Source organism: Balaenoptera borealis (assembly GCF_965194805.1).
Source record: "Balaenoptera borealis genome assembly, chromosome: 1".
In the NCBI taxonomy this organism is placed as follows: Eukaryota; Metazoa; Chordata; class Mammalia; order Artiodactyla; family Balaenopteridae; genus Balaenoptera; species Balaenoptera borealis.
In genome coordinates, this window is record NC_138860.1 from 98836085 (window position 1) to 99039791 (window position 203707).

The following is a 203707-nucleotide window of genomic DNA, read 5'->3' on the forward strand; positions in this document are numbered from 1 at the left end:
GTTTCTTTTAAAAATAAATTTATTTTATTTATTTATGGCTGGTTGGGTCTTCGTTGCTGTGCACAGGCTTTCTCTAGTTGTGGTGAATGGGGGCTACTCTTCGCTGCAGTGCGTGGGCTTCTCATTGCGGTGGCTTCTCTTGCTGTGGAGCACAGGCTCTAGGCACACGGGCTTCAGTAGTTGTGGCACACAGGCTCAGTAGTTGTGGCGCACGGGCTTAGTTGCTCCGCGGCATGTGGGGTCTTCCCGGACCAGGGCTCGAACCCATGTCCCCTGCATTGGCAGGTGGATTCTTAACCACTGCGCCACCAGGGAAGTCCAAGGCTTGCAGTTTTGCACTTTGTTTTCCGCTATGGCGGCTGCTCTGTTTGTGTGTGTGCGTTTGGTGTGTCTGTAAGGAGCAGCCCACCTTCAACAGAGGCCTCCGTCTCAAGCTTACACGTAAGAGAACCCGGACAATAGGGGTCTAGAGGCCGTCCCTGCGGCCTCCGGAACTGCAGCGGATCTTTCTTACTCCTTATGGAAATCTGGATAGTGAGGCTGTGTCTGAACTTTCAAATGAAATTAGGAACATGGTAACAAAAACAAGTCGCGAATTTCATATGCTAAAGCTGCACGTTGTCGGGAAACGCTTAGGTAATTGCCTATTTGTATGAATTTTTCTTTAAACTATCAGGATAGTCTCGATTGTCTCCTGTATTTAGTTAAAGTGGGGTCACCTTGGCCACTTTAACCAGGAAACGGCGATATCGGGACAGCCCTTCTCACAACACTTTCACAACTTGACGATACCTTCAGTTTAATGGTGGCGCAGGATGGAGGAGACAAAGCCGCAGATCCCATTTTGTACACTGAAATTCTTAATTGCACACAGCTTGACCTGCTTTATTAGAGTCCGGGCGAAAGTGCAACTGAATCGTCCGAGGCTGAAACTGTAAAGTTACTAGTCCGCAGTTGTTGTCAGGTCTTAAAGGGACCCTCTGCCCCTCTTGCTATAGTGCCATCTGCTGGCTGCGGCCTGCTTGGTTACGCAGAAGAAAAGCTACCAAAGCCTCCTAGGAGCTGGAGTAGAAAGGCAAGCCAAAAAAAGTCTGATGCAGGACAGACTCCTTGTGAAAATGTGCTTAAATGCAGAAACAAACAAAAAACAGGGAAGACATACAGGACAAAATAAGACAAAGCAAATAAATGTGTGCAAATACATACACGAATCCCTCTGCCCAAAAGAACTAAGGACTACTCAAAAACAAAACAAGACAATAAAAAATCCCTAATTGTCTTGGCCTTTGAACTTTTCATCAATAGTTATCTAAAACAGTATCAGCACTAGTATCATCACTGGCAACTGTTAGTTCCCTGCACCAAAGCTGGATAAAAGCCCCAAGCTACTCTAACCAGGTCCTAAACAAATTAATGTTCCCTAATTTAGACTGAATCATGTAGCTCATCTTCATCTAAAAAAATTCTCCTTTCTTACATACTATGGAACTGTGCTATCCTCCCTGACCCGCACTTCGTTGTTCTCTTTACCCAGGTTCTTTTTCCACGTAAACATAGACGTTCCTAAGATACCCTCACCCTCTTTTCCTCATTATTAACCCTTACTTGGTGACCTATTATGTTCCATGGCTTCAACTACCACCTCTACGAAGAGTTTTGTTTTGGTTTTGTTTTTGGCGAAGTGGCCGAGCCCTCCGCAGTGAAAGGGCGGAGTCCTAACCACTGGACCGGCAGGGAATTCCCCGTGCACAGGTCTTAAGTTGATGTCCTACCCAAGCTCCAGTCCTACATTTCTAGCAGATGTTCTTCTGACATCTGAAATGTTTAAAGCCATACTCACCCCCTTCTGATTTCCCTGTTTCTGTGGTTAATATTCCTTTTCCCCTAATCACTGAATTTAGAATTTGTAAATTATCTTCGAATCGATTAACTCCTTTTTTTCCAAAATGTTGTTCGAATTGCCCCCTTTTCGTTTCTACATCCATCACTTTAGTGATTTTACCATTTCAGTCTTCAAGCATCAATTAAATCCTCACAACAGTGAAAACTTATTTTTTTTACACTGAATTATGCCTCAATTTATTCATTTATTTATTTCTTCTATTTTTTGGCTGCACTGGGTATTCGTTGCTGCATGGGGGCTTTTCTCTCTAGTTGCAGTTGGGGGGGGGTGGCTACTCTTCGTTGCAGTACGCGGCCTTCTCATTGCGGTGGCTTCTCGTTGCAGAGCACGGGCTCTAGAGCGCAGGCTCAGTAGTTGTGGCTCATGGGCTTAGTTGCTCTGCAGCATGTGGTATCTTCCCAGACCAGGGATCGAACTGGTGTCCCCTGCATTGGCAGGTGGATTCTTAACCACTGCGCCATCAGGGAAGTCCAGTGAAAACTTACTTTTGTATAACATTTTTACTTTTTAAAGTGAACACACCTTGTCATAATACCTTATTTAATCCTTACAACTGCCTTATCACCCCTATTTTAGAGATAATCTAAGGTTTAGGGTAAGGACTAACCAGTATCAGACTTGAACAATAATTCTGGTCTTTTGAACTCAGAACTAGAACATTTTGCTCCAGACCACAACTGCTGTTTCCTTTAACAGCAGCGACTGCCTGCTGAACATATGTCTAACTCCTTACCCTGCTATTCAAGGCTTTCCAGCAGAATTTTTCACTGTTCCCATAGGCAGACTTCAAGCTTCAGCTGTGAAAACACTGTTCAGTGCTCTTCAAATGTACTCTTTGCTTTCACATTTTGCTCATGCCATCCTCTTTTGGAGATAACTTTGTCTCCTCATCTTTTCACTGGATGGAAACCACTCCAATTGTGTCATGCTCTGAAAGATAAGTCTTTCATTCCCTGTCACTCTCGGAGTTTAAGAATAAAGAAATCACAGTTGAAGAACTGGGAAGAGTGATTAGTTGTCAACTTATTATTTCAAAGGGCAGTGATAGTCCACAGTATCTTACTGTTTCTTCTTTTTCCATGTGTCTGTCTTTCTTCTTCCTACTCTTTCTTCCCATTCTTACATTTATTTCCTTCCTTCTTTCTCCTTCCACCATATTTTTTCATTTCCAGGTTTTAAAAAGTATTTTACCAGGAATTCCCTGGCGGTCCAGTGGTTAGGACTCTGCGCTTTCACCGCCAAGGGCGAGGGAAGCCAGGTGCCGTGGCCAAAAAAAAAAACTTTTTTTTTTACCTTTTTTATTGAGTAAAGTGAGTCTCACCAGATTTTTATTTCAAAATTAGTTATACCAAGAATTTCATATTTTAAAAAATTATATTCTGCTTTCTTTCTGTAAAATTGGGTCATAATGGTTGCTCCTTTCTAGGGTTGTTGAAGGATTAAATAAATTACTATTTACAACAATATCTGGCGTGAAGTAAGTGCTCCATAAATCTTAGCTATCACTGTTGTTGTTCATTTGTTTCAAAAATATTTACACACTTTGCTAAATTTTGCAGGTGTAGAGGCAAAAAACGAGTCCCTGTCCTCAGGGTACAAACTATATTGGGGAAGATAGATGAATAAACACATTTTAGTAGAGCACAGGCATTGTATGTGTAAAGACGTTATCTTTGATCTTCACAACCGTTTTGCAGAATAGTTTTTTGGTGAGAAATCTGAGGCTCAAAGAAGGCACATGGGTGAGATCACAGAGCTAGTCTGTCTGACTTCAAAGCTCCCTTCCCCTTGTTATCACACTGCCTCAAATTAGGATGCTGTCCATTGATATTGATCTTTGACGATTTTGTTCCAAGCATTAGTGTTTCTGTTGTCCTGAAAAGCCCCAAAGCCTCACACCAAAGCCTGGGTCACTGTCTCTCGCAGCCCAAATGCAAGGGATAAATAGAGCCCCACTGCATGGGGACTCAATTCGGACAGTCCTTCCTCAGTTCATTTCAGCCTCCACTGGAGGACGGGCAGTTGTTGCCAAACGCCTGTCAGTCAAGAACAGTTGCCCGTTTGTTAGGGTTGTTGCAGTCCCTGTGGCAAACACTAATCAGTCATGGGGACCATGACTATGGGATTGTGGTTTAACCAAAGAGTAAGTTCAGTCCCAAAGGCACAGCTTGCAACAATAGCTTCATTGAATTACAACATATTTGAAAAGGGATGTCAAACAAGCATTAATTTATGCTACAAATATTTGTTCCGGGAGTCTGAGGAATGTGCTAGCCTTTGGGAGCTCAAAGGTGAATAAGAAACAGACCCTTTTCTTAGTAAGTTTTAAGATTTAGTGTACGAGACAAGCTGTGTGTATAAGTAATCAGAAAATACATTAGAAAGAAGTGTTGAAGGAAAATGAAAAGTAAGTGCTGGTGGGAGTGTAAGAGAGAAAGTGCTTTCAGCTGGAGCACTCAGGGAAGGCTTGATGGAGGAGCAGACATGTTAGCTGGGCCTGAAAGGCATGTAGCATTTCAACAGAAAAGAAAGGTATCCTAGTGGGAAAGGAGTAGTGTAACCATAGGCTTGAAGATGGTATAAGTTTGGGGCACAGCCCACTTTCCCCTTCCTCATTCACTGCCTAACTCCATTCATCTCAGTTCTCAGCTCAAATGTTATTTGCACAAGGAAGTCTTCTCTGACCTTCTTGGGTCCCCTTTCCCCATCATAATCTTCCAAAGCATACAATATCTATTTTATTCATGTCTCCCTGCTACATTGTAAGGTTCATGAACCCTGAACTGTGTATTTATGTTATCATTTTATCAACAGTCCCATAGCAAGTGCTGTTCAGGTGCTTGATAAATATTTGTTGCATGAATAATTGAAAGTGGCCTTGTGGAACTGGATTATAGAGTTCATGAAGGTAATGCTGAAAAGTAATTTATTGTAGTAGGTATTTATTGAGAAAAATCCATATATAAGTGGACCTACACAGTTCAAACCTATGTTGTTCAAGAGTCAACTGTATATTCTTCCCTTCCTCCTCCCTCACTTCCTCTTCATTTTTCTTCTTTTATCTTTTTCTGCCTCTTGGACCGTTTCTTCTCTCTCTGTCCCGTGATGTACTCTTTCTGAGGATCTGCCCGTTGCCTCCCTTCTCTCACTTTTGTTTCTGTGCAGAGTTTAAACTATTGCCCCCGCGTTGATGTCTCCCATGCCATTTTCTCTAGTCCTGATTTCTCTGGATTTCCAGACCTGCACCTCCATCTGTCTACAGGACACCTCTAGACTCTCACACTCACACTGAACTCATTTCCTTCCCTCCCCAGTTGCTTTTCCATTTTACTTTCCAATTCATATTAATAGCATTCCATCTGGATATAAACCTCTCTCTCCATAGCTCTCAGATTCATCCAGACACAAAGTCCTGTGATTTCTGCTCCTAAAATTCCTTCGTCTTAATTCATGTTCTAATCAGCTCTCATCCTAGGTGGTCTCCCTGCTGAAGTGATCTTTTTTTTAAAGATGGGTCATGTGACTCTTCTGCTTAAAGACCTCCCAGGCACTCTGCACTTTGAATGAAGTTCAGTCTCTGAAGAGAATATTCAAGGCCTTTCACAAACTCAAACTCCAGTTTCATTCCAACCTCATTTTCTGCATCTCCACCCAACAAACTTGACTCTGGCAACCCACCTGAAACATCCTCTAGAAGCACACCATGACTTTTCACTCTCTGGGCTTTATTTCTGCTCTGCTCACAACACTGCATTTTTTTTTTTTTCCCTTTACATTTTGGATCTCAGGCTCAGAATGTTGAATTATTCACACTCCACAGTTCATGCCATACTATTGTAACTGACCCTTCCCAAGTCCTTCACTTGTTATGTATCTTATGCATTCTCTTTATCCCTATTCTTATGTCTCCTACCCTGTAACCTTCCTAATGTATTTTATGTCTATGCTTTTTTTATATGTTCCTGTAAAATATGTATTTTTCGTGTGTATATGTGTTTAATATACATAAATGGTCTTTTGTTATAGATCTCATATTTCTTACTTTTTAAATTTAGCACTATGTTTCTAAGCTCTATCCATGTTGCTAGTCTATTGCTTCTGATTGTTGTATAGTACACCTTGGTATACATCCAGCACATTTTACCTATCCATTCCCCTGATAATGGACACTGTGAATATTTTATACCTGATTCCCTGGACAAGGCCAGTGTTTCATTACTACCTAACATAGCAGTTCTCAACCCTTTCAGACCCAACAAACCTCCTTAAATAACAAATATAATGTCTCCTTTATTATTCTGAAATGAAATTCACAAATAATATAACCTACTATGGTAGGCAGCCTCTCAGATAGCCCCCAATGATGTCTGCCTCCTGGTATTCTCATCCTTGTGTAATCCCCTCTTCTTGAGTGTGGGCTGCATTTATTGATTTCTAGTGAATAGCATAGGGCAAAAATGATGGGATGTCACTTCCAAGGTTAGGTTACAAAAAAAACTGTGTTCTTGGGTGCTCTTCCTGGTTCTTTCCCTCACCTTCTCTGAGAGAAGCCAGCTGCCCTAGGAAGTTGACATGGCAAGGAATGGAGGGAGCCCTCTGACAATAGCCAGTGAAGAACTGAGGCCCTTAATGTAACAACCTGAAGTAGCTGAATCCTGCTGACAACAACGTGAGTGATTTGGGAAGTGGATCCTTCCCCATCAATACTTCAGATCAGACTGAGGCCCAACCAACACCCCGACTGCAACATAAGGGACCCTGAGCCAGAGGCATCCAGCTAAACTGTGCCCAGATTCCTCACAGAAACTGTGTGATAAATGTTCATTGTTTTAAACCACTAAGTTTTGGGATAATTTGTTTCACAGTAATAAATAACTAACCTAACTACCCACGTAACTATAAAATATAATGTCCTAACTATAATGTAAATTAAAATAAAGACAGTAAATTATAATATGTGTTTCAATATGTAAATGCTCAGGTATGACTACACTAGGGGGTATAATGATTTCAGATGCTTGCACCTATTTGTAGAGTCACCATGAATGCAGGAGCTAAAATGCAGACTGACTCCAGTGAGTTTTGGCTATCCAAACTATTACAAGTGATACAGCCTTTCATGACATTGTTTCCTGAAATGTTTCACAGCTCTTGGTAAGTTGCAAATAAAACAAAGTACTATATCTCTCCAATTTCAGGGTAGTCACTGTTTGGAGGAAAACTCTCAGCTTTTTCCTTCCCGTGTATCTTTCTCCTTTACTTTCACACTGAACACTTCACTTATGACACTTGTCATGACCAAATATGTGGGTCCCCCTCGCCCCCTCCACACCAAACAATTCTGTGACACCAGCTGGGTGTCCTGCAATTTAACTCAATACTGATGCTATTTACCTGGAGATAGCGTTAGATCTCACTGATCAAAGGCTCAGTCCCGCAAGACTGCTCCCATCTTTAGATGCCAATCGAAAGTAGTAGGTCCCCAGGTTACCCACAACTTCTGTCTGACTTGGCTAAAAATCAGAGGTTTCCATGACCTCCTCCCCCTTGGATTTGGTTATTTCCTAGAACAACTCACAAAATGCAGGGAAACACGTTTACCAGTTTATTAAAGGGTATGGTAAAGGATACAGATGAAGAGACACATAGGGCAAGGTCTGAGAGGATCCTGAGCACAGAGCTTCTGCCTCCATGAAGTTGGGGGTGCATCACCCTCCAGGTAAGCGGATGTGCCCCCCAACCTGAACGCTCTCTGAACCTCCTACTATTGGAATTAGTAGGCAATACAAGGCAATTGTTATGCCTTGTATAGGCATGATTAATTACTAACTCCGTTTCTAGTTCCTCTCCCCGCTCTGGAGAAGGCTGAAAATTCCAAGCTTCTAATCATGGCTTGGTTTTTCTGGTGACCAGCTCCCATCCAGGAGCCATCCAGGAGCCCACCTAGAGTTGCCTCATTAGAACAGGAGCTGCTTCTAGTGCTCTTATCACTTAGCAAATTACAAGGGTTTTAGGAGCTCTGTGCCAGGAAGAGGGGTGGGGTGGGTGAGCAGAGACCAATACATGTACTTTCTACTATCTCACAGTTGCATTCCTAGAAAATTCAATGTACCTTAAAAGCATAGGAAAATGCTTTGTGTTTATATGTTAACAAAGTTATGTTCTAGGCCCAGCTAATTATGAACAGATTTTTCACTCACAGGAATGTTTACCAGGACATTCAGAAATAGTGTATTGTGGAACAATCTTTCCCTGTGTGACATCATCTCTTGCATTGCAGAACACCTTATATCCCTAGCTTTAGCCTTCTAATGTCCCTGGTTTTCCCAAGCACTGTTCTGATTTAAAAAACAACAAACAAACCCACAAAAAATTAAATCCTCAGTCTAAGGGGAGATAACATTCCCTTGAGAACTGGTAGCGAAGTACAATATCCCCAATAACCAATAAGCTTGGCAATAAATCATAGTGGAACTCTAAGTTGTTGAAACTGTTTAAATACACCCCTGGCTAGCCCCTCAATGATCCAAAGCTTCGCAATACCGAATGAGGAAGCGGTGATCTGATAACATAGAAGCAAGTTCAAGGTGACAGCGAGATACACGGCACCTAGCCAGTGATTTCCTTTTCGTTGCTAATTTTTAATTCCTTCTTGCCAAGACGTCACCCTTCCCTCCTTTAGCACTGTTATGGTTCCACCGCTGGGCGGGACGCGCACGCTCCACTTCCGCAGGCGGGGTTCCAACTAGGCCCCGCCCCGCCTCCTCGCGTCACCGGAAGTGAGGCCGCGGAAGTAGTAAAACCCGCTCTGTGGGAGGCGGGCGCGCCCTGGAGGTGGCTGGCTGCTGGAATGGCAGATGAAGAAGAAGACCCCACCGTGAGTGACCGCCTCTGTTCCATCCCACTTTTTTATTCAGTCTCTCGGGCACAGTAGCGGAGGCCGAGTAGAGAGTCGGGTTTGTTTTCCTTAGTGAATTCAGCCGAGAGAATCGGGGACTTCACCCCGTGCTAGGCTTTTTGTTCCGATTAATCTTAGGACGCGGGGCAGGAAGAGTAGGAGGGTGGTCCCCTGCCCTTTGCTTTTGGTCCATATTTGCCAGACACCCTTTGAAACACCTAGAGAATCATCAGAGGACAAAGCTAGTATTTGTTAGCCCTCATTATGAACCAACAATTCAACTGCTAACAAAACTATATACTTATTGTAAAGTAGTGGAAAAATAATGGACTCAAAGTCAGGGAACATGGGTTTCAAAATCTCTGTTCTCTGTGAGCAAAGTTATTTAACTTTGAGCCTCGGTTTTCATGTCATAAAATAGGCTTAAGTCTTACTTGAGGAAAGTTCTTAGCACTGTGTAAGCAGTGCTTAGTAAATACTAGTTTTGCTTACTTTGATTCAATATCAACTCTTTTAATAGTAAAACTGTCTAGAAATAGGCCAACTTTGTTGGTTAAAAAAAAGAATGTATGGTCGTTGGAACTGTTCCAGGAGAGGCAGTACAGTTGTTGGGGACATTGTAGAAGCCATTCCTGTATGAGTCTGAAGTTGGACAGGATAGTTGTAAGGCCCCCAAAATGCTAAGGTTTTCATGGTTTTTTGCTGCTTGCTTTATTTAGGCTTTCTGGCATGATATCAGTGTTGAAGATGGAAAAAAATGTTAATTAAAAGTCAAAAGCCGTGCTTGACGTATCTATATATACATTTTAACTTCTAGTTTGAGGAAGAAAATGAAGAAATTGGAGGAGGTGCAGAAGGTGGACAGGGTAAAAGAAAGAGACTTTTTTCTAAAGAATGTAAGTAGTATTTGACAATGATTTTGTATAGATAAAAACTTTTGGGTATGTCGGTTCAAAGATTTATTGTTCTGAATGTGTTTCCTTGTAGGGACAATATTCTCAGACTTGCATATAAATTCTGTTTAATCTGTGAATCATAGATAGTAATAATCCTAACCCCAATTTATATATTTATATATATGTGTGTATACACACACACACACACACACACACATACTTTTTTTTTTTTAAGTAAAGAGATGTGATCAATGTTTCAATTCAGGGCCTAAGAACATACCTCCATTACTTTCGCTGTCCCTTACCTTTCAGCAGTAGGAGCAGGGACTCCTTTGACTGTAAGCCGAAGGTTCTTTTGGATCCTGGAACAGGTGCTGAGGGTAGGAATTAAGTTGGGGCTTTGGACTAAGGCAATGGACAAGGCAGGAAGATGGTGAACAATGTGAGGCAGTCCAGTGGCATAGAGATTATAAGGTTTTGGTTGTCTAGTCTGTTCCCTCAGTAGACCTTTTGTAGCTGCTGCTGCTGCTACTACTGATGATCGAGGCCAGCCCCTGAAAGGCACCGTGAGAAAGTGCTCTCCATCTCCCAGTCCTGATGAGGCGACACATCACCTGGTTTATTTATGCTGCTTCAAATGTAAGCAGTTCCCAAATGCTCTTGAAACTACAGTCAGTATGTCTTTTTTTTTTGCCATTCAAATCCCTTTCTGTATCTCAATTTCTCACCTTAAGTTGACCACTCCTTATTCCATCTCTGATGTTATTTACTCCATTTGTACGTGGTTTTACTTACGTTGGCATAAGAAGGGGATTCCTACACCAGAGCATCCCAGAGGGATGACAAGAATTCGGAATCTTCACAGCCTTTTCCTTGTCTTACCTGAATCTTCCTATGCCTTACTGACCAAGATCTGTTCTCCTAGACCTTCTTTTTTAAAAAAATTTTTTGCTAATATAACACAAAATTTCAAAGCATTCACTTCTGTTTGTTTATGTCTTTACAGACCCTTTAACCAAATGCAGTTTACATACTTCCTGTCTAATATGTTTTTCCTTTTTCAGTGAAGTATATTTCCCTACTGATGAATTCTCCCCATCAGAATGTAAATGACAAGGTATCTTCCTCAAAATATTTAAGGAAAAATATTAAGTTTACAGGGGAGAATCCTGGCAGACATTACTTTAGCCAAGTGATCAAAGTTAAGATCACCAGTAATATATGTTGACATTACATACCCCTGATATGATGCATTAAGAGGTACATCATCACTGTGATTCCCTTTCTAGTAATGCATAACCACAACCTAATCATGAGAAAACATCAGACAAACGCAAATTGAGGGACATTCTACAAGATAACTGACCAGTATTCTTCAGAAGTGTCAAGGTTATAAAAGACAAGGAAGGGCTTCCCTGGTGGCACAGTGGTTAAGAATCCACCTGGTAATGCAGGGGACACGGGTTCGAGCCTTGGTCCGGGAAGATCACACATACCGCGGAGCAACTAAGCCTGTGCGCCACAACTACTGAGCCTGCGCTCTAGAGCCCGCGAGCCACAACTACTGAAGCCCGCATGCCTAGAGCCCTTGCTCCTCAACAAGAGAAGCGACTGCAATGAGAAGCCTGTGCACCGCAACGAACAGTGACCTCCGCTCACCACAACTAGAGAAAGCCCACGCGCAGCAACGAAGACCCAACGCAGCCAAAAATAAATTAAAAAAAAAAAAAGACAAGGAAAGTCTGAGGAACTGTCACAGGACAGAGGAAACTAGGGAGGCATGACAACTAAATATTGTGGGATCCTGAAACAGAAAAGGTACACTAGTGGAAAAACTGGTACAATCTGAATAAGTTCTGTATTTGTACCAGTGTTAATTTCTTAGTTTTGAGAAATGTCTTTGGTTGTGTAAGATGTTAACATAAGGGGAAACTGGATATAGGGATTCGGGAACATTGTGCTATTTTTGCAACTCTTCTCTAAGTCTGAAATTGTCTAAAAAAAAAAGCAAAAAAAAATTTCAGAATCCAAAAAAGAGAGAGGGGAAAAAATATTGGCTCCTGTGTTTCTTTTCTCCCTCCTGTATCTGGACCTAAAGGCTCTTGCCAGAATAAACCCTAGGGGTACTTCTCTATCCTAGGCTGGCTTCCAGGTCACCCCTTTCTTTTCTTCCGCAGGCCTGGTCTACTGTCTTCTTAGTTCTGCCTGCTTTTGCTTCTCCTAAATAGGAATTATTCTTAATGTACTCATTCCTGCTTTTAGAAGTGTTCTAGGAGTTCTTTCCTTTTTTTTAAATGTAAAACTTACATACAATAAATAGCACTAGTCTTCACTGAACAGCTTGATGAATTTTACATATATACATACACTTGTAACCACCAGTCAGATCAAGATACAAAATATTTCTAACATATGACAGAGTTTCTTAGTATTTATATACCCCTTTGAGAATCTGCTAAGAGTTCATTCTTCTTCCCAGAAAAATGCACACACAAATAATGTATAAAATTTTTACATATAATTTCAGTAGGGTTCCAGGACTTCTCAAAGCTCGTCCATGGACTGATTGGGAGTTTATAGGCTATAGCATAAGAATCCATATGGATCCCATCTGCCCTAAATTACCAAGAAGTGTAATACTGTTGTGGGTAGGAGTATAGACTCTGGAGCCAGATCATCTGGGTTCAAATTCAAGTTCCATCTCACTATCTGTGTGACCTTGGGTAAATCACTTAAACTCTATGCCTCAATTTTCTCATCTATGTAGAATGGGGATAATAGTAGTTTCTACTTCAGAGGATTGTCCTGAGGATTAAATGAGCTTACAACAGTGCCTGGCATGTAGTAAAGGCTATATAAGTTTTAGCTATTAGCAGTTATTTTCATTACTCTGTAGATTTTTCTTCTCTTTTGCATTTTCTATGGTTCCTTCAGATGAAGACTGAAAGGGCTTTGCTGGCAGTTGCTTTGATCCAGGGAATAAAACGTCAAGATTCTGTATAGTAAACCCTTTGCTTTCTCCTTTTGATTAACCTGTTCTTCCTATAAGAAGGTAATTGGAGCACTTCCTCTCATGTCCTCTTCCTTATGGTAGTATCAGAAAGGATTTTGCCTTCTTTTTTCCAAGACCTCCCCCTCACCTGAAAACACTCCCAGTAAAGGCTAAACCATTGCTACTCATCCTGTTCCTGCTACGAAGTTTCCTACTTAAAGGTATTCTGGGGTTGTTGGTGAGTAGATAATAGAGATTAGGGAAGGAGTATTGATATCAGGGTTCAGTAGCTGGGAGGGAAGGGGAGTTCCTACCTAGGGAAGGCTAGGTAAGAACAGTTGGTTATGAGCTAGTGGTTAATACCCTTTACACCAAAATCCAGACTTGGAGACAAGAACTACAATGTAAATATACTTTTATACCAATATCTTCTATAGCTTGGTTCAGTTCTAATTTGAAAAAAGTATTGGTCAAGTTTGTTTAAACAAAAATGATTGTTCTTTTTACAGTACGGTGTATGATGTATGGGTTTGGGGATGACCAGAATCCTTATACTGAGTCAGTAGATATTCTTGAAGACCTTGTCATAGAGTTCATCACTGAAATGGTAAGTTTTTTTTTTTTGTAATTGATCTTAGTTAATTAAGGAATAGATTTGAAATTCTAACTTTTAGATAAGACTAGAACTATGGCATCCTTTTGAAATAAGCTTGAGTGCCATTTGAGTGCCTGTTTCGTGGAAGTTACTGGTTACTATTTATCATTAAGGATAGAGAGAGATGTAAGTGTGGGTGTATACACACACACAAACACCCACACACACACATACACACACAATATATTCTACCCCCTCCTCTGAATTTTATTTATAAGGACATAATTATCAGATCCTTGAATAAAATGTAAAATATTACCCATAATCCCATCATCCAACATAAATTTCCCTCTTCCAGTATTTATGTAAAGATACACAGTGTTTTACATAGTGTTGATCATAGTAAACATTCTTTTTACTCAAAGTTTTTAATATTTCCTATGTTCTAATCACAATTATTTTAGTAGCTGCATAAAATTCATTCAAATTATTTTCTAATATACTTAACCATTTCCCTATTGAAATTATTTACATATTATTTTTAACTGAGTAGATAAGTTTGAATGACCATACTCATGAAATTTCCCCCTTCTTTGGATATGTTTGCAGGGATGGGAATACTGAGTTTGTTTGTGTTCAGTTCTTATAAATTTTTACCCTGTGTTTTGGATTATTTCCTTTGTAAAGAATAATAGAAGTAAAATTATTGGGTCAGAGAGTGCATTTTTTAAAATCTTTTTCTGCTTATAAAAGTAATATTGATTAAATTTAGAAAGTATTAAAGAGTGCAGGGGAAAAAATAAAAATCTGTAATCCTTCTACCTAGAGATAACTAATGCTGAGATTTTGGTGAATATTCTTTTGTCTTTTTACACATATTTTTAAACTTTATAAAATTGAAATCATATAGTATATATAGTCATAGAACCTGCTTTTAAACTTAGGTCAGTCTACAACATTTACCCTGTGTCATCGCATAATTAATATTTTTGATGGCTTCACAATATTAATTGACTAGATGTGCTCAAATTTGTTCAGTTTATTAAATATTTAGTTTCCCTTTTTCAGTCATTAGAAATAATGCTGTGATGAATTTTTGTTTTTGCAGTATGAATAGTAATGGTAGGGGATGAGATTTGATTTTAAGGAAACCCACCAATATTTATCAGCTACTGAGATGGACACAAAGTTTAAATGAAGTGGTGGTTACAAAGAAATTATAAAATTATTTTATGCAAATGAAGACAAGCTACATATATCAAAACACACAAAAAGAAACATCAGTGTGAATGGATAAAGAAGATGTGGCACATATATACGATGGAATATTACTCAGCCATAAAAAGAAATGAAATTGAGTTATTTGTAGTGAGGTGGATGGACCTAGAGTCTGAAATACAGAGTGAAGTAAATCAGAAAGAGAAAAACAAATACCATATGCTAACAGATATATATGGAATCTAAAAAAAAAAAAAGGTTCTGATGAACGTAGGGGCAGGACAGGAATAAAGACGCAGACGTAGAGAATGGATTTGAGGACACGGGAGGGGCAGGGAAGGGTAAGCTGGGACGAAGTGAGAGTAGCATTGACATATATACACTACCAAATGTAAAATAGCTAGCTAGTGGGAAGCAGCTGCATGACACAGGGAGATCAGCTCAGTGCTCTGTGACCATCTAGAGGGGTGGGATAGGGAGAGTGGGAGGGAGATGCAAGAGGGAGGGGATATGGGGCTATATGTATACGTATAGCTGATTCACTTTGTTATACGGCAGAACTAACACACCATTGTAAAGCAATTACACTCCAATAAAGATGTAAAAAAAAATTTTTTTTTAAATCAATGAATTTGATAGTTTTAATGTCCTTAGTATTAAAATATGTCTATAAAGCATTGAAACATTGCTAATAACGGTAGAAAGTGGACAAAAGACATTAATAGAAAGACAATTCATAAGTGAATAGCTATAATAATTAGAAGAGAAAGTTTCAAACTCACCAGCATTAAATAGACACAAGTTAAAAGAATAAAATGTTAGATTTTTAAAAAATTAATTGAATTTAATATGTTTCTTTGTAATAGACTCACAAGGCAATGTCAATTGGAAGACAAGGTCGGGTACAAGTTGAAGATATCGTCTTCTTGATTCGAAAGGACCCAAGAAAGTTTGCTAGGGTTAAAGACTTGCTTACTATGAATGAAGAATTGAAACGAGCTAGAAAAGCATTTGATGAAGCAAACTATGGATCTTGACACCTTTTGTACTTTCTGAAGCTTCATTATTTTCTGGGGAAACCATATTTAATAACTATATTTTCCACAGTAAGGTTCTGATATCTAGCCATGTCAATGAAAGATAGAGAACCACAAAGTTTTCAGTCTTTATTTTCATGTCTTCAATTTTAGAGTGTTATTTGAGCCTTTAATTGCCTGCCATCATATTACCATACTTTGAATTACTTACTGGATTTTAATGACCACATGTATGTCAAAGTACCTTGCAAACCATTCAGTTCCTTCTGATTTTTTGCCATTGTAGGCTGTACTGTGGCTGTTTAATATGTGAAATCTAAATGGTACCTTTGATAGCTAAGACATGTGTTTCATGTTTCTAAAGTTTTTAGATTACAGTAGTCTAAGTTATTAAAAGATAGTGAACTGGTTTGTGTTTCTTTTTAGGAGAAAAAGATAGAAAATACAGCCTTTTTAAAGAGTGTTTATTTGTCTTAAGATCATTTGTTTTAATACTCTTCTTTAGATAATGAGTGATTTTTTTGATTTTAATTTTTTTATTTTTTGAGAAACTAAAAGTTTCCTATGAATGCTTCTGTGTTGGAAGAACTATTTGATTTAAAATCTTTGGGGCTTATACTGTTTGTCAGGTTTTAAGAGAACTCCATTTCCCCAGGTCAAATTAAAGCTTCTAAATATAAGTGTTTTCAGTAGCAGGAATGGCATTGCTGAAAAAGCTGATGGTAGGATAAGCATTTGGGGTAGTGTTTTATTAACGTATTTGTTAGTACTTGTTCATTGTGGAAACGTGTACTTGACTAAGACCGTGTGTGGCTATGGAAACCACTTTTGTAGTTCAGCATATACAGGTTTTGTGTGTATTTAGCTTACTGTATTATTCTTGCACTTAGCGTAAAGTAAGGATTTAAAATTGCATTTAAGGGGATCATTGGATATTACTGTTTGTGAAACTGAATGTTTTGTGTGCCGCTCATAAACATTATCTATGAATCAGTACTTAGGAAAATTTTACTTAACCTATCAATATAAGGACTAAAGTATGAAAAATTAAAAAGATTAATACTTGAATTTGACTGTGTGATTTATCAAATTTGACTATGTGATTTATCAGCTTTTCTCCCCCATGTAATTCTAGCTGCTTAATGTCACTAAAAACTTTTTTTCCATATTATTCTTGTAATGCTTCTGAATTGGTAATGAGATTCAAGATAGCTGGGGTGATCTTTTTATTTGAAAAAGTAAAAACCAGTTAAAAAGCAACTTTAGTCTAAACTGAAATCAAGACTGAGAGTGGAATAACAAAAAATGAATATCACTGTTTTTGCTAGTCAGGGTCTACTTCACCCTGAAGAAGGACCTGGTAGTAACTGCCATTAGGCGAGTTATACTGGGTGCCTGTATTAGTCAGCTTGGGCTGCCATAACAAAATGTCAGACTGGGTGTCTTAAAAAATGGAAATTTATTTTTTCACAGTTCTGGAGACTGGAGGCCTGGGATAAGGTGCCAACATGGTCAGGTTCTGGTGAGGATTCTTCCTGGATTGCAGATAGCTGCCTTCTCACTGTGTCCTCACATGGCTGAGAGAGACCTCTGTTGTTTCTCCCTCTTATACGGCCACCAGTTCTGTGTGATAAGGGTTCCACCCTTATGACCTCATTTAACCTTAGCACCACCTTAAAAGTCCTTTCTCCAATATAGTCAGATGGGGGTTAGGGGGACACAGTTCAGCTTATAGCAGTGCCATTAGTCTTACTATTTTGCTAATGACCCTGGGATTAAGAAGTTTTTTATGGGACTTTGTATTAAAACTTTCTAAAGTTGGAATTGTTAGAACTTACTCAAAAATAGCATAAGCAAAAAAAAAAAAAAAAAAGAATTTTTTGGCTTCTCCAACTGAAAGAAGGGAAAGAAAGGATGGAGTTGACTCCACAGTTGACTGGATCTAAGAACTTGAAGAGAATCAAGACTCTGCCCATCTTTATCCTAATTTTGGTTTTACTCTCTTAGGAGTCTCATCATGTGTCAAGGGAACATGATGGCTAGCAGTTCTAGGGTTCCATCCATCCAACTCCTGATCAAGGGAGTTACTTTACTTCCTAATACAGAAGATTCCAAGCAAGGAGTGTGGTTGTCCTGGCTCTGGTCATTATTCTTGGGCCAGGAAGAAGTTGTACTGTAGCCTGGATCCCATGCCCCACCTCTTTGGTGAAGAAGGGCTTGGAGTGGGGCTGGGAGCTGGATACTACTATTAGCAAGAAAGGGAAAGAGAAGCTGGGCAGATAGAAATAACAGGTGTACACTGACTCGATTCATGAGCTTACTTATTAACTGAATTCTAACAGTAAGGCAGCATGGCTCTTTTCCAATATCTAGAGCTGCACTATGTAATATGGTAGCCACTAGCCATGTGGGGCTATTTAAATTTAGGCAATTAAAATGAAATTAAAATTCCTCAGTTACACTAGCTACATTTCAAGTTCTCAATAGCCCTGTGGCTAGTGGCTACTGCACTGAACAGTACCAATACATTTCCATTATAGAAAATTTCGGATAGTGCTGATCTATAGCGTTCAGGTGTACTCTACTAAATTAATTTACTTTTTTTTTTAACTTACTATGAAAAATCTCAAGTATATACAATAGTAAAATAGTATATTGAGCCCCCAGCTTCAACAGTTAACCAGCCTTTCGCTAATTTAGTATTTTACCTGCTGGGAGGTGCAGTATTATTTTAAAGCAAATACCAGATACCACTGTATCATTTCATCTATAAATACTACAGTATGTATCTCTACAAGGATAAAAAAGCCCAAATACTACTACCATACCCTAGCAAAAATTAACCTTAATTCCTCAATATTCCATCTAATACCTAATCCCTGTTTAAATCTCCTGATTTGTCTCAAAATATCTTTGAGTTTGTGTATTAGTTTTCTACTGCTGCTGTAACAAGTTACTGCAAATATAGTGACAACACAAATTCATTCTTTCCAGCTTTTTAGGTCAGAAGTTTGACACAGTCTTCACTGGGCTAAAATCGAAGTACCAATATAGCTATGTTCCTTTCTGGATGTTTTAGAAGAGAATCTGTTTACTTGCCTTTTCCAGCTTCTAGAGGCTGCATTCCTTGACTCATGGTCCCCTTCCATCTTCAAAGCTAGTAATGTTGCATCTCTCTGATGCTTATTCCATAGTCATAGCTCCCCCTAACCCCCAGCTGGGAAAGGTTCTCTGCTTTTAAGGACCTATGTGATTATATTGGACCCACCTGGAGAGGCCAGGATACTCTCCCCATTTCAAGGTCCTTAACTTAATCACATCAGCAAAGTCTCTTTTACCATGTAAGGTAACATTCACAGGTTCTGAGGATTAGGACATGGACATCTTTTGGGGGCTGTTATTCTGCCTACCATAGTTTGTAACAGGAACTAAACAAGGTGTTGCCCATTGCATTTGGTGAGTATGTCTAAATTTCTTTTTATCTCTAAGAACTCCCCTCCCCCATTTTGTTTAAAGTGAAGCTCTTTCTTTGAAAAAATTCATACCTTTTATTTTTTTTAGCTAGCATGTTTATTAGTTGCTCAAGCAGAGTGTCTAATAGCTACCTAAGACTCACTTGAAACTGTTTTTACTGTATTTAAGCTGGTTTTCTTAAGTAAAAACTGTAATATTAATTCCAAGTGTAGAAATGTTTAAATGAGGGAAATAGTTCACTTGGCCTCTCATCAGTGGAGAGAGGTGTTGTCTGGAGAGTCGTTTGGCTGCTTCCCAAGAGGCCTCAGGAGGTTGAGTTACTTGGGAGAATGTATTGTAGTCCAGAGTTTGATTTGCAGCATTGCAGGCTCAGAAACCGATTTCATCAGCAAATGGAGAGCACATCCATCTCTTGGGGTGACTCAGACTCACAGAAACCAAGTTCGTAAGACCAATGTATGCAAATGGATGCCAATTTACAGATGCAAAGTAAAACCTGCATCGTGTGGCCAGCAAATTCTTCCCTTCTCCAGGCAGACATGTGGGAAACTGAAGCATTAATTATGAGGGTAAATCAGAATTTGGGGAGTTACATGAATGCTTTACCTAGAGCATCAGGTAAGATAAGATTAGGGCTGTTACAGAAATGGGAAAAATGGCTCCCCAGGGCCTGAAGCAATACAGAGGGGTGTGTTTCCTGGGCATCTTCCTTCAAGACTGCCTTGTTACTGTCTCTAGAAACTTGGCTTGAGTTTTCACTTCCACTGACAATACCCATCCAAGCATTGTCTGTTTGTCAGCTTTAAAGTGACTTTGCGTGTTTCTACTGTAATTCATTTAAATGCTCATCTCAGAGGTAGTTCAAAGAGGGCAACTTTATTTCTAAGTTCTTCAGGGAAGCTTCATAGTTGCTCCTAAGAGCTGACAACACTGAGCATTGGGCCTGAAAATCAAGAACTTTTTGAGAGCGCTCCCTGTGTCCCAAAACATTCCCAGTTCTCTAGGCCTGATTTTCTTAGGGTCTCTATGCTTCCCTTCTTACCACAAATAGAGACTGAGGGGTGGATGACCAGTGAGCAAGGTGTTAAATGCGTTGTTGAGGCTTCTGCTTTTCCTGAGTCCTGGTAAATGGCGGCATGAGCTAGTCAGACTGTTATGTTATGGGATAAGATCAAGGAAAAGGTTTTGATATATCAGACGAGTATTTATTAAGTACCTATTATGCTTGAGGCATAGCACAGATACTATTCTGCTATATGGTATCTGGATAATTGGGATTCTAAAGTTATAGAAATAAAGGAGCAGATTTCTTATATGTTACCAATAGATTGATAAGAGTTTCAGTTTGAACTTTTGTATAAAATCCCAATTCATATGTTATTTGTAGCTCTGAGACTTCTGTGCACATGTTTGCTTCATTATACTTAACACAGAAAGCCTGGTAAACTGTTACGAAATCCTTGGGTGTATTCTTTTAGAACAGGAAGAACAATAGCTAAAACATAAATCATTTTGTCATTTGCCTTTGCGTGGCCATTTTTGATAAATAAATAAAAATTTATTAGGAAAGAACCTACTAGCTACTGACCACACTCTAAAAGAAATACTAATATTATACTTAATATTTCTGAAATTGGGTTTTTTAAAGTATTTTGGGGACACATGAACTTATAATAAGACACCTACCTAGATTTTGGTGAATCCCTGTGCTTTTCTACCATTTTTATAGCAAGTTCTACTAAACGTGCTCTCAAGCTTATTACTAGAAACTTACTAACTTTATCCTGAAACACCCATCTGAAATTATGCTGCTTAGTGGGCTTTATGTATCTGTAGGGGAGTAAAATTTGCCACCCTAAACTGTATCTCTTTGGCGTGAGGATTATTTTAGGCTGATTATTTGTAAGAAACAAAAGACTCAGGATGTCTTTCTTTTTAACTCCCTTAACTGCCTAGAGAAATTTAGATAAAGGGCCTGGTCCAGGAAGAGCACTATCGCCAGAGATGTCTACACAGAATATGGGCTCAGTGTGGTAGCGGCAACTTTGCAGGGCCTGGAGACCCAAGTTCTCTTTGTGTCCCACTGTCTTCGCATGGCCCAGCAAACATTTGTTTACCAGACATTTCCCATTTTCCTATAAATTGTTTTCTTTCCCTTTGAAGTCCCAAACTCCTAACCCCTTCTCTTTCTCAGATGGCATATAAGCCTCAATTGCCTAACTTGGTTTTGGGCCTCCTATTCTTATGGAGCCCCCATATGTAGTAATTACATTTGTTTTTTTTTTTCTCCTGTTAATCTATCTTGTGTCAATTTAATTATTAGACCAGCCAAAAGAACTCAAGAAGGGTAGGGGGGAGATTTCCCCCTTCCCAACAGTTGGTGTAGTCAGGCTAATCTTCACTGGCTGGAAACTTTCTCCCCAAACTGCTACAGATGAGATCCTGGGACGTCTGATAAAAGCCAGCAGAAGGTAAAATTTCTCACCATGTCAGCCGCCCAGATCTCTGTCTGCAGGGTCCAGTGAAATCAAAAGTGGTGAGAGTCCTTTTCCTCTCTTTCTAAATTTAGATTAGCAGGAGAAAATGTTTGTGGAACAAGTCCCTTGGGCACAACAACTCTGGTAAAAATTTGGTACATGCGTACTCTCAGTTTTTATTGATCCTTTTCCTCCCAGAGATGGTCACTGTTTTTCCTTGTCTCTGTCTGTTGTGTCGTTTGTCTTGTTCTATGTCTTAAGAGCTTAGCTTTATGACCAGTGAGAATATTCTCTCTGGTCTCCACCATCAGGAAGGTGCATGTAACAGCGTACATTTGGCAGTCAGTCAGTCAAATAGACTGGGATTCTGAGCAGCTGTAGCCTGTTGGTCAGAAACCCAGGTAACAACCTAGCCTTGCAACTGGCTTCTCTTTTCCAACTGTGCCAGCTCTCAGGGGAATTTATCATAAGGGGTCCCAGTCCATAAGGGGCCTTTGTCTTCCCAACCTTCGTTGTTTTGTTAGTGCTGGAAAAGTCCAATTCCTGTAGTACCTGCCTGGTGTCACAGATTAGTGGGTCTTTGACTGGAGGCATTTCATGTTCTCATGAGAAACTGGAGACACTGCAGTACACCATTCTTACCACCTGTGACAACAAAGGTCTTTGCTTTCTTTTTTTAAAAAATATTTATTTATTTATTTGGTTGCACCGGGTCTTAGTTGCAGCCGGTGGGCTCCTTAGTTGCGGCATGTGAACTCAGTTGCGGCATGCATGTGGGATCTAGTTCCCTGACCAGGGATGGAACCTGGGCCCCCTGCATTAGGAGTGTGGAGTCTTTTTTTTTTTTTTTTCTTTTACCACGCTTTTATTTATTTATTTATTTGTTTGTTTATTTATTTATTTATTTATATTTATTTTTGGCTGTGTTGGGTCTTCGTTTCTGTGCGAGGGCTTTCTCTAGTTGCGGCAAGCGGGGGCCACTCTTCATCGAGGTGCGCTGGCCTCTCACTATTGCGGCCTCTCTTGTTGCGGAGCACAGCCCCCAGACGCGCAGGCTCAGTAATTGTGGCTCACGGGCCTAGTTGCTCCGCGGCATGTGGGATCTTCCCAGACCAGGACTCGAACCCGTGTCCTCTGCATTGGCAGGCAGATTCTCAACCACTGTGCCACCAGGGAAGCCCCAGGAGTGTGGAGTCTTATCCACTGTGCCACCAGGGAGGTCCTGGTCTTTGCTTTCTTGATGAATTCTGGGAATGAACTTTCTGGATCTTATGAGGGCTTCATCCTTTGTGCCTCTTGCATTTTTGGTTAAGCCATAAAAAGGCTTATTGATTTGAGTTGCTATTTGAGATTAATATTAGACCCTACTCATCAAAGGCCAGATGATGCATCCTTTGAATTGGCTATATTTAAAAGTGAAAATATAGAGAGCTCTCATCCAAGGACCAAATTTAAATGTGGGTTAAAAAAATATACATATGTAATGGCTAACTTTAGGGACTCTCTTAATAAGAGGTGAAGGACAGAAATTAGAACAAAAATCAAAATCCACTCAGACCCCTTCCTATTTGCCTTCAGACATTTGCAGATATTGTAAAAAATTAGGACATTGGAAGTTCAATTGTCCTGTACATAAGAAAAAGAAGGAAAAAAAAAAAGGAAAAACTATATGGAAATTGGGGGGTGAAATATTAAATGACTATGAACTATAGCCCTGGAAGCTATAAATATCTATAAAAAAATAGCTGGACAAAAATATGGGTTGTACCCTATTTGCAGCTAGATATGGTTGGACAGAAAATGTAGGTTATGGAACTTTCCTGGCGGTCCAGTGGTTAAGATTCTGCGCTTCCAATGCGAGGGGCTCGGGTTCGATCCCTGGTTGGGGAACCAAGATCCCACATGCAGCACGGTGCGGCCAAGGAAATATTAAAAAAAAAAGAAAGAAAGAAAATGTGGGTTACACTCCATTTGTGACTAGGGTCCTACCAAACTGCTGCCAGTTCTCAAGGAAATTACAACCTAGAATGACAATGGCCATTATGAGGAATGTTCCAGTTAGATAAGAGCATTTAAAAAGTGTACTTAAAAGCAAGGGCTGGGACTTCCCTGGTGGCGCAGTGGTTAAGAATCCGCCTACCAATGCAGGGGACACGGGGTTCGAGCCCTGGTCTGGGAGGATCCCACATGCCGTGAAACAACTAAGCCCATCTCCACAGCTACTGTGCCTGCGCTCTAGAGCCCACGAACCACAACTACTGAGCCCGCGTGCCACAACTACTGAAGCCCATGTGCCTAGAGCCTCTACTCTGCAACAAGAGAAGCCACCTCAGTGAGAAGCCTATGCACCACGACGAAGAGTAGCCCCCGCTTGCGGCAACTAGAGAAAGCCTGCACGCAGCAACGAAGACCAAATGCAGCCCAAAATTAAAAAAAAAAAAAAAAAAAAGCAAGGGCTTCCAAATCAAACAAACAGAATTGGATACCTACTGTAATACGTATGCAGGAGCTGCCAAAAGGCCTCAAAATTTCAAAATAGCTTCATTGAAAGATTTGTTGTAAAAGGCAGAAAATAAGATGGGAGGCCACCGGTCTGACTGAACTTGTGACCATAACTCAAATTCAGAGCATAATAGGAAATTTTTTAGGCCTTCTCCCCTAAGCTAAATGTATCCGGATAGAAAGTAAAACATTCCAACATAAGTTGATGGGCATGTCATCCCTATGATAAGCAACTGACTTCACTGATCTATATCAAAAGGTGTGTAAGTATTCCAGCCTTAGGAAATCAACTCCTTCTCGGAGAACTTGCATTCCTTTCCTGTGCCTTTGGGATGTAAATGTTCCAGAAACTTAAGGGAGGTTTTCTGCTTTTTTTTCTTTTTTCTAATTGAAGTGTAGTTGATTTACAATGATGTGTTAGTTTCTGCTGTACAGCAAAGTAATTCAGTTCCATATATATATATACACACACACACATATATATATATATACATATACACATACACACACATATATATTCTTTTCCATTATGGTTTATTATAAGATATTGAATATAATTCCCTTTGCTATACAGTAGGACCTTGTTGTTTATCTATTTTATATATAGTTCTTCGTATCTGCTAATCCCAAACTCCTAATTTATCCCTCTCCCACCCCCTTTCCCCTTTGGTAACCATAGGTTTGTTTTCAACGTCTGTGAGTCTGTTTCTGTTTTGTAAATAAGTTCATTTGTATCATATTTTAGATTCCACATATAAGTGATATCATATGGTGTATGTCTTTCTCTGATTTATTTCACTTAGTATGATAATCTCTAGGTCCATGCATGTTACTGCAAATGGCATTATTTCACTCTTTTTTTTTTTATGGCTGAGTAGTGTAGTATTGCATTGTGTGTGTGTGTACCACATCTTTATCCATTCATCTCTGTGTCTTGCCTATTGTAAATAGTACAGCTAAGAACATTGCATGTATCTTTTCGAATTAGAGTTTTCTCTGGATATATGTCCAGAAGTGGGATTGATGGATCATATGGTAACTCAATTTTTTAGTTATTTAAGAAACCTCCACACTGCTTTCTATAGTTGCTGCACCAATTTACATTCCCACCAACAGTGTAGGAGGGTTAAGGGAGGTCATTTTATCAGAAAAATAACAAAAAGAGGAAAAGGTCATTTGAAAATTTAAATGAATGAAAATTCATGTGTCTTCTCCACCAGTATTAGTAAAAAACCTTTAAGTTTACAGATAAACTTAACTTTTTCCAACTGCTGAAACAAAATTTGGATCCAAATGTTCTTCTGTAGACTAGTAAGTTTTGTACCATTGTGCCCATTTAATGACTAAAGTTTTTTTTAAAATGAAAGCTATAAAATCGTTGTTTGTATCTGTCTATATGTTTGTATATGAGTCTATATATGTATGTTGTAGATGTGTGATATTTTTATACCAGTGGAACCCTATTCAATTGGCTTAAACAAGTGCTTATATAAAATTCTCAAAAATATAATAGAAACTCAACCAAATATTTTTCAGGTTCACATGATCTAGGATTAATCTTTAGAAAATAAAAGCAAGTTTAAGGTTATTGGTTTAACTAAAACAGGCATGTCTTTAGCATTATCAGCATTAAGTATAATAATTAAACCAAATTAAATAGATGCAAATAGGATAAAAAGTTTTTAGGTGAACTTGTTAACAATAATTATGTATCATGGTATGTGTACTTAAAAATACTTTTCAGAATTCTTTTGGTAACTTGAAACCTTAGAGTTTTGCTAAGTTAAATTAAATGATGGAAACTCATTGAATATCTAGGTCATTTCCAAATAAGATAAAGTAATACAATATTAGTTATGGAATATATGTCTATCTACTTTTATCTTCCTCTTGCAGAGAAAGTAAACATAAATTTTTGTCTATTAATAACCACGTCCTGTGCCACATTGAAAGATTGCACTATTTAAGAAGGTACAGGACTTCCCTGGTGGCACAGTGGTTAAGAATCTGCCTGCCAATGCAGGGGACATGGGTTTGATCCCTAGTCTGGGAAGATCCCACATGCTGAGGGGCAACTAAGCCCATACAGCACAACTACTGAGCCCATGCGCCACAACTACTGAAGCCTGGGTGCCCTAGAGCCTGCTTGCCGCAACTACTGAGCCCGCACGCCTAGAGCCCGTGCTCTGCAACAGGAGAAGCCACCACAATGAGAAGCCTGCCCACCGCAATGAAGAGTAGCCCTCGCTCACCACAACTAGAGAAAGCCTGCACACAGCAACGAAGACCCAACGCAGCCAAACAATAAAAATAAAAATAAAAATAAAAATAAAAATAAAAATTAACTACCAAATGTAAAATAGATAGCTAGTGGGAAGCAGCCACATAGCACAGGGAGACCAGCTCGGTGCTTTGTGACCACCTAGAAGGGTGGGATAGGGAAGGTGGGAGGGAGACGGAAGAGGGAGGAGATATAGGGATATATGTATATGTATGGCTGAGTCACTTTGTTATAAAGCAGAAACTAACCGTTGTAGAGCCATTATACTCCAATAAAGATGTTAAAAAATAAATACAAGGGTACATGTTTCTATAAATTATAAAAGGTATTTATAAATTCACCAAGCCACAAAATGCTAATACCATTCACAATTGTTTACTTCTTTATTTTCACTAGAAATTAAGGTTTCTAGTTAACATGTGTGACTAAGGCTGCTAGAAATAATAAGGAAAACAATTCTGTATGCAAGAAAAATAAGATGTATTTTTGGTTAAGAAAAGGTATGAGATATGGAGATGCATTTTTGTTGAGGGAAATGAAAGTGCCTTTGTCATAAAACTGATTATTTCTAAATGGGAAAGAGAACAATAGACAAACTAAAATGGACATAGAAAATTATAGAAGAATTGTGAAAAAATGAATCTTTGGGAAGAAATTTTATGTGTGGTCAGGACTGGTTAAGATTGGAATAAATTTATTTAAGTAAATGAATTTTAATACAAAAGTAAGCCTGTGCAAAATTAGAATTTGGTTTTCTCTCTGATAAAAGAACAAAGTTTTATTGGACTATTGGTCTTCTCTTGATAAGAAATTCTAAAAGGCTTTGGAGATATGGGGATATATGTATACGTATAGCTGATTCACTTTGTTATACAGCAGAAACTAACACACCATTGTAAAGCAATTATACTCCAATAAAGGTGTTAAAAAAAAGAAAATAATCTGCCTAAATTAAAAATAATTACATTAAATTAAAAATAATCACATTAAATTAAAAATAATCTGTGTTTTTCCAAAAAATCTCCTGTATTTTCTGCGTTCATCAGGTCTTGGTTACTTAACTAAACTGAGTTTTCTTGAAACTAAAAGAACTAAGTTTTGTTCAGAACTGTGTAATTGTCTATATCTGCCTGCAAAATCTTTGTCACTATGGTTAAATGGATAACTAAGTATTGTTTCACAGTGACCTGTAATCCTACTTGACCAAATGTTTTAAAACCTTTTGGTATTCTTGACAAACTTCCTGAAATCAAATTCTAAATGAAGTCTTTTTGACCTTAGTCTAACTTTGAAATATTCCAGAGGCACCCTGGACATTTCAAAAGATTTGTCCTCTCTCCTTGTATAAAGGGAGATGTTAAATTAATTAGTCTCATTTGATATGTTAAATTGCATGGGAAGCATTGTCGAATAAGTAACATTAACCCTTCTTTTTGTTGTGTCTGTACAGTTATATATTATAAGTGTTCCAGAAATTATGTGATATTCCTAAAAATATGATATGTCCTGGTATAATGTTGTCATCATAATTTTGGTTGTTATCTTAAATGTTGTACATCATAAAAAAACCTACACTGCCTTATCAAATGAACTCTAACAATGGGCATTTTGAAGTCTTTTATCATTTACAGACAGTTATTGTTTTCCTCAGGTGATTTTACGAAACCTTCCTGCAAATGTGTTTCACCTTCAGAGAAATTCATGGGAAGGAACCTAACAAGTATTCTAGAATCAAATTTCTGATAACTTTCAAATCATACCACTGACTGGATAAGAATTTATAGGGACCTAATAGAGAAAATGATGGCTTCATAAAATGTCTTACAAAAGATCAACAGAACCAGAATTAATTACATGGGACTGAATAAACTTATTATTATAATTTTTATGACTTTTTATTTGAAATATTGCTGGTTCTTTAATCTTTTCTTTTCCAGATACAAAGAAACCTTTCTTCTTAAGCTACCTATGACTTAGAGCAACTTGGTAAGTTATACCTTTGTAAGCAGAATTGAAACATTTAACTTTTTCTCCCTACTTGACCCGTCCAGGATTCAGAAACTCTCAGTGAGTATTCTTATTTTCATGGCGATGTATCAATAGTTATTTTCATAAGTTCAGTAAGAATCTGTTTTTATTGTAACAGGACACACCTAGACACATAGGTCATATTACCAAGTCTATGACTGGATTGTCATATTTGAGAGAGACATGCATAGACTCAGAAATATGACCAGAACACTTTAAGGAACTAAGGTTGACTTTATGTAGCCAATAAAATCCCTTGGAGAAACAGACTGGTACCTTGCTTACAGGGTTCCCAGCAACCTTACCAGGTGAGTAAGGAAGGTCAATTCCTGACAGGTGCAGGAACCTCAGGATATTTGGGGGACCTTGAGAAGAGAGGAATTCACCCCAATATATAGGTATTACAGACAATTGTGATGGTAAGTCCTTGGCTTGACTTCCTGGCTTCAAGAGGCATTTAAAAGTCCAATCTGAAAAAAAAAAGTCCAGTCTGAAATTCCTTATGAAAGGTTCCAACAAAGCAGATTAGGAGGGCCTACATGGTCAGTTGCAATTCTTGCTGTATTTTAAGTAGATAGGCCAAGTTTATTGAAACTAAACTTATTTTGCAAACAAATTTGTCTTAAGTTGACTACCTTTGGTAAAAAATTAGGGTGATGGGACTTCCCTGGTGGCACAGTGGTTAAGAATCTGCCTGCCAATGCAGGGGACACGGGTTCGAGTCCTGGTCCAGGAAGATCCCACATGTCGCGGAGCAACTAAGCCCATGCGCCACAACTACTGAGCCTGCGCTCTGGAGCCCTCAAGCCACAGCTATTGAGCCCACGTGCCACAACTACTGAAGCGTGCGCGCCTAGAGCCCATGCTCCATAACAAGAGAAGCCACCGCAATGAGAAGCTCGTGCACCGCAATGTAGAGTAGTCCCCACTCGCCACAACTAGAGAAAGCCCTCACACAACAACAAAGACCCAACGCAGCCAAAATAAATAAACTTATAAAAACATGATTTTAGGGAGAAAATTTATGTTTCAGTAATACACTGTGGATATTAGCTTCTAATACTGTCCATTGTCTTTGAGGTTTGTTTTCTACCTATAAACTGGACTAGATCCTCAATTCTTCTAGTTTCCTCATATCTAGCTACAACTCTCTGAACTAATGTCTGCTTTTTCCCATCCTTTTGATTTGGAATTATTGAGAATTGCCTTTTCTCCTGAGACCCTGCAAACTAAAACTAGAAAACTTGATACAAACTTCAGAGAAATCACCACAGTTGCTCATGTTTTAGACAATCTTTTTTGTGCCTCTTGCTGTGTGGGCCACTCAGAAAGCTTACTGGTATACCTGATGACATCACCAAAGACATTCAAGTGACAAACCAGGAAAATCTGTCAAATTGTCACTGCCTGCCCTATTCCATCTGAATATGCTTTAAGCCAGATGTCTAGAAATCTCCACTGGCTGCCTTCAGATCCCAGGAACTGGGATTATGTGTCTGCTCCAGTCATTAACCATTGTTTTATTTTGTCCCCATAGAAATGCCTCATTAAATGCCTGTTTGCTTGCACCACAGCCCTATTTTGGGGAGCCCACCTGAATCACCTCCTCCTAAAATGAGTCTAACTGAACTAATCTATTGTCAGGACTAAGAGACTGGTTCAGTGAGATAAAACAATCTTCCATCTCAGCTTCCGGACTATGAAATTTCTTGGGGGAAGTTTTAAAGGTGGGATGGAAGGGGAGCAAAATTTGCCTCCCTAAAATGTTTCTCTTTGGCATGAGCATTATTTTATGCTGATTATTTTTAAGAAACAAAAGACTCAGGAAGTCTTTCTTTCTACCTCCCCCTTAACTGCCTAAAAGAATTTAGATAAAGGGCCTGGTCCAGGAAGAGCACCATCGTGGGAGATACCTACACAGAATATGGGCTAAGAGTGGTAGGGGGAACTCTTCAGGGCCTGGAGACAAGTGTCTTCTTTGTGTCCCATTGTCTCTGCATAGCCCAGCAAACATTTGTTTACCAAACATTTCCCCATCTTCCTGTAAAGTGTTTTCCTCCCCTTTGGAGTCCCAAATCCCTAACCCCTTCTCCTTTTCTCAGATGGCATGTAAGCCTCAATTGCCTAACTTGGTTTAGGGCCTCATATTCTTATGGACTCCCACACATAGGTAATTAAATTCATTTTTTTCTCCTGTTAATCTGTCTGGTGTCAATTTAATCATTAGACCAGCCAACAAAAACTCAAGAAGGATAGGGGGGAGATTTCCCCCTTACCAACATATTATTAACATTTCCTAACACATAATTTCTAGTTTTTAAAAATTGTTGAACTATTTCAATGACTTAATTTAAATAGGTTGAGTATTTCTTTCCAAAACAAGTATTTTATTTTATTTACTTTTGTTTTCAATATAACATCCAGATATTTACTTAATATAAATAAAAGCATACCTTTTTTATGTTGAAACAAGAAGGTATGTTTCTTTACTAGGTTCAACCATCCGCATAGAATTTAAGCTTTTATTTAGGGGTGTGGAGAGGAGCTCTGGTAGACCCAGTATTCTACCTTCATAATCCTTGAACCTGTTTGAAGGAGAAGCAGCCGTGGTAGTACTTTGTTTTCCCAGAGCCAGAGCACTGCTGGCTCTGAAGCACACAGCTCTTTGGTGTGTATATTTCTGAGTATGCATTCTAATGAGAGTGGAGCTTTTAAAACAAATTCCCTTATACCCATTGATCTTCCCCTGAACAACTTGAGGCAAGATTTCCTTACTTAGGTTTGTACTCAGCTTCCTTTCTACTTTTGGGGAAACACCAAAAACGTTTATTCTCCCTTTTAGAAGTGAGATTTGAGAATCAGATTAAAAGGGGTCCACCTTAGCCTATAGGCTTATTTGAGTCACGAGGCACCATGAATCATTCCGTCAAGTTAGAACCCGCATTTTCAAATGATACCTAGCCTAGTTACTGATCCAGAGGAGGCACTCTAAATATTTGGTGAGTGATTGAGGCAGTACCTCAGGATGTGAGGACAGCCCTTCATCTAAGAAAGCCTTGTCCTTTCTGAACAATTCGCTGCTTTGCAGCAACTAGAGTGAAAGACAAGAAGATCTAATCTTAACCAGTGTGGCTGAGTGTAGAAGGAAAGGTGATATCTTAGGCTAACAGCTATTAAGGTTGTAGTGTAAAACTTGATGTTACATTAGGAAGCAAATACATAGTCAATGCATTTATCAGTGTACAAGTGATAAGATGTACCAGATGTCTTGTATTTCAGTGCCTGGTTCTTTTCCTCCTCCCATTCCCCTTTTCTGGAAATATAATGGTTGTGCATCTGCTTCCAATAATTCTGATTACTATTTACTGAAAACTTAGATGCAAATAACACTATGCCCTAGGGCATGAGGGATATAAACATGAATAAGACCTGTTATTCCCTCTGCCTTGTCAGAATAAAGTCCATTTTCTTCAAGCTAAAATTTCCAGTTATTACACAGTGAGGTGGAGTAGATAAAGAAGGTTTTAAGATTCAGAATGGTTAGAATCTTGGCTCTGCTACCTATCAGCTGTTTGACCTTGGGTGATTTATTTCCCTTAATCTCTAAAATGGTAATAATTAACAGGCACTTTAAGGGAGATTGTGAGGCTTAAATGAGAATATAGGCAAAGCATTTTGTTTTGTAGTTAGTGAACACCAAAACCAATCTAGTGCCAGAAGGTCAGGTTCTTCCTTTTTATAGCACCCTGCCCCTATTAGGTGGTCAAATGTTTTTCAGATTGTTCCTGATTAGTAACTGTTTCTAGATTTAGTTTAAGATTTAAGTGATGCTGGTTCTTATAACTGCTATTATTTGAGAATCAAGATTGAGAAGCGAGTTGTCAGGTAAACTATAGTGGTAAAATAATCAACAGACTATTTATTCCCAAGATATATTTGCCCACTTTTTCATTTCATACGTTCTGTAAAGTTTTTGTTGTTGTTGCTGTTGTTTTTAACAACAAGACCCTGGGTAACATTAACTTGTGTTTACATTTATTTTTCTGTCACTTATCACTGAGAGCATTCTTAATGAAGACTTTCTTCCAGGAGTTAATCAGGGCTAGGCAACTGAAGTTTTGCAGTTAAGCGTCTGTGCTTAAATTGTTTTCCATCAATTTGTAAATATTTTTCTTAGAACCTTTTCCTCAAGCTATAGCTTCTTTTATCTTGAATTGGGTCAAATTCTTCCTTTCCAGAAATGTTTCTGATGTTTATTACCAGTCCCTTTTGCCACATTTCCCTCACTTTGGGAGGCCCCGCTTACTGTTGGCTTTTAGCCTTTGTGAGGACCGAGTTCTTACAGGTTTGTGTCCTGTATTCTTTCGTTAGCTCTACATGGTTTTACCCCTGAATGCTTAATTCAGCTCGGTTGAGCATCAGGTATATTTGTGGAATGCTGCTGCACCGATAGGGTGGGAACTAGTGAGGTCTGCTGTCATGGGGCTTACAATCAAAACGGGTGATGGAAAACAGTGAATGTGTTAAGTGTTAAATAACAAAAATACTTCAAGCATCAAGAAGGGGGAATTAAACTGCTGGAGCCTTCAGGAAGTGGGACCTGGAAAAGCAGAGAGAGGAGAAGGCGGCGAGATTTATTTCGTTATCCCTTATTAATAGATCAACTGGGAGGAGTCTTAAGAGTCACTTCTAATGCGCAGACGACTCTCGATTCGGAGGAGACAACCCCCTCCGCCCTATTTCGGGACGCCGGGTCACCAGCCACCAAAGGGTCTGCGTGCCGGCTGCTGGTCTCTCACGCAGTCGCCGCGCCGGCTTTTCCTTCGAGTCCAGCTGGTCCTTGGAGCCCTAGCGGGGAGCCGGTCCACCAGACCAGTCCCCACCGTGCCCCGGGCTGGCGCCCGCCCAGCCGACTCTCCCTTCGACGCAGGCACCTGCCTGGCCGCCCCGCTCGGCGGGGTCCTGAGGCGCCTCGGGGAAGCGCGGCGATTGGCTGCGGCTCGGGGCTGGTGCTCGGCTGCAGCGCCGCTTGACAACCGCAGTGTGTGAGAGGCTGAGCGGATGGTCGCCGGCCCGGAAGGGGGAGACGGGAGGACGGACAGGCTGAAGAGCTGATGGATTGACGCGCGGGCGGCTGGAGGCAGGACTGACGCCGAGCCCAGACCGCCGCCCTCACACTCCCTTTCCAGCCCAGAGCCCGCCGCTTGGGGGCCTCGTCCTCCGGCCTCCGCGCCGCTTTCTCCTCCGCGGTTTCTCCGGGCTCGTCCCGGAGCCCTCAGGTTAGCGACTTCGGGAGGCGGAGGCGGGGTCGGGCCGCGCTGCACACCTCGGGTTGCCATGGTCACCCGTCACCGCCTGTCACCACTTGACAGGGCTGCGACCATGGCGACCCCCAAGGGCGGCGTTCGCGGCCCCGGAGAAGGGTCTTGGGTAGGCTTGGGTGCTGACTGGGTGGCGACTGGGGTCGTGGGTGAGGCCCCGGCGCCGACGGATGGGGGCCAGGCCCCGACGGGAAGCCGCCGCTCCTGAACCACACCTTTCTCTCGCTGCCAACCCGGCTCCGGGGGCCGAGCGACGGCCCTCGCCCTGGCACCGCCCGCCCCTGAGCAGTAAGTCAGCGCAGGGTTGGTGCCCACCTCGCTGCTGCTGCGGGGCGGGAGGGCGGCTGACTGCGCTGATTCTTCCTTCCTCGCCCCTCTGCCGAGCCCGAGCGACAGCCGAGGGACGCGCTCGCGTCCCTTTCTGGGCACGCCTTGGCCGGGAGGAGGGGAGAGTGCTGCGGGGCTGGGGCAGCCCCGCGGGGGCCGGGTTTGGCCTTTCTGACGTCAGTGGTCAGTGGCAGCAGGGCTTTGGGGGTCTGGGCGGGGTCGGGGAGGGGGACAGCGACTAGATTTGGAACTCGGGTTGGACCGGTGTCCCGGGGGCGTCTGCGTAGGAGACACGGGAACGGGAGCTTGTAGAACTCTTAGGGTTAAGCCGCTTTCTTATGTAGGGGAGAAAGAGATTGGGGCTGCAGCTCTGGGGCGAGGCCTTGAGCGAAAGGGGCGGGGGCAGGCAGGGGCGGCCTTTGACCAGCATTTGATTTTTTTCTTTTCTGTACCCAGAGGTGCAGTCAGTAACCACGCATGGTATCTGAGCAGAGCATTTTTGGCAACTTGGTTCCCTCTGCATAATGAAGGGAGAAGTCTTTGTTCCACCCACATTCATAGGTTGTGATCCTAACATTTATTTCCCTCCCTTTGCTGCGGACTTCTTAGAATGCTTCAAGAAGTTAATGGCACAGAGATTAACATGTAGGCTTTAATATGCTATAAACCTTTACTTCATAGTAAATCCAAGTAGAATTTTGTCTCCAGTGTTGGCACGTGTTGCCTTGAAATTTTACTAGAAAGGAGAAACGCCTAAGAGCCCATTTTCCTTTATATGACATATTCTTTGGTCTCGTTTAGGAGGAAAATGTAATGAACAGTTTTATCTTAGGTTTCAGTGGGTAGATTGCTTCCACACAGGAAAGAAAAATTTTAGTGACCAACCAATTAAGCCATAACAGTATATTGTTAGGGGAAAAACACACACACACAAACACTTGAATTTGATGCCATTATGGATATGTAATTTTTTTGTGAAGGAATTTTAACCTGTTTTCTTCCCACCCTCCTACTTCCTAATTCTTGTCTTTTTCTTTTCTTTTTCTTTTTTAAAGCCAGTACTAGGAATGTATCATAAGAGAGCAGGGGTACTATCTTATGTTCCTAGTTACATAATTGTGTTCAGCCTCTTTTTCTGTTTGTGAAATCGAGTTTATCAGTTAGTTACTTACTAAATAGTGTGTGATATGCTTTGATATATGCTGCAAAATAAGTATGAAAAGATGCAGTTTTCCTCAGTAGCTCAGTAAGCTGGAAATCAGATTTCTAGGATTTAAGTTTCCCTTTGCTACTGATTGCAGTCTTGGAAGAGCTACTTACCCTACTATTGACTTAATTTCCAGATGATAGTACTTGCTATTGTATTAGTCTGGGAATGAGCTCTGAAGTTGAACAAAATAAAGTATTTGAAAGCACTTTGGAAAAAAATTTAAGGCATCTGTTGATTACCTTTTAACAGAATGGCGCACTGACATGGCTAATTAAAATTTTCTTTATGATCTATTTAGCATTTCTAGGTCCAGGACCTTATTTCTTACAGTGGCCTTAAAAGGGCTCATGGAAACTATTAAGATGTGTCTTTACTCCTTGGCAGAGGTTCTTTATTACTGTGGTGACATGGAGAAAAGGGTGTTTCCTCCCTATATGTGGGTCAGGATTGCTTTCCTGCTTTCAGTAGGGTGTTCTCATATTTTAGAAAATAAGGCTATGGCCAATAACTCTTACTTGAGTTTCATTTGGTGTTAAATAATCCTCAGTGTGCATCATTGGTTCTTGAATAAACAAGAAATAGCTTACTTTATCCCCCCGGCCTTTGCTTTTGAAATAGGAGTATTAGCGATAAGCTGCAATGTGCCAAGAGATAAATCTGTTGTCACAGAACATGGCACACACTAATGGAGCTGTCATCAATTTCACTTGAAGAGTTGGATAAAAAATAGTGTTTTTATATTAAACAGAAGATATATGGAGAATGTAATATTCACACTAATTTCTAGGTAAAATTCAAAGACTTCAAAGAAATTTTATGCTTATGGGCTCTGTGGGGATGGGTTCAGTTTCTTCTGTCCTTATGGAGAAAAGTTTAAGAAGCATTGCCTTAGACTTACTCAGCTAATAAATGACAAATCACTACATAGGACAGGAAATAAGTTGAATTCCGTTTTCTAAAACTTTGACATTAGCCTCAAGATTACTTGAATCCTAACTATCTTCTCTTTGTTTTCACCCCTGTATGTGTTAGAATGTTACAGTGGAAAGGTCACAGGATTTTAGACCCGGTCATCCCATTCTTGCTTCTGCACTTTTTGCAGTGTGACCTTAGACAAGTAACTAACGTCTCAGAGTATTAGTGTAATCATCTGTAAAATGAAACTGGAGAGTTGTGAGTGTTATATAGGTGATGGATGGGAGTATTTAGCACAGGATCTGACATAGTGGATGCACAATAAATGTTAGTACCTTTTCCCTTCCCATCTCTGCATGTTAGGATACTAACAATCCTTCAGACCCATTCTTAGCAAGATACCTCAGAACTTCCATGGCATTTTATTTGTAATTTTTTATGATACTCTTTACTTTATATTTTATGTATATTATTTTTATACAGAAGACTTTAATCCAGGTCTTCAGGTTATAAATCCAGTGCTGACCCATGTCTGAGAATACTTTTTTTTTTTGCCATTTAATTTTGAGACCATTACATTGAATAGCCGAAGCTTACATATTTCAGCTGATTTTTCTTCCTTTTTATTTTGAGTTTGTTTTTGTTTGTGTAAAAAGATACCTTACAAAACACCACACCCTCCCTTAGAAGCCCTTGTTTTGTGTTTTATCTTCTTGTTCACCATAGTAACTCAACCATTGTATCCCAGGGATGCAGCATCGTACCAGCACATAATAGACACAAGTATTTTTAAATGAATACTTACTTCAAACGTGTTACCACAAGTAGGAGTCTCTCCATGTGGCATCTTTAACATAATTGATCTAATCAGGATTCCCAGTGTTTCAAAATTACACCTAAAATTTTTTTAAAAAACAAGGTAAACTTTTTCCAGAGTAAATTTTTATACTTTATCTGTAGCACAGTAGCTCTTCCATAGCATGTTATTAGCAACCCTAAGGACAATGCCCTTACCTTATGAGTTCTAAAGGGGATAAATTTATATTGCACCAATCACATGCTTGCCACTCTACTAGGAGGTTGATCTCATTTCACAAGTCAACACTATTTTATAGAGAAACAGTACTACATGAAAAAGGACATAAAATTTTTATACTATTTACAGTTGATATATTTGATTTAAATAATGAATTCTGTGAAATGAATGAGTTTCTATGATTAAGTGCCATGTTTTGTGACTTTTGTTGATCTATTGAAAAAGAAAATGGAACTTACATAAAATCTGTGAGAAAGCTTTATAGAACTCAGCTAAAATTGGTGCCTTAATGTCCATTTTGGTTTAACATTTTTTCCTGTTTATTTATTTATCTATTTTCTTCCAGTTTTATTGAGATACCATTGACATATAGCACTGGGTAAGTTTAAGGTGTACAGCATAATAATTTGACTTACATACATTATGAAATAATTATCACAACAAGTTTAGTAAACATCCATCATCTCATATAGATACAAAATTTAAAAAATAGAAAAAAATATTTTCCCTTGTGATGAGAACTCTTAGGATATAATCTCAACAACTTTCCTGTATAATATACAGCAGTGTTAATTATTTTTATCATGTAGTGCATTACATTCCTAGTACTTGTTTATCTTATAACTGGAAGTTTGTACCTTTTGACAGCCTTCATCCAGTTCTCCCTTCCCCTGCTCCTTACCTCTGGTAACCACAAATCTGGTCTCTTTTTTCTATGAGTTTGTTTGTTTTTGAAGTATAATTGAAGTATAATTATTGAAGACTGTGTTAGTTCCTGTTATATAACATAGTGATTTGATATTTCTATACATTTCAAAATGATCACCATGATAAGTCTAGTTACAATATGTCACCCTACAAAGATACTACATAGTTATTGACTATATTCCCCACACTATACATTTTATACCCATGACTCATTTATTTCAGAACTGGAAATTTACCTCTTAATTTCCCTCACCTATTTCTTTTCTCCCCCAACACCCTTCCCCTCTGGCAACCACCTGTTTGTTCTCTATGTATAACTGTTTCTGTTTTTTAGATTCCACATATAAGTGAAATCATACAGTATTTACCTCTCTCTGTCTGACTTATTTCACTTAGCATAATATCCTGTAGGTCCATCCATGACAAGACTTCATTCTTTTTTATGGCTGAGTAATATTCCATTGTGCGTATATATATATGTGTGTGTGTGTGTGTATATAAAAAAAATATATATATATATACACACACACACACACACACCCCACATCTTCTTTCTCAGTTCATCTACTGATGGGCACTTAGGTTGCTTCCATATCTTGGCTTTTGTAAATAATGCTGCAGTGAACATAGGGGTGCACATATCTTTTCTAATTAATATCTTCGTTTTCTTCAGATAAATATCCAGGAGTGGAATTACTGGGTCCTATGGTAGTTCTATTTTTAATTTTTTGAGGACTCTCTGTACTGTTTTCCATAGTGGCTGTACCAATTTACATTCTCACCTACAGTCCACGAGGGTTCCGTGTTCTCCGCATCCTCACCAGTACTTGTTATTTGTTGTCTTTTTCAATAATAGCCATTCTGACATGTGTGAGGTAATATCTCATTGTGGTTTTGATTTGTATTTCCCTGATGATTAGTGATGTTGAACATCTTTTCATGTGCCTGTTGGCCATCTGTATGTCTTTGGAAAAATGTCTGTTCAGATTCTCTGCCCATTTTTTAATCAGGAATCAGGTTGTTTGTTTTTTGATGTTGAGATGTATGAGTTCTTTGCATATTTTGGATATTAACACCTTACTGTATATATTGTTTGCAAATTTTTGTAAATTTTGCTTTTTTGTTGTTTACATTATTTTGAGAGCTTGGAAATAGAATTGGGTTGGTCTTCTTTCCAACTTTAGGAAAAGCTTTTGAAATGAAATTCTGGGAAGTGCAAAAAACAGTATCTCACAACTAGATGATGTAAAGCAACTTTAGGTGTCTAGGTGTATTCACTGTATAGTACCCACATAATGGGAATTGTTAATTTCACTGTGTACAGTTGTTGACCAGACCATACCTGGAGTATTGTGTTCTATTTCAGATGCTTTAAAGAGAGAGATTAACAAATGTTCAGAGGAGAATGACTAGAATTGTAGGGGATCTGGAAGGTATGTGAAGAATGGTTGAAGGAAGTAGGGAAACAGACCTGATGATTGTCAGATTCAAATGTGTAAAAGTTTTTAACGTAACAGATTTTTATTATGCTGACCCAAAGACATACTTAGATGAAAGTAGATTTTAATTCAATATTGGAAAACAAAACAAAATGCCTTTTTATACTTGAGAAAAAATTAAAGGAATTCTGTATTATCTATTGCTGTGTAACAAATTACCCCAAAACTAAGTGGCTTAAAATAGCAAATATTTATCTCACTGTTTCTGAGGGTCCCAACATCCCAGCTGGGAGCCTCTGATTTTAGGTCTCTCTTGAGGTTGCAGTCAAGTTTTTTACAGGGGCTGTGGTCTCACCTGAAAACTCGACTTGGGGATGATGTCCTTCCAATCTCAGTGACCTGGACCTCTGTTCCTTGTTGGACTGAGGGCTTCCACTCTTCATAGGCTGTTGACTGAAGGCTTCCCTCAGTTCTTTGTTACTTGGACCTTTCCACAAGGTTGCCTCATGACATGGCAGCTGGCTTCCCCCAGAGTGAGCAGTCTGAGAGAGGGCACATGCCTGCCCTCAGGATGGATGCTACCATCTCTTTATAAATCTTGGAAATGACATCCCAGGACTTCCACTCTGCACTTGGGTACAAGTGAGTCAGTAAATCCAGTCCACACTCAAGGGCCAGGGACTACAAAATGATGTAAAAACACTAGTAGTCTTATTGGTGACCGCCTTAGAGACTGTCTTCCATAGGTGCCTTGGGGGTTATAGAAATTTTCTGTTATTGGAGGCATTTATGTAGAGGTTGGCAGACCATCTCTCAGAGTTAAGTGTTCAGATATTCTGTACTAAATTAGAGAGTGGACAGAGGTACCTTCCAACTCAATTCTATGATAAGTTTATAAATGCTAAGGAAGTAGAAAAGCTAAGGATGGAAAACTTTAATGGGTAATTATATAGTATGTACTCTGTTGTACTTCCTTCTATAGTTAATACTTGTATAATTTGTGTTATTTTTAGTTCGTTTTCAAGTTTTTGTGACTCTTGGTTCAGTACATTTTCTTATGTTTCTGAATGTACCTCTATATAATAAATATAGTCCTATACTTACCGACAAACCATTTTTTATGTAGTTCAGTTTTGAAGCATACTCAAATATCTTAAGTTCTACTTTTCTCGTTGAAAACAAAAAAGCGTGGGAGTAAAAAAAGAACATAAAGGATAATTTTAATCTATTTTACAAAGCACTGTTTTGGTACCTTGGCTTTAGGTGTGACAGAAAACTATACTAGCGATTTCATCATATAATGAAAGGTTAAATTGTGTTCTTAGATAAAGCATACCTTTTACCACAGATAAGGTAAAAACACACAAACAAATAAGCAAATAAATAAAGAATACTATATGAATTTATATGAATATTCACTTTGATCTTAGTTGATGTAGCATTAACTTGTGATTAGAGTCTAAAATTAAAATTTTTGGTACAAATATTAATCTTAAAACAATTCTACATTTCTTATTTACATGTGTTTTTATAGGTTGAAATTTTGCTTAATAAACATTTGAATGTTTACCATAAGCTGCTGTGATAATTTAAGGAATAAACTATTTAAAACTCCTTTGGGACTTATCTGGTGGCGCAGTGGTTAAGAATCCACCTGCCAGTGCAGGGGACAAGGGTTCGAGCCCTGGTCAGGGAAGATCCCACATGCCATGGAGCAACTGAGCCTGTGCGCCACAACTACTGAGCCTGCAGTCTAGAGCCCGCGAGCCACAACTCCTGAAGCCCGCATGCCTAGAGCCCGTGCTCCGCAACCAGAGAAGCCACCGCAATGAGAAACCCGCGCACCACAACAAAGAGTAGCCCCCACTTGCCGCAACTAGAGAAAGACCACGCACAACAACGAAGACCCAATGCAGCCAATAAATAAATAAATAAATAAATAAATAAAAGAACATCCTTTATCTTAAAAAAAAAATTAAGTGTGGTTTATCAAGTAGGGTTAGGAAGTATATTTTATTGGACCTGGAGAGATCTTTTAAAATAAAAAATAATCTTTAATTTCATTTTAGTTTCTGACACAGTTGAGCTAATAATTTTGTCTCTCTAGCTAAAACGGTATGTTTAAAAGTCTGATTAGATTGTTATTAATGTAGACTTCTAGCTTGTTTACCCACCCTATTAACATTGTTTAATAGAAAAATAATTTGAAGAATCATAGAACTATGGACCTCTGTTGGAATAATTTTTATATATTATTTCAGTAAAATGAAGGTTTTTCATTTTAGCATATTTAGATGACTCTATCCATTTTATGTTTTTCCTTGTTTTTGTAAAGTATTGATGCCCTTCCCTTTCTTGGGAATCAGTGTGATACAGTAGGAAGAGCTTTAGAATCTGGTCAACTTATGGTTCCGATCTTGTTCTAGGGTTTTAACCTTTGTCTACTGTATTTTCTTCCTTCCTTCCTTCCTTCTGTCCCTTCCTATTTCTATCTCTCTGTCTCTCTTTGCCTCTCCTCTATGTCTGTTATTTCTTTTACTCTTTCACAGTCAGAAATTCTAATTTTCATTGTTACAAAGCTTAGGATATGAATTGGGGAGGAGGAGGCAATTTCTTGCCTGTCTATCAAGATAAGACAGCCCAGATGTTTAAGGAACTAATGAAAAGTTGATCTAAAAGTTAATCTAAATATATATATTTTTTCCTCCTCTTTGCCCCTTTGTTTTGTTACACAATTAAATAGGTTCCCTCAGGTACTTTTAAGAGATTTCCTGGATGGTGTTGACAGGGATGTTGATATCAGGATTTATGTCCTGACACACTTCTGAAAGAAGTATTCAGCTGCTAGTGAGATGTTCAGCCTTAATATAAATACTAGGCTAATTTCTTAACCTTACAAAGCTTAGTATCTTCATCTGTAAAATGGGGATGAAATTGCCAATCTCGTAAGATTGTTATAAAGATCAATTAAACAATATAAGTAAAGATCCTAGAATAGTTTTTGTACCCAATAATTTTTGCATTGTAAATGTAGCAGTTAATCCTATCTTTGGGATTCTATTCTACCTGGTACCTTGATATAGAAGAGAACTTTTGAGATCTAATTCTATAATTTTTTTTCATTTTCACAGTTTTTTCTGTGTAAAATTAAAAATTCTATTTATATAAGAAATGTATGTATAAATGTACAAGTAATGCATGAATATATATTGGTTGTAAACCATTCAGGTAATACAGATGATAAAGAGTAAAAAAACTCCCTTCAACCCCTTTCCCTTCCTAGTTCCCTGCCCTCTATCCAATCTCATTCCTCTCTTCAGAGGTAACCACTCTGAACAGTTTGATATGTATCCCTCCAGTTCTCTCTTTGTCATTTATTTAGACACAGAGATATTATGCCCTCCCTTTTAAAAAAGATAAATAGGCCTGTTTATATTCATCCATTCAGCAAATATTTATTGATAGCTGTATTGTTCTGTGATGTGCCTTTTTATTGCTAAGGTACAGTAGATCTACATCACTGCATTAGTATTCTATAGTATGAATTTACCACAATTTAACAATTCTATTGATGAGAGCTCAGTTTATTTCTAGTTTTTGTCTATTACGAGCAAATCTTAAGGAACATCTTTGTATATGTATCTTTGTATATATTTGCAAGTATTTTTGCAGAATAGGTTCCTAGAAATAGAATTGGAATCGGTGAGTCAAAGAGTATATGCATTTATAATTTTCATAGATGAAAATTTCATGCTGTCAAATTCTCTTTCAAAAAGTCTGTCCCAGGACTTCGCTGTTGGCACAGTGGTTAAGAATCTGCCTGCCAGTGCAGGGGACATGGGTTTAATCCCTGGTCTGGGGAGATCCCACATGCTGCCAAGCAACTAAGCCCGTGTGCCACAACTACTGAGCCTGTGCTCTAGAGCCTGCGAGCCATAACTGCTGAGCCTGCATGCCCCAACTGCTGAGCCCACGTGCTGCAACTACTGAAGTCTGTGTGCCTAGAGCCTGTGCTCTGCAATAAGAGAAGCCACCGCGATGAGAAGCCTGCGCACCACAATGAAGAGTAGCCCCTGCTCGCCGCATCTAGAGAAAGCCTGTGTGCAGCAACAAAGACCCAACTCAGGCAAAAAAAAAAAAAAAGTCTGTCCCAATTTATATTCTTAACACAGCATATGAAGGGGCATTTACACTCTTGCCAACACTATATATTATCAGGTCTTTTTAATTTTTCCATAAATGGCATCTTTAATATTACTAGTGAAGTTGAACATCTTCTCATAAATTCTTTGGTTATTTGTAGTTCTGTGAATTGTCTGGAGTTTTTGCTTATTGTTCAGCTGGAATTTTGGGGGAGATACTGATTTGAAGATGCTATTTTTATGTTCTAGATGGTAATCACTTGCTGTTTATATGTATTGTATTTGGTCCTTGTTTGACCCTTGTCTTTTAACTTTATGGCAACTTCTGTTAAATGGAAGATTTACATTTTACATTTTTAGTGCCAAATTTAGCAATTTTTAAATTTTTCTGTTTTTAAAAAAAATAAATTTATTTATTTATTTTTATTTTTGGCTGTTTTGGGTCTTTGTTGCTGCACACGGGCTTTGTCTAGTTGTCGCGAGCGGGGGCTACTCTTCGTTGTGGTGCACAGGCTTCTCATTGTGGTGGCTTCTCTCGTTGTGGAGCGCAGGCTCTAGGCGCACCGGCTCTGTAGTTGTGGCGCATGGGCTTAGTTGCTCCGGGGCATGTGGGATCTTCCCGGACCAGGGCTCGAACCTGTTTGTTTCCCCTGCATTGGCAGGCGGATTCTTAACCACTGCGCCACCAGGGAAGTCCACCTTTTCTGGTTTTTATGTGACTCAGTTACACAGCCTGTGTCTGCCTGTCTTGTACATTTTTAGTACTTTAGTAATTAAATATGTTTTTAAAATACTTGTGGGTTCGAATATGCAAATAATTCAAATACTTTAATCTCATAAAGAAAGAGTGAAATAATATTTGAATCCGATCTGAGAAGAGGTCTCAGGTTATAAAAGAAATACAAATCACTCTGAAATGTTATTGCTTCATTATATACATAATGAATACATTATATTCATTATATTTCTAGTTCTTTCCAGTTTTTTGCAATTGGAAATTCATTACTTATGTTTCATGTATAGTATTTCAACTTTTTTGAATAGGTAATAATTGTACATGGTACAAAATTGACAAGGTACAAAAGGGTATATAGTGAAAAGTCTTCCATTTCTATTCTTTATTATCCAGTTTTCCCTCTTGGAGACAACCATTTTTATCAATTTCTTGTGTCTTTTTCTAGAGATATTTTATGTATATACACAACATATTGTTTATGTTAATTGATTCTTTTCTTTTTATAGCTATATAAAGCTGCACCTGCTTTAAACAATTTGTTCTTCACACCAAAAATCGTTCACAGTTCCAGAAGGTAAATTAAAATAATTGATGAATAGAGAACAGCTGTCAGCAGTAAGAAGGGACACACACTGCATCCGTATTAGCCGATTAGCAGACGTGACAGAGCCTTGCAGTTAGAAGGGCTTTTCTTTTGTTTGTTTACTTAAATGATCTAAAACAAATCTCTTTTCTTTCTTCTTATTAAACTGACCTAAGGATCAGAGACTTCTGATTATTCCAGACTTGCTATTTCCCCCTAAGAATATATGCTTCCTGTTACTGAAATGTGAGTTAAAACAAATTATAAAAGTTGAAGGGAAATCATAGAAATTAGCTAAACTAACCCTCTTATTTTATGTATGAAGAAATTGAGGCCCATAGAAATTGTGACTTGCAATGTCACATTTATATTCCTGAAGGACCAGACATTTACAATTAAATGATCTGGCAGCAACATAAATTTTTGGAATGCTATTTTATTAAAGAGATAGCTAGCAAATTTTTTCTCACTCTTTTTTTTTTTCTTTTTTTTAAGGAAAAATTACCATAGTCTTATGTTGCAGTTTGATATTTTATGAAAAAGCTTCATAGTACTTCATTTCTTTATCTGCATTTTTGCCTGTAAACTGGAATGGTAAAGGACTATTGTTCAGCGTTAGGCACTCTGTAATTCTTGGAAGGTTAAAGAAAGTGGTGTTTATTGTTTAGGATGGAGATGGGGATTAATGGAGCCTTTTTATGCACTTTTTTCTTGCCTATAAAATATTTAGTGGCTGTGCCTTAATTCCCTTAATCTTATGCTTCTGAATCGTTCTCAGCCTTATGCTTCTGAATCATTCTTAGCCTTGTGCATTTTTCTTCCTTTCTAATCTGTATTATAAGTAAGTAGAAGAAGAACCTCATTGCAAAGGAACATTTAAATATCTATTTATATTTGGCTAGAAAGCTACCACTGATATATTTTTCATGAAACTTTTTCCGTATCTATGTATAGAAATATACATAGAAGTCAATATATTTCTATTACCATTCTTTTTTTTCTTATCTATTGTTAACATTTTACCTTTAATCTTAGATTTCTAAAAATAATTTTATTTCTTGCCCTCTAATACATTCTTCTAATCTTGATTCACTAAGATAGTAATCAGCAGGAGTCCATATAGAGACGCCATCTGGAATTTAGTTTCTGTAGGTGTTAATTGTATATTAGTACTAAAATACTAACCACTTTCCAGCTGGTTTCCAGATATATTTATTTTTAAAGAAAACTCTTGTTTTCTTACCTCTCTTAGTCCAGATATTGAATATAAGTGAGCATTTATTTCTTAAAGGAAAATTCATAGCGTTCATGTTTCTGTGATTTTTTTCCTACAGTAAATCTATCATTTCATATGGAAATACTGAAACACTCTGATTCCTCCTCCCCCATTTTGTTTTCTGTTTTTAGTGGAATACACTTTATTGTTCGTCCTATATAAATTGTGCCTGATGAGTAATTGTTCACATGTACCATGGGCTGGCAGGTCTACCTAAGATGTTATCAAGGCTGATTTTGGCTAAATAGTCAGGTTAAAGGGCCAGAGCTTTATCCTTTTGAATGGCTTTTTTTTTTTTTTTTTTGGCTGTATCACGTGGCTTGTGGGATCTTAGTTCCCTGACCAGGGATCGAACCCATGTCTTCGTCAGTGAAAGCACAGTGTCCTAACCACTGGACTGCCAGGGAATTCCCTTGAATAGCTTTTAGAACAGTTGCAAACAAAAGCATCTACTCTGTACTTTTTTAGAGACATTTCTTCATTGATTTTTTTGCTTCTTAAGTTAATAAGTGTTAATTTATGAACACTTATTATATACTGTACATCTCATTAAAAAATAATTTTAGTGGTTCCTAAGCTAGTTAAATCTTACTGATTTGTAGTCTCCCTGAGGGGAGGGGAAGAGGCATTTATTATTGAATTCTACTCCTCTGAATTAGCAAAAAATTCTAGCTTTGTAGTGATTAATAGTTCAAGGAGATTAAAGAATGTTCATGATTCATGCTTTTATGTTATGTTTAAAAATATATACATATCTAATTTCTAAATTACATAGCTAGGATTTTGGGAGCCTCTACAAATGTTTCAGTGACACAGGGTGGGTTAGAAAAGAATAATTCTAAGATATAGTCATTATGTTATGTGTCTATGTTTTATGTTGTATCCAGCAACAGTAAAGTTGATAAGAGTTAAAATTCTGGGTTGGGTGATTAAAATATCATACTTTTCTACTGGGAATTCTACAGTATAGAATTAAAACTTATCTTTTTAAATGAATTTTTTAAAACCCTGAATAATTCTAGGGTAATTAAGATACATTTTTTGTATCTATTCAAAATCTAGATATAAAGTCAGTGTAAAATATGTATTTGTAAGAATATACTACTCATTTTTCTCCTAGGCTTTATTGATCAGAAATGATGGCAGCATGAAACTTGTGGGACTATTGCCATAGATTCGTAGTAACTCCAGAGTTACTTAGTATTAGACTGAATGTTGAATAATATGAGGCCTATAAAATGTTTAATATCATTGGATGTATTGAACATTAGAAAATTATAGAACATTAGAAAATTATGTATTGAACATTGGATGTATTGAATCATTAGAAAATTAGTCTCAGTTCTGTATTAAGTTGTGTGATTGGTATATGGTGATTTAAGTGAAGTGCCCTCTGAGATTCGAGGGGAGTTTACAATTATTTTTTCTGAGAGTTAAATTAGCAAAAGCCATTCTTTTCTAGTAAGAATTATCTGAAGATTTGGGGAATGCTCAAATTGCTAATCTCAGAGACAGTTCTGAAGTATGATCAGAATTTATTGAATGGAAATATCATTAATTTTATTGTACAAAGTCTTTTGGACAAAGTCTATGAACAGAAGGGTGGTCAGCTCAGAAGATAGCAAAGGGAAACCCAAAGCATGAGGAATTGGGTGGCTGGCCTGTTGGGGGAGACAGATTTGTGAGTTTGTTTCCTGAGGTAGGCATGTCCTTATTGTGGAGATGGATGTATGAGATTAGCTTAGTCTGATGTCATTAAATATTTGAATCATAATTATTTTTCCATGCTCTGTCCCTTGTTTACTCTATCACCTCCACCTAAGAGAGAAAATGTATTCATCTGATGAACATTCTAGTCTGCTAGATGTTTGTACTTCTCATTATGAAGAAATATATTGTCAAAATAGTAGACAAAAAATAAACCCATGTGCATACATGCATATGTTTATGTTTCTGTGAATTTGGTTAAAGATAGGTCCTGTGAGAAGATAATTGGTCCTGTGAGAAAGATACGCTTACAGTCTGTTTCATCTGATGAGGTTTGTTTGCAGCTAGTCCGCTTAGCTTGGTAGTCATTTGTACTGCTCTGAGCGTGAACATTTGAAAACTGCAACAACTTAGGCCATTTAACTTGTGTGGCCTCATCTTTAAAATGAGAATGTTGATCTAATGATCTTCAGAATTCCTCCTGGTTCTAATTCTTGATGAATTAACCTGTGTGCTCAATTGTATCACTGCAGACTTACAGGTGAGAGAAGGGATTTGAGAGAGCTGAAATATCACTGATGTTTGGGTTGGTAGTACCAATATGACTTAAAGTTGCACATTTTAACCAACCTTGTTTTGTTTGGTTCCAAAGTATAGGGTACAACATTTTACGTGTTGCTGCTACACTCTGTAAGTTTCTTAAGGACAGAGCCAGTGTGTCCTGACTATGGGACAGTGTCTATCACAGAGAAAAGACAGTAACTGCTTATTGAATGAGTGTATAGGGCATAGCTAAACATGGTTTGGTTATTAGTGACTTTTAAAAATATTCTTTATTATGGCAAATTTTAAACATATGTAGGAGTAGAGAAAATAATATTGCCTTAGTTCATTTGGGTTGCTATAACGGAATACCATAGACTAGGTGGTTTATTTATAGAAGAAATTTATTGCTCACAGTTCTGCAATAGATGCTGGAAGTCTGAGATAAGGGTGCTAGCATAGTTCCGTTCTGGTGAGAGCCCTCTTCCCGGTTGCAGACTGCTGACTTCACATTTTATCCTCACAGACAGGGTTGAACTAGCTTTCTGGGGTCTCTTTTATTTTTTATGATTATATTATTTTCTTTCTTTCTTTTTTTTTTTTTAGTAAGAGCGCAAGGGCCGCGAGCGGCCGGTAACCCTGGCCCACCCCCCGCGCCGAGGGTGGCGAAGGACTCGGCCGCGGACGCGCTCGGCGGCACACGTGTGCCGCCGCCGTTCCAGCCCCCACGGCCACCCGGGAAAGGGGCCCACGGGGCCGCCCTGCGACGTCCGCCGCCTCTCGGTCCGCACCCGCCTCCCCTTTTCCCCGTCCCAGCCCGTGGGCGAGGCCCACGGCGGGGTGGGGAGGAGGCGCGGCGCGCCGAGGCCGGGGGGCGCCACGAGGGGCGTCCCCTTCCCTCTCGCCCCTCTTTTCCTCCGGTGGGGCTGGCGCCTCCCCCGACCGACCGGGATGGGCGGTCCGGGAACATGCGCGCCGAGACCCGCCGCCGCTCCCATCGCGCGGACGGTGGGCAGCCACCGAGGGTGGGCCGAGGACGCCGCCCGCGGGGTGCTGTGTGGGGGAGTCCGGAGAGCGAGGGAGGGAGGAAGGAAGAAACGGACGCCGAGCACCCCCGGGCCCCGCCGCCGCCGCAGTGGCGGCAGCGGGAGCGACAAACCCTTGTGTCGAGGGCTGACTTTCAATAGATCGCAGTGTATGATTATTATTAAAAAATTTTTTTTTATTTGGCCAAGCTGCGCGGCATGTGAGATCTTAGTTCCCCGACCCAGGGATCGAACCTGTGCCCCCTGCAGTGGAAGCACAGCGTCTTAACCACTGGACTGCCAGGGAAGTCCCTGTGGTCTCTTTTGTACGGGCACTAATCCCAATCATGAGGGCTCTGCCCTCATTACCTAATCACCTCCCAAAGCCCCCACCTCCTAATACCATCACTTTAGGGGTTAGGATTTCAACATAGGAATTTTGGGAGGACACCAACATTTAGACCATAGCAAATATAATGAACCTCCATTTACTCATTATCCTACTTTAATGGTCGTGATTATTGTTTTATCTTTACTTCCTCCCACATGCTGCTTCTTGTATTATTTTGAAGCAAATCACAAACTTCATATCAATCTGTAATTCCAGTGTGTATCTCTCAAAGATTAGGACTTAAAATCATAGCCATTCCTATATCAAACCTTGAAGAATGACTTGGTTTTGACAAATATTACATTAGTTTCACTTAGAATAACTGTATTAAATATTTTCAAGAAACTTGTTATGTGTAGTTTCCAGATAGTTAATAATGGTTAGAAATAATAGAACTAATTTTTGTTTTTGTTTTGTTTAATATTTAGGTTATCAACATGACGGCTGAAGAAACAGTGAATGTAAAAGAGGTTGAAGTCATTAAGCTAATTTTAGACTTCTTGAATTCAAAGAAGCTTCACATTAGTATGTTGGCCCTTGAGAAGGAAAGTGGAGTCATAAATGGCCTATTTTCAGATGATATGCTTTTCCTGAGGTATGATTTCATTAGCACTGTGAGGTTTGTAGCTCATTCCAAGAAATGTTAAGTATTAATAATAGGTACAGTATAGATAGACCTTTGTAATCATGAAAAGACAAAGTATAGTTTTTTAAATGTTTATTTTTATAAAGAACGTTTACAAAACAAAGTTTTCTGTAGAATGTTTTCAGGAGTAAGATCCAGAGATTCATTAAAAAGAGTCACAACTCTCTTGTGTTTGTGGCATCATCATAAAAGATATTTGATTAAGAAATCAGAGACTCTGTAAAGTTAAAAAAAATATTTCTGAAATACCTTTTTTTATGCTATAGAAATAAAACATACTCGTTATATAAACATACTCTTTGTAGAAAATATAGAAAAATAAAGAAGAAAAATCAGCCCACCATCCACACATACTACTGATAATTTTCTGTGCATATTGAAAAAAAACCAATTTCGTCGCATTTAGAATTTTGTATCCTGCTTTATCCATTAACATTATAGGAATTCTCTATGTGATTACAAATTTATGCTTTGAAAATTTTCGATTTACTTAATTTCCTAATGATTCCCCTATTTTTAGACAATTAAATTGTTTGCAATTTTTCTAAATACATGTTCTACTGAGCATCTTTCATACATGTAACTATTTCTGTATCTTGAATTATTTCCTTAAAACAAGATTCTTGGAAGTGGAATTACAGAGCAAAAGGGAGTTAACATGTTTGCCAAAATGGAAGCTAAATATATCCTTCCTTGAATTGGATGGAAAAAGAAAAACCCAAATTTCCATGCAGAAATGTATTCTGTGCTTATGTGATACCAAATGTCCTTGATAAGGAGTACAGATTCTTGGATATGTAGCATTTTGTGACTAGGAAAGCCTTAAGAAATGAAATGTTTCTAACTCATGAAGAAGGAACTTTTTAAAAAGCTTTATTATATTAGGAGAGTTTATTTAAACTCATTGCACTTCCCTGTATTTGATATTATGAATGTCATTCAGCCCCAGGGAGCTTAGTCAACGATATAGTCAGGAACCAGTACTGAGGCAGTATTCTTTGGGCTCTGTCATTGCTACTTCTGGAATTCAGCAGTGGCTCTCAGATATCCCCCTGCAGAAACCTGATGGTTTGTTATGAAGTTTTACTGGTCTTAGGTGAAATTACAGGATAGTAAGTTTCTCATTAAACTAAATGTATTCATCTTAAAGGGCTGCTGGCCTTTGAAATTGTGTCCTTCCTACTTTTGAGATATTAAAATGTCCCTTTAGGGCTTCCCTGGTGGCGCAGTGGTTAAGAATCCGCCTGCCAATGCAGGGGACACGGGTTCCAGCCCTGGTCCGGGAAGATCCCACATGCCACGGAGCAACTAAGCCCGTGCGCCACAACTACTGAGGCTGCGCTCCAGAGCCCGTGAGCCACAACTCCTGAAGCCCGTGCGCTTAGAGCCAGTGCTCTGCAACAAGAGAAGCCACCGCAATGAGAAGCCTGCGCACCGCAACAAAAGAGTAGGCCCCGCTCACCGTAACTAGAGAAAGCCTGTGCACAGCAACAAAGACACAATGCAGCCAAAAATCAATAAATAAAATAAATAAATTTTTAAAAAACCTTTAAAAAATAAAATAAAATAAAATAAAATGTCCCTTTATAAAATGATTATGATACATGTTGTGATTGCTTTTTATTAATATTCATTCTTTGTGGAATCAAAAGTTGGCAATCCTATGTAGATCTTCCTGCCTATTTTTAAATTTTCTGTTGTAAAAAAGCATAGATAGGGAAATTACTTTTATAAAAGAAGAACAGTAATCTGAATGCCTTATAACTTTTAGAAGTTCCCATAGACTACTTAAGTAGGATGAAATATGATATTATTCATTACTATTTTCATTCTCAGAATATAAACTCTAGTGTTAAATGCCTCAAAGATGTTGAATTCACAGTTTAGAGCAGGGTTTTCAACCTCAGTACTGTTAACATTTTGGGCCAGATGGTTCTTTGTTGTGAGTGTGGGGGTTTTCCTGTGCATTGTAGGGTGTTTAGCAGCACTTCTGACCTATACCCTGAAGATGCCAGTTGCACCCTAGTTGTGACAACCAAAAATGTCCCCAGACAGTGCCAGATTTCTCCAGGGGGCAAAACTGCACCCAACTGAGAACCAATGACTTAGTGAGACTGGAACATACCAACACACTGGCCCCTAAATAATACAGAATAACTTTAAACTATAAGATTAGTGGGGAAATAAAGAAACTTTTAGACTTAGTTCAATGTTTTTACATAGGTAAAAAAAACATATTTTAGAATGAGGAGTGGGTGCAGATTCACAAATTCTTCTCAAATAGTATATGTTGTTACAAATAAGTTGTGAAAAAGTTTATTATAGTGGTTGAGAAACCAAGTAAAATGTTATTCTCAATACCTGCTTTGTGAAGTTCTAATGCTATCTTGTCATCTCTTCTGCTTTTAATTAGTGTAACACAAATCTGATAGCATGTGTGGATTTTTCTTTATGTAGGCAGCTAATCCTTGATGGTCAATGGGATGAAGTTCTTCAGTTCATTCAGCCTCTAGAATGTATGGAAAAATTTGACAAAAAAAGGTAAGATTTCATCTGAAATTTTTAGTGTCTTATCATTGGTAGAAGTTGAGCAAAACAAAACAATAAACAAAAATTTAAAAACAAGACTTTTAGCTTTCCTAGCAAATAGTACACTCAATCCCATTGAGTTGGAGCACTTCTCGAGGACAGCTTGCGTGTACTTCAATTAGTTGAACATCTGATATATAAACCCCTTAGTCAACAGTGTGTATATATAAAACATCACAAGGGCCATGTCTGAAGCAGTTGTTTCTTCATGATAGTACAAAGAATTTAAAGATGTCATTCCATTGTTTCCTGGCCTCCATTATTTCTGACAAACAATTATCCTTAATTCTCTTGTATGTAATGTTTCTTTTTTTTCTTTTTATTCTTCTTCTACTGGCTACCTTCAAGATTTTCTCCTTGTCATTGGTTTTCAGCAGTTTGATTTTGATGTGCCTAAGTGATTTATTTGTATTTTTTCCTGCTTGGGGTTTGCTGAGCTTTTTGGATCTATAAGTTTATGTCTTTCATCAAGTTTGGGAAGTTTTTGGCAGTTATATCTTCAAACATTTTTTCTGCCCCTTTTTCTTCTTCTAAGTATACAACATTAGACAGATTGATATTGTTCCACAGTTTTGAGGCTTTGTTCCTTTTTTAAAAAAACATTTTTTCTGTGTATTCTTCAGTCTGGATTATTCCTGTTGATTTACCTTCAATGTTTATTGACACTTTCTTCAGTTATTAGCAATCTGCTCATAAACAATGAATTTTTCATTTCAGATATTGTACTTTTTGGTTGCAGAATTTACTTTTATTTATCATTTTTCTCTGAGATATTCCTATCTGTTTGTTCATTGTGACTGTACTTCCCAATAAGCCCTTGAACATATTTTTAGTAACTGCTTGTTCACTAATAGTCCTTATTTGCTAATTCCAACTTTTAGGTTATATCAGGCTCAGTTTCTATTGATTGAGTTTTCTCTTAACTATGAGTCACTCTTTTTTCACATCTAGTCATTTTTTAATGTATTTTGCACATTGGGATTCATTGTTGAAACTCTGGATTTCTGTTATCTTCCTTTGGAAGGTATTGATTTTTATTCATGCAGGGAGTTTACTTTGTTGTACTTCAGAATGCAAACTCTGTCCCTCACCTATTGGACACCAGATGAAATCTCTGCTCAGTTATTTAGCCTTCAATCTGTTGCTTTCCCTGGGCTCTTTGGAGTCTCCCTTGCATCTTCAGTTTTAGGGATGACCAAGGATTTAGGCACAGTTTATACAGTAGATTTTGGTGTATTTTTCATTGTGGTTTCCTCTTTTTTTGGATCCTCCTACCCTGCCCACCACTTTTCAGCTGTTCTGGCAGCTGAACTTCTCAAAAGCCTGACTTCTCCAAAGCCTGTAAAACTGCAGCTTTCTGCCTGAGTTCTAGCTCACACTGTGTGGACTGGGGATTGCCCTCAGCTGGAAGGCCTTATACCCTTCAGCCTCACCCCCTAAAGTTCCCTTTTTCAAGGATTGACTTCACTCTAGCTATGCCAGTTTTTTTTTTTTTTATTCAGTGCTTTCAAATATTTTTTATATTTAATCTAGGGTTTAATTGTTATTTGCAGAAAGGTTAGCCAGATACAAGTTACTCCACCATTATCAGAAGTGGAACCTCATATTAGTTTCTGATTCTCCATAAACCATGCTATTTGATACCTATTTGCTTTTATACATTCTTCATTTATCTGGGATACTGTTTCTTACATCATCTTCTGCCTTTACATAGCACGTTCTTGATCATCTTCCAAGAGTCAGTTCTTGTAAGACCCTCACTATTTCTGGTAGACCTGGTTTCATACTCCTTTGAAATCTTGCTGAATCCTATACATATTTCATGCAATTTATTAGATGACCCTCTTCTTTTTTTAAAAAAATTGAAGTACAGTTGATTTATAATATTGTGTTAGTTTCAGGTATACAGCATATTGTTTCAGTATTTTTTCAGATTATATTCCATTATAGGTTGTTACAAGATATTGGGTATAATTCTCTGTGCTATACAGTTAATCCTTGTTGCTTACCTATTTTATGTATAGTAGTTTGCCTTTGTTAATCTCATACCCCTAACTTATCCCTCCCCACCCCCCCATTTTGGTAACCACAGTTTGTTTTCTGTGTCTGTGAGTCTGTTTCTGTTTTGTATATATATTCATTTGTATTACTTTTTAGATTCTACATATAAGTGTTATCATATAGTATTTGTCTTTCTTTGTCTGACCTATTTCAGTAAACACAATATTCTCTAGGTTCATCAATGTTTTTGCAGATGGCAATATTTCATTCTTTTTCTGCTTCCTTGTGTGACTTTTAAAAAAATTTTTATTGAAGTATAGTTGATTTACAATGTTGTGTTAGTTTCAGGTGTACAGCAAAGTGATTCAGTTATACATATATCCACTCTTTTTTAGATTATTTTCCCATATAGGCCATTACAGAGTATTGAGTAGAGTTCCCTGTGCTATACAGTAGGTCTTTATTAGTTATTTATTTTATATAGAGTAGTGTGTATATGTCAATCCCAATCTCCCAATTTATCCCTCCTCCCCTTCCCCCCTGTTAACCATAAATTTGTTTTCCACATCTGTAACTCTATTTCTATTTTGTAAATAAGTTCATTTGTACCATTTTTTTAGATTCCACATATAAGCGACATCATATGATATTTGTCCTTTTCTGTCTGACTTACTTCACTCAGTATGACAATCTCTAAGTCCATCCATGTTGCTGCAAATGGCATTATTTTGTTCTTTTTTATGGCTGAGTAATAGTTCATTGTGTGTGTATGTGTGTACATATGCACGCACGCACCACAGCTTCTTAATCTGATTATCTGTTGATGGGTACTTGGGTTGCTTCCATTAGATGACCCTCTTCCTGAAGGCAGGGATTTTGTTTTATTGGACACATATTTGCTGTTACAACAGTGGTTGAAAGAATGACTGTGAAGTTCATTATTATTTTCTTTCAGCCCTTAGAAACACTTTTCTTTAAAGTGCTTAAGGCATTCAACATTTTTTGATTCATAGAGAAGTCAGGTAGACACTCCCTTCCCCTCTCTGAAAAATCCCTTTTAAAAAGTTTTAAGTCTACAGTTATCTTACGGTTTTTTAGCAATGTTGTTCATTCCTTCCTATCCTTTCAGCTCTATTTTTATTAGACCTTTCTCATGTTTGAAAAGAAAAGAGGACATATTTTGGGAAATAAAATATTTGGAATATAAAGGATTTTGATTTCATATTAGGTGACATTTGACATCTTGCATAAAAACTTGATTGTTTAGAATTAATAGTGCAAATAGAAATCCTTCCTTTGAGTATGAAATTGTGATTACTTGCTACTGAAATTATTTTAATTATGGCTTCAATTTGATCAGCTTTGTAAAATAATTAAAGAATTTTCTGAAAGCAGAGGTACTTACAGTAACTTATAAGTACATTTGATTTATGAGACATTGGGAAATTAATTTTTTAAAGTCTTTTTTTAAAGAAATAATTAGTCCTATAAGAAAAACTTGGCCTGTTTTGCTTTAGGAACTTGAGTTTCATTTCTAGTCTTCGACATTGCTATAATTCAGATTTTAATCATTTTAATGTTTCATATTTTATTTTTCACAGGTTTCGTTATATTATCCTGAAACAGAAGTTTTTAGAAGCTTTATGTGTTAACAACGCAATGTCAGCAGAAGATGAGCCCCAGCATGTAAGATTTTTATTCCTAAAGGTTTGCGCCACAGTCTTGTTTCAGTCATAAGTATTCTATTCACTAAAACAAAAGATTAGTATCATGAGTTTTCAAAGTTTTTATGAGCGGCTGTGGGGCAAGATCTGCTCTTTTGCAGATGTAGTACTTTCAGTCTGTAGTGCTTCTGAATTTGTTCTGTGATTTAGGCAAAGATGATAAATGAGTGGCTATCTGGTTGGAGAGTGTGTGCTCCCCTCTTGTTTAAGGTGATATAGATAGCAAAAGATGTTTGACTTGATGACTCTACATCATTGCTTCTTTTCTTATCCCAGAAGTGGATTATGTTTACTTCCTCTTTCTTTGATCCAGAGGTGTGTTTTTTAACTTTTTTTTTTTTTTTGGCTGCACAGTGCAGCTTGTAGAATCTTAGTTCCCTGACCAGGGATTGAACCCGGGCCCTCAGCAGTGAAAGCACAGAGCCCTAACCACTGGACCGCCAGGGAATTCCCCAAAGGTGTTTTTTTAATACAATGTGTATTTTTAATAACAATTTAGATTTAATGATATTAAATTCTTTTTGATTAGAGAGATACTTTTAAAGTTTTAATATTAGTATTGTTGTATCCAAAACCAAAGAAACTTTTATTAAGTGCCAGTAAGTAATCATTGAAAAAATAGAGCAATGTTTTTAGATAATGATGTTTAAAAGTGGAAAGAAGGACTTCCCTCGTAGTCCAGTGGTTAAGACTCCATGCTTCCACTGCAAGGGGCATGGGTTTGATCTCTGGTCGGGGAACTAAGATTCTGCGTGCTGCATGGTGTGGCCAAAAAAAAGAAAAAAGTGGAAAGAACACTGGAATATTAGTCAATAAGAATTTTTATTCTGTCTTCGTCACTAACCAACTGAATTACTTAGGTTAAATCTGCACCCTAACTTTTCCCACAGGGAAGATATAGAAGCTGTGCTATGCAAGCTCTAAGGTTCCTTACATCATCAAAAGCTTATGATCTGGGGCTTCCCTGGTGGCGCAGTGGGTAAGAATCCGCCTGCCAATGCAGGGGACACGGGTTCGAGCCCTGGTCTGGGAAGATCCCACATGCCGCGGAGCAACTAAGCCCGTGAGCCACAACTACTAAGCCTGCGCTCTAGAGCCTGCAAGCCACAGCTACTGAGCCCACGTGCCACAGCTGCTGAGGCCTGCGCATCTAGAGCCCGTGCTCTGCAACAGAGAAGCCACCGCAATGAGAAGCCCACGCACCGCAATGAAGAGTGGCCCCCGCTCGCCGCAACTAGAGAAAGCCTGCATGCAGCAACGAAGACGCAACACAGCCAAAAATAAATAAATAAATTTATTAAAAAAAATCTTTAAAAAAAAAAAAAAGCTTATGATCCTAAGATAATATTCACTATACAAATTATTGTAATTTGTTATTCAGTTAAGCTTCCTTTTGTTCTGTCTCTGCACTGTTTTTGTAGAAGTGAACTGTAGGTGTTCCCTTTCTTGATTTGCTTTCTTTCCCCACACACATTTGTCCTAAGGTAAGTTTGAGAATGGCTCTTTTGCTTTTTGAGTAAGCTGGAGTGATAGCAAGCTATAATAAATAATTGAATTTTGGCATGCTTCAGTTTCATTGCTAGAAAACTTAATTATCCTTACTCTTAAAAAATTATACATTTGAAAATGGTATTAAGTCTGAATTACAACACTTTTTTTATAGGTAAAAGTTTAATGTGCTAATAACCAAATTTTAAAATCTTTATTTTAGGAGTAAAAAACATTTTGGTTCCTGACTTGAAAGTTGTTAAATAGCCCACAATTATATGAGTATTCTGTGACATGAGTTTATCCTTTTGCAATTGAACAGTTTGTGAAAGTTCGTAAAGTGTCTTTATATTTGAATAAAATACTCTCATTGTTTTCATATCTCATAGCATCTCTCTTTATAGCAATCACTTATGTTTTTCTTACAGCTGGAATTTACCATGCAAGAAGCTGTGCAATGTTTACATGCCCTAGAAGAGTACTGTCCTTCTAAAGATGATTACAGCAAGCTCTGTTTGCTTTTGACTTTGCCTCGTCTGACCAATCATGCTGAATTTAAGGACTGGAATCCCAGCACTGCACGAGTTCACTGTTTTGAAGAGGCTTGTGTCATGGTTGCAGAATTCATCCCTGCTGATAGGAAGCTAAGTGAGGCTGGTTTTAAAGCAAGTAACAATCGTTTATTTCAGCTTGTAATGAAGGGCCTACTTTATGAATGCTGTGTAGAATTTTGTCAAAGTAAAGCAACTGGAGAAGAAATTACAGAAAGTGAAGTACTACTTGGCATCGACCTCTTATGTGGTAATGGTTGTGATGATTTGGATCTGAGTTTATTGTCATGGCTTCAGAATCTCCCATCTTCGGTCTTCTCTTGTGCTTTTGAACAGAAAATGCTTAATATTCATGTTGACAAACTTCTGAAACCCACAAAAGCTGCATATGCTGATCTTTTGACTCCTCTTATCAGCAAACTTTCTCCCTATCCATCATCTCCAATGAGAAGGCCTCAATCAGCTGATGCCTATATGACCCGCTCTCTGAATCCTGCTTTAGATGGCCTCACTTGTGGACTAACCAGTCACGATAAGAGAATTTCAGACCTTGGGAACAAAACTTCTCCAATGTCACACTCCTTTGCTAACTTCCATTATCCAGGGGTACAAAACCTCAGTAGAAGTCTCATGCTTGAGAATACAGAATGTCACAGTATTTATGAAGAATCCCCTGAACGGTAAGTATTTGCTCATGAAAATTGGGAGATCTCCCCAAGTGTGAGATAATCTAATTGGTGTGTGTGTGTGTGTGTGTGTGTTTTCTAAATGTTCAAGTCCATTTAGTTGAAAGTTAGTCTTTAAAACTTTATTTATAAGGCATTTAAAAAATTTTGATAATTACAATTATCAGGGAAAACCTTTATTTTTATATCTCGTATTATCATTTTGTTGGTTATAAAGGCAGTACATGTGCATTGAAGAAATTTTGGAAAATATGGAAGGGTATCAATAAGAGAATTAAAATCCCACACCATCTTGCACTTAGATGACCAACATTTTTCCTATGAATACATTTTTAAAAATTGAGAAGGTGCTATATATTTTTTCATATAATTTGCTTTTTTCACTTGATAAATCATGACTTTTTCCCATATTTTTAAACATTTATTGAGGTCAATGATTAATGGTGTGTGCAGTATTCCATTGTATGACTGGATCATAATTTTACCTAGTTCCTTATTGTAGGAGAGTAGACTGTTTCCTGTAAATATTACTGTATTGAACATATATATATAAAAATCTCTGATTATTTCCACTTATCTTTTTTTAGTAATTCTTTATATACATACATGAGGAAATTAAGTATTAAAACTACGACTCAGTTTTTCCTTCAAACCTGGCTTGAAATAATAATTTCCTGATTAGCAGTTCTTTATTTCAAGGCTTAGGAAACTTCCTGCCTCCATTTTCCAGGAAACCCACTGGGGACACATCTTGGTTTCCTATACTCGGAGTTGATGCTATGAAGTATTACTATCGACTGCAATAAGTTCATTAAAAGCACAAAAACTAAACCTAAACCTTTTACTATTCATATAGGATAGTTGGAGGCATTCTTTATTGAAGAAGGAGCACTGGACTTGTAATTTCTGTTTCTAATTAAAACAGGAGGAGATCTTTAGTTAAGGGTTAAGGCACAAGAATTACAGGATAAATATTTATGGAAGCATTTTCTGTTAAGTTGCTGTGAGATTGTTGGGGTGGGTGGGTGTGATTTTTCTTTAATGTTCTTTAAAGAGAGGAGAGGATTCTGGGATCAGTTAAGTGAGGGACTTCCCAAAGCCTAGGGTGACTTTCTAAGGCATCTTATTGCTCTGTATTTTATATTTGAAAGATAAAGATGATATCTAGTGATACAAATGAGTGAATATAATTTAATATAGGAGCATCCTATTATCTAAATCCTAAAGAAGTAGAGAATCTTGAGCATTGGTAGAGACTATCTTAAAGTTTTCTTGGACTTTCTGATCCCCTTAGAGAAAATTCTCATTGTCTGGGATGCTGGGCTTCAATTCTGGGGGAACTGCTGATATTCTTCTGAGTACATGAGATGATAGGATCTTCTTGGTTGATATAATGAATAGCGTGTTTTGAATTGTGCACCAGTGGGATTGCCTTTATAAAGAAAAAAGACACACAAAAATCCAGCCAAATTTGACTCTACATGTGCTATTCCCTATGTAAAGAAAGTATTATAAATTGAGGAATGACTGAATAAAGATGGAAAGAAGTGGAATATAAGTTATTAGACCATTATAGAATAAGCAGTGGGGTAAAACGTGACATGTCAAGAGGTAAGTAATGTATGTGTTATTAGCCGAGCAGTAGTAATAACCCAGAAAACATCTGTCATGTCTCTGAAATTGGAAAACTTACGAGACAAAGCAGTGTAGAACAATGAATAGAACATGGTCTTTGGAGTTAGACTTGGGTTTGAACTGTAGCCTTGCCATTTTCTAGCTGTGTGATCTTGGGATGGTTACTTAATCTCTCTGAGCCTCAGTGACCTCCTCTATAAAATAGAGTGTTGACTTGCACAGTGCTAAGCATGTGCTTAGTGCTTAATAAATATAAATTTCCCCTGTTCAGGGTCCATACCCTTGGAAAGTACAATGTGTCAAAAGGGCTACTAATAACATACTATGGGAGAGCTATTGTGCTGTGGATAAAGTATAAAAATTTACTTTGGAAAAAAGTTTACCTGGTTTTAAAGAATATTTTAGGTGTAATTAAAAACTATTGGAAAGCTCAGTTAGATCAATTATGTTAAAATGCAACATAAAGAGACTCCTGCTTATGGTAATTTGAAGTCAGTATTCATTTAAAAATATTTGATTGTCTACTCTCTGCTAGCACTGTGCTGCATCCCCAGGATATGACTGAGTTACTATGGTGAAGAAGATAAAACACAGAAGAAAAGTTTATAAAAGAGTGTGTGGTATTTTGAAGGATATCTTTTCACTCGAACAGAAACCAACTCAAAATAAAAAAGGAATAAAAATCAGCTGAAATACGCAAGCTGTGACTATACAATATAATAGTCTCAAAATTAAATGGCAGGAAAAAAGATCTATTCTCAGACATGTGCCAGCATTGAATTTGGAGTCTGAAGACCTGGATTCAAGTCCTAGCTTTATTTACTGTGTATTTTTGGGAAAATGACTTTTTTGAGTCTGTTTCCTCATGTGTGAAATGGGAGTTTTAACCTGTTTTACAGGTTATTTTGCAAGTTAAATGAGATAATGCATGTGGAAGTGCTGTGTAAATTGCAAAATTAAATCAAATGTTACTTTATAAAGGTTGTTTTATTCTATCTCTATACAGTTAATAACTCTTACAAATTCTAATTTATGGACTAAAATGGGGCTTCCTATGGTCATTAGCAGCTTACAGCACAGTCTGGTAGCTGAAAACTCTTCCCAGGTCTTTCTACTTCCTCTTCAGGGTGCATGTGTGTGTATGTATGTTTAGGTACTTAAGACTACTAGGCTCCTAACTAATGGTGCCTTTGTGAAGATGACTGTCTAGCTCTGCTTTCCTAAACCCTAGACCTATATTTTGATATGTCTTACATACTTCTGCCTGGAGAGGCCATTAGGAAGTCATCTCCTAATCAAATTCATTGAAGACAAAAATCACTTTACTTTTGTACTGGTTCCTATGGTGCCTTTTACTGATAGGTAATCTATGTGAATGTGGTATTTGTCATCTTTGGAGAATCTTAGTTATTAAAAACTTTGAACAGCATAACTATGAAAAGTAGAAATTGCTAGTATTTTAGAAGACCGTTAGGAACAACCTGACATAAGACATCAAGCTTACTAATTAGTATACATTAAAAATATTTGGGGACTTCCCCAGTGGTGCAGTGGTTAAGAATCCGCCTGCCAGTGCAGGGGACATGGTTCAAGCCCTGGTTTGGGAAGATCCCACATGCCGTGGAGCAACTAAGCCAGTGCGCCACAACTACTGAGCCTGCGCTCTAGAGCCTACGAGCCACAACTAGTGAGCCCGTGTGCCACAACTACTGAAGCCTGCACGCCTAGAGCCTGTGCTCCGCAACAAGAGAAGCCACTGCAATGAGAAGCCCACACACTGCAATGAAGAGCAGCCCTTGCTTGCCGCAACTAGAGAAAGCCTGCGCGCAGCAACAAAGACTCAATGCAGCCAAAAATAAATTTTAAATAAATTTTAAATAAATAAAAATAATTAGTATAAAAATTTTTTTTTAAATTTGAAAGAGGTATGTTTAGCTTTTGCGTTAAGTGCAAAGAAAGCCTTTTAATAAAATCTCAACTATTCTTAAAATTTTATTGAAATATATTAGAGGAAAGAAAATTGATGTTTGGATAACAAAATAACAGATTAAGAGTTCTTTAAGAGAATGTAGGCATTAGGTCATCTAACCTATTAATTTGTAGGTGAAGCTGAGCCACAGAGAATGTAAGTGATTTTCCCAAGGCCACACACATCATTTTAGATGGGAACCCCCCTACCCTCGCTTAATAATCCTGTGCTCTTCCATTATAAGCACATTCTATTTTTAAAAATCCCTTATATAGTGTACTTCAGAGAAGAAAGTAAAATTAAAAAATCTGTTTTTGTGCATTTGATAACCACTTAGGCTAAATACTCACTTTTTAAATTAAAATTTCTCTAACTACAATATGTTTTTCTTTACCCCTACCTCTTCCTTTTTGTTTTTTGCCCTGAAGTGATACACCTGTTGAGGCACAGCGGCCTATCAGCAGTGAAATCCTGGGCCAGAGTTCAGTTTCAGAAAAAGAGCCTGCAAATGGAGCACAGAATCCAGGACCAGCTAAGCAAGAAAAAAATGAGGTAATATTTACTACACCTCGAGTCTTTTAGAGTTATTCTCTTTGTAAGAAGTGATACTATTTGCTTGGATAGAACTTAAAAAGAATTTTCTGATATTTGAGAGTAGGAGAGAGAATATCTAGATTTTCTTATTTATTAGATCATTTTCTCCCCTCTTCCTTAAGAATTTATAGTATTTTTAGTTATCACTATATTTTGGAGCATTTTTAATGGATGGATTTATTAACAATTTAAAATATCACAGTTGACATTGCTCCTACATGTTTGAGCACTCACGTAATTGAACTTGCATTAAGTGTGGACAGCTTGTATTTTAAAGATATATGCTCTATATTTTGCTAATTAGATTTAATGAGCAAGAAATTATGACATTTATAATATAGAATAATATTTTATCTAAGCCTTTAGAGTTCCAGATTATTTTTCTGTGGTGCTTTGGGAAGGAAATTGTACTGTGAAATAGGGTGTAAATTTTATCTTATATATATTATCCCACTTATAAGGGGTGAGTAGGTAGGTTTAATACGTTGAGTAAGTTTTCTTGGTTTTGACTAAATATTTAGAATGAAGTAGAAAAATTATTCTTAAAAGTACATATGGATATGCACAAAACAACAGAATCCCGAAATATATGAGGCAAACATTGGCAGAGCTGAAGGGAGAAATAGACAGTTCTGCAATAATAGTTGGAGACATCAATACCCCACTTGCAGTAATGGATAGAACATTTAACAGAAGATCAGTAAGGATATAGAGGACTTGAACAACACTGTAAACCAATTGGACATAATAGACATCTATAGGACACTCAACAGTAGAATACACATTCTTCTCCAGTGCACGTGCAGTGTTCTTCAGGATAGACCATGTGTTAGGACGCAAAACAAGTCTCAATAACTTTTAAAAGATTTGAAATCATGTAAAGTATCTCCTCTGACCACAGTGGAATGAAGCTAGAAATTGATAACAGAAGGAAAATTTTTAAATCCAAAATTTGTAAAAATTAATCAACACACTCTTAAACAACCACTGGATCCAAGAAGAAATCACAAGGGAAATTAGAAAATACTTAGAGACTAATGAAAATGAGTACAACATACCAAATATACAACAAAATTATGGAATGCAGCAAAAGCAGTGCTCAGGGAAAAATTTATAGCTGCAAATGCTTACATTAAAAAAGAAGAAAGATCTCAAATCAATAACCTAATTTTATGCCTTGAAGAGCTAGGAAAAGGAAGAGCAAGCTAGACCCAAAGCTAGCAGAAGGAAGGAAATAATAAAGATTAGAAGAGAGAGAAGTAAAATAGAGAAAAGGAAAACAACAGAGGGAATCAACAAAACCAAAAGTTGGTTCTTTGAAAAGATCAATAAAATTGACAAGCCCTAAGCTAGACTGACAAAGAAAAAGAAAACACAAATTACTAAAATCAAAAATAAAACTGTCAACCTTACAATAATGAAAAAGATTATAAGAGAATACTGTGACCAGTTGTAAGCCAACAAATTAAATAACTTAGATGAAATGGACAAATTCCTTAGAAACACAAATTACTAAACTGACTCAGAAAGAAATAGAAAATCTCAACAGATCTATAATGAGTAAAGAGATTGAATGAGTAATGAAAAAACTTCTCAACAAAGAAAAGACTGGGATAAGATGGCTTTACTGGTGAATTCTACAAACATTTAGGAAGCGTTAGCAATCCTCAAAATTTTCCAAGAAATATAAGAGGAGGAAACACTTCCTAACTCATTCTGTGAGGCCAGCATTACCCTGATAGCAAAACCAACTGAAAATATTACAGGAAAAGAAAACTACAGACCAATACCTCTTATAAACATAGAAGCAAAAATCAACAAAATACTGGTAAGCCAAATCCATCAGCATATTAAAAGGATTGTGCATTCTGACCCAGTGGATTGATTGCAGGATGCAAGGTGGTTCAACATAAAAAAAAATCAGTTTAATACACATCACATTAATACAATGAAGGAAAAAAAGAAACAACATGCAATCATCTCAGAAAAGACATTTGAGAAAATCAAACACTTTGCTGATCAAAGCTCTCAGAGAACTAAGAATAGAGTGGAACTTCCTCAGCATGGTGAAGATCATTTATGTAAAACCAACCTAACATCATACTCAATAGTTAATGACTAAAAGCTTTCTCCCTAAGATCAGGAACAAAGATAAGGATGCCTGCTTTCATTGCTGCTATTCAACATTTATTAGAAGTTCTAGCCAGAGCAGTTAGACCAGAAAAAGAAATAAATTGGAAAGGAAGAAGTAAAGCTATCTCTATTCACAGATGACATGAATATTATATGTATAATCAATAATTCACAAGACAGCTACTAGAGCTTATAAACAGGTTCAGCAGAGTTGCAGGGTACAAGATCAACACATAAAAATCAGTTGTGTTTCTATACACCAACAATGAACAATCAGAAAAGGAAATTAAGAAAGCGATTTCATTTACAATGGCATATAAAAGGATAAAATATCTGGGAATAAATTAAGGAGTTGAAAGACTTGTATGCTAAAATCTACAAAGCATTGCTGAAAGAAGTTAAAGAAGATCTAAATAATTGAAGACATTCTGTGTTAATGGATCGGAAGATTTAATACTGTTAAGATGTCAGTACTACCCCAGTATTATTTACAGATTCCATGCAATTCCTATAAAAATTCCACCGCCTCTTTTGCAGTAATGGAAAAGCCAATACTCAATTCATATGGAATTGCAAGGGACCTTGAATAGCCAAAACAATTTTGAAAAAAGAAGAACAAAGTTGTAGGACTCACACTTCATAATTTCAAAACTTACTACAAAGCTACAGTAATCCAAACTGTGTGGTACTTGTATAAGGATAGGTATATAGACCAATGGAATAAATTGAGAGACCAGAAATAATTCCGTATATCTATGGCCAACTGATTATTGGCAAGGGTGCCAAGTCCATTCAGTGGGAGAAAAAATAGTCTTTTCAACAGATGATGCTAGATCAACTGGATTTCCACATGCAAAAGAATGAAGTTGGACCTCTACCTCACACCATATATAAAAATTAACTAAAAGTAGATCAACAACTTAAGTATAGGACCTAAAAGTATAAAACTCTTAGAAGAAAACAAAGGGATAAATCTTCACAACCTTAGATTTTGTAATGCGTTCTTATGTATGATACCAAAGCTTAAGCAACAAATGTAAAAATTGATAAATTGGACTTCATCAAAATTAAAAACTTTTGGATTTCCCTGGTGGTCCAGTGGGTAAGACTCCATGCGCCCAATGCAAGGGGCCTGGGTTCGATCCCTGGTTGGGGAACTAGGTCCCACACATGTGCCACAACTAAGAAGTCTGCATGCTGCAACTAAGAGCCCGCATGCTGCAATTAAAGATCCCACATGCCACAACTAAGACCCAGGGCAGCCAAAATAAATAAATAAATATTTAAAAAAAAACCTTTTGTGCATCAAAGGACATTATCAAGAAAGTGAAAGGACAGCCTACAGAATGGGAAAAATATTTGCAAATCATTTATCTGGCAAGAGTTTAATATCTAGAATATGTAAAGAACTACTACAACTCAACAACAAAAAAATCCAATGTAAAAAAGGACTTGAATAGACACTTCTGCAAATTGGCTAAATGTCTATAAATGGGCAAAAAGTACATAAAGAAGATGCCTAACATCACTTGTCATTAGGGAAACGTAAATCAAAACCACAATGAAATATAACTTCACAACTACTAAAATGGCTAAAATCAAAGCAATGGAAAATAACACGTGTTGATGAGGAAATAGAGAAATTTGAGCCCTCATACGTTGCTGGTTGGTATGTAAAATGGTGCTGTCACTGTGGTTTCATAGTACCTCAAAAAGCTAAATATAGAATTACTGTATGACCCAGTCATTGCACTTCTAGGTATATACCCAAAGGCGTTGAAAGCAAGGATTCAAACATATCTGTACATCCATGTTCATAGCAGCATTATTTATAGTGGCCAAAAGGTAGAAATAACCCATGTCCATCCACAAATTAATGGATAAACAAAAGTGATATATCCATACAATGGGATATTATTCAGCCATAAAAAGAAATATGCTACAACTTGGATGAACCTTTAAAACATCGTGTTAAGTGAAATAAGCCAGACACAAAAGGACAAATATTGTATGATTCCATTTATATGAAATATCTAGGATAGGCAAATTTATAGAGACAGAAAGTAGAAGTTAGCAGGGGTTAGGGGGAGAGGGAAATGGGGAGTTATTGCTTAAAGGTTATGGAATTTCTGTTTGGGGTGATGAAAATTTTTGGAAATAGATAATAGTGATGGTTGTACAACACTATGAATCTAATGCCACTGAATTGTACACTGAAAAATGGTTAAAATTACAATATTTGTATTTATTTTACCACAAAGAATTTTTTTAAAGGACATACAGATAATTTTGTCTCAGAGTTATTGCTATGTTATGAAATAAAGGGGGACTGCTACTATTTTCTGGAAAAGGGAGACAGTTTTAGCTTTAGTTAGCGGTACAAGACTCTTAGATAAGCTTATTATCAGTGTTGGCCAAGTTTAGAGATGACTGATTTGTTCCAATTCACGTGACCTGTGTAATGTGACCTGACTCCGGCTTGGCAGGAGTCTTTCTTTGCCAATATTTGAATTCACTATGATATCTAAGTCCTTTAAGTTGGCTTCTAGAAGAGTGAGGAAGGAATGTTGAGACTGCTAAGTTTAACACCCATTTATTCTACTTTCTTGTGAAAGGCTGTTTGAATTAAAGTATTGTTTTTGAGGGAAATTTTATAAGCTTCCCTCCAGAGTAACCTATTAAGCCACTTACATGCTTAAATTAAGTGTGTTGGATAAGATTAATATTGTGCTTATTAAATATTAATGTAGTCCCTCAGTAAGTATTTTTTTTTCTAGTAATATAGATAGATTTGTGTTTGTCTTTATCTACATTTGTATTCTCTATGTCTCCCTTGTGACAACTGTAACTTGTATTTTTATTTGGTGTTAGGGATCCAGGATGACCATTCATTTTGGTCAATTTCTTGCTGTGGAATTCAGCAAATTAACTGATCTGATCTACTTGACTGTTAAGACTCATGGATACTATGTTATTTTTCAAAGAGCCAATATATTAAGTATTTTCTGATTGTTATTTATAGCTATCTGTATGTTTTATTCAGCACTTACAGAAGTTACTGTTGAGTGGTGACATATTCAATTGTAGTCTGCTCAAATATATTATTTTTTCTAATATTTTTAAGCTTCGAGATTCAACAGAACAATTTCAAGAATATTATAGGCAAAGATTACGCTATCAACAGCATTTAGAACAGAAGGAGCAACAGCGACAGATATACCAACAGATGCTGCTTGAAGGAGGTGTGAATCAGGAGGATGGTCCTGATCAGCAGCAGAATCTTACCGAACAATTCCTCAATAGGTTGGTCTTTTTAGTCACTTTTTTAAATATAAGGAATTATTTAAAAGCTATTAAGAGCATGCAGTAACTGCTACTTGCCATGTATAGTTTGAAATTTTAAGGCTTTTTAAGTGTTTCAAGTAGTGTGGAGTTACTTAATCTCTTCCAGTCACAGCATTCTGAGGGCTCATCTAGTTTTGTCCTTCTTCCCTTTAAATGGCCTTTCACATCTAAGCAAAGGGAGCAGTGAGAGTGGTGGTTTCAGCACACAGCCTGGAAGTAGACTACTTCTGGATCCAGCCCTGTCCCAGGGTAGCTGAGGACCTAGGGGATGTTACTACCTTCTATTTGCTTGTTTCCTCATCTATTTCACAGGGTTGCCATGAAGATTAAATGCGTTAATCCACGTGAAGTGCTTAAAACAGTAGCTGGCATAGAGTAAGCACTATATTAAGTGTTACCTGTTATTTTTATTGTTATTTTGAGAGCTTAAACTTTCAGATTCTATTGAATTCAGTATATTAAAATGATTCTTTCTTGTAATTTCTGCCAAGACAGTATGAACTTATATTATTTTTAACTATAGGAGGTAAATATATGGTAACATTTTTTTTTTTTAGAAATCAGTAAACCAGAATATGTTTGTTTATTTATTATTTATTTATAAAAATTAATTTATTTATTTTTGGCCACGTTGGGTCTTCATTGCGGCGAGCCGGGGCTACTCTTCATTGCGGTGCGCGGGCTTCTCATTGTGGTGGATTCTCTTGTTGCGGAGCATGGGCTCTAGAAGCGTTGGCTTCAGTAGTTGTGGCACATGGGCTCAGTAGTTGTGGCTAGCGGGCTCTAGAGCACAGGCTCAGTAGTTGTGGTGCACGGGCTTAGTTGCTCCATAGCATGTGGGATCTTCCTGGACCAGGGCTCGAACCCGTGTCCCCTGCATTGGCAGGCGGATTCCTAACCACTGCGCCACCAGGGAAGCCTGAATATGTATATTTAAATGAGCAAGGGTTGTTGGAAGATTGAATTAACATACATAAAAAATTACTTAGAATAATTTCTAGCATATAGGAGGTATGCCATAAATGTTGGCTATCATCATGATTATAATATGGCAATGCAGTGGCGACTGTCTTTACTTGGTTCAGTAATATTGGAAGTAATCTGCTTGACACTCTGCGTGTTATGCAAGTCAGTGAGCCTGAAACTGATCCTGTCTTCAAACCTTCACACAAGGAACTTGTATAGTGGTAATCTATAGAGTCTAGGTAGGCCTCTGAACATTCAGTTTAAGGGTCGTTTTCTTATCACCTCTGATCAAGTCAGTGGCTTATGAGGATTATCGTAATTTGATGAATTGCTACTTATAGTTCTTGGATGTCGTCTTCATACCAGTAAAAGTCGTGGTTGCAGTTTGACTTCCTGACTGTTTTGCTTTTCAGTGAAAGCAGATACCTAGCATTAAGTCAGAACATGAAGTGGCAAGGTTCTGTGATTCTGGTAGTAGTAAGGATGTCCTTTCTCAGAAAAAAAGTTAAACTATTCAAGATGGTTTATTCTTCCTTTAAAGACAATTATATATAGAATTCAAATTATTTCTTATAATTTAGGATCAGTTTAGAGCATATTTATTATTTAACAACTGTTCTCAATTTCTTTAGAGATTAGAATTTTAAATTGTACTAAAGGTAAGTATGTTATAAAAATCCATAGGATAACCAGGTCTATTATAAATAAATATGAATGGGTGTTTATCCTAAGTTTTCATAAATTAGTTTCATATAAATTCTCTGTTGCTGTCTTTTTTTTTTTTTTGGCTGCATTGGGTTTTCATTGCCACGCCCGGGCTTTCTCTAGTTGTGGCGAGCGGGGGCTACTCTTCGTTCCGGTGCACGGGCTTCTCCTTGCGGTGGCTTCTCTTGTTGTGGAGCATGGGCTCTAGGCACGTGAGCTTCAGTAGTTGTGGCAGGACTCAGTAGTTGTGGCTCGCGGGCTCTAGAGCGCAGGCTCAGTAGTTGTGGTGCACGGGCTTAGTTGCTCCACTGCATGTGGGATCTTCCTGGACCAGGGCTTGAACCTGTGTCCCCTGCATTGGCAGGCAGATTCTTAACCACTGTGCCACCAGGGAAGCCCTCTGTTGTTGTCTTAACCTTTTCTTATCTATTCTGTTTTCTAACTCTTTAAAATAATAGTTCAATCCTTTTTTTCTAGACCTTATATATCTGAGCCTGTACCAGGACATTAAAGTACCTGACTAATACCAAGGACAAATTGAATAGAGATAGAATCTAGAAATTAAAATGTACTTTTTTCCCCTTAATGTTTTAGTCTTCCAAATCATTCTAGCAGCAGAGCACAGTTTCCAGAATTAAATTTTGTTTCTTCCTTCCCAGAGGCATAGAAAGAGACAGAGAAATAAGAGTCATGTTCTATAATAGAACTTACTGAAAAAAATCAACTAAAGCATGATAGGATTATTATTAACAGTAGTGTATCACTACTTTATACCTCTTGATATTTTGTTTCTGTTACTAATAATTGGCACTTATTATAGGCATATTCTGCCCCTTCCCCATCCTCCCCACTTTGAGAGAATCAATATGATATTTGCATTTTAGATTCTTTATACTTAGCATTTCCCACATTTATTTGACCTCAGGCTCTTTTTTTATGGGGAGCATTTCACAGGATTAGTGTTTCATAGAAGATTAGAAGTACTGTCTAGTTAAACATTTTAACTGATAAATATTTAGTAATGGTTGCCAACTCCTTTAATAATATTAAACTGCTCTTTTAAAGTCTTTTTTAAGCCCTAAACATACACATGCACGCATGCACAAGCACACACACGAACACTAATGTTTAATGTAGAAAAATTAGAAAATACAGTGAGCCACAATACCCCTTGGTAGTTACATCCCTTATGTAGTCCTCTCTCATACTAAATCTAGGCTGGAGAAAGTGATTCTGGGCCAGTTCTGGTCTAAATCTTAAGAGAGCCTGGCAGCTTCCTCTGTGCCCTTTGGAGCCCTGAGTCCAGCATAAGGAGTCAGGCTACCCTGACGTAGGGAGACTTGCGGTGAGGGAAAGACCCCAAGGCCACCTTGTTTTGCTCCCTGTTTTATCTCACTAGTGCCTAGATCAGAGCCTGGCAAATAGTTTTTGTAGAATGAATAAATGAATGAATGAGTGAATGTGCGGATAATAGGGATGCCACTTGACTTTGTCCCATCATGACCTGTTCTAGTCATCCATTTCTCAGTTAATATGACATTACTAGACAGATGAAATGAAAATGGCTTGTTTTGTTTTTGTTGGTGAGAAATTTGATAGTGGTGATATTTTTATTATTTTGGGAAATTAATTTTCATGTTGAAAATTGAACCAAAGTTATACTGGAGAAGAAACAGATTTTTTTTTTCTGTTTTTTATGGTAAAAGGTGCTTTAAAAAAAAATCAATGATACCCATTATGCCTATCTCCTTTACAGTGGTATACTATAGGAAAATTTGGATCTTCTTTCAGTTTCTTGGTTATGTCTTAAACTGATGATGGTAATTTTTAGTACTAAACTTGTCATATATTATATGTTATATGTGCATGTATTTACCCTCTCAAATTTTCAGTTTTCTATATGTTAGGAATATGACTAAGTTTTAATTTTAATATAATTACGTTGTTTTATTTTATAGGTCCATTCAAAAGCTAGGTGAATTAAATATTGGAATGGATAGCCTTGGTAATGAGGTGCCAGCACTCAACCAGCAATGTAATGGGAACAAAGGCAATGGATCTAATAATTCTTCCATCACTAGTTTTTCTACACCATCCCAAGACTCTAGTCAGAGATTAACACATGATGCTCCAGATATTCACACAAGCACTCCTAGTAATCCTGGATCAATAAATCACATACCTTTTCTTGAGGAATCACCTTCTTGTGGAAACCAAATGTAAGTGCTTTACTTTGTTAGACCTGGAAATGTTAACTTCATACTAATAAATAAACTTGGAAAGTTGAACTTCTCTTTGGAGCCTTACAAATGAAAGTTTTTACAGTTTATTACCTACCAAATTGTTTTTTCTGATCTGCCTTCATTTATCTATATTCTCTTATACTAACTTCTGTGTCTCTTAATAGTCTTTATTCTCCTATTTTTCTTTTTGCTTTCTTACCACCACCAAGGCAATTCTGTTTTTTTTATAAGCCATCTTACTCAGAGGTCATACAGTTTTAGGCTTTATTCCTCCCCAGTTTTTTCCCTTGCCATTGGTACCTTTCAACAAATAATCTTTTAATTCACAGACATCCAGGGCACAAGAAGATGTTTTCTGACATGGTGGAATGATTGCAGCAAGACAGTATTGGCAGCTCTGGTAGTTACAGCAGTTGAGACTTCTTGCATATTTATGTTTTCAGTAGTCAGAGAAAAATTTTCATCTTGTTATCAGTAGACAAGTGTTAATTTATGCAATGGGAATAGTTGAGCATTTTCTTCCTCTATTATAACATTAAACACCTTTGGGAGTAGTTTGTTTTAAAATGCATAACTTGCTTTTGGCATTTGGATGTTTACAGGAATTAGCTTTATACATTTAGTATCAAAAACTCTAGTTTTATACTAAAGAATATAAGTTTATCTAATATTTGCTTCTTTATTACAGTTCCTATAACACTTGTTTTGTGTACCCCCCAAACTAGAACTCAAATTTTAAAATTGGTTTTTATTTTTATCAAAGTAATATACATACATGGTTTAAAAGGACAAATAGCACTTCAAGGCTTAAAACAAAACAGAATCCCCTCTCTTACCCATCTTTGTCCATGACTTCTGTTTCCAGTAGGCTGCCATTTTCAACCTAGTTAGCTGTTTCTTTTGCTATGTATCTCCACATTTCTGAATAATCTGCTTCTATTGCTGTTTTTATTATCCCTTGATTCCCTGCCAATTAGATTTAGCTACCATACCTTAGCCACAACACATTAATTTTGTCTACACCTTCTTCTAATATACATCAATTTTTGTTTAAATCGGTATTCCGTGTTAACATTACTATGGCCATGTAAATGTTATTTACAACTGAGTCATATAATATGAATATATTTCCTTTCACAAAACTTTTTTGTTTTTCATGGGGGGAGTAATTGCCTCATTTTTGGTGTGCATGTGTATGTGTATACATGCTTAGTTTTCTTGGTACTAAACTATCTGCAGATGCTGTGACAGAACTGTAAAATCATAAAACTCCTCATTACAGTAAAAAATATTAGGTACTTTCTCTTTCCATTTTTTTTTTCCCCCTGGGAGACACCCCTCCAAGATCACTCCTGGTTCACTTTATATTCATTGCTTCTAAGTCATTTTATTCAGGCCTAGAGAGTCCTGGGACTTTCCTTCACCATTCTCCTGGGAGTTTCCTTTGCCTGTTCCCTGTATTGGATCCCCTGTTTTAGGATCTCATGTAGTTTTCTGAAAACAGGTACATCAGAGTAGAAGTTTCTGAGATCTTGCATGTCTAAATATTTCACATTTGACTTGTTAGTATAGCTGAGTATAGAATTCTAGAATGGAAATCATTCCTCAGAGTTTCGGAGTCATTGCTACATGCTCACGTACATATTGAAAAGTCTGATGCCATTGTGATATGATCCTTTGTATGAGGACTGCTGCTTTTTCCACTCTGGGATTTTTTAGGACTTTGTCTTCCCTGATGTTCTAACACTTCATGATGATACACATCAGAGTAGGTCTATTTTACTTCATTTTGCTGGATATTTCGTGGGCTCTTTTAAGCTGGAAACTTAAGTGCTAGAATATTGAAAACATTTATGTAGCAATTTTCTTGCCTCCATTTTCTATTGATTAATTTTTTCTGGTATCATTTTTATTTTCTAAGCTCTTTCTTATTCTCTAATTTTCCTTATATTTTTTAATAGATATTTTTCTTGTTTCCTGGATTCATTATTTCCCCTTATATTTCTTAGGATTTTAATTATATTTTTGTAGCTTTTGTTTCCTTAATTGTCTTCCTTCTTCCAAATACCTTTCTTGTTTATTTTAGTCTCCGTTTTTTTTGTTTTGTTTTGTTTTGTTTTTGGCTGCGTTTCACGGTTTGCAGGATCGTAGTTCCCCGACCAGGGGTGGAACCTGGGCCCCCGCAGTGGAAGCATGGAGTCCTAACCACTGCACCACCAGGGAATACCCTAGTCTCTGGTTTTTATTTAGGAGGCTTTCTTCAAGCATTTGACTATTGGGAGTGAGGCGTTTTTTAAAAAAGCTGATTGGAAGGAAGGGCCACATGTATGGATGCATGTGTTTACCTGTTGGCCTCACCAAAAAGTGATTAAATGGAAACATTGTTTTATTGTGGGACCCTGAACTGTCCAGTTTCTGTTAGTCTTTTCTCATGGGCCAGATAATTTTTCTAAAGAGCAATCCAGGTTCCTGCCTGGGTTAGGATTTAAGCATAGCAACCAGGATTCTGGAACTAAGCAGGGAAAAGGTAGTTGGCATCTGACTATAAAATTTGTGAACTTTGACTTAATCTCTTTTCTAGAATGACTTCTCATTCCTTCCTTACAACTAACTATGCTTTGTGTTATGGAGTCCAGAGCCTCTTAACAAATGGCTCCAGAGAGTAACTATGACTGGAGTCAGTGGGTGTCATTTGCCAAAAAAATAAATATTAGAGATTGAAAGGATAAATTAGTTTCTGTTTTGATATTCAGAGTAAACTGTACTTGAATTTCTATTCACACAGCTCATCAGAACATTCGGTCATTAAGCCACCTCTTGGAGATTCTGCAGGGAATCTGTCAAGATCAAGAGGGGAAGAGGTAATACTTAGGGGAAGGAAGGTTCATTATTTTTATATTTACTTGCAAATTTTGTCAAGGAATTCTCAATTTAAAGAAAGAACAATAGTTCTTTGTTCATTATTATAGTGATAATATAATGACTATGACTAGGAATAGTCATTATTGTTAATGCTGGTAGTTACCTCAGGGTAGTTGAGCTTTCACTGAGTGAAGTGAAGGGGTTGCCTGGCAAATCACATTTTGAGAGTATTCATATTAATTGTCCAGTGGTGATCTTGGCGCATGAGCTAGGGCTGTGTCACTACTCTCTGAACCCTGTGGTTAATTAGTTAAGGTATTATTATATCTTCACTCCTTTGGACTTCTCATCAATGCATTTGTTTTTTGCTTTGGAACCAGATATCCTTCCCTAACCAGTGTACACCTTCACTCTATCTTATTTTCTCTAGTTCAAATTTTTACCCCATAAACAATAATTATTTCAGATGCTTATGGGGCCAAACAGGTAACATAAGTGAATAAAGTTGACTTTTTTTGTGATAAGTACATAGGAATATTTGTCCCTTGCACAAAGAAATATGCTGGCCTAGTGTTTCTAGTTCTTTTGATTTTCAAGAAAAGCTAGAAAGTTAGATTTTTATGTGAAATCTATTTTTTCAATGGCAACAAATTAAAAAAAAATTTAAATACACTGGAGAAGAGCAGGTAAAGTTAATTTTGGCTCTGCCACTTCTGCTGTAAAGCAACCCTTAGTAATTATTATTAATGTGCTATCGGCCATTTAATCAATTAGTCATTCCCCTCCATTTTTCTCTTATCTACCCATGCTATTCATTTGGTAAATAGTCACCTTTCTTGTATATGGATTAATGGAAAATGTAGTATTTCTAGTCAAATTGATATGAATAATACAAGAATTCAATTCAGTTACGTAAGACAAACAGAGTGTAATATATTAGGTTTAACTCCTACTCCCCCATGAGGATGTATTGCTGAATACATTAAAGTTTGGGTAGGGAGATGCATAGTCTCTTCATTGATATAATCACTATGGATTCTAGAGCTCTCAGCATACAACCAGAGCTGAAGTGATTTGCCTTTGGAACGTATGAATGTCAGGTGCATACGCAAAGACAGAATTTGGTTGGGTCTGTGCACCACACCCAGCCTGGAGGGCTCTGTTCCAGGTCCAGGGTCCAGTCCTGGTCAGGGTAGCAGGGTGGTTTCAAATGATACCAATAATAGCAGTCACCAAAGCTTTGATACAGAGCTGTTTCAACTTGCCTTCCTCAGAAGAGGGCTGTGGACAGACAGGTTGACAGTTTAAAATAGAAATGAGGCTGAAATTAAATGTTCTGATTAAAATCATTTTTACAGTTTTAAAAGGGTATTTTACAATTTGAGTTTGAAATATTAAAGTAGTCATTGCTGGAAATAATGGCAAACTTTTTTTTTTTTAACCCTAAAATGATTAAATAATAGTGTTTTATATTTCCTACCTTTAGAAACATGAACAGTTTTCTGTTTTTGTAAGAACTATGCATGTGGACTATTTTTTTCCTTGACAGTTAAAGAGAACTTAATATGGGAATGCATATTCTTATATTTTGTCATAGTAAGCGAAGAAAAACTTGAATGTCTGTGATCTGTGTGAGCTTAGATTAGCAATGAGTAGCAAAAATAGAAAAATTGGGCTTAATTTGGATTTGCCATTCAAAAGAATGTATGATTGTAGATAATGAACATTAAAGTGATGAAGTGAATAATACAGTTCAGATGAATTTAAAATGAGATAAGGACAAATTCTTTCAAATTCATGTTTTTATAGAATGACTTTCATATTCATTCTTTCCATAGGATGACAAATCAAAAAAGCAGTTTGTTTGTATTAATACCCTAGAAGACACACAAGCTGTTAGAGCAGTGGCTTTTCATCCAGGTGGTGGTCTGTATGCTGTCGGTTCAAATTCAAAAACTCTGAGAGTATGTGCCTATCCAGAAGTAATTGATCCAAGGTAAGGATAGATGATTATTGGCACATTATTGTGCCATTCTTACTTTAGTTTTTAATTTAGCTATATGGTCCCTTTTTTAAGAATTGCCATTCAGTAGTGTTTAATTTTTATTTCTTTTCCTTTTATTAAGCTTTTACATTTTTGTTTTCAATACTTAGGAAATATACATAAGAATCATCCATTAACTTTTTTTAAAAAATTAATTAATTAATTTATTTTTAGCTGTGTTGGGTCTTTGTTTCTGTGCGAGGGCTTTCTCTATTTGCGGCGAGTGGGGCCACTCTTCATTGCGATGCGCGGGCCTCTCACTATCACGGCCTCTCTTGTTGCGGAGCACAGGCTCCAGACGCGCAGGCTCAGTAGTTGTGGCTCACGGGCCTAGTTGCTCCGCGGCGTGTGGGATCTTCCCAAACCAGGGCTCGAACCCGTGTCCCCTGCATTAGCAGGCAGACTCTCAACCACTGCGCCACCAGGGAAGTCCCCCATCCATTAACTTTATAAGTTGTTTTTCATAAAATGTTTTTCATTAGGCCATTGTTCACTCAGTAGTCTAGTTTTCTTTATTTTCATGGTTTTTGTTAATTTTTAAAAAAATCTGCAAGATCCTTCTATTCTAGCTTAATTACATAAAGACAAAGTATTGCTGGTTGTAGACTTGGAGAAAATATAAAATGTCTTACACTACAAAGAAGTATTAGGTTGAACTATATGAAATTGCTGATATTTGACCATTTTGACCTAGAAAGATTCAATTTTCATTCAGTCAACCTAATTATGATTTTAGTCTCTTGTTTTAACAGATTATGGGATTTGAAAATAAGAGATATATCTCTAAAGGCATATGTCGCAAAAAACCAGGCACATGACCTTATGTATTAGGTGTACAACTAATTCTTTAAAGTTACTGAGAAAGCATATACTTTAGATATAATCTCACAGAAAACCAAATTTGAACTCTTTTTGTCAATTTATTTGTCAAGGCTTTTACTATCAAAATAAATAGGCATTATAAAGGTCAAGAACTATTTGGTAGATTTTGTGGTTAGAGAAATGGCCACAAATGGAATAGTTTTCATACCAGTAGACAAAAACACTCAAACAAAACAAGCTACACATCTTTAAAAATTTAAAAATAAAAAGCAGTACATGTCATAATACGTTTTGGAAACTTTTTACAACCCTTAGGCTTTTTTATTATAACCCCAGAGAACAGAGGGGTGAGATTATTTATTTGCATTTTTTGGTATATCTCTGTATCTGAAACTAGAAATTTAGGCTTTTGGACTGCAGTAGCATTTAAAGGTTGGGAAGGGGAATAGGGATCATGTTAGATGATAGTAATATAATTTATTGGTGCTCATTGTGTTAGTTAAGTAGGATTATATGAGAGAGAATAGGCAGAATTCCAGATCAGGGTGTGGAAAAGAGCAACAGTTATGTAGGCAGAGCCAAAGACTTTGTATATTTAAGGTTAATCTGATCTTAAATTGACTTTCCTCTTTTGTATTTCTCATGCTGGCACAGATGTTTCATAGACTCCCTTGAAGAAACTGATTTTTATGAAAATAAATTCATCTATTTAACAAATATATTTTGAGCTCCTTCTATGTGCTAGGCTTTGGGGATAGTTGTGAGTAAAACAAACATGTTCATTGACCTATGGAACTTCTGTTTTAGTGGAGAAGATGGATATTATGGAGATAGGCACACTAATAAATGTAATTATACATTGTGGTAGGTGCTATGAAGAGAAAGTACAAGGTGCTGTAACATAGTAAAACGGGAGATGAGGGAACTGGGGAGTCAGGGTAGGACCTCTTTGAAGAAGAGGTGTTAAAGCTGAGATCTGAGGGTGAGTAGAACCTAGCCATGTGAAGAGAAGGGAGAAGATAGTAATTAGAGGGAACATGAAGTGAGAAAGAGCTTGGCTTTTTAAGGAACCAAAACAAGTTCGGATCGGCTGGAGTATTGTGAGCTGTAGTGTGATGAGGCTACAGAGATAGATGTGAACTATATTATGCAGTTTTGTATACATTTTGGATTTTATGGTGAGTGCAGTGGGAAGCTGCTGAAAGTTTTCAGCAGAACAGTATTGTGATGTAAACTCTGGGTCAGATGGCAATAAGATTGGATGCTAGGAGAAAGGTAGGAGGCTGTTGTCAATGGCTGGTGTGATGGCAGTGGAAAATGGATGGAGGTAAAATCCATTTAAAGAAAGAATTGGTTGGCCCTGGCAATGAACTGGTTGTCCAGCTGAAAAGAGAATCTTGATCTGATTTATTTTCTCTATCACTATTAAGTACCTTGTAAGTGTTGAAGATTTATCAATATTCTTATTTTTTAAAAATTTCTTAATTATGAAAATTTTAAGCATACCCAGAAGTAGAGATTAGTACACTGAAATGCATTTGTCAAGATTTTTGTCATATTTCTTCATCCTTTTTGTTTACTAAAGTATTTTAAGGTAAATCCTGGATATGTCATTTCACCCTTTAGGATGAATTTCCAAAAACATGTACATTTTCTTACATAGACTTGATGTTATCATTATACCTATAGTATCTTAATATTAGTCTATGTTTTAAAGTACAGATAAGATGCTACTACTCCACTAAACCAATGTTATACTCCCAATAAAGGCCAAGCTATCGAGGAGCATGGCATTTAGGACCTTCCCCAGCTGTGCTTGCTGCTCCTCACCCATCATGTCTGTCCCACTCAGTCTTTGGAATGCCCCAGGCTTCTCCCCACCAGTCCCACAGACTTTTTCCCATGCTGCATGCTGGGCTGGTCTCCCCACTATATTTTATCTTCACTGAAGCAGTTTTCCTGCCTTCATCTTTTTCTGTAATAATTCTCCCTGTCCTTTAAGACCTAGTACCTTGTATTGGACTATAATATTTATACTTGCTTTACTGTATGTGGGTAGTCATGAAACATCTCCCCCTGCCAGATATTAAACTCAGGACAGAGCTCTTGCCGCTTTTATTTTTTCTCTGTCCTTTTCTCTATCCTTTGCCTTCCCCTAGCCCCAGGCAATTGCTCATATTATATGTTTAATAAATGTTTATTGAACTTTTTGAATTAGAAGCATCATTAGCTCTTTTTAAAATTCTTTTGGGAATTGAAAGATATATGAAAATATGTGAAATGAAGACTTAGAAAATATCCTCTTCCCTATGTGGTCTGAAATAAGACTTAAGATTAGTATAATAATGGTTAATAATTTTACTTTTGGATTTTAAATATGCTTTAAATTTATTTCATCTAAGAGTTTGAAAATTGTTAACATATTGTCTGATACTTTTTTTGCTCCCTCCCTCAAGAACAACCATAATGCAGAACTTCACATTCACTTCACATTCATTAACCTTAGTAAGCAAGAAATTGAAATATCTTTTTGCGATTTTTCTTTCTAGTGCACATGACATCCCTAAGCAGCCAGTGGTACGTTTTAAAAGGAATAAACATCACAAAGGATCCATTTACTGTGTGGCCTGGAGTCCTTGTGGACAGTTATTAGCGACAGGATCAAATGACAAATACGTCAAAGTGCTGCCCTTCAATGCAGAGACTTGTAATGCAACAGGTAGGGGCCGAGTATGTAAGCAGTAGCTTGCCAGTGTGTTCTTTATGTTTCCCCATGTGTGTCTCTGATATAGCTCTGTATTATTTTTAGTAAAATCTAAGAATATACCATTAAGAATTTTTTTACATTCTAATTGCTTGCGTTCATGAGGCATTATCCTTTTTTAACCAGTTCTTACAAGGTGGCCAGGTGGTGTCTAATCCTCAGAAAATTTTTGTCATCAGAAAAATAACTTTTAAATAACTTCCAGAATTGTATTAGTGAATATTTTCCAGAGAGTATCTGTTTTTTCTTTCATTTTCTTTGGGATAAAAGCCAAGAAGGTAACTCTACATATAGCTCTGTTTTAGTGATGATGATAACCTAGTCGGTATTTTGATTTCTTGAAGTTTTTTACTCAGTAAAATGAAATTGATTATTATATCAATTCCAAAATGAAAATATAAACCATACCATTCTACCGTTCTACTACTCTTGGTCAGTTTGGAGGCAGTTTAGCAATCTCAAATTATCACAGTAAGTTGAGCAGCGTCTTTTTTTAAAATTCTTATTGCTGTTTCAGGACCGGATCTGGAATTTAGTATGCATGATGGGACAATCAGAGACTTGGCATTTATGGAAGGCCCAGAAAGTGGTGGAGCTATTTTGATAAGTGCTGGAGCAGGGGATTGTAACATTTATACAACCGATTGTCAAAGAGGACAGGGCCTCCATGCTCTGAGTGGGCATACCGGTATGTGATATCAGTCTCAGATGCTACTCTTCTTTTTGTTCATCCCATGCTTTTCCCCCCTACGCATTTTCATTAATGGGGGTATATTGCATCAAAAGGGATTTCTTCAGGACAGGAAATTTTTATTTCAAAAATCTAAATTGTGAACTTTGGATAACAACACAGTAATGATAGCTCACATTTTCCTTTACTTAGACACATAATTCCTTAATTTAATCCTCACAACAATCTTATAAGGCCAGAAGTTCTATCTCCATCTTATACGTGGAAAAGGCAAAACTTGAAAAAGGCAAAATGACTTGCTCATTATCTTACTGCCAAACATGGCAGAACAGGTCTGTCCCTTCCAAAGCTGGTGATCTAATCCCACAATCCTGTGCTTCCTCTTTGGAAAATTTGCCCTAATTTCAAATGATAATATCTTTTCAGTACTAATTATGATGTCCTGAAATATTTGACTCACCAAAAAAGGTTAAGTTTATAAAGCATGGTTTTGATGTGCCTTTTACTGAATTTAATTTTTTGAAAATTGCCAATATATTTGATATATTATATATAGAAAATCCCTGCCACACAGTATATTTGATTAACTAGATTAGACGTGCTCAACAGTTAAGGAGTACTTAGCTTTGAATGTGTTATAGAAAAATACTGTTCCACAGTACTCACTGATTATATGATCTTTTATAGGGCATATTTTAGCGCTTTACACTTGGAGTGGCTGGATGATTGCGTCTGGTTCCCAAGATAAGACTGTTAGGTTCTGGGATCTCCGTGTACCAAGCTGTGTTCGCGTTGTTGGCACAACATTCCATGGAACTGGTAGGTTTTTTGGAATGTAAATAAATTTATATGAGAAAGAAACTTTATAGATTGCACTTACTTCTTCTCCCCTGCAAAACATGTTAAAAAAAAAAATAGGAACAATAGAAACTAACTACTTGGCATTTTATTGATTACCTTAAATTCTTACAAAATGCTTTCATCTGTTACTTTATTTGTAAAAATAATATTCAGCTAAGGAAACCAAGGCCTGAGGAGATTAAGTATCATGCCCTAATTATTCTGTTAGCAGGGTCGTTTTAGAACTCAGACCTTTTTAAAAAAACATTTTTTAATTGCATACACGTGGCAAAAATTGAGCAAAAGGGTGTAAAACATTTTCTTCCCACTCCTGTTTCTTGGTGTCTTTCCCTAAGGGACCAGTTTCTTATTTATTCTTCTAGGAATATTCTGTAAGTATATAAGCAAGTAACTCCAGTCAAACTAAGCTACCTATCCTTAAACATTTTTATTCCTTTCCTTTAAACATTTTCTCATGTAATTCCTCCTGATAGCCTCTTCTTTTCTCTATCAAAAATTCAAGCAAAGATTATTTCTAATTACATATATGTGTAATACATGTAAACACATTCTCTCTTATTTATACTGTTTACTATTCTTCAAGCTCTAACTTATGTCCCTTTTTTCTGTTAAGTCTTCGCAGGCCACTTTGGTCTAGAGTAGTGCTCTTCAATCTTATTTTCATTATCGCTTCCCCTAAGGAGAAAAACAAAATTAAATTTTTTCCTAACAAAAGAAATTAAATACTAAGGAATGAGATTTTGGTTTGGTAGGGCTGAACTTCGAAGGGCTACAAACCATTGTTAATATTTAGGATTTTTTTGTCCTCTGAGAACCATTTTGCACCCCCATGGAGGCATTATTCCGTGGCCTAGAGTCAAGGGTCCAACCTGTAGACTCAGAGCTTATTTTTTGTTCAGTTCCTGTTGGCAGTTAATCATGTGTTGCTTAGAGATATTTCCCACCCTGTGTCCTAAAACATATTTTGTTATTTAATCTTTTGTTCCCCCAACTAGACTCTGAGCTGGGTATGGGAGAATTTCTGGACACTTACCCAGCAGTGAAAACACTGCATTAGGAAAAGTGGCTCATCTATTGCACTATAGGTAATGCTGCTCCAGGGGGTTCTCCCAAAGGACAAAAAAAAGGAGCTTTCTCATGTCTCACAGAATCTTGCTTCATATATCCTCTAAAAAAAGGATGCAAGTATTTATTGGTTGACAGTTTGGATTTTTCCATAACTGAACAGTATTGATAAGCTACATTAAATCTTTAGTGTATGGTTCAGTGAACATAAGTAGCTGTTGCAGTTTAGCTATATTGATTTTTGCATATCGAACCTTCCATTCCTCCTGCTATACAGGCAGTGCAGTGGCATCTGTAGCGGTAGATCCCAGTGGCCGTCTCTTAGCCACAGGACAAGAAGATTCCAGCTGCATGTTATATGACATAAGAGGAGGAAGAATGGTACAAAGTTACCACCCTCATTCCAGTGATGTTCGCTCTGTTCGATTCTCTCCTGGAGCTCACTACTTGCTAACAGGATCCTATGATATGAAAATAAAGGTGACAGACCTACAAGGTGATGGAAATTGACCTCTTTCCTTTTTTTTAGTCTTTCCTATTCTATTTGGAATCTTTCTTTTATGTTAATCTAGTGTGATTGACTATACAACATTTTCAACTTTTAGTTTTATAGCTTTTACTGAGCAAATTACTTGGTAAATGTATTGAGAAGAATTGTAACAAATTATTAAATTGAGCGAATAGTCTTATTTTTATTGTTAAACAGTTTTTAAAATATTTAAAAGAATCAACATTTTTTATACTGAATCATTTTGAGTTCAATGATGGTAGATGTTAAAATATACATTTATGTATCAATACTCCTGCTGCTACTTTAAAATAATGTAGTGTATAATCGGTATAATTATATCTTCAGTATCTAGTTTTGTTTTTAAACGTACATTAAGCAAATATTTACTGTGTACCAACTATGGACAGACAGAGAGATGAATAAGACAGGTAACTTTCTTCCTGATGGAGCTTACATTTTAGAGGTCAGTAAAAAGCAAACCAGTAAACTGTAATTTTAGGTATTGGCAAGTGCTGTTAAATGATTAGCAAGGCAGGAGAGAGTGACAGGGTGGCTAGGGGAAGACTGTGCTGGGCAGGCTAGAGTAGGTCTCACCAGGGAGGTGCCATTTGCACAGAGACCTGGTGAGAAGAACAAGCTGTGCCAGGACCTTAGGAACAGACCATAGCACGGTCAAGGTGCTGAGGCAGGAATGGATTTGGCTTGCTCATGACACTGCAAGAAACCAGTGTGGCTGGAACTTAGTGAACCGAGGGAGAGAGAAGCAGGAGAATAAATCAGAGGCAGGGTTTTGTAGGCATTTTAAAAAGCATAATAGGAATCCTTCGGAAGATTTAAAATAGGGAGTGATACGGTCTGAAAATTTTAAAAATAATTTTGAATTATAGGGAGAGTGTGTAAGTATAAATATCTGTGAGGAGGCAATTGGACCAATTCAGGTGGAAGATGATGGTGGCTTGGACTAGGGTTGTAAAGGTGGAGGTAGTAAGAAGTGACTGAATTACGGATGTATTTTAGTTTGTTTCTGTTAAGTTTGCGGAGTGAGGGAAAAAGGAATCAGTGCTGATTCCTAGGTTTTGGGCATGAGCAAGCAGATGATACCATTGAGATGAGGAAGACAGGTAGGGAGAGGAACAGGTTTAGGCAAGAAAATCAAGAGTTTGTTTTAAACAAGTTACACTTAAGGTGACTGTCAAGGCAGTCAAGTGAGATGTCAAATAGCTGTTTGTCTACTAGTCGAGCTCAGGTGAGAAGTCAAGGTTGGAGATGAAATGTGCATGAATCTTAAGTATATAAATGGCTGTGGTAGTATGGTACTAGGTGAAATTTCATAGGAGATGAGGTATACAGGGAACAAGAAATTTGAAGGCTGACTGTTGGGATTCACCAAACTTTAACTCAGGAAGAAGAGGACAAACATCAAAGGAGGCTGAGGTGCAGTGGCACTGAAGTCAGGGAGATATCAAGGGGAGAGAGTTTCAAGGAGAGAGTGGCAGCCGTGTCATGTTGCTGTGTATATGTTACCAAATACTGCTCACATAATTAGGTCTTCAGTAATTTAAACTGTTTAAACTTTTCAGTGTACTATATTAATGTATTAGGCTTTTATATACTGTAATGTCTTAAAGTAATAGGAAGTCTATGAAATCTGTATATATTTTGTACTGTAAATCAAATCTCTTTTCTTTAATTTAGGAGACCTCACTAAACAGCTTCCTATCATGGTGGTGGGGGAACACAAGGACAAAGTCATTCAGTGCAGGTGGCACACCCAGGATCTTTCCTTCCTGTCGTCCTCTGCAGACAGAACTGTAACCCTCTGGACGTACAGTGGATAGAGTACAGCCAATGTCAGTCTATGCAGTGAGGGCACAGACTTAAGACTACTGAGTTGTGAACATTACAGATTTGAAGAACACAGACTGACCTGGAAGGTGGCTTAGCACGAGGAGGCCCCTTATTACCACGTATCCCTGTGATAGGAGCTGTTGGGTGGTGTTATTCTGCAGTGCTTTCAGTCTTCCATGTGAGCTCGTGCTGCTGTGACCTGCTATATGTAGTCTTGTTGCCAAAGTCTGCGGAAGAGCTCTTATGTTGTCAGTGTGCGCTCTAAGTCAAGGTGGCTGATGTGTTTACAGTTTAGTATTAAATGCATTCCTTGGTCTTCGCCTAAATGACAGTTTTATATACACATTGAAACTGAACTATACTTTAAGCATATTATTACATGTAATGCAACCAAGTTCTACACAGATTAAACATAGATATTCAGAAATTACTTTTGCTTTTCTCACAATCCCATGATATTGTATCACTTGTCAGCTAGAGATCAGAATTTTATATGTCTCCCCAGAGTTAACATTGTTGTTTTAACTAAGGATCACTATGGAGTTTAAAAGTGGGTGGAAAACTGCTTCTTAGTTCATTATGTGGTATAGGCCTTTTCTTTTTTATTAAACCCAGGGATAGAATTACTCTTTTGTCACATTATTTTGTTTCAGGCTTAAACGGTAAATGTGTTTGCTTCAGAAACTTGTTAATTTCAATTTTTTGGATGCAACAAGATACCTCCCTTCTAAACTGTACTGTAGGCAGAGCAGCAGCGTTATGTGATGCAACACTTGATGGTACAGTAAATTTACCGGCTAGCAGTTTTCCTCTTCAAAATTAAAAACTTTGCCATAGACTATAGCATGGCTTGAAATGCTATGTCTGCATGATAATTTAAAATGGAAAATTTAAACTTTGCACTCCAAAAGCTTATTCGGATTCTTTTCTTGCACTGTTTTGTGTAATGCAGAATAATTATTTTATTTCTATGGCATTGTAGATCCTAACATTTATGTATCTTTATTTTCATAATGTACAGTAATTTTACTTTAAATTATTAAATAGCCTATTTTATTTATTTCAAATGAAGTTGAGTTGGTTCTAATTATTGAACTGTCTGTGCACTGTATGTAGCAAGCATTTTTCATCTATTGTATACAAGTGGAAAGGGTATTAGAAGTGTAACTGTGCTATTATTTCAATAAAGACCTCTTGACACCTTAAACTATTCCTGTTCCTCAGTGTCGGTGGTTTTCAGTTTAGAGTGTTGTTTTTTCCAGTGTACTTGGAAGTAGTGTGGTCCAGTGGATGAACCCCACAATCACCTTCTTAAGTTTCTTTTTAAATTTCTCATAGTAACTTACTTTTAAATCCTTCACAACTGTATTACTTTTGTGTGTCTTCTCTTTTATTCACTATCTAGAGAACTTTATATACTGAATGTATTGTAAAAGTTAATAGAAGCTGGGCAAAATATATAAATTCTAACTTTGACTACAAATACATTGAATTGAGTACTTCAGAAATAAAATATGATTAGCTTGTGGATATTCAGTAGTACAGTTTTCCTACCTCTCAGGCATGCAGAAGGGAATTCTGCTAAAAACAGGCCACAGGCTCCTTTAATTTACTTTTTCATACTTAGTTTTACACATTTTAGATACTATAGCAGGCCATTAGTGTTAATTTAAAACTAGAAAAAAAGGGCAATTTCTTGATGTAGACCAGATCAACTTCATGGTAAAAAGTGTTCATAAAATTATGTATTCTACCTCCATCACTGTCAAGGAGAAAACTTTAAGATCCTCCCATATGTTGGGTATTTTTACTTTGCAGTGCATTAGATATAAGCACTAGAAATTATCTTACTTATTTCAGTAACTGTCTGGTTACATATGTCCTTTTTCCTGTGCCTCCACACTGTCTTCTGCATGGAGGTGAATAGATTCTTGGAGGTTCATGTGAAAGAGAAAATATGAGAACTGAGGTATCTCTAGTCTCTGAATCCTCTGTTGGGGGTTCAGGGAAGGAGAGTGGGGATGGGAGGGTGGTGTAGAAGTTCTTGACTTCTCCCTGGCAGAAGCTTCAGAGGTCTGATTCAAATTTCACTTTTTAAAAAAATGTTATTTTTAGTTTTATTTTTAATTTTTTTGGCCATGCTGCACAGCTTTCAGGATCTTAGTTCCCTGACCAAGGATTGAACCCGGGCCACGGCAGTGGAAATGCCAAGTCCTAACCACTGGACAGCCGGGGAATTCCCCAAATTTCATTTTTTTAATGTTTAATTATTTTTTAAAAAATTGTGATAAGCCAAAGGACATAACAGTGAAAGGGCAACCCATGAAATCAGAGAAAATACTTGCAAATCATGTCTGATAAAGGATTAATATCCAGAATATATAAAGAACTTCTACAGCTCAACAACAACCAAAAAAAAAAAGTCTGATTAAAAAATGGGCAAAGGTCTGGAGCCTGTGCTCCGCAACAAGAGAGGCCACGGTAGTGAGAGTCCCGCGCACCGCGATGAAGAGTGGCCCCCGCTTGCCGCAACTAGAGAAAGCCCTCGCACAGAAACGAAGACCCAACATAGCAATCAATCAATCAATCAATCAATCTTTAAAAAAAAATGGGCAAAGGACTTGAATAGACATTTCTCCAAAGAAGATAGACAAATGGCCAATAAGCACATGAAAAGATACTCAGTATCATTAATCATTAGGGAAATGCAATTGAAAACCACTGCACACCCAATAGGATGGCCGCTATCAAAAGAACTAAGTGTTGGCATGCATGTGGAGAAATTGGAACTCTTGTGCATCGTTGGTGGGAATAAAAAATGGTGCAGCTGCTGTGGAAAACAGTATGGTGGTCCCTCAAAAAACTAAAAATAGAATTACCGTTTGATCCAGTAATCCCACTTCTAGGTATATATGCTCAAAATAATTGAAATCAGTGTCGCAAAAAGATATTGTACACTGATGTTCATAGCAGCATTACTCACAAGAGCCAAAATGTGCAAGAAACTGGAGTCCAACAGATAAATGGATAAACTGTGGTATACAATACAATGGAATATTATTCAGCCTTTAAAAAGCAAGGGAATTTTGATATATGTTACAACATGGGTGATCCTTGAGGATATTATGTTAAGTGAAATAAGCCAGTCACAAAAAGACAAATATTGTATGATTCCACTTGTATGAGGTACCTAGAGCAGTCAGAGTTATAGAGATATGAAGTATCTTTGGTGTGCAGGTGGCTGGGGGCAGGGAGGAAATGATGAATTGTTTAAGGTGTACAGTGTTTCACTTTTGCAGGATGAAAAGATTCATGGAGATGGTGGTGATGGTTGCACAACTATGAATGTACTTAATGACACATCTGTACACTTAAAAATGGTTAAGATGGTAAATTTTATGTCAGGTGTATTTTTTAAAAAATATTTATTTATTTTGGTTGCTCTGGGTCTTAGTTGTGGCATGCGGGATCTTTTAGCTATGGCCTGCGGACTTTCTTAGTTGCAGCATGCTGACTCTCAGTTGCAGCACGCATGCCGGATCTAGTTCCCCACCAGAGATCCAATCTGGACCCCCTGCATTGGGAGCACGGAGTCTTACCCATTGGACCACCAGGGAAGTCCCTGTCCGGTGTATTTTAATTTAAAAAAATTGTGATAAGCAACACGCACACTCAAGTGTACTACATGATATACCAAATTTTAACTCACTTTTAAACTTGCTGCCAATAACTTTTGCGTACACCTCCCATTTCTTCCAAGTGTGTAAAACTCATTATTTCCTCTTTGGAGAATTTTTCTGAGCTTGCAAGGCCAGTAAGGGATAAAATCAAAAGAAAACTTACTATTTCCAACTACCACATAGCGTGCACTCCCCCACCCCTCCCCAGTACCCAATACTTTAGAACTACTGTTTGTCATTCATTATGCCCCATTTAAAAAATTATACTCAAAACAGATTCCCGGGTTTTACTGCAAATGTTACACATTCGAGAACTTATAAAATAAATCGATACTAAGAAAATACGCTTCGTATCCGTTTTATATATTCGGCTTCCATGTAAGCCTTCACTTGCAGACTTCGGCTGACGAGGGTAAAAAAAAAAACTCTGGCCTAAAAACAAGCCGACGGGGGCCGGCCCCGCCCCCTCGGCGGGCCAATCAGCCGCGCACCCGGGAAGGACGTACAGCTGCCGGCCGAGCGAGTCGATAAGGACGAGCGAGAGGCAGGTTCCCGCTGAAGCGCTCGGCGGCTCGGGGGGCGGCTGGCCATCTTCTCTAGCCGCTCGGGTAGGTGTTTGCTTTCCCGGAGAGGTAGGCTGGCGACCAGAGACGTGAGTCCGCTCGGTCGTGTGTGTTTTGTGCGGCGGGCGAGGCTGCGGTTCGGCCTGGGCGGGTCCCGCGGGCGGCGACGCAGGGGAGGCCGAGGCCTCTGTCCGGGCGGGGGCCGAGTTCGCCCGGGCCTGCGGGGGACTTCGGAGCGCGGCGCCGACCGGGATGAGCGAGAAACCTGACCCCTTATCTCCCCGGCCAGTTGGCTGTCTTAACTCTGGGTGCCACGCGGTTGTCTTACTTTACGCGGTTCAGAGAGCGGCCTAGAGAAAAGGGGCAAGAAAGGCAAAGCGAGACGCGAGCGAACGTTGACTTTTGTTGGCTTCAGTTATCTCTGAAAACTTTAGGTACAGTCTGAACAAATACCGTTAGCAGAATGGCTCGGATTTGGTTGCAGTTGTTTTCAAAAACTCCAAATTAATTTGAATGTTAAAAGTTAGAGATGCATATTTATGAGTGGGTGGTGAAAAACAATGACGATTTTCACTATGATGGTGGTTATGAAGGTGTGGTCCCCAGACTAGCTTATCACCATTACTGGCATCATCATCGTAGTCATCGAGGAATCGTTAGAAATGCATATTCTTAAGTTTGAGAACCACGGTTCCGGGAAACTACACAAACGCACACGAACTAAATTGCAAGATCCTGACTTTTATGCCAGGTTACTTCTAGGTTAATACAGAGGTTGACTCTAATACCCAAGTTAGCTTTGTCTTACTCATTTCACGTGTAAATTCATTGAAATCAGATGTGTCTCCTTTGTGCCGATTTCCACTCAGTGGCTGGCATCTCCTTGGAGATCTCTGCCTTTGTTGGTAGCTGTCCAGTCTAGTAGCTCCTGTTAAAGCCCACTCTCCGTATTTCCTGCTTTGTGGAGGTGGGGATCCCGCAGTTCCTCCTCTCCATCTTCTCAGAATAGCCCCACAGGGCCACTAGCATCTTGCCCTGGAGAGGCAGTTTTAGGTAGAGCCAGTCTGGGTTTGACCACCTAATAGCTAAGTGGCCTTGGGCAAGTTACTTGTTTTTCTAATCTATAAAATGAAGATAATAATAGTACTATTTCTAAGAGTTCTTGTGAGGATTAAATGAATGAATGCACGTAACAGGGTTTCGCACATAGTAATCAAATACTAGTTACTATTATTATATAATAATTTTGACATTATTAGTGTCAAAAACACACAGATGAAAAAATTATTAAAAAATAGAACTAAGGGAGAGAGACTATTACTGACAAATGGTAGAATAACAGGTGCCACCACTGAATTACACCAACATAGGATGGTTACTTTTCCTTAACATTTTGCTACTCAGAGTGTGGTCTGTGGGCCAGTGTCTCTGCCATCACTAGGAGCTTGTTAGAAATGCAGAATCTCAGGCCCACCTCAGATTTACTCAATCAGAATCTGTTTCTTAACAAAATCTCCACCAGGTTTAGATGTGGCTTTGTTTGGAGGAAGTGTGAGATTATCTGAAGGATTTCTCAAGGAGAAATCAGTGACCACAGGGATTTGGCAGGAGGCCTTGACCTTGCAGCTGATTTCACTATTCTGCATCACCTCCTGGTCTTCCATCATTTCTGCATTGCTAAACCCTACCCCTGGATCTGCTGATCATTATTGGAGAAAATAGCGTAGTTGCCAATAGCATGACTTTGTGGGGGTCATAGTCAAAACTCAGCTGCTTGACAGGCTTTTGATTCATCTCCCTTTGTGGAATGCTTCCTTTAGTGCTGTTTTTCCACATCTCCATTCTCCATCCCAGCCTCTGCATGCACAGGGACACTCTGTGCTTTCCAATGGACTTTTTCAGTATCCTCTTGATATCAAACAGTAATGTGAACTTTGAGCTTCTCTTCTTTTTGCTTTAGAACCTTTATTTCCATCCTTCCTCATTCATTTCTATTGATGAAGTCATGTAAAACCTTGTTGCCTATGAAAAGCCTTAACTGTAGCCTTGATTTTAGACACTGCCATCTTTTCCTAGTCTCTGCTCAGTTCAGGCACTCCCCTTGTCACCTATTTAGTTCTTTTTTTTTTTTTTTTTTTTTTTTTTTGGCCACGCCATGCGGCTTACAGGATCTTAGTTCCTGACCGGGTATTGAACCCGGGCCCACACAGTGAAAAAGTGCAGAGTCCTAACCACTGGACAGCCAGGGAATTCCTTAGTTCTTTTTTTTTTTCATTGGAGTATAGTTGATTTACAATGTTGTGTTGATTTCTGCTGTACAGCAGAGTGATTCAGTTATACATATATATACATTCTTTTTTTATATTCTTTACCATCATGGTTTATCATAGGATACTGAATACAGTTCTCTGTGCTATAGAGTAGGACCTTGGTGTTTATCCATTCCATGTATAATAGCTTACATCTGCTAACCCCACCATCCCACTCCATCCCTCCCCCAACCCCCTCCCCCTTGGCAACCACAAGTCTGTTCTCTATTCACCTTCTTAGTTCTTAACTGCTTAGAATTAGGCTTCTCCCTGTCATTCTGTGAAAGTCAATTCACAGATGACCAACTAATTAACCAATCCAGTGGCTTTTTTCAAACTTTATTTTTCTCAGTTTCTCTGAAGTATTTAATATAGTTGACTAATACCTCCTTCTTCAAATTAAGCCCCTCTTGCATAAAACACTTTGCATGTTTTCAGCTTGCCTTCTATTACTCTCATTAGTCTTTACTCTCTTCTTTTGTATTTGGGTCTTCTCAAGGCTTTATTCCTTAGCTTAACTCTTTTTTTTTCCCCAGTAATGTATACAGTTATCCAGTATTTCTAAGCATCTCTGGAGCATGACAGGGATTTTAGGATGCCTTTCCCATCATTATTGTTATCTAGTATTTTGGCTTTACATTTTTAAACATAGAAAGTTAGGTTTTTAAAAAAAAACTATCAGTTGTTTACTAAATTTATCAATATGCTTGATCAGTTCCCATGCTCGTTGTTGTTTCTTTTATTTACACCTTTCCTCATTGAGGTTAAACTTCTTAAACATATCAAGAGTCTATGGGTTGTAGACTTTATTAGTTTTTTTTATGTCTAAAGAAATTTGTATCAGTTTGCTAGGGCTACCTTGACAAAGTACCACAGACTGGGCAGCTTAGACAACAGAAATTAATTTTCTCATAGTTCTGGAGGCTGGAAGTCCAAGATCAAGGTGTCAACAGGGTGGGTTTCTTCTGTGACCTCTCTCTGTGGCTTGCAGGTGGCCGTCTTCTCCCTGTGTCTTCACATCATCTTCCCTCTGACCTGTGTCCAAATTTCTGCTTATAAGGACATAAGTCATATTGGATTAGGGCTCATGACCTCATTTTTAACTTAATTATCTGTTTAGAGATCCTGCCTTTAAATACAGTATTCTGAAGAACTGGGGGTTAGGACTTCAACATATGAATTTGGTGGAGGGATGCAGTTTAGACTGTAAAAATACTTTTTTAAAATTAATTTTCATTGGAGTATAGTTGCTTTACAATGTTGTGTTAGTTTCTGCTGTACAGCAAAGCGTATCAGTTATACGTATACATATATCCCCTCTCTTTTCGATTTCCTTCCCGTTTAGGTCACCACAGAGCACTGAGTAGAGTTACCTGTGCTATACAGTAGGTTCTTGTTAGTTATCTATTTTATACATAGTAGTGTATATATGTCCCAATCTCCCAATTCATCCTACCCCTGTTTCCCCCCCCCTTGGTATCCATAAGTTCTCTACATCTGTGTCTCTATTTCTGCCTTGCAAATAAGCATAACTATATCTTAATTAGTCTTTCCCATGGGGGGGGGAAACCTTTTGTAAAATGTGAAATATACATACAGAAAAGTGTGTAAAATACAAATGTTCACCTTAGCAAATTATTAAAGAGCAAGCACCTATGTAACTACCATCCAGGTTAAGGAGTAGAACATTGCCATCGTCCCAGAAGCCCTCCAGCACCTTCTCCCTTGTCTCATTCTTGATCTCAGAGGGAAGGGTTTCAATATTTACCACCAAGTGTGATGCTTGCTGTAGTACTCTGACAAAGTTTTCTTTTATTCCTGGTTAGCTAAGTGTTTTGTTTTAATCATGAATGAATTTATCCTGTTTCATTCTTTTTTTTTTTTTTTAATTTTTATTATTTATTTATTTATTTGGCTGTGTTGGGTCTTCATTTCTGTGCGAGGGCTTTGTCCAGCTGCAGCGAGCGGGGGCCACTCTTCATCGCGGTGCGCGGGCCTCTCACTGTCACGGCCTCTCTTGTTGGGGAGCACAGGCTCCAGACGCGCAGGCTCAGTAGTTGTGGCTCACGGGCCTAGTCGCTCCGCGGCATGTGGGATCCTCCCAGACCAGGGCTCGAACCCGTGTCCCCTGCATTGGCAGGCAGATTCTCAACCACTGCGCCACCAGGGAAGCCCTGTTTCATTCTTGATATTGGTTTTGGGGGCCTTCTCTTTTTCTTCATTAATCTTACTATAGGTTTATCAATTTTATTCATCATTTCAAAGAACCAAGTTTTGGTTTTGTTATCTTCTCTATTACATGTTTTCTAATTTATTAATTTTTACTCTTTGTTTTTGAACTGAATCTTTTCCATGTGCTTTCTCAGGCCTCAGGTACTTTCCTCCTATGTGTGCACTGATCAGTGTGGTGCTGAATATTCAAGGGAGTCTGTTCTCATACCAATTCCTCTGATACAGACTGTGTCCTCCAATTCAGTTCAGTTCTGACCCTAACTATCCAGTTACTGCACACCCCACAAGTTAAGGGCAAAGTCCTTTACAAGACTTTCCGCACATCAGATGCATGTCTTGGGGGCCACCTGTACTTCTGACCAACTGGCTGTAGATTGGGGGGTTCCCATGACCCCATCAGATTGGGTAATTCACTAGAACCACTCACTGAAAGTTCTACAGTTAATGGTTTTATTATAAAGGCCATAGATGAAGATCAGCCAAATGAAGAGACACATAGGGCAAAGTCTGTGGGGGAGAACGCAGAGCTTTTGTGTCCTCATGGAATCCAGGTGTGTCACCATCTCAGCACATCACTGTGTCACCAGCCAGGAAGCTCCTCTGAGCCTCAGTGTCCAGAGTTTTTATCAGGGTTTCAGTCCATAGGCATGATTGATTCATTGGCCACATGATTGAATTCAATCTCCAGCTGCCCTCTCATCCCCAGAGGTTGGATGGCTGAAAGTTCCAACCCTCTAATCATGTGCTTGGTCTTTTGGATGACCGTTTCCCAACCTGAAGCTATCTAGGAGCCCACCATGAGGCACCTCGTTAGCATAACAGACAGTCCTATCACTCAGGAAATTTCAAGGGTTTTTGAAGGAGCTGGGGCCAAGATGGAGTAATAGGGACCCTCTGCAGACCTCTGCAGGTCTGTCTCTATGCAAATTTCCCTTCTGAACTCCAGCTGCCTTGATTTCTCCAGACTCAACTCCATCTCCTCAAGGATCCCAGCTCCTGGGCTCTCCCTGAATTTCCCCTCTGGGTGCCCATGGTTATTTAAGACAGTAGCCTGGGGCAGTGGAAGGGCTGTCCATGTTTGTTTCCCATCTTTCAAGGACCACCATTCTTTCTTGCCTGGTGTCCAGTTTCTTGAAAACCATCTCATATATTTTATGCAGGGTTCTTTCTTGGTTGTTCAGGCAGGAAGGTAAATCTGGTCCCTGTTACTCCATCTTGGCCAGAAGTAGGAGTCTGGGGAGTGCTTTGGAGCATGGAGTTACTATGTCATCTTAACCCCAAACCTTTACCTGAATTCTTCCTTTATTCCTGTCAGGCTCTTGTCCCTAACACTTTGTTAAAAACTGCAGTACCAAATCCAGTGGTCAGTTTGCTGCCCTCTGATCACCTGATCTTTCAGCAGCATTTGATATAGTTATCTGTTCCCTTCTTTCTTCACGTGGCTTCTGGAATACCAGCCTCTCCTGGTTTTCTTCCTGCCTTACTAGTACTCACTGACAGTGTCTCGTCAGTTCCCCCTCTTCTTTCTGACCTCCAAGTGTTGGCATGCCCTAGGACTCAGTCTTTTATCTTCATAAAGGATCTTCTGGTGATCTTATCCAGTCTGTGGCTTTAAACCTCATCTACATCCTGATGGCTCCCAACTGTGTTTCTGTAGCCCCACTCCTCTCCTTAGCTCCGTACTGTGTATTAGACATCTCCACTTCGATATTAGTAGGCATCTGAAATATACTGTGTCTAAAACAGAACTCTTGATATGTCAGAACTTGCTATCTGCTCACCTGAGTGTCCCTCAGTCTTTCCCATTCTCCCAGTTGCCCTGGTCACAAACCTTGATGTCATCCTGAATCTTTTCTTGTCCTTACTTCTTACATCCAATTTACCAGCAATTTCTGCAGTGTATTTCTGTATTAGTTAGGGTAGCACAAGATGGTGTTAAAAAAACAAACCCCCAAATCTCAGGGCTTACCATAAAAGAAATGTATTTTTGTTCACGTGAAAGTCAAAAAACATGTTCCCACTTAGTAGGTGGCCTTGCATGTGGTCAGTTAGGGTCCCAGCTCCTTTAGTTTGGCTGCCCTCCTCTAGGGCTCAGTGTCCTCCCCATTCCCTGACGGTCGAGGGGGCCAGCTGATGGAGGGTCGCGCGTGGGAGGCTTTCATGGATGTGGTGCATATCCCTTCCACTGCTGTTGCGCTGGCCAGGACTTAATTGTCACATACTTAACTGGAGGACGGGCTGGGATGTGTAGTTACCATGTGTCCAGAAGGAAGAAGAAGGAATGTGCTTGGTGACCTGTTAGCTGGTCTTTGCCACATGTGGTAATATCTACCTTAAGTTTTAAAAATCTTATCATTTATCATCGCTTTTGTTGCTGTCTTAGTTCATGCCACCTTCATCTCTCAACTGGACTACTGCAAATCCTCCTTTCTAGTCTCTTGCTTTTGCTCTTCTCTTCCAGCCTCCACATAGCAGCCCCAGTGATTTTAGAATGTAACCCAGATCCTATCACGTCTGTGCTCAAACTCTCTAGTGGAGACACAGATGTAGAGACCAAACGTATGGACACCAAGGGGGGAAAGCGGCGGGAGGTGGGTGGGGTGGTGTGATGAATTGTGAGATTGGGATTGACATGTATACACTAATATGTATAAAATGGATAACTAATAAGAACCTGCTGTATAAAAAAATAAATAAAATAAAATTCAAAAATTCAAAAAAAAAAAACAACTCTATAGTGGGTGGCTTCTTATTACACTTAGAGTAAAAACCACACTCATTACTGTGGCCAACTCCCCTCCTCCCCTCCAACTCGTTCCCAGGACCCAGTTGTTCTGGCCTTCTTGCCGGTTCTTTGAATGCTTCAAACATAATCCCTACTTGGGCCTTTATGCTTGCTATGCCCTCTCTCTGGGTTTTCTTTTCCTAAATCTTCCTAAGGTTAGCTTATCATTTTTCTGTTTAAATGTTGTGGTTATCTACCACTGTGTAGCAAACCACCCCAAAGTTTAGGGGCTTTCAACAACCATTTTATCATCTCTCATGATTCCGTGGCTTGTGGGGCTTTGACTGAGCTCAGCTGGGTAGTTATTTTTTTCCACATGATGTTGGCAGGATCACCAAGTCAGTTACCAAGGGATTGGACTGGAATCACCTAGAAGGCTCACCCACATGGCTGGTCATTGATGTTGGCTGCCAACTGGGAGCTCAGTGTGCCCCTGCACGTGGTCTCTCCAGGTGACTTGGCATTCTCAGAGCGTGGTGGCTGAGTTCCAAGAGGGTGTCCCAAAAGCAGGTGTTCCAGAGTGATAAAGTAGAAGCAGCTGATCTTGGTATAGGTTAGGCCAGGCCCAGAACCAACACAGCATTACTTCTACCCCAGTATTTTGGCTGGTTACATGGCCAGCCCAGATTTAGGAGGAAAGGAAATAAACTCCATCTCTCAGTGCGGGAAATGATAAAGAATTTGAGGCCATGTTTCATCTCCTCAGAGGCCTTCTCTAAAATACCCAGCATTACCTAATGCATCTACACCACTGTCTTGTTTTATTTTCCTTATATGACTTATCACTATCTGAAATTTTTTTTTTTTTGCCAATTCATTGTCATCCCCCACTAGAGTGTAAGTTTCTTAAAGAAGACCTGGCTGGGCTAGTTTCCTGGTAGCCCTGTCACTTACGACAGTGCCCAGTATCCAGCAGGTATTTTGTAAACGTTGAACACAAGAGCGCTGAACGTTCTCCCAAAACCTTATTCTCGTTCTGAATTTCCTTTTTAAGTTAATGATAGCACCATTTTTGTTGTTGGTAGGCCTTAAAATCTTGGAGTCATGTCTGCCATCGTTCTCTTTCTTTCCTTCTACGTGCATTCAGTTGCTGAGGTCTATAGAATTAATCTTTAAAACATGTCCGATGGGTTCTCTCTGTTCTCATCGACGTCACTGTTTCAGACCAACATCCTTTTTCTTCTCAAGCCTCCTTGTTGAACTCTCTGAGTGTATATTTAATGCTAGTTTCATCTTCCCAAAATGTAGTTCCCATCACCCTTGAAAGCTATTGTTAGCCCGTGAAGTTAGTCAGAAGCCTTTTTACTTTTGCAGAGTCATTGCAGCCACCTCTCCGCCTCTGTGTTCCACCACGTCCATCCTCGTGTTTCCAGTTTCTGAGGAGTACATTTTGCTCTCTGTCTCTGCCTCCCTCATCTCGTACTCTTAGAATGTTGCCCATACTTCAAAGTCCATTTCCCATGCCCATTCCTCCATGAAATCTTCCCAGTTTCTCCCAGTCAGATGTGCTTCTTCATCCTGTGAGCCCGTAAAACCCTTTGAATCCCTGCTGAGGCTTTGATCATTTGCATTTGCGGCTTAACAAACATTTGCTGAATGTCTTTCACTTGCTGGCCACTGGGCTGAGTGTTGGGCTTGGAGAGGTGGAGGGGGCAAGATGGAGAGGGCACTGGGAAGGTGAATTTAGACTTGAGTAAGATGTTACCTTCCCTGGAAAAGTTCACGTTGCAGTGCAGTGATTTTCTACCTTCATTGTGTGATGGAACCAGGTGGGGAGCTTTAAAAATCCCAATGCCTGGGTCCCTCGCCTAGAGATTCTGATTCAGTTGGCTTGGGATATGGCCAGAAGATAGGAGGATTAAGAAGCTTCCCAGGTGATTCTAATGCACGGCCAAGACTGAGAGCCACGGTGCTAAGGGATGAGACTGACCAGTAAGTGGTTAATTTCAGTGTGTGATACTCTAGAAGAAGAAACAGAACACACCAGGAATACAAGAGTGTTTAGTTTAGCCTAGAGTTACTTTTATTCCTGCAGCTAGAGTGTAAGCCACTTATGGGCAGGGCCCAGGGCATTCTCATCTTGGAAATCCCTTACCTGATCCTTATTCAGAGTAGGTATAAGAGAGGCTGTCTGACAGAACATTGTGCAGTGATGGAAATGTTCTGTATCTGCGCTGTCCAGTTTGGTGGCCACTAGCCATATGTGACAACTGAGCACTTGAAATGCAGCTAGTGAGAATGAGGAACTGATTTTCAATGTAACTTAATTTTAATTAATTTAAATTTCAGTAGCCACATGTGGCTAATGACTACTGTGTTGGACACTGTTGAATAGAGGAGATACTGTGTTGAAACGATTTGACGGTGTTTATGCAGAGGCTTAGATGAAGCAAGCTGTTTTCTCTGACTGTTAGAGAGTTCAGTCACATCATTTGAATCTTAATTTTGCACCTTTTAAATTTCCCATTTGTTAAAAAAAAATGGGGGATGAGTAGGGTTTGGTTCAAATACCTGTTTTCTTTAAAACAGTTTTACTGAGAAATGATTCACATACTGTACAATTCACCCATTTATATTGTACAATTCAGCAGTTTTTAGTATATTCACAGATATGTACAACCATTACCACAGTTAATTTTAGATCGTTTTTCATCACGATCTAAAACTTTTCATCAAAAACTCTGTACCGGGGACTTCCCTGGTGGCAGAGTGGTTAAGAATCTGCCTGCCAATGCACGGGATGTGGGTTCGAGCCCTGGTCTGAGAAGATCCCACATGCTGTGGAGCAGCTAAGCCTGTGCGCCACAACTGCTGAGCCTGCGAGCCACAGCTACTGAAGCCTGCACGCCTAGAGCCCTGCTCCACAACAAGAGAAGCCACCACAATGAGAAGGCCGCACACCGCAATGAAGAGTAGCCCCCGCTCGCCGCAACTAGAGAAAGCCCGCGTGCAGCAACGAAGACCCAATGTAGCCAAAAGTAAAATAAATAAATTAAATAAATAAAATTGAAAAAAACCCCCAAAAAAGTCTGTACTGACTCACAGACATAGAGAACAGACTTGTGGTTGCCAAGGGGTGGGGCAGGGATGGATTGGGAGTTTGGGGTTAGCAGACACAAACTATTATATATAGAACGGATAAATAACAAGGTCCTACTGTATAGCACAGGGAACTATATTCAATATCCTGTGATAAACCATAATGGAAAAGAATATAAAAAGGAATGTATACATATGTATAACTGAATCACTTTGCTGTACAGCGGAAACTAACACAACATTGTAAATCAACTATACTTCAATCAAAAAAAAAGAAACCCTGTACCATTTAACTACCACCCCTCTGTCCCTTATTATATCCTCAGACTTATTCACCTACCAATCTCCATAGATTTGCCTATTCTGGACATTTTGTATCAATGGAATCATATAATATATGGTTTTTGGTGACTGTTTTTTTTTCACATGGCATGATGTTTTCAAGATTCATCCACGTCGTAGCATGTATCAATACTTCATTCCTTTTTATGGCCTAATAATATTCCACTGTATGGTACTCATTCATCAGTTTAGGGACATTTGGGTTGTTTCTCCTTTTTGGCTATTGTGAATAATGCAACTATAAATGTTTATGTGCAAGTTTTTGTGTTGACGTATATTTTCATTTCTCTTGGATATATACCTAGAAGTGGAATTGCTGAATCACTTAGAAAATCTTATGTATACTTTTTGTCTCAGTGAGAATATGTGTGCATGTGTGTATGTGTTTTTATGCGAATACCACTTTACTGAGTATTTTTAATTCAGTTATTATTAAGAAAGCATTATCTTAACACCTTAGAAGGAAGTAGATTGTTTTTATTAAAACAGGTTCCTCCAAAATTAATCATACTTCACTATATCTATTAATTTTTGTAGCCTTCATGCAGGATGCTGTGTTCTGTGCTCTTTTGTGAATGTCTGTGGCTGATAACTGCTTATGCTCATGATGATGACTGGATTGACCCCACAGACATGCTTAACTATGATGCTGCTTCAGGAACAATGAGAAAATCTCAGGTATTTAAAAAATGCATGTGTGTGTAACACCTTATCAGTCCTGTGATGGAAATAGTCTACTTTTGTTATTGTTTTTCACAGAGCTATGAGAGTCCTATATCAATGATTAGCAGTCATGCAGAATGTCTTCTTGCCTCCTAGTCTAAGATGATTTCAACCCCACCTGTTTATTTCTGTTTCAAATTTGAATGTAAAGCCCGTCGAGAAGCAAACTAATTTGATTTTAGTTCTTAGCTAGGATATAAATTTGAGGCTCTTACTTTTTTGGTGGTTTAATACAGTTGAGGAATATAACGAGCAAAGCCATAAAATGATGAAGTAAAAATTTTAGTCTCATTAACTGTAGGTTATTTTTACAACTGAACTATAAAGAAAGAAAATCTCTCTCTCCTTTGCTTTAGGTGAAGTATGGTATATCAGAGAAAGAAGAGGTCAGTCCTGACTTATCACATGCTGATGAATTGTCAGAATGTTACAGCAGACTTGATTCTTTAACTCATAAGGTTAGGTTTTTTTATTCATGATTTTTGTATTATTTATAGTATGTTAAATTGCTCTCTGTTTTCCTGTCTTTGCTAACATTATTTGTGTTTCTATCTAAACTACAATTTACATATATATGGTTTTTTTTCTTTAGTTACTCTGGCCTTTGATTTTCGAAATAGTACTTTTATTTTGCTGCAATAACATCTCACTATGCTGTAATTATTTCTTTACCAGACTGAAAATTTCTGGGGACAAGGAATGGGACGAGGTGGTGCTCTATCACCTGTTGCAATGCTGGGCTGTAGTAACTCACAGCAAATGCAGCAAATGAAGAAATGGCTCTACTGCTAGTTTCTAAGCATAAGAGCTGCTCTTATAAATATAAGGGATTATTATAATTTAGTGTGTGGTGGCTATTCATTTATTCAGTCCTTTTATTTATGTGGCTGAAGTAGAGTTTATGAGAAAGGAAGTAAGTCAAGATTGCTGGGGAGTTTGAACACAGGTTATGCTGCGGGAACCCACCTCAGTTGGTTGTGAGGCAGGGTGCTGGTGGCATTGTGGAGGGGGCTGGGATGGGGGGGATGGCAGAGGTCCAGCGACACTGGAGGCTCACACTGAGGCAGTGATGGGGTGAAGAGAAGAGGAAAGCGTGCAACTTTTCCGTGGTAGAATAAGCAAGTTGTGATGGTTGAGGGAGGAGGGGAAAAGGATAGGGAAGGCTAGCGTGAATGAGGGAGGTTTCCAGCTTGAGAGACTGGGAGGGCTTTTTAATTGAGATCCAGATATATCCCAGTTTGAGATCTATAAGCAGCTGCTTGTGTGTCTTATCAAATGTGAATGTTTTCTCACCCGAGTGCTAGCAAAGAAATGCTTGGATAAAATTTGCTTCAGTCTTAACTGCATTTTGTGGTGTAGTGAATTAATTTGGCTGGATGTTAGGAAATGGAGAAATGCCTTTTTACTGACATTTTTCATTCCATTGTTTGTGCCTTTGGTTCAAACGTTGTAACAACATGATTGGTAAAAGGGAGTCTTTAGTCTTTGTTTTTAAAAAATTGTTTCTCTTAAAAAATTGTTTCTCTTAAAAAGAAACTAAAAATTTTTAGGGTTTGTAAACCTTGCCTGAAAGCAGAGGAGACTGCCCTGTGACTTCTTGAGTGTCTTTCTGTCCTGAGTCTGTGTGTGCTGCTCAGTTATTGTATGTTTATCATCTGAAGCCCACTTCAGTCCTCCATGCAACTTGTGGTCCACACTCAAGTAAAAAGTACTTTTCACAGGTTCTGAATGTCTGTAAGATGTGCACTACCCTCCCTCAGAGACTAGGCCACTGTGGTGTTTGTAGAGCTAATTTCAGAGGAACTCTGTTCTAATGAAGGACTCTGTGCAGAGGGGGTGCCATGTGTAGGACACTCGGGAGAAGCCATGGTTCCTGACATATGGTAGGGGGTGATCGATAGTTGGCAGGAAAAATTAATAAAAGGCCAAAAGTAATATGCACATTCAGGAAAATCTTTGCTGTGTCCTTCATTTTCCGGCTTCATGCTATCCCTGTTTCTCTTTGTCCTCTCTTTCTGGGTTTCTTTTTCCCCCCTTTTCCCTTTCATTCCTTTCTTTGTTAAACCATTACTTTGGAATTAGGAAGAGGCAGATTGGTCCAGATGTTCTGCTTATCCACATCTCTGCTTCCTTGTTTCATGATCTTCAGTTTTAAAATTGCCGAAAGTCAGCAAGAAAACTGCCAGTCAGGGCGCAGTGTGGGACATGTGTTCCTTATTTGTTGCCTACTTGCCCTTTGCAAAGAGAACCCATAGGAAGCAGGTGAGATCTACATTTTAATGCAAGCTTGATAAAAAAATAACGAGCTCCTTACTTTGATCTCGATGGGGCCACTAGGCTAGAAACTTGACCCTTATTACATTAAACTTTGATGCTAACTAATGTTGTATTTATTTTGTGGTTACAGATTGATGATTGTGAAAAGCAGAAGAGAAAAGACTATGAAAGTCAAAGCAATCCTGTTTTTAGGAGATACTTAAATAAGATTTTAATTGAAACCAGAAAGCTTGGCCTTGTGAGTATTTGGTGGTGTGATACTAATCAGTGTAGTGGATATTTTCGTTATTTATTAATTTCACATTATATCAAGCAGTGGCAAAGCATCATTATGCTTCAACAGAGGATACCTGACTCACCCTTTTACCAAAACCTATTCATGCAGGATTGAAGGTAGCTGCCTGCTTTACAGTGGTTTGGTGGAAGGCAAGTGAGCAGTGCAGATCCCTCCTCTTTTTCCTGTAGTTCATGGGGATTTACTTACTCTGTGCACTGCCCTACCACTTAATTGGGTTGGAGGGAGAGGGAGATTTTTTTTTTTTTTTTTTTAATTTTGGCTGCACTGCACGACATGTGGGATCTTAGTTCCTCAACCAGGGATTGAACACACGCCTCCCTGTATTGGAAGGTGAAGGGGAAGTCCAGAGGGAGATTGTTTTTAAATTTGCTATTTGAACTTTCCCGAACAGTTAGAAACTTAATAAACTCATGACTTGGTAAGGAAATTCTATCCCAGTCCTTACTTCTTGTTTTCTACCACTTCCACACTTTCTTATTCAGATGGTGTAATATCATTATATATTGAGAAAAAGAAAAGTGTGTTTTAAGTAGTTTTTTCCCCCTAGCTGTTTACTGTGGCAAGGCTGCTTTATAGAAATTACATATCAGGCACATATTGTTCATGATTAATGTTAAGATTCCATCTTTTAGAGTCATTGTTTTCACTTTGAGGAGTCGAAACATCAAGAAAACTTAAAAAAAGGGGGTGTTAGATGAATAGTAATCCCACCTTATTTTGGAGATGTAAAAGCAGATGTACTCACATGTACACCCTTCAGTTTGAGTCTTATAACTGAGTGCAAGGTGGAAAAGAGTCTATTTTATAGATGAGGAAACAGGTAGAGTCAGAAAATACTCAAGATGGAGAAGCTTGGAATATTTCGTTCCTGGTTTTTTAGAAGTATTAATCAATGGCCGCTTTTTTACACTTACTGATGATTTGTGATATTACATGACACTTGGTTTTTCTCATTTTATATTTACTTTTTAATATAAATATCAGTATTTACTATTAGAAAAGATAATGTTTATAATGATTTTGCTAACCTGAACTCTCAGTAATATAGTTGTGACTGTCATGCATATTTATGGAAACCCAGATTTTGCTGATTTTTGAGATCCTTTTTGTTTTTCTTATTTGTACTACTGCAAATTTTAGGCTATTTGAAAACTGTCAGCAAATGGAAAGTCATAAATGGAATCATAAAATAATGATAGTTTATCCTCATTATTTGTGGGTTCCATATTTTTAAATATTTCAAATATTAAACTTTATTTGTAACCTCAGAATCAGTACTCCTGCTTTTGTGGTCACTTTCAGACATGCGCGGAGTGACAAAACGTTTGAGTTGCTCAGTGAGCCCATTCTCAGCTGAGGTGAAACAAGGCCATTTTTTGCCTTCTTGTTTTCAGCTCTCATGTTATAAACAAGTACTTTTCTGTGGTCTGTTTATGTTTTTGGGCTTTCATTTTTTAATTTTTAAAATTTTGCTGTTTAAAAATCTCCCAAATGTTATGTTATCTAGTGTTCCTAAGCACAAGAAGGCTGAGATGTGCCTTAAAGAAAATTCCCTTGTTAGTTAAGCTTAGTTCAGTCATGAGTCATAGTGCTGTTGGCTATGAGCTCAGTGTTAATGGATCCACAGTATCTATATTAAGGTGTCTATTTATTTTTAAAATTTCTTTCTTTCCTTTTTTTTCTTCAATATTTATTTATTTATTTATTTTGGCTGCGCTGGGTCTTAGTTGTGGCATGCGGGATTTTTTTTTTTTTTTTAGTTGCAGCACACGGGCTTCTTAGTTGTGGCATGCATGTGGGATCTAGTTCCCAGACCAGGGATTGAACCCGGGCCCCCTGCATTGGGAGCACGGAGTCTTACCCACTGGATCAGCAGGGAAGTCCCTATATTAAGGTGTCTTTAAACAGTAACATAAAAAGGTTATGAAGTGATTGGTTGATGAAAATGTGCTTGCAGGAACCTAACCCTGTATTTCCTGTAGGCGCCATGGTTCAGTGTTTGCTAACTAGTGTTCAGGGTGACTTTATAGAATGTAAGTACTGCAGATAGCAGGAATCAACTGTAATTTAGTAAAATGTACTGTATGTTACTTGCATAGAGTTTTATAATTTTTGAAGTGTTTTTCACGTGTATTATCTTTGGTTTTCATGTTGGCCTGTGAGACAGACAGGTAGATATTATTACTCTTATTTTATACCTGTGAAATATTGTGAACTAATTATATATTTAGTTCCAAATTAGCTTTTGTCTTAAAATATTTCATTGAGTAATATAATGATAAAATTCTCCTTTTCTGTTTTATTTTTTATTTTTGGCAAATTTAATTCAGCCTGATGAAAACAAAGTTGATATGCATTATGATGCCGAGATTATCCTTAAAAGACAAACCTTGTTAGAAATACAAAAGTTTCTCAGTGGAGAGGATTGGAAGCCAGGAGCCTTGGATGATGCACTAAGTGATATTTTAATTAATTTTAAGTTTCATAATTTTGAAACCTGGAAGTGGCAATTTGAAGATTCCTTTGGAGTGGATCCATATAATGTATTGATGGTAAGATGGGATGAGGGGGACGTGATTGGCATGTTTTTATTTTTAACATGTTTTTATTTTTTAAAACACTTTAAAAACCCCACCATAATTATGTTGAGAACTCATACTAAGTCACTGACACTGGGTTGACGAACATGCAGCAAAATGGTACAAATGATTTTGCGTATTCAAGTCCAGTTCTTTTGTTTTTGCTGACCATCAGTGTTTTTTGTTGGGAAGGATAGCTTGGCGGTGACTCTTCTTTCTGTTCTGTTTCTGTTTTTGAGATGCTTCTGTGTCTGCTCTGCATCGTGATGTTAGTAGCTACTGAGCTGTGGACGTATGTTCGTTGGTACACCCAGTTGAGACGTGTTTTATTCATCAGTTTTCTCATCAGCTTGGGATGGAATTGGATGTATTTATATAAGGTATTGTATAGATAGAAGGTTTTTAAGTTTTCAAATGTTATTTCATAATGAAAGACTGTAATCCATTCAGAGCTAGTATATAATCTTGTCTCAGATGAGGGCAGGAGGCGGTGATCGGAGATGGTGATGGTGAGGAAATTGGCAGCTGCTCAGGTGTCCCTGGTGTTTTGGGTCCTTGACCAGTTAGTGGGGAAAAATATGCAGTCCTGATTTTCATAACCCAATTCCTGATGACGGGTGGCATCTGGACAGCTAAATCAGAATAGAATTATGTAGACACACTTGAAAAATTCTCATGTAGGTAATTTGGGGTATGTCTTTTTATTTGCTAGAAGTGATACCAAAATACTGTTTTTTAAAGTTAGGTTATTTTCTGAATATAAAAGTGGTATATTTATGGTAGAGAAGATAGGAAAGATAGAAAGATACAGAGAAATTTAATTCTTAAAAATTGTCTGGGGAATTTCCTGGCAGTCCAGTGGTTAGAACTCGGTGCTTTCACTGCCGGGGGTCCGGGTTCGATCCCTGGTCGGGGAACTAAGATCCTGCAAGCTGCGTGCAATGGCCAAAAAATAAAATAAAACTGTCTATAATCTTACCACCTAGAGATAATCACTGTTGATATTTTGAGGTATTTCTTTATAAACTTTTTCCAAATTTTTAATTCTTTAAAAATCAGGACCACGTTATATATAGAAATTTGAAGAAGCATTATTGTTCCTGTCAAAATAACATAATCATTTAAGGAAAATTTTAGACCTTTTTAGCAGGGTGAGTCAAGTAGCCAACTATTTTCAGTGAATTCATCTGATTAAATCATTGTGATATTTCCTTAGCTCTAAGTTCTATAGCTTCTAGAACTAAGTATTTACAAATTGGAGGAAAGAAGGTAGTTTGGTTGAAAATTGTTCTCTCAATGATTTCCCCCAGGGCTTTTATTTATAAAAGACATATTGGTCATTTGTGCTAAAAATCATCCAAAGCCAAACACCATTTTGTCATGAATTGTGTAAGAGAATGAGTAGTCGTTTAATATGTATAGCTATATTTGGGGGTATGGTATCAGCTATATTTGAACTAATTTTTAAAACAATCTTTTTAGTAAAAAGGTTTTCCTTCCTCCTCATAATTACTTTACAAAGAAGGCAATTGTAGTTAGTTCTTTACCTGTTGCATTAAGACTGTTTTGCCATGAGCTGAAAAGAGCCACTTTTTAAAAATAATATGTATTTTTTTCTGTGAAAAATGTTTAAATAATCTGGTTTGGGTGAATGGTGAAGACACACTTTGAACTAAGGTTTTTAGGATGTGTAGGCGTAACCTTCATTGTTAGCAGCCTTTCATGGTTCCCTTTGGTGTTGGTCAGCTAGCCTTTGCCCAGCATCAGGCTGAAGTTGCCAAGATGGAGCCATTAAACAATGTGTGTGCTGAGAACATGGATTGGACTGGAAGTCTCTTGGGTAAGGTGTTGGTTCCCTTGGCCTTATTTTGAGTAGAATTTCTGAGAATGAAAAAGCATATTAATAATTACAAAGAAATGATAACATGCCAGAAGGAGGCTTTCCATGACTGAATCTTTAGTATCAGAACAGGCAAGAAGAGTCTTAGGTTTCAGACCAGTGACTTCTGTGTTCATGTAATGTGACAGGAAAGGGATAGAAAGTGTGTATATTGCTGGCTCTGATATTATCTGTCTCCCTGCATTAGACTCACTTTTGTTCATCTAGTCCTTAGCACAGTGTCTAGCACATTCTGGGTCCTCAGCAGAAGTTTATTAGAGAAGTGAATCAATGTATATATGAATTCATTTCCACCTTCGATTTAATCTCCTTATATTGACTTGTGAAATCTTATTGTAGCTTTACTATACTGTTTTTTTTTATGAGGAATTATTTTACTTTTTCTTACAAATTTTATGAACATTCTCACTAATGTTGACTGCCTTTAGTTATAGGTATCTAACAGTGGGAATGGTTTAATGATCAAAGTCTCTTTATAAATGCAAGTCCGTAATGACTGACCCAGAATAGAATCTCAGCAACAAATCAAGGTGTCCAAAAAATTACTTTTCTTGAAAAGATATGGGAGCCAAACCAACCCAGCCTTGCTTCCTGGCTTCAGGGAACAACTAAATGCCTTCTGTAGCTCATGCTAGTACATAATGTACATGAGTCTGATTTAGAAAAAGTAAGAGAACTAATGTTCTACTTTATTTTGTAAAATAAGTAAAGAACTGACTTTTTTAATTGAAATTTTTTGGACATAGTTGTAGATTCACAGGTAGCTGTAAGAATACAGAGAGATCCTGTGTACCCTTTACCCACTTCCCCCACTGGTAACATCTTGCATACTTGCAATAGTGCAGTATCACAACCAGGATATCGACTTTGATACAAGCCACCAATCTTACTCAGATTTCCCCAGTTTTACTTGGATTCCTTTGTGTGTGTAAAGAACTGTTTTTAATTGTTTACCTTTTAGAAATCTTAATAAAATATATTTTACCTGTATAAGACTTGTATAATTTGAATGGATTTTTAAAATAAACATTTTGGACATAAGATGAAATTTTAAAAAATCACTGTTACTGGGAGTCTGTTTGCAAAACAATTTAAAATTGATTGGGGGTTGTGGGGAGAGGGACAGTTAAAACTAAAATATTGTCTTATTTGGGAATGAAATGCGACTTTTTAAAAAAATGACTCTGTTTTTGTCTGTTTCTCTAAATAGAATGGCTTAGAAGTTCATGGACCTATAAGGATGACTCATGCCAAAAATACTATGAGCTCTTATTAGTCAACCCTATTTGGTTGGTCCCACCAACAAAGGTTAGAATATATTTTGTGAAAATTACTTACATAAAGCAAGCAAAAAGTCTCTGTATTTATTAAAAATTGTTAGTGTTTTTTACCATCATTTTGCTAATAATAAACCTTTGTTCTAGAAAAAAATACTTCCATTACACAGTGATTTTCACATGAAAAGTATATGATAACATTTAAATGTATGGAATTTCATAATTTCAGCCTCAGTACAGTTGATTTTGGCTTGTTCTATATGCCTCAATCCTTTGAGGAAAAAAATTAAGTTGTTTTTATCTTTTGTTGTAGGCACTAGCAGTTACATTCACCAACTTTGTCACGGAGCCATTGAAGCATGTTGGAAAAGGAGTTGGTGAATTTATTAAAGCACTCATGAAGGAGATCCCAGTGTTACTACACATTCCAGTGCTGATAATTATGGCATTAGCTGTCCTGGTTAGTATATAGCACTGTTAACAATGAACAGGATTTACAGAAAAAAGGCAATTCTGAAATTATTAGGTTTCTTTTATGTTGTAAATCAGGCTAAGTCATGCTTAATGGTGTGAAAAGATGATTTTTAAGTGATAAATGTTTGTTTATACTTACTTGCACATTCCTCTAAGCAAGAAAACGGTTCTCAAGTTTGATTGTAGTTGTCAAAGCGGTAGAAAAATACCCTCTTTTAACATTTGTTCTTTAAACTTCATGAATTAATACACATGATATCAGTTATGTCCTCTTTGAGAAAGGGGACCTTATTTCAGTCTGAATTTTTGCCACACTGAGAACAGAAGAACATTCGGTTTAACATAGAATCAGAAAGGGATGTAGAAAGAGGTGGGTGTACTAAGAAACAACTTGGGGGATCCAGGAGCAGACATTTATTAAGGAATATTACAATATTACTTGTCAGTCATCCATCAGATGACTGAAGAGTCATCTCTTCAGCTCTTTTTTTGGTTGATTTTCAGCCCTTACCCTAATAAAGCAGTTGTCTCATAAAACAAAATGCAAAGAACTCAGATGTGCCAGGGGACATTATTAAAGAATTGTCTTCCCTTAAGGATACAAAATTCACTATGATCTATTTACTTAAAAATTATTCTTGTTTTGTTTTTTGGCTTGTGATTAGGATTCATTGGTTTAGGGATATGGTTTTGTTAGGTGACATTAGTTGTATAGTAGTAGTTTAGTCTCTAAGACTGAAATTATAAGCAAAACCCCTTCATCGCTTGTTGCTTCATCTGCTGCCTAAGAAAAGGCCTTTTGCTGCTCTGTCTTCAAAGAGTAGTATCTCTAGTACAGTGGTTTTCAAACTTTTTGTTCTCAGGACCCTTCTGTATTCTTCAGAATTGAACACCACAAAGAGCACTTGTTTGTGGGAGGTTTATTTATTGATATTTACCAGAAATTTAAAAAATACAAGTATACAAGCACACAGTGCATGAGCCATCAGAATGAGGCAGTCACTCTAGCCCCACAAGACTCTGCTGTACAAGAGGAGAGTGAAGAAGACTGATGTCTTTGTATTATGAAAACTTTTGACCTCACAGATTCCTGAGAGTCTCAGAGATCCCCTGAGGGGTCCCTGGGTCACACTTCGAGAACTGCTGCCTAGTTTTTCCCTTGGAGTGTGACTCAAAACCTGTTGAATTTTAGCTGTAGCTAAAGCGAGTTTGTAAAAAATAAATAAACCTACAGGAGAATATTTACATAATGGTGTACAACTTTAATTTTCAGCATTTACCTTATATGATGTGTGTGAATGTAGACAACACATGAACAATGATCAGACAATTAATACCTTTTAAATTTCTAGGCTTTAGCCTAACTGCTGTTATAATTCAATAAAAATGTGTCCAGCTGATTGAAATGTCTACTTAATACTTGGCGATTTCTCAAATTTTATTGGCTACTCTGGCCCTGTATTAATCTAGAGAAAACCCAGTGAAATTAAGATGTTTATGTCTATAAATGCCATAAGTTATGAAATTTTGTTGGCACCATGGAAAGCACCTCAAAATTTCGTTGTAAGTCAGCCATTAAGTACTCAGGAATATGTATTTCTTTTCCTTCTAGAGTTTCTGCTATGGTGCTGGAAAATCAGTTAATATGCTGAGACATGTGGGTGGTCCTGAAAGAGAACCACCCCAGGCACTTCAGCCAGGTGAAAGAAGATGGCAGCAGGAAATTGATTATAGACCCCATGGTGGAGCAGGTGATGCAGATTTCTATTATAGGGGCCAAATTGGCCCCATTGAGCACGGCCCTAATGACAAAACATGTGAGAGTAGAAGAGAGGTTTTGAGAGAGAGAGATGTTGACTTGAGATTTCAGACTGGCAACAAGAGCCTTGAAGTGCTTCCGGCATTTGATTTACCAGACGCAGAGGCGAGAGAGCATCCCAAGGTGGTACCCAGCGTAAGTCAGCAACTGTTTATTTCGCTGTCCCTAAATACTAGGTGTAAGTGCTTCCTATAGTGCTTTTGGTTAAGTGTTTTTACTCTTACTTTTCATGGTTAATTATATCACCAGTGATAATAATTATTCACTCTCTCCCCCCGTTTCTGGTCGAAAGTTAGTCCAGCCTCCTCAGAAGAAATGAGATTTAATTTTTATGTTAAATAGTATTTAACAGTAATTTTGTTGGAACAGATGGTAATTCATAATGACATTTCATAGGAAGCCAACAAGTGAGCATGACTGAAATTTCTACCTTCGAAGAGATCAGAGAGAAGTCCTCACTGAAGGCCTGGAGCCTTAGGGAGCCAACCTGCAGGAGAGCCCTGAAGCCTTAGTTAGATGGAAGAGTGAGCTGGGAAAGGACCAAAAACCTCGCTTTCCCAAATCTTTTATATCGTTGGCTGGCTAGACTATACTTCTTACCTGTGGAATGGTGAGGCCTCTTTTCCACCATTATTGGCCATTTAAAGGGACATTTCCATTTCTGTTTGCAAGAGGACTTTGTATTGTCATTTGCAAAGTTTAGGTTGCAGACGCAAACCTTTGAGAAATAGTAACAAGCGCAGTAGAATCTAGGAAATTGTAGAATCCCTTCCCGTGGAGTTCCTTAGAAGAAACATATCTGTCTGCGTCTAGAAAATTAAGATGTTCCTTTCAGCTTTAATAGTTAATGGTTATCTGTCACTCATCTCAAAAATCCTCCAGTGAGTTCCGGGCTCTCTTGAAGGGAAAGCCAAAGATATCAAGATGGCCTAGGGCTTCCCACCTCTGTTACCACACTGATCTCTCCTCCTGCGCCCCCTCCACCCTCATTCTCCTTCAGCCACAAGGCCCTCCTGCCTATTCCTTGAACTCAAGCCTTTGTACTTGCTGTTCACTATCTAGAATGCTGTTCCGCATATATTCATAAGGTTCATTTCTTCAAGCCTTTGCTCATGTCATCTTTTCAGACCGCCCTAATTTAAAGAGCTATCCAACCCTCCCACCCACAGCATGATACTTTGTTAATTTATTGCCTGATTCTCTCCCCAACTTAAATGTAAATTCCAGGAAGGGCGGGGGTTTTTGTCTGTTTGTTGTCTTGTATCCCCAGCACCTAGAACTTAATGTATGCTCAGTAAGTATTTGTTGAGTGAATTATTCTCACTAGCAAGAGGAGTTAGCAGTACTGGTCACCAGTCTTCCTGACCCTTCCTTAAGCTGCATCACTAGACCACCTAGCATATCCTGAGTTTCCCACTCCTCCATGTACAATTCTGTGAGGCTTAATAACATTTATATAATTACAATCCAGCACTGGAACCAGGACTTGAAAGAGTTCAGCGTTTGCTGTAACAGATTTGTGTGGGAACTTGTTGAACATGTTTATTACAAACCTTCACATTATGTTAACTAAACAATTAAAACACTGTTAATTCTCTACTTTGTAGCATAAATCACCTATTTTGGATACAAAGCCCAAAGAAATTGGTGGAATCTCAGGAGAAAGCACACTGACTGAAAGCAGCCAGTCTGCTAAGCCTGTCTCTGGCCAAAAGATACCAGAGAGTGTGGAAGGTTCACCCCCTGCAGTGGAAAAGGCCCAGCTCAGGACTGACGCCACGGGCGGCCCGGAGGAAGGCAGCACGTCCAGCCCAGCAAGCACTGCAGTGAGGGTGTGTGGAAGGGATCCAGACTGCAGCCCATGTGGCTAGAGGAACACAGACATGGACCACAGCTCTGAGGTCATCTTTGAGTTTCGTAAAGTATACTCTTCACAGCTATTTCTTCTTCTCTACAAATATTCTGTTATTTACTACACAGATGCCAACTTAAACATCAGTATTTTTACTGACAATCAGGATTAACAAGCACGCATGTATCTCTATTTAATTTCATCTTTCTTTGATATTAAGATGCATCCTATAAAGTTTTGAAGTGTTAATTCTGGACCAGGATCTCATAGATGACATATGGCAAGCTTTAATGATTTTGAATAATCAAAGAGGCCAGTTTGAATTAGGGGACATTGAAAAAGAAGTTCTGTTGTTTACAGGCATATATAGGAACCAACTCACCAAAGTGTGTGTTGCCTCGTGGAAGTCCTGTGATACCTACTTTAGTGAACAGAATTATTTGTTGTGCCCTGGACTCAGAATAGTTCAAGTGGTAGGTGCTCAAACACAACATGTAAGGAACGTCACTGTAGTCATGCTTCCCCTCTTCATTCACTTCAGCATTTTAGTGCAGCCACGGAGTCTGCGTCACCAGTGTCAGTCTGCCTCGTGTAGGCTGCCTGCGGATCAGCCTTCGTCTCTAAACTCTTACCGCTGTTACTGGGCCTGCTTCCTTATCACCCCTTTGACTTTATCCTTAGCTAAGACAGAACTGAAGATTGTCAGGGGAATTTAGATTACATAGCTTGTTAAATCAGTAATCTCAGTTTTACATACTTTGAGAATGGCTTTATTTCCCCAGCAAATGAAGTACACAGGCTTTATAAGACCTGTTTTCCTTGCTACTCAGAATCCCAGCAGCTGCGATTGTCTAATTTATATTACAGTAAACCATATTGTCCAAGCCATATGAAGTTCTAATTTTTAGAGATCTATACAAAGAGAGGAATAAATACCACAGTAAGGAAAACAGAGTAGGGTGTTTTTTTTAACCCTAGACAGGTGATACAATCAACATTTCAAATTAGTTATTCTGATTTTTAAACTATTCTTCATTTTAAACTTTCTAAAAAAGGGATTTATAAATTTTGCACGAGATCTAACTAGGAAGCACATATATTACACATATTTGGTTATCCTTTATTTTAACCTTCACACTACAATTTATATTCAGCTGCTTACTAAAAATGATACCAGTCAGGAATAGTCCTAAAATTTTCATGCAGGCATTTCTTTCAGAAAAAAAAGATGTATTTAAAGCATTTGCTTTTTGATATGTTTTTTATGTGAAATGCAGAAATACCCCTTTTTGGCTCCCAGAAGCATCACTTAGATGCCTGTAACAATTTAATTTTATGTGTTAATATTATTTTCTAGCTTAGTACTGCAAACATTAGTATTTCATCAGAAAGGTAATTTTTTCCAAGAAATGCAAAAGGATTTTATATAAAACTTTATAACAGTAGGCATGTAGGGATGCCGGCAGTTTGGGATAGATTTGTGAACATTGATGAATATAAAGTAGTCCTCTGGGGGCTAGGCCTGTTCACACTGATTGTATGCTCCGAAGGTGCTAATTATCCTCTGAGCTGTGAAATGAATGCCTCAGTTGATAGACTGTAACTGTGAGAGTACAGTTAATGTTGTTTTGCACTTCTGACTGCTTTTTATCCAAAAATGAATCTTTAAAAGAAAATTTAAGAAAAAGTTCATCTTTGTATTCTTTCATTACAGATAACCATTTGGGGATGAAATCTACTTTGACAGCAAGGCAGCAAGGTACTGCTGTTGAAAGGTGACAGCAATTCAGGGAAGACTTATTAAAGCAAATTGAACATATCAAGGCCAGTTTATAACTAGAAGAAACAGGCTTGTTTATTGTCTAGCCAATATTTTATCATTAAAACCAAGGATTATAGTAACGAGCTTTTAGGAAAATCAGAGTGGGGCAGATAGCTTTTCAAAAGCAGTTTTTAAGTGGAATGGATAACGCTGAATGTTTACAGGGTCTGAGAACTACCATATACACAAAATAAACACTTATTTTTACATTATTGTGGTTTGGTATGCTATTTTTACATTATTGTGGTTTGGTATGCTGTCTTTGCTCAGTAAGTATGCTTGTAAGAAAAAGCCCAATGGAATTTAAGTGCAGGTTTTAAAAGGATGCTAATCCAGGACATTATACCCTATATGTAATACATAAAACATAATATAATCCAGGTGTTAGTACTTTTGACAAAATTTGTGTCTGATCTCAGAACCAAGAGTAATCTTTTTTTTTCTTCCTCTGAGCCCTTAATGTGAGTCCAGATTGTGTAACTATCTTTCTTCTCATTTTTTAAAACATTGGCTATTTGTAGAAGTGCTTTTCACTGCCCATAAAAATCGCCTGGAGGATTTTTAGAAAGAACAAAGAAAGGCCCAGATCCCTAGATCCCATCCCAGCTGTGTAGAATCAGAAGCAACCAGGGGTGAATGAGTTGCCAACTTGTTCCAGGCATGGGCATTTGTATTATGCAATTCAGCCTTAGTCCAGGCCCAGCTCTGTCCCATCCTTGTTGACTTGCTTTTGCTAAACTTAATTTATGTTGTATTATGTCCCCTTGTAAACCACCTTCAGTTTCTGGGAAGAGGGAAGGGGCTTAATGACAACTGAGGGCTTAACCTACGTCTTTCGTACTTAATTTTTGTGAACCAGGTTCTTGACAGAGTCACATGAGGGTTTTGGATTTTCTGACACTAGGTCCTAAAAAGTTTTACAACAGTATTTTGCAACAGAACATGCAATTTTAAACCATTTTATATACATATATATACACACACACACACACAAAATGTACATATATACATATCTGTACTTATGTATATATATAAAAATTAGTTATTTAAAAAATTACACAGAGGCCAAAACACGCTAAAGAAGTTTATTTTTAAGAGTTTCTTTTATAATGGTTTTGGCCTAAAATTATATTGAAAATAGAGATTTTCTTAGTGGAAAAAAATCTAGATTTTTTAATAGACTGTATAATTTTTTACACATTGGTCAAGTGTATTATTTTTATGAAATAGCATAATTTCTCACTACATCAGTATAAAAAGGAGCCATTGTCAATTAAGAGTAAAAAAAAAAAAATCTGCCTCAGCAAGAGGATTAAATCCTAGGCTAGATTCGTTTAACTTCCTACTTTACAAATACTAGGTAAAGGAATCTAACAAGTTGCTGAAGAACATAATCCCAAGCAGTAATCACAAAAGTTGATGAAGCACCTTTTAAGACACCTCTACCCTGAAACGAGTGTCCAGAGGAATGTTAATTAATACTATGCTATCAAAGGTTAAATATTTACATCATGCTAAAAACATTTTAAGCTTCAGTACAGTGCTATAATTTCTCCTTTGAAGGAAAAAAGTAATAGATTGAATTTTCCTGCAGTGTTCTGAAAGGAAATAAGGTCGCTTTAAAAAAGATATTCATAGTATACTAGTGGTTTGCTTATTTTTTTCCTGAATTTTCAAGTTCCAACAGAGCATTACTCTGCAAAAGGTCCTTCGGCCCAAATTCAGTGTCTCTGTTTTGATCTCTTTGTAAAAGAACTCTCTGTTCATCCATTCTTTTTGCTTGAGACCGTAAAATAAGGCTAAAGAAGTCCTCATCTGGTACTGTTGGTCCCTTTGTGGCAGCAGGGGGTGGAGCACATCTTTGATCATCTAATCTGGATCCCTAAAAATTTACAAGAGAGAGATTAAAATACAAATACTGCAGGGAAGGAGAACACCAAGGTATGTTATGTCTGACATTCACAACAAGAAAATGTAGCTTTAAACATTTACTGCCTCTTAGAAATTTACTCAATCTTTAGACCTGAAACCTAGTAAGATCTTTTCTTTGAAATGACTTATATAATCAGAGCATAACAAGTATTGTATATAACAAGTATTATGAAGCCATAGCTTCATGGCTTTGGTAAGATTAGTTAAGATGCAAGGTCACCTATGTCCAAGATAACAGTTCAAGATTATAATCTTACTGTAATAGGCATCGCCAAATACAACGTACCAAATCCTTAGGAATATCATGTGAGGTACAAAAACCCTACATCACTACCTTATAAATACTGTCTTCGGCCAAGGGTCAGCAAACTATAACCCACTGCCCACTGTTTTTGTAAACAGTACTTTCATTTCAATACCACGCTTGTTTGTTTATGAACTGTGTATGGCTGTTTGCCTGCTACAAGGGCAGAGTTGAGCAGTTGCAACAAAGGCCATAGGGCCCCGAAAAGCCTAAAATATTTTCTCTCTGGCCCTTTACAGAAAAAGTTTGCCTACCCTCGTCTTAGGCAATAAAATCTGTTAAGGAAATAAATAACCCAGAGTGAATTTTTCCTTCAAGTTCTGATTTACGATTCTTATATTAGAAGTACGTTAGAAATGTTTTTGATCAAATGAAAGCACTTAAAAGTCTACAGGACAGTGTCTGGTATTGTAACTCAAGAATACGAGTAGGAATGTGATGGCTGACATCGGAGTGCCCCGTGTTGCTAGGCGCTGTGCACTGACACGCCCGAGCGTTTAACCCCGCCGCCCCGTGAGGGTGCCGGGGCTGCCCGGATTCCTAGTCAGCGCCATCCCACCCTCCACACACACCTGGTTCACTCGTCGTCATCTCTCCCGTCACGATTCGTGGTCATTTCACTGTCCCCTAAGTTTATCCAACACTCAGGCGCTTCAGTTCCTAGACCTCCCCTCCTCTGGTGTTTCATCCTTGCCCTCTGCCTTATCCATTAGCTCCCATGGTCAGAGGCCAGACACAGTCATTCTCAATAACTGCACAGTCTTTGAAATCATGATTTTAAAATATCTCATGTTGACCGTGGACTCCTGTTTTTCCAGATCAGGCTCCCCAGTACTACCCCCAGTAAATCATTTTTTTAAAAAACTGAGGTAAAATAAATATAAAATTTACCATTTTAACCATTTTTAAGTGTACAGTTCAGTATCAGGTACATTCATATTGTTGTGCAATCATTACCACCATCCATCTCCAGAACTTTTTTCATCTTGCAAGACAAACTCTAAACCTATTAAACAACAACTCCCCACTCTCCCCTCTCTCCAGCCTCTGCAACCACCGTCCTACCTTGTCACTGTTAATTGGACCGCTCTAACTAGCTCACATGAGTGGCATCAGAGTATTTGTCCTCTTGTGACTGCATATTCCTCAGCATCCATGTTGCAGCATGTTTTTAAGGCTGAAAATATTCTACTGTGTATGTACACCATATTTTGTTTATGCATTCATCTGCTGATGGACACTTGGGTTGCTTCCACCTTTTGGCTGTTGTGAATATTGCTGCTATGAATATGGGTGTACAAATATCTGTTCATGTCCCTGCTTTCAATCATACCCAGAAGTGGGACTGCGTATGATAATTCTGTTTTTAACTTTTTGAGGAACTGCCATACTGTTTTCCATAGCAGCTGCACCATTTTATATTCCCACCTGCAGTGCACAAGGGTTCCAATTTCTCCATATCCACACCAGCATTTGCTATTTTCTGCATTTTTTGGTTTGTTTTGATAGCCATCTTAATGGGCATGAGGTGGTATCTCACTGTGGGGTTTTTTTTTTTTTTTTAATTCGGTTGCACCAGGTCTTAGTTGTGGCATGTGAACTCTTAGTTGCGACATGCATGGGGGATCTAGTTCCCTGACCAGGGATCGAACCGGGCCCCCTGCATTGGGAGCATGGAGTCTTATCCACTGCGCCACCAGGGAAGTCCTTCATTGTGGTTTTGATCTGCATTTCTCTAATGATTTGTGATGTCAAGCATCATTTCCTATAATTATTGGCCATTTGTATATCTTCTTTGGAGGAATATCTATTTGGGTTCTTTGCCCACTTTTGAATTAGGTTTTTTGTTGTTGAGCTTTTGGAGTTCTCTATATTCTAGATTAATCTTTATGTTATATGATTTGCACATATTTTCTGTGGGTTGCCTTTTTGCTTTGTTGATGGTGTCCTTTGATCCATAAAAGTTTTAAGTTTTCATGAAGTCCAATTTGTCTTTTTTTTCTTTTGTTGCCTGTGCCTTTGGTGTCGTAACCCAGAAACCATAGCCAAATCCAAAGTCATGAAGCTTTCCCCTTACGTTTTCGTCTAAGAGCTTTATAGTTTTTTAGCACTTATATTTAGGTCTTTGATCCACTTTGAGTTAATTTTTGTATATGGTATTAGGTAAAGGTCCAACTTAATTCTTTTGTATGTGGATATCCTGTTTTCCCAGCATCAACTGTTGATAAGACTTCCACATTGAATGGTCTTGTCACCCTTGTTGAAAATTGTTTGACAGTATCTGAGAGTGTTTATTTCTGGGCTGTCTATTCAATTCCATTGGGTCTCATTATGCTGGTATCACACTGTTTTGATTACTGTAGCTTTGTGATAAACTTTGAAATCAGGAAGTGTGACTCCTCCAACTTTGTTCTTCTTGTTCAAGATTGTTTTGGCTATTTGGGTTTCCTTGAGATTCCATATGAATTTTAGGATGGATTTTTAACTTTTTGTAAAAAAGCATCACTGAAATTTTTGATAGGGATTGCATTAAATATGTAGATCACACTCTGGGTGGTACTGACTTTTAAAAAAAAATTTTCATTTTATTAAATAATTGTCAGACCAGTATACTGGTCTGACCATTCCTTCACACTATCCCACAAATGAGGAGTGATGGGATTATGTCAGGTGTCAAAACAGTATTGACTTTTTAACAATCTTAAGTCTTCCAGTGGGAGGGACTTATGTCATATTTAATTTCTTTCAGAAATATTTTGTAGTTTTCACTGTACAAGTCTTTCACCTTCTTGGTTAATTCCTAAGTATTTTATTCTCTTTGATGCTATTGTAAGTGGAACTGTTTTCTTAATTTCCTTTATGGACTGTTCATTATTAGTGTATAGAAATGCAACTGATTTTGGATGTTGATCTTGTAACTTTCCTTCTTAGTTCTAATAGATTTGTGGTGAAATCTTTAGGATTTTCTACATATAAGACCCTGTCATCTCCAAACAGATCATTTTACTTCTTTTCCAATTTGGCTGCCTTCTGTTTCTTTTCCTTGCCAAACAGGCTAGAACTTCCAGTACTATGTTGAATATAAGTGGCAAAGTGGGCATCCATGTCTTGTTCCTGATCTTAAAAGCTTTCAGTCTTTTACCACTGAGTATGATGATAGCTGTGTATGTGGTTCATAAATGATTTTTATTATGTCATGGTAGTTTCCTACTATTCCTGGTTTGCTTTTTATCATGAAGATGTGTTGAATTTTGTCAAGTGACTTTTCTGCATCAACTGAGATGATTGTGTTTTTTTCCTTCATTCTATTAATGTGGTACATTACATTGATTGATTTCCACATGTTGAACCATCTTTGCATTCCAGGAATAAATCCCATCAGGTTATGGCATATAATCCTTTTAATATGCCACTGGCTTCTGGTTGCTAGTATTTTGTTGCTAATTTTTGCATCTATATTCAAAAAGGATATTGGTCTGTAGTTTTCTTACAAAGTCTTAACTGGCTTTGGTATCAGGGCAATATTTGCCTCATAGAATAACTTAGGAATAGGAAATGTTCCCTTTTTTTCAATTTTTGGAATTGGTGTTCTTTAAATATTTGGTAGAATTCACCTGTGAAGCCATCAAGTCCAGGGCTTTTCTTTTGTCAGGAGGTTTTTAATTACTGATACAATCTCCTTATGAATTATGGATCTATTTTCTATTTCTTCATGGTTCATTCTTGGTTTTATGTTTCTAGTTATTTGCCCATTTCATCTAGATTATCCAGCTTGTTGGCATACAGTCATTCATAGCATTCTCCTATACTTCTTTTTATTTCTGTAGAATCAGTAGTAATGTCCCTGCTTTCATTTCTAATTTTAGTAATTTGAACCTTCTCTTTTTCTTAGTATAGCTAAAAGTTTGTCAATTTTATTAATCTTTTCAAAGAACCACCTTTTGATTTTGTTGATTTTCTCTGTTTTTTCCTGTTCTCTGTTGTATCTGTCTCTGCTCTAATCTTTATTACTCCTTCCTTCTGCTAGTTTTAAGCTTAGTTTGTTGTTCTTTTTCTAGTTCCTTAAGTTGTAAAGTTAGGCTGTTGATCTGAGATCTTTCTTTTTTAATGTAAGCATTTACAGCTATAAATTTTCCTGGGCACCACCTTCACTGCATCCCATAAGTTTTGGTAAATTGTGTTTTCATTTTCATTAGTCTCTAGGTTTTTTTTTTTTTTTTAATATTTATTTATTTAGGCTGCACTGTGTCTTAGTTGCAGCACACAGGATCTTCCTGTCCCTTGGCATGCGGGATCTTTCGTTGTATCATGTGGACACTTGGTTGTGTGCTGGTGGGCTCTTAGTTGTGGCATGCGGACTTCTTAGTTGCATCACGTGGACACTTAGTTGCAGCATGCATGGGGGGATCTAGTTCCCTGATCAGAGATCGAACCCAGGCCCCCTGCATTTCGAGTGTGGAGTTTTACCCACTGGATCACTAGGGAAGTCCCTAGGTATTTTCTAATTTCCCTTTTAATTTCTTCTTTGACCCACTGGTTGTTTAACTTCTACAAATTTGTGAATTTTCCAATTTTTCCTTCTGTTGCTTCTAACTTCATCCTATTTTGGTTGGAGAAGATACTTTGTATGATATCTTAAGATATCTGTTGAGACTTAATTTGTGGCCTAACGTATGGTCTGTCCTGGAGAGGGTCTCATATACATGTAAGAATGTGTATTCTGTTCTGTTGTGTATTATTCCAATCTGTTAGATGTAGTTGGTTTATCGTGTTGTTGTCCTCTGTTTTCTTTCTTATCTTCTGCTTGGTTGTCCTACCCAATAATGAGAGTGGGGATTGAAGTCTTCAACTATTATTGTAAAAACTCCATTTCTCCCTTCAGTTCTGTCAATTTTTGCTTTATATATGTTGATGGTGTGTTATTAGGTAAGTAACTTCAGCATTTCTTGAATCCACTGAGACCACTGCCACTTTTCACTTTCACACCTTCCCTTACGTCCCTTCTTAGACACAGTCCAGGTTCCAAAATCTGTTATGGAAAGCACTTCCTGACATTGCTCTCCCCCTCCATCCTATTCTCCTGGCAATACAAAGCTTGATTAAATCTATCTCTCTGCCTCCTTAAGCAGCTGGTTATGACTGGAGAAAATATACAACTGCACTGACCAGCCTTAGTTCCATGACTGTGAACCTCAGCACAGCTCAGCAACCCTATTTTCCCTGGTCAGCATGCTTTTAGTTCCTCCAAGTCAACTATACGCCACTTCCTTTTTTTTTTCCATAATTACTGTGCTCCAACCTCAATCTCTGCTAAATGGCTCTATTTTTCATTCATTCACTCATTCATTCATTCATTCATTCCTTCATTTATTTATTCTTTTGGCTGCGTCAGGTCTTAGTTGCAGCACACAGGATCTTTTGTTGCAGTGTGCAGGCTTCTCTCTAGTTGTGGCAGCGCGTGGGCGCTGTAGTTGCACATGGGCTCTCTAGTTCTGGCATGTGGGCTTAGTTGTCCCTTGGCATGTGGGATCTTTGTTCCCCGACCACGGATCGAACCTGCATCCCCTGCATTGGAAGGCAGATTCTTAACCACTGGACCACCAAGGAAGTCCCTCTATTTCTTTTTTTTTTTTTTTTAAATTAAGTATAGTTGATTTACAATGTTGTGTTAGTTTCTGGTGTACAGCAAAGTGATTCAGTTATACATATTTTCTTTTTCATATTTTTTTCCATTATGGTTTATTACAATATATTGAATACAGTTCACTGCTACACAGTAGAACCTTGTTGGTTATCTATTTTATATATAGTAGTGTGTATATGTTAATTCCAAATTCCTAATTTATCCCTCCCCCTGTCCCCTTTCCCCCCCTTGGTAACCATAAGTTTGTTTTCTATGTCTGTGAGTCTGTTTCTGTTTCATAGATAAGCTCATTTGTATCACGTTTTAGATTCCACATATAAGTGATAGCATATGGTATTTGTCTTTCTCTGACTTACTTCACTTAGTATGATAATCTCCAGGTCCATCCATGTTGCTTCAAATGGCATTATTCCATTCTTTTTTATGGCTGAGTAGTATTCCATTGTATTTATGTACCACATCTTCTTTATCCATTCATCTGTCAGTCAATGGACATTTAGGTTGTTTCCATGTCTTGGCTGTTGTAAATGGTGCTGCTATGAACGTAGGGGTGCATTTATCTTTTCAAATTAGAGTTTTCTCCAGATATATGCCCAGGAGTGGAATTGCAGGATAATAGGGTAACTCTATTTTTAGTTTTTTGGTTTTTGTTTGTTTTAATTGAAGTATAGTTGGTTTACAGTGTTGTGCCTCTTTTCCCATTTTTGAATTGAATTGTCTTTTTTTTTTGGCTGTGTCAGGTTTTCGTTGCTGCATCGGGCTTTCTCTAGTTGTGGCGAGCAGGGGCTAACGCTTCGTTGTGGTGCGTGGGCTTCTCATTGTGGTGGCTTCTCTTATTGAGGACCATGGGTTCTAGGTGCGCAGGCTTCAGTAGTTGCAGCACGTGGGCACTAGTAGCTGTGCTACTAGTTGCAGCACGCAGGCTTCATTAGCTGTGGCGCGTGGGCTCAGTAGTTGTGGCTCATGGGCTCTAGAGCGCAGGCTCAGTAGTTGTGGCACACGGGCTTAGTTGCTCTGCGGCATGTGGGATCTTCATGGACCAGGGATCGAACCTGTGTCCCCTGCATTGACAGGCGGATTCTTAACCACTGTGCCACCAGGGAAGTCCTATTTTCAGTTTTTTAAGGAACCTCCATACTGTTCTCCATAGTGGCTTTACCAATTTACATTCCTACTAACAGCGTAGGAGGGTTCCCTTTTCTCCACACCCTCTTTAGTATTTATTATTTGTAGACTCTTTCTTTGATGATGGGATTCTGACCTGTGTGAGGCAATACCTCGCTGTAGTTTTAATTTGCATTTCTCTGATAATTAGCCATGTTGAGTATCTTTTCTTGTGCCTCTTGGCCTCTGTATGTCTTCTTTGGAGAAATGTCTGTTTAGGTCTTCTGCCTTAAATAGCTCTACTTCTTACTTTGATAAGAAAATAAAAGCAACCAGAGATAATTCCTACTTGCTTCTACCTCCAAATCTGTACACATATACTCTGTTTTCCTTCTCAGCTATGCAAAAACTGTTCTTTATCCTATACTCTTCTGCATCACTGGTTCCCCTCTCTATGTGATCATTCCATCAGCAAACATGCTGTATATTAACTCTCAAAATAAGAAAAAACCCACCTATATCCTATAACCCCCTCCAACTAATGATTCATTTCTTTGCCTTCCTTTTTTTCTGTGTACTATCTATCTCCCCTTTTACATTTCCCATTTTCTCAACCCACTCAGGCCTTTGCCCCGTCATGCCACTAAAACAGTATCTTTCACAATTATAAATGTTGCTGTATCTAGTAGGCTCAGCCATCATCTTACTTAGCTTCTTAACAGCATCTGACACAGATGAACATTCCTTAAACACTTTCTTCACTTGGCTTCTACCACACTCTCCAAGTTTTCTTCCAAATCTCTGGCTGATTTCCTGCTTCAGTGGTTCATCTTCCTTTATCCAATTAGTGGTTTTCCAGTGCCCAGGGCTTAGTCTTTCTATTTCCTTATCTATTCTTTAGGTAATCTCTTTCCCAGGGCTTTAATACCAGCTATATGCTGATGACTCCTAAAGTTACTTCCCTCTGGGGCTCCAGGTTTTTTTTTTAATAGTGCCTATTCCACTTGAATGTCTAATTAGGTTTCCCACATTTACATATCTAAAGTAAAACTCTTGCTTTCCTCCCCAAACCTGTCTCTCCTCTGGTCTTCTCCATTTCAGTAAATGGTACCATCCATTTACTCAGTTATTCAAGCCAAGAAGGTAGGAATCATCCTTGATTCTCTTTCTCATACCCTCCATCCAGTTTATTAACAGGTCTTGCCAACCAACCATAATTTCAAGTTATATCCCTATTCTGACCACTTATCATCACTGCTCTCACCATGATAGTCCAAGTCACCACTAGTTTTTGCCTTATTACCACATTAGTTTCCTAGCTGGTTTTCCTACTAACAAACACCCTTTGCCACTACATTCTTTCAACGATGGTCAGGATGATCTCCCAGAACCCTCCAATGCCTTCTTATCACATCTGGAACACAAGACCTCATCATGGCCTACAAGAGCCTATATGATCTAGGCACTGATCACTTCTCCATCCTCATCCTGTAGCACTTTCCTCTACCCTTTACTCACTCTACACCAGTCACACTACACTGGCCACCTTGCCATTCCTTGAACCTGCTAAGCTTCTATATCCAAGAGGGGACTTGCTGTCTCTGCGTGGAATGCTCTTCCAGTAAATATGCACATGGCTGACTGCTTTACCTCATTCAGGTCTGTGTTCAAGTGTCAACCCAGAAAGCTCTTGCCTAACCACCACATCTAAAACAGACACTCCATCAACCACCACCACCACCACCACCCCTGGTTACCCATTACCTCTTTATCTATCTTGCTTTAATTTTCTTTATAGCAAGTATCAGTACCTGACATATACTACCTATCTATGTATCTATACACACACACACTCTTATTCAATGTCTCTCACGCTAAAATGTAGGATACTTTAAAAAGCAGTGTATCCCCAATATCTAGAATAGTGCCCAGAACATAAAAGGTGTTTGGTAATATTTTGATTGAATGAATGAGAGATCATCATCTCATCTTTTTATCAATGAGAAAACTGAGACATAGAACACAGAACTAGGGTTAGGCACAGGAAATGTCTCTTTTTAGTGAAAATAAGCATTATTTTTCTCATGGTCCTGTCCAAGCCATTTGAGATATTTCTTAACCACTTTGGTTAATAATTATTAAAACAGCTAAAATATGAAAGCTATCTCAATATATACATTTCTCCCAAATGGTAAACTGTCTAGAAAGGGCCCCAGCTAGACTCTCTCCATGTTAATACTGGTTGCTCCTGATGCTATTCCTAAAATTCAGAAGAGGGGCTCTTCCTGTAGTCTCTACTACAGCTCAGAGGGAGTCATCAGCAACATCCCACCTCACCAGCCAAAAGGAACACAAAATAAGAAGCAATCATAAGGGAGCTACAATGTCTGATGGATCCCTGAATAATCAACTTATTGCCTTTCTAATAACAAAATGAGCTTTTCCCAATTTAGAATCATAATACTGCCAAAGCTCTCAACAACATCTGAGCTATATATACGGAATGACAAAAATATGCAGACATACTTGACATTTTACAAGGATGTCAAAGAAGTCTTCATCAGCCTCTTTGTTGTCATTAGTCATCAGGTGGCCAAGTACTGACTGATTGTTGTTTTGTGTCAGACGAAGCCCAGGCAAATTACTGAAACTGGCTCTCTGATCATCCAAACGGCGGCTCTGTGAGCTGGCAAGAAGGTCTAAAAACTCATCTGTGTTGGGGGATACCATGGAAACAGATGGTGCTATGAATAGAGGAAAAAAAATCCAAAAATAATAAAGTTATTTAAGCATATTTATTATATACATACAATTTCTTTCTGCCTTATTCACTCCCAACACCCTTTCTGCCCTCCTGCTTTAGCTCTGTCACTGAGTCACTGATAGGCTGGGGCCAGACTAGATGGGTGGGGAGGGAAGAATGAATCCCAGAGTACTTCAGATGGTCCACTTGGAGGTAATTCGGACTTGACTATATTTCCCTTTATCTAATGCCACCCAATATGTAACTTTATCGGGGCTAGATTTCAGAAGGTAACTAAATTGTTTTTCTCACATACTTTCTTAGACCAGGATGAATGGACAGTATTTTTATCCCATGCCCTGGATAGGACATTCAGCTAACTAACTAAACTTAGAGTTAAGTGCTGCTGGCAAGTCTTGGTCTATGGGGGAGGAAGTCTTTTGGTAGCTGAAATAGAAAATTTTAAGTAACCTATTTTAGATCTTTCGAAGGCTCAGGCAAGCCTTAGCTTCAGCCATAGCCATAGGTTCCTCTTCAGTCTGTCTTGGCTTTTCTTTTTTAATCCACATATGAAGTATCTGCATTTTACATGTAATCATAAGGTAGGTGTAACTATAATTTTTTCCTCATTATTTTTATTTTTTTTAAGTTAGATTTTTTTCCCCAGCCCCTCGGAAACTTGGGAGGCAGTATGATATAGTTCGTAGAAAGTGCACTGGGCTAGAAATACAGATAAACTTAGGGGAACTGAAACAAAACCTTGTTTGAAACTGTACAAATACCAGCATTTCAGATATACCTTGATTCAGGCTCCTTTACTGTACCTCCTAAATTCTCAGAAATAAATCACAAGAATATCAAAGGGAACTATTCAAATCTCAGGAGAAGCACAGATAGCTTACTTTCTAGCATCATTCTGGGGGGAGTGGCAGAAGCTGCTGTTGAAGCTGATCCGGAGTTCTGTTCTTTTAAGCAGCACCTCTGATCGTCCATCCGATTGCTTTGAAATCGGCTCAATAGGTCAAAGAACCCTTCATCTCCAATAGTATCTGCACTGATTTTCTAAAATATTGAGAGAAAACCTAAATATTTCAGCATTATCCTTAGATCATCAGTGAAACACTATCATATATACCTCAAATGTGAATGGTAAACGATGAAGATTAAAAATAAAAAATTGACATTTTCTTTATACAAGATGCCAACCACTTGGTAATAAAAAGTTATTTCAATCCAACTAACAAAAAGCATTTCTAGTTATTTTTTAATCCTTGTATTCCTAAAGCTAAATAAATGTACCTCAGACTTAGGGGAACTGCTACAGATACTGAATGAATTATGCAAATATCAGTGATACAGGCATGTACCCCAGGTTCAAAGTTCAGTTCTAAGATTCTACAACAGAATGTAAGTAAACTAATCTTTCTAAGAACTGATAAACTAAGTAAGAAGGCATGTATATTTTCCTGGCATAGTGATTTCTAAGGTCTTTTATTGTATTTAAAGATTTGAAGATTCTGAAAAAATATAAACTTCAAATAAATGAATATTTGAGACAGAGGGGTACCAGTTATACTTTATTTGGAAAGCTTCAAAACTAAAATAACTAATGTTTAATAAAAGTAATTATTTTACTTTTCATAATGATAGTATTATAATAGAAGTACATATATACAAACTGTTACGAGCCTTGGGAGAAGGGTGTAACTAATTCTTAAGTGAAACAGCAGAAACTTATGTGATATTTGAGTTGGTTCCTGGAGAGTGAATAAGCATTTGCAGGGTAGAGATGTTTCACACTGATTAATACGCAATTCCAAAGCTTTGTAGTGTTTAGGGGATAATGAACTGAAGGGTATGCAGGGGTGGTGAAAAGGGGAGGGGAAGAAGAGGCCAACACAAGGACCTCTGTATGACATGCTAACAAGTTAAGACTTATCCTATGTGATGTAAGAGAAACACTGGTAATAGCCAATTTTAAGCGGTTTTGTACAGAAACAGAACTGGCCGTTCCAACTGATTGCAAGGGTTAATAATGCAAGGAAAGGGGTCAGTTCAGGTGCCTATTCCAGAAATCTGGGTAAGAGATAAAGCAGTACATTAAGAACTAAGACATAGTAGCAGAGATTTTTTTTAAAGGTGGGGGGAGGGTGCTCAGGGCAGATCTGAGTGATACAGGGATTAACTGGATGTGGTCAATGAAGGAGAGGGAGTCTAGAATGACACCCGCATTCCTAGCTTGGGTGACAGTGTAGTATACATGGCAGACCTTTAACTGAAGTAAGGAAAACAGGAGGGCTTGAGACAGCACAATTTTTAACATGTCAAGCTTGAGGTTTGGGAATAAGTATGTACATAAGCTATAGTCAACTGCCTTAATCACTAACAAAAAGACTTTTTCCTAGGGGCAAAAAGCCTCTAATTAAAAATTCTGAATATCAAAAGACAGGCTCCAAAAATACATTTTTGGTTGGGCTAAGTGGGCTTAGTTAAGACCTCAAACCTTGAACAAAGATATGCCTTCCAGATCTACAAAAATATTCCTGGACCATTTTTATATACCCCATAATGTTTCCTTTTGTTAGTCATACATGTGTAAGAAACATGTAAAAAACTGATAAAAACCAAGGCAAAGGACACTACAAGGGTGCAGATACAAAAAAAAAAAAATGCTGACAACAGGACCAATAGAAATTTCTGTTAAAAAATAAAAGGCTAACAATTTTTTCAAAGGTTCTCAACTGCTTGAAAAATGAACTTGATAATTTGAAGTATCTTCTTTGTAATTTATTTTGATCTTTTTATCAGAGTGTAGGGTAGCCAGAGATACCCCTGATACTTACCAGTAAACCCATGGTATTTTTCAACTTCTAAATATTTTTTTATATTTAATAATCTGATTTCTATGCTCACTTTTCAACAAAATCATTTTTAACTCTATAATTTTAACAATAGAAATAAATAGAAATTGATGCATGCAGACACTCTTCATTTCAAATTAGTATTTAAAACTCCTTGAACATCTGAATTTAATTTGTTCTGACTTCTAGGCTGAGTGGAGGACATTTTCACTGGGAGACACTCTGGTGAAATGAAGGTAGTATTTTTGCAAACAACAGTGACTTAAAACACAAAGAAATAATTACTGCCCAAAGTAGTGGAGCAACTTATCTATGAATGGAGTAATTATAGTTTCTAGCTTTGAAGAACACAGAAAAGATAGGAAAATACAGAAGACTTCTTTGAATAACAAAGATATTTTATACTGAATATCTAAAAATATATTACTAAAATCCAGTATGAATATAAAAAACTCAAAACACAATACTCAAAAACTTATTTTAAACATACCCTTTGAGAATCTGAAATTCGGTGATCAATGGAATTACTGGCATCTTGAAGAACTTTAGTGGAGGAATTAGTTTTGTATTTTTTCCCCTTCAATCTGTTGACAAAGAGGAGCTTTGCAGAAGGTTTGGCAATAAGAGGTTTTTGTTTAGCAAGAATTTCACTGTTCCAGTTTTGTACCTACAAAATTATAAATGGAAAGCAGGACATGAAAAAAAGAATACCAAAGCTATATATAACCTGCCATTTAGTAATTAGGGATGGGGAGGGGGGTGAGTGGCTTAGATCTCTTAATAAATTCCTTTTTGCCAGTATATCTCACTGTTTTCTTTTTTAATTAATTAATTAATTAATTATCTTTGGCTGCAAAGATAATTTGGGTCTTCATTGCTATGTGCGGGTCTAGTTGCGGCAAGCGGGGGCTATTCTTCATTGTGGTGCGCGGGCTTCTCATTGCGGTGGCTTCTCTTGTTGCAGAGCATGGGCTCTAGGTACATGCTTCAGTAGTTGTGGCACGCGGGCTCAGCAGTTGTGGCTCATGGGCTCTAGAGCGCAGGCTCAGTAGTTGTGGCGCACGGGCTTAGTTGCTCTGTGGCATGTGGGATCTTCCCAGACCAGGGCTCAAACCCGTGTCCCCTGCATTGGCAGGCGGATTCTTAACCACTGCACCACCAGGAAAGTCCCTAACTCACTGTTTTCAACAGCTTGTACCGAATGTGTGTGTTATGGATTTCTCATTATCAAAATATTAAAATGGAGGTTGTTAAAAACCTAAGAAAAGGGCTTCCCTGGTGGCGCAGTGGTTGAGAATCTGCCTGCCAATGCAGGGGACACGGGTTCGAGCCCTGGTCTGGGAAGATCCCACATGCCATGGAGCAACTGGGCCCGTGAGCCACAACTACTCAGCCTGTGCGTCTGGAGCCTATGCTCCGCAACAAGAGAGGCCGCGATAGTGAGAGGCCCGCGCACCGCGATGAAGAATGGCCCCCACTTGCCGCAACTAGAGAAAGCCCTCGCACAGAAACGAAGACCCAACACAGCCAAAAATAAATAAATAAAAAAAATTAAAAAAAAAAAAAAAAACCTAAGAAAAGAAAACAAAGTTTGTGAAAAGTCCATAAAAATAAAATTTAAATGGTCAGAGAAGAAGCCAAAGTTTTATTCTTGATATGAGTTACTTAGAAATCTGTTACAACTGGAAATTTTGGATGTATATAGAATTTATAACCCCAAAAAATAACATCTAAAACTTACACAGCAGTAGTAATCTTTTGTTGATAAAATTGTACTGAACTCTTTGACTTTATTATGACTTCCAAACAGGAAGTTAGGGACTTCCCTGTTGGTCCAGTGGTTAAGAATCCATCTTCCAATGCAGGGGACATGGGTTTGATCCCTGGTCAGGGAACTAAGATCCCACATGCCGCAGGGCAACTAAGCCCGCACGCTGCAACTACTGAGCACACAGGCCACAACTAGAGAGCCCATGCGCCACAACGAGGAGCCCATATGCCTCAACTAAGACCCAAGGCAGCCAAAAATAAAACAAATAAATATTTATTATGAGGTAAAAAAAAAATCACAAAGAACTAATTCCACTTAAACATATTTTAAATTAGACATAAAGCTTTATCATCATTAGGCTCTTGGAAAATTACAGGGTTGAATCTGGTCAGCTTCTCATGGAATTTACTGTTGGTACCACTACAGATGCACCAAATTAATTTTGCTGCTTATTACTAGTTTCCTACCTACTAGAAAAACGAAGGAGATCTAAATTGACTTAAGTTTTTTGTGTTCTGTTTTTTTTTTTTTTAAATAATCTATAGATTTAAGGATTTGAGAACCACTCACCAATATAAGAGGTAAATATATGGGGGGGAATCATAAAGCCCTTCAGAAGTTAACCAGAAGTTTTTTTAAAACTCTGTAACTATTCAATGAATTTTTTATATTAATTTTAGGATATCCACAGTTGCACAGCTGTCCTAATAATCAAACTTTAGTCCATTTTCATCATTCAAAAAAGAAACCTTGTACCATTAATTCAAAAAAAACCCTGTACCCTCATCCCAGACATCCCAGCCTTAGGCAACCATTAACATATTTGTCTCCAAAATTTGCCTAACATTGTTTCATATACAACAGGTGGTCTATTGTGACTGACTTCTTTTACTGGGGATAATGCTTTTGACTTTCATCTATGTTATAGCATAGATCAGCACTTCATTACATTTTACATTTTACTGACAAATAATATTCCACTATCTACATAAGTCAGATTTTATTATCTGTTAATAAATAGATTTGTCCATTCATCAGTTAGTGGACATTTGGGCCGTCTCCACATTTTGGCTATTATGAAAAATACTGCTATATAAACATTCATGTACAAGTTTTTGTGTGGATGTATGTTTTTATTTCTCTTGGCTGGGAGGAATTGCTGGATCATATGGCAACTCTATGTTTAACCATTTGAGGAATCACCAGACTCTTTTCTATACCTACCAGCAGTATATGACTTTTCCAGTTTCTCTACATCCTCACCAAACACTTGTTTTTATCTGTCTTTTTTATCATAGCCAATCTAGTAGGTATGAAGTGGTATCTTACGGTTTTGATTTGCTTATCTCTGATGGCTAATGGTGATTGCACATATTTCCATGGCTTATTAGCTATTTGTATGTGATCTGTGGAGAAATGCCTATTCAAATTCCTTGCCTATTTTTAATTGCATTTTTTATTGTTGACTTGTAAGAGTTCTTTATATATTCTGAATGCAAGTCCCTTATCAGACATGTGATTTACAGATATTTTCTCCCATCCTGTGGGTTGTATTCTTACTTTCTCAATGGTATCCCTTAAAGAACAAAAGTTTTTAATTTTTATAAAGATCAATTTATCTGCAAAAAAAAAAAGACAAAAAAAAAACCAACTCTGTAACTGGAATAAAAAAATATTGGATATTAGTTCAAATCAGATGTTGGTGTCATGAAGACTACTTACACAAAAAATGTCAATATTAAAAAATAATATGCCTATTATAATAATAGGGCAGAAGAATACTTCATTACATGGAAAGATGTTGATATATTACTATGTATTATAAAATAGTATCTATCATATGATATTCATATGAAAATGCAAGACGAATAAATACAAAAACATTAATTTTGGTTACTACTGGGAGGTGGGATTACTGATAATTTTAATTTCCTTGTTGGAAGTTTCCAAAGTTACTACAATAAACACATTTTGTAAAAAGTGTTTCAAGAAATACACCATAAAGGAGTAAGAGCATACCTTAACAATGTAAAATTAAGATAAATGGAGGTGGAAGAAAGCAGCCTAGATTTGTTCTTCAATAACCTTTTTCCAATTATAAAGTCCCTTCTCTGTTACTTAAAAAAAAAAACCTAGAGAAGATGCATCTTGAACAGAGTTGTTTCTTTGTTAGTTAAAAAAACTGCTTTTCAAAAATGCAGCTAAAAAAACTAGCTTGATCATACGTATCATTAATCTTGCCAATAATGTTGCTGTTATTTAGTTGAAAAAAGCTTCCTAATCCTTTTCTGATTTTCCTGTTCTTCTTTTAATTAAAAAAACAAAGTAATGCATGTACATGGTAAAATAGTAAAATATTCAAACAGTTCAAAATAGTATATCGTGTTTCTCTTAACCCAGACAGCAATTCTTTTCCCAGAGGTAATTGCTACTAGCAAGTTTCTTATATATTCTTACAGAAATGTCTTATGCATCTACAAAGGATATATATGCATAAAACTTTTCTTAAACAGATGGCAGCATACTGTACACATTCTTTTTGCATTGTACTCGATTCTTTTCAAAGGAAAATGTTAAAGTGATACCCATATATGACAAGACTTATTTAAATTATTTAAATTAAAAGTTGCTAAAATATTTTGTTATAACAGTTCAAGAAATAAAAACTGCCAACCTTTTCTGGTGTTAACTTCATAAGTTCCATGTTTTCCATACTGTGTCGGCGTCCAAACTTGGGGCGTGCACCTTTGTAAAAAAAAGTTAATTTAAGTAAGCCAGGGAGCCCTTAAGACTGAAAATTCAGCATCACTGTGTTATTCAAATTTAAAGTCTGCTACAAAAACCCACATGGAAGGAGGAAACATGTATTCTTTCAAGAATAATAATTTTCCACACCAACTAAATTAAAATATACACTCCCTCTGAAACGTTTTGATGTAAGGAAGTTAACGTTTTGGTTGGAAACTAACTTTGGTTACTAACTACCCCTTAATTTAGAAAAGGCATTTTTATAATAACTGGTTTTATGTGATACACACAGTCTCCTAAAAACAACCCAAACAAACTGTAGAGAGGTTTAAGTAAGTAGAAACATAAGGAAAACCTAAGGCCTTCAAATTTGAGGTAAGAACCAAAATAACATCCCCAATACTATATTATTACTCTTCTGAGTAACCCGTTTCCATTTTAAGATCTCATTAGATGACAAATTTACTGCTAGTCAGGAAAAAAGTTAAATAAAAAGATCTTCAAAATATTTTTTCAAAAAGTTATCATTAAATATGAAGAATTTTCATATCCATTGTCTTTAATATTTTAAAAGGCATAATATAAGAAATACATGATACCTGATAGCCAGCTTAAGAAATAAACCACAGTGGGGTGGTGAGGGATGCCTTCAAGATGGCGGAGGAGTAAGACGTGGAGATCACCTTCCTCCCCACAAATACATCAAAACTACATCTACATGTGGAACAACTACAGAACACCTACTGAACGTTGGCAGAAGACCTAAGACTTCCCAAAAGGCAAGAAACTCCCCATGTACTTGGGTAGGGCAAAAGAAAAAAGGAAAAACAGAGACAAAAGAATAGGGATGGGACCTGCACCAATGGGAGGGAGCTGTGAAGGAGGAAAGGTTTCCACACAGTAAGAAGCCCCTTCGCGGGCAGAGACTGCGGGTGGCAGAGGGGAGAAGCTTCAAGCTTCTCCACGGAGGAGAGCGCAGCAACGGGTGCAGAGGGCAAAGCAGAGAGATTCCTGCACAGAGGATCAGTGCCAACCAGCACTCACCAGCCCGAGAGGCTTGTCTGCTCACCCGCCGGGGTGGGCGGGGGCTGGGGCTTCGGAGGTTGGATCCCAGGGAGAGGACTGGGGTTGGCTGCGTGAACACAGCCTGAAGGGGGCTAGTGCGCCACAGCTAGCCGGGAGAGAGTCCGGGAAAAAGTCTGGACCTGCCTAAGAGGCAAGAGACCATTGTTTCGGGGTGTGCGAGGAGAGGGGATTCAGAGCACCGCCTAAACGAGCTCCAGAGACGGGTGCCAGCCGTGGCTATAACCATGGACAGCAGAGATGGGCATGAGATGCTAAGGCTGCTGCTGCAGCCACCAAGAGGCCTGTGTGCAAGCACAGGTCACTATCCACACCTCCCCTCCCGAGAACCTGTGCAGCCCGCCACTGCCAGGGTCCCGGGATCCAGAGACAACTTCCCCAGGAGAACACACGGCGCGCCTTAGACTGCTGAAACGTCATGCTGGCCTCTGCCACCGCAGGCTCGCCCTGCATCCGTACCCCTCCCTCCCGCCCTGGCCTGAGTGAGCCAGAGCCCCTGAATCAGCTGCCCCTTTAACCCTGTCCTGTCTGAGAAAAGAACAGATGCCCTCAAGTGACCTACAGGCAGAGGCGGGGCCAAATCCAAAGCTGAACCCCAGGAGCTGTGCGCACAAAGAAGAGAAAGGGAATTTTCTCTGTGCAGCCTCAGGAGCAGCGGATTAAATCTCCAGAGTCAACGTGATGTACCCTGCATCTGTGGAATACCTGAATACACAACAAATCATCCCAAAATTGAGGAGGTGGACTTTGGGAGCAACTGTAGACTTGGGGTTCGCTTTCTGTATCTAATTTGTTTCTGGTTTTATGTTTATCTTAGTTTACTATTTAGAGCTTATTATCATTGGCAATTTATTGATTTGGTTGCTCTCTTCCTTTTTTTATTTTATATATATATATATATATATTTTTTTTTCCTTTTTCCTTTTTCTCTTTTTCTGAGTGTGTATGTGTATGCTTCTTTGTGTGATTTTGTCTGTATAGCTTTGCTTTTGCCATTTGTCCTAGGGTTCTGACTGTCTGTTTTGTTTCGGGTTTTTTTAGTATAGTTTTTAGAGCTTGTTATCATTGTTGGATTTGTTTTTTGGTTTGGTTGCTCTCTTCATTTTTTTTTTAAATTACTTTTTTATTTTTAATAAATTTTTTCTATTTTAATAACTTTATTTTCTTTATTTATTTTTTCTTTCTTTCTTTTTCTCCCTTTTCTTCTGAGCCATGTGGCTGACAGAGTCTTGGTGCTCTGGCCGGGTGTCAGGCCTGAGCCTCTGAGGTGGGAGAGCCGAGTTCAGGACATTGGTCCACCAGAGACCTCCCGGCCCCACATAATATCAAATGGTGAAAGCTCTCCCAGAGATCTCCATCTCAACACTAAGACCCAGCTCCACTCAACGACCAGCAAGCTACAGTGCTTGACACACTATGCCAAACAACTAGCAAGACAGGAACACAACCCCACCCATTAGCAGAGAGACTGCCTAAAATCATAATAAGGTCACAGACACCCCAAAACACACCACCGGACACGGTCCTGCCCACCAGAAACACAAGATCCAGTCTCATTGACAAGAACACAGGCACCAGTCCCCTCCACCAGAAAGCCTACACAACCCACTGAACAAACCCTACCCACTGGGAGCAGACACCAAAAACAATGGGAACTACGAACCTGCAGCCTGTGAAATGGAGACCCCAAACACAGTAAGTTAAGCAAAATGAGAAGACAAAAAAACACACAGCAGGTGAAAGAGCAAGGCAAAAACCCACCAGACCAAACAAATGAAGAGGAAATAGGCAGTCTACCTGAAAAAGAATTCAGAGTAATGATAGTAAAGATGATCCAAAATCTTGGAAATAGAATGGAGAAAATACAAGAAATGTTTAACAAGGACATAGAAGAACTAAAGAGCAAATAAACAATGATGAACAACACAATAAATGAAATTAAAAATTCTCTAGAAGGAATCAATAGCAGAATAACTGAGGCAGAAGAACAGATAAGTGACCTGGAAGATAAAATAGTGGAAATAACTACCGCAGAGCAGAGTAAAGAAAAAAGAATGAAAATAATTGAGGACAGTCTCAGAGACCTCTGGGACAACATTAAACGCACAAACATTCGCATTATAGGGGTCCCAGAAGAAGAAGAGAAAAAAAAGAGACTGAGAAAATATTTCAAGAGATTATAGTTGAAAATTTCCCTAACATGACAAAGGAAATAATCAAGTCCAGGAAGCACAGAGAGTCCCACACAGGATAAATCCAAGGAGAAACACGCCAAGACACATATTAATCAAACTATCAAAAATTAAAAACGAAGAAAAACTATTAAAAGCAGCAAGGGAAAAGCAACAATTAACATACAAGGGAATCCCCATAAGGTGAACAGCTGATCTTTCAGCAGAAACTCTGAAAGCCAGAAGGGAATGGCAGGACATATTTAAAGTGATGAAAGGGAAAAACCTACAACCAAGATTACTCTATCCAGCAAGGATCTCATTCAGATTTGATGGAGAAATTAAAACCTTTACAGACAAGCAAAAGCTAAGAGAATTCAGCACAACCAAACCAGCTCTACAACAAATGCTAAAGGAACTTCTCTAGGCAGGAAACAACACAAGGAAAAGACTTACAATTAAAAACCCAAAACAATTAAGAAAATGGTAATAGGAACATATATATCGATAACTATCTTAAATATAAATGGATTAAATTCTCCAACCAAAAGACATAGACTGGCTGAATGGATACAAAAACAAGACCTGTACATATGCTGTCTACAAGAGACCCACTTCAGACCTAGGGACACATACAGACTGAAAGTGAGGGGATGGAAAAAGATATTCCATGCAAATGGAAATCAAAAGAAAGCTGGAGTAGCAATTCTCACGTCAGAAAAAATACACTTTAAAATGAAGGCTATTACAAGAGACAAAGAAGGACACTACATAATGATCAAGGAATCAATCCAAGAAGAAGATATAACAGTTGTAAATATTTATGCACCCAACACAGGAGCCCATCAATACATAAGGTAAATGCTAACAGCCATTAAAGGGGAAATTGACAGTAACACAATCATAGTAGGGGACTTTAACACTTCACTTTCACCAATGGACAGATCGTCCAAAATGAAAATAAATAAGGAAACACAAGCTTTAAAAGATACATTAAACAAGATGGACTTAATTGATATTTATAGGACATTCAATCCAAAAACAGATTACACTTTCTTCTCAAGTGCTCATGGAACATTCTCCAGGATAGATCATATCTTGGGTCACAAATCAAGCCTTGGTAAATTTAAGAAAATTGAAATCATATCAAGTATCTTTTCTGACCACAACGCTATGAGACTAGATATCAATTAGAGGAAAAAATCTGTAAAAAATACAAACACATGAAGGCTAAACAATACATTACTAAATAACCAAGAGATCACTGAAGAAATCAAAGAGGAAATCAAAAAATACCTAGAAACAAATGACAATGAAAACACAATGACCCAAAACATATGGGATGCAGCCAAAGCAGTTCTAACAGGGAAGTTTATAGCAATACAATCCTACTCAAGAAACAATAAACATCTCAAATAAACAACCTAACCTTACAGCTAAAGCAATTAGAGACAGAACAAAAAAACCCCAAAATTAGCAGAAGGAAAGAAATCATAAAGATCAGATCAGAAATAAATGAAAAAGAAATGAAGCAAACAATAGCAAAGATCAACAAAACTAAAAGCTGGTTCTTTGAGAAGATAAACAAAACTGATAAGCCATTAGCCAGACTCATCAAGAAAAAAAGGGAGAAAACTCAAATCAATAGAATTAGAAATGAAAAAGAAGTAGCAACTGACACCACAGAAATACAAAGGATCATGAGAGATTACTACAAGCAACTCTATGCCAATAAAATGAACAACCTGGAAGAAATGGACAAATTCTTAGAAAAGCACAACTTCCCGAGACTGAACCAGGAAGAAACAGAAAATATAAACAGACCAATCACAAGCACTGAAATTGAAACTGTGATTAAAAATCTTCCAACAAACAAAAGCCCAGGACCAGATGGCTTCTATCAAACATTTAGAGAAGAGCTAACACCTATCCTTCTCAAACTCTTCCAAAATATTGCAGAGGGAGGAACACTCCCAAACTCATTCTATGAGGCCACCATCACCCTGATACCAAAACCAGACAAAGATACCATAAAAAAACTACAGGCCAATATCACTGATGAACATAGACGCAAAAATCCTCAACAAAATACTAGCAAGCAGAATCCAACAGCACATTAAAAGGATCATACACCATGATCAAGTGGGGTGTATCCCAGGAATGCAAGGATTCTTCAATATACGCAAATCAATCAATGGGGTAAACCATATTAACAATTTGAAGGAGAAAAACCATATGATCATCTCAATAGATGCAGAAAAAGCTTTTGACAAAATTCAACACCCATATATGATAAAAACCCTCCAGAAAGTATGCATAAAGAGAACTTACCTCAACATAATAAAGGCCATATATGACAAACCCACAGCCAACATCGTTCTCAATGGTGAAAACTGAAACCATTTCCACGAAGATCAGGAACAAGACAAGGCTGCCCACTCTCACCACTATTATTCAACATAGTTTTGGAAGTTTTAGCCACAGCAATCAGAGAAGAAAAAGAAATAAAAGGAATCCAAATCGGAAAAGAAGAAGTAAAGCTGTCACTGTTTGCAGATGACATGATACTATATATAGAGAATCCTAAAGATGCTATCAGAAAATTACTAGAGCTAATCGATGAATTTGGTAAAGTAGCAGGATACAAAATTAATGCACAGAAATCTCTTCCATTCCTATACACTAAAGATGAAAAATCTGAAAGAGAAATTAAGGAAACACTCCCATTTACTATTGCAACAAAAAGAATAAAATACCTAGGAATAAACCTACCTAAGGAGACAAAAGACCTGTATGCAGAAAACTATAAGACACTGATGAAAGAAATTAAAGATGATAAAAACAGATGGAGAGATATATACCATGTCCTTGGATTGGAAGAATCAACATTGTGAAAATGACTATACTACCCAAAGCAATCTACAGATTCAATGCAATCTCTATCAAACTACCAATGGCATTTTTCACAGAACTAGAACAAAAAATTTCACAATTTGTATGGAAACACAAAAGACCCCGAACAGCCAAAGTAATCTTGAGAAAGAAAAATGGAGCTGGAGGAATCAGGCTCTCTGATTTCAGACTATACTACAAAGCTACAGTAATCAAGACAGTATGGTACTGGCACAAAACAGAAATATAGATCAATGGAACAGGATAGAAAGCCCAGAGATAAACCCACGCACATATGGTCACCTTATCTTTGATAAAGGAGGCAAGAATATACAATGGAGAAAAGACAGCCTCTTCAATAAGTGGTGCTGGGAAAACTGGACAGCTACATGTAAAAGAATGAAATTAGAACACTCCCTAACACCATACACAAAAATAAACTCAAAATGGATTAAAGACCTAAATGTAAGGCCAGACACTATAAAACTCTTAGAGGAAAACATAGGCAGAATACTCCATGACATAAATCACAGCAAGATCCTTTTTGACCCACCTCCTAGAGAAATGGAAAAACAAAAACAAACAAATGGGACCTAATGAAACTTAAAATCTTTTGCACAGCAAAGGAAACCATAAGCAAGACGAAAAGACAACCCTCAAAATGGGAGAAAATATTTGCAAATGAAGCAACTGACAAAGGATTAATCTCCAAAATAGACAAGTAGCTTATGCAGCTCAATATCAAAAAAACAAACAACCCAATCCAAAAATGGGCAGAAGAACCGAAATAGACATTTCTCCAAAGAAGATATACAGATTGCCAACAAACACATGAAAGGATGCTCAACTTCACTAATCATTAGAGAAATGCAAATCAAAACTACAATGAGATATCACCTCACACTGGTCAGAATGGCCATCATCAAAAAATCTACAGGGCTTCCCTGGTGGCGCAGTGGTTGAGAATCTGCCTGCCAATGCAGGGGACACGGGTTCGAGCCCTGGTCTGGGAAGATCCCACATGCCGTGGAGCGACTAGGCCCGTGAGCCACAACTGCTGAGCCTGCACGTCTGGAGCCTGTGCTCCACAACAAGAGAGGCCGTGATAGTGAGCGGCCCGCGCACCGCGATGAAGAGTGGCCCCCACTTGCTGCAACTAGAGAAAGCCCTCGCAGAGAAACGAAGACCCAACACAGCCATAAATAAATAAATAAATAAATTAATTAATTAAAAAAAAAGAAAATACAGCTGCCAAGCAGATGTGATAGGCAAAAAAAAAAAAAAAAAACTACAAACAATAAATGCTGGAGAGGGTGTGGAGAAAAGGGAACCTTCTTGCACTGTTGGTGGGAATGTAAATTGATACAGCCACTATGGAGAACAGTATGGAGGTTCCTTAAAAAACTAAAAATAGAACTACCATATGACCCAGCAATCCCACTACTGGGCATATACCCTGAGAAAACCATAATTCAAAAAGAGTCATATACCACAATGTTCAGTGCAGCTCTATTTACAAGAGCCAGGACATGGAAGCATCCTAAGTGTCCATCGACAGATGAATAGATAAAGAAGATGTGGCACATATATACAATGGAATATTACTCAACCATAAAAAGAAACGAAATTGAATTATTTGTAGTGAGGTGGATGGAGCTAGAGTCTGTCATACAGAGTGAAGTAAGTCAAAAGAGAAAAACAAATACCGTATGCTAACACATATATATGGAATCTAAAAAAAAAAAAAAAGGTTCTGAAAAACCTAGGGGCAGGACAGGAATAAAGACGCAGACAGAGAATGGACTTGAGGACACGGGGAGGGGGAAGGGTAAGCTGGGACGAAGTGAGACAGTGGCATGGACATATATACACTACCAAATGTAAAACAGCTAGCTAGTGGGAAGCAGCCGCATAGCACAGGGAGATCAGTTCGGTGCTTCATGTCCACCTAGAGGGGTGGGATAGGGAGGGTGGGAGGGAGACGCAAGAGGGAGGAGATATGGGGATGTATGTGTATGTATAGCTGATTCACTTTGTTATAAAGCAGAAACTAACACACCAATGTAAAGCAATTATACTCCAATAAAGATAAAAAAAAAAGATTGTTGCTCTACTTTATAAGCTCCATTTTATTTTTATTTATTTTTAAAAATTTATTTATTTATTTATTTTTGGCTGTTTTGGGTCTTCGTTTCTGTGCGAGGGCTTTCTCTAGTTGTGGTGAGCGGGGGCCACTCTTCATCGCGGTGCGCAGGCCTCTCACTGTCGCGGCCTCTCTTGTTGCGGAGCACAGGCTCCAGACGCGCAGGCTCAGTAGTTGTGGCTCACGGGCCCAGTTGCTCCGTGGCATGTGGGATCTTCCCAGACCAGGGCTCGAACCCGTGTCCCCTGCGTTGGCAGGCAGATTCTCAACCACTGCGCCACCAGGGAAACCCTATAAGCTCCATTTTAAATGTGAAGTACTCTAACGATCTTCTTTGAGGCATGGTGATAGGAGGAACTGGCTCCCCACACCTTATTCTATTCAGACAGTTTTATTCTGGCAATAGTTTTGCAGGAAATAGATTAAAAATATTAAATTACTTTTGAATACATACCATCAGAAAACAAATACTCACATAATGTGGTTGTTACTGTTTATGATGTCAAGAATTTTCTTCCCTGATAAGAAACTCTTGAAGATAAAGAATGAAATAAATACATCTTCTAAAACAATAAGCTCACAAAATAATGAGGCTGGTTGTAGTGCTCTGAGTTTAACTGGAAAACACAGTCACTGAGAAGGTAATTTGAACTATGACTATAAATTTTTGTGAAGAATCATCATCGGTAACAAGCCTTTTACTTCATTTATTCTTAGCTATTTCACATAAAGAGAAAAAATTTTTCTTAAAGAAATTGGATGCACTAGAAAGTAATGAAATCTAAAGTCATTCTTTTTATACAAAGTGAATCTGTAAACCTCTCCAGTTGCTACCCTTTCAGTCCTTTTATTTGAGATTTTTACTTGACAGGGGTGGGGTAAGGGAACGTAGTTTCTCAACAAATTGTCTTCTTTCCATAAGTAGTTCCTGCCCTGGGTTTTCTTGTCACAAAAATCTGTAACTTTTCCAACTCTGAAAATTATTTCAGTCAAATTGTGTATCATGTGCTTACTTTGTAAAACAGAAGAACTTTGAGAAGCAAAAAGAAAAAAAAAAGAAAAAAAAAGAAACCATGACCAACAAATTAACTCCCCCTTTTGTAATTCCCCCCATAACTTCCCTCTTCCTAATTTTTTATATTTTCATTACATATGTATGTATCTCTAAGCAATGGAGCTTATTACATAACATTACATAAGTGGTCTCATACTGTGTATGTTCTCTAACTTGCTTTCTTTGAGCAACCTCACGTTTGTGAGATTCATCCAAGTTGGTATGAGTAGTTTAATCTTCATTGCGATTTTAGGACTAGGAAAGCATATACCGTTTCTCTTGGTGACAGCTATTTAGGTTGCTTCCAATCATTTGTCATTATAAGCAATATTACTACAGAAATTCTTGGAAATATCTCCTTGTGTACATGAGCAAGCCTTTGTTCCAGTCTGGATGTCAGATGCATGTAACTGGGAGTGGAACTGCTAGATCATAGGGTTGGTACATCTTCAACTCTACCAGAATATTGCCAGACTACTCTTTTGAATACACCACTTTCTACTCCCATCAACACTGCATAAAAGTTTCTATTACCTGTATTGTTTCAATACTGGTGTTATCAGGCCTTTTAATTTTTATCCATCTCATCCACCAATATTACCTCACTATGGTTTTCCCTGATTCTTTTCACATATTTATGGGCTATTTGTGTTTCTTCTGTTCATCACTTTTGCCTATCTTTTAGTTAGGTTATTTGTCTTGTTTTTAATTCATAGGAGTTCTTATACATTGAGGATACAAATCCTTTTTTAATCATCTGTGTGGCAAATGTCCTCTCAGTTTGTGTTTTATCTCTTTACGGTTTCTTTTAATGAAATGAAGTTCTTAATTTCAATGTCAATCTTTTCTGTAATGGCTTTGTTTTTGTGTTTTGAGAAATCCTTCCCCTCTCTGATATCATGAAGATATTCTCCTTTATTTTCAGAGGTAGTACAGCATACTGATTGAACAGACTAATCACTCATTGTGATATGACCTTGGGCAACTACCTCTCTGTGATTTTCTCATTTGTAAAGGACAACAATACCTACCTCATAGATCACTGTGTGATGATAAATGCACCATCATCTGTAAAGCGGTCAGTATAATGCCTGGTAAGTAGTAAGCATTCAGCAAGTGTTAGCTGGCTGATCATAATTATTGCTCTAAATCTGTCTTTCATATTTAAATCCTTGATCCATCAAGAATTTATTTTTGTGTGATATTAATTTCCATATATGCAAGGATTATAAATATAGACTCTATGTTCCATTCCACTGGTCTATTTGTCTCTATGCCAGTAACACACTGTCTTCATTACTGTAGCTTTATAATCTTTGTATCTGTAGAGAAAGCACTTCTCATCTCTTGTTTTTCATCAGGAATGTTTTGGCTTTGAGTTCTTAGCCCTTTTTTCTTTCATATACATTCATGAACGACCTGGTCAAGTTCCACAAAAAAACTCATTATTTGCTTGGCAGCACACTGAATTTATATCAATTTGGGAAGAACTGACATCTTTAAAATATTTAGTTTTCTGATAGGTGCAATTCTTGAGAGAAATGTGTTTAAATTTCCCCTCATGGTTCTGGATTTTCCCATTTCTCCTTTTAGTTTAGTCAGTTTTGCTTTATGAACACTGAAGCTTTGTTATTAGGCTTGCTAGATACATACAAATTTAAGGCTTTCATTTTCCTGGTGAATTGAATTCTTAACCATTGTGAAGTGACTGTCTTCATTTCTAACAAAGTCTTTTGCCTTAAAGTACATTTTATCTGATATTAATACAGCTGTACCAGCTTTCTCTTGATCAGTTTTTCCATGGTATGTTTTTTCAATCCTTTTACTTTCAGGCTTAGTTGGATTTTATTCTTTTACCAATCTGATACTCTTGGTGCTTTAAACGGAACGTTTACATTGAATAGAATTACTGATATATTTGGATATTTGAGCTATTTTCTCCTTTACTATGTTTACTGGTATATTACATTAATTGATTTCCTGATATTCAGTCCACTTGAATTCCTGTTTATTTGTTTTAAATACATTGTGGGTTTGGTTTCCAAATATTTTGCTTAAAATTTTTGCATCTATGTTCATGAGTAAAGATTTGCCTGTAATTTTCCTTTCTTGTACATACTGTTCTTGTGTAGTTTGGATATCAAGGTTATACTATTCTCAGAAAGACTGATAAAGTGTTCCCACTCTTCTAGTTACCTATAAAATTTTATGGAAGGTTGGAATCAATTTTCTTAAATGTTTGGTAGATCACACGTGTAAAATCACCTTGGCCAGGTATTTTCTCAGTGGAAAGATTTTAAATGACTCATCAAATTTCCCTATGGCTTTAGGCATTAGAGATGCCATCCATTCACATTACATTCTACCATTAGATTTTTCTAGATTCAATTTTGGTAAGCTGCTTTTCTAGAAATTGTCCATTTCTCCTAGGTTTTCAAATAAAATTATTCAGGATAATCTCTTCTCTTTTTAATGTCTGCTGCATCTACATTATAACCCCTTCTTCTCTCTCTTTTTTTTTCCTCAAATAATCTTGCTGTAGATTTGTTAGTCTTTTTAAAGAACCGAATTTGGGTTTTTAAAAATTCTCTCTATTGAATCTTTGTTTTAAATTCATTAATTTCTGCTATTATTTCTTGCCTTCTACTTTGAGTTTTTTGTTTTTTGGTTTGTTTTTAACTTTTTAAAAGCTGGATACTTAGGTCACTGAGTCTTTTTCCTTTTAAAATATGATACAATATAAATTTTGCTCTAAGAACTAATGTAAGTTGTATCACATAAATTATAATTCAGTCCTAAGTTATTTTCTAATTTTATTTATGATTTCTTCTTAAATCATACCATAAGTTACTTAGAAGTGTGTATTTTCAAATGAATATGTTTTATACATTACCTTCTTGTTAATTTCTAACTGAACTGCCTGTGCTCAGGGCATGAAACCTATGTGATACAGATTCTTTCAAATTTGTTGGTTTGGCATGTGGTCAAATTTTTAGACCTGTTTCATGAATGTTTTAAAAGAATGTGAATTGATTAGTTGCTTGACACAGCATTCTGTATGTCCATTAAATCAGTGTGACCCATATTTTTAACTGTGACCCATATTAAGAAATACGTTTGGAATCTAAAAAAATAAAACGAATAAATGTAAGAAAACAGAAACAGACTCACAGATACAGGCAAGAAACTAATGGTTATCAGTGGCGAGAGAGAAAAGGAGAGGGGCAAGCTAGGAGTAGGGTATTAAGAGGTACAAACTACAATGTATAAAACAAATAAGATGCAAGGATATACTGTACAACACAGGGAATATAGCCAATGTTTTATAATAACTTTAAATGGAATATAATCTATAAAAATTTTGAATCACTATGTTGTACACCTGAAACTAACATAATAATGTAGATCAACTATAACTTTAAAAAATACATTTGCATTGCAACCCTAAATACACTTACACAAATGTAGAACAAAATCTCCACAAAACAGTACTTGCCCTTATTATGTATGATAACCCCATTATATGTATGTATATGTGTGTGTGTGTATTTAATGTTAGTTCCAACACCTGAGATTGATTTTATAACTCATTAAATGGGTCAAACACACAATTTGAAAAACATATCAAGCCCATTAATTGTGCTGGTCAAATCCTCTATATTATTACTGATCTCTGACTCCTGATTTTTACCTATCAATTACTGAGAGGTATGTTAAAATCACATTAAGCTAGAAGTATCAGCCAAGACAGACTCTGAAGCCAGACTGACTAGGTTGAACTCCCATCTCTACCACTTACAAAGGCAACCCCAGGAAATTTACTTAACCTCTCCTGCCTCCTAGAGTTGTTAGGATTAAATGAGTTAAAACAGGCAAAGCACTGCCTGGGCACATAGTAAGCACTCAATAATTGTTAGCTATTATTATTTTTTTCAGATCTGCATGATCATTTTTGCTATTCCTTTGTTTCAATTCTGTTATTCCTGTAAACATTTAATCATAGTCATTTTATATTCTGAAGATCTTGGTGACCTGATTTTGCTTTTGTTTGTTTTCTTACTCATTTTGGCTTGTTTCTTTAGGTGTTTGGTAATTTTGTTGTTGTTGTTGTGAGCCTTTATAGGCCTGGATAAAGGATGGCTTGCTTACCTCCAGAAAATATTTGATCTTACTTCTGCTAAGTCCCTAGGAGCATTTCTAACGCAAAAGCACTTTAACGGATTGGGCTTTCTTATACTGTGCAGGTAGAATAAATCAAATTCCAAACCAGTGTGTAGACAGGCTTATGAATTCAGATTCTTATGGGAGACTCCTTTTCTCCACCCTGAGCCAACACCAGAAATATACAAGTTTTCTTGTTTCTTTTGGCTGCACCATATGGCATGTGGGATTTTCATTCCCCGACTAGGGATTGAACCCGTGCCCCCTGCAGTGGAAGCACAGAGTCTTAACCACTGGACTGCCAGAGAAGTCCCTATACAAGTTTTCTTGCAGTTCCTTTAGCCAGCAGGCTTTTCCAGGCACTAGGGATACAGCAATGAACCTAAGAGACCAAAAAATACCTGTCTTCATGGAGCCAAAGTGAGCAGGGGGTGTGGGAGGAAATGATAAAGCAGTCTGGGCCCAGATTACAGGAACTTTTAGCCACAATGAGGACTGAATATTTGGTTCTAGGTACGATGGGAAGTCACTGGAGGGTTCTGAGCAGAGAAATGACATGACTTGATTCACATTTTATAAAAGCACTCTGGCTGCCCTGTGGAAGTCAGTGTGAGGGATCAACAGCAGAAAACAAAAGAAACAGTTGCAAGGCTAATGCTCTACTGGGAGATGTTGGCAGCCTGTACTAAGATTGTTGCAGTGTACATTGTAAGAGAGATTAGGGATATATTTTGAAGGTAGGGTTTCTGATAGGTTGGATGTAGGAGTGGGTGGGAGATAGGGAACAAGGATGGCCCTTAGGTTTTTGGCCTGAACACTGGTGTGAATCATGGTACCATTTCCTGAGACAGGGCAGAATGAAGGAAGAACATGTTTGGGGAGAAAAAAACAATTGATCCATTCTGGATGTGTTAAGTTTTAGATGCCAATTAGATATTCAAGTGGAAATGTTAAATATATGAAACTCCAACTCAAGAGAGAAATTATGACTGGAAATATCAATCTGAAAATCATCAGCATATAGATGATATAAAAGCCAACCGACTGAACGAAATCATCTAGAGTTGTGCTGTCTGATATAGTAGCCACTAGCCACATGTGACTTTTAAAACTTTAACTAATTAAAGTTAAATAATATTTTAAAATTCACTTCTTTTTGCACTAGCCACATTTCAAATGCTCAACAGTCACATACGGCTAGAGGCTACTATATTGGACAGCACAGATACAGAACATTTCCATCTTCACAGATAGTTCTATTAGAAGCACTGATCTAGAGTGTAGGATAAGCGGAAAAAGGATAAAATCAGAAAGGAAGGAAGGATATGGATGGACAGAAAATAGAGAAGGAGAGAGGGAAGAGGGAAGGGAGAAGAGGTCCAGCAACCGAACCCCAGGTACTACAAATGTCAAGGATTGGAAAGATGAGGAAGAGAGGGGAGTTATGAAGACGGAGTGGCCAGTGAGGTGGAGGCAAGCCAGAAAAAGAGGGTAACCCTGGAGGCCAAACGAACAAAGTACTATGAGGAGGGGATGATCAGCTATAGGAAATATTGCTGAGAAATCAAATATGCTGACATCTAAAACTGATCAATGTATTTGGTAAAATGGAGTTCTCTGGTAACCTTGAAAAGGTTTTAGTATCATGATGGGGCAAAAGCCAGAGTCCAGTGGTTTGAAGAGAGAATGGGAGGTGAGGAAGTAAAGACAAGGAACAGTGATGTTATTTTCAAGTTTTGTTGTAAAGGGGAACAAAGGAATAGGTCTATAGCTGGAGCGGTCCATGAGGACAAGTGATAATTTGTTAAAATATGAGAGCTATTACAACTTAACCAACTTGAAAATTAAACACAGGAAAACCTTTTAGCCCATTATTCAATTACAAAGTACATGGTCCAGTTTACTATACTGTTCATACTTCAGTATCATTTTTCAATTAAATGTTCTTTCAAAGTCTTAGATGACTAACCACTAATTTCTTTTTCTTCTTCCTTTTCTTTATATGGATTAAAGGAGGAAATTGGGAAGATAAAAGCTAGATTTTTCACTGACTTTCAAGTTCAAAATATCTGTCTGTGTCAGTAATTTTTTTTTCAGACTGAGAATGTTTTAAGCCTCGGCTGGATCTTTAAAATGGATCTCACATAGAGTTACATAAAGATGGCATCCAAAAATGTGGTTCTACTCTTGTTCCTTTTTATTTTTTTAATCAAAAGTAGGTGTTTTTTTTTTCACTTAGAAACAGAGACATTATAGCATATTCTTTTCTTATAGCAATGTCAAAACCAAATCAGCACCTAAAGAAAATTTCTGGGTTTTCTGAATTAAAAAAAAAAAAAATCCTAAGAGATTCCCCCTTAGAAATGAAACGAGGGGAATAAAAGCTAAACAAAAATCAAATACGTAAAGACATTTGAAACAAAGAGGTTAAACAATAAAATGTTTTAATTTTCACACCTTCACATTTATAAATTTTTGAGTGAACCTAGAGATACAGAATTTAAATGTATTTAAAAATTTTTTAAACAAAATAGTTATACCTTTACCATTTCTAAGTTCATGATAAAAGCTATAAAATACTGTATTCCATACTGATAAATTAATGGGACAGTGGTAAAGCAAAAAAGTATAAAAGTTGAGCTTCCTATGTTACGTATCTCTCTGGATATGGTAAACACGAGATACGTAATTTAAATGTAAATCTTGAGGATAAAGAAATTGGGTTTTGAAGACCTAACACTTACCATGCAAACTGTTATCAACTTCAATGTTTTCAGACATCATTGAATTGTTTGTGCTGTAGCTCAGACCAAGAACCATTTGAAGATCTGAGAGATTGAGTTGTGCTGTTAGTTCACCACTTCTATCCCCAACCTACAACCACAAGCATTTATACTTTAGAGTAGTATTTAAAGTAAAGAATGGTGAAGATTAGTTGAAAATGTTGTCAACCTAAAACTGGAAGAAACTATAGAGAGATGATTACATTACATGAAATTTCTAAAAATCTTATATGTTCTGGTATAATGTTATAAGTCATAATCCTAGTTATCACTTTAAAATGTATATCTCAGAAATAACTAATTTTCTTGTCAACTGCATTATTATGAACTTTCATCAAATCTTTAACCGTGGTCATTTTTAAGTCTTTTGTCATTTACAGACAGTTCTGGGTGTACTCTGATGTTTTTGCAAATATGTTCCTATAAAAGGGTTTCACCTTCAAGAAATTCATGGAAAAGACTCTGACAAGTACAGGTTTCTGGTAACTGACTGTACTGCTGAACTGAATGAATAAGCATTTTCAGAACTCTAATGAAAAACTGATGAACTCATAAAAGTGCTAAAAGAAGATCAAGGTGAAAAAAAAATTAATTACATGGGACTGAGTGAACTGATGAGGATGAGTATAATTTTTGTGACTTTCTGTTTGAATTAAAAAAAAAAAAAATCCCACAAGGACTCAGAGGCAAAGAATATAAAAATCAATTTTCACTGCAAAGTAAAGGAGCTGTTACAGTGGAGGATTACTGGACTGAATGTCAATATTATGACATAGTATGAGTGTTTCATGTTTGGTAATTGCAATCATTGTTGCTTTTGTTGTGGTCATCCATGTACAATGCTTGGTGTCAGTCTATTTATCTCCTGTAAAAATAAAATACAGTGTGTGTGTGTTAAAAAAAAATAAAAAAGAGAGATGAAAATAGTTATTTTAAAATTATAATACTATGAACGAAATGGGTTTTTTCATTAATAGTATTTTAAAGAAGAAAGAGAAGGAAAGTTACTAAAATATGACAAGAGGACAGATAATTACATTCTACCAATTCTTTACTTCTCTAAATATTAGATTGCTCTTAATCTCTATGACCACCTTAAATAATAAAGTAGGTTACTCTGTGACACGTTAACTTGGCATCACATGAATACAATTTCCTTAGAATACTGTATTTCCATCCTATAGTAACAGTATTTATTAAGCTAGCACTAGACATTATACTAGGTACTTTTATATACTTTATCTCTAATCTGTATAACAATTTGCAAAGCAGATATTATTATTATTCCCATTTTACAGATGAGAGAAATGATGCTCAGAAAAGTTTCCAAGCTCAAATAGCCAGCAAATGGCAGAAATGTAACAGGAACCAGTCCTTGATTCTAAAAGCCATGTTCTTCCTTTCATACCATGCTACTTTTCCACGCAGAGATGGGGGGACAGTGGAGGCACATGTTAGTAATTCTCCCATTCCTCCATGCTCAGCCTTTCCTTCCTGTCTTCCTACATCAAGGCCAGTGCAAACATACCGCTGATCTGTATCTCAAAATGCTCTGTGCAGTTCGTATGCCAAGAGAACAATTTATAATTAAATTTATTACTAAGCCATATAGGAGCATTCTAGAGAAATAACAGGGCTGCAGATCTGTGAATCACAATAGCACAGATAACAATTTTTTAGTTTCATACCTCTCTTGAAATTTCCAAGTGCTTTTCAGCAAAATGCATTGCTTGATCATGATTTCCTAGAGCCGTGTACGCATTTCCTAAGCTCCAACATGCTCTTCCTTCACCAATTCTATAAAATAATTCAAAGCTAACATGCAGTTATCTGAAAGGAGGTCTGTGTGAAGAATAAAATCTATCTAGTAGTAATTAAAGGCATAAACAATGCTTTGGATTTATTTGGTCTTTCTTATAAAGAACAAACTATCATAATACTAGAGACATACAGTTGGCCTGCTTCAGGTTCCACATCCGTGGATTCAACCGTGATCTGAGAAACCCCCCGGATACAGCCGACTGTACTACACCATTTTACATAAGAGACTTGAGCTTCCATGGCTTTTGGTATCCACAGGGATCCTAGAACCAAACCCCTGCAGATATCAAGGGACGACTGTATTAGAATAACCAGATAATAATGAACTCAGAGTCAAGTTTTAAAATGGAAAACATCCTTTTTAAACATGCAGTATATTATAAATAAAGTCTCAGGGATAGGTCTTGCAGTTCAACTACCCCATTTTCTTTCCATGGCATCCTTACCAGGATTCAGTCTGTAATCATTCAGTCTGTATTTGAACACCATGAGGAAGAGAGAACTCACCTCTTGAGGTAGCATACTTCATTTTGAATAACTGTACAGAGTTCTTCATACTGAGATAAAAATCTATCCTACTAAAGCAAACATCACAGACTATAGTCCTTCACAGATATTCTGTTTTTTCATACAGTTTAAAAAAAAAAGAATAATTAACCATCAACATTTAAAAATCAGAAGATTTTATATGAAACTCAGGACTTCCAGCTTCTCTTGAAAAAAGAGGCGGCTCTGGATCCTCATTCCTGCCAGGCAACACTTAGCTGGAATTGAATAGCAGCTGTCCCCTTAATGCTGTTGGGCCTATTAATTTCACTACAATTTCCACTCTGATCTAGTCAGGAGGACCTTTGCAGGCAATTGAGTTTGTGACCTATTTACTGATCTTGGTTCAAGGTTATATGGAACCATTCTAACCTACTCTAGCCCTTCAAACAGTAACATACAGAGGATGTGACTGAAACAGAGGAAATTCCTTAAAAAGGAATTAAAAAGAAAACAAAGGAAACAAAAAAAGAAATTTAAAGGAAATATTCTAGGGATTCAAAAATGTATCTATATTTTATCATAACTATAGTAAAAAGGTATATAACTTACCTATCATTTAGCTCTTGAGCAATTGCTAAGTGCTTTAGATGATAATCAATGGCCTTTTCATAGTCCTGAAGTAAAGTATATGTGTTTCCAAGACTGTAGCAAGACTGTGCTTCTACAGCTCTGTCTTTAAGCTGTCGAGCCAACAGTAGTGTCTTTCTGAAAAAAGAAATTAATTCTTACATAATGGCTATTATAACTATATTGGCTATAATAACCATAAAATAAAACTCTTTTCCTCCTGCCTTTAAAGTAAATCTGTTTTAGATCCTAATATCCCATATTTTCTCCATTACTTCTAGATAAAATGAAAAGATGTCCTTGAAACACAAAAAGCAAATCCAGATTTTTAGAATAAATGTAGGAGTCCTATTAATTCCCCAGAGAAAAGGAGAACAGATGCATGAGATCAAGTGCCTCTAAAGATTAACACAGTATTTTTAACATTAAAAAAAAACTTTCGCTGTTGCAGTGCAATAACGTAAAGTAAGTTTGTCCACATACCCTCTCTTTTCAATCATGCTGTTGCCTTTACATTTTGTCAAAATTGAAAATACTTAGTTAAAATTGTTATGTATAGGCCATTAGTCACTGATTCATGAAAAATATTAAATGCTACATTTAAATATTAACCAAATTCTACCTTGTAGAATCAACGTGAAGCTAGTGTAGCAATTAAGAGCATGGACCCTAGAGCTAGGCTGACTGGGTTCAAATCCCAACTTTGTCAGTTAGTAGCTCTGTGACTGGGGCAGGTCACTCACCCTCTCTATGCACTAATTTCCTTTTACATAAAATGGGGAAAACACCTCACAGGGGTTTGTGAGGATTAAATGAATTAGTATATATAACGTGCTTAGAATAGCATCTTGCTCACAATAGATGCTAATAAATGTTAATATGTTTTGTTATTATTATCATCAGTGCTTAAATCTACAGATGCTTTTTGGATCCAGTAATTTAAATGACTCTTTCCTATGATTTCTGCCAAACAGTATAAATACTTCATATCATTTATAACTATATGATAATGTGATAGTTTTTTTTAAGCAAACAAACCTGAAATTATATGTTTAATGATGATACCTTTAAAGCTGTTACCTTGGGAGGCTACACGCTTGTTCTAACATTGCCCGCCCTCTCAAACACTTTTGGAAGACTTTTGGAATTGCTTCTGGCCCTGTGGCACAACCCTTTCTGGCACGCTGTTATTCTTTGAGAGTACAGCTAATTTGTAAATGGTTGGAAGTCTTTCTGAAACCAAACTCAATTACTAAAGTAGGTTTACCAAACTACTGCTTTCTGTTCTTTCTATTATGGGTCTATAATGTTAAGAGAGTTTTCTTGTGTGGCCCTGAAAACAATTCCAAAGAAGAGTTCCAAAATATTTTTAATCAATATTTTTGGAATATGTGTAAAGTTCTGAGTGCTACCTGTTTGTGGGTGTGTGGGGCAGGGGTAAATTTCATTACTTTATACTCATGCTTCTTTAGTCAGACAGCCACCATCCACTTTATTACAGAACTTTTCAGTATTTAATACAAGTACATCATTTATTAAGACTTTTCTATATGTTTTGGATTTAAAATATAAGAAACTTTTGTATTTAAAATCAAAACATATGCTCCTTGTATAGTGATGTACTTTATTTGGAAGGATATTTCACATCTAACTAGTCATAGCTAGTCAACCAACAAATATTAACCATTAGTTGAAGTTTAAAGGAGGATGGGATGACATTCTAGTTTTTTAGATGGACCTAAAGCAATTTTACCTTTTTTTTTAGATGATAAACTTTCCAGAACTCTCTCACGGATTTTTCAACAATAAAATATAAATCAATCAAGACTGTGTCTTTGGTTCCGTCAAACTGGCTTCTGCCTAAGGTCTGTATGGGCCTTCAGTTCCCACTAATTAGAGAAAACTCTGAACAATCTAGAAAGCACAGGGCAGGCAATATGAAGCAGTTTAAACTTTGCTATCATGTATGCTTCAAGTCTACAGATAGATTAAAGAGACCCTGCCACAGAAGAAGCTGGGAGTACTAACTCCTCGAGTAAGTGAACGGGGCCTCAGCTTACAGTGAGGATCAAAGCTGGGCAGAGAGGGTGGGAGGATAACTGCTCGATAAGATGGTAGGATGACGGCAGGAAATTCAGTGCTCACTGGAGGAAACTAGGGCATCTATTTGTTACCAAGCTTTCTTGTGGCCTCTCTGCAAACCCGTAACTGGTGGTGGTGGTGTGGGAGCATATAACTATACACACCATACATGCTGAACAGGTTTAAAGGATTTTAAATGTTTAGAATCTCATTAAAAATAATGTTTTAAAGATAAAAGCTAAAAAAAATATAAAGGGGCCATACTGCTGCTATTAAATATTAGGTACAATAATATGTATTGAGCACCGTGTGCCAGGTACTGTGCTAAATAAATGCTTAATATATTCTTTCATTCAATCCTCATAACAATTCCAAAAGCCAAGTATTGATATCTTCCATTACAGATGAGAAGACTGAGACTTAGAAAGCCCAAGGTTCTGCTGCTTGTATGCAGCAAAAAAGTTTTAAACCCAAAGCCTATGATTCTTTGGATTGCATAACTACCCATTTTACATTGATCTACAGAAATATTAGACTAACCTATAGTATTCAGAGGCAGTTTCAAATTCACCAAGAAATATATACGCATTTCCAAGGTTGCTATATGCTCTTCTTTCAGCTGCTTTATCTCCAAATTCTTTTGCAATAAGGAGACGCTGAAACAGAAAATTTTAATTAGATGTAACTATAATAAAACTAAAGAATAATCTAATCACTGTTCAAAACACTGATGGAGAAAACGACCTGGCTCCAAAGCCTGGCATCATACCTGCTCATGAGCTATAACTGCATCCCTAAAGTTGCCAAGGAGGTAATGCGTGTTTCCAAGATTGCCAAAGGCACGTCCTTGGGCTGCTCGGTCCCCCAGAGCAGTCACTAGTGATAGGTTTTCCCTAAGTGATAATAAAAAGTTGTGAAAAAATGAGTTTGAGAAAAACATTTATTGACTTTATTTACAAATCTAAACTCTTTATCAGGAAAAAAATATTTAAATAAGCTTACAACCATAATGTGCCACATTTAAAAGACATAGCTATGCTGGAGGGTGATTATAGGAAATAACTGGGAACATTTTACTCAACCATTCACATAGGTTTCTGCCCAGAGTCCAGGACAGAGTTAATCTTAGAACCCCTATAGCTAAAAAGTTCTATGAAATTCTATTGATAAAAGACTAAGTTTACTCCTAATAACTTAGACTAACTATTGATGCTTCTTGTTTGTGCCACTAAGTGGCACTGGTCTGCAGTTTAAATGAAAGTTTTCCTGGGGAGGGAGGGGATTACTTCTAATACAACACTATAACATTTTAGCAATGATTTGATGGTTTATTTTACTTACCAGTCTATGATTTTAAAACCTCTGCCAAACTTAAAAACTTACTACTGGCTTGGGTGGGCCCCATGACTGCTGATGCTACTCACTCATAATAATCCACGGCTGCCTGCAGAGCGTTTCTTACTTCTTCTGGAAATTCTCCTACGTCCTGAGGACCAGGGCAGCCAAAACTTTTCCCTTTGGCGTGATACACATTTCCAAGGTTGTAAAGTGCTCTTGCTTCTCCCACCTAGATGAAGATAACAGCAGTTTACAATTGGAAATCAGAGGCCAGGTATTATAATGCTATCACATATATTTATTCATAATATCTTTGATATTACGGTCAAGAGAAAGAAATGTTTACATTAGCCATCCATACAGAACCAAACACATGACTACTTATGAAAGAAGGACCTCTCATTATTTCTTTTTTCTCATCTATTAAAAATTTTTCATTATGTTTCTCTTTTTCTTCCACTTTTCTACAAATTCTTTTCGTTTGGTATTAACTTTTAGATAAACTAAAGTATAATTAAGTAGGATTAAAACACAAAGCAATTTCAATGAAAACATTTGGCCTACCATCTAATGTTTCCTTATTACCTTGTCGTTAAGCTCTCTGGAAATATCTAGGTGTCGCTGACAACAAACTATAGCTTCATCAAAATTCCCAAGAACCTTTAAGGTGTTTCCCAGATTACCACTAGCTTTAGCTTCCCCCAATTGGTCTCCAATAGTCCTGGGGTGAAAAAAAAAGAAAAAAAACAAATGGTGTGTTAAAATATAAAGCAGCCAGAATACAGTTTTCCCTAGAGAACAGTTGACATGCTTAAGGTAAGAAAGACCCATTAGCCTTGAAACCTACTTTAAATAAAAATCTTAAACTTACATTTCTGTGTTTAAATTTAATTAATTTTCATTCATTTAATTAAACTCTAGCATCATTTCACTACTATTCATTTACTTAATTAAATTGTGTTCAGCCTAAAGATTAGTTTTAAAATTCAATGCGAATAAATTAGAACTCACTAAATGTACTGTATTGTTAGTTTTTTAATTGAATGAAAATGTGTTTTAAAGTGACAGTTAATTTAGGGAGAATTCAGCTTAAATTAATTACCTTGCAAGAGTTAAATCATGATGATGGTATTCTAATGCTTTGGCATAATCATGCAAATAGAAATAAGCATTGCCCAGCTGGCTGTAAATAGCGCTAAGTGTTTTTAGGTCTTCAGTTCCAACTTGAACTGCAGCTTCAAAGAAGGACACACCAGCACGGCAGTCTCCTGATTTACACAGACGCTCCCCTTCCAACGCCAGTTCTAGGCAAGAAGCTTCCATTCTATAAAATTATATAGGACAGACATTTACAAGATTACATTACAAATGCACCACAGTGTTTTAACTTCCAGTAAGATAATTTAAATGTGGACTGTGGCTACTCTTGCTTACAACAGCAGCCTCTATAATTGAAGTATATATACATTATTGATAAAAGAGTAAACTATTATTTATAGCAAAAGCTTATTTGCCTATTCAAATGTCTCTCAGCTACAGAGGTCTTTTTTATATGATAGCTAAAGACCTCTATATGGAGCTGATGAAATAAAATTCGTGTTTTATGGCAAGATGAGAAAAATTTAAACATAAAATTTTTCTTTGACCATTTGGCCTCCTTCCTCCCCTTTATTGTGTATTGCCCATCTGCATTAACCAGACATCTTTAGGAGACAACGTTCCTTCTTAATCTCATCAAGCGTCACAACTCCTTAGGAGATAACCTTCCTTCTTAATCTTTAAGGGGCCACGATGACCCCATGACCCACTACTTGCTTTGTTGACCCACTACTTGCTTTGTATGTGTAAATCTGGATTGTGTAAAATGTCAATAATACGTCATCTAACGTACAGCCCTCTGTCTCAAAAACTTACATAACTCAAACAGGTAGAACAATTCTCGGAGTTTTCTGAGAGGTGTTCCCGGGTTATAATCTTCAATTTGGCTTGAATAAAATTTTCCATTTCTTTCTTAGATCCACTGATTAATTTTTTCATCGACAGAGCTCATTTTACTTGGCTCACCCAGAGCAACCTACTTTACCAATGAGAGAACCTAGTAGTTTTTCCTAAACTGTTCTGACCTGTGGCAGACTTACAGACTTTCTGAGAGTTTGGGGAGAACAGGGGTGCCTGTGGGAGGTGAAGTCCTATAACTAATACTCTTCTCTATCCAGGTATGCAGGTGATCTACTCAACCTGTCCATCAACTCCTCCTACCACACATCCCTATCTCATACTCGTGTCCATGCACGTGCACGAGCACACACCCCCCCCTCTTCCCCGTCTTATCACCACAGGATCACCTATACCTTAGAAAAATAGAGCAAAATATCTTGATGCACAAGGTACAGTTCTATGAAAGAACTAAGTGTTAAGAAACTTTACGTTAGGAAGCAATGATTTAAAGATTTGCAGAAATTCTAATTCTCAAAGTCTGTCACTGAATTTTAAAAGCCAGAAAAATTAAGTTACTATAAATATCTCTAGGAGAAAAAGCGCCATTACTTCCGATTCTAATCCTAACCTTTAGTAGGTGCCCTTCACCAAAGTTGCCATTGTGTTTCTTCACCATTTTCATGATTTCTGCCATGTCTATGTACTACATAATCATTCACTTAAATGTGTTTCTAAAATTTGGCAAATTCCTTTAAATTGGCACATGCCGTTAAAAAAAAAAATCTAGTTTCACCCAAAGCAGTATCTACGAAACTGTGAGTTTGATGTGATACTTACGTTCATTTTCTAATGCATCGCAAAACAAATATGGAAGTATTAAAATAAAAAAGCGAGTAAAATTACCTTATGTTCCACCAGTGGTATAACACCATCCTTTGGAAGACTCTGATTTAGCTCATCAAGCATTTTAATTTTTGGAGCAGCACTAAATTATTCCTTACTACAATTAGCTTTGAGCAACTCTACCAGAGCGGTGGTTCTTGATCCTGGCTGCACAACAGCAGAGCTCACATGGAGCATTTTTTAAAACTCAACGCTGGGTCCCGCTCCCTTGGGTGTGAGGTCTGTCCCCAGTATTGTTTAAAAGCCCCCAAGTAATTCCAATGTACAAGGCAGGGTTGAATATCACTGCTTTAACAGGAAATATGAATTAAACCACCACTCACCCTGAACTCATTCAAACATGATTACACTTTGTATTTTTAGTAGCAGGTCAATTAATATGTTTCTTCAGGTGCTGTCTTTTAGTCTATAAAACTTTAAGTTTCCTTAGAGTCGTAAATTAAAATGGAATTGTAAAAGTGGAAAATGAACCAGGTGAAGCTAAATGAGAAGTCTGGACTAAAATTAATAGAGCCAATTAACAAAGGTTCAAAGCAGACTTCTCTATCAGAATAAGCAGATGAAAGTAGTCATCTCTGACAGGTAATTTTTAAGTTTTACATCCAGGTATCTTTTTTTAATAATTCAGGTAATTTAGCCAAAGGCTACTGTTTGTTCATAGTTAGACTAGTGACTTTACCCTCACTTTATGGGTCAAGGTAAAATAATGCAAGTTAACCTCTTTTTAACATTTTGCTTCAACATTAGACTAGGGGGCAGGGGTGGGGAGAGAGCTAAAGCACGTGGAAATATAAATCAGTTTACTGGAAACCTTAAATTGTTGCATTTATTTTTCTTTATAGGTCATTTCAAATTAAAAAAGCCTATTTTTGTCTTTCACAAGCGACAACTGCCCTTTGGAACTGTATTTTTGAAGATGAAAGAGTTAAAAAAAAAGATTTTTTTTGTTTAAGGTTTTATGAGGTTACTGGTGTATTGCATGTGTGAAGAGAAATGAGTCAGCAAAAGATTAATATGTAAAAATGTGGTTTTATTTTTGCTAGATGAAGTACCTGAACTACTTGTCTTTATTTGTCTACTAAAACCACTGAACTTCTAAGAATTATCATAGGGAAAAAAATTGGAAAAGATATTTTTACATATAAAATACATTGTTTTCTTCCTATTAACAAATTTTAATTTAAGCATGATACCAATGATGGAAAAATATTATATATTGAGCAATTTCACTGCTAGGAATTTATCTTAAAGCTACATGTACACAAATTCAAAAGGATATATGTAAAAGGATGGTCACAGCAGCAAAATACTACCAACAATTTAAATGCCCATCACTAGAGTATTGTTTAAAAAAAATTACATGCCACCATACAATGGAATACTAATGATGGCACATGATTTCACCGAGGGAGAGATAGAGAAATAGTCACACCAGAACCATCAGTTCAGGACAATTAGGTTGCTGGCCAGGAAATTAGAGATAAGGCTATTGATGAAACAAAATTATTTTTAAGGCAGGACAAAAAAAATTAACATAAAATTTTCTTTGCCATTTGAGCCACTACCCTCTCCCCTTTAGTGTGCATTGTGCACGTGCATTATACATTAACTAGATCCCCTTAGAAGACACAGGAATGCCTACTTGCCAAAAAAAAAAAAAAAAAAAAAAAAAAAAGCAATTCCTCCTGGAGCCAGCAGGTAACTCAGTAAAGACACAACATTCCTTTCTCAATCCTGTAAGGGTCACAATAATCCACTACTCACCTTGCTGGACCATGTAAACTGTCAACATGTTACTCTGATGTAAAACCCTTTGTCTCAAAGACTTTTATGACTGTGCACTGACCTCTCAAAGACAGAACAGTCCTTAAAGCTTTCTGAAAGACTTTCTCCCAGGTTATAATCCTCAGTCAGGCTGGCACAAATAAAATTTTCCCTTTCTTTCTAAGATTGACTCTTGATTAATTTTTTGTCAGCACTATTCACATGTAAAAACTGGAAGTTAATAACAGTATATCCATATAAAACAGAGAAGCATTTTCTTCAAATAAATATCTTCACCACAAATACTTGACCTTCTGGACTTAAACTTATACATTACAATGGAACCATCAATCCAAATGCTGCTGAATCTAACAAAAGTTAGCTATAAGGCTGAATGGTATCATGAGAGCTACAAATTTTTAAAAAGGTATTTTACATAATTCTCATTGGAAACAGTGATAGCCACCTGGAACCCTGCTGGCTACACAGCTGTCCTTAAAGTGCATGAGGTGAGACTGCGCTACAGGAGAACCTACCTTAGAAAAGTCATTTCAGTAACGAATGCCCAAAATAAAGCTCAAAACTCTCTAGCTTATTAGAGTTTATTTTGACATATATTATGGCTCTGGTATATCTTATTAGAAAATAAGTCAATATTCTGGCAAAATCTCCAACACCTCAAATATACCTAATTGCAAAACAGCCAACGCAGGTTGGTTTATAAATTTTTTAGAAGATCGTGAAATAGTAACAGAGAATGTAATTTCATATCCTCTCTGTCTCTATGATAGAATAGAATTACTTCATTTGTTTACCAGTTGGGTTGAAAACAAAGAACATACCCAGAGTAGAAGACAAGCCAGGAAAATAGCTCTCCATTAAAATACATCCCACGTACAAAGTTTCTTTTAGTCTTCCTAATGGCCTATTTAATTACATAATCAAAAAAGTACATTTCTAATAACTATAAAGACAGTATTACTATCCTTGACTGAAATGTTTTCATTTTTGTTAACAGATTGAACATTATAGCTTTAATTCCTCATCTTCTGCACAAACATATCATTTCAATTTATTTTAATTTTTGTATTTTATTATTTTTTACTTTTCTTCTACAACTAGTTTTTTTTTTACCGCCTTATTTTTGGTTTCTTGTGTTTATAGTATATCAATTAAAGCAAAAGAGGATTAAAATCTTGACGCTACAACATTTAAAAAAATTTAATAACCAATTTTGTCCAAATCTGACTCTCCCTTCTAAGGGCTTACATACTAATTAAGAATAAATGATGGGATTCAGGACTTAAGATCAAAGCAAGAGTGCCCTGCACCTTCTCCATTGTGCTGTCTTCTGTGGCAGTCCACTCTCTCATTACAGCCCTTAGCTCCACCTTCTCTGTGTTCTACTTGGGCGTGGATCTTTTCCATTACCAGTCCTAGCCCCCATAAACAATTTTCATCCATCCAATTTACCACATATATCTAATTATTCCAGTTTACTTTTTAAAGGGAAAGTGCAAAACCATCTTGATTTAAATTTAAATTTTGATTGGTAACTTAGTTTTAAAGTGATTCTACTATATATTATATCAAATTTAATTATCAAAATGATGCTCTGAGATGGGTATTATTACAGAAGCGGAAACTGATGCTCAGTGACCTGCTTAAGATCATACGATGCCAAATCTGAGAAGTGAAATCCTGTCTTTGCCTCCAAATCCAGTGTTCTTTCCACCACTCCACATTACCTCAAACTAGTCTTCAGAAAGAATATTAACAACTATATTTATCTATCAAAATTGAAGAATTCAACACCAAAACTGTATTCCTTTACAACTTATGTGCGATAACCTAATTTTTACATTAAAGTACTGAAATGTTTGTTATTCACAGTAACAAGTATGAACAAGGACATTTCTCAAAGAAATATAAAACCAGACAAACTAGCATGATGAACCTGATACATCCATCCTTCTACATCAACAATTACCAATATATGATACATTATCAATATATATTTCATCTTTACTTCCACCCTCACTCTACAACTTCAGATTCTTTTGAAGTATATTCCAGAATGCATATAATTTCATTAGTAAATATTTTAGTATGTAACTCTAAAAGATAAGGAGCCATTTTCAAAAAATATAATCAGGACTTCCCTGGTGGCGCAGTGGTTAAGAATCCGCTTGCCAATGCAGGGGACATGGGTCCGATCTCTGGTCTGGGAAGATTCCACATGCCGCGGAGAAACTAAGCCCATGTGCCACAACTACTGAGCCTGCGCTCTAGAGCCCGCGAGCCACAACTACTGAGCCCGCGTCCCACAACTACTGAAGCCCATGCGTCTAGAGCCCATGCTCCAGCAACAAGAAGCCACTGCAATGAGAAGCCCGCGCACCGCAACGAAGAGTAGCTCCCGCTCGCCACAACTACAGAAAGCCCGCGCACAGCAACGAGGACCCAATGCAGCCAAAAAATAAATAATAAATAAATTTTTAAAAATATATAATCACAGTACTATTATCATTCCTAAAAAATTTAACGATAGTTATTTAAAATCAATTGCACGCTTTTTAAAAGTTCAGAAACAAATCCGATTTTACTATCAGTTTCCATTTCTCTCTGCCTCCACAAGTAAGTTGTAAACTATTTCATAAAGCATTCTGATATCTCTCAGGAGGTTTCTTAGTGTCTGAAGAATTATTCCACTTCAAAATTACAAACTTATTGTGCCACAGAAGCTCCTCCAGAGATAGATGAGGACCTCCTCAATGAAAGAACCAGATGGATAAAACTTTACATGCTAAATGTTTTCCAGAGTAAAAAAATAACCTATATTGGGCCGTAAGTCCTAACACAAGGGATACAAACTATTACCTGCAGTTATACAATAATCCAGTCAGTGTATAGAATGCTGATCTTACAGCACTGATGAAACCAGAGATTTGTTTGGTATAGTCTTACTACAAACAGTTGAGTTTTAAATTTCTTTTGGTGAAGTCCTATATCAATGTATAACCACGTTTGACCTATGCTATACCATGAAAAAAGGATGAATCTAAGACCTTCTTATAGGCAGAGGTACAATCCGCTCCTGCTTATCTATTATTGTTACAGTATTAAGAGGAAAACCACTCTTGAAAACGTTTAGCAAGACAGATAAGCACCTTACCAGGTTCATCTGATGGTTATGTCCAGTGAAGTTCAATGGACAATTCCATCAAATGTGGACTACAAGCCAGACCACAGGCTAGGCATCATGGCTGCCCTAAGGGAGCTAAATGGTCAAAGAAGGGAGTGGCGGGGACTTCCCTGGTGGTCCAGTGATTAAAACTCTGCACTTCCACTGCAGGGGGCGCGGGTTCTATCCATGGTCAGGGGAACTGAGATCTCACATGGCACACGATGCAGCCAAAAAATAAAAATTAAAAAAAAAAAAGAAAAGAAGGGAGTGGCAGGGAGGAGGAGACAAACATATAAACAGATAGACTGAATTTTAATACAGTTGGTGCTAAGAAAGAGATATGCACACGATATGTGAGCACAGAGAGGGCATATAGCCAAACTATGGAGTTGAGAAATGGTTTCCAAGAGGAGAATATTTCTGAACTGAATCTTAGATATTGAGTAGAATTAGCTAAACCAAGAAAGTGGGAAGGGCATTCAAGTCATAGGGTGTAGCATGAGCAAAGGCACTGAGTCATGCACAGGGAGCCAGAGCTCAAAGTGCAAGGTGAGGACTGGAAGGAAGTGAGGGTGAAGGACTAGGTAAAGGCCCGGCACTGGAAGCTCTTGTGCGCTATATTAAGTGTGGCTCTGCCCTACAGGTGACTAGGAGCCACCAAAGGGATTAAAGCACAGGTTGCATGGTTAACTCTGTGTTTTTAGACAGAGCCCTCTAGAGGCAAATTTAAAAGACAGATTCCAAGTGGAGATAATGGAGAATGCAGGGGAGTCTGGAGGGAAGACGATTTAGTTCACTGCTACACTGAACTGTAGCAGTGGTGGGGAGGATCTAGATGGATGGATAAATCTGAGCAACATTTAGGAGGTAAAACTGGCAAGACTTCACACTGGATACAGAGGTTCCTGGAACTATGGCCCAGAGGGTAGAGCGAGAGCATTTCTATTAAAAGCTCATTTTAATTATGGTGAATGTCTTCCATTTTCTTTTATTTGAAACTTTTAAATTTTTAATAGAAATGCTCTCAGCTTAGCTATATAAACTTCCTTGGCACCATGCCCTAACATGGACCATCTGCTCCAAAGCAAAGGACAGTAAATCTCCTCACTATTTCCTATGCATGTGTTAAGACATCCAAAATTTGGTATCAAACATCTTCACTCATTAGGGATTTGAATACAATTCAAAGCCATAAGTTCTGATGTTTTTAAAATATTATTCAATAACTTAAACAGTTTTGATAAGGAATCTATTAATACCTAATCACCTTACTAATAACTGTCTTCCATTCTAATATTTGTTTGTCTTTATTTTAGTTTAGTACAATGACCAGAACTTCCAAAATAAATGTTAAATAATGATGATGCAGATATTCTTGCTTTCTTCCTAAATGTATCAGAAATGTCATTAATATTTTACCACTAAATTTTTTTTTTTTGGCCGTGTTGGGTCTTCGTTGTTGCTCACGGGCTTTCTCTAGTTGCGGCGAGCGGGGGCTACTCTTCATTGCAGTGCACGGGCTTCTCACTGCGGTGGCTTCTCTTGTTGTGGAGCACGGGCTCTAGGTGTGCAGGCTTCAGTGGTTGTGGTGCACAGGCTCAGTAGGTGTGGTGCACGGGCTTAGTTGCTCCGCGGCAGGTGGGATCTTCCTGGACCAGGGCTTGAATCCATGTCCCCTGCATTGGCAGGTGGATTCTTAACCACTGCGCCACCAGGGAAGCCCCCAGTTTTACCACTAAATATTAAACTATTAGTTTATCATGTTTAGAAAGTACCCACCCATTCCAACATTAATACCCATTTTTTAAAAGCTCGTTTATAGAAGATCACTAAAAATTTTAACAGAAAAATTAGGTCATTCAGCCAACCACACTACAAAATCCATCCTCTGCCCTCAGAGATTCAGAAATATCTTTCATTTTTATATTTGCATTACATAAAGAGTAACGAAATTTAAAGTAACTATTCATAAACTCTTCCACAGAACATTAATAAACAAACTATAGTAAATAATTGGTCTCTACTACCATTTTCCTATAGAAAGAATATAAAAACTTATAACAACCACAACAGAAAGAAAACACTGCTTAAAGTAGATTCTAACTATGGCTAGTATATTTTTAGTACTTTCAAATTTAAATCTGAAATGATCAGAGTTAAATACACGTTTAAATAAGTATTAAAAATTACCCACTAAGAAAGCAGTAGTCTTACCTGTAACGAACATGAAAAGAATGGTCTTCCCTCATGCTTATCAGATTTTCCTCCATCGAGTCATATTATAAGCTGGGTATAATAAGAAATTATTTTATTTTGTGCCAATCCAGTTCTACAATGTAGAGTTGTTGCAGAACATTGTCCGGTTAGTATATTAATGAGTTGGTGTTAATACATCCTAAGCTCCTGCTTCTTCTTTATTAATAATGAAAGGAGGTCAATGTCAGACAGCTTAAAGGTTCAAAATGTGTCCCAAATCCTTGAGTCTCTGGCCCTTTCAGCAGCACTTCAGCAACATTTCTGCAAAAGGAATACAAGATGTTTTGCTTGAAGTCTTATTTTCAAAGAATAACCTAAAGTACTTCCAAGCTGTATATAATCACACAGGTAACTTCACAGACTGCTGTCATGTCAATTACCGGAAAAAAACAGCAGAGGGCTTAATTGTCAGAGGGCTTATAAATAAGGATGTGAGTATATGATACTTATTTGAGACCTGTACTTTAATTTTTTAAATTGGTTTGAAATAAATAATTTTATGTAATATTTTCTATTACAAACATAGAAGAATATATATATAAGTATCTTAAAATTATGATATTTTAAGATTTTAAAAACTGCTATTAAGTAAAATGAAATTTCAATAATTCATGTGAACAAGTCAATCCTAAACTCTGTAAACATATTTCTTCAAAGACGATGTTTGTGCTGATAATTATATTACACTTATATTCATTTATTCTCAATGCACATCCTATTTAAAATCTTTAAGGATTTTTAAAAGTTTTCACTGAGCAAGTACAAAAGAAATTTAGGAAATATGTGTATGGTAGAATGACACAATAGCACCCACTTTAAGATAAAGAACATTAGCACTGCCTTTGAAGTCCCCCAGGTGCTGCAACCTAACCCATCTAAGGTGATCTCTAAACTGAATTGTGTTCATTATTTCCTTGCTTCTCTTTATAACTTTGCCACAACTGTCTGTATAGGTTTAAATTATATATTGTTTAGTTTTGCATGGTTTTGTTCAACATTATGTTTCTGAGATTCACCTCGCTTGTTGTCGTACATAGCTACAATCTGCATGTTTTATTGCTGTATCACATTTCATTGTATACCAAATGTATTTTTCATTCTGCTGTTGATGGGCATTTGGCTTGTAGTTTTTCAGATTTTTTTTTGCTACTATTAAAAGTTTTGCTATGTACATTGAAACTAGTAACTCAAATTACTGGTTAAACAGGACAGCAGATAAACTAAAGACGGAATGAGTGAACTGGAAGAATATCTGAAAAGTTTACCCAGACATACACAAATAGATAGAGATGAAAAATATTAAAGAGCATTTCAGAGAAAAGGAAGACAAAAACGAAAGGCTCTAACAGAGGTCTAACTAGAGCACCAAAAAGAAAAACAGAAAAAGGCAGAATCTTCAGTGATAAACAGAGAATTTTTCAGAATCACAGACAGACATTAATTAGCAGATTGAAGAAGCATACTAAGTCCTAAGCAGGACAAATAAAAATGAATCAATATCCAGATATACCACAGAGAAACAACAGACCATCATATATAAACTATAACCTCTACAGGAGTGGTCGCGGGACCCCCCCTGCTGCCCTCCTGGACCCAGGAGTGGTCGGGGGTCCCCACCTCTACCCTCCCGGACCCCAGAAGTGGTCACGGGTCCCCACCTCCTCCCTCCCAGACCCCAGGAGTGGTCACAGGTCTCCAAAACACCTGCCCGAAATCCAAGAGTGGTTGCAAGCCGCCTCCGCTGCCATCGCGTGCTCCAGGGGCGTGCCTGAGCCGCCACCACCACCACCAAGGACCCCAGGACGGGGCACCTGCCACCGCATGGGCACACCCTCTATCAACGGGATGACAACCAGCACATGCTGAGGAAAGAGGCGACAGACATCCATACTAAAACAGCCCACGCACCAAATATATTAAACCCACACAAGCAACACAGAGACACCCCCATATATAAACAGCCCTCCAAGACCGCAGTAGGTAACTAACTGTTTCTCCTAAACTCACAGAGTAAGAGAAATATAAGCAAAATGAAGAAGCAGAGGAACCACTCCCAGTTAAAAGACCAAGAGCATTCCCCTGGAAGAAAATGAAGCAGACCTCTTCAGTCTAATAGACACCGATTTCAAAACGGAGCTAATGAAAATACTGAAGGAATTAAGAAAGGCTATCAACAGAAATGCAGAGTATTGTAAAACGGAACTAGAAACTATAAAGAGGAACCAAGAAAAATTAGAAAACTCATTTGCAGAGACGAAAGCTAAGCTAAAGGCAATGAAGAGCAGATTGAATAATGCAGAAGAATGAATAAGTGACCTGGAAGATAGAATAATGGAAATCACCCAATCAGGACAGCAGACAGAAAGTCAAATGAAAAAAAAATGAAAGCAATATAAGAGACCTATGGGATAATATAAAGCATGCCAACCTACGCATAATAGGGATGCCAGAAGAGGAAGAAAGAGAAAAGAAGATTGAAAATGTATTTGAAGAAACTACGGTTGAAAACTTTCCAAACCTAAAGAAGGAAACAGATATCCAGGTACAGGGAGCACAGAGGGTCCCATGCAAGATAAACCCAAACAGACCTACACCAAGACATATTATAATAAAAATTGCAAAAGTTCAGAATAAAGAGAGGATTCTAAAGGCAGCAGAGATAAACAAAGAGTTAATTACAAAGGAACCCCCATAAGGCTATCAGCTAATTTCTCTACAGAAGCACTGCAGGCCAGAAGGGAGTGGCAAGATATAGTCAAAGTCCTAAAAGGGAAAAATCTGCAATCTAGGATACTCTACCCAGCAAGATTATCATTTAGAATAGGAGAGATAAAGAACTTCTCAGACAAGCAAAAATAAAAGAATACAGCAATACTAAACCTAAACTAAAGGCAATATTAAACGGTCTTCTCTAAATACAAAAGAAGTAAGAATCTATAGGAAAGAGAAAATCACAACTGGAAAATAAATCACTTAAATAAGCCAGTACACAGATTAAAAAAAAAATCAAAAAATTTTCTGTGAAAGTGATGATAACCACAATGAGCAGCAAAAGGATGAACATGAAGATGTGAAAGAGGACATCAAAGTCATGAAATGTGGGCTTCCCTGGTGCGCAGTGGTTGAGAGTCTGCCTGCTGGTGCAGGGGACACGGGTTCGAGCCCTGGTCTGGGAGGGTCCCATATGCCGCAGAGCGGCTGGGCCCGTGGGCCACACTTACTGAGCCTGCACGTCTGGAGCCTGTGCTCTGCAACGGGAGAGGCCGCGACGGTGAGAGGCCCATGCACCGCGATGAAGAGTGGCCCCCGCTTGCCGCAACTGGAGAAAGCCCTCGCACAGAAATGAGGACCCAACACAGCCAAAAATAAAATAAATAAATAAATAAATTAAATATTTAAAAAAAATCATAAAATGTGGGGGCAGAGAGTAAGAAAATGTAGATTTTTTTTCTCCTAGAATGTGTTTGAGCCTATATGACTACCAGTCTAAGGCAAGTAGATATAGGAAGGGGTTAACATACTTGAAAAACAGGGTAACCACAAATCAAAAACATACAACAGATTCACAAAAACCAAAAAGAAGAGAACATAAGTATAATACAAAAGAAAATCACCAAAACACAAAAGGAAAAAGAAAAAGGGACAAAGAAGAAATATAAAATCAACGGGAAAACAAGGTTTAAAATGGCAATAAATACATATCTATCAATAATTACCTTAAATGTCAATGGACTAAATGCTCCAGTCAAAAGACACAGAGTGGCAGACTGGATTAAAAAAACAAGAGTGTACAATGTGCTGCCTACAAGAGACCCACTTTAGGGCAAAGGACACTTATAGATTGAAAGTGAGGGAATGGAAAAGATATTTCATGCAAATGGAAATGACAAGAAAGTGGGGGGTCACAATACTTATATCAGACAAAATAGACTTTAAAACAAAGCCATAAAGAAAGATAAAGAAGGACACTATATAATCATAAAAGATCACTACAAGAAGAGGATTTTACACTTGTCAACATATATGCACCTAATATAGGAGCACCCAAATACATAAAGCAAATACTAACAGACATAAAGGGAGAAATCGATAGGAATACAATAATAGTAGACTTTAACACCCCACTCACATCAACAGACAGATCTTCCAGACACAGAATCAATAAGGCAACAGAGATACTCAATGATACAACAGAACAGTTAGACTTAACTGATAGTTTCAGGATATTACATCCAAAAAAACTTGAATACACATTCTTTTCAAGTGCACATGGAACATACTCTAGGAGTGACCACATACTAGGGCACAAAAAAAATCCTCAACAAATTTAAGAGTATAGAAATTATCTCAAGCATCTTTTCTGACCACAATGGCATGAAATTAGAAATCAACCACAGAAAAGGAAATGAGAAAAAAATGATTACATGGAGACTAAACACATGCTACTAAAAAACCAATGGGTCAACAATGGAATCAAAGAGGAAAGTAAACTATAACCTTTAAGGTAACAGTTGAGAGACAAATAAGGTAAAATTAAGATATATGTGCTTATATAAATAAAATTTATTTATTTATTCATTCATTCATTCATTCATTCATTCCTGGAATCCAGCATTATAAACAACCCCATAGGTCAGTTAGTCCAACATACTACTACAACACTCCCAGAAAGGTTACAAGGCAGCTAATCTTAATTTTGAATAGTCCTTTTAGACAGTTGTTCCACACTTTGAGCAATCTTTCCATTTCTACCCATTTCTCCCTTCTGCTGCCATCCAATAGAGCCTAATTCCTCTTCCACATCCTTTTAAGTATTTCAGCTATAACATAAATTAGACTCTAAATAATACACTCCTGCTGCTTTGTTAATTAAGTATAGTTAGAGAGAGGTTAGTACGGAACAGAGCAGGAGGAGGAAGGTGGAAAGGATTAGCCTTGGGAACACTGACAAGCTTCCTAGAGGGAATGAGGTTCTCATATTAATACCAGTTTGGCACATAAGAAATACAAAATATTATTCCTCTTATCCTCTCTCTTGGCCAACAGAGGAAGCAGTGTCTTAAGAAAAGATGAAAAGGTAGGTAGCAGTTATTAATCCAAAAAATCTTCTCCTTTCCTTTTGTTCAGAATTCCACTGTACTTTTTTTCCTTAATAAAAAACATTAAGGGAATTAGTGTAGATATTCATAGCAATAGCTCCAAAGTGCATCTAAATTACACAACACCTACACTGTCAATTAAACTGTCTTCCACTACCACTTTGAGGTTTAGGTTGTTATTTATACTACAGGCCAGAAGGTGAGGTATTAGAATTAACTTAACTTAGCATTAAGTTAAATTTTAATTTAATTGAAATATTTTTCCAGCCATGAGATCATAATGAAATCCCCAAATTCACCAATCGTTAAAAAAATGTTAACTTCATACTTATTAAAATGTAATCATTTAATTAACAAATGTACATAAATGGAGCTGCAAAATACCTTACTTGATTAGGACTGCATACAGAACCACTAAAAAAACTTTTTAAATAAGCACGAAAACAGAGAACACAATTCACCATTTTACCAAAGACAAGTTATAATATGGCTTTACTATCTTCAAAGGAAGAGTATCCCCCCCCACAAAAGTCACTCTTAAATTTCAATCTCTATAACAATTAGGTAGCATTTTTTTAAAAAATAAATTTATTCTTTTATTTTTGGCTGTGTTGGGTCTTCGTCATTGGGTCTTTGTTGCTGCGTGTGGGCTTTCTCTAGTTGTGGAGAGTGGGGGCTACTCTTCGTTGTGGTGCACGGGCTTCTCATTTCAGGGGCTTCTCTTGCTTCAGAGCACAGGCTCTAGGCATGTGTGCTTCAGTAGTTGTGGCACTCGGGCTCAGTAGTTGTGGCTCGTGGGCTCTAGAGCACAGGCTCAGTAGCTGTGGCACACGGGCTTAGTTGCTCTGCCCATGTGGGATCTTCCCGGACCAGGGATAGAACCTGTGTCCCCTGCATTGGCAGGCAGATTCTTAACCACCGTGCCACCAGGGAAGTCCCTAAGTAGCATTTCTTACCTTACAATTATTCACTGAACAAACAAGCAATTCCTTTTTTTTTTTACTTTTTTTTTTTTAATTTTAATTTCATATTTGGCTGTGTTGGGTCTTTGTTGCCGTACATGGGCTTTTCTCTAGTTGTGGCGAGTGGGGGCTACTATACATTGCGGTGCATGGGCTTCTCACTGTGGTGGCTTCTCTTGTTGCAGAGCACGGGCTCTAGGCATGTGGGCTTCAGTAGTTGCAGCACGTGGGCTCAGCAGTTGTGGCTTGTGGGCTTTAGAGGGCAGACTCAGTGGTGCATGGGCTTAGTTGCTCTGTGGCATGTGGGATCTTCCCGGACCAGGAATCGAACCTGTGTCCCCTGCATTGGCAGGCAGATTCTTAACCACTGTGTCACCAGGGAAGTCCCAAACAAGCAATTCTTGATTCAATGATTCATGTTGCAAAAACTCTCTAACCAATTTACTAACGTGTTCATTCATGCTCCACATGGAGTTAACAAACCCACTTCATATTCAACATATAGTTTACATATTACTAGATAACACTAATAAAATTTACAACAAATATTAAATTATTTTTAATATTTAAAAATAATTAAGATAATAAAATTTAATGACAGGACCAGGAAATGGAATGGAAATTATAGGTTTGAAAGAATATTAAGAAGTTATCAAGTTTAACCTCCAACCTCCATTAAGACTTACAACTAATAATTTGCAAGAAACACATATGCCCTTAATAGCATCTCCCAGGTTTTAACAAACAATGCTCCAAAAACCTCACTGCTAACAAAATTGTTAGCTCACAGCATCTTTTGGTCTGACCATAGATAAAAGAGAAAGCAATAATTATTTTCCATATCCCAGAAACTGACAGAAGCATATAGAAAGATCAACTAGTAGAGAACTCTGATCACCTCATGTCTAATTACCTGATTAGGAGGTCAAAACAGGCAGACTCCCGTTATATACCTAGGTGGACTTCTAGATACTGTCCAAGGTATGCAATCAGAGGAAACAATAAATCCCAGCCCTGCTTTACTCGATTAGCAGTAAAGTATCTTCAAACTAGGTGACTGTGAAAAATAAGGGATAGACAGTTACAATTACAGTTGACCCTTGAATGGGTTTGAACTCCAAAGGTCCACTTAAACGGGGAATTTTTTCAATAAATAGATACTACAGTACTACACAATCCACATGGCTGAAACTGCAGATGCGGAACCACGGATATGGGGGAACAACTGTAAAATTATTCACGGATTTCCCACTGCCCAGGGGGTCAGCACCCCTAACCTCCACATTGTTCAAGAGTCAGCTGTGTATCTTTTGTCCTTCTTTCAATTAATCTAAACTATCTACTCCTGACTGCAACTTAAATGCCAATAACTTTTGGCCTGATTTTTTCATTTAAGTGTCTCTATAAAGTGGTTAACACCCATCAGATAATAAATATAACTTACTTTTCTTGCCTCCAGGTTTGATAATCTAAATTCTTTAAACTCCTCTTATCCTAATAATTCCCTCTAAGGTACAATGCTCAAATTCTCCAAATCCCTTCAGCTGTAATGTTTCAAATCAGATACAGGAGCTCTTTATAAATTGGAACTGGGATAAATACTGAGGAAGAATGAAGAACACATTTAAAATAAAGTTCTTTCACATTAGAATTCAGGGTACAGGTTAGAGTAACAAATACACATCATAGTACTAATGGGGGTAGCAAAGTAGGATGCCAGAACATCCACTTATAAACTCAGGTAACTACCCTAGGTAAACTGGTTATTTTCTGTCAAATTATGTATCAGTAAGCAGACACTAATTTATTTGTAGATGGTCTAAATATGGCTTGTCACCTAATCCAAACATGTATTTCTAATTACATTTTATCTGGAAGCTACAGTGCAAACAAGGTGGCAGGTATAAGGAACCATACATGTAAAATCAGGAGTAGGAAGGTAAAAGCAGGAAGTTTACATAGAAGAATATGAAGAGTGTAAGAAAAAGCAAAGGGTGTAGTAAGCAAAGTCCAACATAGAGTTCAGAGCTTGATTTTAGTGTAGCAGGTGTTGAGGAGCCAAAGGCAAGAAAAATTATTTTGACATTAGAATATACGACTGATGTGGGAAATTAGTGCCTCTAAAGCAAGGGAAGTCAGGATCAAGAACGACTGGGTACTTGATTAAGTAATCTAGCTAAGAGTACCTACAAAAAATGAAAACAATGCCCACTGGCTAGGTGAGAGGCAAAGGTCAAGCAGTGACAGAGAGCTTACAAGATTTCCAATTTTGAGGACAGATGGAACAGCAGCAATATGCACAGTAACTGACAAATTGGATTTCAAGAGTGATACTTCGAGAGGAAAAAAAAAAAAGGACTATTTGTATCAAACTCGTACTTGGTAAAGTGCTATGTTCACAAATAATAGCTGAAAGAAACAAAAATATAACTTGAGAAAATTTGATATCAGATAAAATTTGATAAATGGGGAAGGACAGGGAGGGGAAGTAGAATGAGTGACTAATTCTTAATTTTGCACATCTTTAAAACTAAAAAATTTTAAAGTACCAATGAGATTCCAATGTTAAAAACTGTGGGGGTTCCCTGGTGGCGCAGTGGTTGAGAATCTGCCTGCCAATGCAGGGGACACGGGTTCGAGCCCTGGTCTGGGAAGATCCCACATGCTGTGGAGCAACTAGGCCTGTGAGCCACAACTACTGAGCCTGCGCGTCTGGAGCCTGTGCTCCGCAACAAGAGAGGCCACAACAGTGAGAGGCCCGCACACCGCGATGAAGAGTGGCCCCTGCTCGCCGCAACTAGAGAAAGCCCTTGCACGGAAACGAAGACCCAACACAGTCAAAAATAAATAAATAAATTAAAAACAAAACAAAACTGTGATGAGTCAGTGGCAAAATTAAGGAGAAACTGCAATGGGAGAAAAAAAAATAAAGCAATGCATAAAAGGTCTGATTCTTTACTCAACATACTAAATTTCTAAACCAATAATATAATCAAACTGTCACATAATACTGTGAACTCAAGATTATATGCATGTGTGTATCTATCTATATCTATCTATAGTGTTGGACATAGTTTTCGTGTTAACTGATAATTATATATATCAAATGTAAATTACTTTACACAATCTGAAATTAATAAAATAAACAATCATAGTACATAGTAAAGCAGATGATTCTATTCTCTATCATTCTGGAGAAATGAGAATTTGCCACAGAGTATGCTATAAAAACTGTATCAGTAAAGTTTTCCTTTAGCAAATATATAATCCTAAAGTATGTGCTCCAATTAAGGTTACATCTCAATTTATTGCTAACCTTTAAGTCTGCAACAATAAATATAAGTCTGTAAGATATTAGGCCAAGTTAGGTTAAAAAACAAGTGTAACTAACAGTGTAACTGTTAAATAAATACATATTTCATTATAAAAACTTTCTAATAAACTGTGACTACTGATCAGCTAAATAAATAGAATAAATTCAATGAATAGATTAGAATAATGGTTCTAGATTCCAAGTAAATCTATATCTTAAAGGCACATCACCAGTCAGAAGGGTTCCCATGTATATTTGAAATTAAACCTCATGGGTCATTCTGAAAAACAGCAAATACATGCAAAGTAAAAGCACTATTGATTTTAAACTCTCATATTTATTCTTGGCAGATTAGAAAATAAGAAATTCAGGTCTAGAGCTGTGGACATTAAAAAGGTAAAACAGTGAATGCAACTATTTCAAAGTTTGTATAATCCAAAAACAATTTTAGTAATATAAAATAAGAATTCCTTTTCTTTTTTTCCAAGGTTTACACCTAAAAGCTCACCATTCTAAACAACTATATATAAACTTCCTTTTTTGCTGAAGAGCATTTATATTTTTATCCATCACATAAAGCTAAAAGGACTTCAAAGAATATGTTCTCTGGATAAACAAAAAACTAATAAACACCATATATGAAATTTCAAATTAGATAAATACTAAAACAAAATGTAACCTAGAAGAAAGGGATTTGAATATTTCAAGCCTTCATCTTAGCATTGATGTTTAACGGTGAGAAAGGACCAAGTGTATGAGTCTACTTATGAGATAGGCTGAAAGTTTGTAGTTCAACAGTAGTTTCCAACCGTCTCTACAGGAAGCACTACAGATATAATCATTACTGCACAGGCAGCCTCTTAGTGTCTTAAGGTTTGGCAGCCCGTGATAAATCAGAAAGAAGTTGAATACTGAATATTTTCCTGGGGGAAGGGGGTGATAAACTAGAAAGGGGATCTATTTTTAGATTAACATGGAGCCAATCTGAATTATGCCAGTGACTATGCTAATCATTAAAACTGCTGTTCTGAAATTACAGTCCTTAGTGATTACAATAATTTAATAGAGGATGAAACAGTTGCTTAAAAATTTCAAGAACAAAAGGAAGATTCTTTTATGCAACAGCTCTAATCTTGGTTACCTTTTTTCCCTGCAAAGCAGTTAATGAATCAAAAGTCCTATTTCAACAAGATTACTTATTTATATTTAAGAATATAAGTATGTCCAACTAAAGGAGAAAAGTCTTATATATGTTCATTATAAAGAATTAGTATTTTCCTCCCTATTACTTGGTTCTATTTTTCCTCAAACTGAAGCCCAGAGTCTACAAATAATGTTAATTTTCCCTCCTATAAAACAATGTAAAATATATTGTACTTTTAATCCAATTAGTAAAATTAATAACCTTTTGGAAGAGTTTCAACTAGACACATAAATGATTTTTAGTTAATTACTGTAAACACATAAAATTGGACACATAGCAGTATTTTAATATCAAGGTTACAGAAGACACAATGATAATTTTTTTAAAAAATTCAATCAACCCCAATTATATTTTCAGTACATTCTAAATGACTACTCAGGTTATAAGGCCAGGTGATCACAAGAAAATGTCTGCAATCCCAAAACACTGATGATTCACACTAAGCCCAATTTCTTAAAAAAAAAAAGACAAAAACCAAACCTAAATATATACATTAATCTTTGCCCTTTCCAATCTGTAATCTTTTGTTAATAAATAAACAAATTATTGGACAAACATGATGCAATTAATAGGAGCTCAAAGAAGTAAATGCAAAATAAACATCATCTTATGAGGACATTACTATGTCAGAAAAAAAAAAGATAAATACTTATTAGTAAACAATGGGGAGAACACTACTTTGAGCAAAAGTCGTCACCAAGTCACCAGAAAATATGACCAAAAGACCTTTATTACTACCAATGATGGTCAGCCATCAGCTTAAATCAATTAATATATGTATGAAGAACTAAATAGTGAAGGAGAAAAGAAATGGTCCCTTTTCCTGAGCATTGTTCTTGAGTCAGTAAATGACAATAAATCAGTTCTCTTAACAGAAGAACTATGAAATGGCAAAATTGGTTTCAAACACATTTTTAAGGAGAAATAAATCCCAAATGCAAAATGATTATAAATGCCTAAAAAGAATCCCTAGAGAGTTTGAATTCAGAATTCTTCATAGGAAAATATAACTGTTTTCTCCTTCTGAAAGTTATCACAATTAAGTGCAAAAATGTTTCTGTTCAATTCAGTGACATTATGAGATGATATGGGAAGAATAATTCTAAGTAAAAAGGACTAGCTTTGTGACCACCTAGAGGGGTGGGATGGGGAGGGTGGGAGGGAGGGAGATGCAAGAGGGAAAAGAAATGGGAACATATTGTATATGTATAACTGATTCACTTTGTTATAAAGCAGAAGCTAACACACCATTGTAAGGCAATTATACTTCAATAAAGATGTTTAAAAAAAAAAAAAAAAAAAGGACTAGGGAAAGCTTTTTGGAAGCAAGGAAATCTGTATTGCACCTTGAAGGATGGGTAAACCTTATTAGGCAAATCCAGAAAAGGCGTTCCAGTCATGGGGAATGCTCAAGCAAAAGTAAGGAGGTGGGATCGCAGATAAAGTGTGCCAGGATGAGCACGCTGGGTTAGCAGTAGTAAAAGAGAAGTCTAAGAAGGTGCTAAATTGTGAGGGACACTGAATATGTACGTGGCTGAAGGAGTATTTGGCCTTGTATTTATATGATGAGAAACCTTGTAATTTTTTCAACAAAGGAAAAACAAAGCTGGATCTGTGTTAGGAAGATAAACTGGCAGCAACAGATGGAGCAGGACAGAAGGAAGTTACTGCAAAAACTCCAGAAACTATTATTGAAAAGGAAGCTTTCTCTCCGCTATCTCACATCACCAAGCAAATTGCTTTGCACATAATCGATGTACAACAAATTTTTTTGATTTCTTGCCTGGGAAGAAGAACTATGAAGCAGCAAAGAATCCTAGGGTAGTGAGAAAACCAGACTTTAATACATTTCTGCTCCAAAATAAAGAGTATATTCATAGTCACGTAAATAACTTAGGAAAGTCTTACTCTTATATTTTTACTGTTTTTATAAAGATGATTAAAAGGACACTGAAAATGATATGAGACTTATAAAGCATTGAAAGGAAAATAGCTGTCCTAAAAGAAGGGTTGAAATATTTCTGCACAGTGCACAGCAAAACAGAGCACATACAGGCATCTTAAAAGTAAGATTATGTCTCTACAGATGGAATCCAGAGACCTGGAGGAGATTTAAACAAACACAGAAGCAATACAGCATGTGCTTTGGGACCAGGCCATGGTTTGAATCTCAGCACAGCGACTTATTAGTTATACGATCTTGAGCTAGTTAAACTCTCAGTGTTGGTTTGGCGTAATGATACTTATCCAACATGTGTCATGATGATTAGAGATATGATTTATAAAAAGCACCTCAGTGCCTGGCTCTGGTACTTAAAAGTACTCAATAGAGTAGTAATACTGATAATTGCCATTGTTATTATAAAAAATAACACCTATTAGAATAGATTTAGAACACTAGTCTAAATCTATGTCAGGTTTTCAGTTTTAAAATTCCAGAGAAGTAATTACAGAATTTTTATCTTTTAGGTAAATCTTATTAACATTTTATGCTTAAGAACAAGGCCATTTAAAAAACTATAACCTATCTTTGTTTTAATTAGCCTAATACCAAGTCTGAGATTTATATTAAAATATAATATTTGTAACACTGCATGTCTGATTTAATAACATAAGGAAATACAACTAAACAGCTTATCTAGCCAAAGAGGATTTGGAGGGAATGCCTCTAAAACAATAACACGCAACTTTTTACTCTGTATCTGCTCCACTCCTCATATTATAAATAATGGCCTGAGAAAGAGCTTGCCAGAAGGAATCCATGGTAGGGTGTAAAGAAGAGTAGGTATGAGACTTCCTCCTCCCCTGAGTCCCCACCTACACACACTCACACACACACAGGTCAACCAACAGCGATCTGTCCCTTTTTAATGCTGCTTACTGACTTCTAAACGATCAACCAAAGCTGCTTCTTGAATAATGACAAGCCGAGCAAAAGTGGTATTTATCAGAGGTGATCACACTGGTGATTATCAAGCCAGAAATCTTCCGTGCACCCTTCTAAAGTGGCAGCTTGAAAATTCAGCTTCCCACACACGCCACCAGCGACTCCAATACAAGCCGACTGAAAGGAAAGCCAAGAATCTACTTCGTTCAACTCCACGGGAGGGTTAAATTATGCATTAAGGCAAATAGAATTTCCATCCTTACTCGTTTTCTTTAAGAGTTCAAATGATACCAGGTAAAATGAGCTAACTGGTTACCATCAATACAAGGAAATTATAGGTTTTCCACTTTTTAGTATTCGAAGATATTCTATAGATTTTCAGGAAAGCGCTTTCTTGACATTCTATGCTTACTAAAACTTTTTGCAGCAATTATCAATTCCTACGGTAAGTCAACAGGTTGGTTTCCCCAAAGTCCATGAATGTCAATGTGGTAAACACAGGTGTCTGAAAAAGACTGCCCGCTTTAGACACCAAACTCACGACTACAAGTGAACGCGACCCGCCCCGGATTTAATTCCACAGGGTTTCGGGTTTTTAATGTTTGTTACACTCCGAATACGTAAGAAGTCGTTGTATCCTACTGTACTTTTTATTTTTAAAAAAACTAGGGAATGAAGCTCTTAGAATGTACTTTTCTTTTTAAATCTCCAACCTGAAAGCACCCGACTGCTCGACCTGGAGCGGGCTGCTGCTCACCCCGAGCTTCAGGTTTCTCGACGCCCGCCCCCGCGACCACCCCGCGCACCTCCCGCCCCGAACAAAGGAGCCCGCCCCCCACTCACACACACGCCCCCTCCCTGTCACCTCCCTCCGCGGGGCGCCCACAAACTCCCCTGCGAACTCACCTCGCGGGGGCCGGCGAGTCCGGGGAGCGCGGCGCGCGCGGCGCGCGCGGCGAAGCTGCAGCAGGGGCCACCCGGGCTACGCGCGGGTGGCCGCGGCCCTTCCCCCGGCGGGTCCCCAGGCAGAGGCTCCGCGGGAGGCCGGCGCGCAAACCCCCTCTTCGCCCCCACAGGTCACGTGGGTCAGAACTCGGGGCGCTCCTCGCCTCCCGGCCACTCGGCAGCCACACAGGCGTACCGCAGCGCCGCCCGCCCGCTGCCGCGCCCCTCCTCTGCGCCTGCGCCCCACAGCTCCAGGAGCTCCCATTCAAACCGACAACGCCCCGCGTCTTTCGGACACGCCAATGGCCAGCGCGGGAGGCGAGGAGGGGCGGGGCCATCGGCGCGCTGCCTTCGCCGTCTGGGGTGGGCTGGGGACTGCGTGTCGGCCTGAGGGGGGCTTTGGGACTCTTAGTCCCTCCGCGGCCTCGGCGTCTGTCCTCAACCACCAAGTTGAAGTTGCTTTCCTGCCCTCCTGTTTCTTCTTCAGACGCTGAAGGGTGGGCGATAAATATCGTCCAGAAAGCGTCCTTCAGACGGCGTCTGGCGCAGAGCATTTTAAAAGATGGGAAGCCCAAGCAAGTGCCGCCGGTCCTGAAGGCTTGGTTCCGGCCCGGAGAATGAGTCCCCCAGCGGCATTTGCGGGATGTTTAAGAAAAAGAGGGCTCTATGAAAGGAACAGAGGGACCCGTGTGAAAGTCTGAACAAGGCAGCCTCAGTTCTTGAGGCTGTGTCACAATTCTGGCGTTCCCAGCTGTTAAAAAAGCAAACTTGTGTTGACTGCAGAATCGCTGGTTCCCGGGAAAGTTGGGTGGCAGCTTTGCTCAGTTTCAAGCAACTACATTCCAAAGACACTAGGAAGGCTAAGTTTTATTTCCATTCCCGTCCTCTTCGCGTCAAGTTAACTGAAAAATAGGTCTGTTTGTGCTTTACAAAAATACTAAGACTATAATCTCTCTCGGCTAACTAATCTGATGAATTTAATCGGATTATTTCTCAAATAGATATTTCTCCACTGAAATGAAATTTAAAGGTTTTTACAGGCTTAAGGCTGTGTTAAGAAAACTCCACTTTCAGTATCTCTTACTGAGAACGTGTTAATGGCAAAGGGGTTAAAATAACAGCTTTGGCATCAAACTAGACCCGGATTTGAGTTCCATCTATGCCACTTACTGGTTGATTGACCTTGAACGAGTTATCCTTATCTTCTTTAGCCTCAGTTTCCTCAACTGTAAAACACAAATAGTAAATCCTCTTTTAATAAAGGTGGTTGTGGGCTTCCCTGGTGGTACAGTGGTTGAGAATCTGCCTGCCAATGCAGGGGACATGGGTTCGAGCCCTGGTCTGGGAAGATCCCACATGCCGCGGAGCAACTGGGCCCGTGAGCCACAATTACTGAGCCTGCGCGTCTGGAGCCTGTGCTCTGCAACAAGAGAGGCCACGACAGTGAGAGGCCTGCGCACCGCAATGAAGAGTGGCCCCGGCTCGCCACAACTAGAGAAAGCCCTCGCACAGAAACGAAGACCCAACACAGCCAAAAATAAAAATAATAAAATAAATAAATTTATAAAAAAAAAAAAAAAAAGGTGGTTGTGATGCTTAAGTGAGGTAAGTTTTGTTAAGCGGTTAACATCGTGCCTGACTGCTCAATAAATGGTACCTGTTATCATTATTATCAACAACTACCCTTACTATCAGGTGCTTAGAAGCAACAACTGAATTAGCTGGCTGTACTATTTCAGAGATAGGTATTATAATCTCTTCTTACTCATAAATTCTTTTTGGGGTGTTGATATGAAAGCCACAAAGGAAGTACAATATGTCAAATTCATCATGTCGGAAATGAATCATTATTTCCCCCTTGCAAATCTTCTCTTACACATATGACTTTCTATCACTCATATTAGTTATCTCCATATTACTCAAGTTGAATTATCTTTTAAATTATCTTTTAAAAGGTATAAATCAGATGGCCTACTCCTACTCCTACTTGAAAACCTTTAGTGACTTCTCATTTGATTTAAAATAAAATCTAAATTCCCTGCCATGACCCGCAAAACCCTAAACCATCTTTCCCTGCCCACCTCTCCACTCTCCTGCATTTCTCCCTCCTGCTAGCTCACTTCCCTCCAAGGACACAGGACATTCCTCAGACACTAGAATAGACTAAGCCTCAGGGTTCTCTCAGGGCCTTCTCCCTGGCAGTTCCCTCTGCGAGTTTTTTACCCCAGCCTCTTTAAATGCCTGGCTTCTTTTCAGTCCTCAGCTTTCAGCTTATTCATCACAGTATTCAGCAAGTATTTATTCCGTTTTGCTATGTGTCAGGAACTGTTCTAGGTGCCCGAATGTAGTAATGAGCAAGAAAGAACACAGCCCTGCCCTCCTGGAATTCAATTAAAAAAAAATAACAAGAAAGATATCAGGCTGTGATAGGGACCATGCAGAGAATTCAAAGTTGGGGGGTGTGAGAGTGACTGAAGGACTGCTTTACATTGAGGGTCAAGGTAAGAGAGGCCACTCTGAGAGGACAGTATTCAAACTGAAATTTTAATTATCAGAAGGAGCCAACTTTCCAGCCAAGCTCAGGGAAGAGCACATTAGGCAAAGGGAACAGCTAACGCAAGGACTAAAGCTAATGCCTGTGAGGACAAGCTTCGTGGGTTTGAGAAACTGGAAAGAGGCCACTGTGGCTTAAGTGCAGTGAGGGAGAGGAGAGCATACAGCTCGTGTAGGCCTTTGTAAACCAGGGGAATGCGTTTGGGCTTTATTGTTACAGAAGCCAGTGGGAGATTTTAAACATGGAAATAAGTTTATCTGTTTATATTTTTTTAAAAAGCACTGTGAAATAAATCCAGAATTTGAGACATTCTATTAGCCAGCTAGCCCAGACTCTTCATAAACATCATTGTCAGAAAAAACAAACCAAAAAAAGGTACGTGAATCTTGATGGAGTTCTAAATCAGAGAGAGACAGGGGAAAGAGAAGAGAGAGAGAGAGAGAAGAAGGGAGAGACATTTAAGAAGCAATTGGGGAAATCTGAATATAGACTGTGTATTAGATGATATTATGGAATTACTGTTATTTTTCTAAGATATGGAATTATGGCTCTATAGGAGAATTTAATTTTTAGAAGATGCAAGCTGAAATATTTAAGGGTAAAGAGCCAGGACTTCTGCAACTTATATTCAAATGGCTCAGCAAAAGACAGAGAGAAATACAAACCAAATATTAACAATTGGATCTCGGTGAGGATGTATGGGGAGATATATATATATATATATATATATATATATACTATTCTACTATTCTTGTACTCTACTATTCATGTATTATTATTTTACCTTTTCTAGAAATTTGGAATTTTTCAGAATAAAAAGTAGGGAAGAAAATCACTTTGTAGACTTCCATTTCTGACAGTAATGAAATAGATACCTTGTCCAACTCAGACTGAAAGCAACTTAAAATGCTTTTAAATATTAAAAAAAAATAGAAAATTTATCAATGAGCTAGCATGAAAGTAAGGATTGATTACTCAGAAGCTAAGAACTAGTAAAAGAGTAGAACCGTGAAGTCAAGCTTTGTCTTGGCTAAATCAGATGAATTTGAGTTTTAGCTGTCCTGGTCTCATGAGGCATGGAAAGAAGAGACAAAGCCCAGTTTCCTGCCAAGATGAGGAATCTCATAAGACACTCCACACATAAAGCCAGGATCTCCCAAAAGCCTTCTTCAGCCTCTTTCTAGAAGACTACAAAAGGAAATTGCCTATAATCAGCCTTAACATAGGATGGAGGGGGAAATATCTCCTCTGAGATTTTTTTTTTTTTAACCAAAGGCAATTATCTTCTCTACCTGAGTTGTCTGAAAAACTCAAGCACAGTTTACCTTAAAGTGGTTTCAGGTTGGTGGTGCCCCCAGGCAGCTGGCAAAGGTTTAGAGAAATCCAAATGCTATAGGCTGAATGTTTGTGTCCCCCCCCCCCAAACACAAATTCATATGTTTAAACCTAATCCCCAGTGTGATGGTATCTGGAGATAAGGGCTTTGGGTGGTGATTAGGTCATAAGAGTGGAGCCCTCATGAATGAGATTAGTGCCTTTATAAAGGAGACCCCAGAGAGCAACTTCACCCCTTCCACCATGTGAGAACACAGTGAGATGATAGCCCTCTATGAACCAGAAAAGGCACCCTCACCAGACACTGAATCTGCCAGCACCTTGATCTTGGGTTTCCAGGCTTCAGAACTGTGAGGAATAGATGTTTTAAGCAATGGTATTTTACTTTACAGTATTTTGTCAACCCAAGTTGACTATGACACCAACTTAAGCCAGACCCCAAACATTTCCACAGAAAAACTTCCAAGAAATGTGAACTCTCAGTCAAATCAGAAATCATACAAAGAGACAAGGCATCTTGTACAAGAATTAGCAGGAAACCCCCCCCAAAACAAACAAACAAAAAACCAGATAACAGAATCAAACACATAAAGACTTTAAAACTGGAATAGATCACAGTCATAGATTATAAATAGTCATAGACTATAAATAAGTATGTTTAATATAAAAGAAATAAAAGATTGAATATATAAATAACGAAGTTCTGCAAAAAATGAATGGGCAGGTTTAAAAACAATCTAGACTTTTAAAAAAATCCATAATAAATAGAATTTAAAATTCAATGGGCAGGTTTACCAGTAGATTAGACATTCTGAAGAGAGAATGAGCAAATTGGAAGATAGAACTGAGCTAATTTTTTTATATAAAAGAGAATCACAGAGGATAGACTGAGAAGATCTAACACATGTCTGATTGAAATTCTAAGATGAGAAGAGAAATAGACAACACTTTCAGCAGGATTTTTAAAAAGAAGAAAAGAAAAAAATTTACACCTAGACATGAGATAATGAATATGCAGAGCACTGAAAACAAAGTAACCTTAAAACCAGCGAGAGAGGACTCCCCTGGTGGTGCAGTGGTTAAGAATCCGCCTGCCAATGCAGGGGACACGGGTTCCAGCCCTGGTTTGGGAAGATCCCACATACCGCGGAGCAACTAAGCCCGTGCGCCACAACTACTGAAGCCCGTGCTTCGCCACAGAGAAGCCACCGCGGTGAGAAGCCCGCGCACCGCAACGAAGAGTAGCTGCCGCTCGCCGCAACGAGGGAAAGCCGGCACTCAGCAGCAGACCGAACGCAGCCAAAAAAAAAAAAAAAACACCAATGGAACAATTAGGAAGACATGTGACTTTGCAACTGCAAAAAAGTAAACCAGAAGCAGAGTATCTTTGACATTACGGTCAGAGAAAATGACTGTCAACCTAGAATTATTTAACCAGTGGAAATATCTTTCAAAAATGAGGATGAAATAAAGGCATTTTCAGGTAAACAAAAACTGATTTTGCCATCACAGACCCTCACTGACTGAAGCTATATGGGTTCTCCTTCGAGAAGGAAAATGATCTTGGATGGTTAAAGATGCAGGAAGGAAATGGTGACCATATTAAGTGACAAATAAATAGATACATATAAACAACTATTAACTGATGTCATTGCTCTATCTTGCCTTGTAAATTCATTCAGTCATCCATTCAATAACACATATGTTGAAATGCCTATTGTGTGCCAAACACTACACTGGGTACTAGGGAAACAGCAGTGGGGTTCTTACTGCACCATTTCCACATTACTAGATGAATGCCCTGGTGTTGACACAGGCTTACTTGACCATTTTCCAGTGCCTTGAAGAAGGGAGAGAGCAATAAGTGTGCATAAGCTTAAACCTGCTGGGTTGTTAGGATAGATCAAGCTTAGCTTCTTTTTTTAAAAGCTGAAGCTGGGTAGCTGGACTTTTCTCTGAGTTATAAATGACACCATTGAGTCAAGACAAATTTGAATAACCCGGTGGATGATGCTTGTTGCTTCCTTTTCCAACAATTCTATCAGAGAATAACAGTGCTCCCTTGACTGAAAGAAAGTCAGAATGTTGGGTGTGATAAAAAGGAACGAAACTGAGTTATTTGTAGTGAGGTGGATGGACCTAGAGACTGCCATACAGAGTGAAGTAAGTCAGAAAGAGAAAAACAAATACCGTATGCTAACACATATATATGGAATCTAAAAAAAAAAGAAAAAAAAATGGTCAGAAGAACCTAGGGGCAAGACAGGAATAAAGATGTAGACCTACTAGAGAATGGACTTGAGGATACGGGGAGGGGGAAGGGTAAGCTGGGACAAAGTGAGAGAGTGGCATGGACATATATACACTGCCAAACATAAAACAGATAGCTAGTGGGAAGCAACCGCATAGCACAGGGAGATCAGCTCTGTGCTTTGTGACCACCTAGAGGGGTGGGATAGGGAGGGTGGGAGGGAGGGAGATGCAAGAGGGAAGAGATATGGGGACATATGTATATGTATAACTGATTCACTTTGTTATAAAGCAGAAACTAACATACCATTGTAAAGCAATTATACTCCAATAAAGATGTTAAAAAAAAAAAGAATGTTGGGTGTGGAGGTTCCTCAGCAAGAATATAGACTTGGCAGCTCTACCTTTTGGAATAAAAGAGAAAAAAATGAAGGGGAAGGAGCTTTCCAAAGGAATACCTAAGAAAAGGGGCATGGGAAGGAGACCTCAAAATACAGGGGAAACAACCTATTAACAGGCTTAACCTTTGATTTGAAATGGCGAGTGAATCAATCAATAATAATAGATAAGATTAATTGATGCTAAATATGTACCAGGCACGGTTCTAAGCACTTTACTTGATTAAGGATTATACCTGGACCCTGACTGATATAAGGACTAAATGAATTAATACATGTAAATTGCTTAGGACAATGCCTAGTGCGTAATAAATACTAGATAATTTTTGCTATTACTATTATTTTAATTAATATTTCATCTTCACAACAACCTTATGAAGTAGGTACTAATATTATCCCCATTTTACAGACTCTTAGATTGGCTTCCCTAGAAGCAGATCCTGAGACGGACATTTAGATCCACATGATTTATTGAGGGAGAGCTCTACAGGAGGCACCTGTAAGGAAAGGAGTGAAACAGAATAGAGAACAGAAAAGAGCTGAGCAAGAATAACTCCAAGGAAATCTTAGCCTTGGTCTGATTCATAGAGAGAGGGCTCTAGGGTCTAGAGCATAAACCTCACTGTCGAATTTTTAGAGCATAAACCTCACGCACTTTAGAGAAGGGTGCTGGCTTTTAGTTCCCCTGTATCGGGATGGGCTGAAATGTAACTTCCCCAGGTATGGCAGCTCCCTCTAGGGCAAACTCTACAGAGAGGAGGGCAGCTGTAATCCTTAGTAGCCAACCTCACAGCAGCTGGGAGATGTGTATTCAGTAAAGGGCCTATGAACAGGGCATCTAAACAGCATCCACCACAGCTGGTAAATAGCAGAGCCAGTGTGTCTCTGCCTATACTGCCTCTTGTGAAGTCAAAAGGAAAATGATAAGTGGAGACAGATGTGACTGACAAAGGGTTAGTACTAAATACTTAGTATTTAAAGAGCTCTTATAATGAAACAACCCAACAGAAAAAAAGGCAACAACCTGTTAGAGAGGCAAAGGGCAGGGACCAACACTTTACAATGGAAATTCAAGGAACCACAATGAGCCCACATGTGAACTTCAGCTTCACTAGTGTTTAATAAATGCACATTAAAACAATGGGACACCATTTTTGCCTATCATATTGCAGATTTTAAAGAACGATAATACTGTTGGTGAGGGTATGTGAAATTAGTCCTTTCACGTGCTGCTTTTGGGGCTGGAAATTGGTATTACCATTGTGGAAGATTTTGTAATACATGTCGAAAACTTCAGTACCTCTTGACCAAATAATTCCATTTTTTAGGACTTTACCTACATAAATGATCAGACAAGTACACAAAATAAATGAACCAGATGTTCATCACATTCATCACAGTCATGTTTAATATGGAAATATTAGAAACAACTTACATGTCCAGAGGATTGGTGAAAACAGTTCTTGTTAATCCATACAATGGAATATTATGCAGCCATTAAAAGTGATGGCTTAGGGACTTCCCTGGTGGTCCAGTGGTTAAGGCTCCATGCTCCCAATGCAGGAGGCCTGGGTTTGATCCCTGGTCAGGGAACTAGATCCCACACGCATGCCGCAACTAAGAGTTCTCATGCCACGACTAAAAGATCTCACATGCTACAATGAAGATCCTGCACGTGGCAATGAAGACCCCACGTGCCACAACTAAGATCTGGTGCAGCCAAATAAAAGTAAATAAATAAATAAATATTGTTTAAAAAAGTTGTTTGTTTAAAAAAAATGATGGCTTAGATATACACTGGTTGACATAGAAAGATATTCTCAATGTACTGGATTGAGTTATTTAAAGAGCAAGTTATAAAACACTATAAATATTAATACGTTCTAACCCATTTTACGTGTTCATTACTTTTTAGTTACTTTTGTAATAAAATAACTAGTCGTATTGTGGATAATAGATAAATGAGCAAAGTACTGAGATAATTCACAAATGAAGAAATAATAATGGCCAATAGGGACTTCCCTGGTGGCACAGTGGTTAAGAATCCACCTGCCAATTCAGGGGACACGGGTTTGAGCCCTGGTCTGGGAAGATCCCACATGCCACAGAGCAACTAAGCCTGTGTGTCACAACTACTGAGCCTGAGCTCTAGAGCCTGCAAGCCACAACTACTGAGCCCACGCACCACAACTACTGAAGCCCGTGCGCCTAGAGCCAGTGCTCTGAATCAAAGAGAAGCCACTGCAATGAGAAGCCCGCGCACTGCAACAAAGAGTAGCCCCCGATCGCAGCAACTAGAGAAAGCCCGCACGCAGCAACGAAGACCCAACGCAGCCAAAAATAAATTTTAAAAAAAGGCCAGTAAACATATGAAAACTGTCTAAACACACCAGTTATCAAAGTACTTCAAATTAAAACAACACTGAAATTATTATTATTATTTAAATTTTTGGCTGCATTGCGCAGCTTGCGGGATCTTAGGTCTCTGACCAGGGATCTAACCTGTGCCCTCAGCAGTGAAAGCATGGAGTCCTAACCACTGGACTGCCAAGGAATTCCCTGAAATTATTTTTTAATTGACAAAGATTTTAAAAATGTTACTGTTTAGTGTTACAGAGTATATATCAGTATATCACTCTCAGGTTGCTAATGAGAATATATGCCTTTTGAAACTAATTTGGTATACATGTTAAAAGCATTAAAATATTTACACTCTGTCCTAATACTTTCCCACATAAGACTCTATCCAGCGGAAATAATTTAAAATACAAGCAAGAATGTTTACTGTTATGTTATTTTAAAACATTGATAAATTGGATACAACGTAAATGTCTGTCATTAGGGAAATGATTAATTACAGTATACCTATAGGGTGGATATAACTATTTAAAAAAGGTATTTATTTCAAAGTTTTTAATAACATGGGGAAATCGACGTTAAGTGAAAAAGCATGTTGCAAAATTGTGTATTATGATCCCAAGTATGTAAAAATGTTTAATAAACACTAGAAAGAATTACGCTGAAGCATTCTCTTTACACTTTTCTCTACTTTTCACATTTTCTGTAATAAGCAGAAAAACATAAAGGAATTTTTTAAGGTTTAAAAACTAAGAAAAATTACCGTGGATTTGCATATCCCCATCCCCCCATAAGTGTGCCTCTCTGCCATTTCCTTCTGGTGGCTTTGTATAAAAAATACTTAGATATGAAACGGGATTAAGTGCTTAGGAGTAAGGGGATAACAGAGAGGTTAGGAATTTGGTGGGGTGAGGGAATCCATTCTATGTTGGGGTGACTAACCATTCCTGGATTGAGGGGGTCTCAGGATGCAGAACTTTCTATCTTAAATCCAGGACAGGAGTTGGTAAAGGCAGGTGAGCACGGCAACCTTTAGGACTTGTGGAACAAAGATGGTAGGTGTACAAAGCCTGAGAAAGAGAAGCAAGTAGTTCAGGGCTTTAACCAGGAAACAGCTGTGTTCTTTTACAGGGTTAACTTTTGGGGTTATCTAAAGTTGAGATGGTCAGTATCACAGCTTAACAGCAGATCTGGATGCTGCCTGATAGCAAAGCAATCAAGTGCTCTTAATTCACATGGTATCACATGTGAAAGAAGTTGCCCAATGAAACTTATTTACTACCCTATTATTCCAAAGATCACTTTAGGAGGGTGGATTGCTTAGAAAGGAAGCGAGACTCTCTTTCGACTCCCCCAGCAATCTTCCATGTGTCTGACTTCTAAGAGTCTGTCTGCCTCTAGGATAGTATGCATACTCAGATGTTCTCCTCTGAAGATAATAACCACTGTTTTATGACGTTATTATCAGTTTTAATTATGGGATTGCAAATGTGCCCAGAGGTTCCCTTTGAGGACGGAATCGTGCAAATCTAAACTATATCTGCTTAGAACTCTTTCTACCTTAGTAGCTAGACTCTACCTCAGATAGGTGTCACTGACTCTTCCCAAAGCATTGTTTTGTTTTGTATCAGTAGGACCTCGATAGGACCCAGAACTCACAGTCACAAGGGACTAAGTTACTTTTGAGAGGTGCCCTACTTCCCAGTTAGCTCAAATTCCTCCCAAGAAGTCAGGTGTGGTCATCCTACAGATACTTGCCAGCTTGCTTGCTGGAGGGATTGTGCAGAAAAGAGCAGATCTTTTAAGAATATTGAGCAACACCACCACGTCAGCGTCTATGAATTCTCTTCATTGCTTTTACTCACAATCAGTCACAATCGCCCACCCACTGACCACAGGCTTTCTTTAAGATGTTCATGAGTTCTCAGAGCCCCTCAAACCCATGTAGATGGCTTATTCATGTCTCCTCTCTATCCACCTAGGTATAAAGGCTAAATTTTAAGTCCAGCTTTCTTAATTAAATTTCTATACTTGTATATCCTTCCACTAGGGAAGAGGAGGAAGAGGGAAGAAAGACTGGACAATCATTGAGTACCCCCCATGTGTCAGACACTGAGCAAGGCACTCTATATACTTATCTCATTTAATCCTCACAAATACCCTTTATCCCCATATTGTGGATGAGGAAACTGAGGTTCAAATCACTTTGAAAAGTTAATCAAGGTCCTCAATTAACAAGGAGCAGAGCTAAGAGTCTGTTTTTTTAAACACATGTGCTCTTTCCACTCTCGTCAAGCAGCCAAATGTGTCTTTCTCCCTCTCTCCCCTCTCCCTTCCTTTCCTCCCCTCTCCCTTCCTTTCTTCCCCTGGTCCCCTTCTCTCCCCCCCTTCCTTCCACCAATATTTTATAATTGTGATAAATGCCATTAAAGATACACAGAGTGCTCTGAGGGCTTATATCACGAGAACCAGAACTAGTATAGGAGATGAGGGAAGGTTCTGGAGGAAGAGATACGCTCGGAGATGGGTAAGAAATAAGCAGGTAGAAAGCAGGAAGGTGGGGCAGACACTTTAGACAGAGTGAACAGCATGAAGGGAAGGCCCCAAGGTGGGAAGGAGACAGGGTATTCGAGGAACAAAAGAAAAGAAGTGCAGAGAGTAGGAGGGCAGAGGAAACTTGGTGGTCGGCGAGGCAGATGGGGCCAAGGGGAGTGAATGCTTGTAGCTGGGGGAGAGGACTCTGGTCCTTCACTGAATGCACCTCACACTCACCTGAAGCACTAAGGAAGAGGAGTATTTTCAGTCTTTGTTGAGAAAGCACTTTCGATCTTTAGAGTAGTGTTTCTTAATGAAAGCCCTATCGGCACTGGATGTGATTAATCTTCTATGTACAGGACTGGTTGTACTTTGCTTCCAGGCTGGTCTCCTGGAAGAGAGAAGTAATAAATGCCAGCAGCAACTTCCTCCCCCTTAGTCCAGGCACTGTGATGACCCCAAACACCCCACAGATTTCTGAAATCCTCTGGAGTGGTCCTGCCTCCTACTGAGAACCATTGCTCTAGTTTGGGCTGCAAGAGTCACTGCCACCAACTTCATGACCATGCTTTATCCCTTCGTCTATCAACATCCAAACTTCTCTTTTGCTGGATGTCCTTCCTACAGACACCCTAATGGCTCTGATGTTTGTCTCCATGACATACAGGGAGCATTTTAATTCCGTGCAGTAACTGTTGAGTCTGTTATATGCCAAAGTTGGGAGTACAGACAGGCCTGTGACAGAGACAGACGGAAACAATTATTTACCATACGGTGGGGAAAGTGCAACTAAGGAAGGTTGTACAAGGGACGGGGTTGGCAGAGGAGGAAGTGATGACCTCTCCTGGCCCAAGAGGCCAGGGAGGAAGGGCATATGGAGACATAGAACACCCGGTGAGCTTGGCAGCTATAAAGAGCTTGGCATTGTTGAAGCATGAATTTCAAGTCAAGGTGTGGCAGGAAGACAGGTTGAAGAGGGAGGAAGCCACAGTTCACCAGGGGCCTCATGTGCCATGCTAAGGAGCTCAGATAATATGCAAAAGAAACTCCTCAATGTGTTATACTTGCAAATCTTCAGTCTTCCTGAAATGATAACATCTGAATGAGGTGTTTGAGAATTTTCTGAAGAGCTATATAGATAAGGTCACAGCAGTGTGATGCAGTTTCTCTCTGGCTCTATAACCTCATTTATGAAGTTCTTGTGTGCCTTGGTAGATTTTAAAGTTTCTTTTCATGGATTTTTAAAAAACAGCTTTATTGAGCTATAACTGGCAAATAATAAACAGCACATACTTGAAGTGCATAATTTGTTAAGTTTGATGTTTAAATGGCATACGTACACATCTGTGAAACTATCACCTCAATCATCATATCCATCCACAAAAATTTCCTCATGCTCCTTGGAAACCCCTCCCCTAACCTCCATCTCAACTCCAGGCAACCACTGATCTGTTTTTTGTCACTATATATTAGTTTGCTTTTTTTAGAATTTTATATAAATATGTGCTCCTTTTTTATTTTGGTCTGGCTTCTTTCAAAGAGCATAATTATTTTCAGATTCATCCACATAGTTGCATGTATCAGTAGTTATCATTTTTCATTTTTAAAAAACATTCCACTTTTGAGGTATGCCCTCCTACAGTATTTACTGTATCTCAACAAATTTGCTCCATGGAATAACAAAGCTCCACATTAGGAGGGGCTTTGGGGATAATAATCCCCCCTGGAGGTACAAGAGATACTGCCTGGGGAAGAAATGATGAGGCATAGATTCTAGTTTTCTAAGAATTCTCCAAAATGTAAGAGTACTGTGATAAGCAAAATAATGGTACCCATAGATGTCCACATCCTTGTCCCTGGAACCTGTGAATATACTACTTTACATGTCAAAAGGGACTTTATAAATGTGATTAAGTTAGGGATCTTGAGATGAGGAGACTATCTTGGATTATCTGAGTGGAACCACTTTTTTTTTTTTTTTTTTTTAATTTATTTATTTATTTATTTTTGGCTGTGTTGGGTCTTCGTTTCTGTGCGAGGGCTTTCTCTAGTTGCGGCAAGCGGGGGCCACTCTTCATCGCGGTGCGCGAGCCTCTCACTATCGTGGCCTCTCTTGTTGCGGAGCACAGGTTCCAGACGCGCAGGCTCAGTAGTTCTTGCTCACGGGCCTAGTTGCTCCGCGGCATGTGGGATCTTCCCAGACCAGGGCTCGAACCCGTGTCCCCTGCATTAGCAGGCAGATTCTCAACCACTGCGCCACCAGGGAAGCCCTGAGTGGAACCACTTTTGTAATCACAGGGGTCCTTGTAAGTGAAGAGGGAGGCAGGAGAGTCAGAGTCAAAATGAGATTTGAAGATGCTGTCATGTTGGCTTTGAAGATGGAAGAAGGGGTCACAGGCCAAGGAATGCAGATAGTCTTTAGAAGTTGGGGAAGGCAAGGGAATGGATTCCCCCCTAGAGCCTCTAGAAGGAATGCAGCCTGCTGACACCTTGATTTTAGCTCGGTGAAACCCATTTTTGGACTTCTGATCTCCAGAACTGAAAGATAAGAAGTTCGTGCTGTTTTAAGCCACAAGTTTGTGAAAATTTGTTAAAGCAGCAGTAGGAAACTGATACAATCACCAATACTGTTAAAAAAAAAATGGTGAGTCTGACCACTTCTATTTCCTCTTCCATTTTGTGACATGTGGTCTGATAGGAGAGGAAGCAAGTTGGATTTGGAGTCAGACTGACCTATCCTAGCTGCTCCTCTGAGCTCATTTCCTCATCCTAAAGGAGGGATGATACAGTATTTATCTTTGGGGGGGGGCCTGGAGAGAATTGATGAGAGGATATACACAAAGGGCCCAGCACATAGTATGCCCTCAGTAAACATTCACTTTCTTTACTTCCCACCTAGTACTTGAATCCAAGGAACTAAATTCTCACTGCTAGTGACCTGCTGCATAATTTTGGCTAAACTGCTTCCTCTCCTTCAACCTATTCCATGAGGTTAAAGAGAGATACTTATTAAGTCTCTGAGGGTGTTTTTATTAAGTCTCAGAGTGTTTATTAAGTCTCTTAGAGTTTGTAATGTGGCTAGATACTCTTGGTTAAAAAGCATTATTTAGATGCAAAGTGCTGTTATCTTTTGAGCAGGTAATTATTTCCTGTCCTAAATCGTTTAGCACTGTACTGAGGTTCCATCTGAGATGATGATATTGCTTGAGAGGGTGAAGAGATACCTCACCTGAGTGTTGTGAGTCTTAATTAATGATTGTTTATTAAGCCTACACAAGCCTATCATAAAAGGCTAAGTGTTGAGTATTATTTACTTTTTATGTGTTTGTCGCTTCCAGTATTTTAATATAGCAGCTAAAACTGTCCAATAAAAGTTGGCATTTTGGTGTTGGATTAGGTAATATTTACTTTACTTGGGGGGAGTCTAATTGATTACTATTTAAAGAGCTTTGTGCTTTTTATAAGAAAGGGGTTAGGGAAATAGTGCTGTTATTTTTTTTTTTTCTTTTTTTAAAAAAATTTTTGGCTGCGTTGGGTCTTCGTTGCCGTGCGCGGGCTTTCTCTAGTTGCGGAGAGTGTGCGCTACTCTTCGTGCGGTGCGCGGGCTTCTCATTGCGGTGGCTTCTCTTGTTGTGGAGCACAGGCTCTAGGTGCGTAGGCTTCAGTAGTTGTGGCACACGGGCCTAGTTGCTCTGCAGCATGTGGATCTTCCTGGACCAGGGATCGAACCCGTGTCCCCTACATTGGCAGGTGGATTCTTAATCAGTGCGCCACCAGGGAAGTCCAGCTGTTTATTTCTACAAGGGTTTAATTTTTAACAGATTTACATTTTAAATCCTTATCTTTTAGATAAAACTACAGATTGGTTTAAAAAGCTAAAATTTTGAAGTACTGAAAGAGATAGTTTATGTAATAGTTAACAATTTTTTTTAAAGGTGGTATTTATCAGACATTATGTGCCGCACACTGTTCTGAACTCTATGCACGCATTAAAGCTAAAATAAGCATAATCCAGCCCCAACATGCTACAATGATTTAGAAAGCATTGCTATCTTCATGGATATCCAGATACATAACTGGTTCATCAGGATGAGGGTGAGTGTGGAGGACGATTTATACAGCGTAAGGACTTCGGTTCCATAGTAATGGTTACCATTTATTGGACATACTACATGACAGACACTGGACTAAGTAAGTGCATTGTCTTATTTTATTCATACGTTAAGCCTTTGAGGTAGAGTTGTCATCACCATTTTACAAAGTAGGAAAATAAGTCAATTGCCCAAAATTGTGAGTCTAGAAAGTGGCAGAACCAGGATTCAAAATCATGTCCTGCTGTCCCCAGAGCATGAAGTGTCTGTATGAGGTATAGAGAACTATTGTTAAGTACTCAGTAAATGTTATTTGACTACAAGTATGTTTAAACCATAGAAAAAGGGCGATCATTTTTCTATATGTTTAGATAATCATCTTTTCATAGTTTTCAATGCCATGTATATTTCCTTTTCTGTTAATTCATGTCCTTTGCTCTTTGGGGTCATTTCCTTATTGATTCAAATGATCTGTATTATAAAATACTTGGAAATACAAGAAAGCATGACCAAAGAGTCATGATTAATTCCTCCCTTATCCTCACCTATCTTCACAAGCACAGTTCCAGGTTCTGTTGATTTTTCCTCCAAAATATGCTTTATGTCTTGAAGACATCCATTTCTTTCATCTTCACTTCCATCACCCATGCTAGCTCCTTTTAGCTTCACCAATACACATAGTTTTTTTTTCATCTTCCAGTCTTTGCATACATTTTACCTGTGCCCAGAACACTCTGCCCCAACTCTTTGCATGGCTGGTTTTGCATCCTTCGGGCTCCATCTTGAAAAGTATGTCCTCAGAAAGCTCTTTCCTGCCTATCCTATCTCAGGAAAGTTTTCCTTCCTTTCTCACATTCTTTTCCTATCTTTCATAGTAATTATCACCATTTATAACACACAATATTCTAAATCCTTTGCATGCAATTAATGAATTAATATTTGTAAAGTGCTTAGAACAGTGTAAGTCACATAGTAAGTACTATATAAGTGATGATTTTAAAAAACAACTCCTATGATCCTCACAACCCTATCTGTGCTATTAATGTCACCTTTTTACAGATGGACAAACTGAAGAACAGAGAAGTTAAGCAACTTGTCCAAAGTTGCACAGCTAATAAGTAACAGAGTCTAGCTACAAACTCAGTCTGGCACCAAAATCTACACGCCTAACCATTTTCTATATTTCCTTTTCAGTCCACGACCTAGCATAGTGTTTTGCACCTACTAGGTATTTTCAATAAATATCTGTTTAATAAATGAAGGGACAGCTCTAATAATAAAATAAAATTTACCTGTAATCCTACCACATAGAGATTTGGGGATTCATCCCTTAGATTTTTTTCTAATGCAAGGTTAGACTTTTTGTCAAAATCATAACTTTCAGAAATCATTTTGAGGAACATAGATCAGGCATTGGTGTACAATATATTTGACATTTTATTCTTTAAAACATTTATTGATAATTTCACGTCAATGTTCTTCCCTTAGACAGGGGGTAGAATGTGAGGAAAAGAAGGGCAAGTCTTTAAACAAAAGAGAAAGAATTTTCCTAAAATATTCTGGCCCTTCTTATCTCTAGGCAGAGGTTGCCAAACTCAAGCTAGAAAGTTTAGGGAAAGGATGAGGTATTTTTAAAAATATTAAACTTCTTTAAATCAAGCGTGTTTTGAAATTGGTGGTAAGAATTATTTTTAGAAAATCAACTGGTAAGAGTTTTCTAAATGTTCCCAACGCACAGCAAAGGTCCATTGTTTACAATACAAATCCAACAATCTATGATGATTACCTGGCTATGTCAATGGGAAAATTGGATAAAAGGACAGCACTGACCACCAAAGGGCAAGAAAAATAAGCAAAGGCTGCTGGTACAACACCAAGAGGAATCTTCTCCATACACTAGTTTGCTCAGTTTCAAAAAAATTTTTTGTTCTTTTAAAACAGTTTCAGGATAAATAACTTGTAGCAGCTGCTCATCAAATTTGCGTACACTCACGGAAAGCCTACATTGCTAAGCCTACATTGTTAAGCCTACATTGCTGACTATGAATAATACATCTATTGGCTCTCGAGGGAGGATTGGATTGGTTTGTTGCTCCTTCACAGTGTCTTCCTACCGCCACTCAACAATAGCTGGATGAAGCCAGACCATCGCCCTGAATGGTGTGCGGTTACAGTCACAGACACTGCATTTGTGGGCACCCTACATTTCTGAGATAGAGTTAGCTGATAGAATTACCAGAGCGTAATCAAATGCAGTCATTGCAGAGGGAGCCTTCTATCACATTACCTCTGAACATATTTTAATCTAGAAACACCATACACTGGATACAAAATCCGTGACTACCTGACCTCTGGGCGTGGCCTAGGATATACTACTCAGAGCCATCTCCTATTTGCTTTCATGGGTAAATAGAAATCTTGAGCTAGGAGCAGAGGGAGAGAATTTGAAAATTAAAACAGAGTCAAACTCAGTATTTTTGAATGCTCTTAAAAGAACAACAACAGCAACAAAAAAAGACAAGTTTAGATCACATCAGAGGTTCCCTATGTAGTCTTCAAAGCTGATTTCTTACAGTCGAAGGTACCCAGAAGAAGCAGGCACAGCATGATCAGGTTTTGCTCTATTATTCAATTGCAGCCTACTTCCAACTATTAAAAAAAAAAAAAAAAAAGAAAGATGATTTAGAATGACAGGATTGCTCATCTGTATTTCAAGGTCCTTCAACCAGTTTACTCCTTGATGTCCAGAGACCCCAAGATGGAGGTGAGTTTCTATTGCTACTGCTGTCGTTTTATCTCTTCGTGTTGACTGCAGCATGTGTTGGTTGAAGACTTAGAGCATATTGATTTATGGGCACAAAATATCATTGGATCATGTACTTAAAGCTCCTAACTGTAATCTAGTCACATTCTTAATGACACACATATAAAGGAGTAAGAAGATTTTGGATTGCTGAATCATTGTTTCCAACAGTCAACTCCTATTACCATTACAGAAAGTAGGGTTGATCTTAGAAGAGTGGGGTTCAGGACCTGAGTGTTAAGTTCTTTAGTGGAAGGAGGCAGGGAAGCGTTGGTGGCAACAACGCCTGTTTTCTCCTCTGCCTCGGGGCCAGGTGCACCCTGTTGGAGGCTAGCAGAGGTCTAAACACAGAACAGAGCGTATTGGGGATGAGGCTAAGAGACTGTCACAGGCACACAGCCCCACAGTTTTCCTTTGAAGATGGAAACAGTCCTCTGATACATAACATCATATATAACATCTGTATTACCACTAAATGGGCCTGGTAGATAGAACAAACATCACCTACCAGCCAGAAACAATGATTCGCTGACCATCTTTGGTCTCCAACAACCAAGGAGTTTTGGTTTATCCATCTATAGACATTCTTAGTTGAATCCATCAGATTTGCAGTCATCCCAGCCATGGTTATTTTCTTCTCTTAAACTAGGCATATTAGTGAGGTTAGGCCAGCACCTCAGCACCAAATTCGGACTTCATAATAAAGTAAACCACACAGGGAATAGAGGTCAGCATGGTGAGCACTTTGCTGTTCATCCCTATTCGGGGCCCAGACTGAACTGTTTCCACAGGGCCAGGTCGCTGTGATGTGCTGGCCTCTTTTGCTCAAAGTATTCACTCTCAGCGTGATTTGTGAGCTGCTGCTGAGCACATAATGGTCAGGACAGCTGCAAAAGCAGTCATGGCCCCAAATATGTTCACCTGAACTCAGTAAGTCAAATTGGGTTCTATAGAAAAGTTCTGTTGGGTTCTGACTGGAACCTCTTAGGATTCACCTTAGGATTCTAAGACGGAGCCGAGTATTGATGTGGGAAGATGGTCTAGTTGCTTCCAGCTACCTGTAAGGTGCCCATTATGATTCTAAGGATGTAGCTTGTCCTTTAGCAGAAAAAATCCTTTTAATAGCTTGCAATCACACACAAAAATAACTATAATAATAACAGAAGCTGTTTTCCTGTGTGTAATGAGAGAGTTCCTCAAGCTTCTAGCTTGTCTTGGTGGTTGCTCTTTTTTCTTTTTCTGAAGAGTCATGGCAAAAATTAAACTTTATCAGTTTAAACAGAATGATATTTTAGAAATTAGGATCTGGCTAACAAAGGGTCTTTTCTTCCATAGCAAGAAGGGCTTCCATAGCAAGAAATGCTCAGCAATGAGTACCTCAAGATACAAGGAAGGCATGAGGATGAGTTTCAGCCTATAGCTTGGGTCATTAAAAGTCCTGCAAAACTAGAATTCATCTTTCTTTTCTCTGTAGGCATTTAAAGATGCTTTTTCCCCTCAAAAATTAGACAACTTTAAAAAATTAAAATATATTTGACATATAACAAGGTGTAATTTTAAGGTATACAACATGTTAATTTGATCCATTTACATATTGTAATATGATTACCATCTTAGTGATAATTAGACCTCTATCATGTTACATAATTATCATTTTTTTTTAGTGGTTGGGATACTTAAGTTCTAGTCTCTTAGAAAGTTTGATGATTATAATACAATATTGTTGTCTATACTCATTATGCTGTGCTTTAGATCTCTAGGGTTTATTCACTGCTCGTTGCAGGTCTGTACCCTTAAACAACATTTGTCTTATCCCCCCACCCTCCATCCCCTGGTAACCACCATTCTACTCTCTGTTTTTATGCGTTTAGCTTTTTTTAGATTCCACATATAAGTTGTACCATACAGTACTTGTATTTCTCTGACTTATTTCACTTAGCACAATGTGCTCAAGGTCCATTAATGTTATGGTAAATGGCAGGATGTCCTTCTTTCTCATAATATACATATGACATCTTCCATACATGCACCCCAATGTTCACTGCAGCACTATTTACAATAGCCATGACATGGAAACAACCTAAATGTCCGTTGACAGATGAATGGATAAAGAAGATGTGGTACACATATACAGTGGAATACTACTCAGCCATAAAAAAGAATGAAACAATGCCATTTGCAGTGACATGGATGGCCCTAGTGATTATCATACTAAGTGAAGTAAGTCAGAAAGAGTAAGACAAATACCATATGATACCACTTATATGTGGAATCTAAAATATGACACCAATGAATTTATCTATGAAACAGAAACAGGCGCACAGACATGGAGAACAGACTTGTGCTGCCAAGGGGGAGGTGGGGGAGGGATGAACTGGGAGTTTGGGATTAGGATATGCAAGCTATTACATGTGGAATGGATAAACAACAAGGTCCTACTGTATAGCACAGGGAACTATATTCAATATCCTGTGATAAACCATAATGGAAAAGAATATGAATAAGAATGTATATATATGACATCTTCTTTATCCATTCATCCACTGATGGCACTTAGGTTGTTTCCATGTCTTGGCTATTGCAAACAATGATGCAATAAACATGGGAGTGCAGGTATCTTATTGATATCCTGTTTTCATTTCATTTGGGTATATATCCAGAAGTGGAATTGCTGGATCATATGGTAAATCTATTTTTTATTTTCTGAAGAACTTTCATATTGTTTTCCATAGTGGCTGCACCAACAGTATACAAGGGTTCCCTTTTCTCCGCATCCTCGCCAACATTTGTTATCTCTTTT

General features: G+C 37.9%; 4 protein-coding genes and 1 long non-coding RNA gene across 12 annotated transcripts; 4 read left to right on the plus strand and 1 right to left on the minus strand.

Moving 5' to 3' along the window:
- Window positions 1–8641: 8641 nt before the first annotated feature.
- Window positions 8642–16607, plus strand: TAF13 (TATA-box binding protein associated factor 13). Its single transcript, XM_082386878.1, has 4 exons — window positions 8642–8780; window positions 9619–9697; window positions 13199–13296; window positions 15369–16607. The coding sequence occupies exons 1-4, from the start codon at window positions 8754–8756 to the stop codon at window positions 15537–15539; spliced, it is 375 nt and encodes a 124-aa protein (XP_082243004.1). The 5' UTR covers window positions 8642–8753; the 3' UTR covers window positions 15540–16607.
- On the plus strand, window positions 9704–11042 carry LOC309626495. The gene is made up of 3 exons (XR_014243234.1): window positions 9704–10336; window positions 10762–10814; window positions 10987–11042. It is a non-coding gene; the product is annotated as an uncharacterized lncRNA (long non-coding RNA).
- A 5767-nt stretch (window positions 16608–22374) lies between the features above and the next one.
- On the plus strand, window positions 22375–87610 carry WDR47 (WD repeat domain 47). 3 transcript variants are annotated; one of them, XM_082383450.1, is made up of 16 exons: window positions 22383–28259; window positions 29008–33580; window positions 50089–50255; window positions 52764–52847; window positions 56498–56582; window positions 58537–59339; window positions 63378–63501; window positions 68801–68979; window positions 72651–72911; window positions 75721–75796; window positions 77636–77793; window positions 81213–81382; window positions 81945–82115; window positions 82806–82937; window positions 84322–84540; window positions 86251–87610. In XM_082383450.1, exons 3-16 carry the CDS (start codon window positions 50098–50100, stop codon window positions 86391–86393), a joined length of 2763 nt encoding a protein of 920 aa, XP_082239576.1. In that variant the 5' UTR covers window positions 22383–28259; window positions 29008–33580; window positions 50089–50097; the 3' UTR covers window positions 86394–87610. The 3 variants fall into 3 exon arrangements, with proteins under 3 accessions (XP_082239577.1, XP_082239578.1, XP_082239576.1); XM_082383451.1 differs by lacking the exon at window positions 84322–84540 and having other exon boundaries at window positions 22375–28259; XM_082383452.1 differs by lacking the exons at window positions 75721–75796; window positions 77636–77793 and having other exon boundaries at window positions 22378–28259.
- A 2950-nt stretch (window positions 87611–90560) lies between these two features.
- On the plus strand, window positions 90561–117755 carry CLCC1 (chloride channel CLIC like 1). 4 transcript variants are annotated; one of them, XM_082384893.1, is made up of 12 exons: window positions 90561–90691; window positions 101891–102031; window positions 102433–102534; window positions 104484–104591; window positions 106982–107203; window positions 107470–107610; window positions 108977–109070; window positions 110341–110438; window positions 110721–110867; window positions 112494–112835; window positions 114308–114601; window positions 116267–117755. In XM_082384893.1, the coding sequence occupies exons 2-11, from the start codon at window positions 101903–101905 to the stop codon at window positions 114569–114571; spliced, it is 1647 nt and encodes a 548-aa protein (XP_082241019.1). In that variant the 5' UTR covers window positions 90561–90691; window positions 101891–101902; the 3' UTR covers window positions 114572–114601; window positions 116267–117755. The 4 variants fall into 4 exon arrangements, with proteins under 4 accessions (XP_082241019.1, XP_082241018.1, XP_082241017.1 ...); XM_082384892.1 differs by having other exon boundaries at window positions 90580–90715; XM_082384891.1 differs by having other exon boundaries at window positions 90582–90735.
- On the minus strand, window positions 117446–183241 carry GPSM2 (G protein signaling modulator 2). 3 transcript variants are annotated; one of them, XM_082384008.1, is made up of 15 exons: window positions 182545–182692; window positions 168132–168434; window positions 159228–159449; window positions 158711–158846; window positions 158212–158354; window positions 157557–157680; window positions 157328–157443; window positions 154688–154843; window positions 153457–153565; window positions 151730–151859; window positions 135408–135478; window positions 131453–131629; window positions 129004–129163; window positions 127885–128102; window positions 117446–118256 (listed from the first exon to the last, which is right to left on the minus strand). In XM_082384008.1, the coding sequence occupies exons 2-15, from the start codon at window positions 168185–168187 to the stop codon at window positions 118029–118031; spliced, it is 2046 nt and encodes a 681-aa protein (XP_082240134.1). In that variant the 5' UTR covers window positions 168188–168434; window positions 182545–182692; the 3' UTR covers window positions 117446–118028. The 3 variants fall into 3 exon arrangements, with proteins under 3 accessions (XP_082240134.1, XP_082240135.1, XP_082240133.1); XM_082384009.1 differs by having other exon boundaries at window positions 168132–168203; window positions 182545–182669; XM_082384007.1 differs by lacking the exon at window positions 168132–168434 and having other exon boundaries at window positions 182545–183241.
- Window positions 183242–203707: the final 20466 nt, after the last annotated feature.

Excerpts from the sequence above, each read along its gene's own strand:
- TAF13 (XM_082386878.1), top strand. The coding sequence starts at position 8,754 with ATGGCAGATGAAGAAGAAGACCCCACC. Across the intron at positions 9,698-13,198 it reads GAGACTTTTTTCTAAAGAAT|TACGGTGTATGATGTATGGG; the intron begins GTAAGTAGTATT and ends TTCTTTTTACAG. Across the intron at positions 13,297-15,368 it reads TAGAGTTCATCACTGAAATG|ACTCACAAGGCAATGTCAAT; the intron begins GTAAGTTTTTTT and ends TCTTTGTAATAG.
- WDR47 (XM_082383450.1), top strand. The coding sequence starts at position 50,098 with ATGACGGCTGAAGAAACAGTGAATGTAAAAGAGGTTGAAGTCATTAAG. Across the intron at positions 52,848-56,497 it reads GAAAAATTTGACAAAAAAAG|GTTTCGTTATATTATCCTGA; the intron begins GTAAGATTTCAT and ends TATTTTTCACAG. Across the intron at positions 77,794-81,212 it reads CCAGAAGTAATTGATCCAAG|TGCACATGACATCCCTAAGC; the intron begins GTAAGGATAGAT and ends TTTTCTTTCTAG.
- CLCC1 (XM_082384893.1), top strand. The coding sequence starts at position 101,903 with ATGCTGTGTTCTGTGCTCTTTTGTGAATGTCTGTGGCTGATAACTGCT. Across the intron at positions 107,204-107,469 it reads ATCCATATAATGTATTGATG|ATGCTTCTGTGTCTGCTCTG; the intron begins GTAAGATGGGAT and ends TCTGTTTTTGAG. Across the intron at positions 110,439-110,720 it reads GGTTGGTCCCACCAACAAAG|GCACTAGCAGTTACATTCAC; the intron begins GTTAGAATATAT and ends CTTTTGTTGTAG.
- GPSM2 (XM_082384007.1), bottom strand. The coding sequence starts at position 183,137 with ATGCTCTGCGCCAGACGCCGTCTGAAGGACGCTTTCTGGACGATATTT. Across the intron at positions 159,450-182,544 it reads GACTCGCCGGCCCCCGCGAG|AATGGAAGCTTCTTGCCTAG; the intron begins GTGAGTTCGCAG and ends ATAATTTTATAG. Across the intron at positions 151,860-153,456 it reads ACTTGGAAATTTCAAGAGAG|GTTGGGGATAGAAGTGGTGA; the intron begins GTATGAAACTAA and ends TTGTGGTTGTAG.